The sequence below is a fragment of the Delphinapterus leucas genome, chromosome 8, assembly GCF_059928025.1.
Source record: "Delphinapterus leucas isolate spDelLeu-1000000601 "Yukka" chromosome 8, BTC_Dleu_Yukka2, whole genome shotgun sequence".
Lineage (NCBI taxonomy): Eukaryota > Metazoa > Chordata > Mammalia > Artiodactyla > Monodontidae > Delphinapterus > Delphinapterus leucas.
The window spans coordinates 113,266,205-113,509,997 of NC_143136.1; the positions used below are offsets into that span (position 1 = coordinate 113,266,205).

Genomic DNA, 243,793 nt, shown 5'->3' on the forward strand with positions numbered 1-243,793 from the left:
GAAAGAATGAACAATGAAACAGACCTCTTTAGTCTGATAGACACCAAGTTCCAAAAGGAGATAATGAAAATACTGAAGGAGTAAAGAAAGGCTATTGACAGAAATGCAAATTAATGTAAAAAGGAACTAGAAACTATAAGGAGGAGCCAAGAAAAATTAGAAAATTCATTTCCTGAGACAAAAGCTGAGCTCAAGGCAGTGAAGAGCAGAATGAATAATGCAGAAGAACAAATAAGTGATCTGGAAGATAGAAAAAATGGAAATCACCCAGCCAGAACAGCAGACAGAAAGCCAAAGGAGAAAAAAATTAAAGCACAATAAGTGACCTATGGGATAATATAAAGCGTGCCAATCTACACATAATAGGGATTCCAGAGGAGCAGAAAGAGAAAAAGGGATCAAAATGTATTTGAACAGATTATGGCTGAAAACTTCCCACACCTAAAGAAGGAAACAGATATCCAGGTATAGGAAGCACAGAGGGTCCGAAACAAGATGAATACAAACAGACTACACCAAGACATATTATAATTAAAATGACAAAAGTTAAAGACGATTCTAAAGGCAGCAAGAGAAAAACAAAGAGTTAATTACCAGGGAACCCCCATAATGCTATCAACTGATTTCTGTACAGAAATTCTGCAGGCCAGAAGAGAGTGGCAAGACATATTCAAAGTCATGAAAGGAAAGAATCTGCAACCTAGGATTCTCTACCCAGCAAGATAATCAATTAGAATAGAAGGAGAGAGAAAGAATTTCTCAGACAAGTAAAAACTAGAAGAATACAGCAATACTAAAACTATCCTAAAGGAAATATTGAAAGGTCTTCTCTAAATAGAAAAGAAGGGACTTCCCTGGTGGCGCAGTGGTTAAGAATTCGCCTGCCGGGCTTCCCTGGTGGCACAGTGGTTGAGAGCCCACCTACCGATGCAGGGGTTGCGGGTTCGTGCCCTGGTCCGGGAGGATCCCACATGCTGCGGAGCGGCTAGGCCCGTGAGCCATGGCCGCTGAGCCTGTGTGTCTGGAGCCTTGCTCCGCAACGGGAGAGGACACAACAGTGAGAGGCCCGTGTACTGCAAAAAAAAAAAGAATTTGCCTGCCAAGGCAGGGGACACGGGTTTGAGCCCTGGTCTGGGAAGATCCCACATGCCATAGAGCAACTAAGCCACAACTACTGTGCTTGTGCTCTAGAGCCCACGAGCCACAACTACTGAAGCCCATGTGCCTAGAGCCCATGCTCTGCAAAAAGAGAAGACACTGCAATGAGAAGCCTGCGCACCACAACTAAGAGTAGCCCCCGCTCACCACAACTAGAGAAAGCCCACGTGCAGCAACAAAGACCCAACACAGCCAAAAACAAATAACAAATTAATTAATTAATTAATTTAAAACAAAAGAAAAGAAGCAAGAATCTATAGGAAAAAGAATATCAGAATCAGAAAGTAAATCATTTAAATAAGCTAGTATACAGATTAAAACTTTTTTTAAATTAAAATAAAAATTTTGTGAAAGCAATGATAACCACAATGAACAGCAAAATAATAAACATGAAGATGTAGTAGAGGACATCAAAATCGTGAAATGGGGAGGAGGATAGTACGATTTTTTTTTTAGACTGTGTTTGAGACTAAATGACTATCAGTCTAAAGCAAGTAGATACAGGAAGGGGTAAACATACTTGAAAAACAAGGTAACCACAAGTAAAAAACATACAATAGATTCACAAAAAATGAAAAAGAGAACACAAGCATGAAATAAGAGGAAATCATCAAACCACAAAAGGAAAAACAAAAAGAAAGGAACAAAGAAGAAATACAGAATCAACTAGAAAGCAAGGTTTAAAATGTCAATAAATTATCAATAATTATTGTAAATGTCAGTGGACTAAATGCTCCAATTAAAAGACATATACAGCAGAAACTAATACAACATTGTAAATCAACTATACTCCAATAAAAATTAATTTAAAAATAAATAAAAGCGAGAGTGGCAGATTGGATAATGAAACAAGTGCCCACTATATGCTGCCTACAAGAGACCCATTTTAGGGCAACAGACACACAATAGATTGAAAGCAAGGGCATGGAAAAGATATTTCATGCAAATGGAAAGGACAAAAAATCAGGGGTCATAATATTCATATTAGACAAAATAGACTTTAAAACATGGGCCATAAGGAAAGATAAAGAAGGACACTCTATAACGATAAAAGGATCAATACAAGAAGAGGATGTTATACTCAACAACATATATGCACCCCATATAGGGGTACCCAAATACATAAAACAAATACTAAAAGAGAAATTGACAGGAATACAATAACATAGGAGGTTTTAACACCCCCAGACATTAATGGACAGATCATCTACACAGAAAATCAATAAGGCAACAGAGATCCTAAATGATACAATATAAGAGTTAGATTTAATTTATCTTTTCAGGACATTACCTCCAAAAAAAAAAAAACCAAAAACAAAACAAAGCAAAAAAAAACCCCAAATGAAAACAAAGCAGCATACACATTCTTTTCAAGTGCACATGGAACATTCTCGAGGACTGACCACATACTGGGGCAGAAAAAAAGCCTCAACAAATTTAAGAGTCTAGAAATTATTTCAAGCATCTTTTCTGACAACAGCAGCATGAAACTGGAAGTCAAACACAGAAAGAAAAAATGAGAAAAAACTGATTACATGGAGACTAAACAACATGCTAATAAAAAACGAATGCGTCAACAGTGAAATCCAAGAGGAAATTTAAAAAAATACCTTGAGACAAATGACAATGAAAACACAACCTTACAAAATCTATGGGATGCAGCAAAGGGAATTCTTAGAGGGAAGTTCATAGCCATACAGGCCTTCCTCAAAAAAAAGGAAAAATCTCAAATACCCTAACCTGCTACCTAAAAGAATTAGAAAAAGAAGAACAAACAAAAGCTAAAGTCAGCAGAAGGAAGGAAATAATCAAAATCAGAGAGGAAATAAATAAAATAGACATTTAAAAAAATAGAAAAAAATCAAGGGCTGGTTCTTTGAAAGGGTAAACAAAATTGACACACCTTTGGCCTGGCTCACAAAGAAGAAAAGAGAGAGAACCCAATTAAACAAAATAAGAAATGAAAAAGGAGTAACATCAACTGATACCGTAGAAATACAAAAAGCCTTAAAAGAATACTATGAATATTCATATGCCAACAAATTTGACAACCTAGAAGAAATGGACAAGTTTCTAGAAACATACAGCCTATCCAAAACTCAATCAAGAAAAAATAGATAATTTGAACAGACCAATCACTGGAAGTGAAATAGAATCTGTAAAACAAAGAACAAAAAACCCCCCCCACAAAACAACAACAACAACAAAACCTTCCTACAAACAAAAGTCCAGGACCAGATGGCTTCACAGGTAAATTCTACCAAATGGAGAATGAGTTTGAAAATGTTCCTTCCTCTGCAATTTTTTGGAATAGTTTCAGAAGGGTAGGTGTTAACTCTTCTCTAAGTGTTTGATAGAATTTCCAGGTGAGGCCATCTGGTCCTGGCCTTTTGTTTGTTCACAGTTTTGTAATGAGAGACAATTTCAGTACTTGTAACTGGTTTGTTCATATTTTCTATTTCTTCCTGGTTCAGTCTTGGGAGATAATGCCTTACTAAGAATTTGTTCATTTCTTCTAGGTTGTCCACTTTATTGGCATATAGTTGCTTATAGTAGTCCCTTATGGTCCTTTGTATTTCTGTGGTGTCCGTTGTAACTTCTCCTTTTTCATTTGTTATTTTGTCTTGTTTTATTTTTATTTATTTTTTTGGCCACACCATGCAATATGTGGGATCTTAGTTCCCTGAACAGGGATCGAATCTGTGCCCCCTGCAGTGCAAGCATGGAGTCTTAATCACTGGACCACCAGGGAAGACGCCTTATTTTATTGATTTTGGGCCCTCTCCCTTTTTTTCTTGATGAGTCTGGCTAAAAGTTTATCAATTTTGTATCTTTTCAGAGAACCAACTTTTAGTTTCATTGATCTTTTCTATTGTTTTCTTAGTCTCTGTTTCGCTTATCTGTTCTGATTTTTATGACTTCTTTCCTTCTACCAACTTTGAGTTTTGCTTGTCCTTCTTTATCTAGCTGCTTTAGGTGTAACTTAACATTGTTTGAGGTTTTTCTTATTTCCTGAGGTAGGCTTGTATTGCTATAAACTTCCCTCTTAGAACTGCTTTTGCTGCATCCCACAGGTTTGGGATCCCTGTGTTTTCGTTCTCATTTTTCTCTAGGTATTTTTAAAATGTTCTCTTTGATTTATTCAGTGATCCTTTGGTTGTCTAGTAGCATATTGTTTAGCCTCCATGTGTCTGTGTTTTTTGCATTTTTTTGCTTGTATTTGATCTCTAATTTCATAGCGTTGTGGTCAGAAAAGATGCTTGATATGATTTCAGTTTTCCTAAATTTATCAAGGCTTGCTTTGTGGCCCAGCATGTGATCTATCCTGAAGAATGTTCCATGTGCACTTGAAAAGAATGTGTATTCTGCTGCTTTTGGGTGGCACACTCTATAAATATCAATTAAGTTCATCTGGTCTAATGCGTCATTTAAGGCCTGTGTTTCCTTACTGCTTTTCTGTCTAGATGATCTGTCCATTGATGTAAGTTCGGAGTTAAAGTCCCCCACTACTATTGTGTTACTGTCAATTTCTCCTCTTATGGCTATTAACATTTGCCTTATGTATTGAGGTGCTCCTGTGTTGGGTGCATATATATTTTCAATTGTTTTATCTTCTTCTTGGATTGACCCCTTGATCATTATGTAGTGTCCTTCTTCGTCTCTTGTAACAGTCTTTATTTTAAAGACTACTTTGTCTGACTATTGCTACTCCAGCTTTCTTTTGATTTACATTTGCGTGGAATACCTTTTTCCTTCCCCTCACTTTCAGTCTGTATATGTCTCTAAATCTGAAGTGGTTCTCTTGTAGACAACATATATACAGGTGTTGTTTTTGTATCCATTCAGCCAGTCTGTGTCTTTTGCTTGGAGCATTAAATCCATTTACATTTAAGGTAATTATTAATATGCATGTACTTATTGACATTTTACAAATTGTTTTGGATCTGTTTTGTTGGTCTTTTTTCTTCCTTTCCTCTTAGTTCTCTTGTGATTTGATGACTATCTTTAGTTTTGTGTTTTGATTCTTTTTTCCTTTTTCTATGTATATGTATTATAGATTTTTTTGTGGTTACCATGAGGTTTTGATGTAACCATCTACATATATCCATGATTGTTTTAAGTTGCTGGTCTCTTAATTTCAAATGCATTCAAATATCCTGCATTTGTACTCTCCTCCTCCCATGATTACTGGTTTTGATATCATATTTGTGTGTGGATGATTTCCTAACTTTACTGTGTGTTTGCCTTTACTGGTGAGCTTTCCCATTTCATAATTTTCTGGTTTCTAGTTGTGGCCCTTTCTTTTCTGCCTAGAGAATTTCCTTCAGCATTTGTTGTTAAGCTGGTTTGGTGGTGCCGAATTCTTTTAGCACTTGTACGCAAAGCTTTTTTTTTTTTTGCGCTATGCGGGCCTCTCACTGTTGTGGCCTCTCCCGTTGTGGAGCACAGGCTCCGGACACACAGGCTCAGCGGCCATGGCTCATGGGCCCAGCCGCTCCGTGGCATGTGGGATCTTCCCAGACAGGGGCACGAACCCATGTAACCTGCATTGGCAGGCGGACTCTCAACCACTAAGCCACCAGGGAAGCCCTATGTAAAGCTTTTGATTGCTCTGTCAAGTCTGAATGAGAGCCTTGCTACATAGAGTATTTTTAGTGGTAGGTTTTTCCCTTTCACTTTAAATATTTCATGCCACTCCCTCTGGCCTGCAGAACTTCTGCTGAAAAGTCAGCTGATAACCTCACGAGGATTCCCTTGTATGTTATTTGTTGCTTTTCTCTTGTTGCTTTTAATATTTTCTCTTTATCTTTAGTTTTTGTCAGTTTGATTACTATGTGTCTTGGCATGTTCCTCCTTGGGATAATCTTGTATGGGGCTCTGCACTTCCTAGACTTCGATGATTGTTTCCTTTCCTATGTTCAAGACGTTTTCAGCTATTACCTCTTCAAATATTTTCTCAGGCCCTTTCTCTCTCTCTTCTCCTTCTGACACCCCTATAATGTGAATGTTGGTGTGTTTGATGTTGTCTCAGTGGCCTCTTAAACTGTCCTCATTTCTTTTCATTCTTTTTTCTTTATTCTGTTCTGTGGCAGTGATTTCCACCACTCTGCCTTCCAGCTCACTGATTCATTCTTCTGCCTCATTTATTCTGCTATTGATTCCTTCTCATGTATTTTTCATTTCAGTTATTGTATCGTTCAATTCTGTTTGGTTGTTCTTTATATTTTCTAACTCTTTGCTAAAAACTTATGTAACTTCTCAGTCTGTGTGTCCATTCTTTTCCCAAGTTCTTGGATCATCTTTATGATCATTACTCTGAACTCTTTCTTAGTAGGTTGCCTATCTCCACTTCACTTAGTTGTTCTTCTGGTGTTTTATCTTGTTCCTTCGTCTGGAACATATTCCTTTGCTGTCTCATTTTGTTTAAATTTCTATTTATATTTTTATGTATGTAGTAGCTTAGTTACATTTCTCAACCTTGAAGTGGCTCTCTGTAGGTGATGTCCTATGTATCCCAGCAGTACACTCTCCGTTTGTCACCCAAGGACCAGCTGGTCCCAGGGTAGGTTCTGACCTGTGTTTGCAGACTCAGTTCAGCAGGCTGCAGGATCATAGTTTCCTTGCTTCTGATGTCTGCCCCCTGGTGGGTGAGGCTGCTCAAGAGGCCTGGCGGGAGAGGCTGGTGCCTGCCCACTGGTAGGTGGGGTTGGGCATGTCTAGAGGTGGCTGTGGGCACTAGAAGTCTTTAGGCAGCCTGTCTGCTGATGGGTGAAGGTGCGTTCCAGCCCCATTGGTTGTTTGGCCTGAGGCATCCCAGCACTGGAGCCTGCAGACTCTTGGGTGGGGCCAGTTTTCGCTGCCAAGGACATGAGACATCTGCCTCCAGCCTGGGTTCACATAGGTCCACCACCAGCTTATAACCCCAGAGAGAGCCACAGCTGCCCCCTGCCTCCCCAGGAGACCCTCCAAGACCAGCAGGTAGGTCTGGTTCAGACAACTGTGGAGTCACTGCTTTTGCCCTGGGACCTGGTGGATGCGGGACCTTGTGTGCGCCCACCAAAGTGGAGTCTCTGTTTCCCCCAGTCCTGTGGAGCTCCTGCACTCAAGCCCCTCTGGCCTTCAGAGCCAAATACTCTGGGGGCTCCTCCTCCCGATGCCAGACCTCTAGGCTGGGGAGCCTGGCATGGGTCTCAGAGCTCTCACTCCTGTGGGAGAACTTCTGCGATATAATTATTCTCCAGTGTGTGGGTCACCCACCTGTGTGGTATGGGGTATCCTTATATTGTGGGTGCTCCGCTCCTACCAAGCAATAATGGCCTACAAATAGTATCTAGAAATACAGGAGTTATCTAACCACTGCTGTGAGAATAGAAATGGTTAAGTGTGACTTTCAAGGACCAGAGCTGGAGTGGGAAAGAGCAAGAGTAAAGCGTTTCCATTACAAGCCCTTCTAGACCATTAGAATTTCCAGCACATGCACTTATAACTTTGATTAAACAATTTTAATGAATTAAAAAAAATACCAAAGTCAAGTTTACTACTACTAACATTAACTGTATATGTTAGTATTTTCCCACTGTTTTTTCTTTTTTAAAATTGACGTGTAGTTGATTTACAGTGTTGTGTTAGTTTCTGGTGTACAGCAGAGTGACTCAGTTATACACGTATATACTCTTTTCCATAGTCTTTTCCATTACAGTTTATCCCAGGATATTGAATATAGTTCCCTGTGCTCTGCAGTAGGACCTTGTTGTTTATCCATCCTATATGTAACAATTTGCATATGCTAATCCCAAACTCCCACTCCATCCCTCCCCCATCCCCCTCCCCCTTGGCAACCACAAGTCTGTTCTCTACGTCTGTGAGTCTGTTTCTGTTTCATAGGTAGGTTCATTTGTGTCGTATTTTAGATTCCACATATAAGTGATACCATATGATATTTGTCTTTCTCTGACTTACTTCACTTAGTACGATAATTTCTAAGTCCATCCAAGTTGCTGCAGGCATTATTTCATTCTTTTTTATGGTCGAGTAGTATTCCATTGTATATATATACCACATCTTCTTTATCCATTCATTTGTTCTTGTACATTTAGGTTGCTTCCATGTCTTGGCTCTTATAAATAATGCTTCTATGAACATAAGGGTGCATGTATCTTTTTGAATTAGAGTTTTGTCCAGATATATGCCCAGGAGTGGGATTGCTGGATCATATGGTAACTCCATTTTGAGTTTTTTGAGGAGACTCCATACTGTTTTCCATAGTGGCTGCACCAACTTACATTCCCACCAACAGTGTAGCAAAGTTCCCTTTTCTCACACCCTCTCCAGCATTTGTTATTCATGTATTTTTTAGTGATGGCCATTCCGACCAGTGTCAAGTGATACCTCATTGTACTTTTGATTTGCATTTCTCTAATAATTCGCAATGTTGAGCATCTTTTCATGTGCCTGTTGGCCATCTGTATGTCTTCTTTGGAGAAATGTCTATTTATGTTGTCTGTCCATTTTTCGATTGGGATGTTTGGTTTTTTGAGTATGAGCTGTTTGTATATTTGGAAATTAAGCCCCTGTTGGTCACATCATTTGCAAATATTTTCTCCTAGTCTGTAGGTTGTCTTTTCATTTTGTTTATGGTTTCCCTTGCTGTATTAAAGCTTGTAAGTTTATGTCCCGTTTATTTTTGCTTTTGTTTCTATTGCCTAGGGAGACTGACCTAAGAAAACAGGTACAATTTATGTCAGAGAATTTTTGCTTCTGCTCTCTTCTAGGAGTTTTATGGTGTCATGTCTTATGTTTAATTCTTTAAGCCATTTTGAGCTTATTTTTGTGTATGGTGTGAGGGTGTGATCTAACTTCATTGATTTACAGGAGGCTGTCCAGCTTTCAGAGCACGACTTGCTGAAGACACTGCCTCTTTTTCATTGTATATTCTTCCTCCTTTGTCAAATAATTGACTATAGGTGTAGGGGGGTATTTTTGGGCTCTCTATTCTGTTCCATTGATCCATATGTCTGTTTTTGTGCCAATACCATGCCATTTTGATTACTGTAGCTTTGCAGTATTGTCTGAAGTCTGGGAGGGTTATGCCTCCTGCTTTGTTCTTTTTCCTCAGGATTACTGTGGCAATTTTGGGTCCTTTATACTTCCATATAAATTTTAGAATTATTTGTTCTAGTTTTGTGAAAAATGTCATGGGTAATTTGATAGGAATTGCATTAAATCTGTCGATTGCTTTGACCATTTTAACAAGATTAATTCTTCCAATCCAAGACCAAGGGATATCTTTCCATTTCTTTGAATCATCTTCAGTTTTCTTTATTAATGTTTTATAGTTCTCAGCATAAAAGTCTTTCACCTCCTTGGTCAGGTTTATTCCTGACCAAGTATCTTTTTTGGGGGGTGTGATTTTAAATGGTTTTTTTTTTTTTTTTACATTCCCTTTTTGATATTTCACTGTCAGTTTAAAGAAATGCAACCAATTTCTCTATGTTAATCTTGTATCCTGCCACCTTGCTGAATTCATTTATCAGTTCCAGTAGCTTTTGTGTGGAGTCTTTAGGGTTTTCTATAAATAGTTTCATGTCATCTGCATATAATGACAATTTTACCTCTTTCCTTCCAACTTGGATACTTTTTCTTTCTTTTTCTTGTCTGATTGCTGTGGCTAGGACTTCCAATACTATGTTCAATTGAAGCGGTGAGAGTGAGCATCCTTGTCCTGTTTCAAATTTTAGTGGAAAGGCTTTCGGCTTTTCAGTATTATACTGACTGTTGGTTCGTTATAAATAGCTTTTATGATGTTGAGATATGTTCCCCCTATACCCACTTTGGTAAGAGTTTCTATCATGAATGGATGTTGAATTTTGTCAAATGCTTTTTCTGCACCTATTGAAATGATCATGTGGTTTTTGTCTTTTGTTGCTGTAGTATATCACACTAATTGATATGCATATGTTGAACCATCCTTGTGAACTTGGGATGAATCCAATTTGGTTGTGGTGTATGACCTTTTTTATGTGTTGTTGGTTTCAATTTGCTACTATTCTGTTGAGAAGTTTTGCATCTATATTCATCAAAGATATTGGCCTGTAATTTTCTTTTTTGGTGGTATCTTTGTCTGGTTTTGGTATTAGGGTGCTGGTGGCTTCACAGAATGTCTTTGGGAATGTTCCTTCCTCTTCAATCTTTTGGAAGAGTTTGAGAAGGATCGGTATAAATTCTTCTTTGTATGTTTGGTAGAATTCACCTGTGAAGCCATCTGGTCCTGGACTTTCATTCGTAGGGAGTTTCTTTGGTTTTTGTTTGTTTGTTTGTTTTTTAACAGATTCTATTTCACTTCTAGTAATTGGTCTGTTCAAATTATCTTTCTTCTTGATTCAATATAGGTGGACTGTATGTTTCTAGAAACTTTTCCATTTCTTCTAAGTTGTCAAATTTGTTGGCTTATAATTGTTCATATTATTCTCTTATGATATTTTGTATTTCTGCAGTATCGACTGATGTTACTCCTTTTTCATTTCTTATTTTATTTGGGTTCTCTGTCTTCTCTTCTTGGTGAGCCTGGCCATAGGTTTGTCAATTTTGTTTACCCTTTCAAAGAACCAGCTCTTGGTTTTATTGATTTTTTCCTATTGTTTCTAAAATCTCTATTTTATTTATTTCCTCTCTGATCTTGATTATTTCCTTCCTTCTGCTGACTTTAGGTTTTGTTTGTTCTTCTTTTTCTAATTCTTTTAGGCAGTAGGTTAGGTCGTTTGAGATTTTTCTTGTTTCTTGAGAACAGGTTGTATTGCTATGAACTTCCCTCTAAGAAATGCTTTTGCTGCATCCCATAGATTTTGTATGGTTGTGTTTTCATTGTCATTTGTCTCAAGGTATTTTAAATTTTCCTTTGATTTCCTCATTGACCCTTTTTTTTTTTTTTAATAGCATGTTGTTTAGTTTCCATGTAATCGTTTTTTTCTCTTTTCTTTTTCTGAGGTTGATCTGTAGTTCCATCCCACTGTGGTCAGAAAAGATGCTTGAAATAATTTCTGTATTCTTAAATTCATCAAGATTTGTTCTGTGCCCTAGTATATGGTCAGTCCTAGAGAATGTTCCATGTGCACTTGAAAAGACTGTATAGTCTGGTTTTGGGAGGGAGGTAATGTCCTGAAAATATCAATTAAGTCTGACTCTTCTATTGTATCATTTAGGATCTCTGTTGCCTTATCGATTCTCTGGAAGATCTGTCCATTGACTTGTGGTGTTAGTCTCCTACTACTATTGTATTCCTGTCAATTTCTCCCTTTATGTCTGTTAGTATTTATGTATTTGGGTGCTCCAACATATATGTTGACGAGTGTAAAATCCTCTTCTTGTATTGCTCCTTTTATCGTTCTATAGTGTCCTTTATCTTTCTTTATGGCCTTTGTTTTAGTCTGTTTTGTCTGATATTATTGTGACACCCCGCTTTCTTGTCATTTCTGTTTGCAGGAGGTATCTTTTTTGCACTCCCTCACTTTCAGTCTGTGTCTGTCCTTTACCCTAAAGTGGGTCTCTTGTAGACAGCATATTGTAGGCTCTTGTTTTATTATCCAATGTGCCACTCTCTGTCTCTTGATTGGAACATTTAGTCCACTGACATTTAAGCTAATATTGATAAATATGTATTTATTTATTGGCAGTTCAGCCTTGTTTTCCAGTTGATTCTGTGTTTCTTCTTTGCTCCTTTTTTTTTCTCCTTTTGTGGTTTGATGTGTTCCTTTTATATTATGCTTGTGTTCTCTTCTTTTTGGTGTTTGTGAATCAATTATATGTTTTTGATTTGTGGTTACCCTGTTTTTCAAGTATGTTAACCACTTCCTGTATCTGCTTGCTTTAGATGACAATCATATAGGTTCAATCACATTCTAAAAAAAAGAAAAAAAATCTATATTTTCTTGCTCTCCTCCTCCACATTTTATGATTTTGATGTCCTCCTTTACATCTTCATGTTTATCCTTTTGCTGTTCATTGTGCTTATCATCGCTTTCATAAGAATTTTGTTTTTTTTTCCTTTTAATCTGTATACTGGCTTAAGTGATTTACTTTCCAATTGTGATTTCCTCTTTCCTATGGCTTCTTGCTTCTTTTATATTTAGAGAAGACCTTCCAATATTTCCTTTAGAGTAGGTTTAGTATTGCTGTATTCTCTTAGTTTTTGCTTGTCTGAGAAATTCTTTCTCTCTCCTTCTATTCTAAATAATCTTGCTGGGTAGAGTTTCCTAGGTTGTGGATTTTTCCCTTAGGACTTCTTTGAACATATTTTGCATCTCCCTCCTGGCCTGCAGCATTTCTGTAGAGAAATCAGCTGATAGTCTTATGGGGGGGGGTTCCCTGGTAATTAACTCTTTTTCTCTTGCTGCCTTCAGAATCCTCTTTTAACTTGCCATTTTAATTATATGATGTCTTGGTGTAGGTCTGTAGTGTTCATCTTTTTTGGGACCCTCTGTGCTTCCTGTATCTGGATGTTTCCTTCTTTAGGTTTGGGAAGTTTTCAGCCATAATTTCTTCAAATACATTTTCAATCCCCTTTTCTCTTTCTTCTCCTTCTAGAATCCTTATTATGCGTAGATTGGCACACTTTATATTATCCTGTAAGTCTCTTAGATTGCTTTTTTTTTTTTTTTTTTTCATTTGGCTTCCTGTCTGCTGTCCTGGCTGGGTGATTTCCATTATTCTCTCTTCCAGATCACTTATTTGTTCTTCTGCATTATTCATTCTTCTGTTCACTGCCTTGAGCTCAGCTTTCATCTCAGCAAATGGTTTCTAAGTTTTCTTGGCTCCTCCTTCTAGTTTCTAGTTCCTTTTTACAGTAATCTGCATTTTTGTCAATAGCCTTTCTTAATTCCTTCAGTATTTTCATTATCTCCTTTTTGAATGTGGTGTCTATTAGACTCCATTTCATTGTTTTTTCAGGGGCGCTCTCTTGATCTTTTCACTGGGAGTGGTTCCTGTGATGCTTCATTTTACTTGTATTTCTCTTGCTCTATTAGTTTAGGAGAAACAATTATCTACTGTGGTCTTGGAGGGCTATTTTAATGTGGGAGCATCCCTGTGTAGCCTGCATGGGTTTAATATTTTCGGTGCCAGGGCTGCTTTTAGTGTGGGTGCCTGTTGCCTCCTTCCTCAGCATGTGCTGTTACCAGCTTGACAGGGGTGTGACTGGTGTTGTGACCAGAGCCTGCACCAGATGTTACCCAGCACCTCCTATTTGCTCTGTGACCGTCGCAGCCCTGTCAGGGGTGGGATCTGCTTCCCAGCTGTTGGAGTAGAAGCCCCAGCCCATTTCTGAGATGCAGTGCAAGGTAGGAGGGATTGGGGCACTCCCACTGGGAGAGGATGAGGACTCCTCCACTGGAGCTGTCCACCTGTGAGTGTGCTCTGTGGTGCCACCTGTTACCCGTTGTGCAGGCTCACAAGGTACACTGTTGTTGGCACTGCCCTCACCCCTGCCTACACCGTGGGGTACTTTCCCACTGTTAATACTTATCCACTGTTAAGCTTCTATACTATTTTATTACAATATAGTGTTTAGACCAACATAGGTGAATCTTATACCACAATTTCATTTAGTTTAAATTTATATATCATTCGCCTAATCTACAGCATCTATTTTTTTCCCCACATATTCATGTCATTGGTGTCAGGATGGAGTCACATAATTTGGCAGGTTTTTCCTTAGTGGTACATAAATTATGGGGATGTCTTATAATCAGTGATGTCTGATATTTGATGAACTAGGACACTTGTAGGGAATTATACATCTAGGTATTGTTCCCCTGCATCACTTTTTGAATCTATCGCCTGTTTGTTAGGTCTTTTTCTACTGCTCTGCCACTCATCACACTGCAGCCATGTGCTGGCCTCTAGGGTCTTTTCCTGAACACCTGAGTGAGGGCCTCCGGACCAGCTGCTCCCAAGCCTGGGAGCTCACGTGGCTCCTTCAGGTCTCAGCTTAAATGTCACTCCCTTTCAGACACTTGTTGACCATCCAATTGAAATCAGCTCTATGGCCCAGAAACATTTCCTATCCTATTACCCAGTTCTATGATCATCAAAGCACTTGCTGTGATATTTTCAATTATTTGTCTCTTTCCTCACTAAAGCATAAGCTCCAAGAGAATAGAGCTCTGGCCTATCTTGTTCAACACAATATTGCAGCACTTGGAATAGAGCCTGACACCAAGCAGGTGCTCAAATATTTCTAGAAGGAAGACTTCAGAAAAATAGTTAGCCTATGGACACAATATCTAGTCATTTAGCAAGGTAGTATGTTTCAAATTTATAAAGAACATTGCTTCCTTATTTTCCTATGGAAAAGAATCTCATCTCTATAAATCATTTTGTTGGGAAGATCCATTTCTGATCACTATCCAGTTAAATACAGTTTCAGAAATACACTAATGGCATAAACTAAGAATAATTTCCATAGCATGGAACAGTTCATACCATCCTTAATTTATGTGTACATATTCCAAACCTACCTGCTCTCGACCAGAACTGATATCAAACAGGTGGCAAACTAGGAGGAAAAGAAAAAGGTTGTTTCAAAAAATGCAAGAGTGTGATTACCTTCAACTTTTTAAATTTTAAGAAAAGTAGTCATCTCTTCCAAAGGAAAGGTGAAGTTAAAGTTACTGTTTATACTTATAAATTTATTTCCCCCAGCCCAATTCAAAAAATTAATTGAAATATAGTTTGCAGAACATCTAACAAGAACAATAATGAATACCTGTCCCTTTCTTTAATACTTACATTTCACATATATGACAAAAGGATAAAATAAGAAGGCTGAAATTCTGAAAAACTGTAAATTTCTGCTTTTTTTAATTGAAAATAAGCCCACGATTCTTTGGGAGGTGATACAAGATTGTTTGTTTTCCGGTCAGATCATAATTTCTACAATTTCTGTAATAACCATAAATTCCAAGGGTTCCCATTCTCCCCACCCCAATTCACTTTTGGCACCTATATGTGAAATATCACTTCTGAAAAATGGGGAAAAGTATGCTGAGCACTGGGTTTTTATGGCTGTCCTCCTTTGCTCATGAAAAATTTTCTGACTGCTGAATTCAGAATATTGACACAAGAAAGACAATATCTCATCCATAAAAATCTTTTTCTAACTAACGAGATGGCTGTCTCAGAAACAAATTTATATTAGAAACAGCAGCCAGTTCTCAGAGGTAAAGGGGCAGTGGCTTCTCCACTTCTTCTGAATTTACTGAGCAATTCTATGAGAGGTAGCAGGTGTCTGGCACAGGCTCTGGCTTCATGAGTTTAGAACACAATCTTAAGTCATCACGTTCTTCAGAGGAACTTGGGCTACATTGAAAGAAACAAAAGAAAAGGTCCTCTCAGCCTCTGCCAGGAGGAGTGGGTCAGGACAGAGCGTGGGTTGCGGATGGAGAAGGAGGGCCCTGACCCTATGACTGGCAATTACGAGAGGATTTAGCCAAAGGACTTCTTTTAAAAATTCTGATTAGAAAAGTATATCATTTATACAGTATATTGCTCTTGAGTCTTCATGTCACTTATTAAAAAAGAAGCTCCTACACAAAAATCAGAATGCCGCAGGAGAAAAGCGGCCAACACAGACTATAACTGGCTGATACTTAACTACGAAGGGTACAACTCTTCCTTCTTTCCTATTGAGAAGGATTTCTGGGCTTGGCGTTGATCTGTTTGGCCCCATGCAACTTTACTTTTTTAGCTCTGCTTCAGATCCACAGGGTATGGCCAAGAGACCCCCAAAAATCTCCGAATTTTCCAGCGTCATTAGAACCTAATGGATGTTTCTGAGAACTGCTGTTGAGCTGACAAGGGTGGGGGTAGCCTCACCCCACCCTCACCTCCCAAGACCTAATAAAAAATAAGACACTTTTATTTCAAAACGAAAGACGCTATGTTACAAAACTGGGGAAAAAGTAAGAAGTTAGGACAGTCCTTCTTAATTAACACTTGGCTAACGCCTGCCTGTAGCACTACATACGTGGCTTATTTTAGGAAGGAAAAGAGGGAGGAAACTCTGAAACCTCCTGACAGAGGAGCCATCCCATTGCACAGTCAAGGGCTTATTTCTTCTGTCAGCCACTGGTTCACAAATATTTTCCCCATTTACAGAAGCGTGTGTGAATGAGGTTGGGGAGAGCGGGGAACAGGCCGAGAGGTCGACTGGAGTCTTGGCTTGAGGAACCTGCCCTCTGTCCTTAGTGGCAAGCGACATGGTCCAGCACCCTAGCCTTCACAGTAAACAACATCTTTCTTTAAAACTTTTCTTGTTCTTGCTGCTTTTCTTGCCGTTCTTGTCTTTGTTTTCTGACATCTTCTTTGCTCTGATCTCTCTCATGAGGTCAAAGAACACCTGGGGTGGGGAGGAAGGGGTGAAAAGAACAAGGAAGAAAAAGCCATTTAATGATTTAATGAAGCAATTCGACCAAGCAGGATATGTAATTACAGTTTAAAGTACATATAAAGCCAAGTGTATTCTTAAAAACCATGGGCCATCAAAAACAAAAGGTCTAGGGCTTCCCTGGTGGCGTGGTGGTTAAAAGTCCACCTGCCAATGCAGGGGACACAGGTTTGAGCCCTGGTCCGGGAAGATCCCACATGCTGCAGAGCAACTAAGCCCATGCGCCACAACTACTGAGCCTGTGCTCTAGAGCCCGCGTGCCACAGCAACCGAAATCTGTGAGCCTAGAGCCCACACTCCATAACGAGAGAAGCCACCGCAATGAGAAGCCCGCGCACCGCAACCAAAAATAAAAATTAATTTTTTAAAAACCCCAAAAAACAAAAGGTCTAGAGCAGAAGAGAACAACTAACGTTAGAAACGTATTCTAATTCCACAAAGGAAACCTCTCTGCTTACATCATACAACGGGTCAAGCTAAGGGCAGCAGCGTCATACCATTAGTACCACTCAGCAGCCTATTTCAAACTGATGAAACCTGCTCTGGGGATAAGTATGATGAAGGATGAGACATCACAGGACAGACCGACAACAGTTAGAGACACCAAGAGTGACAACAGTCAGCAGGCGTCCTGGCTTCCAACCACGGGGACGGGGAAGGGAAGAGAGCGCCTCAGGGCCCCGCCACGTTCCACCACCGAGCTGAGGAGTCCTGCCCTGAGCCTAAAGGCACGAGCGCCATCACGTAGGACGGCTTCGCAGCCTAACCCCGACGGCAGACTCAGATCGGGGAACGTGGCAGATGGGGCGGAGGAGGGGATGCAGCTTGAACAAACAGTGGGGTCCCCGACGCAGGGCAGGGGGGCGGAGGGGCAGAGGGGGTGTCACCCTCCCCACGTCTGCCCCTCCCTGCCCCGCTCCGCGTGATGCCAGCTGCAAGGGGCTTCATCAACAGCTGATGAGACGTGTCACTGAATGCCAGCATGCTATCAGTTGTCACAGTGGCCTGGGTTTTGCCCCCTGCTACCAGCAACCACGCCCGGGTACCGATTACGTGCCAGCAGCCAAAGTACGCCTCCTACAAAGAAAGATTTGAGATTTCTCACAGAGAAGACGGAAAGTGTGAGATTGAGTGTAGCCTTTGACCTATGGACGTTTGCACAGAACAGGCTCCTGTTACTTTCTAGAGGAAAGCGAGACTGGGCTTTCTGAGTGGGGGACTCCACGAGCCCTCACCACTAGCTCAGGGTGCAGGAAAGGACCCCCCCAAACTGCATCAGGCTGACCTAACCACCCCTTTCCTTCAGCCTCTCAGGAAAGCGCCCTCTCCCCCATAACAGGGACCGTGAACAGCTTCGAATGTCGCCGGTTTTTCCTTGTCCTAGCAGCGCAAGGCAGGCGGAGGGAGGGGAAGGAAGGGCGTGATGCCCAAGCTGTTCATCGCCAGTCTCATCGACAACCTCCTTTCCTGTGACCTGTTCACAGCGAACACAACGCTGCCCGGCGTCAGCTTCTGCTGGTTCCCGTTTGGCAGGTCCGGCCGGTCCCGGCCAGGAAGGGGAGGTGACAAGCCGGTGTGACAGCTCCCACCCCCCAGGTCGGCAGTTCCAAGCCCGGAAAGTCTTCCTGATTTTTTAAAAATAAACTGCATGACTGGACTTTCTGTGTGTTTTCTAATTCTACAGCTAGAAAACAATTTGATAGAAACAGAAAGATTTGGAAATGCACAAGAATCAACGTAAGAGCTGAGATAGCAATCAAAGAAAAAGGAGCTGCCGAGTGAACCTGCTTCGCACAGCAGATGCAGCTTAACAGACTGACACTGTTGGAGAGGCTTCCAAAGCAGACGCCTTCCAACACCAGCGTCCTTCCAGCATCCCTGCAAGCTGAAGTGACACCTGGTTTCAAATCCCTTCCTCCTCAGGTGAGAAGCAAAGGAGAAAGGAGAAGGGATGTGAAGGACTCAGGTGCTGCACAGACGGCGCAGACGAGTCCACAGCCTGGCTGCAAAGCGACGCGCGTCGGTCTAACGGGAACTCAGGCCGTGACGGCAGAGAGACGACCTCAGCTTTTAGATCTGGGGCAACCGATTTGAACTTCAGCTTTTTAAAAGAAGCCCTCACAATCGCAATCACTGGAAGGTGGGTTTTCAAACCATCGGTGTTCATCACTGTCAAGGTCATCCTTTCCTTCACTTCATAGATTTGAACGAAAAACTACGCTGGGGGTGGAGAAGAGGGGAGAGGTCCCTGGACGCAGAGACGAAGTTATAAAGACTGGACCCCTTGGCTCTGCCGGTGGGCAGGGAGGTGAAGAGAACGAATCTACCCAACCCGCCAGCAAGGGCAAAATCAAGGGCCCCCGAGGCGCCGGCCCTGCGCCTGGAGCACGCAGGCCGCTGAGGCCGCAAGGGCAGGGTCTGTGGAGGCCGCGCCCTCCCCGTGCCGCTTCTGTGACGCCAGGACCCCCGCAAGGTGCGCCCCCCGGCTCCCCAGGACCAGCAGGGGGGAGTGGGGCCCACCTTGTCCACGTTGGCCCGCGTCTTGGCCGAGGTCTCCACGTACTGCACGCCCCACTCCTCGGCCTTGGCCCTGGCCTCCTCCAGCGGCACCTGCCTCCGCTCCTGCAGGTCAGACTTGTTCCCCGCCACCAGCAGCGGGACTTTATCTTCTTCCGCCTTAACGCGGAGGATCTGTTCCCTGGGTGACAGGTCAAGAAGAAGGCGGCTGAGCAGGCCAGGCCGGGCGCCGGTCTCCCCACGGGCGGGCCGCTGGCCCAGGCCCGTCCCCAGGGGGCACCGCTCCAGCCCGTGGCCAGCCAGCGCCTGCAGGCTCTGCTCCCAGCTTGCTGCGCCCCAGGGACGCGGGTGCTCACTACGGACGCGGGTCTGGGGGCTTCCCTGGAGGTCCAGTGGTTAGGCCTCCGTGCTCCCAATGCAGGGCGTCCGGGTTCCATCCCGGTGGGGGAACTACGATCTCGCATGCGGCACGGTGTGGCCAAGAAATAAATGAATAAAATGAACAGCAAAACGGGAGAAAAGTTCTTAAAAAAACACAACAACAACGCAGGTTTCTGGGCCCAGGAGCAGATATGTGGGCAGGAGCCCAGGATTCTGCATTTAGGCTTCGGCCAAAAAACAAAACAAAGGAGAAACCTGGGACCCTCTGTGGTAGAAACCAGATGAAAGAAGTATCTTCATATACAAAACGCTTAATAATGCCCCTGGGGGAAAAAAAAGTCTGATTTCTTTGTGAGAATAAAAGCCATGAAACCCAGGGATTTTCGTATGGTCTGTTGTTAGCAGACCGTGAAATCAATGCAGTGGGACAAAAACCGGTGATTCTTTTTCCTCAGTCAAGTAGAATATTACAGAGAAGCAAAGCAACATTCAAGGGACGCTCACAGTAAAGGTAAGTACGGTTTTGTGCCACTCCTGCTTCAACTCTGTCTGCACCTGTGCACCCCACCCCCGCCCAGGTCTGTGAGGCAGGAGCCCTACTTCAACATGCCTTATTTTTCTACTAGAAAGTGGGGGGAAAAAAATGAAATACTATAAGGCCTATGGAAAAGTACTTCAAAAACATCTTCTCTAAAATGACTGCTACCTGTAGCACATTAAAGTTTACCTCTACTAAAAATAATCCGCTACCTAAAATCATTTTGGAAAAACAGAGTATTCAAGAAATTAAATATTCCGCTTCCATTATTTTGAACCAGGGGGAACCTGCCTACTTCTGTATTCCCACACATTCCCAAAAGAGACCCCTTCAAAAACGTATTTGGTGGGGATTTGCACTGACTTTTATATAATACGGGGTGACATTTCATAATAATAAAAACGTTTAAATTTTTTCCCATACAGTCGGTTTCACTACCAGATATCAATTTTTTACAATTGGGGTGTAGTGGACTTACAGTGTCATGTTAGTTTCAGGTGTGCAGCACAGTGACTCAGTTACACATATACATGTATCCCTTCTTTTTCAGATTCTTCACCCTTACAGGTTATTACAAGATAGCGAATAGAGTTGGCTGTGCTGTACAGCAGGTCCTTGTTGGTTCTCTACTTTGTATGCAGACTGTGTGTCTGTTAATCCCAAGCTCCTGATTTATCCCCCCCTTTAAGCAAAATGAAAAAAGCAGATGCTTGAAACCTGTCTCTGAGGAGCTCTGCCACACCCTGCATTTCACAGGGGTCAAAGAGCGTGCGCTATGCTTACAAGTTAGTGATCAGTGTACATGGTGAACAGTAAAAACTGATCACATTCTGGCTCGTTAGTCTTGCAGAGCCGTGACTAATCACCTCATTGATAAACATACTGAACGAGAAACAGGAGTACCAAGCTCTGGTCTCTTGTAATAAGCCTAAAAGTTTCAAGGAAGAGAGGGTGTACTGACATTTTGTTTTATGTTGGAGGCTTTCCATTTGGAAGATAAATGCAGAAATGCTGTTTTAAAACTGCTAACAGGCATGAAGCGACTGAGTTTAAGCATAAGGGCTCCAAGGATCTACCCACATCCCTCTGCTTCTAGCACTGTGGGAAACCGGGGCAGCCTGGGGCTTTTATCGAACTTCCCAGAGTTCAAGCCACAGGCACTAACTTCCCCTTCCTTTTTCTTTTAGGTCATCACCTGTCCTTTCTCTTCTTTCATAATAACCAAAACCCTCCTCCCAGGAGGAGGCAAGGAGGCACGAGTGTATCTGCGTGTGTGCAGTGAGTGGGGGCGCAGCCAGCACTTCCTTAATGGGTGACTCACGGAGCCGATGGGAAACCCAAGGCTCCGGACGGGGAAGAAAACAGGGCGGTGAGTGCATCCATCCTGTTCGGTCCTCAAGAAGGCATAACAGCAGGATCGTGTAGATGCAAAGCCAACTGTGCACACATGGACTACAGCCACTTACAGAAGCTTCTCGGTACATCAGGAAGAGCTACAAATAACAGGATTTCTCATAGGGAGTCCTAGCCGGTTAACAGCTCACGACACACACACCACAGCTGCCAAGAATTGCGTTATCCGCCCTCGGGAGGCTTGGGGCCACGAAGACAACAACTGAGGCTCCGCCTGACTCCTCTCTCTGCCCGTCTCCCCCGAGGCCGCTCCTGAGCGCTGCCCCCCCACCCCCGCCCACCGAAGCTCCTTCCACATCCTGGGGGGACGTTTAGCTTCCTCGTTCTCACCTTGGGCTGATGACCTTCATTTCTGACCAGAACTTGCTAAAGAATGAAAAAAGAGTACTGGTTGTTCTTCTCCTTTTTAGTTCCCTATTAGACTCTAGTTCTGGTTCTTAGAATGAAAAGTCACCTGGGGACTTCCCTGGCGGTCCAGCGCTTAGGACTCAGTACTTTCACTGCACGGGTTTGATCCCTGGTCGGGGAACTAAGATCCCACACGCCACACAGTGCGACCAAAAAATAAATAAAAAGTCACCTGGATGGATCTGTTTCTAAGAAGGGGGATGAAAACGCACAAGTGTATAAGCGAGATGGGAAAAGGATGGGGAAAGAGAGAGACCCTTCCCACTAGAATCCCTGGGAGTACTAGGCCCACACAGCTCACTACTTCTTTGTAACAAAATGAACTTCAGGGATCTCGACATACCGCGATGTTAAATAAATTACAGCGGTGGATACTCACCTTGTGCCCACACAGTGAGAAAAGCCTGGGGCCGCCACACCATGAAGGGTTCTCCTTAGGAAATCTAAGTCTAAAGCGTCATTTTATTTCATCTCATCAACAAGAGCATTTTCAGGTAAAGAGACAGAACGCTAAGGACACTTGCCCTGGGTCACAGTACCGTGACAGGGCGGGGACTCAGGCCCCCCGGGTCTATGTGACCCTGAAGCCGGTGCTTTCTGCCCCACTTGAGCTAATGTCCCCAAGGGAGCAGCACACGGTCACTCTGACCCAAGGCGTCCACTCTCCCGACATCTGAGGTTTCAGAAGCCTCAGAGTAGAGCAGAACTGTTGCTTTTCTAGCAAAATTGGGAAAAAGATAAAGATAGTTAACGCTTACCAACCCCTGTCTCTCGGGATTTACATGAAAACAAAACTACCGGCTCTTGGCTGTATGGAAAGGCTTCGTCCTCTCTAGGAACAGCAGATCCTTAAGATCATTTACATGTGGAAGTTACAAACCTGGGAAGCCCAAAGAGAGCGTAACAAATGACGAGCTATAAAGTGCCAAGATCCAAAAAGCCCCAGCAAGCTCTTCAGAGAGACTTCGTCCTGAGACGTACTCCACTCTGCCCCAAACTCCTTCCCAGGCTGCCATGAACGGAAGGCAGAGGGCCCCCCGGGACGCACCTGAACTCGGCAGTGGCTGTGAATGACTCATGCTCGGTGATGGAAAACACGAGGAGGAAGCCCTCCCCACTCCGGAAGTAGTTGTCGCGAATGGCCGCGTAGTCCTCCTGTCCGGCTGTGTCCAGGATGTCTATCTGGACCTCCTCCCCGTCCAGGACCACCTTCTTCCTGTAACTGTCAGCCTTGGTAGGTTCATAGTCCTCCACGAACTGGGCAAACGGACGACACGATTAGCAGGTAGCAAAGTTCTAAGACAAAGAACAGCTGCCAAAAGAATTTCAATATATGGGTGCTTTGCTTATCGCCAACTGCGGCTTTACTGAGCGCTGATGTTTACCACGCCACGTGTAAGGCACTAAGGGTACGGAGACTCCTTGGGTAGTACTTCTTTGCTGCTTCCAGCTCCACCATTTGTTATTTTGTTTTTAAACAATAAGAACAGATATCCCCATTTTACAGATGAGAAGAGACCAAGCAGAGAGCAGAACGCTTGGCAATATTCTTGTCAGTATACAATTACAGTTAAACACTGGCAAGGGTAAGAAACGGGAGCTCTTATTCATAATCAACAGAATTATAAAACTCATCTGAAAAGTAACTGGTCAAGAGGTACTCAGAGGCTTAAATAACAATACAACATGAAGATCTCCAAATGGGTCAAAGATTAAATGTTAAAAATAAAACCCTCAAGTACTAGAAGAAAACATGGGTGAAATCCCTTTATTACCTTGAAGTAGGGAAGGCCTTTTTAACTATGACCCAAAATCCAGAAGCCATGTAAGGAAAAATTGATAAATTAGACTACACAAAAAGTTTTAAAACTTCTGTGTGACACAACACACTATAAACAAAGACAAATGACAAGCAGGGAAGAAGTATTTAAACCCATATCATAGAGGACTATATATTAACTAGAAACAGGGAGTAAAAAAAGATCAACAAGCCGATGGGAAAAAGTGGCAACAGACATAAACAATTCACAGAAAAATACACACATATGATGTTAAACATATGAAAAGATGTTCATCCTCACTAATAAAGAAAATGGTAACTACATGGAGATACCATTTTTCACCTAACAGACTGGCAAAAATCCCAAAGTGTGACAACACACCTCTTGCACATTGCTAATGGCAGGAGACAGCAGTACAGTCTGTACGGAGACCAACATGGCGACACCTAATCGAGCGAGAGAAGCAGTCCTCCTCCTAGGAATCTAATCTACAGACACACCTGCACAGCAACATACAAGGTTATCCACTGTGGCACCACGTGTAGCAGCAAAAGATGAAAAAGCACCCAAATGCCCAGGACAGGGATCCACAGAATGCAATACTATGCAGCTATAAAAAATGAGGGAAAACACACCCTGGGAAGACAAAACAAAACAAATTTAAAAGCTGTTAAACAGGAAAACTGAAGCAAATGAACGTAAATGAATATTATATTGGTAATGTAACCCGACAGAGAAAGAATTAATCCAAGAGACTTTAAAAAAGAATATTTGGATAGAATACATCCCACTAAAAGAGACTAAGGACAAAAAAAATTCAAAGAAATGTTGAACTTCCCTCAGTGGTTATATTATTCAGTAGCAATGATATGAATATTTCAAAGCTATTTTCCTTATATTGCATTATACATAAAATAAGTAACTATTTTAATGATAGTATAAGTCAAGATATTCAGGGGAAAAAGTTAATGATAGCAATGTACTATTAAACTTGAATTCATGCTGGTATAACTGGATATCTCCACATGTAAAAGAATGAAGATGGATTCCTACTTCACATCACATACAAAAATTAACACAAAATGGATCAAAGACTTAAATGCAAGAGCTGAAACTATAAACTCCTAGAAGGAAACATAAGGTGGAAATCTTCATGACCTTGGATTTAGCAATGCATTCTTAGATATGACACCAAAAGCACAAGCAACAAAAGGAAAAAATAGATAAATTGGACTTTATCAAAATTTTAAAATTTCATGCCTCAAAGGACACCACCAAGAAAGTCAAAAGACAACCCACAGAATAGCAGAAAATATCTGAAAAGCATTTATCTAATAAGGAACTTGTACCCAGAATATATAAATTAACTCTTAAAACTCAACAATAAAAAGACAGTTTTAAAATTAAATGAAATTAAATGCCAATTTAAAAATAGGCAAAGAAAAAAAAAATGAAGAAAAAATAGACAAAGGATCTGAACAGACATTTCTCCAAAGAAGATATACAAAATGGCCAATAAGCACATGAAAAGATGCTCAGCATCATTAGTCATTAGGCAAATGCCAATCAAAACCATGAGATGCCATTTTACACCCATTAGGATGCTATAATCAAAAAGATGGACAAGGGCTTCCCTGGTGGCACAGTGGTTGAGAGTCTGCCTGCCGATGCAGGGGACACGGGTTCGTGCCCCGGTCCGGGAGGATCCCACATGCCACGGACTGGCTGGGCCCGTGAGCCATGGCCGCTGAGCCTGCGCTCCGCGGCGGTGAGAGGCCCGCGTACCGCAAAAAAAAAAAAAAAAAAAAAAAAAAAAGATGGACAAGCATTGGCGAGATGGCAGAGAAATCAGAACCATCATACGTTGTGAAACGGTGCAGCTGCCATGGAAAGCACGGCCTCTCCGTAGGTCCCACAAAGTTAAACACAGAGTTACCATATAATCCAGGAAATTTCCCACTTAGGTGCACACCCAAGAGAATCTGACACGTCTACACAAAAATTTGTAGATGAATGTTCACAGCAACATTGCTCACAATGGCCAAAGGTAGAAACAATCCAAATATCTATCAACTGACAAATGGATACAGAAAACGTGACATATCCAGACACTGGAGTATTGTTCAGTCGTAAAAAGTAAGGAAGTACTGATTCATGCTACAACGTGGATGAACCTTGACAAATTATGGTTGGTAAAAGAAGCCAGACACAAAATATCACATAATATATGAGTCTATTTATATGTAACATCCAGAACAGACGAACCTATGGAAACTGAAAGCAGATTTGTGGTGGCTGGGGGAAGGGGGTGGAGAGGGACTGCCCATGGGTAAGGGGTGTCTTTCTGGGGTATGAGAATGTTCTGGAAGCAGTGGTGATGGTTGCACAATTCTGTGACTATACTACAAACCACTGAATTGTACACTTAAAAGGGTCTATTTTATGGTATGTGAGTTACATCTCAATTTTTTTTAAAGCATGAAGCACTGATACAGCTATAACATGGATGAACTTTCAAAATGTGATGCTCAGTGAGAGAAGCCAGACATAAAGGTCACACACTGTCTGATTCCACGTATGTAAAGTGTCCAGAACAGCACATCCATAGAAACAGAAAGCGGTTGCCAGGCCCGGGGCCGGCGGGGGGAAGTGGTAATGAGGAACGGCTGCTACCGTGCAGGGCTCTTCTTTTTGGGGTGATACAAATGTTCTACGATTTCATTGTGGTGATGGCCGCACATCTGCGTGAATACACTAAATATCACTGAATGGTTCACTTTAAAAGGGTGAATTTCATGGTGCGTGAATTCTTCATAAAGCTAGCATTTAAATTTTTTAAAAATTTAAAAATCGAGTTGAAAATATCGATATGAACTTAGGGACCCTCTGAAGGACCTTGTGTTGTCAATCAATAGCTACTAATTCAAATGATTTTAAATCTAAAGATAACCTAATACTAAAACTAAAGAGGGTACTTCCCTGTTGGTGCAGTGGCTAAGAATCTGCCCGCCAATGCAGGGGACATGGGTTCGAGCCCTGGTCCGGGAAGATCCCACATGCCGTGGAGCAACTAAGCCCGTGCGCCACAACTACTGAGCCTGCGTGCCACAACTACTGAGCCTGCGCTCTAGAGCCCACGAGCCACAACTACTGAGCCCATGTGCCACAACTACTGAAGCCCGCGCGCCTAGAGCTCGTGCTCCACAACAAGAGGAGCCACCGCAATGAGAAGCCCGTGCACCGCAACGAAGGGCAGCCCCCGCTCGCCGCAACTAGAGAAAGCCCGCACACAGCAACGGAGACCCAATGCAGCCAAAAATACATGAATTAATTAATTTGAAAAATAAATAGAACTCAAGAGTCTCTTACACTCATATAACAATCTTAAAATAGAGAAAATATGAAAATTTGCCTATGCTTCACAGTGGTGTCCTCCTGTTAACGTCCTTCCAGAGAGACAAATACATGACCCGCCCCCCCCCAAAAAAAACCACTGCAACACCCAGTGTGAAGGTCTCCATACACCCTAAAGCACCTTGGTTGCCTGTTCCTGCACTTCCAAGGATGAAGCAGCAAGAGTCCCACCCGCTCCTTTAACGCTGGAAGTCAGAACGTCCCCCATACGGCAGCGGGGAGGTGCGCCTGCGCCGGGGAAGGGCGCTCACTGTGGGAGCTTAGATCACAGCCTTGACGTCTCCATTCCTTGTTAGCAGGAGCCACCGCGCCGGCTTGCAGGTCTGCCGTGATCCGCCGCAGACGCCCAGACACGCGGTCTAAGTTCAGCCTCTCACACCTTCCTCGCGAGCGTGGCTGCTGCCCGAACCGCCCGTGGCCAGCCTCACCTCACCGGCACAGGCAGGCAGCTAAGCAGTCTGCGAGTGCGTCAGGCCAGGGGTTCCAAGGGCAAGCGCTCCCTCTGCCTCACTGGCAGTCCCTTCCCATCTTTCTAAGTCAGAACTTAGACAAAAATAAAGACTTCCGAGGCTGTGGCTGCTTCCGTGATCCAACTTTCCTGGAGATTCCACCACAGAAGCTGAAAGGTTTTTTTAAACAAAGGGCAAAGCACTGGACCAAGAACAAAGGGTCCGAGTGGCTCGGGAGGCGTCAGCCAACCCACATCCCGAGCACGGGACTCAGTTTCCTTTTCTCTGGCCTCCCGGACAGGGGGAGCCACACCTGGCCGCTCCTCAGAACTGCTGGCAGAGCTTCAGGAAAAGAACGACTCGGCTGCAGCTCCAGAGGGATTTGGTAAAGGAGCCCCGGGGGAGTCTGCAATCAGCTGGGCTTGGCCGTCACCCCTAAGGTCTCTTCAAGCTTCAAAACTGTGATTCTAGAGCCAGACCCTTCAACCTCGCAGCCACTAGCCGGGCACCAGGGGCTCAGCGGCCACAGGTGTTGGACAGCACAGATACAGAACACCCCCTGCATCACAGAAGGTTCTAGCGGGCAGCACCGTTAGGGGAATCGACACAAGCACTACATCTCTCTTCTTCTGCTGCTTTTATTTTACCATTCCTTCAATCCTTCAACAACTGCTGCTTTCTGGTCCCCACATATGTTAGCCAGTGGGAAACAGAGACTAAGGCCAAGCACAGCTTCCCCTTGGTTCTCTGAAGAAACTAGGAAGAAGAGAAAAAGCTCTTGATTCCTCTGCATCTCTTCCCCTCCCTCTTGCTGTACACACAGAAACATACACAGGGAAAGTGACACATCCCATCTAGACTGCCCTGGTCTCCTGCGGTGTCAGCCACCAGGCCAGACAGGATGGCTCCAACCTCACTGCCGGAGTCGGGCTCGGGGTCCGAACGTGCTCTCAGATTTGGCACCCGGGGCCCCTCGGTCACCGCGTGGTGGAGCAGCCTCCCCTTCCTTCCCTGACCTGACTCCGGCCAGGCCGCCCCCCAGACAGCAGCGCGACAGACCTTCCGATCTGGACGACTCTCCCGTGTGGGACCCTCCGGCGCACTGCAGCACGTTCGGCAGCATCCCCGGCCTCCACCCACTGGCGGCCAGTCACATCCCCCCATTGTGACGGCCCCAAATGTCCCCAGACACTGCCCGTCATTCAGCGGTGGGGGCAGGACACACAGAATCCCCCCCATCTCCATTAACACCTGTTCTTCTAACCACGTCTCCCACGCTTTGATTCCTCTCCTCCCTGTCCCTTCCTCCCCAGCCTCTGTTACAGAAGGAAAATAAGGAATCTTTAGGAAGCAAGTCACATTTTTAAGGAAAAACAAATAAAGACTTCCAAGGCAGATTTTGTAACTTGCCTCTCTTCTTTTATGCAAAAACGTTTGGCGTGGGCTTCTCTGGTGGCGCGGTGGTTATGAATCCGCTTGCCAATGCAGGGGACACGGGTTCGAGCCCTGGTCAGGGAAGATCCCACAAACCCTGGAGCAACTCAGCCCCTGAGCCACAACTACTGAAGCCCGCAGGCCCTAGAGCCCGTGCTCTGCAACAAGAGAAGCCACCGTAATGAGAAGCCTGCGCACCACAACGAAGAGTAGCTCCTGCTCGCTGCAACTAGAGAAAGCCCAGGCAGCAATGAAGACCCAACGCAGCCAATATATAAATAAATAAGCTAAAAAAAAAAAAAAAAGTTTGACGTAAATTAAACAGATTCTGCTAGACTTCCCCACTTTGGACCCTAGTGTAAAATAAAGAAAAACAACCCTCCAAAACAAAAGTATACAAATGCTGGAGAGGGTGTGGAGAAACGGGAACCCTCCTGCACTGTTGGTGGGAACGTGGACTGGTGCAGCCACTATGGAGAACAGTACGGAGGTTCCTTAAAAAACTACAAACAGAGCCGCCATATGACCCAGCAATCCCACTCCCGGGCATATATCCAGAGAAAACTCTAATTCAAAAAGATACATGCACCCCTGTGTGTATAGCAGCACTATTTACAATAACTATAAAAAAAGAATGAAATAATGCCATTCGCAGCAACATGGGTGGACCTAGATTCTCATACTAAGTGAAGTCAGTCAGAAAGAGAAAGACAAATACCATATGATATCGCTCTTATGTGGAATCTAAAATATGGCTCAAATGAACGTGTCTATGAAACAGAAACACCCTCACGGACATAGAGAACAGACTTGCCAAGGGGGAGGGAGGGTAGGAGAGGGATGGATTGCGAGTTTGGGATTAGTAGATGTAAACTATTGTATAGAGGATGGATAAACAACAAGGTCCTACTGTAGAGCACAGGGAACTCTATTCAATATCCTGTAATGAACTGTAATGGAAAAGAATATAAAAAAAGAATGTATATATATATATGTATGACTGAATCACTTTGCTGTACAGCAGAAATTAGCACAACATTGTAAATCAACTAGACTTCAATTAAAAAAGAAAAAAAAAGAAATTGGTCATGTAGAAACATACAAACGAAAAGTTTCTCATGATAAGATACAGTGGGGTGTGACCCAGGGGGAGATGGTCTGGAGGTTTTGGTTTTGGTCTGAAGCTTATGCATTGCAGGGCCCTCTTTTAAGAAAAGAATACAAGATTACACATATAATGGTAAATACAAAAGTGATTATCGAGAAGGAGAAAAGAAATTATAATTCATTACACAGTTTGTAAAATACACAAATACGCTGGTGAACCCAACCCTCGGGGCCCCTCGATGGGTCACGCCCTTGTATGGCATTCTCTGCTTGAGCGCACAAGGCCCTGAGGCTGGCTTGCAACCAACAGTGTACAGGCAGCGTGATGACACGACCCCATGACCACGTTTTTGTGTGGAAGGATCCGTCTTAGCTACCAGACACTCCCCTGCTGGCCGGGGAGAAGCAAGCGGCCATGGAAAGAGCTGTCTACAGAAAGGGCCATGCGGCAGAGAACTGGGGGCGACCTCCAGCAGCCGGGGCCCCATCCTGTACCCGCCAGCAGCCCGCGGGCTCGCAGGAGGCCGGACACCCTCCCCACAGCCTGAGGCCCTGGGCAGCACCACGCTCGGCCGGGCCAGACTCCTGGAAACCGGAGGTGACGGATGTCCGTGTGGGGATCTGTTTCATGGCAATACTACAGATACCACTCGCACCCCAAATCCAGCAGAATAACAGTCTTGCTCGTTAACTGCTGACACACCTCTGCAATACCGTCCTACTCTGTTAGCTGTATGCGTCTGAACTATCTCGTCAGATGCCAGGGATCCTGAAGCACTGGGTTGGCCAAAAAGTTCGTTCCGGGCCACACTGCAAGATGGTCTGAAAAACCCGAACGCACTTTTTGGCCAAGCCGACGTTGCCTATAGAGAATTGAAAAATAATTCAGTCCTTCCTCTAGCACAGCTGGTCCGAGTTTTTCTTTCATGACGGTTTAGCAAGGTTTCTTCGGCTTTACGACTAGGTGATGTTCCTAGTAAGGGCGGTTTGGGAGCTACTGGCAAACTTAGGCCGTGCATCCGTCTTCCCTGTAAGGAGCCATGAGACCTGGAAAAACCTTCCAGACCGGCCTCTGACACCGCGTTTGGAGCCGCTGCCCACTCACTTGCCGTGCCGGGCGCCTTGGACACAGCCCTCCCCGCGCCCCCATCACAAGGCCAGGGCCCCTGCTAACTGCATCCTTAAGTCGGCTTCCCTTGGCCACATCCCAAAATGTCACGGTCACTGCAGCACACCCTGTGTGGCAGGAAGCTGGACGGGGCGGAGCCTGGTGGAAAGAGGGTCATCTCAGCTGATCGTGGTGACAGCGTCCTCTGCCGCAAATTCTGGAAGGCACGAGCCGCGCAAAGAAGGTGCCAGTGAGAGGCCCCAAGGCTCCGGCTCTGGTCTGGACACGCTGCTGCACTACCAGCCACCGGCCGTCAAGCGCTGGACTCGGCAGCAGCGCCATCACCCCCAGGAAGTGATGCAAGCTTGGGGCTTTAGCTTGAACCGGGGGAACCAGAGCAAGGAGAAGAGATGGAGCTCTACAGGGCAGCTCAGCTGTCCCCTTCAGTGCCTGTACGGGCTGGCTGTGACAGCTAAGCATCTGGCCCGCCCTTTCGACACCTCCCCCCAGCTCCTGTCATAATACAATGACGGAAACGATGCGAGCGGGGACCCCGCATGTCCCTGCCTGAGCCGAAATGACTCGCCTAACATCAGCAGTGCAGCTCTTCCCCTGGTGAGAACCCTCTGGAAAGCTACTCAGAAGCCACCGCAGCACAGCTTGCCCCATGACCCTGATAAGCCCCAGGGAACGGGCCCAGGGACGCAGCTGGAGGAGGGACGTGGCGACAGCAGGCCCGACGGGGAGGCGTGTCTTACCTCATCATACATGAACTGCAAGGTCAGGGCCGACTTGCCCACCCCTCCGCTGCCAACCATGATCACCTTGTGAAGGGCCAGGGAGCTCTGGCTCTTGCTCTTGTTTGCGGCCATCCTGCTGGGTTTCTGCGAAACGCGGCCAGAGGACCCAGACGGAGAGCTGCCAAGGAAGAAGACAGACTCAGAGGCGGTTTGGTTCCACCCAAAGGAAATGACATGACAACCCTCCAGAAAAGCCTAACCCAGACGTTCCACCAGAGAGGTCATTCTCCTAGGCTCGAGGCAGAGATAAAGCCCCCCAAGCACTGCCGAGTCACAAACCAGAGCTGAGCCGACCCGAGGGAAGGTGAGACGGAGAGAAGAATCGGGCGTGCGCACCCGACGCCCCATCACTGGGGGTGGGGGAGGATGGCCCACCAAACCCGCACGCCCTCAACAGAGCCGCAGGGGGCGGCGAGCCACGCAGCGACCCCACGCCGGCTGTGCCACGGGGGCCGCTCAGGGCCCCAGCATCTCTGTACCCTCGCTCCCTCCCCGCCCCTCCAACACACCCACACGGCCCTCCCAGCGGACAAAGGTGGGCTCTGAAAAGGGGTGAGCAGACCTGCTTTTAATAATCAGCATCCCTTCACGACACAGGACAGTTAAAGGGAAGACAACTAAATTATTTATTCCACGTTGATTTACATTAAGAACTAAATGAGTCAGACTTTTCCCAAACGACAATCCACTAGTCAAAATCAGTTGAGCCTCATCAGAAGTGAGATAAAGTGAGTAGAACAGAGCAACCTTGGTGGTGGGGGAAGAGAAAGTATTCTCAATGAGCACATTTAACAGGTACCTGAAACTTGGCATCCAATTAACCTGACAAGATTTTGCGCAGCAAAGGAAACCATAAACAAAACAGAAAGACAGAATTTTCTCCCTTACAGAATGGGAGAAAATATTTGAAAATTGATGCAACCGACGAGGGATTAATTTCCAAAATTTACAAACAACTCATACAACTCAAGATCAAAAAAAAAACAACCCACCCAATCAAAAAATGGGCAGAAGACCTAACTAGACCTTTCTCCAAAGAAGACATACAGATGGCCAACAAACACATGAAAAAATGCTCAACATCACTAATTATTAGAGAAATGCAAATCAAAACTACAACGAGGCATCACCTCACACGATTCAGAAACGGCCATCAAAAATTCTACAAACAATAAATGCTGCAGAGGGTGTGGAGAAAAGGGAACCCTCCTACACTGTTGGTGGGAATGCTAAGTTGTGGCAGCCACTATGGAGAACAGTATGGAGGTTCCTTAAAAAACTGAAAATAGAGCTACCATATGCTCCTGTATAACCCAAGTGCCAATTTTTATTTTAAACGATTTTTATGGAAAATCTCTCTCACAGATGCCACAGCGTAAGGAAAAAGGGCATGGGCTCGGGCATGTCACGGGCCCAAGTCTGGCTCTGCCATTCGTGAGATGTGGGACCTGGACACTATTCAGTTTCTCTAAGCCAGTTTTCTTATTTGCAGACACAAGTAAACCACCACCCACCCTGCAGGATTTTTCTGAGTATTAAATGAGATAACACATGCGAAAGATTGAAGCCCTGTGCCTAGCATATAACAGGAACTTAAAAAGGCTGGTTTCCTTCCTATCTCATTTTAAGAGAATTTTTTTTCTCATTAGACATGATGGGCACCTATTTCTGACAAAGTAACTTGAAAATACCACCAGTAGAAAAAAAATAAATACACACACACCATTGCATAACAGAAACAACAACATTTTAAATCAGTGATCCCAGCCTCGGTGGCACAAGGAGATCCCTGGGCAGTTTTAAAAACATCCCCAGAGATTCTGATGGAGTTTGGTCTGGGATGCCTGGGATCGGAGCCTGGGCATGAGAACATCTAAAAGCTTCCCAGGTGATGACAGTAGACCTCCAAGGTTGAGAACTTCTATGAAATGCACAGCTGGGCTCAAAAAAAAATCCCAATGCTGGGGAGAAAAAAAATCAGAGCTGATATTTCTGTGGTCCTAGGTGGTTGCTGCTCTGGGTAACTTAGGATTTAACACACACACAAGTCAGTCCCTCAGAGACACCAAGAGCCTCGAAGGAATGCACCTTCAGGTAAAGAATGGACGAGTAGGACTTCCCTGGTGGCACAGTGGTTAAGAACCCGCCTGCCAATGCAGGGGACACGGGTTCGAGCCCTGGTCCGGGAGGATCCCACATGCTGCAGAGCAATGAAGCCTGTGCGCCACAACTACTGAGCCTGCGCTCTAGAGCCCGTGAGCCACAACTACTGAAGCCCACAAGCCACAGCTACTGAGCCTGTGCTCCCCAACAAGAGAAGCCACCGCAATGAGAAGCCCGCACCCAGCAACGAAGAAGACACAACGCAGCCAAAAATTAAATAAATATAAAAAAAAAAAAAAAAAAAAAGAATGGACGAGCAAAACATCGGTCCACTGTTGGGGAGGAAGAGATTCCCTCTGCCTTCCTAGGCTCTTCTTTCTGGTCTGGGAATTAAACTGACATGAAACAGATTAACAGGAGAAAATCCAGCAAAGTCTAGTAACATGTGGACCCGGGAGAGACCCAGACAACCTGAGTACCTTGTTCAAACGGCCGAAGCCCTCACCTTGGATACCGTCCTCGCCCAAAGCAGAAGAGGATGTTGAGGATGGGCAGAGTCGGTTATGAGCGGTGACCAGGGAAGGCCGGGTAAACAAGCGCAAGGTTCTTCAAGTCCTTACCTTCTCCGCCCCTAGGAGCTGCTAGAGATTCGGTCGTCCTCGTGTCCTGGTACAGCGAGGGGGATGCCCTTGCATAGCGAGATTCCCCTGGTAAATGTCCCTGTCTCTTACAAAACGGTGACTCCTACTTGGTTTTCAGAATTTCTTCTACGCCTGCTGTTTCCCGGAGAATAACCAGCTTAAAACTATTAATATGCCAAAGAGACCTATTCTGGGATGGTACCTGCTCCCCTACGGCACCAACAGCGGAGGACAGCAAGGAAGCATGTCTGCCCGAACCCTGGCCGTAGGAAAGTGTGCCCTGAAGCTGTGACCGCAGCACTCCCCCAAAGCCAGGAAGCAACATAACAAGTAACCCCAGGCTGCTCAGGGGGCTAGACTACAACCTCTGCGGGGGGACGCAGTGAAGACGGCTCAGGATTCCTACAACCAAAGCCCACGGATAGGGGCCCACAGCTGCGGCCTCCGAGACACCTAAGGAAATAGCCACCAGGAGGGTCAGCGTCCGTAACAAGTAGGACTTCTCAGGCAGCCGCCATAAAGAGCATCATTTGATCATTTTTAACAAAGGCAGAGGCAAAATGTGGGGAAACTGCATTATCAGGAGGCCAAGAGTTGAACAAGAATCACTCTGAATGTCTACAATCCTTTTTTAAGTATTTAAAATGAAAAGTAATAACAATGTAGGGGAGGAAAAACAAACCCACCTTGGTTCATTGGCTGGGGCCCTGAAAATCAGGCTGACGAGAGACTGATTAAGGAGAGAAAAACAGAGGCTTCTGAACAGGTGCATCTCACAACCACGCAGGAGAGCGCAGTGGTGGCGGCCCCACGGGGTGGTGGGACTCGGGTTCACAGAGCATCTTAACCAATGAACAACGAATGCTGCAGGGAAGTGACAAGACAAAGGAGGGGGTCTTGCACTTCTGGGAGGGGGAAACTGACACAGGGTGCGGGCTGTGAGCAAGGGGCGTTACCTCGATTCCTCGGGGGCCTCCTCTGGGTGATTAAGGATCGCCCCGCCCTTCCTGGTGGAGAGGGGAAAGTAGAACTTTTCTTTGTGTCTGTTACTTTTCAGTTGCTTTCAGCTCAAAATAATCCTTATGTCGAAGTGGCATCTTTTGGGGTGACATATTCTGACCCCCCCTTCGGTGCTCAGTAGAAAATTTAGAAAATACACAAAACTATCTTAAAAAAGAGAGAAAAATCCTGTCACCCAGAGATATTCGGTATTACAGCGTTACTTCCTGCCCGTAATTTAATCTGTATATTCTTATATTTTAATCCATATACTCCTATATGTAACATCTTTCTGAGATCACACTTATGTAGTTTTGCATGTTATTTTTCACGTAGTATAGCTACCTGTCTTCTTAAGCAGTGAAGACTGACCATACTCGTAGCTTTCCCGGGTGATTCAAGGATCATCATCACTATGGAAACCAGTCGTATGACCCGCTGCTCTGGGTGGGATCACTTGTGTGCTGGCTCCCCTCAAGCTGGACCCTCCGTCCACTCTCCCTTTTCTAATGACGTGCTTTTTAATAAGCCTCCTCAGCAATTAACTAGATAATTAAGCACATTTGAATTGTGACTAAAATAGGGTAAGTGGGATGAGAAGCCGGCCTCCCCCGAAGGCTCAGGAAGGTGAAGCTGCTTTGGGCCTAATTTCTGGTCCACAGCTGCCACCAAAGGGCCGAGGTCAGTGCCTGAGGCTGGAAACTCCAGACCACCAACCCATCACAGGATTTCTCCGAAGCAGCCTTGCTTCCATGAATTATTAGAGTTGTATGAAAATGGAGAAATCCTTTTCCAGATTAGGGGCAGGGGTGCTTTCAAACACATGTAGACATCTAACTCTGAGCTGTTATTTTCAAAACACAAAGTCAGCTTCCCTAGAAGAAACCACAATAAATGGATTGAAGACTGTTCAACAAATCCACAGATATTTGCCAAAATATCTGTGCTCAAAGCTCAAAAACTGAAACAACCATGGTGGTTCTTTCCAGTCTGTATAACCCGTGAGCACTTGACACGCGGAGGGCAAGGCAGGAGAGTCAGCCTGGACCGATCCTGGAAACTGCAAACCTCCAGGCTCCTGAACCGGAGATGATAAATCCCTATTTGTTTAGACCATTCTGAGTCTATTGTTACTTGTGCCGAAAGCATTCCAGAAACAGTCTTTGCACTCCAGAAACTCAAAGTCCAGTGATTAGTTACAGAAGATTAGTCGGCGATTACAGTACGGCTGACAAATCCTACGGCAGAAGTATCCAAGGGCTCTGGGGTCACAGAGGAGGGACATCTAGATCAGAGAAGGTCAGGGGATGCTCTTACAGGGAGAACTGAGATGTGAAGGAGGCAGCTGCAGAGGAGGAGAAATACCAGGAAGAAAACAAGTCAGTGAGGCTCAGGAATGTCACGTCGACAACTTAATGTTTATAACAGATGTGCCTCGCCCATAAACATGTTCTTAAAGAATAACACAGCTATCCCTACCCCGAACATTTTATTAGCAAAAGTTCCAAGTTTTCAGAAAAGTAGAAAGAGCTGCACAGTGAACCCATATTCGCAGCCCCGGATTCTACAATCAACATGTTACTCCATTTGCTTTATCACAAACCCAGTCATCGGGCCTCCCCTGACCCACCCATCAGTCCATCTTACTTTTTGATGTGTTTCCACGGAAACTGTAGACATCAGTACATGCCATCCCTAACTTCAGCAGACATCCATTGTTTACAAAGCAATTATACTTCTCCCAGAACCATCTCCGAGGGGCTTGCAAACCTCTGAATCTCTTCCAAGAACTCTTTGGGTTCATCGCCAGTACACAAAAGCCACAACACAGACCTTCCAACAAGGGGAATCGGGGCCCATAACGCCAAGTTCTGGCAGGCTCACACCTTACAGTCAGAAGTTTTTCATCGGGGACTTGGGAGACACACCAACAGACACCCTTTAATACATCTCTACTACCTACCGACTGGAAAGCTCTATAGTGGGCTTCGTTTTTGTCCCAAAAAAACCATTTAAACACTACCCTGTGCTAAGCTGTGCATCTCTGCCCTTAGAAAACGCGATCTCCTAAGGAAAGATGTATAAACAAAGCATGGAAATAGAGCTGCCCATATGCAGTGATAAAGATGCTACAAGGTCTGATGGAAAGCATGATGAACTCTGGGAAAAGAAGATCCAGAAAGGCTTCGACATGGAGTCCAAGTTCACTCAGCAGAGGGGCTGAGAGAGCGAAGCTTCCCACGCATGACGGAAGGCGTGCAAAGCAACGGAGGCATGAAGCGTCCTGGCGGGTCCGGTATCACGTGACATGGAAGGGCAGGTATGGGGTGGGGAAGTGACAGGGCGTTGCATCTCAAAAGATAGATTGTTCATCTACAAATGAGCCTAAAATGCTGTCTGAAGAAACCTATCCTAGAGAAAGCAGGGAGCCACTGCGGGTGGGTCCCCCAGCCCAACCTAACTGTAAGGCATGGGGTAAGAATGAACACGTACCCTCCCGTACAGAAAACCAAGACAGCTTCATTTAGGTGGCTTGGCAAGGAGACAAAAGAGCTGGGAAATGGTTTTCCTACGTAATGTTCTATAGGGACACACTAATATTAGAGGGGGCTCTCTACCACTTAGCACTGATTCAAATACAAGAACACGTATTCCCCTGAGAAGTAACATTCTGAAAGCAAATCATGGTATAGATACATAAACCATGCAAATGTGTGTGGTTTCTACTGCCCCCCCAATCCCATGGGCTAATACAGTCATTAGTCTTTCGTTCAACTTAAGCTGGGAGAGAACAAATCAGTAGGTAGAGTCAACCTTGTCTGTATCAGAGGGTTGTCATGAAAATCAAATGAGAATTTGAAAATGTAGAAAAAAAGTACTCTTCAGTCCTCATAAAATTCATCTGTCCTGGGTAACATGGTACACAAAAGCACATGGGAAATGATCAAACACTGTACATGTGCAAAGAATTGCTCTTAGCACTTTTTCTCCAGATAATATGACTCGAAGGTGGTAACCTGGATATTACTAATAGGCCATAATCATAATATTTAAGTCTCTTAGAATATTATTCAAGTTTTTAGTCCTTTAAATCATCAAAATGGAAGACAATCCTAAATCTGGGACAATCTAAGCACCAAAATAATTAAGGACAGTAATGAAGACAAACCACTGAAAAACAAGGGATTCATGAATCCATACCTATAGTAAATATTAAACAAACAAAGGGAGACAGGAGGGCTCCTGCTTAGAGTAGAACACCAAAGGCTGACTGATAAACGTACAGGGTGGGAAAGTGAAAAAAAAACCCAACATTTTGCAGCTATCAGAGTAAAGACCGGTTCAGGCAAGAATCATGAGTAAGATGCTAAAGCTAAAGGGGAGATTTACATGAGGAACAGGATACTTTTCATGGCCTTAAAGCATCTCCGTAGATTATTTATGAATCAGACTCTGCATTTTAACAAGCAGCACTATTCTAAGTGTCAAGACAAATCCCAACTGTTTACCACTTCCTGTTACGATCCAAATCAGGAACAACCCCATCTAAATTAGGTCATGAAGGACCCTCCCTCCCCAAAAAACAGCACTCTCAAATATGAAGGAACACAGGAAACGGATTGCAGGGGGTGTAAATGCTGAATAATGACAAAGAAAAGCGCAGTGACACTGTCTACTCAGGGGACATCATTTCCCTTAACACTGAAAGTCGACATCAGCCTTCCTATTTCCTAGCACCTAACACCAAATTATACATCGTTGTGACAAAATGACTATATATATGAGTGCGCACGTGTGTGAGAATACGAATTGACAGCACTGAACCCCTACATCCCTATCCTTTTAATGACACAACACAAACTTGTGGTTATTTGTAAACAGTCTCCCACACACTCCCTGGACAGATAGGTAGGTAGTGTCTTATTCCTATGTGTGCCTCCAGGGCCTGCAGTGAATCAGAGACCTAGAAATGCCCAGAGAATGTGTAAAGAATGAATGAATGATGAGGGAAGAGTTTTAAGAAATAAAAATGAGGACATATTTTAAATAATTTTCCATAACACGTACTATGGCACATTTCTCATCCACGTTCCATTAAGGAAATGTCTCCTGATTGTTCTATTGTCAACATTGATTCTAGAAGGTAAGCAATTAAAGTGGCAGCCCTCCTCAGAGGTTCTTTTTGTAGTTTAGCAATAAATGCTGTTAGCTACAAAAATAATAATTTTTAAATGCACACCTGTGCAAGCACAGGCACACACACATGCTCAGAAGCCAAGTTGAAGAGATGGGTCAAAGATGGACAATTAAAGATCAATAAAGGTAATAACTGCAATGGATCAAAACACATCTAATGTGTTCACAATGAAACTAAAAAAGCACCTATTCACCACCTTTAGAGGACTAGTGAAACAACTCATTATTTTAATAATTGGTAAATTAAATCTTTGAGAGGCCATTTTCCAACCTCATGTACAATGCCCCCAGTATTCTCCAAAAAAAAAAAAAAAAAAAATTGGGGCTTCCCTGGTGGCGAAGTGGTTGAGAATCCGCCTGCCGATGCAGGGGACACGGGTTCGTGCCCCAGTCCGGGAAGATCCCACATGCCGCGGAGCGGCAGGGCCCGTGAGCCATGGCCGCTGAGCCTGCACGTCCGGAGCCTGTGCTCCGCCACGGGAGAGGCCACAACAGTGAGAGGCCCGCGTACCGCAAAAAAAAAAAGAAAAAAAAAGGTAAATTAAGGGAAAGAATTAAAAAGGTATCTTGCTTCTCCTATGTAAACTGTACTAACTGGTGACCAAATAATAGATGAAGCAAAGTTTCCCTTTACAAAATATTCTAACTAATCAAGGAATGATGGAATCGGGGCTATCACCATTTTGCAACTCCTCACGAGTTAAGAAATCTAATATCAATGGCTGCTAACATTACAAAAAGAGACAACCTGACATCTTGAAAAAGACACATAATTATCAATGATGTAGTCCTGACAAAAAAGCTTCTAAATCTAACTACTGATTTAGCAGAGGTGCAGGAGACAGAGGAAAATGCTGAACATACCACACGGACACACCATCAGCAACACAGAGACTGTAGAAAGCTCTATGGAATAAGCCACCCAGTTTCTTCAACAAATAAAGTGCAAGAAAAAAGAAAGATGGAGAGGGAACCTGTAAATTATGAGACCTAAGAGCCATATCAACTGACTGATATACATGCCTTATATGGATCCCAGTTGGAACAAACACACACAACAAGAAAACTGGGGAATTCTAAACACTGGCTGAATTTGATAATATTAAGGAACTATTCTTTAAAAAAGTTTCAAGTGACTACATTTAACCTCATTACAAAAGAAGCTAAATGATATATGGGATTTGTTTCAAAGTTATCAAGGAGGAAGAGAGGAAGCAGGGATGTAGATGAAATAAGATTAGCCATAAACTGTTGAAGCTGACTGATAGATACAAGGTAGTTGATTATATTAGTCTCTGTACTTTTATATATATTTGAAAATTTCCACACTAAAAAGTTTTTTAAAACAATGAGGACAAAGATATAGGTGCCTGGGTCCCACTCCCTTGGAGATTCCAATTCAGGCACATGATAACCTAGGTGCTCAGGCTGTGCAGGTGATTCCAATTCACACCTAGACTGAAAACCATCCCATTAAACTTTGAGTTCTTTGAGAACAGAGTCTGTATTTTGTTTACCACGATTTCACCCATTACCTATCACAGAAAACATATTTAAATATTAATTGAATGAATTAACTAAGATGGGAGCCATTTTCTCACCTTAATTCTTTTTTTTTTCTTTTAACATCTTTATTGGAGTATAATTGCTTTACAATGGTGTGTTAGTTTCTGCTGTATAACAAAGTGAATCAGTTATCACCTTAATTCCACAGCAATCCGAATACTCATCTGGCTGGAACCATGAATCTAACTTCAACTGGAATTCTTATTTTCTAATGACTATTGGCTGACAGTCTCACAGATAACACTGTGCTACCACCTTTGTTTTTGCAAGGGCCATGGTTCATTGCTATCTTAAGAAAATTGATTCACTTTTCACAAACTGATTCAAAATTATTTTCCTGAGTTTCTAGTAACTCGATGGAGATGAGAAATATCACTGCTTACCTCTCTGATGTCATCCCTAGAGATGATCTCTTTATTTTTCATTCAGCCCATCAAGTGAATGCTTTCCTCTTCATATTCACCTCCTAACTAGAGAATCTTATTCATCATAGACTCTTCTATTTAACTTCTGTTCTGCAAATTCAACCATCTCCATATATTCACACTGAAGTTTTAAAGTCTTCAGAAATAGGGGAGCCCCGAGTAAACGAGAAAGTAAATTTTTTAAAGATTGTTTCTCTTGGGAAAGCATAGAATTTTACCATGTGTGTGTACAGCACAGGGAGCTATATTCAACATCTTATAATAACCTATAATGGAAAAGAAATCTGAAAAAGAATATATAGATATACATCTCAATCACTTTGCTGTACACCTGAAACTAACATGACATTGTAAATCAACTCTACTTCAATTAGAAAAAAAAACCCTTTGGGTGTGAGGCTGCTTACCTGACACCTAGGGCACCAGGTGACAGCACACCTGGCTTTGAAAGTACACAAACAACTCAAGTCCAGGGACTGAGACCCAGGCAGGGCCGGGGAGAAGGGGGGGAAATACGTGACACAGAAGCACTTCCTCCTGAATGAATAAAGCATGAACTCTACATACAGCTGAAGGAGCTTCCAGGGAATCCCACTGCTCTGCCCCTTGTATGTCTAGGACTCTTGTCCACAGTGACAGAAGCCCCAGGTGAAAGTAGCTTAAGCAGAAAAGTCACCGATTGGCTCACACAGCCGATGTCCAGGGACCCGGATGATGCCGCCAGGACCAGAACTTGCTCTCCCATCGTGGGTCTCCCCTCTCCAACCTCGTGGCCCGCTACTCTTCCCCAACCATCGCCCCCCTCCCAACCCCAGGCCTCTCGCAGTCAACGCTCAGACTCGATTCCCTGTCCTGTGGGCTTCCACATTCACATCACGTCCTCAGGGGGGCCTCCCAGACCACCCGGCCTCAGGTGCCCCTCGCATCCCGCACCTCTGCCCTTTGCGTCTCTCACTGCCCTGACCCCAGCCTACAGTTCCTTTCTTTTTTCCTACTTACTTGCTTTTTGCTATTCATTCCACAATAATTGAAGCTCCCTGATGGCAGGCCCCAGAGCTGCCTTTCCCTCTTGTATCCTGCCATTGTACGGATTATTTCCCTTTTATCGTCACATAAATCATGCTGCAACCTAAGTAACATTTTTACCCAAACCGTGATCATCATGAAATCTAGCGCATGGCGTAAACTCGACACTCAGGGATTCATTCATATCTTATTTCTGGTACTTATGGTCAAAAGCCTAAAAACTGTAAGCCACTACTTCCTTATTTCAAAAGCAAAGTTTGACAAGTGGATAACATTAGTTTATATTTTTTAAGGTTTGAGAATTTGTCACTAAAGAATTTTAATCTCTTAAGGTTGTTATTTCAATATTCTTTAAGAATCTCATCATTTCACCCACTGCTTTAAATGAGCACTTACGGTCATCTGATTGCTATCTGGTTGGCAGCGACCTTTCTGACTGGCCGTCTCGTACCCGATCTGCCTCTCGGAGGGAGCCCAGGCTCCTGCAGGGGACAGCGGAACCTGGACGGCCAGGTGACGGGAAGGGCAGGACAGCTGCTCTGAGCACCTGAGCTCCAGGGGCTGCTGGCCAACCAGCCAGTGGTCTCCACAGCCACAGACTCACGAGGGCCACGGCTGAGCCCTCCCACAAATCTATCTAGCAAACAAAGATACTCGGTATGGAATTCTCTAGTTGGTAAATTTACATGTTCTTACTGCTTTTCACGAAACGGGGACTCCAGGAGTGACGGTCCTGGCAGGAAACAACTGCAGTCATCAGAGCGCTCAGTTTCTCTCTGTAGTCTCAGCCTTTCCCACGTGTACTGACTCAGAGAAGGAAACTCCAGGGCGCCCTCCCTGTGTGTAGCTGCTACTGCCCCCAGCACCGGGAATAGAATATTTGTATCTTCCTATGCAGGTATGACTCAGTTTCCACGTCTATGAAAATAAGGAAGTTGAATTAAATGATCTAAGTTCCTTTCCAAGTTTTTGCTGTTTTTTTTTTTCTTCTGAAATTAGATCTGCAAAACAACTTAGTGCTCCCGTGTGCCTAAGGAAATTTGTTTTAGGTATTTCTGTTCCCTAAAGCATATCTCTTTATCTGTTCTCCCGCCAAAGGGGGAAAAAAAAACCCAACCTTAAACGCAAACAAACTCAATTAACTAACACAAAGCCAGAAAGCTCTGAGGTGCTTCTCATAAGCACCTGCCTCTGGTCTGTACCTCTGGGCACATGCTGTTCCTTCCTCCTGATGGAGTGGCCGCCTGAATATCTCCCGCCCCACCTTCCTGGACAGCCCGCCACCCAGCTTAGCTGACCCTCCCAGTCTACGCGGGCTCCCAGGCCTGTCAACACCACCCACGGCTGCACTGGATGAGGTCTGTCCCACAGAGACACCGAGAGCTGCCCATTCATCCTGTATGCCGTGTGCCTGGCACTTAGGAGATGCTCAATCCGCGGTGGATAAGAAAAGTAAGTTCTCTGTCTGGGTTGGGAGGCCTCAAAAGGACAAGTGGTAACTGGTAAACTCTGAGAAGTTTATTCCCTTGAAGGATGACTCTGCTGAGCTACAAGCTAAGCAATAAGAAACGGTGGAGGGTAATTGGCAAGCTCTGGTTGTTTAAGAATGTGTGATTATTTCTGAAATAAAGACCTCTCCCACCAGGCCCTCACCCCCCCGGGAATCTGAGGATCTCACTGGCCTTGGAGCGGGCCACCAATTTAGACCTGAGCTCCTTTCACCTGCACAGGCCGCGGTGGAGACATGGGAGCTGCTTCACTTCCCGCCGGCTGAAGGTCAAGTCTGGAACTAGCGTACACGGCTCCGTCCCCAATGACTAATCCAAATAAGATCCTGTTTAGAGACGTGCTACCACCACTTCTGCATTATCTGCTAGCACATCACATGCACACAGACAGAGCTATGTGACCGGGAAGGTCACTTAACTGGTCGGTGGCAGGGCTGGGAGTGGCCACCCAGCCGTCCTGCCTCAGAATCCCCACTCTGAGCTGGACACTGTGCTGCTCCATTAGTGGCCTGGGGTGGGGTGGGGTGGGAGAGACCTTAAACGTGGTGTGAAATCCTGGAATTTGTGGATCAGAAAAGCTCATCAAGAGACAGAAATGCAGAGGCAACTAGAGCACAGGTTCTATCAATAAAACACAGACCTGAGAGGAAATGTACAACAAAAAGCAGTTATTATACACCCCAAAGAACGGAAAGCAGGGAGCTGAACAGACATCTGTACACCCGTGTTCAGAGCAGCATTATTCACAATAGCTACAACGTGGAAGCAACCCAAGTGTCCATCGATGGATGCATGGAAAACAAAATGTGGCCCATCCATACAGTGGAATATTATTGAGCCTTAAAAAGGAATGAAATTCTGACATATGCTACAACATGGATGAAGCTTGAAGACATTAGACTGAGTGAAATAAGCTCCCACAAAAGACAAACCCCTTGTGATTCCACTTATCCGACGGCCCTGGAACAGTCAGAGCCACAGAGATGAAAAGTAGACCAGCAGGGGCCAGGAAGATGGGTGTCGTGTCCACCGGGCACCGAGTTTCAGAATGGGATGATGCAAGTGCCTAGGAGTCGGGACAGTGGTGATGACCGCACAACGTGCATGGACCTAACGCCACTGAACTGTACGCGCAAAAAAGGTCAAAATGGTACATTTTATGTCATGTATATTTCACCACAACTTTTTAAAAAGTAGCTATATACCAACTGCAGTGTGGATCAGGAGAAAAAGCCGCTCAACTTTAAGTCTGGAGCCTGCCATGAGGGAGCTAACGACCTTGGTTAAGTTGCCTTTCTCAGCCTCCGTGGGATGCATAAAATACACAGGAGATCTGTATCCTCCGGGTCATTATTAAGAAACGAGAAAAGCCCTATCGCGATACCTGGCTCTGAGTAAGCACTTCACCTTTGGAGTATCACTCTGATACTCTAGAAAGTCTCGAGAAAGAAACTGGCCGAGTTGCCGAAGCTAAGCCACGGCAGGGCACCACCATCCGTGCCATGTCCTCCGGCGGGCCAGCCCCGGCCACCACCTGCTAGCTCGGCGGCTCACGTGCCGGCCCGCCAGCACTCTCCGCCTCTGCACACGGCAGCCCTGGCCTCCAGCAGCTTCCCCCGCGGGCCCACGCCCCTCCTTCCCCAGCAGAGACCCCGCAGCCCCTCCCTCCCGCTCACCATCCTTCCCAGCACCCGCGCCTGGTGGAAAAACGCTGCCGGGGCGGGAAAGCACGCCACGCAACCAGCCTCAGGAAACGTCACAGGCCGGGCGTTTAGGGTCACAAAGCGGAACGGGCATGCACTCCCCGCTTCCTAGAAACCTACCTGGGAGGCTCCCCAGGCCCTCCCCGTGCTCGCTCTGCCCCCCGTGCCCTTACCTCAGCTTCCCCAAACAGAGGCCACGAGCACGCCGCCCCTCTGCTCCGCCCCCCGATGCCCAGCATCCACACCCACCTCCTCCTGGGCTCCTGCGGGCCAGCCCTCCACGCAGGCTCTGGACCGCGTGCTGCCCCCTTGCCCAAGAGCGGCACTCTGCCGTCACTCTCCCTGCATCGCGAATCGGCCTTTCGCCTCCCTCCGGGATCCTCCCCCACAGCATACAGACGCGGTCTGCTTAACCTTCGTCCTAAACATGTACGCCCCTCTGGCCGGTGACACAATTTCTCTGTGGGCCTGGCTCTCCGTGCCAGTGCCTCTCGGGCAGATTCCCTGGGAATCTTGTTCAGACGCGCATTCTGACTCGGCGGGTCTGGGGTGGCGCCCAGGATTGGGTTCCGCCAGCGCCACCCAGACGCCGCCCCCCCCCCCCCCCCCCCGCAGAGCCCCTCTGAGCAGCAGGGCCTTGGGCTTCCTCCCTCCGTAAGAATCCGCTCTGACCCGGCACCTCCCCCAGCACAAGCTCAGCGAGACCGTCCCGTCGAGGTCGCCGATAAACTCCATGCCGCAGACTCCAACTAAACTTCTCTTTCTCCTCTCCGGTCCTCTCAAACACGACGGTGCAGCAGCTGGGAAAGAAGTGTGCCCAGCAAGGGGAAGGCGCCTAGCGGGCCAAAGCAAAGAGCCCTCTGCATCTCCCTGCAGACACGGCCCCCCGGGCCCTGCAGCCCCCCTGGCAGGGGTCCCGTCAGGTCCTTCTCCTCTACCTGGCTTCCCGTGTCAGTCCTCCGAGCTCAGCCTTCCCCCTCACGTCCCCACTCTCCCCTGTGGGGATCTCATCCGTCTCAGCAGCTTTATCTGTAGCCCCCGAACTCTCAGGACGCAGCCCAGGGTGCTCTCCTGACCTCCAGGCTCCTTCACCTCCTCTGCCTTGGGCCACCTCTCCCCGCTTGGGTGTCTCACGAGAATCTCCAGCTTAACGTTCCCAGAAGAGAACTCTTGATTCTTCCCGCCTTGAAACCCGCTCTTCTCCGTGATTCCCCATAGCCAGCCATACTCATCACTAAAACCAGAAACCCAGGAGTCACCTGTGACCCCTCTGGCCCCGCCGCCACCTCAACTCACGACCAGTTCTGCTGATTCCACCTCCAAGTCACACTCCAAAGCCATCTGCTTCTACAGCCCAGGCCCAGCCACCAACCACTGACTGGCCACGACCTGCTAACTGACCTCTCATCGCCACTTCAGCCTCCCCACAAGCTCTTCTCCACACAGCCCCGCTGTAAACAAAAGCCCCTACAAGTGGACGCGTGTTTACAGCCCGCTAACGGCCCACCATGGATGAAATCCAAACCCTCCACACACCGTCGCCCCCAAGACCCTGCACCGGCCTTCCCCCAGCCAGTGTGCCTTCCTTCAGCTCCCAGCACAGGCCAAGTACCGTCCCGCGCAGGACCCCTTCCACGCACTCTACCCTTTCCTCAGCTGGCTTTTAGGAAGACCGGAAGCGAGAGGAAGTACAGTACACTCAGGCAACTGAAGAGAGGTGCATGTCGCTGCCTGGAGCAGAAAGAAAGAGGCAGAGCCTGGCATGATATGAAGGCAGAGGGGAAAGTAAGGGCCAGTAGTTCAGGGATTTTAGACTTTCTGCTGAGTGCACGGAACAGCCTTCCAAGAGTTACAAGCAAATGGGTGACAAAATTAGACTTGCAAGTTGAAAAGATCATTGTAGCTACAGTGTGGAAAAGCAGAGGCACCCAGGGCAGACGGGGCCAATGCAGCAGGCCTGGCCTAAGGGAATGACAGTGGACAAGGGACGGTGGACAGGCTTTCCACTAGTTAGGAGGTTATGATACTGTGAGGTATACGTGGTCGTTCAGATGTGACCTAATTATAGTTCTCACATGTCTTTGGCCTTTGCCCACAGCTCCCAGAACCCTGGGAATTTCCTGAATGACAAGAGCAAGGGGAGCACCTTATGTTATGTTTGGTCACTTGTGCTCAGTTCCTGAAAACGATTCAGAGCCATAAAGGTGATGTGAGTGTCGTCTTGTTCATAACAAGCCCCTTCCCACCACAACTGGGTTAGGTCGATGAGGGGACTCTGGGGAAGCACCTGAGGACGCTGGGGCAACCAGCCTTGAAAAGAGGGCTGGAACTTTCAGCCCCACCCCCTGATTTCTGGGGAGGAGGGAGGGGCTAGAGGTTGAATCAATCACCAATGGCCAGTGATTGAATCAGCCATGTTTGTGTGACGGCGCCTCCATAAGAACCGAAAAGAAGGCGCTGAGGAGAGTTTCCAGGTGGGAGAACCAGAGCGCACAGTGGCACGTGCCACCGTGGGGGCCCCAACTCCACAAGGACACGTGCTCCTGCGACTGGGACCTCACCCTGTGCACCTCTTCACCTGGCTGTTGACTCACATTCTTTGTAACAGGCTGGTCATCTAATGAGTAAATGGGCTTCCTGAGTTCTGTGAGCCACTCCCACAAATTAACTGAACCCAAGCAGGGGGTGGTGAGAACCTCTGGTTTATAGCCAGTTGGTCAGGAGTGCAGGTGACGACCTGGCACCTGAAACCCAATCACGGTGTCATGGGGACCTCCGATCTGTAGCCACTTGGTTGGAAGCACAGGTGACGACCTGGACCCGCGACTGGTGTCTGAAGCGGCGCCAGTCCTGTGGGACTGAGCCCTTAAGCTCTGGAGTCTGGCGCTACCCCTGGGTAGAGAGTGTCACGGTCGGGTAGAAATGAAGGACGCCCCGCTGGTGGCAGAGGGTTTCTCAGTGGTGTGCCCTCACCCACCCCACCTTGGAATCAGGTGCAGAAACCCTTTAGAAGTTAAAAAACCGGCAGACTTTACTGAACAAACATATGCAATTTGAGATTTAAAAAGGCCTAATATGCAAGGGTGAGGAGAGGTACCACGCTGGCCGAAATCCAGTCCTAACAATGGGATCAGCTACTCCGCAATGGCTGACTGGCCCCCATCTTTTCCTGTTTTGACTGGCGGGAGGAAGGAGGGGACAATGGGAGAGGATAAACGGTAGGATAAAGGAAAGTAAGACACTAGCTCATAAACTGGGGCAGCGGATGGGAAAAGAGCCAAAAACAGGAAGAAAGGAGGAACGGCAAATTGTGCTGACTTTTCCACCTGGCCTCCTGATGAGTCCAACAGCCTTGAACCGGGCTGGAATGAACAGAAGCGATTTTCAGCAGACTTCATTTGCTGAAGTTACAATTTAACATGATTTATGAAGCTTCTTGTTATAAATATGCTTGAGTCAAAGGATATCTGTTACATGAAAGTACCAAAATCATAGAATTTTTAGAAATGGAAAGAAACCTGGAGGTCACTGACTCAGGCTTCTGGCTCAGGATCCCTAAATTCTTCTCTCCACGTATGGACACTCCAGAAAGATTTCATCTAGAAGCTAAAAGAATAAGGCCCTTCTGTCCAGGTGGATGGTTAAAATGTATTAGGGTTTCAAAAGAGAAATGAAGAATTGCTAAGCAGAGAAATATTGTCCAAAGCTTTATAGTAATTGGAAGAGGTTTTTTTTTTTTTTTTTCTCCCGGAATGCCATAGTTTATTCATTGGTCTTAGCATCAGGGCTCTAGAAAACTTTATCCTGTGATTATGCCTCTTTTCTCCCTCCCCCCTTTTCAAAAAAACTTTTTATTGTGGAAAGTTTCACACATACATAAAGTCGGGAAGAAGCATTTAATAAACAGCCTTGTGTCCATCACCCACATTCTCCAAGAGTTTTTCAGCTACTTTGCCAGTGAGTTTTATTTTTTAAAAAATACACAGATCAGGGCTTCCCTGGTGGCGCAGTGATTGAGAGTCCGCCTGCTGATGCAGGGGACACGGGTTCGTGCCCCGGTCCGGGAAGGTCCCACATGCCGCGGAGCGGCTGGGCCCGTGAGCCATGGCCGCTGAGCCTGCGCGTCCGGAGCCTGTGCTCCACAACAGGAGAGGCCACAAGAGTGAGAGGCCCGTGTACTGCAAAAAAAAAAAAAAAAATACACAGATCACTAATGACTGACTTTAAGCTGTTCATCAAGGAGATCATTTTGGCAATAATTTTTTACCAATTTGTCCCAGGGTTAAAAAAAAAAGCTCAGCTGTTCCATTTGGTTTAGGGACTAGCGAGATTTTAATTTCTAATTTCCAAAGCTACTGCATATTTGGCTAATTAATCCTAGCATCTGACAATGAAGGAGCAGAGAAAGAACACAACGTTTCAAGTATAGAATAGTAAAAACTCCAGCTGCATTTTAATCTCCCGTGGTGCAAACTTCAGGAAGCGTATGAAACAAAACCTTCAAAAGGAAACTGTGGTAGTTAGCCTCCAAGAATGCCAATGGTCATCAGGCTTCCCCAGGGCAGCCCACTCCCACACTGCACCAGGTTGGTCCATGTGCTGGCAGAAGGGATGGTACATGGCTTCCAAGAGGAGGTACCAGGGCACGGCAGTCTCCATCGTGATCATCCTCGCTCTCTCTCTCTCTCTCTCTCTCTCTCTCTCCTCTCTCTCTCTCTCTCTCTCTCTCACACACACACACACACACACACACACGTCACTTGCCCCGGGGGAGAAGGTGAGCGCCCAGGTTGTGCAGGGCCCTGCGGAGCAGCCACGTGGTGAGCACTGAGGCCCCCAGGCCACAGGCGTGTGCGTGCCCCGTCTCGGGAGAAACTCTGAACCAGAGCGCCCAGCCGAGCTGCTCCCAGATCCTGAACTTCAGAAACTATGTGATCATAAATGTCTGTTGTCTTAAGCTGCTAAATTTGGGCCAATTTATTACACAGCAGTAGAAAATTCACTCAAAAGACAGACAAACTTTTTAGGCAGGCAGCCACACAGCACCAAACTACTCTATTTCCTTCAACTCATGACGTATACTAAGCAAAATTACATAGCTTGGAATGTTTTAATTTGGATGAGACCTAACTCAATATTTTGTATGTCGATTCCCAATTTGGTGGGCCTAAATCATACTGTATACATATTGCCCACTAAGCTCTGACAAAAGCAACAAAGACAACAATGTATTAGCCATTATCTATTGATAGCACCCGTTTCTGCGTTTAGACTTCGATTTTTTAAAAGGCAAAAACTCCCCAAAGATTGGTCTACAACCATGACAGAGAACACTCAGGAAAATGATAAGCACTTACTTTTTTTTTAGAGTGACATAAACTTGAAATTGAGACCCGGCTGATATTTTGCAGTTGCTATAGGAACCACACGTACCTTCCCTCTTTGACAGTCCGCATCCACATTCTCTTCGCCTTTCTTTCCACTCTCACCCACCCAAAAGCTCACACGCCCTGCCCTCATGTCGGCTTGGCCCCTCTACTTTTTGGAACATCCAATATGTACACGTGCACACCCGTATTTGTATTCCTAGGAACCAAAAGAACTGAGGACACAGCTCATGGTCAAATCTCCAAGGCCAGATACTTACCTGGTATTGGTTAGATCAGGGGGTCTGTGCCAGCAGATAGCTGATGCTCAGTAAGGATCAGGTTCCCTCCTCCTCCTTGCCCACCCCGGCCCCCTCCGCACGATGAGGGAAGGGCTCCATTTCTCTGGTACTCAGTCAGCTCTCTTCCATTCAGACTCCTCAGCAACACTCCTTCACTTTAGAAAAACATCCAGCGGGCTCTATGTTCTGTACAGGCAGCCCCCAAATTAGGATGTGACCCACGATTTTTCAACTTTATGATGGTGTAAAAGAGATAAGCATTCGGTAGAAACCTACTTCAAATTTTGGACTTTGATCTTTTCCCGGGCTAGCAATATGCGGCAAGATACCCTCTTGTGTGGGCAGAGACCTAAATAGACAACGTCTCCAAAGAAGACGTACAGGTGGCCAATAGGCGCGTGACAAGATGCTTGACATCGCTAATTATTAGAGAAACGCAAATCAAAGCTACAATGAGGTACCAACTCACACTGGTCAGAATGGCCATCATCAAAAAGTCTACAAATAATAAATGCTGGAGAGGGTGCGGAGAAAAGGCAACCCTCCTACACCGTTGGTGGGAATGTAAGTTGGTGCAGCCACTATGGAGAACCGAATGGAGGTTCCTTAAAAAACTGAAAATAGAGTTGCCATATGATCCTGCAATCCCACTCCTGGGCATATATCCAGACAAAACTGTAATTCAAAAAGATACATGCACCCCTATGTTCATAGCATCACTATTTACTCCAGTAGCCAAGAAGCAACCTAAGTGTCCATCAACAGATGAATGGATAAAGAAGATGTGGTCCATATATACAATGGCATATTACTCAGCCTTAAAAAAGAATGAAATAATGCCATTTGCAGCAACATGGATAGCCCTAGAGATTCTCATCCTAAGTGAAGTTAGTCAGAGAGAGAAAGACAAGTATCATATGATATCACTTATATGTGGCGTCTTTTAAAAAAATGATACAAATGTGAACTTATTTACAAAACAGAAACTGACCCAGAGACATAGAGAACAAATTTATGGTTACCAAAGGGGATAGCATGTGGGGATGAGAGGCAGGGGGAGGTAAATTAGGGAGTTTGGGATTAACGTATATGCACTACTCTATATAAAACAGGTGAACAACAAGGACCTACTGTATAGCACAGGGAACTCTACTCAATATTCTGTAATAACCTATAAGGGAAAAGGTTCTGAAAAATATATGCACACACATATATATGTTTCACTTTGCTGTACACCTGAAACGAACACGACATTGTAAACCAACTATACTTCAATAACTAAAGAAAAAAAAAAAAAACTCCTCTCTGTGATGCTGGACCACAGCCCCAGTCAGCCACAGGACCACAAGGGGGAACAGCTGATACAAGGCCAGTCCGTACCCTCCATACCCACAGAGCCGGTCTGTTCTCCACTCTGAGTACAGAATGCAATAAGCTACATGAGATATTCAACACTTTATTATAGGACAGGCTTTGTTTTGGGTGATTCTGCCCAACTGGAGGCAATGGGGGTGCTCTGAGCAGGTCTAAGTTGGGCCAGGCTAAGCAATGGGTTCAGCAGGTTAAGCGTATTAAATGCGTCTTTGACCTACGATATTTTCAACCTATGGTGGGTCTATCGGGACGTAACTTCAGTAAGTCAAGGACAAGCTGGATTTGGAGCCAGTGAAAAGTGGGACTCTTGCTATCACCCTGAGACAAGTTGCACTGGAAGCCTCAGAAGAGCTGCCAGGATCTCTCAGAGCTATTGCTCTAGGTTGTTACACTGTCTCCACATTTAGCTTTCAGAAAGAGGCTCCAATTATGTTTCTAGGTGGATAAGAATTTAGTAACTGAATGCAAAGACTTATTGTGGGATTGGGTGATGCAGCCCAAAGAATTATCTCAACCCTGTGGTCTAAACATTTCCAGAATCTCAAGCCATCTTCCACCAAGGCAAGAACCCTGAAGAATTAAGGCAAGAAATCAGAACTTTTCCACCTCTTCCACCTTCTACCAAGACCCACTGAGATCCCATTTGCGGCCCTATTCTTGTTTTCCTATCTTTATGTGTCCAGTCCCGTATTCCCAAAAGATATCTAATAAGTTATCCCGCCCACTTTTTTTTCACACGAAACCCTGGGCATAGGGAAATCTTGCTGACATCTCAGGTCAGAATAGTCACTGTTTCCAATGGGAAATAACATGAATAGAAAAGGAAGGGAAGACCCAGATGGGGCAGGAGAAAGACTAGCTGTAGCAACTGAAGCCACACACGAGGGATGTGTGTCCCTGGCCTTATTCCCACCCCTAACCCTAACCCCCACTGCCACAAAGGACGCCGCCAGCGTTCCTTACTTCGTTTAACCCTAACAAGGAGGATGACTATCACCTTTTTACAGCTGTGGACTCTGCGGGACAGAGAAGTGCAGAGCTGTGCTCGAGATCACACCACGAAGAAAGTTTCAGAACGTGGGTCTTTGCACCTTGCCCTCCTGTCCTTCCCAATATTCAAGCCTACCTTTCCCGCTCACTCCGTATCTGAGAACTTCGACATTCCAATCATATTGTTCCAGGTGGACGGAACACTGCCTTAAACTGTTTCCAACTGTGACATCCGAGAATCTTGCTGCTTTCTTAAAATATGGGTCATTTACCCGTCTGAAAGATACACTAGTCCTTCTGACAATCAGTGCCCACTATCCATCCTCAAAACCTAACCAAAAAAAATTTTTAAATGAGGTTAGGAAACCGGGACAAAGCAGAAAGTTCACTGTTCTACAAGGGACGAAACCAAGTCACAGACAACTCCAACGAGCCATCAGCCAAGTCTCTCCCAATGGCAATTCTAAACGAGTCCGGGGGACACAAGAGCTTCTCTCCGGAAGACTCACCTGAAAGCAACATCAAAGTTCCAACGTTTCCAGAATTCACCCGAAAACGAGCACAGAACGGACGCTGCTCCCACGAGCAGCCTGGGCGCAGCTGTCTCGGCACCAGCGTCTGAACCCACCACGGGCACGACCTCCTAGACCTACGGGGGCGAGACGAGGCGCACGGGCAGGTCCAGGCGCGCCCCGGGAGAAGCCGCCCCAGCGCCAGCCCCTCGCGTAAGGGAGCTGGGCGGGGGGGGGGGGGGGGGGGGCGGGGAGCAACTTTGCGCTCAGCACCAGGACGGCAGCAAACCCAACACGCAGCAGACCGCGCAACTTTCGAAGCGCGGCCCCCGGGAGTCCACGGCCAAGCTCTTGAGGCGCTAAGAAGTTTGTGCAACATTCACAGCCTCACCCTGACCACAGCGGCGACTAAGGGCCTGAGGAAGTGAACCCTCCTCGGCTGGAGGCCCGAAAGGCAGGAAGTAGCGGCAGAGGCCACTTGCCGGACAAGGGAAGGAGCGCCGGACTCGGGAGGCGCCTGGGGCGCCGCCCCCATCTCCTCCGCCCCAAGCGGGTCTGGGAGGACCCCCGTCCCCGGCCCGAGCGGGGCCGCCGCCCCCAGGTCGCCCTCCTGCCACAGCCCTGCGCGGAGCCGGGGCCAGGTGCCACCCGGCCCGGGGCGCGCCCCACCTCGCCCGCAGGGCCCCGCTGGGGCGCGGACACCCTTACCTGCGACCCGTCCCGTGCCGCCTGGCCGTCCGCACCGGCCCCCGCCCTTAAACCTGCCCCGCCCGCTCCTTCGCCTCCTCCGGCGGCCGGACCCCAGCCCTGCTCCGCCGATTTGTCATTGAGCCGCCGGCTCGCTTCCCCACCCCCCCGAGCGCGCGCCCGGCGTCGCCTAGGCAACCCCGCCCCTCGAGAGCGCGCCCTGCCTTCCGCTCCCACCCATCCCCCGGAGACCTCGCCCATCGGGAGCCTACTAGCCAATCCGAAGCGGAGTTTCCCAGCCTTGGGCGGGGTGAGGAGGAAGCTTCTCCAATGAGAAGCCGCCTAGGGCGGGAGGGGCGGGTTCCGCACGCAGGCCCCGCCCGCCTCCACTTCCTCCTGTCGGCGGCTGACGCGCTGCACGTGACCACTGCTCCAGTGAAGGAATCCGAGCAGGTCTGGGGACTCTGGGCGTGGCGGGCAGGGGTGCTCCCGCCGTGGGCTTAGGTCAGGGCGAGGCCAGAGCCCTGGAAAGCAAAAGGGAAAGGCAGGCCTGATGTGGAGAAACCGAGGCAAATCACGATGCCTCCAGGCGGCTGTCGGGACGCCGGACCGGGGCTCCCGAGGCGGGACCTCCGCCTGCCGCCACCACTCCCCACGCTGATGACACCCCATTAGCAGTAATGGGGTTGCCAGGGCCTCGCAATGACTTGGCCCAGGTCACGTACAAGGGCCGGAATCCTCACCCCAGCTGTAGCCTTGATGTCGGAAGTTCAGTGGGTAAGCTCGTGGCCGACGGGTTTTTCACCCACAAGGCTCAGGAACTTGTAATTTCGATCCAAATAGGGTTTGGGTTGATTTTCCTAACTGCCCCTTCTTAGAGCTGAGTCCTACCCTCATTCCACTTCGCCTTCGCAGGATTTATGGCCCCACTGATCCCTACACAAACCTCATGGCACGTCCGTCACACGCTGTATGGCAATCAATTGTTTAAATGCCCGCCTCTATATCTCTAGGGATGAAAACTATCTCTTGTTCAATTTGATATCCACAGCAGCTAGCACCGTGTAATTAATCCTTTCCTTGTTGATAATTATACACCAGGGTGCTGCGTGTGGTATATGAGAGGCTTTGTGCCTTGATTACATTGCTATGTATAAGCAGCTAACAGATTCAGGCCCTTTACCAAGAGCTGTATCAAAAAGCACAGAAGCTTTAACTTAGTCTTAAGTAACGGTCTTAACCAAAAACATGTCACCAGAATATCCTAGTGTTACCCTACTATCCTAAGTATTCTGTTTTACCCTTCTTGTACGCATTAAAGGCGTACTAATTGCCTGCTAATTATATGACAGAAACTGCCAGGTGCTATAAGAGAGAAGGTAGGAGGCTTCTCAAAAAAGGAGGCTCTCTATGGACCTAGCGATGATCACACTAAGTGAAGTAACTCAGAGAGAAAGACAAACACCGTGTGATACCGCTTATGTGTGGAACCTAAAATACGATACAAATGAACTTACCTACGAAACAGACTCACAGACAGGTGGAGAACAGACTGGTGGTTGCCAAGGGGGGGCGTGGGGGAGGGATGGGCTGGGAGTTGGGGATGAGCAGATGCCAACTATTGTGTAGAGAATAGATACACAACAGGGTCCTACTGCAGAGCACAGGGAACTATATTCAATATCCTGTTAAACCACAATGGAAAAGAATATGAAAAAGAATGTATATATATGTATATGTATAACTTGAATCACTGTTTGGCTGTACAGCAGAAATTAACACATTGTAAATCAACTATACTTCAATAAAATAAACTTTAAGGTAAAAACTTTTTTTAAAAAAGGAAGCTCTCTAGTATTTATAACCTAGAAGGGGAATCAGGTGCAAACTTTTTCCTATGGAGTAACAATGAAGTGCACAGGTTTAGAATCAGGAAGCACAGATTCACAGAACTAGCAATGATTAGGAAGTTGGTTAGGAAGTTGCTTAGCCTCTGTGGGCCTCAGTTTCCCCAGCCATCCCATAGGAGCAGCGCCTGTGCCCTGCAGGGGTGAAGATTTAAATGCAATTACCTATAGAGCTCTCGGTAGATACAGTGCTAGGAACTTGATGAGCGCTTAACAAATGTTAGCTTCAACTGTGATTGCCAGCAGAGGCCAAGATGTGCACTCAAGCCCATCGTAACCACCTAGGGGACAGCATTTCGTCCCGAGGCCCGTGGTGACTGGGGTGTGCGCACCGCTGTCGCGCAGCCAGCGCTGTGTGCAGCCCAGCGGGAAGGACCTGCTGTGATGATGTCATTTGACCAAATGCACGTTGAGACAGTGGAGCGGCTCCCCGCAGCCCAGCCAGCTGAAATGGGCAGTTTAGGGGACAGGATCAGGGTTGTGGAGACGACCAGCGTTTCCTGTCCCCACACCCCTAGGGTCCACAGTGGCCACAGGCGGTTTCCTTACCTTTCCTGGGTGCATAAGTGCCATTGCTGTGACTAGCAACAGAATGTCATGCAGGATGGATGCAGTGGGCTTTCTGAGAAATGCTGTCCTTACTCTCTTCCCCCCATTGCCCGCGCCACCCCCTCACCTCCGTACCTCCTTTAGCCCCCAGGACTCGGAGGGATTCCCGTGGGAGGAACATCTGTTCGGCTCCTAGACACGCCAGGCCCCGGCTGAGCGTGGTGGGTGCAGAGAGGATCAGAACACTTTTGGAAGGGCTGTCTCACAGAGGTCACAGCCCAGGAGCATGTCCCATGGGGGGATGAGCCCTGAGAGGTGACTGGCCACAGAGCCTCTGGGACTGCTCCTGTCTGGTCTCGGGCCACCCCTGTCTGCTGAGCTTCTCCTAAGGGAACCCTGACTGCCCGCAGAGCCCAGGGCCTGAACAGCAGGGATACGAGATCCCCAGCAGGCCCCTGTAAGGTGACTCGCACCCACTGCAGCTGTAGAAGAAGCATTCTAGATGTTCCCTCTTTCAAAACTATCAACTGAGTCCAGAGCGCTGTCTGACAAGTATTTCCACTTCTCTTTCCAGGGCACTGGCGGGACCTGAACTTCCCAGCTCCCTGTGCTTGAGTGAGGCGATGTGACTAGTTCTACCCAGTGACCTGGAAGCGGAAGGGACACGTAGTCATTTGGGGGCAGGAGACTGTCAGCGTGAGACCCTTCTCGGTGGCGCGGCCGCTGGGAGTGTTTGGGAGGGTGGCCGCGCCGTCAGCCCTGGCACCTGCAGCGAGCACAGTGACTCTCACCCCCGCCCCCGACGGCCTGAGATGTCCGCTGACCACGGCGAGACATAAACGTTTGTGGTCTGAAGGCACTAAGATTCAGGAGTTGTTTGTTCGGCTGCAAAGCTTCGCGTCCTCTGACTGACGCCGGGCCCTAACGTGTACCAAGCTGGGGATGCAATGGTGGACAACTCAGACGAGAGAACCAGTAGATGGACAAGCAACCTGAGAACTCCCGATGACGTGAGACTGGGTGGTCAGAAGAAGGTCTCTCTTCATATACATACTACCATGTGCAAAACAGAGAGCTAGCGGGAACCTGCAGTACAGCACAGGGCGCTCAGCTCGGTGCTCCGTGACCTCCTAGATGGGTGGGCTGGGCGGGCGATGGGAGGGAGGGGATACGTGTATACACATAGCTGATTCACTTCGTTGTACAGCAGAAACTAACACAACGTTGTAAAGCAACTATGCCCCCATTTAAAATTTTTTTTAAAAAGTCTTTCTCAGGAGGCGACATTTAAGCTAGGACCTGAAGGACGCAAAGGAATCAGTGTCAGGAAAGGTTGGGAGTGAGGGGAAGGAGAGGACCTTCCGAGCAGAGGAACAAGCCGCAGAGACAGCGGCCAGGAGGCGTGGACGGAGAGCCGTGGGCGGGGCGGGCGGGTGAGACCCCAGAGGGTGCAGAGGGAGGTGGGATCTGGATCATGCGGGGGCTCCTAGGTTAGGGTGAGGAGATTGGAATGTGTTCCAAGTGTGACAGGAAGCCACTTAGGAGGTTCAAGTCTGCAGGCGGACAGGCTTTGATTTAGGTTTTAGAAAGACCACTCTCGTATCGTGTAGAGGTCGAGCTGTAAGGGGCAGGTGTGGGCATGGGGCTTAGAAGGCTGTTCCGGGGGTCCAAGCAAAGTGGGGTCCGCAGGGCCAGAGGCTGGAAGGGAAACCTGCCCTCAGGAGGTTCGGGGAGATTTGCAGAAGGAGGGGAGCAAAAGCACTGAACAGAAGGTCCTCCTGCCAAATCCCAGAGGAAGCAGAGGCAAGGCTGGACGTCGGGACCCCCAGAGGTGCACTGACTCCAGGGAGACGGGTGCTCAAAAGCCAGGCGGAACGGGGCTTGTGGAGCCACGGGGTGTGGAGCAGAGAGCTGGCCAATTTCCTAGAACATCAGCCAGAACAGCCCTGGATGGTATTATTGGAAAGAGTCTGACAAGCTCTGACATCCCTGTGGACATTTGATACTTGGTGACCGCCTCGATTAGAGGGGGGCCACCGATCTATAGACGGAAAAAAGCCATTCTTACCTACTGACGGGGGGAAGAATCTACTGTAAACAGCAAGACTAGATGGGGTGCATCTCCAGTGATCCAGTCACCTTGCTACTCTGTGTTTCCCCAGCCCTCAGTGCCCTGCACTTCCTGTTCTCAGGAACGGGTCTCACAGGCTCATTCATACACAGGAATAAATGACTAAAGACAGCTCAGTGCAGGACTTCCCTGGTGGTCCAGTGGTTAAGACTGTGCTGCCAATGCAGGAGACACGGGTTCGATCCCCGGTAGGGGAGCTAAGGTCCCGCATGGCGCGGCCAAAAAGAAAAAAAAAAAAGACAGCTCTGTGGGTTCCCGTTCCTTCCTGGGCATTTGCATCGTCCAAAACTAAAGCCTGAAGTCTTAGGTCAGGGCAAGTATTTAGGGGAGGACCAGAGAACTTTAGTTCACACAAGTAGCATGGAGTGACTTATCCGTCCCCGGGAAAAGGTCCCGACTCCTGAGTTCTCACTTGGAATCCTCCTCCAAAGCCTGGGGGACAGCCCCAAGCCTCCCCTTCCTTGCAGCCTTTCGCTGGCAGCTACCAACAAAAGCCCCTGGTGCTCACTTATTCCTAAACGTGTTCAAAATCTTGCCTTTGGTGTTCAGTTTAGTTACTGTCACTGAAAAACACTGTTTTATCAAGAGCTTCTCTCTCACCGTTACCACCTTCCTATGTGGTCTCTACGGACCTAGCCAGGCAGCAGGAACTAACCAGATGACATCCCAGCAGTTGCCCTGCAGAAGCCCCGTAATTAGGTGGAGGAGATTTCCCCTTCCAAAAGAGGCGAATCCACTTGGGACGCACATTAGAAAACAATGATTCCTTGCTAGTTTGAGTTCTTGAATCAGCTGCACTTATCCTTCTGCCATCATAGCTTACCAAGAGTTGTCCCCCAGAAATGAGGGCAAGTCTGTCTTGCCATTAAGTAGTAAGTCTTCATCGTTGTGGCTCAACCCACCACGTGCCAGCTCATCCTCTCCCCTTCCCACTCTGGGGACACACATGCTCTGTGGTTCCACAGTAACCACCACCAAGATCCAGTGCTGACCTCCAGGTAACCAGAGCAAAAGTCCTGCAGGGTGACAGCGGCAAAGCCCTCGAGGGTGAGCGAAAATGAGCTCCGAGTGTCTGGATTCTGTGCTGAGCTCTCTCCAACATGAAACACAAGCCATGGTCTCCCAGGAAGCCAGCCCCATCTAACAGCATGAAAACAATCCTCTCTCCCAGCCCAGCCGTGCTCCTGAGCTGCAGATGCATGAGCCCCACGGAGCCTAGCTCTGGGCGGCTAGGTGGACACACGGACAGACACAGAGGACGCGGGGACACACAAACTTGAGCTAGGAGGAGGGATGAGGAAAGAAGTGATGCTGGCTGTGTAGGGGAGCGAACCTTGCCACCCCAAAATGTGTCTCTTCGGCTTGCACATTATTTTGAGCTAAATACAATTAAGGCCCAAAAGACTTCGACCCTCCCCCTAACTAACCGCCTAAAGAATTTAGATGGAGGGCCTGTTCCGGGAAGAACTATCGCTGCAGAAAACCGTAATATAATAACATGAGTGAGGGGTGGTCGACGGGGGAAACTAGCAAGGCCCGTGCGATCACAGAGCACCTCCGTGTCCCAATGCCCCTGCACAGCCCAGCAAACATCTGTTTATCAAACATTTGCTCATTTGCTTCTTTCATCTGCCTGTAAATTGCCTTCGTCCCCTTTGAAGGCCAACCCTACCCGTTCTCCTCCTGGATGGCGCATAAGCCTCACCTGCGTGACTTGTGCTGGGTCCGTGTTCTTAGGGAGCCCCTGTATGTACCTAATTACAGTCGACTTCCCCTGTGAATCTGCCCTGCCTCTAGTTAATTCTTAGGCCAGCCGGGAGAACCCAGAAGGGGCCGGGAAAGTTCCTCCCCAGGAGCTGGGTGCGCTGCGGGCACTGGCCTCTGCTCTCTCCCGCCCGCGCGCAGCCCATGCTGCTGCGCTTCTTCCCTTTCTAGACGAGGCCCCTGGGCACAGAGGACCAAGGCGGAGAGCCCGAGGTCAAGCCCGGCCGGAGCTTGGCCTTGAACTGCCTCTGCTCTTGGCCTAGGGCAGCCAGAGCATTCCTGGCGGCCTCCCAGCACGGACCAGGCGCCCCAGGCCTCATTCGCCGCCAGCCGGCTGCCGGGGGAGGAGTTGGGCTGCACCTCCGCCCCTGCCCCACCCCCTCCAGCGGCTGGGTTGCCCCGCCCCCTTCCGGCGACTGGGTTGCCCCGCCCCTCAGCCACTGTCACTCTGCCCCTCCCCCGCTCCGTGATTCTTTTCGTGAGCCGCACTTTTTTTATACTGTGCTTTTCTTTTTTTATGGACAGCCCATCTCATCCCTGCGTCCGCTCCAGAGAGCAGGGCAAGGCTAAGGGGTCAGAGGGCTGAGGAATGTGGGGTGGCCAGTGGGGGATAAGGGACCCCTAAGCCAGGGGCCCCTGCTTTGGAAGGAAAGGAAAACTACCACCGGTAAAGTCAGCCCCGCCCCCCAGCCCCTACTCCCTCCTCCAGCAGCAAGACCACTAAAACATGAGTTTTAATTCTTTACAACAGCCAAGAAGAAGCTGGGTAGACAGGAACAAGGTTAAAGTGGCAATGAGGTGAGCATGGCCCCCAGGGCTGGGAAAGCTGCAGGTTCCCATGGAGGCCGGGTCCCTGCTAGGAAAGCCCCAGAAGGATGGGGTGGCGACCTCCTTCCACAGCCCTCGCAGGTGGCACATCCCGCAGGACACTCAGGCCCGGAAACCGCAGGAAGCAAGGCGGGCCCCAGGGGGCTGCACAGCCCCACAGCATGATGGCAAGGGCCAGCCGGCCTGCCCACACCTCACACAGGTAGGAGACGAGGCCCAGACTCAGGAGGCCGCAGGGGTGGGTTTGAGGCCACAAGAAGCCTCTCGGCTGAGACTGGGGTCCAGCCCGTCCCCCCGCCGCACTTCGCCACGTCCCAGGCCGAGCAGTTTACAGTGGGTTCTCAGCATGTCTCATGTCGCACAGTCCAAGAGGGAGGTGTGATTTCCAATTCACAGGTAGGTCAGTGAGGTTGAGAGGCAGACCAGGCCTCAAACCAGGTGTGCCTGACAAGTCCACACTCTTTATCCCAGTCCCATGGCTGCAAGGCTGTGTGACCTTGGACAAGTCACCTCCCCTCTCTGGACCTCGGTCTTCTCCGTCTTGTGAGAGTCTCAAGTCTCTGCCAGGCACCAGCTGTCAGGGAAGAGTGCTTCTCGGGCCCTGTGCTCTGCGCCTCCCGACGGGCACCCGACAAGGCGGAGGCCACGCCTCTGGCAGTGCCAGCACAGCTCCCTGCTCTCGAGGCCCCTCAGACTCCTGCCCCACCCCATGTTCCTGCTCCCACCTCATCACAGCCTAAGCCCTCTCCAGGAGTTTCCCTGGAGGAGTGGCTGCCGTCTAAAGGATGAGGCCAGGGACTTCCCCGGTGGTCCAGCGGTTAAGACTCCGCGCTCCCAACGCAGGGGGCCTGGGTTCGATCCCTGGTCAGGGAACTAGATCCCGCATGCCGCGGCTAAGACCCGGCGCAGCTAAATAAATAAATAAAATAAAATAAAATAAAGGGCGGGCTAGAGAATCTCTCCCCAGATGACCTATTGCTGAAACACGGGAGACTGGGTCCTTTTGTTCATATCTGATGGCTGTCATCAGCCACTCACATTTAAATATTAATTCCTTTAATCCTTCCTACAGCTGAGATGTTATGCAAAGTGCCTACTACAGTGTTTGACCCATAGTAAGCCTCAATACTTGTTAATTAACGGACGGATGGACTGATGGATGGGTGGGCGGGCGGATGGATGGATGGATGGATGAATGGATGGCTGGATGGATGAGGGAGTGGTTGGAAGGATAGGATTAGGAGGCTCTAGGACAAGGCAGTGGCATTCACTGAACTGGAGACGCGTGGTGAGGTCGATGTGAGGTGGTCGACACACAGCAGAAGGTACGTGGCGGCCAGAGGGCTGCGTCTGGAGGCACTGGTACAGCAGGAGGCGGGGAAGGCACATGCAGGGACCAGCGTGCCAGGTCGGGAGCACAGGCCCCCAACGTGCTGACAGCACCAGTCTCCCACTGCAGGCTCCGTGTGGCACGCAGAGCAGGTCAAGCACACGGCCCATCTTACTCACGCCTGGCGATTAGAGACCCTGCTGTCAGCCTGGTCAACTCACACTGGGTAGCGGCTTGACCCAAGGCCACCGCGTATGTCTCAGCAGAGCCGTGACAGGCTGGGCCCTGGCCTTGATGACCAATGCCGGCAGGCCCCTGACCTGGAACACCCAGACCACCTCCCTCAGTGGACAACGGCCGAGACTACTAAGGTGGCCACATCGACTACAGCTGCAACACTGCGGGCATATTTATACTACAGGTTATTCACTGATGACCACAATTCAGATTCAGTTGGGCCTCTTGTATTTTTATCTGCAAAATCTGACAAGCCTGCCCAAGCCCAGGGATCTCTGGTTGGGCAAATATCAGTGGCCCACATCCACCAACGTTTTCAAAGCCCCAGCTGCTGGGCTTGCCCAGAAGGGAGGCGAGGGTGGCCGGCCCAGACACAGGGACCCCCCCGCCCAAGGCATGCGAGTGTCCCCCCAGCAACGACAGCGGGGCTCACATGAGATGGTGTGTGGCAGCCCTACCCCTGGGGGGGCATGGGGGAGGAAGTGCCCCTCCAGGCCTTATCCAGTCCCACCCCCTCCTCTAAGAAGCCTCCCCATGACTCAGGCCTCTCTGATCTGTGCACACATTTTCACCACCAAGTACACGTTCTCTTCTGCTGTCCTGGGGGCGTGAGGAGCCCCAGCAGGCCAAGTGCCGGACGCTGCAACCCAGCATGAACAGTGGAGCAGCTCCCACCCGTAACACAAAGATGACTTAAATCCCGGCCTGCCATAGCCTGGCCGAGGGCCCTTGGGCAAGCTGTGTCATGGCTCTGAGCCTCAGTTTTCTAAGTATTTTTATTCATTTACTTATTTGGCCGCGCCGTGCGGCATGTGGGGTCTTAGCCTCCCAACCAGGGATGGAACCCGCGCCCCCTGCAGTGGAAGCACGGAGTCTCAACCGCTGGACCGCCGGGGAGGTCGTGAGCCTCAGCGTTCTTGCCTGCAGGAGAAAGTCAGCTCACACAGGATGCTGGGGATTAAATAATGAGACGCCAACCTGGCCTGCACGGGCCCTTTGGTTCACATCCGTTTCCTTGACTTTGTTTTGCTTTGAATTCATTTATTATTATTTTTTAAACTGTGGTAAAATACACAACATAAAATTCACCATCTCAACCATTTGCAAGTGCCTGGTTCAGTGGCATTAAGCACGTTCACATCGTTGTGCAACCATCTCTGAACTCTTTTCATCTTGCAAAACTGAAACTCTGTCCCCATTAAACAGTAACTCCCCAGGCCCCCTCCCCGCCCACCCCTGGCAACCACCTTTCTGCTTTCTGCCCCTAAGGATCTGACTACTCTAGGGGCCTTGTATAAATGGAATCATACAGTATCTGTCTTTTTGTGACTGGCTTGTTTCACATCACTTAATGTCCTGAAGGTTCATCCATATAGCATGTGTCATATATATATATATATATATATATATATATATATATATATATACATATAAGATTTTGGTCATCCATTCACCCATCAGTGGACACTTGGGGGTGCTTTCACCTTTTGGCTATTGTGGATAATGCTGCTATGGATACGGGCATGCAAATATCTTTGAGATCCTGCTTTCAAATCTTTAGGGTGTATACCCAGAAGTGGAATTGCAATCATATAGTAATTCTATTCTTAACTTCTTGAGGGCCCTCCACAATGTTTTCCACAGTGGCTGCACCATTTTACATTCCCACCAATAGTGGGCAAGTGTTCCAATCTCTTCACATCCACATCCACACTTATTTTCTGCTTTTTCATAGCAGCCATCCTAAGGGGTGTGAGGTGGCAGTTCCCCCTGTTTCTGGACCCCGCTCCCAGCAGGCAAATCGTGGGTATTAGAGCCGTGATTCTGTCCTGAGCTTCCTTCCGTGGTCCTCTGGGTCCCTGGGAGGCAAACGGGCTGTTTCTCTCCCTGCGGGGGACCTTGAGCCTGTGGCCCCCGGGGATCATTTACAGCTGAGGCCACCTCAGTCCACCCTCTTGGGCAGGCTGAGGATAGGCCCTCTGGGGGTGGGGGCAGAGGGCAGGCAAGGGGCGCGGCTTCTCCCCGCCGGGTGAGCGCGCCCCCGTGGCCTTCCCTGCTGGCGCCAGAGCCGAGCCCCGCCAGGACGCACCGCCCTGCGACTGCCGCGATCAGGGCCCCATGGCGGCGGCTGCCCTGCCAGCTCCCAGCACTGACTCTGCTTCTGTTCCAGGTCCCCAGGAGACGCCGTCCCTCTCCCCCTGGAGCTGGGCTCCCACTGCCCCACCCAAAGGCAGCATCGGTGGCGGCCGGAAACCCCACCGTGAGGACACCGTCTCCCGAAGTCCCCAGCACTCGTGCTTGATGCCTGGAAGCCTCCCCTCACTGACTCAGCGGCACGCACAGCAGAAGGCACCACCGCGAGGTTGGCATGTGGACGTGGGAAGCGCTGACGGAGGGAAGGCCCGGGATGACCCAGGCCTGTGTGTATCCTGCTGTTTCTCCCACCAAAGGGGACGCCCCATCACCACCTGCTGTGTGACCCTGGGCAAGCCCCCTCACCTCTCTGAGCTTCTCCTCCCACGTGAGAAGGCTAACACCTGAATCCCAGGGGCACCGTGCAGCCCGGCAGGACAACCTGGGTCCCACTCGCTGCACCCACCTGCAGACCATGATTTCATGCAGAATTCCCCCTCCTCCCAGCCCTGTCCCCAGCTGCCAAAATCCCAGCTACATGCAGACCCTCTGGAGAGGAAACGTAGCACTGGACTAAAAGGACAACAGCCTTCCTTTTCTGCCTGGGGCTGGCTGGATCAGAAGGGAAAAAACAAGCCCCTCCGCAGCTCCACCTCTACTCCACCCTTTCTTTGTGTTTGGGCTTCTAAGGAAACAGTGGGGCCAAGGGCGGTTTCCTTCCAGGACCCCCTCCTCCCTCCAGAAATTCCCCAGTGGCTGCCAAGCTCAGTGATAAGACAAGTGAACCATTTCAGAAGGGGGCCAACACATTTCAGAATGTGGAACAGAGGCACGGCGTCTCCTGTGGTCCCTCCCGCCCCGAACCTTTAGAGCCACAGGTCACCTGGGCCACACACCCATCAGCATGTGACCTCCTGGAATGCGCTGAGATGGGGGACAGATAACCTGACGGGGGTAGAGTCGGTCACCTCCTCCTGCCGCCGCCCTCAAATCCTGACATCTAAACTGTGGGGGGGGCGGTGACATCATCGGGCGCCCACTGAACACCCGGAGATGCCAGCACTCGATAAGCATTCATTGCACAACGACATGCCGACCACACGCTAGTGGCCGGGCATCGTGCTGGTATTCAGGTGCCCTCGTGGGGCACAGGGAGGGGGGCCCGGGGAAGGCGAGGCCGGCTGTGCCCCCTCCCCTCGGCCCCACGTGGCTGGTGCTCAAAGCTCTGCTCACTTGAAGCTAAGGGAGCCGCGAGAGCAGAGGGAAACGGAGCGGAAGAGCGAAGTCCAGAAAGGAGCCGGCGCCCAGCAGACAGACAGACAGACAGACAGGGTGTCGGCGCAGAACTGGAGTCCAACCCGAAGAAGTGGGAGGGCACAGGGGAAGGAAGGCTGGGGTCCTGAGGAAGGAGACGGATGGGCCCCTAGGCCGGACACCTGGGCTTTGTCACGGGGAGCAACGCTGAGGCTCGGGTCTCACCCACACGCTCCAAGGACAAAGCTGGTGGCAGAAGCCGAGCTCTGCTTAAGTACAGAGATGAGGCGCCCTCTCCTGCGGTCAAGGAAAACGTGCTGCCTGCACTCGCGTACGAAGGCCCCTTGGGGGTCAAGAGGGAGGGGCCCCACCCCATAATAAGTGTGGACACGCACCCACAGGCCTCTGCACCGGGATCCCTTGCAGCAAAAAGTCACACACGCGTGTGGGGAGGGTCCTGGGACCAGTCAGGTGTGAGAAAAGAAAGGAGATAACTGGCCAAAGGTAAACAAAGGCCAGAAGGCCTGTCCTATAGAAGGGACTTAAATCGCCTCCTTGCTGAGCCCCTCAGCAGAGAGGACGCCCACACCTTTCTCTCTGGGTGTGTATTTCCGCCCTGCTTCTGTCTTAAATTAATAAACTGCTTCTCTGCGTGGTGCTCTCCCATAGGCTGTGCTGTGTCTCTAACAAGAAACTTTGTACCTGTTTCTGCAGTTTTTGCCTCCTTGAAACACTCTTGCTTTCAAACGGGGGAAAAAGCCAAGGCCATGGTGCTCGAGCCTCCAGCCCCGGGTGGGCTCGGCTAGGATCCCTGGTTTTCATCCCAGCCGCCCAGCTCCAACTCCTGCACCGGGAACTCAGAACTCGCTTCGGGACCGCTCACCACTGTCCGCCCCCGAGGTCACACCCACGAGCTGCCCCCAGCTCCGGCCCTCGCAAGCTCGCCACACACCCCACGCCTGACGATGCTCGGAAGCCCCGCAGCCCTGCCCCTCAGCCGCGGAGCACGCGGAGGGTGACGGGGAAGCAGGGACCGTCTGCCCAGCAAGCGAGGAAGGGTGCCAACCCACCCACAGGAAACAAGCTCCTGACACAGAGGCCCCCGTTACGATCTGGGACCCCACAAGTCAGGCTCCCTGTGCTTGTCCCAGAGCCTTCAGAGGGCAGCCCCAGGCCGTGAGGCCTCAAGGAGGCCGGGCAGCAAGGGCACCCCGCCTCCGCCCCGCAGGGCCCTCCCAGGCTCCTGGCTCTGTGTCTGGCGGGTGGCACCTAGGCCCTCACCTTGACCACGTGATGCGGCAGCCAAGGAACTGCCTGGGGGTGCAGGGCGCTGTCGCTCGGGGAGCGAGAAAAGCGGGACTGGGGGAACTTACGGGGGAGGCACAGCTGCCGGGAGAGCCCCGGCCCGGCTTCACCCACCGCACTCGGCAGGCGGGCACGGCGGCGGGGGAACGGGTCCCGGTCCCCCTTGGTGGCGGCAGCCTCAGCGCACAGCCTGCACCTTCTGTCTCACAAGAGATCGGAGGTTTGCCCAAACCACCGGCGACGGATTTCCCCACCAGCCCACACTAACTGCTTGTTGGATTCTGCAACCCAAAGTGCCGAGTCAGAGCTCCTGGGTGTCCCATGAGGGCTCCGATGGCGAGGCTGTGACCCTGAAGCCGGAACCGTCAGGCACCTGGGCTGTGCCCACCTGTGTGATGAGCCTGGGCGAGCAGCCCTGGGGGCCGGGCTGACAGCTTCCACGCTCAAGGAGGCCCTGTGGGACGGGCGGACACTCAGCCAGCCCCACAGCTGTGTTCCGGGTTGTCTGCCTGCAGGGAGAGCCGAGGCTGCCCGCGGCTCTGCTCTCCTCCTGCGATGGCCCCGCCGGCCCCGACAGTGCCTCGTGCCATCAGCTCCAGGCTGGCAGAGTCAGGCCCAGGGGGCAGAGCCGCCTGCTGCCCATCCTTCCCTCCTCCTGGGAGGAAGGAATGCATCAGGGATTTTAGTAACGTTTTCCTACATCACGCTTGGAACACAGTAGGCGCTCAGCAAACGGTACTTTCTCCTCACTGGGTGGAAGGAGGCTGTGCACCGAGACCCTGGAGCTGGCCCACCTGTGCCCACCGGCCCTGCTGCCCCAGCGTCTGAGCTGAGCAAGTCCTGTCCGCTCTGAGCCTCGGGACCCTCGAGGGTCTGGATGCAGACAACGATCCTACCTACTCCCCAGCCTGCAGCTCTCCCGGCTCAGCATACAGGCCACGCAAGTGTTCACTATGATTTACTTAAGAGAGGAATCCAGCTGCGTCCAAAGGAGGGGTTCAGACAAAACAAAAGCTTGAGAATACTACCAGCCATGAAAAAGAATGAAATAATGCCATTTGCAGCAACATGGATGGACCTAGAGATTCTCATACTAAGTGAAGTAAGTCAGACAAAGACAAATACCATATGATATCACTTATATGTGGAACCTAAAATATGACACAAATGAATATATCTATGAAACAGACTCACAGACACAGAGCACAGACTTGTGGTTGCTGAGGGTCAGGGGGCGGGCGAGGGAGGGAGTGGGAGTTTGGGGTCAGCAGATGCAAATTGTCATCTATAGGATGGATGAACAACAAGGAGCTCCTGTAGAGCACAGGGAACTTTATTCGATATCCTGTGATAAACCATCATGGAAAAGAACATGAAAAAAAATGTATATATATGTGTAACTGAATCACTTTGCTGTGTAGCAAAAATTAACACGACACTGTAAATCAACTACACTTCAATAAAATAAATTAAAAAAAACAAAAGCTTGAATCCAGCCTTAGGGGTGGGGACATGGGCCCCCCGGCCCCCCACCCTCTCCAATGCCACCTAGAGACGGGGTCCTGGCTCTGAGGACAAAAGATAACCCCGCGCGTGAGCACACACACACACACACACACACACACACACACCCCGCCGCCCGGCTCCCTCGTGGATCCACCGCTGCAGAATTGTCCCCGTTGCACAAGGGCGTCAGGGTTTAGCACGGACCCAAACAATACGTAATTTTTCCCACCAAAGACGCAATAAAATCCCACTCCCTTCTCCAAAGCTGCACACAAAATGCTGACCTTGACAGAGGTCAGCACACGGCTTCTACAAGACCTCTTTCCACAAGAGAGAAAGGGATCGTACTGGAGTGGAAGCATTGCAGCTGGCAGCCAGCACGCCCCGGACTCTGTCCAAGGGAATCCGTGGATGGAGGTTGAAGGCGGCACGACTGCTTTCTAAACAGAAGGGTGGCCGACAATCCTTGGCATGGCTTCCCACACGCCAGGACTGGCCCAGCGCTTCCGAAGCCTGCCCTCTGCCAGTCCCACAGCTGCCCTCCTGGGTCCTAGCATCGTCCCATCTAACAGTAAAGAGAACAGAGGTGCGATGACCGAGCTGTGTGCCTGAGGTCTTGCAGCCAGTGAGCAGCAAAGCGGGGATCCGGACCAGGGCCGCCCCACAGAAAACCCAGCCTTAGGCTCACAGCGGTACCCCACAAAGAGAAGCTGCCCCAAGGGCACTAGGCCGGGAAGCAGCCCGGCCAGCAGACAGGAGCGGTGGCAGGATAAGCACAGGGACCCACAACAGCGGACGAAGGAGCTGGAAGAAGCAGGGCCCCAAACCATGCCCTTCGCCAGCTCTGCTGAGGGTGTTTGCTTTTCGGGAGGAGGAGACGCAGCTTGATGCCAAGGCCTGCTCCGTGTGCTGAGAAGCCAGACCCAGCCCGGGTTTGAGGCCCTGTTCTCCCCGCCCCTCCTCCTCTGGTCCCCGTGCTCAGGTGGAAACGGAGGGGTGATTCCACCCAGACTTCTCCACTGGAAGATGGGGACAGTGCAGCAGGCGCTGCAGAACCTCGCTCACGGGAAGCCGGCAAAGTCTGCTGCTTGGGTCTGCGCTACCCAGGACAGACACGGGAATTTCACGTTCCAGCCAAGCTCACAAGAAAAGGAGAAAAACCAGCTCTCCCCGCCAGCCCGGCCGCTAACCTCACCCAGCTCGCTGCTCCGGGCAGCCGTGACTGCGATGGGTGAGCAGGTCTCCCAGTACCCGGGGCCCTGGGCGAGGGACAAGGACCCCTCCCAGCACTGCCTGTATTATGATGTCAGAAAAGAGGTTCTCATCCACCGCCCTCTGTATTCGCCCGAGGTCAAAACATACTTCTTTTAATGGTGAGAAACTGATTATTTAGGAAATGATTCCTTAAAGCCAACTTCTCGATCCACCAAGGTCATGTGACTTTTCTCTGCTGTTAAACTTCACTGTAATAAAATGACAGGAAAAAACAAACAAGCAAACAAACAACTTCTCACCAGCTGTTTGGCAGAAACCCTCTGGGTTTTTCCTGGCTGTGTGTCCGACTTAGCGCTAGTGTGGACGGTGCTCTGTCTTCTCTCTGCGCTATTGTGCAGACAGGGCAGTGAAGGGCAGGGACCCCGGGTCCACAGCCCGGCCGTGGCCCTGGTCAGACACTCGGTCAGTGTCCACCCGGAATGTGAGCGCCCCCCTCCCCATGCAAATAAACCGCGGTTCTTCTTACTCTGTCACTGCCATGGTCATCGGTATCATGTTTAACAGTGAAAACTGTTTTCCTGCCTCTCGCTCCCGAAGACCCTCTCAGCCCAAAAGGGGAAAACTGGGCCTTCTATTTACTTCCAAATGCGTTCATGTTTGTTGTTAATTAAGAAAAAACATCCTAGGTGTTCTTCGTACCTCCACTCCCCACACACCCCACCATCCCAACGGGTAATTGATGGCGTTTCCTTTGTGGATACATCTGTTGTGGTGGTCCTGATGGCCAGTAAAACCATTTTACTGAGCTTTTTTAAATCATCCACTTAGAGACTGTAAAGTAAAACCTCTTTCCCTCAACCCACTGCTCCATAAAATCACTTGGAGTTCAAGAAATTATCTGTCTTCATGGGGGAAATCTGCTAATGCTGGATTTGCAATAGGAATTCATTCTGTGAACAGTAATTCACCGCCCTGAGGGCTCCCTAGATAAAGCCGGGAAGTTTACAGCGGTTAGGGGCAACATGGAACGAACCTCAGCGACAGGTAAGTAATTTTATGTTCTTAAAAGGGAAAAATCTAAGACCAGCAGGAACCCTGCAGAATTTCATTTTCTTTGCTACACAAGAAGGAAGGGATTGCTTGGGCTAGGTTTTGATCCTGTAATGCATCTCCAAGCCTAAATATGCATTTTCCATTTAGATTCAGATATTTCGTGGTGAGAAAGCAGCACCGGGCTCAGAGGTTGGCTGTTTCCTCTCCTTGAACCACCTCCAGGGCTGGGCACTGGGCGGGGGCTAGAGATTTATTCCTAGACTTAGTGGTCCCGCCTCATGGTCTCATCACCTGAGTCAGCAGCAGGTGAACCGTCCCATCTCTGATGAAAGCAGGAGGTGAGCTCTGGACCAGATGCACGGACGCCAGACCCCCACAGAGGCGGCATGGGGCATTTGGTGGGAAAAGAAACACAGACCCTCAGGGCTAAGACGACATTTCAGGGGCCATTTGGCCGAGGGTTCTGAGAGCCTCCTGCACGCTGGAGTCCTCTGGGGAGCTTTAAAAAAGTTCGGATTCCAGCTGCTGCCCCCCCAGAACTCTGATTTGGGGAGTCTGGGTTGAGGTTGAGCCAGCAGGGCTGCGTTGGGACCTGAACTTGGAGACTTCCGTCCTGCCCTGGCCCCTTAACTGGTAAAGCAGACCTCGGCCCAGGGTGGAGAAGTGAATTAGTTGCCAGTCATCTGGGTTAGTTATTTAACTAACAGAACTGAAGTTCTCCTTTAGGTGATAGAGGAAGTAGGGGTGTGTGTACAGATACTGGTCATGGACCGGATGTGCCAGCCCTACACCTCTGTCTTCCCACCTCCATCCCATGAGGCTAACATTACCATCCCCGTCCCACCGAGGAGAAACCCAAGCCTCACAGGCGCTGGGTCGTCTGCTTGAATGACAGAGCTGGGATCTGAATCCAGGCGGTCCCTTCCGTGACTCACCTGAAATACCCCAGGGCAGGCGTCCCCGACCTCCGGGCCGCGGACCGGTACCGGTGGGCAGCCTGTTAGCAGCCGGGCGGCACAGCAGGAGGTGAGCGGCAGGCGGGCGAGCGAACATTCACCTGCCGCTCCCCATTGTTCCCCGTGGCTCGCATCACCGCCTGAACCATCCGTGCCCCCCTCACCGTGGAAAAACTGTCTTCCACGAAACCGGTCCCTGGTGCCGGGAAGGTCGGGGACCGCCGCCCCAGGGGCCTCCCAGCATCGGTCTAGTTCCAGGCTCTGTTCCAGCTTCCTGCCGCCATCACCCAACCTTCACCCTACGGCGTACTCCCAGTGCTTCTTTATTTCTCGTTTTCAGCTGACTTTTAGTCCCTTTCAGCCCAGGGACTTCTGGACGGCTCTCTGGGTGTGCCGTGCACACACTGTGCACACACAGTGTGCCGTGTCTGTGCCCTCTGCCTGTATGACGGAGTAAACAGTCCTTGGGGCCAAGGCCACGGGCCTGGCACTTACCAGTCCTAGAGGCGGCCACAGAGGGGGTACACGTGGACGGCCTGAAGCCCGTGTGCGGGGCCAGGCTCAGTGCCACATCCCCCGGGGAGGCATCTGCGCAGGCACGCAAGCCCACGACGCCCCTGAGGCAGCCGTGGGCCAAGCGGTCAGATGAGGCCAGAGAGATTGGTGGAGGCTGATCCACCAGGCCTTGAAGGGCAGGGGGGCGCTTGGCTTTGGTCCTGAGAAACGAGAAGCCACTGAAGCTGTGCAGCAGGGACACCGCACCCTGTGACCCCGTGTCCCCCTGTGCCCCACATGCCAGACTGACAGCCTTCTAAAGGCAGGAGCCCCCTATGGTTCCTGGGGTGACTGCAGGGCCTGGCTCTGAAGGACAGGCAGAGGCATTTGTTGTGTTTACTGGCTTGTTTATTATTGTTTGCTACTTCACACCGGTCAGTGAAAGAATGAGAGGCACCCAGGGTGAAATTGTGGCCCAAATTTGACAGTCTTGTTTCTGCACCGGTAAAGACAGCATCCATCCACGACACACCAGCCCGCAATTTACAACAAATCCAGGTGAGAGCAGGAGTGAGGGCTATCTCAGCGTCACAGAGGACTCTTTGGCCGAGTAAATTAATAGCGTACATGAGACTGGAGAAGGCTCGGATGACACGTGCAAACTGTTGAAGATATCGAGGTGTGCCAATTTATTTATTTAAATATTTATTTATTTTTATTCTGGTTGCACCGGGTCTTAGTTGTAGCAAGCAGGCTCCTTAGTTGCGGCATGTGGGGTCTAGTTCCTGGGCCAGGGATCAACCCTGGGCTCCCTGCACTGGGAGGACAGTCTTAACCACTGGGCACCAGGGAAGTTCTGGTGGTGCCAATTTAAGTACAAACGGTGGATGCTTGAGCGGCCTACCATTTGTTGAACAACATTCCATCATTCAGGAAGCTTCTAACCACAACCACAAAAAAGAGTTTGAACTAATAAAGTTTAACTCCTGGGACTTCCCTGGTGGCGCAGGGGACACAGGTTCAAGCCCTGGTCCAGGAAGATCCCACATGCCGCGGAGTAACTAAGCCCGTGTGCCACAGCTACTGAGCCCATGTGCCACAACTACTGGAGCCCGCACACCTACAGCCCGTGCTCCGCAACAAGAGAAGCCACCGCAATGAGAAGCCCGCGCACCGCACCGAAGAGTAGCCCCTGCTCGCTGCAACTAGAGAAAGCCCACAAGCAGCGACGAAGACCCAACGCAGCCAAAAATAAATAAATAAGGTTTAACTCTATTCGGATTAAATTAAATTAAATTATCCCAGGTCTCAGTTTATGGGTTCCTAACATTTGGAGGTCACTGTGATCGACCCCAGTAAACCACTGACCGCACACACACATGTCAAAGCCAGTCCTAGTTTTCAGTTGACGTTCAATCTTATGCAGCCCGACACCTGAGTCTACCTTTGATTTCGGCCTTTTTACCTCGTTAACGTTAATTCTTCACCTCTGTGGAGTTTCCCAGCCCGAAAGCACTCGGCCAGCTGCTGCCAGTACAGGCAGATTCGCACCAACTCTGTTTCTGCAAAGATGACACAGAAGAAAGAAAAAAAAAAAATCAACCTCCAAAAACACTAGGCTTTATGTGTCAAGGGTCTTTGGAATATTCATTTCTTCAGTCTGGCAATTCGATTTCCGGGAATTACCTGAAAGAAATCATCTGAGTGCAAAGGAAGCTGTGTCAAGTAAGAAAGACCACAGAAAAGAACACAAATTACCCCAAGACACAGCAAGGGACTAGGAGAGGACGGCAGGCAACCCCGGGAGGCAATGTGCAGCCGTTACATAGGTGCTCATAAAGATGTGTTTACGGGCATCTGAGACGTGCTGCTCTTTGTGGTATATTTCATCACACTGAAGACACCTCGAGCAAATGCTGTAACCGAATTTATTTGAAATTTAATGCAAAGTCTTCTGGAGTTGGCAGTGCCCCCAGGTGACAGTCAGAAGCAAACAGGACCCCTTTGGAAGAGCTGAGTTTCAACACAGGCTGACGGCGCCTGTAAGACACCATCGGTGCATGATCCAGAGACGTGTAAATAAGTGAGTCACAGAATTCGTGTTAAACCAAAAAGCAGAATAAAATGGCATGTGGATAATGACATGTCTTTGCAGACGTGACCAGCTGGAAGGAACTACACTAAAATGTTAATATGGATTTTCTGTAGGTAGTAAGACCAGAGTTTTCTCTCTCTCTAAACAACTCTTCACTTTCTGGATTTTCCTAAAGTGAGCATGTATTTAGTGACCATATAGGAAACAGGAGAAACAAAACAGGGTGATGTACGTAAGGAGGGGCTGGTCAGGGAGGGCTTCTTCGAGGAGGTGACTCCTGAACTGGGAAGGGGCCTGCATGGGAGAAGCGGTCAGAGCTGAGCAATGCTGCATCCCATGTCAGGATGGGGCCCAGGGCCCAGGGCAGATGCTCGATACATATCTGTTAAATGAATACACTAGTTGAGGAGAAGCTGCTAAAACGTGAGGCTAAGTCTCCAGGGGTCCCAACCAGAGTCTGGGTCTTTAGCGGGGCCATTCTCACCAGACTGAGCTACCGCACAGGCCGGGCTACCAGCGGAGCCAACAGCAGGACTCAGAAGAAAGTCTGCAGCTGCAAGTTCAGCAGAAGACTGTGGTCGCGTCTAGTTTCCCCACCTGTGAAATGAGAGTCGCACCTCTGCCACCACACGAGCTTCAGATGACACAGAGCTTTGAAATACTGAGCCCAGCGCAGGTACGAGGGGCTGAGCTGCTCCAAGGTGTCCTCGTGGGAGCCCAGACTCCTCCCTGCAAACCCAGCACCTCTGGGCTCACAAGCTGTTCTGGCCCGCTGCTCAGCACGTGGAAAAGATGCCGCATCAGCTGCGTCCTTCCTGCCCGCCTGTACTTTCCTGGACACGTTTACTGTGTACAGGCCTGTGCTAGAAACTGCGGATACGGACACGAAAGATGGGGCCCTGCCCTTGGGAGATTCAGAGGGTGCCAGGCACAGCCGGGCGAGCAAGGAGAGTGCTGTGAGCCCCGGGACTGATCGCACGGCAGGGAGGACAGGCTTCCCGAAGGAGGAAGCCAAGACAGAAACGACAGCCGCCCACGGGGCAGGATCAGTGAGCACATTGTTTCGTTTTACCCTCACAATTTTGTGAGGTTATCTCCATCTCACAGATGGGGGCCGGAGGCTGGGCTGCTTGCCAAGGTCACGGAGCTTAGGGACAGCAGCGCCAGGATTTGCACGCTAGCCTGGGGGATGGGGGACAAGGGGCACTGGGGCGCCGAGGGTGACACAAAGGGCCAGGTGGGCTGCGGCCTCCTTGTGAAGAAGCCGATGTAAGCAAATCCAAATGGGCCTGAAAGGGAAGATGTCCCTGGGCTTTCTGTCCAGGTCACCCCCCTGCCCCAGCCACCTACTTGGAGGACTCCTGCCCTAGTCCCAGCTGCTCAGGGTCGGGGCGGGGGGAGTGACCATCTAGCTGGGCCCAACGCAGTCACACGAGTCCTTAAAAACAGAAAAGGCAGGCAGCAGAGAGGCCGCAGGAGGCTGAGCCGGAGAGATTCAACAGTGGGAGAAGGACTAAGCCCAACATCGGTGGCTGTGAAGGGGTCACCGACCAGGGATGCGGGTGGCTGAGAGCCATCCTCAGCTGACGGCTGGCAATGAAATGGGAACCTCAGTCCCACATACAATTCCAGGGAACTGAACTCAGAGAAGCTAAATGAACCTGGAAGCCGATTCCCACCAGAGCCTCCAGAAGGGACCGCAGTCCTCGATTCCGGCCCGTGAGACTCAAGCAGAGAACCTGCTGAGCACCCAACGCCCAGACTCCCGACTCACAGGCACTGTTGTCAGCTGCTACGTTTGCAGCAAGCTGTTACGGCCACAACTGGAAACTGAGAGTCCACCATGAGGTGGACTCACGGTGAGGTGGTGGGATGGGGACACATCTGACGTCCCCACTCTGACTCAGCATGGTAGGCCTGCGCTGGGGGACCCGGGCACTGACACACACACACACACACACACACACACACACACGCTCTGTAAATGAAAGCCTTTACGCTCTGAGGTGTGTGCCAGCCTCACGGGTGGCTGGGTCGCCAGCCCCTGGCACAGACCAAACAATCTGTTAGCTTTAACGGTCAACATGAAGACAAGGGCAGACACTTCCCTGGCGGTCCAGTAGTTAGGACTCTGCGCTTCCACTGCAGGGGGCCTGGGTTCGATCCCTGGTCAGGGAACTAGGGTCCAGCACGCCTCGTGGCCCGGCCAAAAAAAAAAAGAACAAGAGCAGGTCCCTGAGAGACTGGCCACATTAGGGAAAACAGCCAAGGAGAAGCGTCCATGTACAGAAGAGAGGGCCCAGGCCTGGGGGCCCAGGAGAGCTGGCTAAGGGGCCGGCAGACAGCAGCCCTTTCCTTGTGTCCCCACCTCAAACCCGGAAGCGGGCTCTGACCTCTCTCAGGAGGGGGGCGGCAAGGACACATCAGTTGGTAAGGGGCCATGGCAAGATGCCCCTCCTGGACGAGGAGAACCAGGCGCCTGAGGAGCCGCAGAGAGGAGCAAACACCCTCCAAACTCCCATCTTTGCCACAAAGCCGGCAGCAAAGGCCCTGAGGTCATCTGGCCACAGGATTCCTGCCTGTCTCAACAGGGTCCAGAGGACCTGGCTGGGCCACCATCTCCCTGTGGAGTTGTCAGCCGGCCCCTCCCCTCTGGAGGCTTTACTTCCCCCACTGTGGTAACATTGATATCTCACATGTCTTTAAATGCAAAGTGTTTTCCATGTATTCATTCATCTCATCCTCAAAACGGTCCCAAGTGCTTCTATTAGCCCACTTCATAGTTGGGTTGGTAGAGGGGTTTGGCATTAAAAATTTTGTTTTAGCTGACAAATCCCTTTCTGAAAGGGAACATTAAAAGAAAATCCAAGGTGCAAGACAGACATGTTAGAGCGACTCAGGATGGGAGGAAGGGGTTGGGGGTGAGAGGCTGGCATCCCACTCAGCTAACGGTCTCCCCACAATGACTCCCAAGGGGCTCCTCACAAATTAGGGGCCCTGAAGACACGTGTCTGAGATCGGGGCTGAACCCTGAGGCCTGGCAGGGCTCACTCGGCCAGGAATCCCTTCCCGAGAATGCCCGACTGCCCCGGCTGAGGGGAGGGTGGTGAAGCTTTGGGACAGCTTTGGGAGAGGTCCGCACCCGGCCTCACCAACACCATGTGGATGCCAACTGGGGGAAGCCAGCTCCCGAGACTGGACCGTGGCAGCCCGACGACTGCCGGTGCCCCGCCAGGTGGGGCGCGGCCCCGGAAGCCGAAGCCGTCCGTTCCAGGCACAGCCCCGCACCCCGCTCCGGGCGCAGACCGCACCCACGGGGCCCCCCCGACCCCGGCACAGACCCGCCACCTAACGTGCGCGCGCACGCCCGCCAAGCTCTTTCACAGTCACGGCACCCACTCCCCCGCTCGCTACCCCCCACACGCGACCGGCCTCGCGCCCACACCGTTCCCCACCTCAGCGCGCTCGGCGCCAAGCCTCCCCGGCGGGGGCAGGAGCCCCTGGGTCGGCAGCGGGCGAGGGTGGGGCACCCGCGGCAGGCCGCGCCCACCGCTCCTCGGCCCCGCCCCTGGCCCGGCCCCGCCCCTGGCCCGGCCCGGAGGATGTGAGCTCACTCCCACCTCCCTGCTCCCGGCGCCGCCAGGAAGCGTCCGCCCGAGGTCGCGGCCCGCTCGCTGCCAACGGGCCGGCCGCGGCGTCAGCAGCGCGCCAGGCACCCGGCCCGAGTCGCCCGCCCCGACCCTCCCGGCGCCACACGCAGTAGCTGCTTTGCAAATGGGTACGGGGTGAAGGCGGGCACCGGGGCGGAGAGAGGACCCCGCTCGCCGACTCCGCGCCGGCCGCCCCCGCCGGTCGCCGGGGGAGGGCGGGCGCGCACGCCCTGCCCAACGCGCTTCCGGCCGAGCCACGTGACCGCGCGCGCACGTGTTCCGGCTCCTCGGCGCCGCGGGCCGGAAGCTGCTCCCGGCCGGTTCCCGGCTGCTGCCCGCCGAGAGCCGTCGCGGGCCGGCGGGGGAAGCGGCGGGCCGGGAACGGCGCAGACGCGGCGCCCGCCGGGGAGCGGGCAGCGGCCTCGCCATGAACCCCAGGGGCCTGTTTCAGGACTTCAACCCGAGTAAGTTCCTCATCTACGCCTGCCTGCTGCTCTTCTCCGTGCTGCTGCCACTCCGCCTGGACGGCGTCATCCAGTGGAGCTACTGGGCCGTGTTCGCCCCCATCTGGCTGTGGAAGCTCCTGGTCCTCGCGGGCGCCTCGGTGGGCGCGGGCGTCTGGGCGCGGAACCCGCGCTACCGCGCGGAGGGGGAGGCCTGCGTGGAGTTCAAGGCCATGCTGATCGCCGTGGGCATCCATCTGCTGCTGCTCATGTTCGAGGTCCTGGTTTGCGACAGGGTGGAGCGGGGGACCCACTTCTGGCTGCTGGTCTTCATGCCGCTCTTCTTCGTGTCCCCCGTGTCCGTGGCCGCCTGCGTGTGGGGCTTCCGACACGACCGGTCCCTGGAGCTGGAGATCCTGTGCTCCGTCAACATCCTGCAGTTCATCTTCATCGCCCTGAGGCTGGACCGGATCATCCACTGGCCGTGGCTGGTGGTGTTTGTGCCCCTCTGGATCCTCATGTCGTTCCTCTGCCTGGTGGTCCTGTATTACATCGTCTGGTCCCTCCTGTTTCTGCGCTCCCTGGATGTGGTTGCCGAGCAGCGAAGAACACATGTGACTATGGCCATCAGCTGGATAACGATCGTGGTGCCCCTGCTCACCTTCGAGGTTCTGCTGGTGCACAGGCTGGACGGCCACAACGCGTTCTCCTTCATCTCCATATTCGTCCCCCTCTGGCTTTCGTTAATCACGTTGACGGCCACCACGTTTAGGCGGAAAGGGGGCAACCACTGGTGGTTTGGTATTCGCAGAGATTTCTGTCAGTTTCTGCTCGAAGTTTTCCCATTTTTAAGAGAATATGGGAACATTTCCTATGATCTACATCATGAAGATAGTGAAGATGCTGAAGAAACAGTGGCTCCAGAAGCGCCTAAAATCGCTCCGATGTTTGGAAAGAAGGCCAGGGTGGTGATAACCCAGAGCCCTGGAAAATATGTTCCCCCACCCCCCAAGTTAAGTATTGATATGCCAGATTAAACCTGTCTTCTGGGGCGTGTCCGCTAGTGGAAGAGAAACCGTATACACATAAAATCCACCTTCCCTTGCCCTCTTTTGCTCATCCATGCCAAACCTGGAACTGAAAACAGGCTCCAAACATCATTTCATGCCTTGTTTGAGATTGATGCCTGTCAGTGACTCATCAGTATTCACCAGAGATGTAGGAGGTTATTTGACTGCACAGCTGTGTGTGCGTGCAGTGTGCCTCCATATGTGAGGAGCTTGTTCTCTAGGCTGGTGTTTGCGAGCTAGCTGAGAGCAGTAAATAGAATTGTTTAGGTAGGTCCTCAAATGGAGTGACTACACAGCTGGGTTTTTTTTAAAGTGGTACTGTACCTATCAAAAGTATTGTTTTGAAAAGTATTTTTATACACTGCTAACGTAAAACTGTATTTCAGGTTGTGCCTGTTGTGACAGTAGCAAATGTAAAGAATTCTCTTTCCCACCACTTGCATATAAGCCTCATAGTTGTTATTTTTAGTGTTCCTACTGTTAGAATGGTTTTTCTTTGGGTTTTGCCGATACTGGTTTTTAGTAGCCTAATAAGTGAATTTTTCTAATGCAGTGAATCCATCCATATATGATATTTATATGACTATTTTAGCACTGTAACATATTATGTTGAATTCTCGTTTGTGCAGTACGGTGTATTATGTTAAAGTATTTTTTAAAGTTTATATGTGAAGATATATGTCTACTGCAGATGTTGTTAAAGATTGCTTAAAACATGAATATGTACCTGGCATGGGGTCTTATTAAAATTCTAGGCGTGAATATGGGGGTTGAAAGTCCCAAGGATCTTCATATTCAGGTGTTAGATGATTCCGTCTGCACAGCTTGGAGGTCTCTCTTGGAAGGAGCCACTATCCTTTGGGAACACGTGACATGCTCCAGTGTGGTACCAGAGCCTAAAGTGACACATATTTAGCACCTTGAATTCTTCTCTTCAGAAACAGCCAAAAGAAGCAGGTGGTCTGTCCATTTCTAAGAATCTTAGAATATTAGTTGGCCATGATATAAAGTGGTGTTGGTACTTGTTATTGGAAAGCTGGAGAGAGCGGCCTTAACCGGAAATGGTCAGCAGGATCAAGTATTGTTTTAAGGTCCAAACGTTTTGATCTGGCAGCGACAGGGAAGTAATAGTTCAGGTTATTTTTTAAATTTTGCTTTAGGTACTGGTGGTACCAGGGAATCAGAAGGGCAAAAACCAGATCCTGGGAGAGTAATGTTCTTCTGACCGAGAACAAATAAATACTTCCAAAAGAAGGTTAAAATTAAAAGGAGTATTGATGTTATTACTGGGGAGAAGGCTGGAGGGAACCCGTTTCTCTTACTAGCAACCTAGTAAAAATCTCAGCTGCGGTCCGTATGAATTAAGTAAACAATTTACCTGGTGAGAGGACACGCTAGCAGCAAAGCCACCCATGGGAACCTGGGTCTCTGGAAGCCTGAGGGTGCCACAGCTCAGTTTAGTCACGTAGAACTGCCCCGAGGTCACCACGTGCACACAGTCACCTTCTGCCAGCCGGCAGCCCTGAGCAGCAGTGGGTGTGACATTTCATGAGCAAGGATTCATTCGTTTGCTTTCTCAGCAAATATTTGTTGAGGACCTACTCTGAGCTAGACATGGATGTGCAGATCCATCGGAAAGTAACTCAAATGTGGCCCCGGCCCGCACGCACAAAGCACGCAATTAAAATTGACGGGAAGGTGGTGCTCCTCATAGCAGCCGGCCTGGGGGAGGGGCCGGGCCCAGAGCAGGCTATGCTGAATGCCTGGGAGGGTGCTACCGGCCTCGGGGTGACCTCTGCCCGGAACTTCAGGCCCGCCTTTGTTTCCGCCCCCAGTGATACCTCAAAGGCCTTGGCTTACACTTGGGTAGGATATGGGAGCAAAGGAGAAGGTTGCTGAAGGAATTGAAGGGCAGGTTTGGGGGCAGCCGTGGGATCACCAGCCCGTCCTAGTTACAGTTTGAGGCCAGGGGCTTGCTGACATCTAAAACAATCCCTCCTAACCTGGGGGGGGGGGTCCCTCCCCACACTCCACCAGCCCACCTCCTCTCCTCCTACCCCTGGGTGGCCCGGTGTTGGAGAGCCACTGCTTGGATGCAGTGACAAGCTTGCTCATCCCATCAGGCCTCTTTCCTGCCTCAAGTCCACTAAGTAGAAACAGTGGGAGTCACAGCTTGTAGAAAGTTGTTTCATCTGTAAAAGTTAATAATACAGTCTCAGCTGTGCCTGGGGATTTACTTAATTGCTGCTGCAACTCGACTATCCACAGTATTTAGCATGGGTCAAATTCTGTAACTCTTTAGTTTCTCCTGTTAAGATGCTTAGCTTTTACTGCCAAACAACTTCAAAAATCTCAGCGGCCTACCAATTACAAATTCTCGCTCTGGGGCGTCTGGCACTTACGCTCCGGGCCATGGCTGTGGTCCAGGTCTGTCCCACGAAGCATCCCGCATCCCTCCTGATTCTTTTCCGGGTCCCAGGGGCATGTCCTTTCTCAAGGCAGAAGCACAAGAGGCCAAGCCAATCCTGCAAGCACCCCTGTAGCCCCTGCTCTTGTATGACAAGTGCACTGTTCTGTTGGCCCAAGCACAAGGCCAAGCCCAACCTCAGGGGGTTGCCAATTCAAGCCCAAAGAACAATGACACAGTCTGCACAGATGTTGCAAGATAGTTTTGAAGGCTCGAAAGAAATCACAAAATTTGTGGTAAAACATTTTCCCCATTTTAAAAACATTCTGTAATTTTTAAAGTTCACTGTTTAATATTGTAATAACAATTAGAAGGGACTCTGGGGTGGGTGGGGAGGGGATTTGAGGTGAGAAGAGGAAGAGCCTGCATTCACAGCCCTCTGTAAAGTGTGGAGGGTCACGGGGGCGCTGCCCGGGATGGGTTTATGACAGTGCTGGACTCCGAGGGTTTCCCTAGGGGCCCTGCGGGATGCTCTGGAAAGGTCCAGCCTGGGCTCAGGGGGACCAGCCGGGTAGGAGGTGCTGGGTAACAAGGAAGAAGCGGAGTCTAGACGGGCCTGGCAGCACAGCTGGTGAGGGACGAAGCAGAGCCTCCCGCCAGGCCTGAGCTGGACAGGACGCTGCCAGGAGCATCCGGGGAGCTCGCACGCTGGCAGGAAGGCCGGCACCAAGCTCAGCAGGCACGTGGGGGCCGAGGGAAGTCGTGTTGCCAGAAACCCCAGCAAGTTCGCAACTCAGGGGCCACGTGGTGACGATGCTCCAGTTGGTCCCCACCACCGGCCACGAGCCACTGCCACCAGTGTGGCCCCTGCTGCCATGAGGAATTCCTCAGGCGTCTCTGCCATGAGGTCAAGATTCAGGCACCAGGAGGCAGGTGTGATGGGCAAACCTCAGGTGTGCATTTGCCCCGCAGACCCCAGAGCTGAGGGGAAGTGAGCTGGTCCCCTTGGCGCTTGGAGAAGACCTGCCCAGGAGGGAGGGTGTGCAGCTGCTGGGTGACCAAGGCCAATGACAAGAGCCGACGCGCGTCATCCTCATGAGCTCACGCTTCAAAATCACGGCTCCCGTCTGGCCGGACGCAGCTGGCCTCGCGGCCAAGCAGGGGCTCCGCCCTCCCCCAGGGAGGAGGCGACGACTCAGAGCTGCCCCGTGGACTCCCTCGTCCTCCTCTTAGTCCAGGCCGCCTACTCCCCTCCTCTGCATGTTCTCCGTATATCCTAGAATGTGTGGATTCAAGTTACCACCACAGCAGGCCTCCAAGTGCAGTCCGAGGACCCCAGGGTCCACACGCACCTCCCTCCCCACGACACCTCTGGGGGAAGCAGACCCTCCTCATTCTTCAGCCGAGACGACGCTCTGCAGCAGGTGAGACGCGGGCGCGGGTCCCAGACGCGGCCGCCTTCCACCAGGCCAGGCGCTAAAGGTTTGCAAATGTGCAAGAACAATGCCACTCCTCTACTCACCACATTTCTTGTTATTTTTCATTTAAAAAAAAGTTATCGTGTAATGGACTTATTGTTTTTAAAAGAAGTGATATTTTTTAAAGTCATTGGCTTTCCCGTGTACCATGGAAAATGCTGCTACGACTCACAAAAAAGCGCCTTGGGGTCCTCACCAATGTTTAAGAGTGTTGGCAAGTGGTCCCGTGACCAGAAACTTTGAGAACCGCTGCCCTGTACTATAGTGGGGGGAAGAGAGAGGAAGGAAAATGAACATCGGGTGAAACGCGTTCAACTCTGCACGCTGTGGCGGACGGGCACGGCTCATAGGGTGCGCCCTCCCCTGCGACCCTCCACCACCCTGCTGTCCTCCGCGGGCACCTCGGGTGCTCCGGTTACATAACCGGTGGGGTAACTCCCACCATCATTCTGGAGCAGCCCGAGCCCTTTGCTGGTCCTGCTGCTTTTTCATTTAATTTCACCTAAAACAATGAGGGGCCTGGCAGAGCGCCGGGGTTCTGGCCAGAAGCCCCGCTCCTTCTGTGGCAGCAACACTACTGTCCCAAGGGCCCCCCCAGGGCAGCTGCGTTGGCTGGGGGGGCAGTGACCCCGACCGCCGAGGGGAAGCAGGGTTGGACAGCGGGCCCCCCCGGCGCTCACGGGCCACCTTCTCTGTCTTCTCAGGATGTCCTGTGGTTAAATCGCTGCCTGAAGGGCCGGGGAGGGGAAGTGGGGTGCGACACCTCCCTCCACCCAGTGGCTCAGGGCTCCCCTGCCGCCCCCAGCCTCCACCCTGTGTCCAGACACCTTGTGCAGAATCTGGGGCCACGTGGTCCATCGCACCTCTTGTCCCCCCCAGCCCCTGCTGGGCCCCTCACAGCCGGGTCGCAGGGGCTGCCCCTCCCACGGACGGGTCCTGCCAGCCCTCCATCCTCGGCTCTGCACCCCTCCCCACCCATCCTCTTCTTGGCCTGAGCAACTCTCTGGAAAGACAATGGTACGTGGCTGAAGTCCCACCCCTTGTGGCCTGCCCCAACTCCCACCCCCGACCCTGGGCTGCCCTGCCATGCCCCCACCCCCAGTGAGCTTGTTTGATGACAGGACTCTCGCTTGGGGGGTGCGGGGCCTGCTGGCCTGGTGGTTAAGTGTTCTGAGCATCACTTCCTGACTTGCCCCTCTCCTTGGTCCCTGACCAGCTCCTGTCCCCGGGACAGGACACTTGTGCCTAGTCTGCCGGCTGACCCTGAGGACCAGGCCGGACTCTGCCCCAGGCCAGGGGTGCATGCTGTAACCACAGGGCTCTGAAGCATCAGGCACACCCCTAAGAGCTGGGAGACCAGGGCCACGGCCACCTCGACCCAAGTCCCAGGCTCAGGAGGCCAACGGGGCCAGACATGCAGGCAGAGGAGCCTCTGAACGGCCACCATCCTCCCCAGAGGCTTCGGGCAGAAGTCATGAGTGGGGTGGCAGGGCCTTGCCTGGGACGTCCCCGAGACCCTGCCGCCCTACGGACGCTGCTTGAGGACTCCTGGCAGGTGAGAGCAGGCCAGCAGGCCACCCAGCGCTCCACTGATGGCCTGGGGCCAGCCCCAGGTTCTGTGGGAGGGAAAGACCCAGAAAGGAAGAAGGCGCAGGCCCCTCCCTCGGGAGGGCAGCAGTCCCCACACGCAAGGTCAAGTGACAACCATGTGCCCAAAATACAGTCTCAGCTCAGGCTGCCACGAAAGACTACTATAAACTGGGCGACTTAACAACAACTGGGTGATGTAAACAACACATTTATTTCTCACAGTTCTGGGGGCTGGACATCTGAGACCAGGTCCTGCTCCTTCAGATTCCGGTGAGGGCTCTCTTCCTGGCTGGCAGATGGTCCCGTTCTAGCTGTGACCTCACAGGGCCGAGAGAGAGGAAGCAAGCTCTCCGGTGCCCCTTCTTAAAAGGGCATTAACGCCATCATGGGGCCCCACCCTCATGACCTCATCTAACCCTAATTACCTCCCAAAGGCCCTGTTACCATCACATTGGTAGGTGGGGTTTCGATTTACGAATTTGGGGGAGGGGGACACAATTCAGTCCCACCCACTAAGCACGAAAGGCCCAAAGGCAGGGGACCAAGCCTAGCACTCACTCAGCTCACACATCCCGAGCAGCTTCCGAGTACCAAGTGCAGTGATGTGAGATCACAGAAAACATATACACTGGTCTCTGTCCCTGGTCCCTGACACAGAGCTCCTGAACCCCTTGTAAATTCCTAAGTGATAAAAGTACTGGGAGCATCTTTTGTTCTCATGAGGTGATGCTGGGTGGCTCCTGGGTGGGGCTGGTCACCAGAAAGACCAAATTGTGATTAGACGCTTGGAATTTTCACCCCGTCCCCCAGAGAGAGGAGAGGGGCTGGAAATGGAGTCAGCGTTGGATGACGCCCACGTGAGGAAGCCTGCATCAACTCCCACTGGTATGTGGTCAGAGAGCACCCAGGTGGAGGAACCAGGAGGGCAATGCTCCCAGGCTCCATGGGGACAGAAGCTCCTGTGCTTGGGACCTTCCAAGACTTGGACCCCGCTTCCAAACAAGGTCACAATGGCGGGTATTGGGGGTTAGGACTTGACCAGATCTTTCTGGAGGGGGCGATCCCACCCCAACACGAAGGTCGTGGAGAGGGGCCCCAACCTCCAGGAGCTAGTGAGTGTAAGTTGTAAGTGGCAGGATTTCTGCCAGTTTGGGGAGACTTTCTCAACTGGAAGAGCCACCTCCCCCCAGGCCTGCTGGGGAGTCTCCCCGCCCCCGTTCGGGACGCCTCTCCCTGGCTTGGCCGTTGGCGCCAGGTGAGAGGCACGGCTGCCCCACAGCGACGGGGCCCTGCCCTCCCTGGGATCTATGGCAGCAGCTGCTCCCAGCTCCCCAGGAGGGGAGGAGCTCCCAGCCGGCCCCAAACAACACGGGCCCCTTCACAGAGAGGTCACCCTTCACCTGAGGGCCCCTGCAGGCGAGACTCGAGGATCACTGCCGGGACGGGAACAGCGGAACTGTCCTGGGTCGGGAGGTGTTGCTTCAAATCCCACCCAGGTAAGTTCAGCCGGATACCCAGGCTGGTGCAGGGCTCGGAGCACTGAGAGGCAGGGCTCACTGTGTGACCAGGGGCTGTGGGCAGGTGACCGAGGTTGGCTTGTCTGCAGAAGCTCAGAGAGGCACCAGAGGGGGTGCTGCGGCCCCCACCCCATCGCTCCTCTCAGAGCCGCGCGCACAGAGCGGAGGGCCGCATCCTTTGCTAAGGCCGGCAGCTGCCAGCCCATCGGCCACACCTGCAGGCGTCACCCCAGCACTCTCGGCTTGGGGTCCTGCTGAAAGCCAGCACCGTCTTCCCCGGAAAGCTCTCCTTCCCACTGGGGACGCTGAGGGTCCCCGGCTTCCCCATCCATCTCACAGCGTTCACCCCGCCGCGGCCGGAACCTGACCCCTCCAGGGCGGGCCTGGCCCGCTGCGGCTGAAGGACAGACAGGGCATGGCTCTAGCTCCTGAGCCGGCATCCCCTGGACGGGCCGTGGGGGACGAGAAGGGAGAAGAAGAATCAGAGAGAAGGGAGCTTGGGGCACAGGAAGCAAGGGTGGTGAGAAGCACCCAAAGCCCCTCACAGACACGTGAGGCTCGGCTGCCCGGGGGTGGGGGGGAGGCAAAGCTCCCGAGGCCACAGTTAGGGACGGGCAAAGGCCGGCCAGAGCCGTGACGCGGCCGTGCCAGGCACGGCCAGGGGCCTCGCGGGGCGCTAAGCCCGGGCTCCCAGGGCAGCGCTGACCAGGTGCAGACGTGCCTCTACACCCGCAGGACGCCGCCTCGAGCCCCAGGAGGCCAACCAGGGTCCAAAAGTCTGTTCCGTGCCCCAGCGGCGGGGCCAAGCCCAGGGCCCTCTTGATGCGGCCTGGACCTTCCATCTCCGTGGACACAGCAGCTTCTGCCGGAGGGACACAGGCTGCTCAGCCAGAGGGCGCTACGGCCTGGTCTGGGGTCTGACGGCAGCCCCTCCCCGGGGCCGCGCACCTGCCGGCCATGGCCAAGCCCTGCCACCCCTAACCGCAGCTGCCCCAGCAGCGCCCCGTGGGCTTCGGTGCAGGGGCGTGGGGACCCGGAGCGGCCCCGCGTGCCGCCCCCCACAGGGGCCCCGTCACCTCTTCCGGCTCGGGGACCATCCTGCTGAGTTTGGATGCGCCGGAGGGGCTCAGCTCAAAGGCGCACAGAGCGTGGGAAAGCGACGGCCGGGGACCCGGAGGGGGACAGAAGGGCCACACCTGCCAGACAGAGCAGCCCAGGCAGCAAGTCCCCCAGGTCAGTGAGCCCGTCCCTGCTGCCCCCACGGCTCAGGGGCTGGACGGCCACCCATCACCCGGCACCGGCACCGGCCGGGCCCGCCCGCCCTCCAGCCTCCCCCGCAGCCCGTGCCCCCGCGCGCCCCCCGGGGCCTCCGACAGACTTGAGCAACGAGCCCTCTCACAGGCCTCCAGCCACATCGGGGCTGCCGCAACGCCCCGCGATGGGCCAGACGGAGGCACAGGACCGTGCGAAGCCCCACCTCACCCCTCAGCCTGCGGGCCTCCTCCCCTCCAGCCCCACGGGACAGCTCCCTTTCCGAAAGAGCCCCACGCGCACCGTCAGGACGGCTGCGACTCCCAGCTCCCCGAAGGCGCCCTGGGAGGGCAGAGACCCAGCTGCTTCGGAAAGACGGCTACTCGGTGAAAATTCACCCTTTCCCCGCGAGCTCAGGAAGGAGTTGAAGTTTCTACCTTCCCCTTCCCAACTGCGATTCTTCTGGCTACGGCGTGGAGGTTTTTACTCTCAGCTTGGAGGTTTTTACTATGATCTTCAAGTGGTCCGTTATTCTATCTTCTTCAGGTAACTTGGTGTGCCTTCCCTCTCCTATTCCTTTTTGCAACAGTTTTCAAATAAGGGTTGAACTGGAACAAGGGTTCACCTTCCAGGAGGTCTCGGTCGTAACATCGCGCCCCGAGTTGCCACCCTTCGCCTTTCTCTCTGGGCCCCGAGTGTGCTCTCTTCCACTCCGTCCTCTGGCTTCTTCTGCTTCCCTGAGGACGGGATTGTCCTCCAGAGCACCTTCTAGTGGTGTCTGCAGTTCTTCTTTCTCTTGATGGATTTTTGATGGCTGTTTTGGTCACAGTTACTCGAAATGGGAGGTGTTTCCACCCATATTCTCAATCTTTCTGGTGAGGCTGGCCACAGCCCAATCCCAATGTGCCTGAATACCTAGATTTCTCACCTTTCAGGTCTTTTTGAAAATTCTCTATGTTAACTTCAAGTAAAGATTGGGATTTTCGAGCTCTTTATTACTTGTCTCCAGTGTTTGTGTTGCCTTCAAAAAAGAACAATGCGAAACGTATTATCTCACATGACTGTAAACCCCAGGACAGGACTGGCTTCTCAGCCCACTGATTCACCAGCTTGATGACATTAGCAAGGATCCTTCTGTCTGCTGCTGCCTTCGCGGTGGCTTCATTCTCAGCCTAGACTCAAGATGCCGCGGCCGCTCCAGATGCCGGGGTTGGAGAAATAAGGGAGCATCTCATCGCCAGCTCTCGGCTGGGAACTAGGAAACCCTTCCCAGAAGGTTTCTCCTCCCATCTCACTGGCCTGACCTGGGTGAAGAGTGAACTACATTGATGGGTTTTCATTCCAGGATAAATCCTACTTAGTCATTATGTTGTATCCTTTTAAATGTATTACTGGATTCAACTTGCTCAAATTTTGTTAAGATTTTTTATACCTGTGATTGTAAAAGATGTTGGTCTGTAGTTTTCTTTCTGTTGTTATGTCTCTGTCTAGTTTGAGTAACAGGGAAATGCTGGCCTTGCAGAATAAGTTGGGGGTGGGTATTCCCTCTTTCATTTGTTGCAAAACTGTGTATGAGTGTTATGTCCTCCTTAAATGTTAGTTAAAATTCTCTAGTGAGACCATCTGGGCCTGAAGTTTCCTTTGTGGGAAGATATTTAACTACAAATACACTTTCTTTTGTTTGCTCATTTACATGTCGTCTGAAGCTCCTTTGTCCGATACTGATAGTAGCTGCAACAGAGACAATATGGGCAGCAAAGCTTAAAATATTTATATCTGGTCCTTTTGAGAAAAAGTCTGCAGACTCCTGGTTTAGTGGATGAAGCCTGAGTTTAAGAGTTGACTGATGGAGTTACATATGAATCTCAGATATTTTCCTCCTAAGTGAAATTTCAGAGAAAGTTACTTAGCACTAATGAGCCTTAGTTTCCTTATCTGTAAATTAGAAATACCAACAGTCAACGCCTTCTATAAGGCTTATTTCATCTACAGCCTAAGACTATTACCGTAGACTCTCATTTTCTCAGTTTGTTTTTTTTCCATAATTTCTTCTATACTGATATGACTACTTAGGTTATCTATTTCTTCTTGAATGAGCTTTGGTAGCTTGTGTCTTTCAAGGAATTTCTCCATTTCTTCTAAATTGTCAGCTTTATTGGCATAAAGTTGCTCATAACATTCCCTTATTGTTCTTTTAAAAATTTTTAAAATTTATTTTGTTTCTCTTGAATGAAAGATCCTTTAAATTCTACAGGGCTTTACAATTTTCAAAAGTTTCACACACATAATTTCATATAATCCCCCTTATTATTCTTCAGGGTATATTGATTCTGTTGTGATGTCACCTTGCTACCTGAAAACTGGGTTTGCCTCTTGGTGGGTGTCGAGCCAACGAACACAACCAAGCCAAGATCAGGAGAAGGAAGGATTTACTATTACTTGCAGCCAAGTAAGGAGAGCACCGGGGATCCTTCCCAAAGCAGTGTCTACCCAAACAGCAAAATTGGGGACGTCCTAAGCTAAGAGTACATGCATATTCATGAGGCAGCTTGAGCAGAGGAGAATTCAGCATAGAATTGGGGCAAAGGTCAACAGAGTCCAAGCTTTAGTTGACTGCAATCAGGAGGGTCATCATCATCATTCCATCCTCCGCCTGGGAGGCGGCCGGAGTTCCTGAAGAACTCAAGAGACATATTGTTCTGTGTATCACGTGAGGAGAACCAGGGCCCTGCCCCAAGCCTGCACTATTGCTCCTTGAAGCTCCTCCCCTGTCTCTGCATCCCCTCCCTTCCCTGATTAGCAGCTGTTTGAACCTGCCCTTTGGAACTCAGGGAAGGTTGTGGAGGCTGAATGAAGCCTATTTCCTACAAACAAGAATCAGGGGGACACAGAAAGGACTTGTACCCAGCAACCCCACAGGGTCCCGCTCGGTTTCAACCTCTCTATTAGTAATTTGTGACTTCTTTTTTCCCTGATTTTACAAAGAACCACCTTGTGGTTATTTTTATTTCCTCTATTATTTTTTTGGTTTTCTTTTTCATTGATTACTTCTCTTTATTATATTCTTCCTTCTGCTTATTTTGGAATCAATTACCTTCTCCTTTTACTACTTTTGTAAGGTGTAATCTGGGGTCACTGACTTGAGTCCTTCTTTTCTAATGTAAGCGTTAAGTGCTATCAATTTTCCTTTGTTTACTACTTTAGCTGCAGCCAGCAAATTTTGAGATTTTGTGATTTTATTTTCATACAATTCAAAATACTTTTAAATTTCCCTTTTGATTTCTTCTTTCACCAGTAAGTCATTTAGAAGTGGGTTATTTACAATGTTCATTGCAGCACTATTTACAATAGCCAAGACATGGAAGCAACCTAAATGTCCATCGACAGATGAACGGATAAAGAAGATGTGGTACATATATATGATGGAATACTACTCAGCCATAAAAAAGAATGAAATAATGCAATTTGCAGCTACATGGATGGACCTAGATATGATCATACCAAGTGAAGTCAGTCAGACAGAGAAAGACAAATCCATGTGATATCACTCATATGTGGAATCTAATTTTTTTAAAAGATGAAACAAATGAACTTGTTTGCAAAACAGAAACAGACTTACAGATATTGAAAACAAACTTATGGTTACCAAAGGGGAAACATGGTGGGGTAGGGATAAATCAGCAGCCTGGGATGAACACAAACACACTACTATATATAAGATATATAACCAACAAGGACCTACTGTATAGCACAGGGAACTATACTCAATATCTTATAACCTATAATGGAAAAGAATCTAAAAAAGGGTATATATGTATAACTGAATCACGTTGCTGTACACCTGAAACTAACATAGTAAATCAAGTATACTCTAAATAAAATTAAAATTTTAAAAAATGAGCAATCAAAAATTTTTATTTAAAAAAAGCATATGATGGCAACAACAACAAAAGAAGTGGGTTATTTAGTCCCTAAATACTTGAGAAGGTTCCAGATCTCTTTCTGTCACTGGTTTCTAGTTTAATTCCATTATAGTCAGACAATATACTTTGTATGATTTGAATGTTTTAAAACTCATTAAGACTTGCTTAGTGGCCAGGATATGGTCTCTCCTGGCAAGTCTTCAGTGTGTACTGTAAAGTAATACATACTCTAGTGTTACCAGGAGAAAGTGTTTTATGGATGTCAGCTAGGTCAAGTTGATTGCTGGTGTCCTCCAAGTTATCTATATCCCTGATTTTCTGTACATTGTTAGTTACTGGTCTCAGCCAACTGACAGTGATGCTATTGGCCAGGAATGCCTGAGGGCACTCACCTGGGCCCCACTGCCCCCCACCCTCCACCAGGGCCGATTTGTGGCCGGACAGGCCCTTGTGGTTCTTACTATGATTGCAAGGTGCATCTCAGCAACAAGCAGCAGGGAACTTGGAAGAAACAAGGTCTACTACTCATAGGTCCTGGAGGGCACCGGCACATCCAGGGCACACAGAGATGCAGGCAGAGAGAGAGAGGACAGGGCCTTGGGTTCCACCTTTATTGAGATTGAGAATGGGCGCCCTAGGGTTTCATGGGTTCAGCCTTTATTAGTGAATGTAAAACCAAGAGCAGGAATTAAAGTGTGAGAAGGGAAAAGCAATGTCACTCAAGGGCCAGTTGTCTGAATGACCCAGGGCGTTCTAAAAGGGAGCTTCACGGGTGGGGTGGCCTCCTTCTTTATCTGTGTGGCTGGCAATGTGTCTTTGAAATGGATGCCTTAGCAGTGAAAAGCTTAAGGTCAGGCACTTACAATTAAAAAAGTGAACTCTCAGGCACTTATACTACAGGGGTATTGAAATCTCTGTATATAACTGAGGATTTGTATATTTCTCTTCACACTTCTGTTAGTTTTTTGTTTTTTTTTTTTGCGGTACGCGGGCCTCTCACTGTTGTGGCCTCTCCCGCGGAGCACAGGCTCCGGATGCGCAGGCTCAGCGGCCATGGCTCACAGGCCCAGCCGCTCCGCGGCATTTGGGATCCTCCCGGACCGGGGCACGAACCTGTGTCCCCTGCATTGGCAGGCGGACTCTCAACCACTGCGTCACCAGGGAAGCCCTTCTGTTAGTTTTTGCTTCACATATTCTGAAGCTTTGTCATTTAGTGCATAGTCATTTAAGATTCTTATGTCTTTTTGGTGAAGTTACTCTTTTATTATTACCTATTGTCTGTCTTTATTCCTGGTAGCTTTCCTTGTTCTGACTTCATTATTTTTTGTTTTATTGAGGTGAAATTCACAAAGTATAAAATAAACCATTTTAAAGTGTACAATTAATTGGAATTTAGTATATTCGCAATGCTGTGCAGGCACCATTTGACAACATCAAATGTTGTCTAGTGTCAACATTTTCAGAATCCCCAAAGTGAAACCGAGCAGGACCCTGTGGGGCTCCTGGGCACGGAAGCCCTTCCGTGTCCCACTGTTTCTTGTTTGTCGGGAATAGGCTTCATTCAGCCTCCATGACCTTCCCTGAGTTCCAAAAGGGCAGCTGCTAATCAGGGAAGGGAGGGGATGCAGAGACAAGGGAGAAGCGGTCAAGAAAACACTAGTGCAGCCTTGGGGCAGGTCCTGGCCCCGCCTCAAGGGATACACAGAACAGTATCTTTGAGCTCTTCTGCAGAAGTAAAACCCCCAACAAAAGCTCATCAGGAGACCCTGAGGCCAGATTAAAGGATCGCAGGCCCTGCACACACCCTGGTCCTTATCAGCAACCCCGCCCTTGAACCACTGCTGTAAAACTCCTCACCAAATCTACCCACCACCCCGCCCCGGTTTGGGACACACAGTTTTGAGGGCACGAGCCTGCTGTGTCCCCGCTCTGCCTGGCAAAACAATAAAGTTGCTCTTTTCTGCTTCACCCCAAAACTGTCTCTGAGATCCGATTCGGCACCGGTGTGCTGAGGCCGAGCTTTCGGCATCAGGGGAGACCCCACACCCATTAAGCTTGTTCCCCACCTGCAGCTCCTGACCTGCTGTCTGTGTCTGTGGATTTACCTGCCCTGCATCTCTCACAGTAATGGAATCACACGACATGTGACTGGGATCTGGCTTCCGCTACACAGCGCAATGTTTGCAAGGTGCACCCATGTTGTAGCATGTACTTTATTCCTTTCCATGGGTGAGTACTATCCTGCTGTACGGACAAAGCACATTGTGTTTATCCATTCATCCACTGACGGACACCTGGCTCTTTCCACCTTCTGGCAGCAACCTTCCAGTGCCATGAAGCCAAGCATATCTTTGGTGCCTCCCCACCAGGACTGTTTTACGTTCTGGCCCCAGGATCCTCAGCTGCTTCAAAGACTGCCCTCTGTCACTCTGATCACACCTGTCCTCCCTTGATAGGGCACCAGGCTTCCAAGGGGTCTGACCCCCTACCCCCCCCATCTCATATGCATACACACACGCACAAGCGAGCACACATGCGTGCAGGCCAGGGAAAGGCTCTGTCCTCCAGGGGAGTGGATGGCATGTGTCACACCAAGCCCACACACCCCAGAAATAACTGATGAACAAGGATGCTTGTGAAGCCAAGGAAATCTCTAACTTTTGTTTGCATTTTAAGCAACATGACAACAGGCTGAAAATAACACACATTTCTGTAAGCAGCCATTTTGACCCCTTTGGACTCAAATTCCATAAACTCTGTTTTTCAGAGCCGTTTCTACTCCCAAACCCTCTCTTTAGGCTCCCCCAAGTCCCCACCAAGTGGCAACAGAATCCTCGTACCATCTGGTGTCACTGACCTTGATCTTCCTAAGGAGTCCGGTTTTCCCACCCTTGTTTATCCACCATCAGCGCAAATGTCAACAAAGCAAAAGGAAAATTTCAATATTATTATATAAATAGCTTTGACCTCCCATGCCCCCAGGTTCCCCGAACTAAACTTTGAAAACGTCTGGACTGAAACATCTCAAAGTCAGGGATTGAATCATTCTCTCAACATCTTCCTAACATGCCTCGTAAGCCCCTATGGGCTGGGTCCCCCAAAAAGTGCAATAAGTGAGCGATGGCTAAAGGCTCGGCATCTTTGTGATGCAAGTTTTAGGGACGGCACATGAATGAAGGCTCTGGGACTTGGAAGTTAATGTCAAGAGCTCAGGACCTGAGGCCAGACAAAGACACTACAAGTAAAGAAAATTATAGACAAATATCTCTTATGAATATTGATACAAAAATTCCCGACGAAATACCAGCAAACTCAATTCAGCAGCATGTTGAAAGAATTATACACCATGACCAAGTGGGATTTAGGCCTGGATGCAAGGTTCAACATACAAAAATCAATGAATATAAGACACCACATTAACAAAATGAAAGAAAGTAAAAACACATGGTCATCTCAATCGATGCAGAAAAAGCATTTGACAAAACTCAATCCCCTTTCATAGAAAAAACACTCAACAAAGTTGGAATGGAAGGAAACTACCGCAACATGATAAAGGCCATAAAACCCACAGCTGACACCACGTTCAATGGTGAAAGACTGAAGGCTTTTTGTCTTGGTTCAGGCTGCTTTGACAAATGATCATAACCCGGGCAGCTTAGACAGCAAACATTTCCTTCCCACAGCTCTGGAGGCTGGGAGGCCGGGAGCAGTACGCCAGCCTGGTGGTGTGCTAGGCCAGGGCCCTCTTCCTGGCTCTGTCCTCATGTGGCTTTCCTCGGCACATGCGTGCAGAGAGAGGTATCTGTGTCTCTTCTTCTCTGTGTAGGGCATCTATCCCATCATGGGGGCTCCGCTCTCATGATTTCATATAAACCTAATCACACTCCAACGGCCTCACCTTCAAACACCATCACACTGAGGATTACAGCTTCAACGAGTGAATTCTGGGGGGACACAAACACTCAGTCCATGGTACTTTTCCTCTAAGATCAGGAAAAAACAAGATGCCTTTTTTTGCCACTTGTACTGAATACTGGAAGTCCTAGGCAAAGAAATTAACCAAGAAAAAGAAATAAAAGGCACCCAAAATCAAAGGGAAGCAGTAAAATTATCTCTGGATATTCACATGCAATGTGAATATTATGCATAACAATTAACTCAAAATGGATCAAAGACATAAATGTAAGAACTAAAAAATATGAAACTCTTAGGAGAAAATATAGGTTATAGGGAAATCTTCATGACATTGGATTTGACAGTGATTTCTTGGATGTGACACCAAAAGCACAGGCAACGTAAGAGAAAATCAGATAAATTAGACTTCATCAAAATTTAAAAATTTGTACATCATAGGACATCATCAACAGAGTGAAAAGGCATTCCACAGAATGAGAGAAAATATTCGTGAATCATTTATCTGATAAGAGATTAACATCCAAAATGTATAAGGGACTCCTAAAATTCAACAACAAAAAATAAACAATTCAGTTTAATAATGGACAAAGGATTTGAAGAGCCATTTCTCCAAAGAAGATACACAAATGCCCAACAAGCCACATGAAGATACTCAACGCCACTGATCAACAGGGAAACAAAAATTAAAACTACAAACAGATACCACTACGCCCATCTGGATGGCTATTATAAAAACAAACTAACAAACAAAAAAAGAAAACAATAACCATGGGTGAGGGTGTGGAGAAACTGGAACACGGGGGCACTGCCGACGAGAACGTGAAACGATGCAGCTGCTGTGGAAAATGGTTTGGCAGTTCCCCAGAAAGAATGACATTATCGTTCTGCAATTCCACTCCTGGGTTTATAGCCCAGAGATTTGAAAGCAGGGACGTGCACAGATGCTCATACACCCATGTTCACAGCAACAGCTAAAAGGTGTAGGGGAGCAGGTACCATCCCAGAATAGGTCTCTTTGGCATATTAATAGTTTTAAGCTGGTTATTTTCCGGGAAACAGCAGGCGTAGAAGAAATTCTGAAAACCAAGTAGGAGTCACCGTTTTGTAAGAGACAGGGACATTTACCAGGGGAATCTCGCTATGCAAGGGCATCCCCCTCACTGTACCAGGACACGAGGACGACCGAATCTCTAGCAGCTCCTAGGGGCGGAGAAGGTAAGGACTTGAAGAACCTTGCGCTTGTTTACCCGGCCTTCCCTGGTCACCGCTCATAACCGACTCTGCCCATCCTCAACATCCTCTTCTGCTTTGGGCGAGGACGGTATCCAAGGTGAGGGCTTCGGCCGTTTGAACAAGGTACTCAGGTTGTCTGGGTCTCTCCCGGGTCCACATGTTACTAGACTTTGCTGGATTTTCTCCTGTTAATCGGTTTCATGTCAGTTTAATTCCCAGACCAGAAAGAAGAGCCTAGGAGGGCGGAGGGAATCTCTTCCTCCCCGACAGGCAAATGCCTCCTAACAGATGAAAGGGAGAGCAAAATGTGGTCTGTACATACAATATAATTCCGTCTCGAAAAGGAAGGGAATTCTGACACCTGCTACAGCATGGATGGACTTTGAGGACATTAGGCTCAGTGAAGTAAGCCAGTCCGGAAAAGAAGCACTGCAGGATTCCACGTACATGAGGCACCTAGAAGAGGCGCATTCATAGACACAGAGAGTAGAAGGGTGGGTGCCAGGGCTGGGGGAGGGGAGTCGGTGTTTAATGGGGACAGAGTTTCAGTTTGGGAACCATGGGAAAGTTCTGGAGCTTATGCCTGTGATGGCTGTACAGCAACGTGAATGTACTTAGTGCCCCTGAGCTGGACACCGAAAAAGGGTGCAATGGAAAATCTTATGCATATTGTATCAGTTTAAAAATTTTCAATTTAAATTGTTAAAATGGGTAAACTGGTAAATCACATATTTTATCCCAGTTTTTGAATTTTCTAATTAAAAAAATTTAAACTGTAAAACGGTAATAAATTTTACATCATACAGCTTCCACCACAATAAAAAAATTTTTTTTTAATAAAAAACTTTTCAAAAGCTCCTTGGAGGGGAGACAAAAGTGCAAACGCAGGAACGGCAAGTTGCCCCAGACCCCTGCCCCCGGCCTCCCCGAAGCCACAGAGCCGCCCTGTAGAGAGGCCTGCAGGGGGCAGTGGGGCCTGTGCCTGGGCAGCGGTGCAGACCGGGGGACCACTGACCCACCCTGTGTCCTTGCCCGTCTCAGGGCAGCAGTGGCGGCGCCCTGTCAGCCCTCCGGGCGAAGCGGGGCCCGAGGGCAGGGGTGCGGGGAGGGCGGACGTCCACCCGAGACTAGGAAGGGCGCCGGCCCCTACCCTACCCAGCGGCTGAGACTGCAACAGAGTCGGGGTCCTGCCCTGAGGCCTCGAGCCCTGCGCACCGCCCACCCCGGGGCTCCTGGGCGTGTCCTCCCGCGGCCCCGGGAGTGGCGGCGAGGGTCTGGGTGCTGGAGGCTGAGCAGCCGCCCTCCGCCGCGGCCTCCCTCGGGAAGGGTCCCCTCGTGGGGAGCATCTCGCCACCAGCTCCGCCATCTCCGGGCCGGGTGCGCTTGGCGGCAGGAGAGGGCAAAGAGGCTCGCGGTGCCTTCTGAGGGTCTGTCAGGGTGGCTCCTGCAGGACTGATGGAACACAAGCCCTGGACCTCCTGGGGCTCTGACGGCACAAGTCCACACGGCCACTGCCTCTTGCCCCACCTGCCCCAGTTCACGGCCACTGGGCGTTCGCGGGCCACGCCCGGCCCGGGCTGTCCTGAAGCTCTCTCTGGCGTAAGAACACCCGTGGGCGTGTCCAGTCCTCGCAGAAGAGCCATCGGTCCACAACCACACTCCGTGGGTGTCCCCTGGGCCGGGCGGCCTCCTGTAGCTTCTCTCTCAACTCGGTGCAGCTGGGGCTCCGGCGGGGCTGCCCATGGGCGCTGCCGACCCACCGGCCGGGCCGGGCCTGGCTGTCCGTCGGAAGGGCGACCACAGAGCCACTTCCCTCTGCGCCACCACCAAGCCGGCCGTTCCCTGCCCCGGCGCCCCGGGCTAGACGGCGCCTGCCTGCGGGTGCTCCCAGGCCCCTCCACCCCGCACCCTCAAACGCAGCCAAGCCTGGGGCAGCAGCCGGCCTGTAAGTCCTCTCTGGGTCTGTGGCCGGACGGGAGGAGAGAAACTTGTGTGTCTCGTAAGCCCGCCCTGGTCCCCACCCTCAGTGAGGCAGGACGGAGGGGTGGCTCGGCATCCCACCCTGCACCCTGGGGTCCGAGGTGGAGAGGGCAACGGCCATCCAAGACCCTGCTCCTGGGTCGTGGTGAAGGAGAGGGGCAGGCCACCAGAACAGCACAGCAGCACACGGAGGACGACCCCCCTGCGGTTTCCGCGCGGGGATCACCAAACCTGACTTTTCCACACAGCTCGAGAAGCGCCCTGAGGCTTCCTGGCCCCCGGGGCACAGGAGGTGCCAGGCCTGGGGCTCGGGGTCTGATGCCCGGGGCCCACTGTTTGCTGTGCGTCCTGCAGCGTGGTGTCCGCTGGTCACCTAACGAAGTTTGAAGGAGCTCCCCCATGTTGATGGGTGGCGGGAGGTTTGGGGTTACTGGTGGGACATGACGCCCCTGTGCAGAACAGCCTGGCGCCCAGGAGGTGCTAAGTCACAGGGTGCTGTCCGCCCACCCAAGCACGCTGGGCTCGGAAAAGCAAAGCCCTGCCCGCGCGCCTCTCGGCTTCACTCTGTGGGGTGTGGGAACCCGGGACCCCAGCAGGAAAACCAGGGCTGCTGAGACAGCAGGCCAACCGGGTCTTGGGGACCGGCTTCACCGGCACCCTGGAAGCCTGGGGGCGGATATGCCCTCCCAGATGCAGAGACCTGGAGGGCCCAGGCTCCCTCGGCTGCCCCACTTCGTTCTGCTTTTGGTTTCAGGGGGAGCCCTGCAGCTCGGGGGACACAGGGCAAGGTCTGACGTGGCTTTCCTTGCTGCAGGACAAGCCCTCTTCTCAGTTCAAAGGTGTCCTCCCTGGGCCTGAGATGACCGCAGGGCAAGGGAGGGAGAACAGCGTGCAAGGGGCAGCGGCACGGGGGCGGCCGGCCACCAGGTCTCGCAGGAAGTGGGCAGTGGGGCGGGGCTTCTCCTGCCCCACGCTGCTCCTCCCAGGATGCGCTGGGGGCAGCCGAGGTGTTCCCAAACTTTCAGGATGCCTCTAGCCCAGTTACACCATCGCTCTGAAACGAGCGCCACGCAGCACGGTGCTGCTTCCGCTCACCCCTCGCATTCGTGCGGCAGCGACTCTTGCTGACAGTTCTGCCGAGGAGAGGAACGCCCAGCAGGTGGGTGGGTGCTGCACGTCCAAGAAACCGGGACAGCTCATCAAGCGTGAGTGTTTCACAAGAGCTTTATTTGTGGTCACATCTACGGCTGTCATCTCAGTGTACAAACAGCTCACAGCTGAGTGCAGCGCTTCTAGTACAAGTCGTATAAAACCGCGGACACGTGGCATGACGAGTGCACTTGATAAAAAAATAAATTACACTTTAAAAGCTACTGCAAAGCTTTACACAGATAAAAAGTAAACACAAAATAGTTAGTGAGGTCCTTGTAACTGTCTATCGTATCCAGCTATGAAGATCGAAAGAGCAGGGCTCTGTGCCCGAACGCCTCTCCGACAAAGAAACCTGGAGCGTGCCTGAGCTGGTGTCCGCACCACGGCAACACAGGGGTCCCCGGACACCACATCTCAGAGCTGGAGACAAGCACAGCTCCGCACCTGCGACCTCGGCCCAGCCGGCTCGGGGCAAATCTCTGTGAACCAAGCAACATCCCTCATCCTGGAGGCTAACAGGTAGCAGGAGCTTCCCGCTTTCTTCTGACCACTCAGGAGCCACAGCGTCCACATGGTGAGCGCAAAAGAGAACAAGTGATATGGCAGTGTGTATTATGCACTAGAGGCCTCCAGGTTTAAAGCAACCAAAAGGCTGAGGGCGAGATGCGTCAGAAGTGCGGAGACCTGGCGGCCTTCGGGGACGGAGGCCAGGCCTGCCCCGGCCCACACGTGAGTGAGGGTGCCGGGGCCTCCAGGGCCAGCCCACCCTCGGAGTCCATCTGAACACGGGCCACGCGCAGCCGGGCCCTCACCAGCCCTGCTCCAGACAAAACTGCCTGCTGGCCCGCCCTCGGGGAGAAGCTGAGGCCCTGGCTTCTCTGGGGCCTGACTCAGAACAAGAGAGCCTTTCCCGTGTCAGTGGCTGCCACACAGCTCTGCTCTCGGAGGTGTTTGCAGTGACCCTGGCGCTGGTCTGAGAGGAGACAGGCAGGGCGGCCAGAGCCGAGACACAGGAGGGCAAGCAGCCAAGATACAGGGCTGCCCCGGGCTCCACCCTCACGTGCCACAGAACACGTGTGGCCGCGCGCACACACACACACACACACACACACACACACACGTAAAGACAAAAGCCTAGTAGACTAGGAGACACATTCTTAACGAGATTTTTTCTTAAAACAACATCAACATTTTAGACAAGCAGCTAAGGCTACGTCTAAATTTATCAAGAGCAAAGGAATCTAATCACTCTGTTGTTCACCAGGGTTTCCTCAAGGGCAGGAATAAAAGGGCAATGAATCCTTCCTGTGTACACAAAGGGGACACTACGACCTCTGTGAGGTCCCCGAGAAACAGGATATTCCACAAGTTCTGAAGAGGAGTCTAGGGGAGAAAACCGACACCTACCCAGCTCATTGTAAGCCCCCAGGGCCAGCTCTCCCTTCCCTGACCTTCCCCGGCCAGGACCTAAAGCCAGCTGATCTGAGCTTCTGCCCTTTCCACTCCCCACCCACCAAGACAGAGGCGGCAGCAGGGTGCCCCCTGCAAACCATCAGAAAGCGCAGACCCTTGCAGACCAACGAGGCAACAGCAAGAGGACACACGCAGCCCCCCCAACCTGAGCCCCTAAACATGCTCACAGCCACAACTCCATCATCCCGGCTCCTAGTGAGTTAGCAGAGCGAAAGCTGGTTCTGGAAAGCCTGGAAAGAAAGTGACACAGAGCTGAGTCTGTGGCTCAAGCAGCCTCCTGTCATTTCTGCTGAACGGCTCTGTCAGCTCAGCTATAAACCTGTCGTCCTGCTCTTTCCAAATACGTGCTCGTCCCTCCTGACTGGATCCAACACGGCCAGGGCTCTCCTGATAGCTACACTGTCCTACTGCATGGGAGCCTCTCTAGACACAGAGAAACTTCCCACCCAGCCAGCCACCGTTTAGAACAGCTACTGGGCTGTTTCAGCTCATCCGGGGACCAGAGCTGCACTCAGCCGGTCGGGTAGTTCCGGTGAGCAGGAAAACGCTAAGATCTTCTGTCACCAGAAACTGTGCCGAGGGCCAGCGGCCTGCAGGGCTACCACAGCGAGGTGCCCTCCCCCAGTGTAACCGCCTGTGTCCTGGTCCAGAGCCATCGCACACCTGGCTCCCTGCCAGCATCCTTCCCTGACTCACACCTGCTGCTCCCCCCACACCACCTGCCCTATTCTCAGGTCAGCGGAACAGGGTGAACGTTACAGGCGCCCGGGGACGGCACCTGCAGCAGACAGGAAAGGAAAGGTCTACCTGACAGGTATCTATTCTGTCAGGGCTAATTCATTAAAGTATTAATTTCCATACGTACCATTCTTGCCAGGACATGAGACAGAATTTCCTTTTACCTTGAGATTCAAATGCACTGTAAGAAAGTCCCTATCAATATTCTGACTGGCAAGAATACAGGTACCTGAAGACACAAAGCTTACGCAATGTTTTCAACAACTTAATTCCAAAATCTAGAAAGCTGCTCTGTGACCAGAAGCACAACCTTAACCTTCTACCTTCAGGGTCGTCGGTGTGCTGAAAACTCGATGTCCAGTCCAGCATGTCCCAGGTCAAGTCCCTGGTTCTAGGTGTCATTAGAGCTGCGAGAAAATCTGTTTGACAATTACGAAGTGGCATGAGCTCCCCCAACGAAATCCACGAGCTTAGGATAACAGCTAAGGGGAGACAGCCAACAAGAAGTGCCAACTGTCTTTCCTTCGGCAGAACTGTTTTGTGAAAAAGTCGTTTCCAACCTCTACGGCCCCCTGGGAACAGCACAAGATTAAGATCCCAGGGCTTTCCAGTCAGACAAGAGTGTGCGTTTGCCTGAGTGTGATTATGTTACAGGGAACCCAGGACCATCCAGAACATGGAGTTTTAAAGATCTGAAAACTGGATGTTCTTTTCTGGTGGACAGCAGACACTAACACTCAATTACGTGCACACCGCAGGGCAGGAGACCAAAACCAAATTCCAGGAGGTAGTTTAACATCAGCCCTCGGTGACAGGGATTCACAACAACTTTACCAACGCGATATCCAGATCACCCTCATTCCCCACAGGAACTGAGGTTTCCTTTACGCAGTCCAAAGTTTTGAAGCTAAAATAGTGCTTCTCTGGGTGTTGAAATTCTTTTCTCTATTTTCTATAATGAGCATATACTACTTTAACATCCAGAATTTTTTGTACAGATGGAAAGTAATGAGGAAATTCTAGAGAACACTTTTTAACTAACACAAAATCCCTAACGTTCTTGCAGTACCTTGCATTTAGTTTCAGACATGAATCCCCTCAACCCGATTCCCTATTTCTATCCTGGCATTTTTTTTCCTTCAGTTTACACCATCTGAATTTATTCAGCTTACATTAAAAGGAAACGGAGCCTACGTCCAAATGGGGACCTGGAAACTACTGTGCTCTCCTTCGCCGCCTGAGCCGACCTCAGCCTTCAACCCCACGCAGCCCAGGGAGCCGTGTGGACGCCTGGAGGTCTCTGCGGCCACCCCACCCCTTCCAGGCCAAAAGCTACAGGACGTGCGTGCGCTCCATGCAGGTGTGCTTCCCAAGGGACGGTTGGGCTGAAAAAAACTGTGCTGGGCAACTGATTCCTCTGTAATTCTTCTCAAGGTCTGTCTTACCTTGATGTAAACTTGGAGTATTAAGATAGCCAGTCCAGCAAAAAGTCAAAAGTATGGGAGACATCCGAAAACCCTCTGTATTCTAAAAACCTCTCTTTAGTAATAATTAATCTACCTCAATTCCTGATTTCCAGGCAATGCACAGAAGGGTACAATTTCTATAGCAGGCATTCACATCAAGGACACTCACCCTGACACCAGAGAGAGAAGTAACCTTCCCAAGGCTGCTGACCACCAGGGACGGCCCACCCAGGGGGGCGTCATGAACAGTCACAACCACTGGGCGGAGCAAAGAGCTCGGAGAAAACCACAGGGAAAGGGATCCCCCGCAGCAGGAATTCACAACTTCAAACGAAATGAGAGAAAGTAAAAGATCACAGACGCTCACTTGGGCTAACGTGTAGTGTAATTACGCCCTTCCAGCTGGACGGAAATGTAACTGCTTTTTCACAGAGGTGAAGTCACACCCGGGTGAGCTCTTTTACCCACAAGTGCAGAACCAGCTCCAGCAGAAGCGGACTCCAGGACGGACGGCTGGAGGGCCCGGCCTCGGGTCACGGTGAGGAGTGGCCGCCCCTCAGAGCTCTGTTGTCAGCAAACACTTCTGCTTCAAGGTGGCTTCTCCAGCAGAGGTTGGAGCCGAGCTGACAGGAAGAAAGAACACGTTACTCACTTTTTGGAAAATGCAAAGACCATCCAAGGCGGAAGCGACCTGCATTTCTCCCAGGCGCCTCGCGGAGCATGCGGAGAGTAAAGAGGGGTGTGTAGTAGCACTTAACGTAGGCGATTCCGCAGAGGGTCATTTTCTAGATAACTGATGCTTATTCCATCTTGAAATGGAACCTAAAGACATCAATTTCCCCTGCTTCCTTGGATAAAATACACCGAACAGACACCTCATTTCTTGCTGAGCCAGGGCTGTCACAGAACGCGGAGGACAGGGCTGTGCCGAGCACCATGGCAACACGTTCGGCAAGCACCAGGGCCGGGGGTCCTGTGTGTCCTCACGCGGCCCCCGCGGCGGCTCTGAGCCCCGCGCCACCTCCCCTGCTGCGTCAGAAGTGAAACAAGAGTAAGAGTGCGCCGCTTCGCCACAGGGCAAGGGCGTGCGCGGAGGTGCAGGCTTCAGGGAGACTGAAAACGATACCGAAGTCCCAAGGCCAGAGGTTAACATCGTCCATGTGCTATCAAGACGTGTGAACGAAACAGCTGTCACTGGAACCCCCCCCCTTCCGCGTTTCCACTCCACAGAGACGACACTGCCGACTGGATTTTCCTGGTACTTCCCTTCTTGTTCTGGATCCCTGGTTCTCAAAGCGTGGTCCTGGAACTTGTCATAAGTGCAAGTTCTTAGGCCCCGCCCCTGGCCCACTGGCCCAAAGCCTCAGGACAGTCCAGCGCCTGTGCTCTAACAAGCCCTCCAGGCAGGCCCGCCAGCTGCCGTCCGTCCTCACTGTTCTCAACGGGGTGTTTCCACAATGACACACAGGCCTCCCTAATAGTCATCGTCTGCTATAATTACATAAATATTTCCACAGCTCACTATGGGTGTGTTGTATTTTTTTTCTTGTACAATTTGTTTTCTCATTGTAACTGCTTGCTCGGCGTCCAGTACTTCATTTCTAATTTATCCCTAACCAAATGCAACCAGGCTTCTGGTCTCAGGTCCTTTTGTAAAGTTGGGCGCGGGCCACGTGTTGCTCGTTCTCCCTTGGTAATACCCTTCCTGGGGCTCCAAAGCCTCCCCTTCCAATCTGTACAGGAGCCTTCCTAGGCCTGCTTGGAACTTCCCTTCACTCTCCTCCTGGTAAATTCTGACACCTGTTTCCTGGGTTCCCCGTTTTCTTTCCTGGACAATCACCTTGTTTTGATGGAACACATCCTCCACTTAAGTAGGTTCCTGAGGAAGGCCGCCTTAGAAGCATGTATTTTAGAGAAACTCGTTTTAAAATGTCTTCATTTCTTTTTTGTTTTTCGCCGCGCTGCACGGCTGGCAGGATCTTACCAGGGACTGAACCCGGGCCCTGACAGTGAAAGCACCGAGTCCCAACCACTGGATGGCCAGGCAACTCCCTACAATGTCTTCATTCTAATCTCACACTTCATTGATAGCTTGGGTACAAAACATGAGGTGAGAAATGATTTTCTTCCAGAATTCTGAAGGCATTGCTCTGTTATCTTCTAGCTTTCAGTAAAGTCTGCTGCCATTGAGATCACCAGTCCTTTGTATGAACTCTTTCCCCCCTCTCTGAAGACTAACATTCTCTCTTATGTTCTGAAACTTCACGATGTTCCTTGCTGTTGTCTCTTTTCATTCTGTTACTGGATACTCACTGGGCTCCTTTAATCTAAAAGCTCAAGTGCTTCTGTCCTGGGAAGTCTTGATTTCTTTCTTGGACACTTTATTTACTGTGTTCTTTCTTCTGGACCGCCAATGATTCACATAGTGGACTTCCTAGACCAATCTCCAATTTTCTTTTCTCTCCCAATTCTCAACGTTTGTTCTACATTTTGGGGGATTTCCCCAATCTTACCTTCCGTGCATCCTTTGAATTTTATTTTTAACATGGTTAATAACTTCCAAGAATACTTCATTTTCTGTTCCTTCTTTAATTCCCTGTTATTGCTGCATGGATGCAGTATCTTCTTTCTCACACTGTCACTTCGCAAAGTTTTTGATGCTCACATTCCTTTATTCCCTCCCTGTTTCTTTTTCAAGTTGACCTGCTCTGGTGTTCCCTCAAACATCTGACAATCGTTGGCTCTGTTCACATTTAAGAGGGAAGCAGCATGCTCACACTTGAGCATGAAGCGCTGGAACGCTGTCTGAAAGCTCTGCACGTGTAGGCAAAATCCACTAACTATGGGCTTCCAAGTCGAGGTATCAGATTTCCTGCGATCCACAAATGTCAGTCTCTCTGGGCCTTTTTCTTCGCTCGGTCAGGTTCTCTAGAGAGCAATCCCCTGAATTTCTCACCTGAGACGTTTATACGTGGCCCACAGCATTCTGGAGGCTGGAAACAGAAGGAAGGCTGGGGGTCTCACCCCTTGGCGTGTGGACGCTGAGTTAACTCCCCCACCCAGGTCAGGGCCTTCCTCCCAACAGGGCCCCCAGACCCAGGGCCCTGCCCGCCCAGCTCCTCCAGAGGGAAGCCTCCAGAATGAGGCCGGCATCGGCAGGGCAGGAAGGGGGAGTGTATGAAGGGGCACATTCGCAGCCCCACCTCGGACCCACCTTCCCAACACTTGGTGCCTCAGCTCCTGAGCCAGCCCGGGTGCTAGCGCATGGACTGGCTTCGTATTTTCCCAGTTTCCACCCCCTCCCCTTTTCAGGCTTAGATCTCAGCTTTCTCCTCTCTGCCAAGCTGGTTACCACTTATCTGTCATTTAGCTGCTCCTAAAACTTGCTCGGTAATCTCAATTGCTGCTGTTTCCTCTCCTGTTCTTTTGTTTTTATTTTTTTGGGTTACGCAGGCCTCTCACTGCTGTGGCCTCTCCCGTTGTGGAGCGCAGGCTCCGGACGTGCAGGCTCAGCGGCCATGGCTCATGGGCCCAGCCGCTTCGCGGCACGTGGGATTTTCCCAGACCGGGGCACGAACCCGTGTCCCCTGCATCGGCAGGCAGACCCTCAACCACTGCGCCACCAGGGAAGCCCTCCTCTCCTGTTCTTTAACTTTAAAATAAAATTTACACAGCGCACACCCCAAGTAAATCTGAATCTGTACAGATGCAACCCCATCACCATTCTTTTAAAAACACGCTATTGATTATAACATACATACGCTGAAGTGCACACATCAGGAGTTGTAAGTTGAGGACCCTGTGCACACTGACCACACCTGTGCAATCAGCACACAGAATGAGAAACAGAAAGTCACTAGCACTCTGAAACTAGCCACCTCCAGGGTAACCATTACTTCGGTCTCTGAGAGCTGTGCCTCTTTCCCATCATCATGGGGAGGAGACTCTAAGATGACCCCAATGACCCCCTCCTCCCCCTGAGCACGGCAGGCCCTGTGGTCTGTTCTAACCAATGCAAATGAGCAAAGGTAACAGCAGGCTGCCACTCCGCGATTACAGTATACAGATGGCGACCTCTGGCCGGCTGGCAGGCATCCCACCGCCTTCCTAGTTTGCTGGCTCTGCTGAAGTAAAGGCCCCAGGCAAGTAGCGAGGGCAGCGTGGCCTGGAGCCAGCCCTCAGGAGCTGAATTTTGCCAACGGCCATGACTGCAGACCCTCCGCCAGCTGACCCTTCACATGAAAGCCCAGCTCCAGCCGACTCCCTGAGTAGAGCCTGGGGGAGACCCGCAGCAGAGGGCACAGCTAGGCTGTACCAGACCCCTGACCTGCAGGGAATGGGGTGTAAGCCGCTAAACGTGTGGTGATCTGTTACAGATCAATAAATACCTCATGTAACTGTGTGTGCGCGACTCCTCTGTATCTCTCTACCGCAGTTACAGTTCGTTAGTTTTCACTGCTCTAGTCCAGTATTTATCTAGTTAACTGCCAGTGGGCTTTTAAAAAGTCTTCAGCTTGGGCTACGATGAACACAGCTGCTGTGAACATTCCTGTACATGCCTTCTGATGGACACATATGTGTATTTCTATTGGGTACGCATGTAAACGTATTTTCAGCTTTCGTAGATACAGCCAAATCTATGTCCAACACGGTTATTTCAATTTACAGTTTCAGTTGCCCCATAACTTCACCAATACTTGGTACTATGTGTATTTTCACTTGAGCCATTCTAGGTGTATGCAGTGGTATCACATAGTGGTCTGAATTTGTATTTCTCAATAACTTGTCAAGATGGGCCACCTGGATACCCTCTTGTGAACTGCCTATTCAACTCTTTTGCCAATTCTTCTATTGAGCTCTCTTTTTCTTATTGATTCACAAGAGCTCTTTATATATTCTGGATATGAGTTCTTTGTGAGAGAGACACAGACAGAGTCAGAGGGAGGGGGAAGTGGGGTTGTCTTCTCCACTGTGTGGCTTCCTTTTTGAGTGCTTGAAATAATATATTTCGATGAATAGCAGTTTTTTTTTTTAATTTTAAAAATTTATTTATTTATTTATTTATGGCTGTGTTGGGTCTTCGTTGCTGCATGCAGGCCTTCTCTAGCTGCAGCGAGCAGGGGCCCCTTTTCCTTGCGGTATGCGGGCTTCTCATTGCAGTGGCTTCTCTTGTTGCAGAGCATGGGCTCTAGGAGCGCAGGCTTCAGTAGTTGTGGCATGTGGGCCCAGTAGTTGAGGCTCATGGGCTCTAGAGCACAGGCTCAGGAGTTGTGGCACACGGGCTTAGTTGCCCTGTGGCATGTGGGATCTTTCCGGACCAGGGCTTGAACCCATGCCTCCTGCATCGGCAGGCGGACTCTCAACCACTGCGCCACCAGGGAAGTCCCTGAATAGGAGTTTTGGACAAAATCCAAGTTATCAATTTTTCCTGTATGATTGAAGCTTTTTGTGACCTGTTTAAAAAATCTTTGCCTATTTCAAGGCCACAGGATGTTCACTTATATTTTCTTCTGAAAGCTTTATTATTGGACATTTCATATTTAGATTTGCAATCCACCTACAGTAGATTTTGGTGTGTAGTATGAGGTTGGGTCAAGATTTTTTCCCACCAAGGATATTTAACTTGTCGGGCTGATTTACTGAAAGATCGCTCTTTCCCTTCAGCATTGTACTATCATTTTTCATAAATCAGGTAACTATACTTGTGTGATTTGTTTCTGGACTCAACTGTTTCACTGATTTACTGGCCATGTTTTCCTTACTGAGATACTGACCTATTATATTAGTTTCAGGTGTACTACCTGTCATCTTTGATCTAATTCCTTTATGACTACTTTGCTTTGGGAAGGAATGGATACAAGCTCTGATGTCATCTGTAACTTCTCATTTGGAAGTCCTTACGAACTCGCATTTTCCTGTGTGAACTCAATTAGGAAGAATTATCACCTGGCCCTCTGCACACAATCCCTATGTTTGCAGTGGGAACTACCAGTCATACAGATGTTTAGGAAAATAGGCCCCATGTCTGTCCTGTTCACGCCTACCTTCAGTGCCGGACACAAGCAACGCCTGGTACCTAGCAGACAGTAGGTGTTTGCTGAGTGAACAATTATATTAAAGACTATGGAGATAAGACAACAATTTTAAAATGAAACTATGAATTTCTCTCAAGTTAATTATCTCTAATAACTTTTCTGTTATAATCAGGGATTTTGTTCTCTAAAGCATCTACTTCAACCAACCCGCATTCTCAACACCAGGAGGGTGTGAGAAACAGTAGACATACCAGGAAGACGTCTGAGGTGAGAAATGAGGCAATTATAGATCTTCTGTAAAACAGGCACAGTCTTGATCCTAACAATTAAAAGTTGAAGAACTACATGCTGAACAAAAGCTCTGTCTGTGGCAAGTGATATGCTAAAATAAGCTTGCGGTAAAAGCTACATCAGAGCCCTCACTTTGGGAATCCCCTACCCCACCCTTATCTGAGCCTCTTCTGCTGTATTCATGGACAACCTAACAGTAAAGCATGACAGGAAAAGACGTAAATCAATTTTAAAACAAATACAAAGTTTTAAAGATAAACCTGCTCATATCTTTAACTAATAAAGACTTCATAAAAAAAGAAAGTAAGGTCTACTTCATAATTTTGTAGAAGATTGCTACTGACAAGAAAAAAGAAAAAAACACTACTCTAAATAATAATCACAGAAAAGATTTATTCAGTTTCAATTAAGTTCAACTAGAGAAGAACTGACATTATCGCTTTAAGTACAATTAATTTCGTTATATTTTCCTCTTAACAGAGGCCTGAGAACTGCAACTGAGAAAAGACTCCTCACCTGGTCACAGCATCCACGAAGAACGGCGCTGGGGGAGAGATGAGGGAGACCACACCTCTGTTGCCAGGCCCCTCCTTCCCGGCCGGCGAGAGCCCGCTGTCTCCTGCAAGCCCGTTAGGAAGGGCAGCACTCTGCTGAGGGAAACACGCGGGCCGTCTGAGCGGAGGTGACCACACCTGCCCCGCAGCCAGCACTCAGCCCCGCGTCATCTTCTCCAGTGATGACGGTGATGAGAAGGGTGATGTTCACCGTTACAGCTGCTTTGTTTTTCTACCATCCTTCACATCAGACTTATATTTTTGTTTTTGTCAGCACCCTTAAGTATTTACAAACAGAAAAATTAAACCTCTAGTTTGAAGCCAGTAGGTTCAATCAGTAGAGATTTGATGATGACCCCGTGTTTTCAAGGAAAAATAAGAACCTGGTATTCCTTCAGGCCTCATTCTGAAAGGGTAATGGAAAGAAAAATTGCAAATATCATTAACTTACTGGCACAATCCAACGGGGTGTGATCGTGGATATGGAAGATACCTGAAAAAAATTGTACATGTATATTTATTTTTAGGGAAGACTGACTTATTTTCATAATTATACTCATAATGCTTTCTTCTACTATGAAATGCACTGGGGTGGGGGGCAGGGAGCAGGTCTTAATGGTGCCCTTGAGCTGACATGGACTTCTGAACCCAAGGTCCTTTTCTACAGCACACATGCCATGTGTCACCACTTAAGAAACTGTCATAATCTCGAGAACCTCTTTAATCTAAAAACTTACTACTCCCAGAATGCTACTAATGCTACTACTACTTTCAGGTCATTCACTAGGACTGTCCCCAACCCCTAGCATCCAATTTAAGATTTATTTTCTGAAACTTCATTTCAGTCCGTTACAAACAATCATAGCCTTCTTGGTAGCATGCTGCACAGCAGACTGTGGCTAACTCAAATGAAGACAGAAGAAAGCTCTGTCCAGCTACAGGCCATTTTCTAACTCTGCCTGGAGGAGAGAGCAATGAAAACACCCACGCTGCTCCTGACTCACAGGGCCTCTGCTATATTCTTTTTAAGGTTTAATTTTCTGTATCTTACTTCTGCATGTAGAATTGTAATCTAATGAACTCCCGACTCCCTCCTATTTTGTGGAAGCTTAGACTAGTCCTTGCACTGGTGACACATTCTGGTAAGAAAAAATTAATATAAGTCCAGGTTTTAGTAATCTAGGTAACCAACAAAAGAATAAAAATACAAAATATGACTTTCCCACCAATATTAAGAAAGTGCACTTCTAACCACAGAAAATAAAAGAGAGAGAAAAAAGAAATATGGTAAAAGTAAACAAAAATGGTTTGGCAGAAACAAGTCCTATAATAACCATAATTACAGTAAATATAAATGGATTTAAACTCAATCAGAAGATACAGACTCTCAAATAAGATTTTAAAAACAAGACCCAGCAAAATGCTGAAAGGTCCACTTAAAACCAACAGATACAAAAAGGCTGAAAATAAAATGACAGAAAATTTATACATAAGGTGATTCAAACTTAAAGCTAGGGTGTCAATTTTTTATCAGTCAAAAGGGAAATAAAGAGAGGGAAAAAAAGGGCGAAGAAGGACACTTTAAAGTGCTAAAAGGAGCTCAGAAAGTATAATTACCATCAACATATATGGATCTCACAGCCTACCTTCAAAATATACAAAAAATTGGAAGATCCAACAATAGGTAAGAAATGGATTAATCAATAACTGCAGACAGAGATACTAAAGACATGCCAGAAACTGACAGAATATTTGAATCAGCAGATTGGCTACTGAAAGAATTCATCAAGTTTGCCAGACACAAAATTAACTTATGAATTCAATAGTAAAAAAATTAAATACCATTCACAATATCAACAAAACTATGAAGTATTTAGGAGTTAACCTAATGAAGAATAGAGAAGACTTACAGAGAACATTTAGAGACTCTGTATTTTCTGTTAGGTTAAATCCTAAATTCTTTAAATATAATGGGGAAAAAAATCTCAATAGCAAAAAAACATGAAGGACCTGGAAATAACGAAAATAGGAAAACATAAAACTTATATTGGGGAGACTGTAACTACAAAACTTCTAGGAGAAATAGGAAATCATGGATGAGAAAAACATATCGTACTCTTGGCTAAGACGAATTATCACAAATATATCAGTTCTTTCCACAAGTTAATTTATGAATTTAACGTAATTACAAATAAAAATTCAAAGGCTTTCAGAGGGAGTGAGACTTGACACAGTTATTCTAAAAATCATCTGAAAGAATTAACAAGCACAAACAGCAAAACACCTGCATAATGATGCTGGACTGGCCTCAACATGTATCAAAATCACTTAAAAAGTTATTAGAGGGCTTCCCTGGTGGCTCAGTGGTTAAGAATACGCCTGCCAATGCAGGGGACACGGGTTCGAGTCCTGGTCCAGGAAGATCCCACCTGCTGCAAAGCAACAAGGCCCATGCACCACAACTATTGAGCCTGCGCTCTAGAGGCCGCGAGCCACAACTACTGAGCCTGCGCTCTAGAGCCCACGAGCCACAACTACTGAGCCTGTGCTCTAGGGCCCGTGCGCCACAACTACTGAGCCTGCATGCCACAACTACTGAAGCCCATGCGCCTAGAGCCCGTGCTCCACAAGAGAAGCCTCCGCAATGAGAAGCCCGCGCACCGCAACTGAGAGTAGCCCCCGCTCGCCGCAACTAGAGAAAGCCTGTGCGCAGCAAAGAAGACCCAACGCAGCCAAAAAAAAATTACTAGAAGAGTATTACAGTTCTAACAACAGAAAAATCAGTAAGTGTAATAGAATAGATAGCTCATATGTAGAATCTAAAATGCATCATAGTCTACATTTTTATTTAAAACATTCTAAATTTGTAGGGAAGGAAAAATATATTAGTGATAAAAAAATGTCTTTAATCAAATTGATTTTCATCACTGTATTACCCCCACCTGTGAGACAGCATAAACAAGCAGTAAGTGTTCTGAGTTGGGCCCGAAAGACTCCTTCTCCGGGCTTCAGGCCATCTTGCATTGGCCTTAGAAGTTACCTCTTTCATCTGGTTAAAGGATTACTGCAGCCTGATATTGCCAACATCCCTTTCATTTTCTGCTTGCTCACCTGGTAAAGTCTCTTGTGATTATGGCCCTAAGCTGGTGGTTCCAAGCCCACACCCACATCACTGGGAACGTGTCAGAAATGCAGCTTCTTGGGCCCACATGCACCATATCCAAAAGCCCGAGAGTGGAGGTCAGCAATCTGTGCTTTCCTACTCTTTCCAGTGATGCAGACACACACCTGAGTGAGGGCTGGTGACCTACGCAAACATCAGGGGAAGGACTGCCCTCACTTGCAAGCCTTCAAGTGACCCCTACGGCAACTCCTGCCACGCCACTCACAAGGCACTAAATGCACTATCTGTGTACCTTTCACCCCAGTATGTCTCTGGAGGGAAGTGACTGCTTCTTCTTTGTATTATGGTCACAGTACTTAACACGGTATCTCCCAAACTCAAATAATGATCAATATGTTTAATGCCAACCACTCTTATGCTCCCACCATTCTGTAAATGTTTTTAACAACTGGAGGTCTTACTGTCTGAACTCTTCAGAAGCTGGTTTTCCCCCACATGTCCCTCTCACACTACTTAACAGGGTGCTGAATTACAAAGAGGCTCGGCAACATGTGGTTGCTGTCCAGTGACACACAGATTCAAGAGGGCAGAACTTCCCTATAGAAAAGGCAATGCTAGGTGGTTACCGAAATATAAACACTTACTAAATGAAAAGTTTTACTAAACTGCAGAAAAGGCAAGAACTGGAATCTACTGGGAACATTTTCAAACAGAAATACCTTTCCATCCTGCTGTTTTAAAGCCTATATTTACCTGAGGTGTGGTTGTGTGGTCAATGAGATTCTCAGTTAGAGATAAAAGCAAGGCATCCAATTCATCTGTAGCATCCTACAGAAGACAAGATACACGGATGTTAAATGACCCATTAGTCACCAGACTAGATTTTTTCCATATCCTCTCAATGTATAATTTGGACCCAGGCCTGGATGGTGTTAACCTTTAAACGAAGGGGACCCTCAGGAATCATGATTATTAGTGATTCCACTTTTGTTTGGAGGGGAACCTAGACTACAGTCAGAACTTTAAAAAGCTAAAGTGTCATGTGAATTTCCATACAACTATTCCTTCTGGTGAGACAAAACTTGCGTAGGGTTAGGACCGTCCCGGCTCTCAGTTCTTAAACCAGATGGCAGAGGCTAAAGGTTCAGCCCAGGAGACGATGACTAAGGACACGCCTGCACTTGGAATGCTTCTTTATCCACATGGATGCTTCACTGTTCACAAAGAGTATAATATAACCCCCCCATAAATGTTAATACTTTTGTCTAATTAGTATTTGAAGCACCTTACAGAAACAGAGTTCTGTACTGCAGTGTGTGTGTGTGTTTCTGGGCACAGGAAGAATTTTAAAAGGATAACAGATAAAATTCCAGTCTGGAAATAAGAGAAGTAAGTATCCAGGGTGTAGTCCATAACAAAAAAGGCCCTTCATTTATATATTTCTGCCTGTCTTCAGGCCACCGTGTGTTTCCTGTTCGATGTCAACTGAATTTTATTCGCACATATGAAAACCTGCCTGTCTCCTCCCACACCCCCTCCCCCTCCACCCCCTCATACCCTGTGACCTGAGTGGGCCCCCCAGGTGGCCTGTGCATATCTCTACCACAACGTATCAAAATTCTCTAACTGTGCTGGAAGCAGTTTGAAAGAAGAGGCCATGTTTCACTCATTTTTGAATTTTCAAAGCCTATCACGCTGTCTGGTACAATATGCAATAAATCTTTGGGCTAACTGTCCTTCTCTGTTCCAAAAACATCTCGGGTTCCACCTAACGATTTTCATTGATCGGAGATGTCAGTGTATCTTTTTAGAATTTTAATTAGCAGAAAGGAATCTCCTGATTAAAGGTACTTTAGGTTGAGTTTTTTTTTTTTAAACCCCTAAGCCTGAAAAACTATACACCTGAATATTAACTACACACTGTTTTTAGGTAGTGGGAATCAGGTGATTTCTAATGTGTTGTTTTCATGGAATATTTGGTAAACTTCTACAATAAACGTGGTTGCACTATAGAAGAACAAAATGGTAAATGTTCATCTACAAAAATAATTTTTTGTTTAACTTGCAAATTAAAGCGTTCAGTGGGCATGAGCTGGGTCTCTGTGACTTGTGACCTGCTAAGACTGTACGGCCGATGGATAGAGGAGAGGCAGAATTTGAGACAAGCTGGTTATGTTACAAACACAATCAGTGTCAGAAAGTCAATTTCGATCCATCAATATTTATTTAGTGCCTGTTATGTGTCATGTAAAGTCTGAAACACTAGGGTAGCATAGCCCGAATCCAAAACCCAAAAACACCGAGACCGCCAAAAACAAAACTACCAACAAATACCTCAAAAATGAAGAAACCCTGAGCTGCTCTTGGGAGGGATGTGACAAATGGATTCTCCCTAGAGAAGTGACGCTCAACGTTCTTCTCACGGCTGACGTTCTGGTGGCCGTCAGAGATCACCAGGTGTCCTGTACAACCAGGATTCAAGGCAAGGGAGTCTCTGCGGAGCAACCTTGAAAGTGGAAGGAATCGTTACCTTTAGAGCAGGCCCATTTTCTGCAGGTGTGGTTCGCGTCGGAATGAGAGACCCTCCAGGGCCGGGCATGGCGTTCTCATTTAACTCAGCACTAGGAAGACAAAGGCAGGTTCGTGTCACGGACGACCGATGCAGGAGCAACAGGCAGTGTGCTGAAGGAGGCGGCTTGGGGAAGCAGGGTAACCGCCCCACACGGAAGGAAGAGACAGCGGGGGGTGGGGGGGGCAGACAGTGGTCCGCGCTGCCCCACACGCCGCCGTGAACCCCTCCCCACCCATTGCATAACAGGTTCGCAACCAGGTCAGACCCGTTCACTAGTGCTTTGCTTCGCTCCTGAAGCTCAATGAAATGACAGAAAAGATTTCTTTTTAACAAAAGAATAAACTCATAAAACTTCAGAACCAATAAAGGATGTCAGTGGTAGCTCACGAGCTTTGAGGAAATGCCGAAAACCGTGAAACACACAGTACAAGAGGTGATTTCAGGGTTATGGGCAGACTAGATGCTACAGTCTGCTCCAAAGAGCAACCGATCTAGAGAAATCATGTAAAAGACTAGGCAGATACACAAAACAAGACAGACAGATACATGAAGAAGACAGATCAGGAACGGGACAGCTCAGTGACACGGAACACCTGAGGCGCGGAGAACGAGGCAGGAAGCCCCTGCAGGAGGGCGGGTGGGAGCACACTCTGCGGCACGGGGCAGCGGCCCACCTCCAGGGCTCCAGACGCGGCGGTGGGATCGGCCCGGGAGAGGATACCAGCAGGAAGGACAAGGATGTCAACCCCAGGTGAGGATCGCAAGAACAGGCAGCCTCGACGCCAGGGAGGAGACGGGGAAGCCAAGAGACCGCCACCCACCAGGATGACACACCTGGCAGGGACCCCAGTCCTCTCCAGCATCACTGGAAAGCATGCAAGTGACAGGAGCAGTGCCCGTCCAATCCCACAGGGAGACTGAGAAAAAACAAGAGGCAAATCCTAGATGGAAAAGTCAGCCTCCGGGGCTAGACGGAAGCTAGGACTACTGCAGCCACAGCACCGAGGCACACAGAGGCAGAGAGATGAAAAGTAAGAAGGAATAGTTACGAGAGACAGAGAAGGGATCGGGGCATTTCAGCTAATGTCTAATGGATGCTGGATATTCACAAAAATAAGGGCTTATGACTTTCCAGAACTAAAAAAAAGACATAGGTCTTCAGATTGAAACACCACCTTGAATACTAACAAGAATAAAAAATAAAACTATACTTAGATGCACAGTAATGAAAATGCAGAAATCTCAAGAATAAGCAGTGAAAAACCTAAAAGCTACCAGAGAGAAAAGATAACTTTGTACTCCAAAGAAAAGAAACAGCTGAGACTAAAGAAGTGAGCCCCAAAGGGAGTGAAATACATTTCACAATGAGGTCTCCCAACCCCTCAACAAGAGATTAGTCCTGCTTTTCTACACGCTAATAACAAACTATCAGAAAGAGAAATCAAAAAAACAACCCTGTCTAAAACTGCATCAAAAAGAATAAAATACCTAGGAATAAACTTAACCAAGGAGGCAAAAGACCTATACTCTGAAAACTAAACTCTGAAAACACTGACAAAGAAATCTCAAGATGATACAAAGAAATGGAAAGATATCCCATGTTCATGTATTAGAAGAATTAATCTTGTTAAAATGTCCATACTACCCAAAACAATCTACAGATTTAATGCAATCCCTATCAAACTTCCTATCAGACATTTTTCACAGAACTGGAACAAATAATCGTAAAATTTATATGGAAACACCAAGGACCCCGATGGCCAAAGCAATCTTGAGAAAAAAGAATAAAGCTGGAGGTATCACACTCCCTGACTTCAAACTATACTACAAAGCTACAGTAATCAAAACAGGCTGGTACTGGCACAAAAACAGACACATAGATCAATGGAACAGAATAGAGAGCCCAGAGATAAACCCATGCACTTAGGGTCAATTAATCCACAACAAAGGAAGCAAGAATATACACTGGGGAAAAGACAGCCTCTTCAGTAAATGGTTCTCAGAAAACTGGGCACCTACATGTAAAAGAATGAAATTAGAACACTTTCTCATACCATATACAAAAATAAACTCAAAATGGATAAAAGACCTAAATGTAAGACCAGAAACCATAAAACCAATAGAAAACAAAGGTAGAACACTCTTTGATATAAATCATAGCAATACTGTTTTGGGATCTGTCTCCTAAGGCAAAGGAAACAAAAGCAAAACTAAACAAATGGGGCCTAATTAAACTTAAAGGCTTTTGTAGAGCAAAGGAAACCACTGAAAAAATGAAAAGATGGCCTACAGAATGGGAGAAAATGTTTGCAAATGATATGACCAGTAAGAGGTTAATATCTAAAATACATAAATAGCTCATACAACTCAATATTAAAAAAATAAATAAACAAACCAATTAAAAGTGGGCAGAAGACCTGGATAGGCATTTTTCCAAAGAACACATACAGATGGCCAATAGGCACATGAAAAGATGCTCAACATCGCTCATCATCAGGGAGATGCAAATGAAAACAATGAGGTATCACCTCACACCTGTCAGAATGGGTATGGTCAAAAAGAGCAAAAATAACAAATGTTGGTGAGGATGTGGAGAAAAGGGAACCCTTGTGCTCTGCTGGTGGGAATATAAATTGGTGCAGCCACTATGGAAAACAGTATGGAGGTTCCTCAAAAAACTAAAAATAGAATTACTATACAGTCCAGCAATTCTACTGTATTTCTGATATACATCCGGAGAAAGCAAAAATACTAATTCAAAAAGATACACGCTCCCCAATGTTTACAGCAGCATTATTTACAATAGCCAAGATACAAAAGCAACCTAAGCGTCCATCAAGATGAATGGATAAAGAAGATGTGGTGTATACATGCAGTGGAATATTACTCAGCCATAAAAAAGAAATTCTGCCATTTGCAACAACATGGATGGACCTAGAGGGTATTATGTTTACTGAAATAAGTCAGACAGAGAAAGACAAATACTGTATGTTATCACTTATATGTGGGATCTAAAAAATAAACAAATGAATATAACAAAACAGAAACAGATTCACAGATTAAGAGAACTAGGGGTTACCAGTGGGATGAGGGAAGTGGGGAGAGGCTAGATAGGGATAGGAAATCAATAAGTATAAACTAAATACTATGTATAAAATAAATAGGCTACAAGGATATAAATATAACCAACTTATAATAAATTTAAGAATGGAGTATAATCTATAAAACTATTGAATCATTATATTATACACCTTAAACAAACATAATATCGTAAATCAATTATACTTCAATTTTAAAAAAAGAATCCTGAGGCCAAACCGAAAAAAAAAAAAGGAGAAAAAAAGATTAGTCTTAATGTAGTTTACACTGCTGCAAAACACAGAAAGCAGATGAAAAATCCTCACAACGTGTGTATAATGAAGAACATGCGCAATGTTAATTGGGAACAAACATTTGTCCATAAATTAAAAAATGAATATATTGTGGCAACTGAAATGAAGAAACCATGGATAAATTTTTAAAGATTCAGATATATCAAAACAAAAGCGACTGAATCGTACACTGTAAATGTACAAATCCTCGTGTGGGAATGTTCAACAACAGCTATATTCACAGTAGCCAAAAAGCAGAAACAACACAAATGTCCATCCATTGACACGTGGACATACGATGGAATATTATGCAGCCATGGAGTACCAATACAGGCTACAATATGGATGAACCTTGAAAACATTATGTCAAATGAAAAACACCAGACACATATTTGTATGAGTCCAGTTATATGAACTGTCTGAAGCAGGCAAATCTAGTGCAGGCAGAAAGTAGGTGGGTGGCTCCCAGGTGCCGGAGGAGCGACGTGGAGAGGCAGCGTATGTGGAGGGCGCTTCCGTTAGGGGTGAGGGGACAATATTATGGAATTAGAGAGTGGTTAGGGTTGCACAACTTTGTCAATTCACTAAAATGCATTAAATTGCCTACTTTTAAAGGGTTATATATAGGAATTACAGCTCAAAAAAAAAAAGATAAAAGCAAAATGATCTAAATCTATTATAGCAAAATATGAGGACATGACAAAGCTTGACATTTGGTACACAGACATGTATTATATAGTCTCCATACCTTTCTGTATGCCTGAAATATTTCCTTTTAAAAAGGGGGTACAGCAACTTTTTAAAAGTGTGGTATGGCACGAGGAAAAAAACAGTACCAGAAAAGGAAAAGATCCAGAAACAGACCCAGGTTTGTATAAGAACATAAGCATATTTTAAAGGATCCATTTCAAATCCTGGAAGGAAAATAGATTATTCAAAATACCAACAGCCATTTGGAAAAACAAATCCGGAAGTTGGAGTCTATTCCAGGACCTGTCCACCTTCCAGAGTTCAATGAAATTTCTGATAAACAACTGGGTCGTCACATCCCCATCATCCTCCTCTTGGCAAAAAGTCTGTGATGAGGTTACTCTAAAAAGCTCCAATAAAAACAACAATAGCATTAAAAATGTTGTGGGCAAACTGATTTCTTAGAAAAGGTTAAGTTGTAATTCCAGTTGTACCCCGATCACCAAGTAGTAGGTTTGCTGAGTACTAACTGTAAAGTCCTTTACACGAAGCATGTGCTTAAGTGCTATGTTAATTACAGCACCTGGAACTGAATATCACTAATCAGAAAACTCTTCACTGCGTAAGTTCTGGATAACGGGAAAAGAAACACATTCACTCAACAATGTTTAGCACCAACTAAGCACAGAACACTGGATTCGCAGGGACGAACGAAACAAACTGCAACAGAGCAGGGGATGGAAGTCTAGTAAGACAGAGACATGGCATAACACTCAACAAGAAAAGACAGGCAGCAGGAACTCAGAGAGAACAGCAAAGAAATCTGCTTGCGTCATGTGAGAGCCCATAGTAAGACAGTTTATAAGAGCAATCCCACCCTGCCAACAGCACGGCACTAAGGCAACTACCACACCTAAGAGAAATAGTACGCATTCTTCACCAGGTATCTTATGAGATTAAAAGTATCTTCAAAGGCTGTTTTTGCTCTCCAGTTTGAATCAGCTGAAGAAGAATCAGGATGAAAAGATTAATTAGGAGTATCTTCAAATGATCTAAAGTTAGGTCCTAAGAATCTATGTAGTGGATAGAACAGTGATTTCAGGCTATCTTTCAAATAGATATCCTGAAACCATGTGATCACAGAGTGGGAAAGAGGAAAAAAAACACCCCCCAAAGAAAGTTAAGAGGAAAAGAACATCAATTTAATTCAGTCTACCCACAACTGTACCTGTCGGTGGCAGCATCCTGAACACTGGCATTTTTGTGACTTAATAAGCTATCTTCTCTTGTAACCTAAGAAAAAGAAATCATAAAAATTAAATCTCCTCAATACATTGTAATAACCTATATGGGAACAGAATCTAGAAAAGAGTGGATATATTAACTGATTCACTCTGCTGTACAGCAGAAGCTAACACAACATTGTAAATCAACTATACTCCAATAAAAATTAATTAAAAAAAATTAAATCTCTCTCGTGGGTAATAAAGTAATAAATTTACATTCCTTTCCAGTAAAAATAGAAATAATCTGTTTGCTTCAGCTCCAGAAAGAGGTAACCATAACTTATCTACGGAAGTATCAGTACTGTACCCAGCAAAACCCTATCCCACGCCCAAATTCATACTCCAAGTTTCCACTTCAATATGTTGGTCTATGAATCCATACGCTTTACTGGACAGCTCTAAATTATTTAAGACACAATGATATGTTAGTCAATGTACACAGAATCCAAAAAGATTCAATGCCAGAATTTTTCAAATTTACATGATAAAAAGCAGAAACATATTAAGCTGCATATCTGGCTTTTTGTTTTTCCCTGAGTACAAGGAATATTTCAGAGGAGAATTCTAAAGAGGTCAGTTATTGAGGTATCATTTACATACAGTAAAATGCACACATTTTAAATGTACGGTTTGGTACATAATCAACACTACAATCAACATGTGTAACACTTCCACTACCCCAAATGTTCCCTTGAGGCTTCCGATACAATCCCACCAAAAACCCATACACGTGGCCAGCAGTGATCTGTGCTTTCCATAGTTTCATATAAATGGAATCATAACATCCTTTTGTGGCTCCCTCTTTAGACTAACAGGATGTTTTTGAGGTTCACCCACGGTGTTGCATGTGTCACTAATGCATTCCTTTTTTGCGTGCTGAGTAGCTTTCCACTGTATGGATACACCCCAATTTGTTTATCTGTTTACTTGTTGATGGACATTTGGATCGTTTCTAGTTTTTACCTATTACAAACAAAGGTGCCAGGAACATTCATGTACTAATACCTGTGTGAACCTACGCTCTTATTTCTCTTGAGTAAATACCTAAGAGTGGAGCTGCTGGGTCATATGCTAAGTGTACGTTTAATATTTTACCAACTCTTTTTTTCAAAATTAATTAATTAATTTTTGGCTGCGTTGGGTCTTTGTTGCTGCGCACAGGCTTTCTCTAGTTGCGCAGAGCCGGGGCTGATCTTTGTTGCGGATCACGGGCTCTAGGTGCACAGGCTCAGTAGTTGTGGCACACGGGCTTCAGCAGTTGTGGCTCATGGGCTCTAGAGTGCAGGCTCAGTAGTTGTGGCACACAGGCTTAGTAGCTCAACCACATGTGGGAACTTCCGAGACCAGGGATCGAATCTGTGTCCCCTGCATTGGCAAGGTGGACTCTCAACCACTGCACCACCAGGGAAGCCCTTACCAACTCTTTTATAAAGTACTTGGAACATTTTATGTTCTTACCAGCTGCGTGCATTGCAGGCAGTCACGGGCATGTCAGTTGTTAACTTTAGCTATGAATTACAATGTTAGCTGTAGACTTTTTTCATAGATACCATTTATCAGGCTGAAGTTCCATTCTACTACTAGTTTGCTGTGAGCTTTTATCATAGTGTTAAATAATGTGAAATGCCTTTTCCAAATAAATTGAGACAATTTTCCTTACTTTTTAATATGTTGTACTATACTCGTTTTTGAACGATAAACCAACTTTTTTCCTGAGATAAACCCTACTTGGCCATGGTGTACTATCCTGTTTATAAGCTGTTCAGTATGATTTGCTTCCACTTTGTTAAGGGCTTTCGAGTCCATGTTCAAGAACAGTCCTGGTCTGTAGCTGCTTTTCTTGTACTCTCCTTCTCTGGCTTTGGTGTTAGGCTAAGACTAGCCTCATAAAACGAGTTGGGAAGTGCTCCCTGCTCTTCTAATTCCTGAAAGCTTGTGTAGGACTGTCTTCTGCCTTAGATGTTCAGTAGGCCTTAACAATGAAGGCGTCTGGTCCTGAATTTTTCTTTGTGGGATGATTTTAACTATAAAACAAAATCTTTCATTTAGGGCTATTCAAGTTATTTCTCTCTTGTTCAAGTCAAAACAGATCCAAAGTACAACTGAAACATAAGGTGACGAAAAACTGTCACCACCACTGCTGCTACAATAGGCAGTGTCAACATCAGGATCAACACTTACTAAACACTAATTCTGTGCCAGAAGCCATTCTGTGGCCTTTACCTGTATCATTTTATTTCATCCTTATAACCCACCTTCGGGAAGGTATTACCATTACCACTTTTTAAACATAATTAAACTGAGGCTCAGGGAAATTAACTAACTTGCCAAGTCACAAAGCTAATCGGTGATTAGCTACTAGTAGATTAGAAACAGGATTCAAACTCCAGTTGTCTGATTCCAGAGCATGTACTGCCGTATTTTATATATAAATATTATGTTTTATGTTTACACTGGGGTGAGAAGCTACATAAAGTGCATGAACGACATTCCTCAAGTCCTCTCAGCTCTCTTCAAGGTCTGTGCCTGGGAACACAATGGGTAAAGAGCCCCTTCTCAACAACAGGATTATTTTGAAATCCTAGTTGACAACCGGACTTGGTAAGACAGGCTTCTGTCCTGTTTCAGTGCAGAGGATAATCTGAAAGTTGGGGAGGGCCAAGGAAAAGCTGATTTTGAGAGCATGGACGCCATCAACTTCATGGGGGCTGGTCCCTACCCACTGCACCCTTCATGAGACGACACAGCCTTATAACCATCACTCTGTTGCCAATAACATCACAATTTTGCTGAACTGGGGGTAGATGGGTGGTGGGGAACAATGAATTGATAAAGAAAGACCTAAAGTCATAGACTTAATATTGACAGGAACTAAAAATCACTATAGAGTTTCCAGCTATAAAAGTGACAAAGATTAGGGACTCACTTCTACAGGAATTTGACTTTTTTTAAAAATTTCTTATACTGTAGAGCAGCATCTTTACTCTTTTTATCCTGTGACTCCCCCCTCTTAATCTTGCCTGAGTAGAATTTGGAGTTGGGAAGGCATGTGCCATCTTTTTTTTTTTTTTTTTTCCTTTTTTCGGCCGCACCGCGCTGCATGCGGGATCTCAGTTCCCTGTCCAGGGATGGAACCCGCACCCTCTGCGGTGGAGGCGCAGAGTCCTAACCACTGGACCGCCAGGCAAGTTCCGGCATTGCCATCTTGAGTGTGCTTCCTGGTACTACTCTCTCTCTAATCACCGGCCAAGTCACTCATGTCTACCGTTCGTATACTTTCTTTGTTCTACAGGGTCTCCTTCCACTTCACCAGGACCCTAGTAAAGGCAGCTTACCTTCTGCACTGCTTCTACATGAGCCTTCAAAATGTTACTCTTCAAGTCAGGAGGAACTCTCCTGGCATTCAGTGCTGGGCTGTCAATGGCATTATTCAGACATTTCTCAGTTAACTTCACCACTTCCTCCTAGATATTAAAAATATACTGTAAGCAACTCTGAGAGCATATAACTCAATGGAAACAGAAAAGGACTGATGAAATTTCATATTCAGACAATCAGGGAATCATGTGTCTCAGGCAGTCATATCCTACTCCAGGAAGAGTCGACTCTTATACGGGGTTTCAAACTAAGGCACAGTAATCACAAACAAGAACTATGACTTGGCAGGGACCCCTGGAAATCATCTAGCCCAATTTCCTGTCTTTAAGCAACTGAATAACTAACGATACCACCCTGGACAAATGCCTGAAATAAACCACAAAATGTGTGCCTTTTGCTGTAATTAATTTCAATTGGATTTTAGGTCAGGCCCTACGCAGGCTAAACCCTGTGGTTCTGGAACTGTCACCAGGTAGATGACTGTGTTTGAGATTATGTTACATGGCCAGAAGGAGGTCACTATCAGGTGAAGACTTAACGAAAATGATAAAATAAAGCCCAAGTCCACTGAATGAAGATCATAATTGAAACAATATAAATTAACTATTATGAAAAGAAATGGGAGAAAGCAAATTAATAAGTTTAAATTATCTGCACTACAACTGATATTTTACCTGACTTGAATGCCAATCAATAACAACAACAACTACCATTATCATTACTATGGTTACCATTTAACACTGGGCTAAATAACAAACTCACTCTAAGTACTTTCTTCAACTCAGATACAGCTTTTGTTCTATAAAACAGGCTAGCTGCCACGTATGGGATTACATACTGCACCGCTCTTTCAGGTTTGAAAATATTTAACTAATGTGCTTATTCTAATCTGTTTTTTCTAAGTGTGGTCTCCACACATCTGCCTCCGGGGGGGATCCTAAAATGTGAATGTTTTAACAAGCTTCCTTGTGTGATTCTGATACCTATAAACGTTTGAGAATCACTACTTTGCACTAGACTGTAACTTCCTAGTCTTTTTTATATTTATTTTTTGTGGTACGCGGGCCTCTCACCGTTGTGGCCTCTCCCGTTGCGGAGCACAGGCTCTGGACGTGCAGGCTCAGCGGCCATGGCTCATGGGCCCAGCTGCTCCGCAGCATGTGGGATCCTCCCAGACCGGGGCATGAACTCGCGTCCCCTGCACCGGCAGGTGGGCTCCCAACCACCGCGCCACCAGGGAAGCCCTAACTTCCTAGTCTTCAGAGTGGTTCCCAGCAAGTGAAAGAAGACCTGATGCCCTTTCTCAACCATACCTACTTCACCACCAGATGACCCAGCAAGCCCACCTCTGGGCTTAACATCCAAAGGAAACAAAATCACTATCCCAAATAGATCTGCACCCCGATGTGCACTGCAGCCATGACATGGAAACAACCGGAGGGCCCGTCAACAGGTGATGAAGAGGATGTAAAATACACACACACACACACACACACACACATACACATAAATACACACACACAAGGAAACACTGTTCAGCCTTTAAAAAGAAGGAAATCCCGCCATTTTCAACAACACAGATGAAGCTGGAGGCCTCGTGCCAAGTGAACGAAGCCAGATAGAGAACAACAAATATTGCACAGCACTACTCAGATGTGGGACCTAAAAAAAAATTCCAAATCAGAAACAGAGAGCAGAATGGTTGCCAGGGACTAGGGGGTGGGATAGCAGAGGGAGGTTGGTACAAGTTATCAGATGAATAAATCCCGAGGACCCAATGTACAGCATGGTGACTACACTTAATTATACTGTTTTTTACACTTGAAATTTGCTGAGAGAGTAGATCTCAAGTGCTCTCACCAAAAAAACAAAACAAACCAAAAGGTAACTTATGTGAGCTGACAGATATGTCAACTAATTGTACAGCAGGAATCACTTCACAATGTATACTTACACCAAATCATCAAGGTGTACACTTTAAAGGTATTTAAATTTTATTTGTCAATTATACCTCAGTAAAGCTGGAAAAGTATCAGGGCTAGTTCAAATGCTTTGACATTCTCTTTTCAGAGACAATTACATTGCAGACTTGAGATTATTTGCTAATCATTTATATTTGCACATCACAGGATTCTCAGAGCAACCTGCCTCTGATATAGGCAAGTATTTATTTTCCTGCCTATATTAAAAACAAAAACAAGAATTCAACACACGTATCACAGGTAAAAGTACCCGTGACTGTTACCATCTTTCTGGAAGGCAATTTTGCAAAAGTACCAAAGGCTTTAAAATTATTCCTGAAATTTGACCTAACACTGTGCCGCACCATGCGGCTTGCAGGATCTTAGTTCCCAGACCAGGGACTGAACCTGGCCCAGACAGTGAAAGTGCAGAGTCCTAACCACTGGACCACCAGGGAAGTCCCAAACCCAACACTTCTACTCCCCAGTAAAATAATCAAAGATGATGGCAGATACTTACATAAGACTATCAGAGCACTGATTATGATGGTGAAAATTAGCAACAATCTAAATGACTAATAGGAGACTGAGTAAATGCAGTGATGATATATGCATGCCATTCAACTATTATCAGTAATATGTTATTGAAATAAAGAGAGTTATAATGGATTGGTTATAAAAAAGTGTTAGTGCATTTTTATTTAAAAAAAATATATATCACATTTCAAGGTTTGGTTTAAAATGTTAACCATAGTTACCTCTTAGTACTGGGATAACGGAGGTTAGATAATGTCCTGCTTTTTAAAATCTGTATATTGTGTTACTATGCTGCTGATATGTCTGCCTTGGATGGCCAAAATGTGCAAACAGAAGACCGAAAGAACTAAAAAGACACACTGATTCCTAAACACCCCAAATTAGACCTGTTCTAACATGACTGGATGCTCAAACTCTCCTGTAGAGCTGTCCTTGCTGCCATCAGTCAGCTTAGTTAGAAGCTTAAGTCGGGTTAAAGTCATCCAAAGTCTGCTTCAGTTTGTTACCAAGCAAGGGGTCGTGTGCTCGCAGCACAGAAAGCCAAACTCTGACAGTGGGTGTTTGCAGCAAAGTAGGGTGCCAAGCAAGGAGAACGGGCAGGTCATGTGCAAAGATCTGAACTCCCCGACGGCTTTCAAGCAAGGGTCTTTAAAGACATTGTTAGGGGAGAGGGTCCAGGATACGTGATCAACCCGTGGACTTCCTTCTGATTGGCTGGTGGTAAAAAGGGTGATGACTCGGGAACCTCAATCTTCTGGTTCCAACCAGTCTCGGGTTGACATGCTTGTGGTCAGCATGTCGTCACCAACCCGCAGAGGGTGGGGGTCTCAGCTTCTGCAGAACAGCTCAGAGATACGCAGCAGACGGTTATCCACATCCCTTCAGGAGGAGCTAGGAGCCCTGTGACTCTACTGTCCTAATCATTAACTGCTAGAGTCAGCTCTCTGGAACTCAGGAAAGGCCCAGGAGGCTACAGCCTGTTTCCTACAAACAAGAAACGGGGGACATGGAGAGGCTTTTTGTTCCTGGGAGGGCCCCACGGGGTCCTGCTTGGCTTCAGTCCCCCCTTTGCTTTGATCCTCCTCAATCCTGAGGGGAACAGGGGCAGGACAAGAAAGGGAAGTTTTTGGATAAAGAGATTAATCATAAACTCAGCAGGGCCACTCAGCGTTTGAAGTTCTCAACCGGAATGCCATCAGATCTAAACTCAAAACCACTCTTGAGGGCTTCCCTGGTGGCGCAGTGGTTGAGAGTCCGCCTGCCGATGCAGGGGACACGGGTTCGTGCCCCCGTCTGGGAAGAACCCACATGCCGCGGAGCAGCTGGGCCCGTGAGCCATGGCCGCTGAGCCTGCGCGTCCGGAGCCTGTGCTCCACAATGGGAGAGGCTGCGACAGTAAGAGGCCAGCGTACTGCAAAAAACAAAACAAAACAAAAAACCACTCTTGAAACAATCCTGGCTAGAAGAGAAGTCTTATTTCTGAGAGCTCCTTCTTTAAATGGCCCAGAAAAACTGAAACTGTTTAATTAAAAAAAAATTATATAAGCCTTTTAACTAAAGTGAAGTTCTTTTTAGTTCTAACCTTGGAGAGATGCAAAGAGTTATTTTAAGGTTGGTATGGTTCACTCTTTTTGAGAATTTAATAAAATTTGGACCCGCTTTCCAGAAAAACGTATAAGTGAATCAAAGATGAGAATATGTATTCAATTTCATAGGGTTTAAGGCACTCCTTATAATGATTCATGGGCAGATCCATGATTTGCAAGAATCTTGCTTTAGAAGAATACATACAATTTGCCTTGTATTTTACCTAAATATACACAAAAGTTTTAACCACTTTATAAACTTTCTTCCCCTTCAACTGCTGAATGTATCTAAATGAAGCCAGAAGAGTCCCTGAGATCATGATAAAAGAGATGTGAACTTTTAGAGCTAGCTTACCATATAAACTAAAAAAATGCTAAGATACCAACAGCTTAACAGCCTGATTTCCAGACTTAAAAATTATTCTTTAAAAAACTGGCACCTGGGACTTCCCTGGTGGTCCAGTGGTTAAGACTGTGCTTCCACTGCAGGGGGCGTGGGTTCGATCCCTTGGTTGAGGAACTAAGATCCCACATGCTGCACAGTGCGGCCATAAAATAAAAATAAAAAAATTTTTAAATAAAAAACCTGCACCAACAATATTAGTATAATATTAGTAACTATTCTTTAAGCTGAAAATGTCAAGAGGTAGCAGAATACGCCATCCCCAAATATGCCACTTTGGGGCATATTATTTTGAGCTGAAGGCAATTGAGAAGAAGCAGATAGACGAAACGTTCTGTCCTTACCCTATATGCCTAAAAGCAGAACGGAAATTTACAAAGGAGTCCCTCCTTCCCTCTCTACCAGGAAGGACAAATGTTTCAACAAAACAAAATTCATTCAACAGGGATGGCTGGGCTGAATAAAAATATGGTTTAATAACCATATCACTTTTGACTGTGTTTAAAAAAAACTTGCGATGACCTTATAGGTCTTAACGTTGATGCCCATGTTTCCTCCTGCACATCCACGAATTTCACCTTTGTAAATGGTAAAACAGGTTTATAAGCGTTCTGCACAGACAGATTTCCCAGTGAAAGAAAAGAAAAAGTAATGGCTTTTGATGGAAATGATTTCTCAGAGGTCTGGAGCTGTGTGACAGGCAAACAAAGGAGGACTCTGAATACCTGGTTGCTGATGTTAACATCCCTGTTGGGATGACTGGCTGGCAAAGGACCACTTTCCATTTCAAGGTGTTTGAGCTTCTCTGAGACATCTTTTAATGCTGAAAAAAAAATGGGAAAACAGCCGCTTAGTCTGACAGGCTGTCACAGCCGTGTAAGGGTGAAGACTTAGGCTTTCTCCACACCCCTCAACATCAGTTACCATCAATTACAGGTAATAACCCAGATCACTACGGAACAGATATTCCGTCACCAAGAAACTCTCCATTAATTTGATTAAGAGCTAACCTAAATAGGAACATCACCCTGTGTCTGCTCTGCTGGATGTGGAATCCCCATGGCATGTGTGGCTAAGAAAGCTCACAGTCATGAGAGTAGAGGAAAAGGCACAGAGCACCTGTGACACGGCCTTCCTTCCTAGGTACAACCCAAGCTCCCCCCTGCAAAGCTCAGCACTCGGCTGTTTCCTTTCCTTGGTCCTGACTACACACAGCCTACAACTAAACTTACGTGGAGCAAACTGATGGAGGACACACATTTATGCACTCGCTGACTCAACCTATTACATACTGGTGACGTCAGGTGTGATGAAGAACAAGCGTTTTAGCTTCACTACATGCAAAACACATTGCACATAAAATCCTCCAACCACTGAAAGATGATACATTAAAGACAATTTAGCTTTAAATGAGTTCTATTTAACAACTGTTAGTTGTATTAATCTTATTTTGCAGGGACCAATTTGGTGGGAGTTTGAAATTTTACATTGTCCACTTGACAAAGAAGCTGTTGAATGCCTAATAATTTCTATATAATCAGGTAGAAGAAGGGAGGGGAAAACTATGAAATCATTTGCTCTTGGTCAAAGGGATCTTCCAAAAGTGTCCATCAGTTAATTCTGTACATCTTTCCCTTGGCTATACATTAGAATAAGATGTGGAATTTTTAAGAAATACTGATTCCCAGAGCTGACCCTAGAACAATGATATCAGATTTCTGAATGTAGTTTTCTGGTACTGGTAGTTTTTAAAATTCTCCAGGTGATTCTTCTTTAAAATAAATTTACTTATTTATTTTTGGCTGCATTGGGTCTTCGTTTCTGCGTGCGGGGGCTACTCTTCGTTGCGGTGCGCGGGCTTCTCACTGCGGTGGCTTCTCTTGTTCCAGAGCACTGGCTCCAGGCGTGTGGGCTTCAGTAGTTGTGGTGCGTGGGCTCAGTAGTTGTGCCTCGCGGGCTCTAGAGCGCAGGCTCAGTAGTTGTGGCACACGGGCTTAGTTACTCCGCGGCACGTGGGATCTTCCTGGAACCCGTGTCTCCTGCACTGGCAGGCGGATTCTTAACCACTGCATCACCAGGGAAACCCCAGAACAAATTTTTAATTCCAGTTACCAGCAGTACTTCAGCATGTTCTATGAAGCAGAAGCACTGTGCAACTTTTCATTAATGCTTCTTTCTAAATTACTAAATACTATTGCTGTATTCTACACTCCTCAGAGACAACAGCATACTCACTGGCAATTTCCAATAAGTTGTTTAAAGAGAGTGTCTTAATTTTAGCAACAGAAATCAAAATTGGCAAGAGCCACATAAACATAAGCTGCTTTTAAATGAACACACACTGAGATTCAACAGAAAGCTCCTGTTTAAAGACAGTTTATGCTTTAATATCAAATCAGACTCACAAGTATATAGAAATTTTCAATGTGCAATTTACTGTTTCCTTTTAACCTTCTAAAAAGTTAAGGAAGGCAGCATTCTTTCTGGATTATTTATTTTTGTGGGTCTGGGCAACAACAGCCCTCATTAATAACAAAATACTATCTGTGAACTAATGGACTGTCCAAACATTCATTCAATCCTGTGCCCTAGATCTCTAAGGAAACTTTTTACTCTTAATTTTCACTCAAGAAACAAAGTAAAAAGCAAATTTGAAAATTCAAAAATGTTTAAGAACTTATAAATGATACAAATGTTTAATGGTCTCAATTATGTGATCTTAAATATTTCAATGGACCCTTAAGCCAAAAAGGCAAGAAGGCATAACTATTCCACAGTAACATTTCAAATCCAACCACTGCATAAAATATTCTTAGAGGAACTGCCTTAAACAGCTCATTTCAAAGGCGGGCAGACTAGGGCGATGCCAGTGATGTTACACAGAACGTTTAGTTACTCCCCACTCACCTTCCAGCCCCTCTAATCCAGCCTGCCTGGTGGCTGTGCTCACTTCACCTGGGGCTTGGGACATGGCCATGGTGTCAGGTGCCCCAACTACATCATCAATGGTTGTTTCCCGTAAGTCTGGACTATCTAGCAAATCAATCTTCAGAGGCAAGCTATAAAGGTAACGGAAAACTTAATTAAACCAAGAAGTTTATCAGGAAAAGAATTTTAAATACTAACAAAAATCTCTGCTGGAAAAATAATTCATTTGATAGTTTGGATCCCAAGTAGTTTATTCATCTGTCAAAACCCTCTGGGCAGATTCTCTTCCATCCAAGATGGAGTAAAAGGAACTGAATTTAGCTTCCCAACTGAAATAACCTAAGGGGAAAACAAACAATTTTCAAGAGTAAGACCTCAAAGAACAGAAGGCAGTGACCCTGAGCTTTGGAAAACAAATGAGGAGCCCTGTGCTTGACCTGAGGGGAGTCCCTGGGCCGGGGTGCAGAGAGAGTGCAGTGTGGCAGAGCACAGAGGCCTCCCTTGGCTGACAGCGCAAGGAGACCAAGGCAAGCCAGAGTTCACAGCACAGGCTACCAGACAGAAGAGAGCAGCCCTGCAAGGAGAGAATCCTACAGGTCTGCAGGTCCCCTCAAGTATGCAGGAGAGCACTGACCAGGGAACATGTGTAAGGAAACTCCCTGAGGCTGGGAAAGAACTAGTGGCACTCACACTCTGCCACAGTGCCCCCTCCACAGGCAGCACGTAAAAACATGTAATTCAAGGGCATTTAGTATTAGGAAGGTCCTGCCTCTGTAGTAGAGAATAATTAACCCAGGCTGACCATGGCAGCAAACCCGCTTAACACATCATAAAAGACCTGAAAGGATCAAACTGCTTCCAAGTAACTTAACTGCATCCCAAGACAAAGCTCAAGAAGACTGAGAGGAAGACAAAATGATCTGGCATCCAACAAAGTAAATTTCACATGTCAGGCACCCAGTCAAAGACTGTCAGGAATGCAAGAAGGCAGAAAAAGACATCTCATACTAAAGAGAATAATCAGTCAAGAGAAACTGACACAGATACTAGAATTAGCAGACAAAGACACATAGTTATTGTAACTGTATTCCATATCCTCAAAACTTAAGCAGAAACCAGAAGATACAAAAAAGACCCAAACCAAACTTCTAGAGATGGAAACCACAATATCTGAGATGAAAAATATACTGGATGAGATGGACAGCAGATTAGATTTTAGAAAAGATACTGAACTTAATGGCATAGCAATAGAAACTATCCAAAATAAAAGACACAGGGAAAAAGGAAATCTGCCAAATTAAAAGAATGTCAGTTATTCTTTGTGGGACAACTTCAAGCAACCTACTGTATGAATAACTGGAGTCCCACAGTGCGGGTGGGACAGAACAAATATCTGAAGAAAACAATGGCTGATGTGTTTACAAATCCGATGAAAACTATAAACCCACAGATCCAAGAATTTCAGGAAACCCTAAACACAAGAAACATGAAGAAAACTACACCAAAACATATCGTAACCACACTGTTTAAAGCCAATGATGAAAAGAAAAACTTAAAAGCAGCCAAAACATTGTATGTTCAAAGGAGTAAGATAAGGATGACAGCAAGCCAAAGCAATCTTTTATTTTATTTTTTTATTATTAACCTATTTTATATATATTAGTGTATACATGTCAATCCCAATCTCTCAATTCATCCCACCCCCACCCCCACCCCCACCCCACTTCCCCCCTTGGTGTCCATAAGGTTAAAGCAATCTTGAGAAAGAAAAACGAAGCTGGAAGAATCAGGCTCCCTGACTTCAGACTATACTACAAAGCTATAGTCATCAAAACAGTATGGTACTGGTATAAAAACAGAAATGTAGATCAAGGGAACAGGATAGAAAGCCCAGAAATAAACCCTATGGTCAATTAACCTAAAACAAAGGAGGCAAGAGTACACAATGGTGGAAAGACAGTTTCTTCAACAAATATTGCTGGGAAAACTGGACAGCTACATGTACAAAACTGAAATTAGATAATTCTTTAACACCATACACAAAAATAAGCTCAAAATGGATTAAAGACCTAAATGTGAGACCGGACACTATAAAACTCCTAGAGGAAAACATAGGAAGAACACTCTCTGACATAAATCACAGCAATATCTTTTTTGATCTGTCTCCCAGAGTGATGGAAATAAAAACAAAAATAAACAAATGGAACCTAATTAAACTCAAAAGCTTTTGCACAGCAAAGGAAACCATAAACAAAATGAAAAGACAACCCACAGGTTGGGAGAAAATATCTGCAAATGATGTGACCAAAAAGGGATTAGTCTCCAAAATTTACAAACATCTCAAGAGGCTTAATATCATCAAAAAAAAAACAACCCAATCAAAAAATGGGCAGAAGACCTAAACAGACACTTCTCCAAAGAAGACACACAGATGGCCAAGAGGCACATGAAAAGATGTTCAACATCGCTAATTATTAGAGAAATGCAAATCAAAACTACAATGAGGTATCACACCAGTCAAAATGGCTATCATCAAAAAATCCACAAACAATATAAATGCTGGAGAGGGTGTGGAGAAAAGGGAACCCTCTTGCGCTGCTGGTGGGAATGTAAATTGATACAGCCACTATGGAGAACTACCATACGACCCAGCAATCCCACTCCTGGGAATATATCCAGAAAAAAATGTGGTCTGAAAGGATACATGCACCCCAATGTTCACTGCAGCACTGTTTACAACAGCTAATACATGGAAGAAACCTAAATATCCATCAGCAGAGGAGTGGATAAAGAAGATGTACATATATACAATGGAATATTACTCAGCCATTAAAAAGAATGAAATAATGCCATTTGCAGCAACATGGATGGACCTAGAGATTGTCATACTGAGTGAAGTAAGTCAGACAGAGAAAGAGAAATATCGTATGATACCCCTTATATTTAGAATCTAAAAAGAAATGATACAAATGAACTTATTTACAAAAACAGAAAGAGACTCACAGATTTGGAGAATAAAGGGAGGTTACCAGGGGGAAGGATAGGGGGAAGAGACAGTTAGGGAGTATGGGACTGACGTGTACACACTGCTATATTTAAAATGGATAACCAACAAGGACCCACTGTATAGCACAGAGAACTCTGATCAATGTTATGTGGTAGCCTGGATGGAAGGGGACTTTGGGGGGAGAATGGATACATGTATATGTATGGCTGAGTTGCTTGCTGTGCACCTGAAACTATCACAACATTGTTAATCAGCTATATTCCAATATAAAATAAAAAGTTTAAAAAAGAAAAAAGGATGACAGCAGATTTCTTATCAGAAATAATGCAAACTAGAGGACAGTGGAGGAGTATCTTAAAAGCGCTGAAAGAAAGAAGCGTATCAACCCAAATTTTATATCCAGCCAAAAAGCTTTCAAAAATAAAGGAAAATCTATGTATATACCAAATAAAAGTGAAAACAAACATCCACACAAAAATGTATATACAAATGTTCATGGCACCATTATTCATAACAGCCAAAAACATGGAACAACCCAAATGCCCATCAACTGAGGAATAGATAAATAAAATGTGGTATATCCACAGAGTGGCATAATAACCAGCAATAAAAGGAGTGAAGTACTGATACATGCTAGGACCCTTGAAAACATAATGCTAAGGGGAAAAAGCCAGACACAAAATACCACATATCGTATGAGTCCATCTGTATGAAATGTCCAGAAGAGGCAAATCCACAGACGCAGAAAGTAGATCTGTGGTTGCCAGGGGCTGGAGAAGAAAGGGGACTGACTGCTGTGGTGTAAGGTCTGAAGTTAAGATTCAACAGTACGCCCTGAGCCTCATGGGGCCCCAAAGGCCCAACCACCATGAGTTTCCCGGCTTTCACCAGATATGCCCTCCCAGTGAAAAAGGTTCCCCTCAACTGTACCAGCCCCATCCTACCATGTTCCTAATCCCACAAGCTTCACTTCTCTGCCAGCCCGTGAAACTGTTCAGACGAGCCAATCACGTCCCCTCATGGGAACCAGGGTGGCTCATTCTCATGTCCCTATAAAGCCCGCCTCCCAAAGTCCATGTTTGTCCACTCTGCTCCCAAGCGCAACACGTACGAGGCCCCGCTCTTGTGGGGTTTCCTCCTCCCCTGAGCCACGAGTATGTGTCTAATAAACTGCTGTTTGTCTCACCTGTCCAGGGCTGGGCGTTGTGTGTTGGCCATCTTGTAGTATTTAGGGTGGGGGATCCCTCCCTCACCAAAAGTGTGAATAGGGGAGGAGCAGAACAACTAATAATGGGGATGGGGTTTCTTTGGGGGAGGGGTAAAACTATTCTAAAGTAAAACTGTAATAAAGGTGGCACAATTCTATCAATGTGCTAAAAACACTGAATTGTCCACTTTGAATATGTAAATGGTATGGTATGTGACTTATATCTTAATAAAGAAAAAAAGAAAGACAAATAAAAGGAATTCATGACAAAAAGACCAGCACTAAAAATTGCTAAAGGAAGACCTACAGGCAGAAGTAAAACAAACAACATATTGTGGGGTATAAAACACAGATGGAAATAAAATGCTTGACAAATGACAGTACAAAGCCTGGGAGGGGAGAAATGGAAGTACACTACTGTAAAGTTCTTATACGACACATGAAATGGTATAATATCCCGTGAAAGCATACTGTGATAAGTGAAAGTTGTATAGGCTAAAGTAACAATTAAAGTGAAAAAAAAAATCCAAAGAGTTATAGCTAAGGAGTAAGAAGAGGATATAAATGGAATTTTTTAAAAAACACCTGATTAATGAAAAAAAGAAAGAGAGGAAGATGGGAACAAGAAACATATGGGACAAATAGGAAACAAATAGCAGGATGATAGACACAATCATATCAATAATCATATTAAAAGGAAGTAGTATAAACATACCATTTAAAAAAAAATTCAGTCTCTGTAGAGACTGTCAAAAATTGCCAATGCTAAAAAAAAAAAAAATTGCCAATGCTGACTGTATTTCAAGTCATCATGGCAGGGTATTCGGAAGAGTTTTCAATTGGCAATAATCATGCCTCAGATAAACCTCATTGGCTATAATACTGCCACTGTGCAAAGCTGAAATATACCAATTTTCAGATGCAGAGACTGTCAGTTAAGATTTAAAAAGTAAAACCGAATTATGTGCTGCATACATGAAACACAATTTAAATATGAAGAAACAAATTAACAAAGATTAAAAATAAAAATAGAAAAAGATATAGCATGCTAACACTTGTCAAAAGAAAGCTACAGTGAATATACTGATATCAAAGTAGAGTTCAGAGCAAAGAATAGTACTTAAAATGAAGATGATCATTTCATAAGGATAAGGGGGTCATTTAATCAAGAGAATATAACATTCCTAAATATTTATGAACTTAATGACGGAGCTTCAAAATACATGAAGCCAAAACTGAAAGAACTGCAAAGAGTAATAGATCAATTATGGTTGGAGATTTCAATACCCTTCTTTCAATAAGTGCCAGAACAGAAAATCAGCAAGGGTACAGTAGATTTGAACAGCACTAACCACCAACTTTACCTAATTGACATTCAGAGAATACTCCATCAAAATATCAAAACACATGTTCTTCTCAAGTGCATACAGAACAATCACTCAGACAATATTCTGGGCCATAAAACAAGAGTCAAAAATTCAAAAGGACTCAAATCATACAAAATATGTGTGTTCGTTGACCAGAATATAATTAAATTAGAAATCCAAAACAGAAAGCTCCTTGGAAAATCCCCAAATATTTGGAAACTATGTAATGCACTTCTAAATAACCCATGGATCAAAAAACATATGAGGGACTTCCCCAGTGGTGCAGTGGTTAAGAATCCACCTGCCAATGCAGGGGACACGGGTTCGATCCCTGGTCTAGGAAGATCCACATGCCGTGGAGCAACTAAGCCCACACGCCACAACTACTGAGCCTGCGTGCCACAACTACTGAGCCCAAGTGCCACAACTACTGAAGCCCATGCGCCTGCAGCCCATGCTCCACAACAAGAGAAGTCACTGCAATGAGAAGACTGCACACCACAATGAAGAGTAGCCCCCTGCTCACCGCAACTAGAGAAAGCCCGCGCACAGCCAACGAAGACCCAACGCAGCCCCCCAAAAATAAAAATAAATAAAATAAATTTATTTTAAAAAAAAGATATGAAAAGGAAATTTAGAAAAGAATTTTGAACTATGAAAACGAAAGCACAACATATCCAAATTTGTAGGATGTCACTAAAGCAATAGTTAGAGGAATACTTATAACATTAAACATCTATATTATGGGGCTTCCCTGGTGGCACAGTGGCTGAGAGTCCGCCTGCTGATGCAGGGGACACGGGTTCGTGCCCTGGTCTGGGAGGATCCCACATGCTGCAGAGCGGCTGGGCCCGTGGACCATGGCCGCTGGGCCTGTGCGTCCGGAGCCTGTGCTCCGCAACGGGAGAGGCCACAGCAGTGAGAGGCCCGCGTACCACAAAAAAAAAGAAACACATCCATATTAGGAAAGAAGAAAGTTTTCAAATCAATGACCTCAGCTTATACCTTGATAAACTAGAAAAAGAGCAAATTAAATGCAAAGGAAGTGGAAGGCAGGAAATAATAAAGATAAAAGGGAAAAATAATAGAAAAAATGAATTAAACTGAGAGCTAGTTCTTTGAGAAGCTCAATATAATTAATAACTTCTAGCTAGACTGATAAAAAGAGAGAATACATATTTACAATATCAGGAGTCGGAAGAGTGACATCACTACAGACATTACAGATGCTAATATGGTATAAGAGAATATTATTAACTTTATGCCAATAAATTCAATGATTTAGATGATATGCAAAAATTTCTTGAAAGACACAAACTACCAAAGCTCACTAGGAAAACAGAAAATCTGAATAGACACAGAAAAGTAAAGAAATTGAATCAGTAATTAAAAATCTTCTCACAAAGAGAAGCTCAGGCCCAGAGGACCTCCCTGGTAAATTCTATCAAATATTTAAAAGGAGAAATAATTCCAATCTTCAACAAACTATTTCACAAATAGAGGAAAGGCAACATTCTCCAACTCATTCTATGAGCCCAGTATTACCCTGATACTGGAGCCATTCCAAATACATAACAAAAAATCAAGCAAGAAATAAAAAGGAATGTCCACCATGAGCAGGTGGGATTTATCATAGGAATGCAAAGTTGGTTTAATGTTTTAAAATCAATTAATGTAATACTACATTTTAATAAAAGAAAACATGATCATCTCAATAGATACAGGAAAAGCATTTGACAAAATCCAACAACACTCATGGCAAAAACTCTCAACAAAGAATAGATGGAACATCTTCAATCTGATAAAGGGAATCTACAAAAAAATCAACAGTGAACATCATATTTAATGATGGATGACTGAATTCTTTCTCCTCTAAGTCACAAACATAACAAGGATGTCCACCCTGACCACTTCTATTCAACAATATACTGGAGGTTCTAAAAAGTGCAATAAGAAAAAAAAGGCAAAGAACAGAAAAGTAAAGTAAATTAAGGGCCCAAATTAGAAAGGAAGAGGTTTTTATGTGCAGATGATAGAATCCTATACAAAGAAAAGCAAATGGAATCCACAAAATCCTACTAGAAAGTAATAAACGAGTTCAGCAAGGTTGCAGGTGCAAAAATCAATTATATCTATACACTAGCAACAAGTAACAGAAAACTGACATTAAAACAATTCCATTCACAATAGCATCAAAAAAGAATAACAACAGGGGAATTTCCTGGTGGTTCAGTGGGGTAAAGAATCCTCCTTCCAACGCAGGGGACACAGGTTCAATCCCTGGTCGGTGAACTAAGATCCCACATGCTGTGGGGTAACTAAGCCCACATGCCACAACTACTGAGAGAAAACCTGTATGCCAGAACAAAGAGCCTGTGCTGCAACAAAAGATCCCACGTGCCTCAATGAAGACCTCACATGCCGCAACTAAGACCCGATGCAGTCAAAGAAAAAAATAAACAAAATAAATATTTAAGAAAAAAGAATAGCAACAGGAATAAATTTAATAAAGGATATGCAGGACTTGTACAGTTAAAACTATAATAAATGAAGGAGATCTAAATAAGTGGCAAGACGTTTCATGTTCATGGGCTGAACACTTAATATTGTATTGTCAAGATGACAATCCTACACAAATTGATCTATAAATTCAATGCATTCACTATCAAAATCCCAGCAGGCTTTTTTGTAGAAATGGACAAACCAATCCTAAAATTTATATAAAATTCAAAGGAGCTAGAATACCCAAATGCATTCTGAAAAAGAACAAAGTTGGAGGATACATGCTACCTGATTTCAAAACTTGCTATAAAGCCAGAGTAATCAGGACAGTGTGGTATTGGCACAAAAATAGTTATGTAAATCAAAAGAACAAAATTGAGAGTCCAGAATTCCTTACGTTTATGGTTGATTTTTGCCAAAACAAACCAACGGAAAAAAGGATAGACTTTCAACAAATGGTGGCAAGACAACTAGAAATACATGCAAAAATATGAATTTAGACGCTAACCTTACACCATACATAAAAGTGAAATCAAAATGAATTAACAGGGACTTCCCTGGTGGTCCAGTGGTAAACAATGTGCCTTCCAATGCAGGGACATGGGTTTGATCCCTGGTTAGGGAACTAAGATCCCACATGCTGCGGGGCAACTAAGCTGGCGCGCCACTACTACTGAGCTCGCGTGCCTCAACTAGAGCCCGTGTGCAGCAAACTACAGAGCCCACGCGCTCTGGAACCTGCACGCCACAACTAGAGAGAGAAAACCAGCATGCTACAACTAAAGAGAAGCCCACACACTACAATGTAGAGCCTGTGCACCACAACAAAAGATCCCACATGTCTCAATGAAGATCTCGCATGCCACAACTAGGACGTGATGCAGCCAAAAATGAAATAAATAAATAAATCTTTTAAAAAATGAATAATAGACTGAAAAGTTAACAGCTAAAACTGTAAATATTTGAAGAAAACATGGGGGAAAGAAATGTCTGTGATTTGGGGTTGGTAAAATGTTCTGAGATATGATACCAAAGGTACCATCCATAAAATAAAAAGTTGGTAAGTTGGACTACATCACAATGAAATGCTTGAGTTTCTAAAAAACACTAATATGAAAACGAAAAGAGGGCTTGCCTGGTGGCGCAGTGGTTGAGAGTCCGCCTGCCGATGCAGGGGACGCGGGTTCGTGCCCTGGTCCGGGAGGATCCCGCATGCTGCGGAGTGGCTGGGCCCGTGAGCCATGGCCGCTGAACCTGTGCGTCCGAAGCCTGTGCTCCGCAACACGAGAGGCCACAGCAGTGAGAGGCCCGAGTACGGCAAAAAAAAAAAACAAAAAACGAAACAAAAAAAAAACCGAAAAGAGAAGTTACAGATTAAGAGAACATTTTTGCAAATCATGTGTTGATAAGGGACTGGTTTCCAAACTACACAAAGAACTCTCAATGTTAAAAAGACAACCCAGGGCTTCCCTGGTGGCGCAGTGGTTGAGCGTCCGCCTGCCGATGCAGGGGACACGGGTTCGTGCCCCGGTCCGGGAAGATCCCACATGCCGCGGAGCGGCTGGGCCCGTGAGCCATGGCCGCTGAGCCTGCGCGTCCGGAGCCTGTGCTCCGCAACGGGAGAGGCCACAGCAGTGAGAGGCCCGCGTACCGCAAAAAAAAAAAAAAAAAAAAAAAAAGAAAAAAGACAACCCACATAAAAATGGGCAAAAGGTCCAAATAGACACATCTCCAGAAACGATCTATAAATAGCTGACAAGCATATGAAAAGATGCTCAATATCACTAGCTCTCAGGAAAATGCAAATCAAACCCGCAATGAAATCCCGTTATTCACCCTCTACAACAGCTATAATCAAAAAGGCAGAAAATAACAAGCATTGGAGAGGGTGTGGGGACCTGGAACACTCGTTATTTCCGCTCTGGAAACCAGTCTGCCAATTTCGTGGAAAGTTAAAATGTTAAGTTCATCATGCAACCCAGCAGTTTTCCCCCTAGGAGTCTATCCAAGAGAACCCGTACCTTACGTCCACACTGAGACATGAACAGGAATATCCATAACATTATTCAGAGCCAGAACATGGAAACACTGCAAATGTCCAACAACTGGTGAATGGATAAACAAAATGTGCTATATCCATAAACTGTCTTGCTATTCAGCAACTGAAAGGAGCACACTAGGATACGTGGACGAACCTCAAAAACATTCTGCTAGGTGAAAGAAGCCAGACATGAAACCTTGTATACTGTGTGACTCCATTCATATAAAATGTATAGAAAAGTCCAATTTATAAAGACTGAACATTTGGGGATGATGAAAATGTTCTAAAACTAGATTGTGGTGACTACTGTATGATTTTATACATTTCTAAAAATCATGGAATTATAGTAAGTGAATTTCATAATATGTAAAAATATTTTAAAATATGTAAAAATAAAACATAAACTTGCTTTAAAAATCTTATTCAAATTTAGGGTATCAAAACTAGAAAGTAACAATCTAGTTCAACAAAGTTACAAGATCAATATACAAGAATCAACTGTTCACCCGTATCCATTCAATGAACAACAGGAAAATGAAATTAAGAAAACAATTCCATCTAGAAACCCAATGTATTCTATTTTAACTTTCAACACAATTCATCTGCTGTGGCAAAGCTCAAAGGTCGTAGACACACTGAGTTAGGGAGAAGGAAAGAAAATCCCTCTGTGCCATGCTTTCCTACAGGAATGAAGGCCATATTTTAATTATATACCCTGTGTCTGGGACCCAAATAAGAAATAAATTATTTTGAAAACTGTTAAAAGGAATAGTAAGAACCAAAAAAGAACACTTCCTTGTTAGTCAAGAGATCTGTGTCCCATAGAGAATAGACTGGTGGTTGCCAAGGTCAGGGCAGGGGAGAGGGCTGGACAGGGAGTTCAGGGTTGACAGATGCAAACTACTATTATACAGAGAATAGATAAACAACAAGGTTCTACAGTAGAGCACAGGGAACTATATTCAATATCCTGTGATAAACCACAATGGAAAAGAATATGAAAGAATGTGTGTGTGTGTGTACACACATACATGTGTATATATATATGAGTTACACTGCTGTACAGCAAAAATTAACACAACACTGTAATTCAACTATACTTCAATAAAATATAAATTAAAAAAAATAAAGAGAGGGCAGACAGCAGAAGGAAAAAGAATTACAATCCTGCAGCCTGTGGAACAAAAACCACATCCACAGAAAGATAGACAAGATGAAAAGGCAGAGGGCTATATACCAGATGAAGGAACAAGATAAAACCCCAGAAAAACAACTAAATGAAGTGGAGATAGGCAACCTTCCAGAAAAAGAATAAAGAATAATGATAGTGAAGAGGATCCAGGACCTTGGAAAAAGAATGGAGGCAAAGATTGAGAAGATGCAAGAAATGTGAAACAAAGACCTAGAAGAATTAAAGATCAAACAAACAGAGATGAACAATACAATAACTGAAATGAAAACTACATTAGAAGGAATCAATAGCAGAATAACTGAGGCAGAAGAACAGATAAGTGACCTGGAAGACAGAATGGTGGAATTCACTGCTGTGGAACAGACCAAAGAAAAATGGATGAAAAGAAATGAAGACAGCATAAGAGGCCTCTGGGACAATATTAAACGCAACGACATTTGCATTATAGGGGTCCCAGAAGGAGAAGAGAGAGAGAAAGGACCAGAGAAAATATTTGAAGAGATTATAGTCGAAAACTTCCCTAACATGGGAAAGGAAACAGCCACACAAGTCCAGGAAGCACAGAGAGTCCCAGGCAGGATAAACCCAAGGAGAAACACGCCGAGACACACAGTAATCAAACTGGCAAAAACTAAAGACAAAGAAAAATTATTGAAAGCAGCAAGGGAAAAACGACAAATAACATACAAGGGAACTCCCATAAGGTTAACAGCTATTTCTCAGCAGAAAGTCTACAAGCCAGAAGGGAGTGGCATGACATATTTAAACTGATGAAAGGGAAGAACCTACAACGAAGATTACTCTACCAGGCAAGGATCTCATTCAGATTCGATGAAGAAATCTAAAGCTTTACAGACAAGCAAAAGCTACAAGAATTCAGCTCTACAACAAATGCTAAAGGAACTTCTCTAAGTGGGAAACACAAGAGAAGAAAAGGACCTACAAAAAAAAAAAAACCATAACAATTAAGAGAAGAGTAACAGGGACATACATATCGATAATTACCTTAAACGTGAATGGATTAAACGCTCCAACCAAAAGACACAGGCTCACTGAATGGATACAAAAACAAGACCCATATATATACCGTCTACAAGGGACCCACTTCAGACCCCTAGGGACACATACAGGCTGAAAGTGAGGGGATGGAAAAAGATACTCCATGCAAATGGAAATCAAAAGAAAGCTGGAGTAGCAATACTCATATCAGATAAAATAGATTTTAAAATAAAGAATGTTACCAGAGACAAGGAAGGACACTATATAATGATCAAAGGATCAATCCAAGAAGAAGATATAACAATTATAAATATATATGCACCCAACATAGGAGCACCTCAATACATAACACAACTGCTAACAGCTATAAAAGGGAAAATCAACAGTAACATAATAATAGTGGGGAACTTTAACACCTCACTTACACCATTGGACAGATCATCCAAACAGAAAATTAATAAGGAGACACAAGCTTTAAATGACACAACAGACCAGACAGATTTAATTGATATTTATAGGACATTCCAACCAAAAAAAGCAGATTACACTTTTTTCTCAAGTGCACATGGAACATTCTCCAGGATTGATCACATCTTGGATCACAAATCAAGCCTCAGTAAATTTAAGAAAACTGAAATCATATCAAGCATCTTTTCTGACCACAATGCTATGAGATTAGAAATCTATTACAGGGGAAAAAAACGTAAAAAACACAAATACATGGAGGCTAAACAATACATTACTAAATAACCAAGAGACCACTGAAGAAATCAAAGAGGAAATTAAAAAATACCTAGAGACAAATGACAACAAAAACATGACGACCCAAAACCTATGGGATGCAGCAAAAGCAGTTCTAAGAGGGAAGTTGATAGCTATACAAGTCTACCTCAAGAAACAAGAAAAATCTCAAATATACAATCTAACGTTAAACCTAAAGGAACTAGAGAAAGAAGAACAAACAAAACCCAAAGTTAGTAGAAGGAAAGAAGTCATAAAGATAGGAGCAGAAATAAATGAAATAGAAACAGAAAACAATAGCAAAGATCAATAAAACTAAAAGCTGGTTCTTTGAGAAGATAAACAAAATTGATAAACCATTAGCCAAACTCATCAAGAAAAAGAGGGAGAGGACTCAAATCAATAAAATTAGAAATGAAAAAGAAGAATTTACAACAGACACCGCAGAAATACAAAGCACGCTAAGAGACTACTACAAGCAACAATATGCCAATAAAATGGACAACCTGGAAGAAATGGACAAATTCTTAGAAAGGTATTAACTTTCCGAGACTGAACCTGGAAGAAATAGAAAATATGAACAGACCAATCACAAGTAATGAAATTGAAACTGTGATTAAAAATCTTCCAACAAACAAAAAGTCCAGGACCAGATGGCTTCACAGGCGAATTCTATCAAACATTTAGAGAAGAGCTAACACCCACCCTTCTCAAACTCTTCCAAAAAACTGCAGAGGAACGAACACTCCCAAACTCACTCTATGAGGCTACCATCACCCTGATACCAAAATCAGACAAAGATACTACCAAAAAAGAAAATAACAGACCAATATCACTGATGAATATAGACGCAAAAATCCTCAACAAAATACTAGCAAACAGAATCCAACAACACATTAAAAGGATCATACACCATGATCAAGTGGGGTTTATCTCAGGGATGCAAGGATTCTTCAGTATACGCAAATCAATCAATGTGATACACCATATTAACAAATTGAAGAAGAAAAACCATATGATCATCTCAATAGATGAAGAAAAAGCTTATGACAAAATTCAACACCCATTTATGATAAAAACTCTCCAGAAGGTGGGCACAGAGGAAACCTACCTCAACATAATAAAGCCCATGTATGACAAACTGACAGCAAACATCATTCTCAATGGTGAAAAACTGAAAGCATTTCCTCTAAGATCAGGAACAAGACAAGGATGTCCACTCTCCCCACTATTATTTAACATAGTTTTGGAAGTCCTACCCACGGCAATTAGAAGAAAAAGAAATAAAAAGAATATAAATTGGAAAAGAAGAGGTAAAACCGTCACGGTTTGCAGATGACATACCATAGATAGAGAATCCTAAAGAGGCCACCAGAAAACTACTAGAGCTAATCAATGAATTTGGTAAAGTTGCAGGATACAAAATTAATGCACAGAAATCTCTTGCATTCCTACATGCTAATGATGAAAAATCTGAAAGAGAAATTAAGGAAACATTCCCATTTACCACTGCAACAAAAAGAGTAAAGTACATAGGAATAAACCTACCTAGGGAGACAAAAGACCTGTGTGCAGAAAATTATAAGACACTGATGAAAGAAATTAAAGATGATACCAACAGATGGAGAGATATACCATGTTCTTGGATTAGAAGAATCAATATTGTGAAAATGACTATACTACCCAAAGCAATCTACAGATTCAACGCAATCCCGATCAAATTACCAATGGCATTTTTTACAGAACTAGAACAAAAAATCTTAAAATTTGTGTGGAGACACAAGAGACCCCAAATAGCCAAAGTAGTTTTGAGGGAAAAAAACGGAGCGGGAGGAATTATACTCCCTGACTTCAGACTGTACTACAAAGGTACAGTAATCAAGACAATATGGTATTGGCACAAAAACAGAAATATAGATCAATGGAATAGGATAGAAAGCCCAGAGATAAACCCACACACATATGGTCAACTAATCTACGACAACGGGGGCAAGGATATACAATGGAGAAAAGACAGTCTCTTCAATAAGTGGTGCTGGGAAAACTGGATAGCTACATGTAAAAGAATGAAATTAGAACACTCCCTAACACCATACACAAAAATAAACTCAAAATGGATTAGAGACCTAAATGTAAGACTGGACACTATAAAACTGTTAGTGGAAAACATAGGAAGAACACTCTCTGACATAAATCACAGCAAGATCTTTTTTGATCCACCTCCTAGAGTAATGGAAATAAAAACAAAAATAAACAAATGGGACCTAAAGAAACTTCAAAGCTTTTTGCAAAGCAAACTACAAACAAGATGAAAATACAACCCTCAGAATGGGAGAAAATATTTGCAAACGAATCAATGGACAAAGGATTAATTTCCAAAATATATGAACAGCTCAAGCAGCTCGATATTAAAAAAACAAACAACCCAATCCAAAAATGGGCAAAAGACCTAAATAGACATTTCTCCAAAGACGACATCCAGATGGCCAAGAAGCACATGAAAAGCTGCTCAACATCACTAATTATTAGAGAAATGTAAATCAAAACTAACAATGAGGTATCTATCACCTCACACCAGTTAGAATGGGCACCATCAGAAAATCCACAAACAACAAATGCTGGAGAGGGTGTGGAGAAAAGGGAACCCTCATGCACTGTTGGTGGGAATGTAAAGTGATACAGCTTCTATGGAGAACAGTATGGAGGTTCCTTAGAAAACTAAAAGTAGAATTACCATATGACCCAGCAATCCCACTACTGGGCATATACCCAGAGAAAACCATAATTCAAAAAGACACATGCACCCCAATGTTCACTGCAGCACTATTTACAATAGCCAGGTCATGGAAGCAACCTAAATGCCCATCAACAGATGACTGGATAAAGAAGATGTGGTACATATATACAATGGAATATTACTCAGCCATAAAAAGGAACGAAATTGGGTCATTTGTAGAGAAGTGGATGGATCTAGAGACTGTCATACAGAGTGAAGTTAAGTCAGAAAGAGAAAAACAAATATCGTATGTTAACACATGTATGTGGAACCTAGAGAAATGGCACAGATGAACTGGTTTGCAGCGCAGAAATAGAGACACAGATGTAGACAACAAACGTACGGACACCAAGGGGGAAAAGTGGTGGGGGAGGGGTGGTGGTGTGATGAAGTGGGAGATTGGGATTGACATATATATACTAATATGTATAAAGTGGATAACTAATAAGATCCTGCTGTATACGAAAATAAAATAAAATTCAAAAATTCAAAAAAAAGGACACAGGCAGGCTGCCTTCCCCAAGCTGTTCTTGCCAGCACTTCTAATTGAGCAGTTTAACTATTGTTTCTCCCCTTGTTCACTCTTTCTTGTCACACAGGTACATTGGCCCCCAGCTGCCTACCCACTATGGCTCTATGTGACATCAGTTTCTGTCCCTTTTTCTTTTATCCCCTATATCCATATCCATTATATAATTGCCGGCCTGTCTGTCTGCCTATCTATCTATCTTTCAGGGGGACAAAAGGAATGCAGCTCCAAACCTTCTATTTGAGAGTTCCTATCAGGACTGATAATATTTTTCACTTAGAAATTATAATGACGGCATCATGGACAAAATCAGTTTGATTCTCCAAGCATTAAATGCTAGCTACTATTGTAAGAGTATTAACTCTGCAAAGGGCAGTTATATTTAAGATTATTTAAGAACAAAGAGTTTGGCAAGCCTGCAGTGGCAGGGAGCTGTGTGCTTGTTTTGGGCATTTGCCATTTTAACAGACTGAGAAATAAACCCACTTTTTAAAGGGAAAAACTATTTACCATCTGCAGTTCATTAATGTCAGGCAGGGAAAATCTGTCGTTCACACACATTTGAGATGCAGTTGGCAGATTCTCCTCTACAGAGGGTTTCATCCGCAGTGACTGAGACTGAAACACCCTGCCTGGTGTGATACGTGGTATGGTGAACCAACCACTCAGCTTCTACTTGGTGTAAAATGTTAGTATCTTGGGAGCAGTATCTGCTCATTTTTTTCTTGTGACAAAAGTCTGAGTATCAGTGATGTAAGAACTGGTATGGTTATAGATAAAATGAAAGAAATAAATCAATCAAAATGTACCAAAAAAAAAAAAAAAAGAGATCTATGTCCTAGTCCTATCTCTATACAACTTTAAACAAGTTACTTTACCTTGGTTTTCAAAATATGTTCTACAGAGCCCAAAGGATTCCACAGACTTCTACAACTTACATAAAAAGTGGAAAAGGTGGTAGAGTTTTGGTTTCCCCATGGTAACTTTTTTTATGGGCTTTTATTTGGAATTCCCAGATAAGTTTAATTAGATGGGTTTCTTAGCCAAAACTCATTTGGAAACCACTGGAGTAAAGGCACTTCGGCAATTTTTCCATCTTTAACACTATAAAAATCTACTGATGTAAAACCATCTCATCAGCTCATTTTCAATCCTTTTTGCACTGGTCTAATTGTCATCCTTCCTAAGTGTGAATCGGTACAACTTGTGAGCCTTTAAGAAAAAAAAAGGATAAGAACATCAAAAGAAGAGATGGTACTGGGGATGAGAGGAGATGAAACAAAAGTGGCAGAACACTGGAGCTTGTTGAAGGTGGTTGATGAGAATGCTGTGGTTCACCATATGTTGTACCTTTATATAATTCTGAAATTTTCATCAAAAATTAAAAAAAATATGGATACCAATATTTTTGGACAAAACATGAGAACTGGTGGAAGTTCATATCCTGCGGTCCTAATATGGACACATGACAGAACATTTCCTTTAAACTATGCCTCATGTGTCTTAGTCCATTCAGTCTACTTTAACAGAAATACCATAGACTGGGTGGCTTATTAACAACGCAACTTTATTCCTCCCAGTTCCAGAGGCTGCCAAGTCTTGCTGGCAGTTATGGTGTCTGGTGAGGGCCTTCTTTTTAGTTCACAGACGGCTGTCTTTCTGCTGTGTCCTCACATGGCAGAAGGAATGATGGAGTTGTCTGGGGTCCCTTTTATAAGGGCACTAATCCTATTCATAAGGGCTTAATCCACCTTCATAAAATCACCTCCCAAAGGTCTCACACCTCCAAACACTGTCACATTGGGGATTAGCTCTCACACGTATGAATTTGGGGGGGGACAAACTCAGTCCACAGTGTTCAAAACTAAGATTAAAAACTTCACGTATCAGAAATGAAATAGAAGTCCATACATAAAAGAATGCTGAATTGTCTCAGAATTTCTGAAGAACAATGGTTAAAAAGTGACCAAATTCATATGCTGAAGTCCTCATACCCCCTACCTCAGACTGGGATCTCACTTGGAAACAGGATAGCTGCAAATGTAATCAGTTAAGTCAGAATGAGACCATACTGGAGTAGGGTAGGCACTTAATCCAATACGACTGATGTCCTTATAAAGGGGGAAATATGGACACAGATACACGCCCACGAAGGCCATGGGAAGATGAAGGCAGAGACCAGGCAATGCTTCTGCAACCCAGCCCACCAGCAAAGCACCAGAGGCCAAGGGAGAGGCATGGAACAGAACCTCTCAGAGCCCTCAGAAGAAAGCATCCTGCCTACCAGCCTGCCAGCAAAGCACCAGAGGCCAGGGGAGAGGCATGGAACAGAACCCTCTCAGGGCCCTCAGAAGGAAGCATCCTGCCTACACCCTGATCTCTTGGACTTCTGGCCTCTAGAACCGTGAGACAAAATTTCTGTTGTTTCCCAGCTGTAACGGCAGTTCTAGGAAACTAACATATCTCCCATTCTAAAGATCTGAGCGGGACTTACTAAAAAGAACCTTAGCGCACCGCATTATCCAGGCCATAAAGGAAAAGACAAGAGGTTCAAAGGGACGTTCTGCAAGAGTATTCAGAGGACAAGAGAGCACCGACTTTTCTCTTTCTTTCCCCAGGACAGCAGTGGAGTGCAAAATCACATCGAGTAATGGAGGCTCTCACAGAACCTGTGAAAGAGGGGGATGGCATCTTACTTTGGGGGTGGGGTGGGGTGGCGACTGCTGAGCATTAGAAACTACAGGGCCCACGTTAGGTGCAGCACTGGGAGAGCACTTAGGAAAATGTGACGCATGAACCCTAAGTTTGGGAGTATATGTAAACACATCTCCCATGGAGGGAAGGGCGCTCCTTGGCACGGAGAGGTCCAAACTGCACAAGCTGACTGGGGCTTGCCTTAATAACCTGGGGGCAAAGCCAGCAGATGGACAAGCTACATTTACAGTGTTTGGCAGGGCCAAGAATGCACAGATTCCCAGAGGCCAAATTTGGAATAAGTCACACATCAAAATCAATAACAGGAGTGGATGAGAATACATTTTTAAAAATCCATGAGCCTACTAGTAACAAATTATTTCCTTTAAAGATGAGAGGAAAGAGGAAAGCTCTCTTTTACAGAAGAATGCCACCTAGTATTTGTAGAAAGGGCAGAACTGCAAAGTCACCATATTGTAAGTACCAAAGTAATAATAATTGAATCAGGTAAAAATTATCAATGGATGCTAAAACCACAAGATAAAAGACTTTAGGGAATAGGATGTCCACTCAGTATTAAAATGACACTCCACAGATTAAAAGGGAAAAAGGTACTTTTACAGAGAAATCTGGTGGACATCGCCTTAACCAAAGCATTAGTAAAAGTGTTTAATTTGAATCTAATCATAAGACAACAATCACACAAATCTAAGTGGAGAGGTATTCCGCAAGGAAACCGGCATAGACTCTAAAATATGTCACTGTCACGAAAGGCAAAAAAGGCTGGGGATGTCTTCATGAGTAAAGAAACATGAAAAACTAATTGCAATGTTGATTGGATCCTCAATCAGGCAGGAAAAACAGCTATAGAAGGCATCTATTGAAACATCTGGAAAAATCTGAGTATGGACTAGAAGATAATAGTGTTATAACAATGTTCAAATTTCTGAGTGTAATAAATGCATTACCCACAAGACTGTCCCTGATTTTTGGAGATACATGCAAAGAGAAGTATTAAGGGATACAGTAACATAATGTCTGCACTGTGATCCTCAATTAGTTCAGTGAAGAAAGAAATCAATGTCAGCCAATAGGCAAAATATTAACAGGCAGAGAATCTAGGGGGAAGGGCATATGGCTATTCATCCACTATACTTTCAACTTTTCTGTGGGCTTGAAGTTTTCCAAAATTAAAAGTTAGGAGAAAAGACAAAACTTATGCACTTCCTTTGAGCCAAGTTTAAGTCCAGCTTGAAGCCCATTCAATGGAACTCCACCCATGAGACAAGTGTCCGAGGGTAAGATGACTCAAGCAATAAAAGCGTATTCACTGGCAAGAGATGAGCCCAGGATACGGGGGAGGCAAAGAGCTGCAAAAAATGAAATATGAAGTATATTACCTATTCTGGGGCAGTGATGGGTTTTATGAGAGCCTCTGAAAAAACATACTATGTGTAGCACAAAAGACCTGGCACTTATATTTATGCCATGACACCTAGCTGGATTAAAACAGCATCATTCACATCAGACTTTGCCCCTTTCCTCTTCTTCCTCAACCCTGAAAGTAAGCACAAGAATAAGTGGGAAAAGTGAAGGTTAAAAGAAGAAACCACCCCCACCCCACGTATGGGGGGGGAAGGGGAAATCTTTAAATTGGGTGTAAGATTAGAACTGAAGACTTTCTGTAACTTAAAGTATGCTTCAGTTACTAAAAATAGGACGGTCTTTATACATACAAATGATGGGCTAGAAAAGGAGGAGCTGACCTTGAATAGCTGACCTTGAATAGCTGACCTTGAATAGATGAATACAGCTGACCTTGAATAGATGAATACTGCATTCAAAGCAGAGGTTTCAGCCATTTCCAAAAACAACAGTGATAAACTCCCAGTAGTGAACTGGGGCTCGAGCCAGGAGGAACTCAGGGAGCTGAGAGGGGGAACAGGCACTGGGGTCAAAGATGCAACTCCCTGGAGGAAATGAAACCTGAGACTGCTCCTGTGAGGCAGTGAACAGACTCATGCTGTGAGACCCGGGACTGTATCTTCTAGACAGGCACAGAGGTGACAAAGCTCAAGTCACTACTCCAATTTCAAATGAAAAGGAAGTGCTTGCCTGCAATGAAGGAAGAATTAGAAGTATCTGTGCAACAGACAATCAAAGCACCACATGCTGGTCAGTACTGGAGGCAGTTTCTCTGAAAGACCCTATTGCAAGACCTTCTTCGGAGCTGAGGATTTCAAAAAGTCAGGCTGGGGCAACTTCAGAACTGCCTTACAGGAAAGGGTGAGCATGGGAAGAAGAAAAGAAGAAAAAACCCCTGAAAGAAAACAAGGCAAGCTGAACTCACAAACCAAAAATTACAAAGCATGTAATGAAATTTGATGCTAAGACAGACAACCAAAGGAACCCAAGAAACAGGAGCATTTACAGCTGAGGAAGTAGAAAGAACAGTATAATCTAAAAAGGAGTTTAAAGTAAGTATATTAAATGTGCTGAAAGACATAAAGGAAGGACAGAATCAATAAAACAGGGAAGGAGCTTATGAAACTGTAACAGTAGATTCTAAGAAATGAGAAATTAAATGAGTTGTTAATTAAACATTCAGCAGAGGTCGGGACACAGCAGACTAGACAGAGTTAAAGAACTATTGAATTAGAAGATAAAAATTAAGAAAACCACCAAGAAGGCTCTAGATATAAAGACATGGCAAATATGAAAGACAGGAAATACAGAGACCAACATAGATTGAAAGCTGCAACATACATTTAATAGACACTGAAGATTGGAAAGAGATAACGGAAGAGGAGCAGTATTAGAGGAGATGTGACTAGAAATTCTCCAAAAGACATCTACGTGGGATTAAACACTGCAAACGGAACATGCAAGATTTACTCCTGCTTTCTCATAAAACCAGTCTAAAGTGACAGTGTAAGGAAACAAATCATGCATAAGGAACACAAAAAGGCAAGAGAAAAAAATATGAAGGTAGTGGAACAGATGAGCAAGTGGTCATTGATTAGAAAGACTGTAGAAAGCTAAACCCTCTCTAGGAGTAGGAAAAGCCTAGAAAAAACCTAAGTCATTCCACAGAACTCAGGAGAAGTTGCAAATATTTTCTCCCATTCCATGGGTTGTTCTTCATTTTCTTGATGACATCCTTTGAAACATCAAGGATGTTTTAATGTTTGATGAATTTCAATGTATTTTTTCTTTTGTCACATGTGCTTTTGATATCATATCTAAAAAAACCTCTGCTAGATCCATGGTCACAAAGATTTGCTCCTATGTTTTCCTCTAAGACTTTTATAGTTCTAGGTATTAATATTCGGTTTATGATCCATCTGGAGTTCATTGTTTATATGACGTGAGGTAGGGGTCCAATTTCATTCTTTTGTATGTGGAGATCCAGTTGTCCCAGCACCATGATAAAATTTTTAAAAACCAGTGTTGACACAACTGGAAAGCCATCTAGAAATGAATACAACAGATTCATTATTCACACCTTAAAATGAGGTAATTCTAAGTGGATCGGAGATTCAAATATAAGAAAAATGAAACCATACAAGCGCAACCCTAACCCTAATCCAGCAAAAATGGCTGAATTCCTCTAAAATGTGACAGTGGGAGAAACCTTCCTAACTATTAAAATCCAGAAACTATTAAAGAAAAAAGATGGATAGATTCACTTACATAAAAATTTAAAACTTACTAAAAGCAAAGTAAAAGGACAAATGACAAACTGAAAACATATTTGCAATTAGTATTTTCTGAGTGACTGATACTATAGAGTTAATATCCCTAATAGACATTGAAAACCTCTTAAAAATAGAGAAGAAAAAGGCCAACAGCCCTGTTTTAAAAGGTGGGGAGGGGACACTACAGATAAGAACAGTCAGTCAATTCACAGAAACGAATATGCAAATGACTAAAACATACAAAAGTATACTCATAAAAAGAGAAATGTAAGCGACATCACACTGAACATATCCATCATTAATCTTGCTCACGGTGCAGCTGTCACAGGCCTGTGTGAGCCACAACTTATCAAACACGTTAAACAAAGGTATTTTATTGTGCACCAGTGTATGTCAATAAAGCTGCAAGAAAAATACACTTCATCTCCAGTGAAGGGGAGTATCGCAATACCTAGAAAAACTAAGATGTGTTTACCAAGCAGGAATGCCATAATCACAGGGAGAAAAAAGGAATTCATCCAAGTGAATTTTAAGCACTGTACTTTACCTATTTACTCTCAGCATAAGGAGGAAGAACTGAAGAAATGCTGAACATTACTTAGTAGGTTTGTTGTTGATGATGGTACGGATAGAGCAATTCTGAAACTACTGAGCATACGTTACACAAGTGGTCAGACATGGAGATATGAATGCTGTTGGGAGTTAGGTTTCCCACCAGGAGAGAAGGGAAATGGAAATCAAGAACAGGGGTGGGGGGGAAGAACCCTAGGTATTGGACTGGAATTAGAGTATCTGTATGAAATTGTGATTTAAACATAAGTATCAATTTTTAAACTCTATCCACTGGATAATGATGTTTACAGCAGCAATGAACATAAGTAGTGCCCAGATCTTGGTTCCCAAACACCATTTTAACTTAAAGGAACTGGGGCTCTTAAAGAAATGGCTGACTTCAGGGCTAAGGGAAGGAAAGTACAAGAAGAGTAGGGAAACCCTTATGCCGAAAAGCAAGTGGTTTAAAAATGGGAGCACACGTTAAGACGTATAGGATTCAGTCTGACAGGGTTCTCATTGGCCAAATCTGGGCCAGTTCTGACCATCAAAAGAAATAACAATGGTCATGGACTATATAATACATTGAATTGAAACTGAATAAGAACATTCATGAATCCATGTGTAAGTAGATAGATAAGCAGAAGTTCTCCCTGTAGAATAACAACTAATCAGTTTAGAATGATGGTTAGCATATTTTGGAACAATCGTTAAGTAATAACTAATTTTCTCCATTAGGTGAAAATTTGTTGGGAGGCAGAATTTTAGACAAAGTATCTGATATTTTTTCAGACAGAATTTTAGACGAAGTATCTGATATTTTTTCAATTACAAAAGAAGATAACTTTACACAAAGTACCTGATATTTTTTTCAACTGTCAAAATAAGATAACTTATATAGTGGGAAAACATGATGGACATCACTTCAACCAAGTAAAGTTAACCCGACCAGTAACGGACAAAGTGACGCCAGGTACCCTCTGACGTGATTCACTATAGACACATGGCATCTGGACAGACGCATACAGATACATATTTTTCTTGCCAAAAATGCGTAACTTGAATAGTGAGGAAACAATCACTTAAATCCAAATTAGGGACATTCTATGAAACAATAAACCTGCACTATTTAGGAATGCAAATGTTATGAAAGGTAAAGAGAAGGCAAGGAACTGCTGCAGACCGACACTCAAGAAACAGCAAAAGGCTAACGTAGAATCCTGAGTTGGACCAAAGAAGCTGCGCTAAAAGACAGGATTAGGACAACCAGGAAAACTGAATGTGGACAGCATATATTAGGTAATAGTACTATATTATATCTGATTCCCTGGATGCACGTGGTAAGTGCCTCGTACACAGTACAAGAATGTTACTGTTCTTAAAAAAAATACCTGCTGAAGAATTTGGATGTGTGGGCTCACAATCTCTGAAACTTACTCTCAGCTGGTCAGGAACAAAAGTCCACACTTGCCCTGTATCTTCCATACAAAAAGTCATCTTCAGAAAGAGTGTACAGGACACGCTGCTCCCTTACTTGAGGTCCGCCACAGGCTCCCCAATGCACTTAGAATAAAACCCTAATCACTGCCCCTGGAATGCAAGGCCCACCTGACTGGGCCCCTGCCTAGTGCCCTCAGAACCCTTATCGTACCCACATCTTCCTTTTACTAATGCTCCGTCCACATGGCTTTCTTTCTACCCTCAGAAGTCAACTCAAAGGCCCCTGTACCAGCTGTTGGCTCTCCCGACACATTCCTCCTCCTCTGTACGGCTGACCCTCATGCCACACGGACCTCAATGGAAGCGTCTCCTAGAGGCCCGCCTGCCCCTCACCCTGCAGTCGCTTGCACGGGCACTTCCTTATTTTCTTTGCAGCATCTACTACTATGGAAACCACAGCACCCGGTTTGTATATTTACTTTCAGTCTCCTTCACTAGAATGTAGGTGCCATAAGAGGAGGAACTTACGTCTTGGTCATCACTGTTTTCCAGAACACAGGACCACGCCTGTATACAGCAGGCACTCAACAACTAGTCACTGAATAATGGAGCTACTAACTTTTATACGTACCCAGTATGGAGACTACCATTTAACAAGAGTAGAAACCCTAATGAAATCTCAAATGGTCATTCGAGCTATTCGAAGCAGCACACAACAATCCAAAACCACCCAACTTGAAGCGGCTACTGCTGGGGAGGAAAAAGGGCAGAAAACAGGGGGCCTGCGACCTTTTTGCTGTGTGAGCACGCCCTGCCAGGCCAGGAGACACAGAGACCACGCATTCCACGCATGCCCTTGAGCCACCATCTGCTTCAAACTAAATGGGGCGGGAGCAGAATGTGTAAGCAAGGGGAGGGGTATTAAAAGAAGGACACCTGGAGGCGGAGGGGAAGATAGAGAAAGAGTAAGACGCGGAGATCACCTTCCTCCCCACAGATACACCAGAAATACATCTACACGTGGAACAACCCCTACAGAACACCTACTGAATGCTGGCAGAAGACCTCAGACCTCCCAAAAGGCAAGAAACTCCCCACGTACCTGGGTAGGGCAAAAGAAAAAAAGAATAAACAGACAAAAGAATAGGGACGGGCCCTGCACCAGTGGGAGGGAGCTGTGAAGGAGGAAAGGTTCCCACACACTAGGAAGCCCCTTCGTGGGTGGATACTGCGGGTGGTGGAGGGGGAAAGCTTCGGGGCTGCGGAGGAGAGGGCAGCCACAGGGGTGCGGAATGCAAAGCGGGGAGATTCCCGCACAGAGGATCGGTGCCGACCGGCACTCACCAGCCCGAGAGGCTTGTCTGCTCACCCGCCGGGGCGGGCGGGGCTGCGAGCTGAGGCTCGGGCTTCGGTCGGAGCGCAGGGAGAGCACTGAGGTTGGCAGCATGAACACAGCCTGCAGAGGACTAGTGCACCACGGCTAGCCTGGAGGGAGTCCGGGAAAAGGTCTGGAGCTGCCAAAGAGGCAAGAGACTTTTTCTTCCCTCTTTGTTTCCTGGTGCGCGCGGAGAGGGGATTAAGAGCGCTGCTTAAAGGAACTACAGAGACGGGCGCGAGCCGCAGCTAAAGGCGCGGACCGCAGAGACTGGCACGAGCCGTGGCTAAAAGCGCGGACCCCAGAGACGGGCGCGAGCCGCGGCTAAAACCACGGACCCCAGAGACGGGCGGGAGACGCTAAGGCTGTTGCTGCCACCACCAAGGGCCCTGTGTGCGAGCACAGGTCACTATCCACACCCCTCTTCCGGGGAGCCTGTGCAGCCCGCCACTTCCAGGTTCCCGGGATCCAGGGACAACTTCCCCGGGAGAACGCACGGCGCTCATCAGGCTGGTGCAATGTCATGCCGGCCTCTGCCGCCGCAGGCTCGCCCCGCACTCCGCGCCCCTCCCTCCCCCCGGCCTGAGTGAGCCAGAGCCCCTGAATCAGCGGCTCCTTTAACCCCGTCCTGTCTGAGCAAAAAACAGACGCCCTCCAGCGACCTACACGCAGAGGCGGGGCCAAATCCAAAGCTGAGCCCCTGGGAGCTGTGAGAACAAAGAAGAGAAAGGGAAATCTCTCCCAGCAGCCTCAGAAGCAGCGGATTAAAGCTCCACAATCAACTTGATGTACCCTGCATCTGTGGAATACCTGAATAGACAACGAATCATCCCAAATTGAGGAGGTGGACTTTGAGAGCAAGATTTATGATTTTTTCCCCTTTTCCTCTTTTTGTGAGTGTGTATGTGTATGCTTCTGTGTGAGATTTTGTCTGTATAGCTTTGCTTCCACCATTTGTCCTAGGGTTCTATCCGTCCGTTTTTTTTTTTTTCTTAATAATTAATTTTAATAACTTTATTTTACTTTATCTTCCTTCCTTCCTCCCTTCCTCCCTCCCTCCCTCCCTTCCTTCCCTCCTTTAGACAACGAATCATCCCAAATTGAGGAGGTGGACTTTGAGAGCAAGATTTACGATTTTTCCCCCTTTCCTCTTTTTGTGCGTGTGTATGTGTATGCCTCTGTGTGAGATTTTGTCTGTATGGCTTTGCTTCCACCAATTGTCCTAAGGTTCTATCCGTCCGTTTTTTTTTTTCTTAATAATTATTTTTTAATTTAATAACCTTATTATATTTTATTTTATTTTACTGTATCTTCTTTCTTTTTTTTTCCTTCCTTCCCTCCTTCCTTCTTTCCTTTCCTCCCTGCCTCCCTCCCTTCTTTCTTTCCTTCTTTCCTTTTCTTCTTTCTTTCTTTCTTCCTTCCTTCCTCCCTTCTTCTTTCTTTCTTCCTACTTCTACTAATTCTTTCTCTCTACTTTTTCTCCCTTTTATTCTGAGCCGTGTGGATGAAAGGCTCTTGGTGCTGCAGCCAGGAGTCAGTGCTGGGGCTCTGAGGTGGGAGAGCCAACTTCAGGACACAGGTCCACAAGAGACCTCCCAGCTCCACATAATATCAAATGGCGAAAATCTCCCAGAGATCTCCATCTCAACACCAGCACCCAGCTTCACTCAACGACCAGCAAGCTACAGTGCTGGACAACCTATGCCAAACAACTAGCAAAACAGGAACACAACCCCACCCATTAGCAGAGAGGCTGCCTAAAATCATAATAAGGCCACAGACACCCCAAAACACACCACCACATGTGGACCTGCCCACCAGAGAGACAAGATCCAGCCTCATCCACCAGAACACAGGCACTAGTCCCCTCCACCAGGAAGCCTACAGAACCCACTGAACCAACCTTAGCCACTGGGGACAGACATCAAAAACAATGGGAACTACAATCCTGCAGCCTGCAAAAAGGAGACCCCAAACACAGTACGATAAGCAAAATGAGAAGACAAAAAAACACACAGCAGATGAAGGAGCAAGATAAAAATGCACCAGACCTAACAAATGAAGAGGATATAGGCAGTCTACCTGAAAAAGAATTCAGAATAATGATAGTAAAGATGATCCAAAATTTTGGAAATAGAATAGACAAAATGCAAGGAACATTTAACAAGGACTTAGAAGAACTAAAGAGGAAACAAACAATGATGAACAACACAATAAATGAAATTAAAAATACTCTAGATGGGATCAATAGCAGAATAACTGAGGCAGAAGAACGGATAAGTGACCTGGAAGATAAAATAGTGGAAATAACTACTGCAGAGCAGAATAAAGAAAAAAGAATGAAAAGAACTGAGGACAGTCTCAGAGACCTCTGGGACAACATTCAATGCACCAACATTTGAATTATAGGGGTTCCAGAAGAAGAAGAGAAAAAGAAAGGGACTGAGAAAATATTTGAAGAGATTATAGTTGAAAACTTCCCTAATATGGGAAAGGAAATAGTTAATCAAGTCCAGGAAGCACAGAGAGTCCCATACAGGATAAATCCAAGGAGAAATACACCAAGACACATATTAATCAAACTGTCAAAAATTAAATACAAAGAAAGCATATTAAAAGCAGCAAGGGAAAAACAACAAATAACACACAAGGGAATCCCCATAAGGTTAACAGCTGATCTCTCAGCAGAAACTCTGCAAGCCAGAAGGGAGTGGCAGTACATACTGAAAGTGATGAAGGAGAAAAACCTGCAACCAAGATTACTCTACACAGCAAGGATCTCATTCAGATTTGATGGAGAAATTAAAACCTTTACAGACAAGCAAAAGCTGAGAGAGTTCAGCACCACCAAACCAGCTTTACAACAAATGCTAAAGGAACTTCTCTAGGCAACAAACACAAGAGAAGGAAAAGACCTATAATAACGAACCCAAAACAATTTAGAAAATGGGAATAGGAACATACATATCGATAATTACCTTAAATGTAAATGGACTAAGTGCTCCCACCAAAAGACACAGATTGGCTGAATGGATACAAAAACAAGACCCATATATATGCTGTCTAAAAGAGACCCACTTCAGACCTAGAGACACACACAGACTGAAAGTAAGGGGATGGAAAAAGATATTCCATGCAAATGGAAACCAAAAGAAAGCTGGAGTAGCAATTCTCATATCAGACAAAATAAACTTTAAAATAAAGACTATTAGAAGAGACAAAGAAGGACACTACATAATGATCAAGGGATCGATCCAAGAAGAAGATATAACAATTGTAAATATTTATGCACCCAACATAGGAGCACCTCAATACATAAGGCAAATAATAACAGCCATAAAAGGGGAAATCGACAGTAACACATTCATAGTAGGGGACTTTAACACCCCACTTTCACCAATGGACAGATCATCCAAAATGAAAATAAATAAGGAAACACAAGCTTTAAATGATACATTAAACAAGATGGACTTAATTGATATTTATAGGACATTCCATCCAAAAACAAGAGAATACACATTTTTCTCAAGTGCTCATGGAACATTCTCCAGGATAGATCATATCTTGGGTCACAAATCAAGCCTCAGTAAATTTAAGAAAACTGAAATTGTATCAAGTATCTTTTCCGACCACAACGCCATGAGACTAGATATCAATTACAGGAAAAGATCTGTAAAAAATACAAACACATGGAGGCTAAACAATACACTACTTAATAACGAAGCGATCACTGAAGAAATCAAAGAGGAAATCAAAAAATAACTAGAAACAAATGACAATGGAGACACGACGACCCAAAACCTATGGGATGTAGCAAAAGCAGTTCTAAGAGGGAAGTTTATAGCAATACAAGCCCACCTTAAGAAACAGGAAACATCTCGAATAAACAACCTAACCTTGCACCTAAAGCAATTAGAGAAAGAAGAACAAAAAAACCCCAAAGTTAGCAGAAGGAAAGAAATCATAAAAATCAGATCAGAAATAAATGAAAAAGAAATGAAGGAAACAATAGCAAAGATCAATAAAACTAAAAGCTGGTTCTTTGAGAAGATAAACAAAATAGATAAACCATTAGCCAGACTCATCAAGAAAAAAAGGGAGAAGACTCAAATCAATCAATAGAATTAGAAATGAAAAAGAAGTAACAACTGACACTGCAGAAATACAAAAGATCATGAGAGATTACTACAAGCAACTCTATGCCAATAAAATGGACAACCTGGAAGAAATGGACAAATTCTTAGAAATTCACAACCTGCCAAGACTAAATCAGGAAGAAACAGAAAATATGAACAGACCAATCACAAGCACTGAAATTGAAACTGTGACTAAAAATCTTCCAACAAACAAAAGCCCAGGACCAGGCGAATTCTACCAAACATTTAGAAAAGAGCTAACACCTATCCTTCTCAAACTCTTCCAAAATATAGCAGAGGGAGGAACACTCCCAAATTCATTCTACGAGGCCACCGCCACCTTGATACCAAAACCAGACAAGGATGTCACAAAGAAAGAAAACTACAGGCCAATATCACTGATGAACATAGATGCAAAAATCCTCAACAAAATACTAGCAAACAGAATCCAACAGCACATTAAAAGGATCATACACCATGATCAAGTGGGGTTTATTCCAGGAATGCAAGGATTCTTCAATATACGCAAATCTATTAATGTGATAAACCATATTAACAAACTGAAGGAGAAAAACCATATGATCATCTCAATAGATGCAGAGAAAGCTTTTGACAAAATTCAACACCCATTTATGATAAAAACCCTGCAGAAAGTAGGCACAGAGGGAACTTTCCTCAACATAATAAAGGCCATATATGACAAACCCACAGCCAACATCATCCTCAATGGTGAAAAACTGAAAGCATTTCCACTAAGATCAGGAACAAGACAAGGTTGCCCACTCTCACCACTCTTATTCAATATAGTTTTGGAAGTTTTAGCCACAGCAATCAGAGAAGAAAAGGAAATAAAAGGAATCCAAATCGGAAAAGAAGAAGTAAAGCTGTCACTGTTGGCAGGTGACATGATACTATAGATAGAGAATCCTAAAGATGCTACCAGAAAACTACTAGAGCTAATCAATGAATTTGGTAAAGTAGCAGGATACAAAATTAATGCACAGAAATCTCTTGCATTCCTATACACTAATGATGAAAAATCTGAAAGTGAAATCAAGAAAACACTCCCATTTACCACTGCAACAAAAAGAATAAAATATCTAGGAATAAACCTACCTAAGGAGACAAAAGACCTGTATGCAGAAAATTATAAGACACTGATGAAAGAAATTAAGGATGATACAAATAGATGGAGAGATATACCATGTTCTTGGATTGGAAGAATCAACATTGTGAAAATGACTCTACTACCCAAAGCAATCTACAGATTCAATGCAATCCCTATCAAACTACCACTGGCATTGTTCACAGAACTAGAACAAAATATTTCACAATTTGTATGGAAACACAAAAGACCCCGAATAGGCAAAGCAATGTTGAGAACGAAAAACGGAGCTGGAGGAATCAGGCTCCCTGACTTCAGACTATACTACAAAGCTACAGTAATCAAGACAGTATGGTACTGGCACAAAAACAGAAAGATAGATCAATAGAACAGGATAGAAAGCCCAGAGATAAACCCACGCACATATGGTCAACTTATCTTTGATAAAGGAGGCAGGAATGTACAGTGGAGAAAGGACAGCCTCTTCAATAAGTGGTGCTGGGAAAACTGGACAGGTACATGTAAAAGTATGAGATTAGATCACTCCCTAACACCATACACAAAAATAAGCTCAAAATGGATTAAAGACCTAAATGTAAGGCCAGAAACTATCAAACTGTTAGAGGGAAACATAGGCAGAACACTCTATGTCATAAATCTCAGCAAGATCCTTTTTGACCCACCTCCTAGAGAAATGGAAATAAAAACAAAAATAAATGGGACCTAATGAAACTTCAAAGCTTTTGCACAGCAAAGGAAACCATAAACAAGACCAAAAGACAACCCTCAGAATGGGAGAAAATATTTGGAAATGAAGCAACTGACAAAGAATTAATCTCCAAAATTTACAAGCAGCTCATGCAGCTCAATAACAAAAAAACAAACAACCCAATCCAAAAATGGGCAGAAGACCTAAATAGACATTTCTCCAAAGAAGATATACAGACTGCCAACAAACACATGGAAGAATGCTCAACAACATTAATCATTAGGGAAATGCAAATCAAAACTTGAATGAGATATCATCTCACACCAGTCAGAATGGCCATCATCAAAAAATCTAGAAACAATAAATGCTGGAGAGGGTGTGGAGAAAAGGGAACACTCTTGCACTGCTGGTGGGAATGTGAATTGGTTCAGCCACTATGGAGAACAGTATGGAGGTTCCTTAAAAAACTACAAATAGAACTACCATATGACCCAGCAATCCCACTACTGGGCATATACCCTGAGAAAACCAAAATTCAAAAAGAGTCATGTACCAAAATGTTCATTGCAGCTCTATTTACAATAGCCCGGAGATGGAAATAACCTAAGTGTCCATCATCGGATGAATGGATAAAGAAAATGTGGCACATATATACAATGGAATATTACTCAGCCATAAAAAGAAACGAAATTGAGCTATTTGTAATGAGGTGGATAGACCTAGAGTCTGTCATACAGAGTGAAGTAAGTCAGAAAGAAAAAGACAAATACCGTATGCTAATACATATATATGGAATTTAAGAAAAAAAAATGTCATGAAGAACCTAGGGGTAAGACAGGAATAAAGACAAGACCTACTGGAGAACAGACTTGAGGATATGGGGAGGGGGAAGGGTGAGCTGTGACAGGGTGAGAGAGAGGCATGGACATATATACACTAACAAACGTAAGGTAGATAGCTAGTGGGAAGCAGCCGCATGGCACAGGGATATCGGCTCGGTGCTTTGTGACCGCCTGGAGGGGTGGGATGGGGAGGGTGGGAGGGAGGGAGACGCAAGAGGGAAGAGATATGGGAACACGTGTATATGTATGCCTGATTCACTTTGTTGTAAAGTAGAAACTAACACACCATTGTAAAGCAATTATACCCCAATAAAGATGTTAAAAAAAAAAAAAAAAAAAAGAAGGACATCTGTTGTGAGTGGTGTCAGCAAGGGTTTCTCTTTCAATTACTCTGTCTCAAAACAAAGCCAAGAAAACAACAGGATTCCTTTGTTTCTCATCTTCTATGAAAACCATGGTTGACACATTTGAGTCACAAAGATCCTAAGAGTGAACCATCTTTCCTCACTCACCCATCACACCCCGCCTTTTAGGACAGGCTGTGGTTCATCTCCAGGTTGCTTGTGTGCTGTTGTTACTGAAATTTTCATAGGTAACTTCAGATAAAATACCTCTCCTGACTGACGCCTGTCTGCAAAAACCACCTGAGGATTTTTGTCTCTGTATTTCCAGGTAAGTCATTACACAGCGACAGGAAGGAGACATCCGTGAGTCTGGCACCCAGCGCTCAGTAACCACCTGAACAGACTCACTGTACGTTATCTTGTCTTCCCGAGGGAAATACATACATCATTCAAATGGAACATTCTTACTGCCCTTCATCCAGAAAGTTTTATTTAACTGTCCCACTGCAACTTGCAAATAGACATGGGATTATAATCTACAAATAAGTAATATTCAACAGACAGAATTTTAAAAAATACAATTTGATAAAATGAGTAATTCACCCCTGAGCATCCCACCTTCTGTAGATGTAAACTACAAAATTTACTTTTTCTCTCTAAAACAGACAAATACTAGCTGTCCTGGTACAAGAGCTGTTCACAACTTGAAGACTTGTTTAATGTAAGTGTCACAGTGCCTTACTTTCACTCCACACATTCCACCTCACAAAGACAATGCACCAGAAAATTTAAGTAAAACATTAGTTATTTGAAAAGACTTGATAAACAGATTCGCCTCCAGAAAAGAACCCACAAACAACAAAGGAGACAGAAGACTTCCCTGGTGGCGCAGTGGTTAAGAATCAGCCTGCCAGTGTAGGGGACACAGGTTCCAGCCCTGGTCTGGGAAGATCCCACATGCTGCAGAGCAACTAAGCCCGTGCGCCACAACTACTGAGCCTGCGCTCTAGAGCCTGCGAGCCACCACTACTGAGCCCACGTGCCACAACTACTGAAGCCCGTGTGCCTAGAGCCTGTGCTCCGCAACAAGAGAAGCCACCGCAATGAGACGCCCACACACCACAATGAAGAGTAGGCCCCGCTTGCCACAACTAGAGAAAGCCTGCGTGCAACGACGGAGACCCAATGTAGCCAAAAATAATTAATTTTTAAAAAGGAGACAGAATTTTAGATGCTACAGATAAAGAAATGAGATTATTATACCCAATGTAAAAATGGGCAAGGATATGTATAGACATGCCTTCAAAGAAGATACACAAATGGCCAATATGTTTATAAAAAATCCAACATCATTAGCTTCCTGAAAATGCAAATCAAAGCCACAATGGATACACCACCCTCACAACAACTAGGATGGCTATAATGAAAATGACAAGATAAAACTGTTGGTGGACATGTAAACTGGTACAGCTGCTTCGGAAAACAATCTGGCAGTTAAACATAGTTAAACATAGTTACCATATGACCCAGCAATTCCACTCCTGTGTATATATATGCCCAAAATGAATGAACACACATGTTCATAAAAAAAGAAAAACCTGTACATGAATATTCGCAGCAGCCAAAAAGTAGAAACCCAAATGTCCACCAACTGATGGACAAACAAAATGCTGTATATCATACAAGGGAATTTACTGAGCCACTAAAAGGAATCAAATACTGATACAGGCTACAACATGGACGAATCCTGAAAACACTGTGCTAAGTGAAAGAAGCCAGACACAAGAGGTCACATATTGTACAATTCTACCTACAGGAAATGTGCAGAATGAACAAGTCCGCAGAGATAGAAAGCAGATTGGTGTTTGCAGGCCTGCGGGGCGAGGACAGTGGGCAGACTGCTAACAGGTGAGGCGTTTCCTTGGGGGATGATGACATGTCCCGAAATTTGAAGAGTGATGACAGCTGTAACACCTCTGTGAATATGCTGAAGCCTTCAAACACACAGTTACACGTTAGTTTCACTCTGTGGCTCCTGGCAACAACCGAGGACACATGCATTCCTCACAAATGCACAAAGGGACGTGTAAGGACATTATCACGTCTGTCCACCTCCTTCCTTTCCAGGGACACTTACCTGCATGAACTGAAGCCATCTGCCTTGTTCTCCATTTTAGGGCATTTTAATCCGTATTTACTTATTTAAAGTAGTACAAGCTAGCTAAGAAAAGCAATGTCTCCCTTATCCCCACTCTCTGAAAATTCACTGTTTATCCAGGTCCATTTTCTGTTCACTTATAAATAGATACATGGCTTGGTGGCTTTTACAAAAATGGGGACATACCTCGCACAGACACTTCACTTGAGTTTGTAACTCAACAATGTAGCACTGACAAGACTCCAATAAGCAGCTCGTGTAGATTTTCCTCATTCCTCAAAAATTACAGTATGGATGCAGCACATTTTAATTACCTGTCTTCCACCAACTGACATTTGTTCTTCCTTGCCGCCAGAGTCCTCTTTCTAAAGCAGTGTTAGGCCTCACCCAGCTCTTCACTGTTATGGAGTCAGTATAGCAGACATCAGTCTGGGCTCTAGGACCAAGCTGTCTGAGTTTGAAGCCCAGCCTTACCATGTACTAGCAATGTGGCTTTGGAGAAATTACATACTCTATCTCTCTTCACTGACCTAAACACTTTATAGATTCCTATGAGGATCAGATGACCTGCTCCAGTAAATGGTAACTGCGACATCTCCAGAACAAGGCCAGGCACAGAAGTGCTCAAATGTCTGCTTGCCATTATTACTAAACATCCTCATGAATTCTATACTCATTACTCAACCCCATTCATCATTCCTCAACTATACCTTGCCCTTGGCTACTTTAAAATTTTCTTTTGCTACAGCCCTCTGGTCCATAATGATTTATCCACCAGGAAGCCTCCTCTAGCTTCAACCTCATCTGCCTTCTACGACCCTGCTTACTACCTAACGACTTAGCACTTGTACCTGTAATTTGTAAAACTGCCCTTCTCCACACCTGGAGTAAATTTCTTGAAGCCGGGGACAGCATTTTGACGATCTCTGTACCATCAAGTTTGCCAAGATGAGCTCAGCATTCATTCACTCAATCCATCAACTACCGTTTATGGAGCAGTGAGCCCAGGACTGCTCCGGGCAGGGAGAAGAAGTAAACGAAGTGCCCTCCCCTGATGGAGCTGATGTTCTACTGAAGGATATAAAGACGACCAACAAGTAACCATGCATGTAAAATGAAGTGAGGTGAGAAGAACGTGAAGCAAGGTAAGGGGGACAAGGAGACTGGGGCAGAGAGGTCAGGAAAGTGCTCTGACAGGAGGCCTGAAGGTGTCAGAATGAGCCACAGGTGATCGAGGACGGCCACCCAGGCAGAGGAGTGCAAAGGCCCAGGCATGGAACGCGCTGGCTACGGCGGAGCGAGTCTTTGGAGCAAAGTGAGCGCAGTCAAGGAGTGGGAAAGCCACGTTTCTGTCAGTGTGTGATTTGGGGTTTGGAGTGTGCAGAGGCGGGACATGACTGGTCTCAGCCACCAGCGCCGTGGCTGCCGGTGGTGGTGGGGGGGACACGAGACAGGAAGGAGGCAAGGGTGGCGGGGGGGTGCAGGTAAGAGGAAAGGGAGACAGGGCGGGCGCAGCAGAGACGGGGACAAGCGGCTTATGGATGTGCTGTGAAGCCAGAACTGACAGGACCTGCTGGCTGATGGGGAGAGACACAGGGGTCAAGACAAGCACAAGGCTCTGGGACCGAGGCCAGTGGGTCTCCCGCTGCCCTGTGAGCAGAATCTCCAGGAGGGCACGTGAGACAGACTGCGGGGCTTTGCCGGGGCCGGTTCACCCCAGGCACAGGTGGGAGGGCCGAGTACAGACGCCCGATAGAGAGCAGTTAACTGATCAGGCGGCGGGAGGGTACAGCAGATCTCGTCTCATCACTTATCTTCTCGGTGAACCAGGAAGCCAGAGCGTGACCTGAGGCTGAGGAGTGAGGAGTGAGAGGTGAGGGGATGGCTGGGGTTTGAAAGAGGAGAAACTACTGCCGGCAGAGCGGGAAAGTCAACAGATTAAGGAAATGTGACAGGATTTCAGGCGCCACTGAAGGCCCAACTTGAGCTCAATGGCCAACATTTAAAGTAAGACCGTTTAGGGACTTCTCTGGTGGTTCAGTGGTAAAGAATCCACCTTACAATGCAGGGCACAAGGGTTTGACCCCTGGTCAGGGAACTAAGAACTCACATGCCATGGAGCAACTAAGCCCATGCGCCACAACTACTGAGCCCGTGCGTCACAACTACTGAGCCCGCATGCTGCAGCTACTGAGCCCACGCACGCTGGAGCCTGCGAGCCACAACTAGAGGGAAAACCTGCACTCCACAACTAGAGAAGAGCCCACACACCACAACAAAAGATCCCACGTGCCGCAACTAAGACTCGACGCAGCCAAAAATAAAGAAAAATAATAAATCTTAAAAAAAAATAAGGACTGTTTAACAATACTGCATTTCACATTTACCATCTATACGCACAGCAGACAGAGTTGGATTTAACCAGGATTAAATCCAGAATTTAACTAGATGTGTACCATAGCAGAAGGGCCAAGAAATTTGAGATTTGAGGATCCATGCAAAGGAGTAATTGTAAGTGACTGTGTAAGGAAGCGAGAAAGAAGGAGGTGCTCTGGTATATATTCAGCAAACAATGAGGTGAATCAAAAAAGGAGATATGGATACAAGATTCTCAAGCTCTTTCACTTAAAACCTTGCAATAATTGCCACAGGCCTCTTCACCAAATCCAAACTCCTCAGACGGCCAGTCGATGCCTTTCCAACCTACGCAAATACTGGTCACTGCTATTCCAGCCACTGGGATAACCTGCACACCCCACGGTACCAAATCTTCCCAGGTCTTTCTAAAGGCTTCCAAGGGCTCTGGTGGAAGAAAGAAGTTGCTCCCCAGCCAGAAAGAATTAATAATACAAGTTGTTAAAAGTGGGTCTTATCTTCAAACTCTTAGCAAGTCTGCAATTAAATCATCACTGAAGCTAGTGGCTGGGCTACAAACATAACTTTGTTATAAGAAACTTCTGTGTAATAATATACATTCTATTGGTACTTTACATGTTGGGATGTTTCCATGGTTTCTCTGGATACCCCTCTAACTAGTTCCACAAGAAAAATCAAGCCAGCAATTCTCTTCCTAGTATCATCTCTTATCTTTCATTCTTTTCTTTTACTCCACCCCTAGTAATTAAAAATATTTTTCATTTAATATTAACAATAATCAGTCGTGTCTGTAGACCAAACCTTTATTAAGAAATCTGCAACTTCTTACAAATCCTAACCATACCCTGGTATGTATCTCATTTCTTTTTGCTTTATTAAAATTAGTTAAAAACAAACAAACAAGAATTCCTTCAACAACGAGAAATGAGGTCTGCAGCTGCTGAACCTGTTTTCAAGAGGAGGAGGTACAGGTTTATTACCCCACCGAGGGAGGTTCAGTCACACTCCCTGGAGAATGCTGTGCTCCAGGTCAGGTATCTCTCCTCCACGCCAGCGTAAACAGAGTGCTGGCCAGCTGTCAGGGACAAAATGGAAAAAGTTCACTCAAGCACCTTCACCTAGAATTAAGGCCACAGCTTGTTCTTAGGAGCACAGGGGCTTAGGTAATCATCTAAAAACAAAGTCTGTGAGAACAATTCCTTCAGGAAAAGCAGGAACACTTGTTTTTCCATTTCAGCATAAATATTAAAAGGCTGTCATTTAAAAAGCCACAGAAATATTCTTTCCCAAATTTCTTTTGAAATTTTCTCTTTACTAATTCACTAATTCTCCGAGGCTAATATTATGATCCTTCCCATGAACGCAAATAGCTCAAAGCAGCTAGTATATTACAAATTAGCAAGGGTCAAAAGGGAATTCCTTGGCAGTCCAGGGGTTAGGACTCTGCACTTTCACTGCCAAGGGAGCAGGTTCAAACCCTGGTCGGGGAACTAAGATCCTGTAAGCCGTGCGATGAGGCCCCCCCGCCCCCCCAAAAGAGACATAAAGAGTAGATGAACAAGAGAAAAGTTTAAAAAAAAAAAAAGAACTGAAGAATGAAATGAAGTTACGTAACACATCTTCCACATGCCTGTGTCCTAGTATCTTTACCACCACAGCAAATGTCAACTGAGCAAGACAAAATTCTCACCATGATTTCATGTGACTCAAGTAAAAGGTAATTTATGTGAAGAGAGGAGGAGAAATTTTTATGTTCTTGAAAAGGGGGAGCTGAGGAAGAATACCATACCTAAATTCACACGGTTCAACATCTAGAAAAGATCTGACAAGTCACATTTTATGCATGAGACAGACGCACATGGAGAGAGGGGTTTCCCCACCACAGAAGTATCTTCAAATTCTATCCCTTACATAGAAGCATCTCACAGGCAAGCATTTGCAACAATCCTGGAAGCAAGGTATAACTGACAGTGTGGTATAATGTGTATTAAAATATAAGAGGCATGTGGGGCTAAAGGGATTAAATGTCATTAGTGCAAGATGATTTTATTCTTGCAAATCATATAAGTCCTATATACCAAAGATATAAAATAAATTAACGCAATGTGATATTATTTTCAAACCCAATACTCAAAGCCTAACATACAAAAAATCATGGTGTTTCCAAGCAATTAACAATGATTTACAAGTGAAGGGTCTGTTCTGACCAAGGCAGTTAAAGCATCATGGTTCAAACAATGACTACCCCACCATCAGAGCATGCTGCATTCACGTGGGACAACCATCTTCCCACTTTGCTCAGTTTGCAGCTGTGAGTACACATGGAAGTAAATGGGGTCAAAGCTGAGGATGAGTCTGCTCGTGTCTGTAAAGCCAGAGTCATTCCCACAAAACCCTTCTTCATCCTGAAACCCCAAAGCACCACAGCCCCCAACTCCCCACCCCTGTCATCTATCTTCCTGTCTGGCAAGATGGAAAGATGAAACACATGACATCAGGACACATGAAAGTTATTAAGCAAGGTTACTAATCAAAATATTTTTTAGCATATCAACCAAGTAAATATGTAAAAATCTAGTAATTAAGAGAAACTTCCATAATTAAGATTTAGCTGATTATTTTATCCTACAAAATAAGCTGTGTCCCTGCCCTCCATTCAGGAGATACTTCAGTTTTATAACCCTGACATGTTCACATGGCACCTTTACATCCTGGACAATCTTAACAATAAAGAATGACCCAAGTGTTATAACTAATTACATTTTCTGGGTCAACACTTTAATTAAAAAGCTCTCCCCTTGGGCTTCCCTGGTGGCGCAGTGGTTGAGAGTCCGCCTGCCGAAGCAGGGGACACGGGTTCGTGCCCCAGTCCGGGAAGACCCCACATGCTGCGGAGCGGCTGGGCCCGTGAACCATGGCTGCTGAGCCTGCGCGTCCAGAGCCTGTGCTCCGCAACGGGAGAGGCCACAACAATGAGAGCCCCGAGTACTGAAAAAAAAAAAAAAAAAAAAAAAAAAGCTCTTCCCTTAAAAAATTATTTGAATTATACTGATATTACAATATTTGTATATTGGTTGCTTTTTAACATATTGAGATATACATAACAGGACAAATAAAGTTTGTTTTTCTCTGTAAATTCATTTAAAAGTATATCTATGATTACCCTATCAAGATCAGAAAGGTTAGATTATACTTAGGGATAGGTAAATGCCTTAGAAGTGTTTTTACCATCAAAAGAAATAATGATCTTAACAGCGCATGTATTTTCGTGTGTGAAAGTGACTAACTTTGCTGTTTCTATAAGTTTCTCTGTCTATAAAAATGCAGTTGAAACATAACCAACTTAATTCAAGATGTTAAAATTAATTATGTTAAGTTAGCCAAAGCACTGAAGTTGAATCACATGATCCTAGCATTCTAGGCTGATGGCTCCCTCGGATCAAAAGGATAGTAAATAACCAAGTAAGGTGCTTCTGGGGTATATTAGGTCCCTAATCAAGAATGTGCGATCACTAACCCTTTAGGCAGAATAAAATGCAGAGTATAAACAGATTGGTGATAGTTTATTTAATTTAGGTTGAGCCACCTGTAAATTCTTCATACCTCTGGAAATAACATGTATATCCATCTTGAAAATACCAGTAGCAACAAGTATTCCTAATATTTGCTATGAAATCCTGAAGCATAGGAACTTGTATAAAGTAGACAAGTTTGATTCTACACTATCCAGGCTTAGCCCTTTGCTCCCCCCACCCTTTGCTGCCTTCTTGCCCCATCACCCTTCCAACCCAGTTTCTACCATCAGGAATTTACAAATAAACTATTTTATAACAAGGTTTTCAAACAAAGAAAAACCGTGATGTGATTCTCCCATCACTTAAATGTAACAGTATCGATTAACTTAAATTCTAAGTATAGAAATGACCACTTTCCATATAAACAGAAGAGCTTTACTCTGACAATCCTTCCATATTTCCCAAAGTTGAGATTCTGGTAAGACACATGTGTGGCACTGTATCAGCAGTTTGACCTTCAGGCTTCAAGATTAATGTTAAAGTGAGACAAGTCAAACTTTAGGACTTTCTAAGAGACCAGAAAGCTGTGTTGTTATTATGCCTCTTTTACAGAAATAGTAAAATCTTAATCATATTCATACCCACGAAATCTTTTCTTGAATGGCATAAATCGGAGTTTCTGTGCTTAAAATGTTATGGTTCAAATTCCTTTAAGAAAGAAATCACCAGCGACAACACTTGACAATTAGAATCTGAGCTATGTAAAGTCTAAAATAATTATGAGGGGTACCATTAGTGGCCATTTGTAAGCACACTGTGATGATGGACTTGCAGAGGTAGGGAGCTGGACTATTTAAGATGTGTATCTGCTCATATTTAGATGCATTAAAGAATAATTATTACTGTGATAAATTCAGATTGAAACCTGCCTATAAATTTCATCCCCTAAATATTACTTACTTCTGCTTACTTACGTCTTCTACTGACAAGTTGTAATGTATCTGCCAAGAGCCCAGTAATAAGGCCCTCTGAAACCTGACCTTTGTCTGGCAGAGATGTGTAAGACTGACCTCTGAGGTGGGAAGGACGGTAAACAGCTTACGTTGTCTATAAGGAAGCTTCATTATCTTGAAGTATTATGAATTCTCAGACTATAAAACACCTTCAAAGGACTATATATATAGTTTAAAAGCCTGAAAATTTTGTTAAAATTTTTCAAACTCTAAAAAGACAAAAGAAATGGTTCCCTTACATCATTTCCCATTACATCAGAAATATACTTCCTCCAGTTAATCTGCCCTATGAATTAAACCAAAGAGCTTGGACAATTACATTCTGAAGTTCATAAAGGACCAAAAACAGTAACCTATGCAAAAGGTGAGAGTGATTACGTATTACAAGTGATATGGTTTTGGCTTCAGAATTTTATTTTAGAGGTTGTACAAGGCCAGATTACGAGGCTGTTTGCAAACCTGGGAAATCTATCAGATGCATGAGATAAATGAGAAAAGTGAAAGACAAAAGTAAATACATGTTCCATCTGGTACAACCATTCAGTAGCAATATAACCATTCAGTTCACCACTGGTTATTCAGTTCATCATGCAGAAGTAACCATTCAGACTCCTCTCTCCACATTCCTGTGATTTCTAGATCTTCTGCTATTTTTAAAATACTAGTGTTTATTAAAAAGTAAGTTCTTAATTTAAAATTACATTAATTAAAATTATAGAATCTTAGGCACTTAACTGAAATTAAGGCCTGAGTCACTTCAGAAATATTAAAAATAGTGTATCAGAGCAGTTTTATAAAAATATCACCAGAGGCCGATGCATCAGGCCTCGACATGCTTCCTTCTGTGTGTGATTTCAGTGTCTGATTCTGCTAACCTAGATCTATTGGCACAGTATGGGGTGGGGGTGATAACGGGCAGCTTGTTCATAAACACAAACCTTCTCCTGAGACTTCTTCCGAGTGATGTGTTAACATGTTAAAATCACGAAAAACCTTTCCAAAATTATGATATACATACCCTTTGCAACACAGAAATATTTGTCATCATCACTGATGGCATATAGCGTCTTCAGATCCCTTTCCCTTTCAGAGAAGAATTCAATTACAAACAACACTACCCAGCGAGTGATTCAGTATAAAATAACTTCTCCCAAATTTGCCTAATGTGATCGATCCTCTATAAGGTCTAGAAAATGTACACCATCAACTTGCACAACAGAGTCCCAAGGCCTGAGAGGCTCAACACTCATATGTCAGTCATGGCTGCAGGGCCAGGAAAATGAGCATCCTGCTGGACTCCTACATTCTTCACACTGTGCTCATGGACAAGGTCAGGGTAGTTTCTGTGTGCAGGCTGGGGTGCGGACAAGGCCCTTGTGTCCCACTGGCTTTCACCACGTTGACAGCGTCACCGGCAGCCGGGAGCCTGGATGGTTGGGTGGGAGGGGAGCACAGTTAGTGAGATGCAGGAAGAGGTGTGAGAGGTAAAAAAGAAGCAGGCTGTGTGACCAGCATGCACTGCTGCTACAAGGACGCCCCGGCGCAGTGAGACGCTCAAGAACGACAAAGGGGAAAATCCACAAAGTCACGCGTCAATACGGAGACACGAATGAGCCATCAGAGTCAGTTAGGTGAGTGAAATAAAGAGGGACTCTCACAGAGAGCAAGACGCTCTGCATCTGTCCCTGATGTTGCTATCAAAATCAAAGGCAGAAATGCTGTCTGAGGTTCTAAAGACAAGAAAAAATACTTATTATCTACTTAATTCAAGTATTTGAAAGGACAATTCTACATTAGGACAAAGCCAGATATAGAAAATGGCAATTGTGAAAAGTTATTTCCCTGATCAACTGACTTCACAGAACTGAAATCCAGGAAACAAAATTCAGAAAGAGCATTAAAAAAAATCTCCCCTCACAGCAGAGGCCATGTAATTTGACATCAATGTTTCCAATTAACAATGGAGAAACATTGTTCCTTCCCTAATGCATGAAATTCAACAGGTACAGATAATGTGATGAGATTAAGCTCCTCCAGGAGTTTAGTGAGCATCTTAGATACCTTTTCTCACAGCTGTAAACAGGCCTATTGAAGTAAGAGAGGGACACATGCACACAAGCAGTTTCTGGTTAGAAATCATCAGAGTCCTCCAGTAGAAAGAAAACATTTGCCTAGGTTTTGTGACGTGACAAAAAGGGCAGCACATATTTAAGATAACTACAAAGGAAAAAACATCACCCCAATTATAAAAATGTCTAAGAATAGACATTCTCTTCAACCAAAACATGAATCTTCACCTTTTTTCCTTAAGGAAACTGAAAATAAATTAGCTAAAAGGGTTTTCAGAACAAACTTGGAAGCTTCTTTTTTTTTTACAATAAAATTATCATCTTTCCTTCAACTGAAATACAAGCTATTCATCAGATCTAACCCATAAAACTCACAACCTTCAATATAGGGTCTCTGAAAATTTAGAAGGTTAAATTAGGTTTATGTTCTCCCCTACACATGCAAGCTTTTCCAAATAGTATTCAGTTTTTGTTTATAAATAGTTTATAGATTTAAAATACATTAATTATCAAAAGACAGCTTAAATATTGGATAATTCTAGGTTACTGACATACCAAATCATTCACTGAAATAATGGTGTCATTTAGAAGATGGCAAGAAAAAGCTAAAGAACCGAACAGGGAGTAGGTTTAGACTAAACTGGTTAAAAGTTATCTGCCAGAAACAGAATTGTCCACTATTCTGCCCAACTGTCCAAACCTAAGGAGCATTTCCAAATTTTATTAATGTACCACTTTCTAAAGGAGGACTGTTATAATTCATGTGAAAGTATTAATAAGAATCAAAGCATGCAGAAACAAAGGCTGAAACGCAGAATGCATGTTAGGTTAAGGCTGGGGAACCCGTCAGCTCCGAGACAGGCCAGCTCCGTACTCAGTCCCATGCCTACTGCCACACACTGAGGCTCTCTGGGCCTGAGGGTCACCATTTTGCTCCATTTCCACAAAGGAGGCCTCAGTACAATGACATAAAGAAGGACATACAGCTCCAAATTTTTCATTTTTCTTGAAATTCAATACTCTTAGATTCAGCATTCTCTCTTTATATAGGCTGCATCAAAGGAACTGAGTAATGCCTAAATATGTACCAATTAAAACTGGAAAACTATAAAGATTTAGTGTCATAATACAGATGCAAACAAAACCAGACTCTCATTCCATATTAATCTAAGAGGTAAGCACATATTAAATGAGCTCTTTTTTAGTTGAAGTTTCAGCTCTATGTCTCCTTGCCAATAAGACTTGGTGGTAACATTACTGGAGCTGCGTCTTCAGCAGAAACTGAAAACACTGTTCTTAATGGCTTAAAAAAATAAAGACTACAATGTGACATTCAGAAGCCTCACTGTTTATACTTTAAGCGTGTGCCCACATGCACACACACACACACGCTACCCCCACCACACTCTCAAGGAGAAAGGGCAAAAAGAGGATAATGGAAAACAGGAGGGGAGGGAAGAAAGAGGATAACGGAAAATGGGGGGTGGTGGGAAAAAGAGGATAACAGAAAACAGGGGGGGAGGGAAAAAAGCAGATAACGGAAAACGGGGGTGCGAGGAAAAAAAGAGGATAACGGAAAACCCGGGGGGGCGGCGGTGGGAGGGGAAAAAGCAGATAACGGAAAACGGGGGTGCGAGGAAAAAAAGAGGATAACGGAAAACGGGAGGGGAGGGAAGAAAGAGGATAACGGAAAATGGGGGGGGTGGAAAAAAGAGGATAACGGAAAACACAGTGAGGGGAGGGAAAAAAGAGGATAACGGAAAACACGGTGGGGGGAGGGAAAAAAGAGGATAACGGAAAACAAGGTGGGGAATCCCCTCCATCTTAGAAACTAATCAAGTTATTTGGAACTGAAGTAAAAATATGCCCAATCATCAAAAGCAAAGCACCTTGCAGTTAGTTAAGCCAAAATAATAGTGAAAAACAATTACATAGCAAAGACTGGAAATAATCACCAACCACTGTTGACCCACCACCATGAAGGAAGAGCTGGTTGCATAGAAAGCTGACCCAAACCTTGAGATCACCACAGAAACTCATTAGATTTCAGGTACTACACAAACTAAGAGCAAGAGAAAAAGAAAAAAATCCTATGAATTATCAAAGTTCATTTCATAAACAGACACAAAACTTGAACAGATGATGCAACCGACATGACCATTCAATCAAATAATTCCCCAGCAGCCCCCAAGCCACATACATTCATTTGGGAAACGATGAACCCCACTGATTAACCCCAATAAGCCACAAAGTATCCATATTTGTGCACTTACTATTAGTCTAAAAAAAGACCCTGGGAATCTAAACAAATGAAGTATCTTCTCTGTCATTAGATTATTTCTCCCCGCCCCCCCCCCCAATGGAGTATTTCCTGCTTTGTTTCATTGGACTATAATCACGTTTCTGTTTTGGCTTTATCTTCAGTCTTTAATGAAGAAGACACACCCAAAGCAGTAGCATCGTGTAACGAATACATTGCCCTGAGGGGTCTGGGAAAAGGCCCTACCGACTAGCACTGAAGTCCTTTCCAACAGAGAAGCGCCACCACTCCCAGCTCATGCTAACCAGAGTCAGGGGGCTGTCTGATGTGCCTCATTTAGACGACCGTCTCCTTGCTTCATCCACAGCCTTACTTATCCCAACGTGACAGCTCCATAACGTGCTTCTTTTCAGCTTACAAATATGAATAATTTGCTTTCAATCATATTTAAAGTACTCTACAGCCGGGGATTCAAAACGCCCTTAGGCAAGCAGTGTTTTATTTTGGCTCAATGAGTGAACAAACCATTTCTTGTCATGCTGGTCTGCTCCAGGACTCCTTGGAAGGTTCTCAACTTGCACGAGCAAAGGACCAGAGGGAACGGAAGGAATCACAGGCACAGTGGATCTCACACCCCAAGCCTTTGGACACAAATTATAAAAATCATCTATTCTGCCTAGATAAAAGATCTCTTCACCACTAAATGGAACATTAAAATGGAATACTATCTACATAGTGAACAGATATAGTAGTAAAGAGAGCAAAAAACAAATGCTTGAATGTTATATACCATCCTTGGGATAGATAATAATCTAACTGAATATTAGTATTTTATTTTACAGGGACAGAAAATGTTTCATTATAACATTATACCTGTTCTATGGTAACATCTTAGAATAAAATAACAGGTCACACATTACTGAGCTATTTTACAGATAAGAAAACGAAAATGCACAGAACTTTCCCGAGATTATACCACTAAGAAAATTCAACTAATAATACTATTGTTTGTCATAATTAACTACACTGTTCCAGTGCTTTAGAAGCTCAATATTGTCTTACCTGTCGGGAGCCATTACTCTGAGCTGAAACATTACTGTGAACACTGTAATGGGGGAAAAAATAAAGAAAAAATTACCGTGGGTACCTAAAACTAAGGATGTAAGATGTCCAGAAAACATCTGCTTTTACAGGCAAATACTTGCTTTTCTGCTCATTTGCTATTTCCATATACCTATATTCTACTTGTGCTTTAGATATATACTTCACTACTAACCTTGTTTATTCATTGGACAACATCTGTCAAAGACAACAAAATAAAACCAACAGCACAAATGATCCCTTAAATTCAAGGCATTCAGCACGAACACCCACATAACTTTACCCATCACTTCTTTTATATATTCCTACCCTCTCAAGATTTTCTGGTGTCAGCAGTAGCTTAGCATTTTATAACTCAAAAGGCCTTAGTATAAACTTAAAGTTAGAAACTTCTCTGCATACCCTTCTCCTCCAAATGATTTAAAATATGTTTTAAAATTTTTAGTTTAGGCTGCACTCATTCCTCTCCCACTCCCACAAAAAAGCACTTTAAAAACTCAGCATATAATGCAACAAAATAAATAGAAACAAACCTCAGAACAACTAAAAAGAACAAATATTCAATGAAATAAGACCTGAAAGATGAGATACTAAAACACAGAATAAGGCAAATAAAAGAGTTTACTGACTTCAGACCTTCTAACATAAGCATAACTAGTATCCTGAGGTAAAAAATTCAACTAAGGTAACTGAAAATATATTCAATGTTATAAAAAAATTCCTTGACAGTGAGAAAATAATCTACAGATTTAGCAAGAACACTGTGTTCCAGGGAGATGAGATACAGAATTAAATACATTCAACTCCTTATTGTTATATTACTGACTTTCAACGATAAGGAGAGAATACTTCAGGTACCCTAAGGAGATTTAAAAGCACATCACTGCCAGCATCAGGTTGGCACAGAATTCTCCATGGCAACACTCAAAGAACACTATACCCAGACAAGACGTCATTCTAGTAAAAGGAAATGGGCAAAGCTTCACAAACACAAAACAGACTGTGAATACAGGATCCAGGAGCCTTTCTTAGGGGAGTGAGAACAAAACAAAAGTATCTGATGATGAAAGACAACCAATTAAGAAAGAACTCAAGAATTAAGAGGCCTTGCTAAAAGGCTGGGTGAGAAGGAGTAACCCATTCTACACACCCCCATTTTTTATTAACCACATCTCTGTTACAAGTTAAGTCACCAGAATTTGCACCTCCACTACCTGGGTTCTAATTCAAACCGCGCCACTAGCTCTGCTCTCTGAACTGCAGTTTCCTCACTCGCATGGGACTCGCATTAGGGGATCGAATAAATGTTAGTAAAGCACAAAAAACAATGACAAATAAAACTAACCAACGACGAAATCTTTAAAAAAAACATCTTGTTTAGTGTAGATCTGTTGCCAAGGCTGGTGTAAAGAATATACCTATCTGGCACAATTTCTTTTACTAACCTTGTTGTTCTTCCCAGGATACACTGCTCTGTATTAAGTAACTCATAACCCCACATTAATGAAACCTCCTCCAACCTGCTTTGTACAGAAATTAGACTCATTACGCTATGGCCCCAGGGGTTACGCTCTGAAGCTTCTCCTTGAACTGGGAATAAGTCCAGTAGGTGATAAGTAGAAGATGAAGAATAACATGAGAAAAAAGCGCTGACGATAAGTGATGATCACCGGATTCTAGCTCCCTGTTCTAAAACAATTTGAAACGCAGGAAGCACTATTTTCTCATAATTACACTTATTCTTTCACTTCCACTAATATGAAGGGAACAAATACTTCCGTTACTGACCAATCCAAGCTTCCCTTTCGAAGGACTGTCTGCAATAATGGACCCATTTTGCTCTTGCCCCCTCTATGCATCATCTCCTCCACCATTTCTTTTCCTCTCTCTTCTGTCTTCAAGACTGCCCACTAAGCCTGTACAAGAAGTACTAGTAAGTGAAAAGTGAACTGTCCTTTAAAATGTCACCTCTTTCTAAGATACTTTATGTTAGTCAAGACTCACAGGGAGTGGTTAGAAAGAAATGAAAGAGTACAAGGAAAACTAACATCAGCCAATTTAAAAACCTGTTATTCAAGTAAGCACAGTACAAAGTCAAGAAGCTTTTTAGGTCAAATAGTTGTGCTTTTTCTAACAGTACCGTTTGCCATGGTTCACTGGAGCAAAACTGTTCATGTGAACAGAACTCTGAGGGCAGGAGTGAAAGGGCATTCCTGCCAGTGCAAGCTCAGGTTCTCTCAAGCAATGTTAGGAGCAGGGCTCAATAACCTTCAGGAGAGTGGGTCCCCCTCTGAACGTCATTCCTAAAAATTATTCTAACTAAAAAATAATAAAGGATCATTGCTATTAAATACTCCATTTTTGCTGTGTTTTAAAGAGCCAAAAAGCATCAATCAAGAAGACACAATAAAATTTACTTATTAAAGTTAAAGTAATCTCAATGCTAGGAGATTATATAGTCAGTCATACTCACTCTTTGGTCAGAAATCTGTATTTCAAAAAAATTTAAAGGAGGACAAACTTTTGCAAATAAAAGCCTTAATTTTTCAAGTACGTATCATCGCTTGAATGCTTTGTTTACATTTCTGCTAACTTCATCAGGGAATCTTCTTCACTTTAAGCTCTAACATTCTGTCCCAGCCTCCTTTTCAGGAAAACAAGACATGATTCATTAAACAAACAAATAAAATACTTTAAAATATACAGAACCCCTCTAACATTTCTCCACCATTCTTCTTAAAAGCACAGTTTAAAAATTAACTCCAAGAAAAATTATAGTGTATAGCCCAGAAAAGGCAGAAAATTTTGTTTTTTACCTAATTAAAAATTCACGGAACTTCCCCGGTGACACCGAAGAATCCGCCTGCCAATGCAGGGGATGTGGGTTCGAGCCCTGGTCCAGGAAGATCCCACATGCCGCGGTGCAAAGAAGCCCGTGCGCAACTACTGAGCCTGCGTTCTAGAGCCCGCGAGCCATGACTACTGAGCCTGCGCATCACAAATGCTGAAGCCCGCGCGCACAGAGCCCATGCTCTGCAACAAGAGAAGCCACCGCGGTGAGAAGCCCATGCACTGCAATGAACAGTAGCCCCAACTCGCCGCAACTAGAGAAAGCCCGCACGCAGCAACGAAGACCCAATGCAGCCAAAAATAAATAAATAAATAAGTAAATTTAAAAATAAAATAAAAATAAAAATTCACGATGGACAGAATCCCTCACACTTCCTCTCTCCTCTACCCACTTATTTATTTTTAACAGCTTCCTGACCGCTAAAGGGACTTCAGGGGAATCCTTACTCAAAAAGCAGAGTGATTTTGTGATTAAGTCACTAATCACAGCCTGGCTTTAATGGCTCTCTAAGTAGAAAAAAACCCAAAACCGAATAGGACACCTCCAGCTGAGGCTCACCCTACTCAGTACCCAAAACAAACGACTTCTCCTTTTGAAGAAGCTCTAGTTATACTGACACATCTCCATACAGGAGTGTAGACACTGTTTTAACAAAAACTAGATTTGTGAGTATGTCTTGAATCTCACAGTTTACCAGGCATTCCAGGAGGCTTTGGTACAACAGTGGTTGAGAAGCATTACATGAAACTCCACACTGTAATATACACTATTAATACTGATTCATCAGAAGGAGGACTTGGACAACAGTGACTGCAGGACAACAGCAGACCCTCTCCCCAGCAAAACAAACATGTAGCTGCTGAAAATTATTCTTTAAAAAAATCATTAAAAGGCATACATCAAGTGGAGAAACATTTATTTAAGAAAATCTAGTAACTTTTTAAAAATCTGATCTAAAAAAACAAAACAAAAAAGTTCCTAGAGAATGAGAGGAACATTTTTTTGTGATAAAATAAAACAATTATAAATAATACATGCACCTAACAAAAAGCCCCAAATACATGAAGCACAAAGAATTGAAGGAAGAAACAGACAACCGAACAACAATAATTGGAGACTTCAATAGTCCACACTAAATAATGGAGAGAACTAAGCCAAGATCCGTGATGAAACAGAAGTGAACCACAGTAAAAACCAAGCAGACCTAACAGACATTCATAGGACATGACACTCAACAGCAGAACAGACATTCTTCTCAATTGCACATGGAACATTTTCCAAGATGAACTACATGCTGGGACATAAAAGAGGCCTCAATAACTGTAAAGGGATCAAAGTCATGTGAAGTACATTCTCTAACCACAATGGAATTACAACAAACAAAAAAAGGGGAGAGGGGAAAATTTAAGCTACAAACGTCGAAATGAAGCAACACACTCCCAAGTAGCCAACGGGTCAAAGAAGAAATCACAAGAGAAATTAGAAAATAATTTGGGATGAATAAAAATGAAAATACAATATACCAAAACTTATGAAATATGATTAAAGTGCTGCTTGGAGAGAAATTAACAGCTATAAATGTTATATTAAAAAAGAATACAGGGCTTCCCTGGTGGCGCAGTGGTTGAGAGTCTGCCTGCCGATGCAGGGGACGCGGGTTCGTGCCCTGGTCCGGGAAGATCCCACATGCCGCGGAGCGGCTGGGCCCATAAGCCATGGCCGCTGAGCCTGCACCTCCGGAGCCTGTGCTCCGCAAAGGGAGGGGCCGCAGCAGTGAGAGGCCTGCGTACCGCAAAAAAAAAAAAAAAAAAAAAAAAGGAATACAGATCTCATATACTAATAAACCAATCTTCCACCTAACGACACTAGAAAAAGAAAACTAAACCTAAAGCAAGCAGAAGGAGTGAAATAATATACCAGAGAGAAAATTAATAAAATAGAAAATAGAGGAACAGATAAAATTGATGAAACCAAAAGCTGGTTCTTTGAAGAGGCCAACAAAACTGAAAAACCTTTACCTAGACTGACCAAGTGAAAAAGAAACTCAAATTACTAAAATCAGAAATGAATGAGGGGACATCACCACAAAGCTTATAGAAATAAGGAGGAAAAGAGAATAATATGAACAACTGTATGCCACAAATTAGATAACTTAGATAAAATGGACAAACTCTGGAAAGACACAAACTCCCAAACTGACTCAAGATAGAAAATGAAATATGAATAGATCTACAACAAGACACTGAACTGGAAATTTTAAAACTTGACACAAATGAAGTCCAGGCAAGATGGCTTTAATGGTGAATTCTACCATACATTTAAAGAATTCTTTACAAAACCTTCCCCCAAAATAGAGAGAAACATTTCCCAACTTATTCTGTGAAGCCAGAATTACCCTGACACCAAAACCAGATGAAGACAGTACAAGAAAACTATAGACCAGTGTCTTTGATGAATACAGACACACAAATCCACAACAAACCTAGTGAACCAAATCCAGCAACATGTACACCATGACCAAGTGGGATTTCTCCCAGGAATAAAATGAACTGCTTGTGTACAAATCAACCTTTGTTCTCTGAGCTTCCTGTGTGCAAGGGCTACAGTTTATTCATCTTTATATCCTCAGTCACAGGACAATAACAAACGTACAATATGTCATTCTCATTACGAATAGCACAGCCACCCAAGCCCACACGTTTTCTTTAAGCTGCTTTATTTTTCTTTCTGTCCGTTTTACCCAGCATTATGATGTGTTTATCTGCTCCCTGCTAGATCCACCGTGCTCAGGGGCAAGTGAACACTGTGACAGACCTTCAACAGACATTGGTTCAATTAACGATGCAACTACAGAAACGCTAAAACATTCAGTTTTCAATTCCTAAGTTGCAAGACATTACCCACCTGAGTTCTTCAGGTTTTCCTGTACTTGCCGACAGAAAAAAACAGAAAACATCCCATTAGATTCCTCCAACATGGTAAACTGCTTTACTATTCACAAAAGTAAATCTTGACTCATTGCTTTGTAAGCTGTTTCCCAACTACAGATTTAAAAATCTTCACTTCACAAAAGTGTTCTATGGCTCACGCCATTCAAGTAAATAATGACAATGATCTCCAATTTTTAAGTAAGGCAACAAAATGAGCATACGTTTAAAAAAACAGAACCATCTGCAAGCCTTTAGAGTGAGCTGACAGTGAAAAATCATCAGTGGAGTCTAGGAGGTAACTAAGGGTTTTAAACAAATTGAAATGGTTTCATTTATAGCTACATATTATTTAATTTATAGATACATCAAAAATTATAGCTATAAATCAGTTTTTTAAAAAACTGATACTGCCAACATCAGGTCACGGAAGTTGTTTTTGGATAACTGGTGATGACTCTGACATTGGACATACTTAAAATTCAATCTGTATTTTAATACAAACTCAGATTTGAAACCAAACACAAGTTTCAGCTTACTGGTCAAAGTAAACCATTCTCTGTATTACATAATTAAAGTAACAAACAGCAAGTAACATTTATGAATTTGGAAATGTCTATGTACCATGTACACTGATGATTAATATAAAAACTGTACTTAACAGAACCTTTAATATTATTATAATACATATAAAATAAAAAATTTATTCATCATATACAAATGTTTTAAAAAATATCTGCGGGGATTTAACAGATTATTATGAATGAGATCTGGAAGTCAAAAACGGAGGGAAAATGTTGCTCTAGAGAAGAACTAAAATAGTAAGAACAAAAACTGAACACAAACTCAGCACAGTGTCAGAACTGGGGTTAGCATAAAGTTTGATCTCAGCAACAGTATAGGCAGTTTTCCCCCGTGTATTCTTAAAAACTGATTATGCTAGAACCAAATTCAGTAAAGAAGAGTACTTTAGTTGTCTGGAAAAGACTAAGAGGACCGAGGCAGCCTCCTCTCCAGCCAACAATACCAGCACAGGATGCACTGCCAGGAAGAATAGTCCTTTGAAACAGGGCTGCACTTCACCTTGCACTTGCAGAGCTCGTCGAGAATACCGTTTGCTGGGCCTCCTTTCAAAGGATGTTGATCTTCTTGCTTTATTGGTTTTTGTGGTCTGATACTCAGTTTTCCCACTAAAATAAATGAGGCATATTAACAGGAATAAGAGAATTTGAGGCCTACAGTAGTCAGATACACAAAAATGAGAGAAAGTCTACACTGAGGTTATCCTCAAGAGAACCATCCTGAACTTCCTTCCTGAATGACCTATGAAAAACAGTGTTGACGTCTCTCTTTACCACACCATTCTTTCACTCTTTAGGCTTGTGTGAAAGATGCAACACAAATTATATTGTTTTTTCTTAATCATGCACATCACCTAAGAACATAATAAACAAATTTGAAATATCTGTCCTTTTATGGAACTCCCTTCTCTTTCCCATCCACACTCCTCAATGCAAGATGTACAATTAACTCAAGATTTTCAGTTACTTTTTCTGTGATATACTTTTCAGATCACTTTTCCAGAAATATTAAAACTATTGTCCCACTCACCTTCATTTCCATTTAAATTCTGCTAAGAAAACGCCTCCCCACTTTTAATGTAAGTAGGATAGAAGCTCTCTTGCATGAACCCCACACACAGTGAACATGCCACATTACTGATATTATCCATTCCTTCTTTAAATTACACTGACGGATTCTTGTGACATGCCGAAAACTCACCATCAATAAGCTACTCTGAGGTAAACCAAAACATTTCTAACTTATGACCAACAAACAAGGAGTCTGTAAGAACAATGGAACGTCAGGTTTATAAGGACCAGAAATGTCATCCAGATTAATTTCCCAGTAGTGCATAATACTCTTTTTCTACATGGTATCCAGCTGTTGGATGGAGACCCCTTAAAACTCTTGTTATGTGGATTTAAACTGGGGATTAATACATAAAGCAAACATCAATGTCCATCAACAGGTGAATGGATAAAGAAGATGTGGTATATATATATATATATATATATATATATATATATATATATACACACACACAATGGCATATTACTCAGCCATAAAAAAGAATGAAATAATGCCATTTGCAGCAACATGGATGGACCTGGTGGGTATTATGTAAGTGAAGTCAGTCAGACAGAGAATGACAAGTACTGTATGATATCACTTATATGTGGAATCTAAACAATAAAATAAACTAGTGAATATAACAAAAAAGAAACAGAGTCACACATACAGAGAACAAAATAGTGGTTACTAGTGGGGAGGGGCACAATGCGGTAGAGGATTAAGGGGTACAAACTATTATGTATAAAATAAGTAAGCTTAACCAACGTTTTATATAACTATAAATGGAATATAACATTCAAAAATTATAAATCACTATGCTGTACACCTAAAACTTACATAATATTGTAAATCAACTATACCTCAATAAAAAAAACTTTTTTAACTGGAAAAATGGTTAATTACTCCTTAAAAAAAAAGAAAAAAGGAAGAAACAAAAACATCAGGAGGGATATGAAATCCATTACACCATTACAATATTCTCCTGTCTATTCAGGAAATTACAAACAATAACAATATGTACCACTTTTTCTTTTATTTTGGCCAATGGAAAACACTGGCAAACCACTTCACCTCTCTGTGCCCTAGTTTCCACATCTGTAAAATGAGAAGCTGGGCTAAATTTTCTGGCCCCTCTGAAATAATGAAAGGCAGAGCAAGCAGCTATAAACATTCACCTGTATCTAAACCGCGACCCTAATCGAATAAATCCCGATCGGTGAGAACGCTTCTGGACAGGGCCTCGGAGGCGGAAGAAGGCGTGATGCTCCACAGCACACTTCCATAAATGTTTGCACGCTTTGGGGTGATCCAGTCTGAAGACAAACGTATGCTCCTGTTCTTTGCCCTGAGAAAGAAACGCATGTTAACAGAGGTAATTATTAGCTCCAATGGTCCTGTCCCCTCGCATTCAGCTATGAATACAAGCACAGCAAGAGCAAGAATCAAATAATAAAGCATCTAGCTTGCTCCCTGAGACTCTGACACTCTTTAGAGCTACTACATAAAACGGCAGAGTTAAAATCAAGTTGTCCATTTCCTCAGCCAATATAAAATTATTCCTATTTTCTCTCTACTTACATGATCTCATTTCTCAAAGAGACATAAAATGAGCCTTTATCTGCCATACTTCAGGATAAATGTATAATATAATTTAAAGGTTCATATAAGATCTGGCAACATACGTAACAGCCTTAAAAGTGGCCACATTCTTTATTATAGTAACCATACTCCCAGGAATCTAATTACACTAGTTAACATTCATAGACACTCTTCTAAGAATTTCACATGAATTGCTTCAATGAGTAGATACTATCACTATCTCCATTTCACAGATAAGAAAACTGAGGCTCAAGAAATTAAGCCCAATGTCACAAAGCTACTAAGAGAGGAAACCAGAATTTGAACCTAACCATTCAGGGTCCAGAGCCTACCTTTGTAACCACTAAGCTATCCTGTATCTCTAGGGGAAAAGACTTTCTCAACACCAAAATTTACACCCAAAGATTTTCTTCACAGTCTCATTTATAATAGTAAAAACTGGCACAAAACCCTAAATGTCCAAATCATGAGAAATGTAATAAAGTAAACAATGATATTATTTACAAACTATACAGAGAGATAAATGAATAAAAGATGAATGAACCAATGCAGTACTGTTTATTCATACTGCAGAATGCTATACATGGGTTAAAGTGAATGAACTAGGTCTACCTGTTTAGGCAAAATAAGCAAGCTGCAAAAAAAAACCCACCCTAATAATACATATGTATATTATATATAATATATATGTAGATTTATAAAACATTCTACCACATTTCATGATGTGCTTATATTTACAACAGGTTAGAAAACATGAGAATGATACCCTGCGAGAATGAGGAAGTAAGAGAGAAGCTATGGCTCAGATCTTAGCTGTATCAAACAGAACTTCTTGAATGAGACAAACAGCACACGACCCAACAGAAAAATCAACAACAGGCTAAAACACGCACTTCATTAGAAAGACTATCCAAACATCCAATAAATATATAAATAAGTGTTAAACTGAAGCAGTCATCAGAGGAATGCAAACTAAAGCCACAAAATGATTCTACTACCAGAATGGGTAAAATGAGAATGAGAACTCCAAACACAAGGCAAAGAATAAACGGAACTCTCGGACACTCCGGGTGGGAGTGCAGCTGAGTGTGTAGACAGGCTGGCAAACAGTGTGGCGGCCTCCACAATAGCCAAACACACGCACATGCCAGGGCTCAGGGCAGCACTCTTCTTACTAGCCAAAAATTAACAGCAACTCAAATGTCCATCAACAGCAGGATGGATAATACTAGTGCATTCACAAAACTGAATACTATATAACAGCAGGAATGCACCAACTATAACCACCTGCTGCAGCAGGGGTGAAAGCTCACAGCTACAGCCCTGAAATAATAAAACAGAAGCAAGACACAAAGAGAACAGTCAGCCAGGTTTCATTTACATAAAGTCCAAAATATAAGCAAAAACTAATCTCTGGTCTTAAAGCCAGGCCAGGAGAGTGGTTACCCTTGGGGAACTGGACCTGTGGGGCGGAGCACAGGAGAAATTTAATTCTGCTGCAATTCTGTTTCCTCATCCTGGTGCTGGTCATACAAGTATACATAAGAATTCAACACAAGCTGTACATTTATTTTTACACTTATCTGAATGAATGTTATACTTCAATGAAATTTACCAACAAAAACTACACATAGAAAAAAACATAAGAAAATAGATAACCTCAAAACAGGGAAAAGCTTTCTATGACACAAAACCCAGAAGCCATGAAAGATTAATAAATTCACCTATTTAAAATTTCTTAAAGTGCATGACAAAACCCACAATAAGCACTGTTGAAAGAAAAACAACTATTAGATAAAATATTTATAATGTCTGTGACAAAGGGCAAGACCTATAAGAAAAAAGCCAATAACCCAAAAGAAAAATGGGCAAAGGAATAGACAGTTTAGAAAAAAGGAACTCAAGTAACTCAAATGTATGAAGAGATGTTCAATATCACTCATAATAACAGAAATAAAATGTAAACCTACAATGAAATTCCATTTTTTACCTTTCAGATACAAATGTGTTTAATTCCTTCTCAGGAAATAGGCCTGTACACTAAAAACTATGCAAGCTGGTAGGGCCTCTCTATATCCAGGACAAATGCACATAACCATTCAACCCCACAAATCCCCTTCTAGGAAATTATCCTACAGATACCTGCCAGTGTACAAATTAATTATATATAGTGAATAAAAGAGTGAATGTCAATTAATTGAGAACTGATTAAATAAATTAGAGTACACCATACACTAGAATACTATGCACTTTAGTTTGCTTTTATGAGAATGAAGAACTTTAGGTACGGACGTAGAAAACATTCCAAGTTAGAACATAAAGTTTAAAAGGGATAAGTAGAGAACCCTGTATTATAAGTATGGCAACCTCTGCATAAAACAGAATTGAGGGGGACTTCCCTGGTGATGCAGTTGTTAAGAATCCACCTGCCAATGCAGGGGACATGAGTTTGAGCCCTGGTCCAGGAAGATCCCAAATGCTGTGGAGCAACTAAGCCCGTGCACCACAACTACTGAGCCTGCGTGCCTGGAGCCTGTGCTCTGCAACAAGAGAAGCCACCGCAATGAGAAGCCTGCGTACCACAATGAAGAGTAGCCCCCGCTCACCGCAAATAGAGAAAGCCCACGCGCAGCAACAAAGACCAGATGCAGCCAAAAATAAATTAATTAATTAAATAAATTTTAAAAAAAAGAACTGATATACACATTTGCTTATATGTATCCTCAAAAAGATATCCAAGAAGCTAATACTATATTAGATCAAATCTAAAATGCTATCAATTGTGAGATGCACAAGTATTTTATGACCCAGTAAGAACAGGTATCACCCATTAAATTATGACCATATTTTCTTATCACACAGAACTGTATTTTATTCTTCTTGAACGATTCCTTTAGATTTAGATACAAATATCATTTAATCGCATCTGTGCTTACATAAAAAGGAAAATATTTGTAAAATAGATTGCGTTTAGATGTGAAATCTGCCTCTGCTGAATCATTTTCAACTCATTTGTTGATAACATAATGATCATCTGTGCCATCAAGAGATTTCTTTTTAAAATGCTCTCTTATTGTCTCTGATTTTCTTCCAACCTGTGTGATAGGGCAATCCTTTGCGTGCATCTCAGTAATATAACTTAAAACTTTCAAAAAACTTGTAACTGCTTCATCTAATTTTCAGGATCTTCTTTTTTTAGATTCTGCTAAGTGGCACTACTCACACTTCACTGTGCAAACAAATCTTTTTAACATTTCCCCTATTTCCTTTTATTTGTATCCATCGATACGTATATTTCAAATTTATTACTTTGCATGCAGTAAAATTACTTTTTAAAAATTTACTCACAATTCTGTGGGTTTTGAAAACGCAGAGGATCATGCAACCACCACCAAAATCAGGATACAGAATAGTTCTCTCACCCCCTCCAAATTCCCCGTGCTGGTCCTTTGTAGTGAAGCATCTTCACACCGCCAGTCTCAAAGGATCAGTGAGCTATTCTCTATTCCTACAGGTTTGCCTTTCCTAGATTGTCATATAAATGGAATCATACAGTCATAATATCTTGAGTTGGGCTTCATTTTTTATTATAAATTTATTTCATTTATTTATTTTTGGCTGCGTTGGGTCTTTGTTGCCGTGTGTGGACTTTCTCTAGTTGCAGCGAGCGGCGTCTACTCTTCCTTGTGGTGCACGGGCTTCTCATTGCAGTGGCTTCTCTTGTTGGCAGAGCACCGGCTCTAGGCATGCAGGCTTCAATAGTTGTGGCACACAGGCTCAGTAGCTGTGGCTCGCAGGCTCTAGAGCGCAGGCTCAGTAGTTGTGGCGCATGGGCTTAGTTGCTCCGTGGCATGTGGGGTCTTCCCGGACCAGTGTCCCCTGCATTGGCAGGTGGATTCTGAACCACTGTGCCACCAGGGAAGCCCCAGCGGGAGGATTCTTAACCACCGGGTCACAGGGGAAGTCCTGAGTCGGGCTTCTTACACTTAGCATAATGCATCTGAGATGCATTCGTATTGTTATGAGTTTATCAATTAGGAACTAGATTTAACTGAAAAAAAGATAATCCTTAGTACAGAAGGCTTTATTAAAGAATATTATTAGGTAGATCTTTTTGATTAATCTTTTTGATCAGGGACTAAAGCCATTTAAATATAAATTTTTATATATTTGAGATATATTGTCAACAAAGGAACAAGAGAAGTCTTCTATTTAATCTTTAACCTTAAAGACAGAAAACTATAGTTTTAGGATGGTATGACCTAAAGCAGGAAATTACTTAATTAAGTTATTAATTACACTAAGTTTCTGTTCTATGGCTCTATAAAACAACATGTGTTCCCCCTTTTAGAGCCTTAAGTTACCACATATCACAGTCACTGTTAAATATGTAATACAATATAATTCCTACCTGATCATCATCTTCTACAACCACCAAGGTTAGTTTATTCTTCTTAAAATCCAATCTGGTTATCTTGGGCCTATAACAATATGAGAGTAACAGCCGGATTTCAATAAATGTTCTCTGAATTTAAAAACTTTGTTGTTACTTCAAGCATATTAATCATCTAACTTCTGAATTGAAAGCTGGGTAAGAGGGTAAACATAACCTGCACTGCCCAGCAAAAAAGTCTCCAATCTAAAAAATAGTTAAGGTAACAGAAAAAAAATTTTCAAAAGCAATACCTTTGGCAAAATTTCTGCTGCACATATGTAAGACATTAAAAATGTTAAGGAAAAAAGAAAATGAAGACATATCTATATATCACATATATTCATAGGCCCCTAACTACGGTGGAAGAGATTCTCCAAGCCTAATGTCACAGTAGCAGCACAGGAACTGGATATTGGAAAAACTATAAAGCTTTTTAAAAGGCATAAAAAAAAATTTACTGATCTTCAACTCTATTTTCTATAGCAATTTTGATTAAAGACATCTTTAATTAAGAAATAAAAAATTTTTTAAACTTCACTTTATGGCCCACTTGCCATCTCCCACCTGTACAAAAATCCTAAGCAACCTACCAAACTTATCTCTGTACTTCTATGAACTGTGAATGTGAAAACAACATGACTCTCACTCTAATTTTTAAATAACTTATCTAAAATAGAATTGTAAAACAGAACTTGTTTACAGGAGCTGTACTAAAACAGTAAGTAAATAAAGAAGTATAACAGGAGGGGAGAATCTAGCATTTAAGTGTAACAAATACTTACACAGTGCCTAGTAAGTGTCGGGTACTCTACTAAGTGTTTTACATGTATTAATTCAATTGATTCTTATGAGGTAGTACAAATGATGCTTTCCTTATCTCTCTACCTGGAGCGTTCTCTGGCCATGAAAGATGCTCCACCTGCCCAGTGGGCAAGCTGGAAGGCTCAGAGAGTTCACATTTAAGGACTAGAGAAATACATAACACAGCTTTCTCACCCAAGGGACAAGTATAAAGGTGTTACACTCAAGTGTCCCAGGGAATCTCTAGGAGGTACAAAAAAAAATGAAATACTATCTTCACCTTTCTGAGGGAAAATAATTTTCACCCTAAAATTCCATTCTCAGCCCAGTTATCAAGAAAGCATAAGAGAAGAATAAACCATTTTAAGGCATCAAAGGATTCAAATAATTTACCTCGTACACCCTTTTCTTAGGCATTACTTGAGGATGTATCAGAAAAACAGAAGGAAAGACAAGAAAATATGGAAGACGACACAGATTCATAAGTGAGAAAATGGGAAAACAAAGTCCCAAGATAAAACCTGGAGAGCAGCCTGGAAGAGTCAACAGTTCCAACTGGAAAAGAGTCAGCTCAGGCAACCCCGGAGGATTTGAAAAAACTCAAGGAGACAAAGGGAGGTCATTTAAAGAGATGTGTGGGGTGCATGAGAGCCAAGAGCTCCAGGAAAACAAAGGAAACATAATCCCAGTTGTGAGTTCAAGGATTTCAGGGCTGATGAAGAAAAAGACAGGAGCAGGAGACAGCAGCACTGAACAGCGGGGCTCTGCTGAGGGGTCCCTTCAGGCCGCAGACCTTCCAGAGGAAGCGGCCCAGGGCTCCCACCTGGGAGGGGAGGAGGGTAAGGGAACTCCCAGGAGGGAGGAAGATCAGAGAGGCAAGGGAATTCCACGTCTAGGGCTTGGCATCCAGTGGCAGGGGGACAGGTCTCTGAGCCACAGAGCTCCGAAGAGCAGGAGAAGTCTGGGGTCTCTTACAGCTACAGGATTTGCTTATCCACGGCTAGCAGATGTGAAGTGCAGTTTGCAGTGAGATATGCAAAACCAGGCATGCTCTGAATGGCTAAAACTACACTTGTTGGGCTGTATTTAAAGCAACTGAATGTGTAAGAATTTGAGTTTGGCACTGGCGGGCTCTGAGCTAAGGGTCCTGGCGTGCTATGAAGAAGTAAACAACTGATATCCAACAGCCAACTTCAGCCCATGTATATAACCCAGGCTACTACTTAGCTCCACACTGGTTCTGACAAACACATAATAATATAAACACTATTTCCTGATTTTCAGCTTTTAGAAACAACCAGACAAAACCTGAAGAACTTAATTATGGTTATGAAATCCAAGTAATATCTACCCTTGATGTAAAAGTAACATGAAATATAAGTTAGAAGTATGGATGACAGAAGCTGGGGCCCAGGAAGAGAAGCACAGCTCTAAAGGAGGGTAAAAGTATTACTATCTCTTTCACACAAAAGGGGCGGGTGGGTGGGGAGTAAAAGACCGTGAAACAAAGCACACTCAAGACAGCAACATAACTGTGGGACGGAGGGAGTGGCCATGTGAACACTTAATACACAGAACTAGATGCTATCTATGTTAAGGCATGTATTTTGACATACCTTGAAATTAATGGAAAATGCAACTAGAAGACTTTAAAAAATTGCCTCGGGGGAGAAGACTAAAGACGAACAGGAGGATGACAGGAGGTAGCTGCAGTTCACTTCCAAGCTTGCCAGAACTATTTCCAAATTCTGCTTTCTGTACTAACTTCATATAAGTGTTTCTATTCATTAAAAAAATAAAACAACAAAAATTATCTTTGACATTAACTCTGCTTACCAAAAAAATAAGCCAATTTTGGTCTCTCCTTCAAAAACAAGGACTCCTGTTGGGGTCAGTCCCAAACTGTAGTCATTCCCGTCTCTGGCCTAATTTTAGGGGAGCAACATGTGTTAGCTTTATCTGAATAAAACAGGTTTCACATTTTCACACAACTGCTTAATTTTCTTTTCATATTGAATTATATTAATTACATACAGACTAGTATTAATATGAAGGTATTTTCAACAATTAAAGAACCCAAAATCACATTCTCAGGAAACTTCATGCATATTAATAGACACTATAGTTTTAAGGTATGTCTTCATTGGAAATACATAGTGATTAACTGCCACGACAAAGAAAGCTTTCCAGAGTCTTCCCAAATTCTAGTCACTATTTAAATCACAGATTTTGAAAAAGACTGCCTTTCTGGGAAAATTTAGCTTCTTAAACTAAAAATAACAAATCACTACATAAGCTGTACTAGACTACAGCTTATCAAAGTCCTCTCAAGCTACAAATTTTTAACTTTACTTTCTAAATTATTTTCATTTTTACAGAGCCTACTCAGCTTACATGATAAAAGATGAAATGAATATGAAGTGAAAGAATAAAAAGTGGGTTAAAAAACAAAAAAAACCGCAACAGCAACAGCTTAAAACCAAAGACATACCTTTTTGGAGATTTTGGCTGTTTTTCCTCTCTCTTATAAGCAATTTCTGTGTGAGACTCCCATCATTCAGTATTTACCCTCAATCTTCATAACCGCTCATCCAAAGCACCCGGTGTTAGCCCCTGCAAACTCCACACTCCCCCTCACACTGAAAGAATCCATAATCACCTTGAGTCTTGAAGGAATAACGCTTTTAAGAAGTATCACCACACAGTGCTTACCTTGACCACATGCATATCAACCCCATACATTTCTAGCCACTTGGCTTTATTCAGATAATTGGTTTCAGCTTGTGCTGGTGTCTGACCTCTGAAATTTAAAAAACAAAAAATTTTAAGATGATTATGAATATACAATGAATTCTATACCAAGCAGACAAACAGAAGAAAACAAATAGGAAATCACTGTTGCGGTGATGTGACGGTACCTGCATTCCTTCCATTTCTCAAAAACAGCCAGCTCCATCTCTTCCGTCTGAACGGGCACAAACCTGAACTCAGACACAAGTTCAGGACTGTGCTCGGCAAGGTCGTAGTCACCAAGTTCAGCTACAAACAAGTTTCACAGTTATGTTTTGTTAATAAGTTTACTTCCTGCTGAATCCTTCTTCAAGACCCATTTTATTAATAAAAACTGCTAAGAAGATTAGATTCTTTCTTAAACTACAAGGCATTCATAACACCCAGACCACTCCCAAAAATAAATCTAGCTTTGACTTAAGACTTATCTGTCTGTACACACAAATCAAGCACTTGAGGTTGGTAGTGTATTTTCAATTAAATGTCTTTCTCTTAATTTATTCATATGTTATAATGCTTAGCTTTTGAAAACCTCTTTTAGACTTCCATAGAGAAATACCTTTTGATCGTATATTGAATAAACAAAAATATTAGCAATCCTTAAAAAACAATTAGCTGGCATCTGTTAAGAAGCTAATATGCACAGAACATGACATCAAATATCACTGTAAGAAATAATCACCGTCCCTCCTCGAATTTTAAATTATTAATCCCAAAGAAATAACAAAAAAAAGTTACTAAAAAATATCTTATGAAGGCAGCAGGAAAAGAACTGGGCAATGAACAGACATTTATGTGCCCATCTGTGGTTATCTCTGAACTGGGCTTGGGGAAGGAGCGGAAACAATGATTCTAATATTCTATTCTTTAGAAATATTTCCTTTAAAAAATATTTTACTCTAATTAAAATATTTCCATTTTGATAAAAAATTTGGCTGTGGAAAGAAAAAGTACATGAGAACTACTTTGATCATAAAAATGGTAATAACTTGTTGCTTCCTGAGCATCTAATTTACACACTAGACATATTACAGATGTACTGTCATTGAACTTCACAACAACCTTGGAAAATATTCTCACTCCTACTTCACTGCTGAAGAAAATGCTCTTCTGTCTGGATCACAAGTTCTTTAAGAAGCCCCAAACCAAATCTGCTACATAATGTTGTTCAGGATATATACTAAAATGGTAAAGAAAAACTGAACTTGAGAGTGTGAGAAAAGTGATAAAGATTATTCTGATAAAACAGAAAATCATAAATGCGAAGCAAGGAGCTCATTTAATGAAGATGGGAGTAACACTCCAGCTGAATCACTCTTCAGGACCTTAATAGTTAGTAGGACTTGGTAAGCTACTAGACACGGGACAATGAGATGCCTAAGATGTAGTCTGAAGTTTGGAGGAATCACAACAGTAGCAGTGTCGCACCCACTGTGCGGCCACATGGCGTCGGATGAGGATGAGCAGCTCTGCTCCGAAGCCCTGGAGGCTGCCCGTGTCTGTGCCAACGAGGACCAGGTGAAACGCCGGGGCAAAGATGCTGTTCACATTCGCGTGCAGCCCCACCCTTCCCACGTCATCCGCACCAACAGGATGCTGTCCTGTGCTGGAGCTGATGGGCTCCAGACAGGTATGCAAGGGGCCTCTGGAAAGCCCAGGGCACAGTGGCCAGGGTCCACACTGGCCAAGTCACAATGTCACCCGCACCAAGCTGCAGAACAAGTAGCATGTGATCGAGGCCCTCCACAGGGCCAAGTTCAAGTTCCCTGGCCGCCACAGATCCTCCTCATCTCCAAGATGTGGGGACTGATGAAGTTTAACGCGGATGAATTTGAAAGCACGGTGGCAGAGACCCAGCTCACGCCGGATGGCTGTGGGGTCGAGTACACCCCTAACCGTGGCCCCTGGACACGCAGCGGGCCCTGCCCTCGCGACAGCCTTGGCGCCGTCCCTCCTTATGTGTGCCCACCAATACATCCTACTTTCTTGTCAAACAAAAAAAGGTGCCATGGATGCAAGAGAAAAGTAGGAAAGATTTTATTCAGGGAAAAAATATGATAGGTAGGGTTAAGAGATAATATTACACAGCCACATGCATGAATCAGACAATGAGTACTTAGTGAGCATTACTTTGAATGAGTGTTTTGTTAAATAGACAAAAAATGTATAAAAATCATATTTTCAAGAAGTGTATACTTTGGCAGTCACAAAACTTATGAGACACAGAATATAAGAAGCAGTAAGTGGTGGAACACAGATGCTGAAAGTGACAGCTTTTCTGTAGATCTGAGAGTTTCAGAATTAACAACCTCACACAGCAATTAATAAAACAAAAAATGTGCTTTCAAGAAAAGATGCATGCAATTATACAGCGTGATCATTACAGTGCTAGAGGCACAACACTTCCAAACTACTATCTGTTTGACTTTCCAGCAGATGAGAAAACGAGTTTTAGTTTGTAGACAGACTACAATTTACACTAGCGGCAAATTTTTGAAGTACAGAAATTTCCTTCAGTCACCAATCCCTCTATCGACAGAAAAATATGCTTTCTAAAATAGCAGAAGCACAAAATAAGCAAAATAATAGGTTTACCATAAAACATGAAAATTTAGTCTCATTATTATCCACACAATGGAAAATAAATACTGCTGATCTTAGAGAGATTGGGGATAATAAGGAATCACCCCAAAAAAGCATAAAATTATTAATGTCTTAATAATCATTAAATATTGCTTTTATTCTAGTATATACGGATACTCCAGCCAGGATATTTCTTTCCCTTTCGTGAACAAGGACTGAAGATTATTATTTTCCCAAAACATCAATTTTTCAGAAGAGAATACCTAAGTTCAACAAATATTTGATCAGTGTAACAAGGTACAAAAGGGTAAGTTTTTCATTAATCTCACTGACTGGAAAATGCTTTTGAAAAAATTCTTAAAATAACCATCAGGAACTTTTAAATACATGCTAAGTATTTCTTTCATGGATTTATTTTTAAGGATAAGACTAAAGAAAGCAAACCAGGTGGTACAGCAACAATTTGCTCATACATCCCTGCATTCTTTTTGAAGGAAAAAAATTAGCTGAGGATCCAACTAAAACAGATATTGAGTTATCAAGTAGACTGCAATTTCTGTTTGAAAACACTATTAGATGGAAAGGGAGCAAGTAAAGACAAAGGGAAGAAAAAGAAGGCAATATCTAAAAGGGAAAGGCAGAGCTGGGTCCTGATACACGTTTACAGAAACCGTGGTTGTTCTTTTCTCACACATCACTTTGAATTTCTTGAAATTCCTCAAATGCACACAAAGAAGAATTATGCTTCACTCTTAACAGGCAACATAAAAAACTGCTTACCCTGCAAGTTATAAGCTGCCAACTGAACCGCTGTATCAAAAGGACACTCCAATCTGAGAGCAGAACACAAATGTGTTAAACACGCCAATGTCATGACCTTTGTTTTACGATAAATGGAAATAAGACATACTTTGACCGTTTCTTTTTCATAATTAACTAAGAACTTATTTTTCAACTACTCAAGAAAATGTGGTTTACCTTAAACTAATACTCACTTTCCACTGAGAATATCTTGTTTTAATTGAAGAACAAATAAGTACCTAAGAAAAATAAAAGGCACAAATTTAACTAAACAGATCAACCTACCATGAAAAATAATCCTGCTCTTCTAATCTGAGAAGAAACACTCTTAATTACAAAACTTTACCCACAATAAAGTCTGTAAAGGAAAAAAGAATATGGAACAAGGGGCACTCAGTGTCAGGAGGATGGGCCAGAGTACAGGGTAGCCCCTCAAAAGAAAAGGTTTAGCAAATTACTGGGAATGAGCTCTGTGGTCTGCTTCACCTTCACTGTGACGACACAGCCACCTCATACGTAAAACGATACGGCAATGTACGCATGGGTAAGAGCTCTAATCTTGTCCACTAGCAGAGTGTTCAAGAGGAACGCCTTCTAAAGGGACTCAGCAATTCAATTTTTTACTTAATAAAAATAGTATGTGTGCATGGTCATAGATGTGCAATACAGAGTCCATGAATAAATACTGAGGCAAGACAAAATAAAAATAAATGTTTGTAACTTACTTAAAGTTACTGAAAACTATTCAAGCAAAATCAGGATTCAACATTTTTCAATAATCAATGGCATTTCAATAAAGAAAGTCAGGAGCCAACTTGAAACAACTCTCAGTGGCCGAAAATAGATCATTTTGAACATCAATAGACACAATATGATAATGTACTGAAGCACATCAGTCCTATTTAAAATTCATGAGTTGATAACGATACTTAAAAACAGAACTCACTGGTTACGTTTGCTTGATGCTAGAGAACCAACTGTTTGTTTTGAAAACTGGTAAATGAAGGAAAACATTCTACACTTAAAATAATACTGCCCCAAATGAAATTATCTTGTCTGGTATCTTGTTACCAGGGGCAAAGTATCCATTTCACTAGCTGTCTGTACACTGGAAGGAACTGTAAAGGCAACCTCCCGACATCTTTAGCCAGCCTGACCAAAACTTTACGCTTGCACACAGCTCCAGACATTGGGCTTACCGGGTTCGTTCTTCACGAAGATTATTTGGTTCTGAGGAATAAAACTTAACTCGAAGATGCAGACAATAGGGTGAACCAACTGCCATTAAAAGAAAAAAAAGGGAGTGTAACTTTTTCAATATGGTTATTTAAATAAGTAAGAATTTTCAGTCAGTAAATCTGTCAAAAATCTACTGAAGTGGACAGAAGGTAACAGATTATTGTGGCAATAATTCAGGTTCCACTGTGGGCTCAATGAAGCCCAACACAATCAACAGACGTTGCAAGTATACCAACCATCATGTAGCAGTGTCACATCATATCTGTCCTCCCAGGAACAGACAGCTCCAGATTAAGTCTAATAGTTCAGGGCCAAATACGCTGAATGAAAAAGTCTTGACTATGCACTCTGACAGCCCTAAAAACCTGCCGAGCTCTGTTTCTCAAGAGCAAGGAGGGACGCCTGTTATTAACTGTGCGTGGCAAGTCAGCCCACATCCTTTCCAATCCACTTCACCAACCTCTACATTCTCAGAAGTCCCATTACTTTGTAAAAAGAGTTGAGGTGCCCTAAAAATCTGTTACTACAGAAAACATGATGGATTATGGACTGGACACTAGTATTGTCCCCTGACTATCGCTAGGAACAATACTGACATTTTATGTGAATGACTTCTTTTCATTATTCTTAATTAAAAAAAAAAAAGTTACAGCCTTAAATTCTCAAAATATTTTCTAGAGCAGGGCAGACACCAAACAGAAAAATTCCAGTATAAGTAATTACTAAAGAAAAGTTAAGCATCTCATGGGAACTCACATCTCATTTCCAAACTGCAAGCCTTTCTCCTGGAAACAAACTGTAAGGCACTTGAATCTAGATTACCATCAACCCTATATAATTTATGGGGTGGGTCAGTATATTGGATTGAAATTATTTTTAGAAAGTGGAGATGCTAAGAAACTCATTGGAAACATGATTTCTTATGTCCCTACTACGAGAAATCAGTTTCTAATATACAATTATATATAATTCGATTTCCAATTTTTGTCACAATTTTTTCAACACTTACTTTTTACTTGCTTTTTGATGCTTTTTGTACCATCCAACCAATGCTAAAAACAAAAACAAAAAGTTAGCTCTTAAGCAGATGAGAGAACTTAACATTTTAATTACGAAAAGTTAATTTGCATCATGCTTTTGCTGATAACGATACGGAAATATTTCACAAGAGAAAAACAAATGTGAGACTGAAAACTGGAGAGCAGGGGAGTGTTAATCTGGCCAGAATCCACAGCAAGCTTATGACACATATAAACAACAACAAAAAACCCTAAAACCAGATATATGACTTCTTAAACCATTTCCTCTGCTCTCTCAGTAACAAGGATGATATTCTAAATTTTGCCCTCAGTTTTTCTCACTGTTCCCCAAAAGATGACTCTTTCAAAACTGATAAAATTAGAAGTATCCTCATATTCTAGTACTTGGTTCATTCTTGTAATAAAAATGTGAGATTTATGAACAGATCATAACCACAAATTAGGTGAAATAACAATGTCACTTATGTTTTACAAAACAGGTACTACTCAGAGTAGTAGTCTCTGAAAGAGCTTACACAATAAAATTAGATCTCTCTCATAACTAAGGCCCTATCTATTAAATAAGCAGTCTTTGCTCCTTTGCTTTACAAATAAAAAAAGGTAACATTGTGATTAGCAGACTTCTGGTTTCAACAGTAACAGCCTTTTCTGACTTCTGTAACCTCTTCACTCTGAAATGCCCAAAACACAAACAGACCTAAGAACCGATTCCAGAGACTTGCACTGATAAACCACTCCCAGCTCACTTCTCACTATTAATCCCTTTACACCAAGTCCTAACAGGGACAGGACGCCCTCATCGCACTAAGATACACATGACTGTGCTCTCTTCAGCATGCTTACAATTCCAAGCACCCTAAACCAAAGGAGTGCTCTTGTGCTACAGCTCACAGAGCTAAGGAATCCAGTCTCAGAAACCCAGACAGGCAAAGTGTGGGTAAACAAGGCTGCATTGTTAACAGACTTGTAACCATTTGCTTTTCTTGCCAATTATTTGCCTAGCCGCTTCTCTCCATTCTCTGCCAAGATCCAAAAGTGAAATTCACAGAACTACCAGTGTGCCAGCAAAGTACCTCTGCGTGTGGACACAGGATGGTCAGTAAACATTTCCAAAGGCAATTAAATACAGTGCAGTATCTCCTCTGGATTCCAAGTGTGCAGGCTACTTAGTCAGCCATCTCTCATCTTTCAATAAATGCAGTCGGACATCTACTTTTAAGCATATTTTAATCTGGCAACTGTTCAGTTTTACACATCTTTCCATTAACACAATGTTTGGCCAGCCACTAGGCAGAACATAATTCAATCTATCAGCTGGAAAGAGTTCAACTAGGACAGTGAAAAGTTCACCCATCATTGCCAAGCCCAGGAATCTACTATACAAAAACCCCAGACTTAGTTGTGCAAAATACCTACTACAGCCTAATGCCAATCACACACTGGGTATGAGATAAATTTTGCTTATATGCCCTAGATTGTTTTCTCCCCACAACCATGGATCCGGGAGTTGCCCTATCTTCAGGCTTCATCTATTATGCTGCAGTGAATTCGGAAGTGAATGCTGGTCACCCAGGCATCTCATGCAGCCACAGTTAGGGAGACTCTCATTCACCATAATGAACACAAATGAGCACACACCTTCTGAGAGGCAATCTGACTATGCCTTCAAAATAACTATGTGTCTTTGACTCAGCAGTTCTGCATCTAGAAACCATTATGGATGATTTAACCCACAAGGAATTATATCAGAGAAAAGAAAGAAATCTGTATATCCAGCAATAGTGAACTGGTTAAATAAAGTATTTCAACATTATAGAACTGTGCAACAATGAAAAATAATGAAAGTAAAAGTAGTTAAGAATCTGGAAAATTATTTATAGTATACTGTTAAAATTGTTTTTTTGTTTTTTGGGGATTTTCTTTCTTATTTTTTAAATTTTTTGGCTGCATTGGGTCTTCGTTGTTGCACACAGGCTTTCTGTAGTTGTGGCGAGCGGGGGCTACTCTTCATTGCGGTGCGAGGGCTTCTCATTGCAGTGGCTTCTCTTGTTGCGGAGCATGGGCTCTAGGTGCACGGGCTTCAGTAGTTGTGGTGCGCGTGCTCAGTAGTTGTGGCTCGTCAGCTTAGTTGCTCCGTGGCATGTGGGATCTTCCCAGACCAAGCCTCAAAACTGTGTCCCCTTCACGGGCAGGTGGATTCTTAACCACTGCGCCACCAGGGAAGTCCCATTAAAATTGTTAAAGGCAAATTACAACATATTATAAATTGTTTTTTCAAAATGTACAAATTTGTACATTTTGATCCTTGAACAAAGGGGCTGAACTTTGCAGGTCCACTGATACGTGGATTTTTTTCACTAAAACATGCACTACAGCACCACACAATCCTCAGTTGGCTGAATTCACAGATGCAGAACCTCAGATATAGAAGGCCAACTATAGAAGTTATACGCTGATTTTCAACTGCACCCCTAACCCCACACTGGTCATGGGTCCACTGTATATATAAACATGCCTTTTGGGCTTCCCTGGTGGCACAATGGTTAAGAATCCACCTGCCAATGCAGGGGACACGGGTTCAAGCCCTGGTCTGGGAAGATCCCACATGCCACGGAGCAACTAAGCCCATGTGCCACAACTACTGAGCCCACGTGCTACAACTACTGAGCCCAGGCGCCTAGAGCCCGTGCTCCGCAACAAGAGAAGCCATCACAATGAGAAGCCCGCGCACCACACCGAAGAGTAGCCCCCGCTCACAACTAGAGAAAGCCCGCGCACAGCAATGAAGACCCAACACAGCCAAAAATTAATTAATTAATTTTTAAAAATGCCTTTTCTTTTGGACTGAGGCAATCTATTACAAAGCAGTAAGAGATAGTACAGCTAGGTGGCTGAGACTGCTGGTGATCATTTTTCTTTGTGTTTTCCTGTATTTTCAACTTAGTCTACAACAAGCACACTCTTACTTAAAATAATAATCATGGACCCCCTTACTTTAATATTTCGTATGAGTAATATATTCATGTGGCTTAATTTTTTGGTAATATTAAAAGGTATATGGTCAACAGTCCCTCCAACCCCTGCAATACCAACTTCTATCATCATATGCACCACTCCCCACCCACCAAGATATTTTACTGGTTTCTGATTCCTTCCAGAGTTTCTTCAAACAAAGAAAAGAAAAAAATTGTGTGTGTTGGTAAAGAGTAAAGAAATTAATAATGGGCTGAAAATCAACAGGCTAAATATAAATTTTGACAGAATAAATTTAAGGGATATTGAGAAGGAAACATTAATATAAGACAGACCAATGCTACTTCAATAACAACTTAGTCTTTCTTAGACAGTTGTAACAAATTTCTTCCAGTTTAAGAACATTTAAGGCCAGTCTCATAAATGGACCTTTAATCTCTAATTTGTGCCCTAATACTCTAAGAAGCACATTAAACATACAATCATCCTGGTGAGACAAAGGATCAGAGTTTTCTTCCAAGCAGGCATTTTAGTCTCTTTGCTACCTGCATGTAATAGCTTCTACACTCCGCACTCCCTTAAGACAACCCAAAACTCAGATAAAGCATCAAGCACATTTTAAAGTAAAATTTAGGAGCTGGGGGAATTCCTGGTGACGTTCTGGGAAAGGTCTGAGTTCATGTTTGCATATCCTCTAGTCTGTTTTCTTTCATCTCCTCCACATTCCAAGCCCAGGGACTGGAAAATTCAGAGCTCAGAGACAGGCACTGATAGTATTTTCCTTGAATCTTTAGGAGTTGAGTTTAAATTACAGCAGAAGATAAAAGTGAGAGCATGCAGACATAGGCTCCTGGATGCACAGTGTGGAACTAATATGGCTCTCTTTCCTCATGGACATTAAAAAGGAAACAAACTCCCTTCTAATTTCCTAAAGTTTGGTTGATAAAATTAGAATTCAAAGGATATGGGAAGCTACATTTCTTTCCATCCTATTGAGCTAGGCATGAAAGAACAATTACTTACTTGTGTGTCTTAAAATATACATAATAATCACAAACATAACAACAGGTATTACTAAACTAAACAAAGAATCACCTAGGGAGCTTCCAAAACACGAATAAACACACACCCTTATCCAGGCCCTATAGCCAGTCTGTAAACAGCTCTTCAAATGAATGATTTCTGACTTCTAATGCCCACATGACTCCACTGCTTCTGCTCAAAGACCAAAGAGCTTATGGCAGACAAATGTTAACCATCTTTCCAAACAACTGCCTCTGCAAAAAATATTTCTCCTGTGAGGAGTAGAGGCTCATGCTCTGCATTAAAGGATTATTTTAAAGCAAATTTTAACACTTTAAACAATTAACAAATGTCAAAAATCAATGAATGCCATGAAAACAGAAGATCAATCTAACAGAAAACACTTCAATTTACTCTAGATTCCATTATAAATTCTACCTGGCTGATTACTTTTTTGGCGTTAAAAGTCTGTGTTATAAGACATTCCAAATGAAGCCTTAGATGAGCCATTAAAATATATTTTCCACTGTATCTTTCTGTGTATTATTAGTATGCCTTCTTAGGACTCTTAAAGTCAAATTTAAAATGGAAATGTAGATGAGTTAGGTAGCTTATACATTCACTCTCTGGAAATACAGCACATAATCTATTTTGGAAATACACTTTTTTGAAAAAAAATACATGTGCAAATATATGTGCCTGTGTGCGTGTCACAATATAGAATACATACATATGTATATTTAACATATAGGTTATTTCTATATATTTTTCACTCCCCACTACTTTATCGACCCTATTGTTTGTGTTAAGTTCTCAGTAACAATCCAAAAATCCAAATCAGCTGCCAACAGTGATCATTTCACCTCCTTCTTTCCAACGTTTATAACTCCTATAACTGCATTTGCTGTTACTTCTGTTATGAAATTTAATAGCAGTGGTAATAAGGGGCATCTCTGTCTCCTGCCTGTCTGTAGTAGGAATGCTTCTGTTGTTTGTTTCTCTATTAATGTAAAGTTGTTTGTCTGTTGTACTTTAATCACCAAAAATCCGTACAGAAGTTGAGCAAAGCCCTTGAGCAACTACCAGGTCTGTTCTCACAGGTGCCGCCTGCTGGGCCACCTGTCTGCCGAACACCTACCATCACCCTGGAGACGGCGCAGCTTCCAAAACTAGGCTAGATCTACGCAGGGAGAAGGGAGGTCAATTCTGTACAGGCCAAAGTCCATGAGGTTTATTCAAGGGGTTCTGGGGCCAGGAAGAAGGGGCTCCAAAGGTCACCGAACCCACACGAAAGGAAGTCAAGAGTGGAGTATTATCTGCCCGACCTCAGATGAGGCACACACAGCTCACCACATCACGCCCGCAGTGCCAGGAACAAGGCCTGCCCCTTCCCCTGGCTCAGGGATCTAGGACCCGCCACGGAGGGTCCACTGTTGCTGTCTCCAGCTGTGCACTTGCACAGTATTTCCCCAGTGTTCCACCAGACGACTAAAATGTCTGCCTCTCAGCTTTGGATTCAACATCTCCATTTCCATCTGCACTCAGTGTTGTCTAAACTAAATGCCATAAACTTCAAGTAATCAAGTTACTTCTCTTACTTTCTTCTGTGGTAGAGATTTGAGTGTCAATCTTTTCTGAATGTAGTTTCACTTAAGTGTATGATGAAGCAGTTAACAGCATAAATGAAGGGTTAGGTAGCCTGCTCAGAAGTGGCACACATCACAGACTTATATTCTACTGCCAAGAGCAAGTCACGTGGTCAAAACCTAGCACCAACTAAGCAAGAAAGTATCATCCTCTTACAGCAAAGGCAGGAGACAATCCCATGATATACAATACAACATCTGATGAATTATAATGACTGATATTGAATCATCCATGCATTTCTGAGAATAAACTCCACCTGATCATAATGTATTATTTATACTTTTAATAGGCTGCTGAACATAGTGTGCTGGTATTTTATTTAGGATTTTTTACATAAAGAACAAGGGAAGTTTAATATATCAATATATATACATATATATGCATATATATAACGAACCAAGCTATCAAATTGATTTAAGGAAAAGGCAAAAAATAATTACTATTGTGTTTTTTCCTTCTTTTCCGAGTATTATGAGAAATGCTACCTATGTTTCCCTTTACTGAACATAAGTGTCTACAATCTAGGTGACTCATTCTTTTTTAAAAACTTGATTGGGCCAGTTAAAATTCTAAGCTCTAAATATGAAGTTTGAGAAACTTCATTAACCAGAGGTCACAAACGTATAGATAGATCAGAGGATTAAATCTTGGCCAAAACATGTTTTGTTTGGTCCATACTATATTTTTCAAATTCTTTAAAAAATTTTTTATTATGAAATGTTCACAGGAAGCTGCAAGAGGTCCTATCTTCCCCATCGTCCCCCAGTGCTTACATCTTACATAATTATAGTACAATATTAAAATCAGGAGACTCACATTGGTACAATGTGCATACACAGTTCTATGTCACTTTATCACACAGCTAGAGTCCTGAACTGATGCCACAACCAAGATAAAGAAACATTCCACTAGCACCAAGAGCTCTCAGGTAATACTCCTCTATAGACACACCTCTCCCACCTTCAACATCCCTAAACCTCAGCAACCGTTCATTTGATCTCTCTCTCTCTAATTTTGTTGAGAGTGTTACATAAATGGAAGTATACAGCATATGACCTTTTGAGATTGGCTGTTTTTATTCAACATAATGCCCTTGAAACCCATCCAAGTTGTGTGTGTCAATAGATTTTTGTTTTCTATTGCTGAGTAGTATTCCAAGGTATGAATGTGTCACAGTTGGTTTAATCATTAACCTACTGTAGGACACTGGTTTTTTTCAATTTTGCTATTACTAATAAAGTCGCGAACAATCATGCACAGGTTTTTGTGAAGACATAAGTCTTCATTTCTCTAGGATAAATGACCATATATACAATTGCTGAGTCACATGCAAATGTAAGTTTGGCTTTTTTAAGAAGCTGCCAGACTATTTTCCATGGCAGCTGAACCGTTCTGACGCTCCCCAAAGCAGTGTATGAGAGATCCAGTTGCCCCGCATCCTCCCCAGCATTTGGAGTTGTCACAATGTTTTATTTCAGCTGTTCTCACAGGTGTACAGTGATGACAGCTCACCAAGGTCTTATTTTGCATTTCCCTGATGTCTAGGGAAACACTGTTTTCTAAATGTTGAGTTTAGGAGTTCTTTATATACACTAGATATGAGTTCTTTGTCAGATATGTGGTTTGCGAATATTTTCTCCCCATCTATAGCTTGGCTTTTCATCCTTTTAAGAGGGCCTTTCCCAGAGCAAAACGTTGTAATTTTTATAAAATTCATCTTATTGGTTTTTAAAAAATGGATCATGTTTTTGGTGTCACATCTCATAAATCTTCTCCAATCCTAGGTCTCAAAGATTTTCTGCTATGTATTTCTAAGTTTATAGCTTTACATCTTATGTTTGCATACACCATCTATTTTTGAGTTAATTTTTGTATAGGTATGAGGTTTAGGCCAGGGTTCATTTTTTCACCTGATATCCAGTTGATCCAGCACCATTATTAACACTATTCTTCTTTCACTGAACTTCTCTGGAATCTTTGTCAAAAATCAGCTGGCCACAGCCATGCACAGCTTCTTCTGAGCTCCCCATTTTGTGCCACTGATCTGCATGTCTGAGGTTCTGCCAACGCCATGCGGTCCTGTTTACGGCAGTTGTAACTCTTCAAGTTGAGCAGAGCAAGTACTCTCACTATTTTTCTTTTTCGAAATGGTTTTTTAGCTATTCTAGAGCCTCTGCCTTTCCATATAAGTTTTAAAATAATTTTGTCTATATCTACAAAGGATTTTCTGGAATTCTGATACAAACTGTATTAAACTTGTATATTAATTAGGGAAAAACAGATTACTTTGCTGAGTCTTCTAATCCATGCACACAGCATGTCTCTCAATTTATTTAGCTCTCTTTTGATTTCTTCCATCAGCCACTCTATTTTTTAAAATTTAACCACTGTTTTTAAAAAATGAAAGATTTATTCTAAAGATCTGGATTTCCAGCTTCTCTTGAAATACCTGAAGATCCAGCAATGCTATCTGGCAACAAATGGCTAGAGCTAGGTGGTACCTGCCCCTCTGCCTCCTTTTTGCAGGCAAAAGTGATATGCTCCCTACTTCACCACAATTCCTCTACCAATCAATGTGTCAGCTACAATTTATCACGGTGCTGTCTTTTTCTGTCTCTGTATCTATCAAAAATGAGAAAAGAAGCCATACCAAGCATGTAGTATGATTCAAAAAAAGAGAAAAACCATACTTCTTCTTGGAAATAAATAACACTCCCACGTCTTTAATATGCATGCCATCTCGCTTCCCTTTTGTTCTCCTGATTCCTGTAGCTTTTTGATTTTAAGACTGAATATTATTCCCTCAAAATAAATCATACAAGGCTTCCCTGGTGGCGCAGTGGTTGAGAGTCCACCTGCCGATGCAGGGGACACGGGTTCGTGCCCCGTTCCGGGAGGATCCCGCATGCTGCAGAGCGGCTGGGCTTGTGGGCCGTGGCCGCTGGGCCTGCGCGTCCGGAGCCTGTGCTCCGCAGCGGGAGAGGCCGCAGCGGGAGAGGCCACAGCAGGGAGAGGCCCGCATACCGCAAAAAAAAACAAAAACAAAATAAATCATACATGTTCTCTAGCAAATCGTTATAGTTAATTCCAATTAACAATTCTGCAAATTCTTATTGTACTAACCTAAAACCACACAGTATCAAAAGAAGAATTCCTTCCTGCCTGGCTTAAGATATATTACTTCCATGCTGGAAAGTTCTACTGTACAAGAAAATTACCCCAAATCATCCTTTTTTAAAAAACCATTGATGTATACAGTTCTGCTGCCATAAGGCAACTCTTTACACATCCTGTTATTTTTATGACAGAGAGTTTCCCAAAATCCTTCATCAAGAAGGAAGGATTCATTAAATTACCATGAAGTTTTTTGCAGAGTCATACAATGAGATTTAATAACAAGGTTTCACCAACAGTATAAAAGATAATAAATTTTCAAAAACATTATTATCATAAAGACTTGAAGAAAAAGCATGCAAATGAATACCATCATCTGTTTTTCCTTAAGCCACAGGTTGTTTATTTGCTAAAACAGAGTTATTACTAAATAAGAGTCCATAGGTGAGCTTCTGGAATACCTGAATTACCTATACATGTGCACAGAATGTTATATGTACGTGCCTTTTTCTAGGGAAAGCATCCATAGATTTTGTCATCATAACTCAAGGTTTAAGATCATCACTGGACTATATAAAATGATACTAAATTAAGTTTAGATTTGAAAATAGAAACGAGGCAGTATTGTGCAGTCAACTAAAAACAAGGGTAACCATATATCCTAGTATGCCAGAATAATCCTGGTTTAGGCCTACTATCCCAACCTCTCCATCCAGTAAGTCCACCTCTGGCACTCTACAGCAGCCTGGTTTAAAAAGTGAAGAAACAAACAGAAAATTTGAATATAACTGTAACAAGTAAAGAGATTGAGTCACTAATCAAAAAACTTCCCAGAAAAGCCCAGGCCCCAGATGGCTTCACTGGTGAATTCTACCAAGTGTTGAAATAAGAATGAACACCAATCCTTCGTGAGAGCTTCCAAAAAATAGACGAGAGAAGACTTTCCAATTCATTCTGAATGAAACCAGACAAAGATATCGCAAGGGGGAAAAAACAAAAAAAACTATAGACCAATATTCCTTACGAATATGGACTTCAAAACCCTCAACAAAATCAAATCAAGCAACATATATAAAGGATTATATGCCATGACCAAGTGAAATTTATCCCAGAAATGCAAGAAAGGTTCAACACACCAACAAAAATGTCAATGTAATACATCATATTAATAGAATACAGAAAATATACCATATGATCTCAACAGATGCAGAAAAAGCATTTAACAAAACCCAACACCCTTTCTCGATAAAAACGTACAAATAGGAATAGAAGAGACCTTCTTCAAAGTGATAAAGGGCACCTATAAAACTCCCACAGGTAACATCATACTTGATTGGTGAAAGACTTAACGCTTTTCCCCTAAGATCAAGAATAAGACAAGAATGTCCACCTTTACCACTTCTATTCAACATTTTGGTAAAGGTTCTAGACAGGGCACTTAGGCAAGAAAAAGAGATAAAAGAAAAAGAAATAAAAGGCATTCAGATTCAAAAGGAAGAAGTAAAACTATCTCTTTTTGCCGATGACATGATCTTATACATAAAACACATAAAAACTAATACATAAGTTCAGCAAGGTTGCAAGATACAAGATACATATGTGAAAATGAATTCTATATACTAGAATCCAAACAAAATACAAAAATGATATCAAGAAAATCACATTTTACAATAGCATCAAAGGAATAAAATGCTAAGAGTAAGTTTAACCAAGAAGGTGAAAGACATGTAAACTGAAACTTTAAAACACTGTTTTAAGAAATATAAAGATCTAATACACGGAAAGACATTCCGTGGTCATGTATAATACTTAACATTGTTAAGACGATGATACTTCCCAAATGGATATACAGATTCAATGCAACTCTGGTCAAAACTCCAATTGCCTGATTCACAGAAAGATAGACAAGATGAAAAGGCGGAGGGCTATGTACCAGATGAAGGAACAAGATAAAACCCCAGAAAAACAACTAACTGAACTGGAGATAGGCAACCTTCCAGAAAAAGAATAAAGAATAATGATAGCGAAGAGGATCCAGGACCTCGGAAAAAGAATGGAGGCCAAGATTGAGAAGATGCAAGAAATATTTAACAATGACCTAGAAGAATTAAGGAACAAACAAACAGAGATGAACAATACAATAACTGAAATGAAAACTACATTAGAAGAAATCAATAGCAGAATAACCGAGGCAAAAGAACAGATAAGTGACCTGGAAGACAGAATGGTGGAACTCACTGCTGCAGAACAGAATAAAGAAAAAAGAATGAAAAGAAATGAAGACAGCCTAAGAGACCTCTGGGACAACATTAAACGCAACAACATTCGCATTATAGGGGTCCCAGAAGAGGAAGAGAGAGAGAAAGGACCCCAGAAAATATGTGAAGAGATTTTAGTCGAAAACTTCCCTAACATGGGAAAGGAAACAGCCACCCAAGTCCAGGAAGCGCAGAGAGTCCCATACGGGATAAACCCAAGGAGAAACACGCCAAGACACACAGTAATCAAACTGGCAAAAATTAAAGATGAAGAAAAATTACTGAAAGCAGCAAGGGAAAAACCACAAGTAATATACAAGGGAACTCCCATAAGATTAACAGCTGATTTCGCAGCAGAAACTCTACAAGCCAGAAGGAAGTGGCATGATATACTTAAAGTGATGAAGGAGAAGCACCTACAACCAAGATTACTCTACCCAGCAAGGATCTCATTCAGATTCCATGGAGAAATCTAAAGCTTTACAGAAAAGCAAAAGCTAAGAGAATTCAGCACCACCAAACCAGCTGTACAACAAATGCTAAAGGAACTTCTCTAAGTGGGAAACACAAGAGACGAAAAGGACCTATAAAAACAAACCCAAAACAATTAAGAAAATGGTAATAGGAACATACATACTGATAATTACCTTAAACGTGAATTGATTAAATGCTCCAACAAAAAGACACTGGCTTGCTGACTGGATACAAAAACAAGAGCCACATAAATGCTGCTTACAAGAGACCCACTTCAGACCTAGGGACACATAAAGACTGAAAGTGAGGGGATGGAAAAAGACATTCCATGCAAATGGAAATCAAAAGAAAGCTGGAGTAGCAATACTCATATCAGATAATATAGACTTTAAAATAAAGAATGTTACAAAACACAAGGAGGACACTACATAATGATCAAGGGATCAATCCAAGAAAAAGATATAACAATTATAAATATATATGCACCCAACATAGGAGCACCTCAATACATAAGGCAACTGCTAACAGCTATAAAAAAGGAAATCGACAGTAACACAATAATAGTGGAGGACTTTAATACCTCACTTACACCAATAAACAGATCATCCAAACAGAAAATTAATAAGGAAACACAAGCTATAAATGACACAACAGACCAGATAGATTTAATTGATATTTATAGGACATTCCATCCAAAAATGGCAGATTACACTTTCTTCCCAAGTGCACATGGAACATTCTCCAGGATAGATCACATCTTGGGTCACAAATCAAGCCTCAGTAAATTTAAGAAAATTGAAATCATATCAAGCATCTTTTCTGACCACAATGCTATGAGATTAAAAATGAATTACAGGAAAAAAAAAGTAAAAGCCACACACACATGGAGGCTAAACAATACGTTACTAAAAAACCAAGAGATCACTGAAGAAATCAAAGAGGAAATCAAAAAATACCTAGAGACAAATGACAATGAAAACACGACGACCAAAACCTATGAGATGCAGCAAAAGCAGTTCTAAGAGGGAAGTTTATAGCAATATTATCCTACCTCAAGAAATGAGAAAAATCTCAAATAAACAATCTAACTTTACACCTAAAGGAACTAGAGAAAGAACAAACAAAACCCAAGGTGCACAGAATGAAAGAAATCATAAAGATCAGATCAGAAATAAATGAAATAGAAACAAAGAAAACAATAGCAAAGATCAATAAAACTAAAAGCTGGTTCTTGGAGAAGATAAACAAAATTGATAAACCATTAGCCAAACTCATCAAGAAAAAGAGGGAGAGGACTCAAATCAATAAAATTAGAAATGAAAAAGGAGAAGTTAAAACAGACACCTCAGAAATACAAAGCATCCTAAGAGACTACTACAATCAACTCTATGCCAAAAAAATGGACAACCTGGAAGAAATGGACAAATTCTTAGAAAGGTATAACTTTCCGAGACTGAACCAGGAAGAAACAGAAAATATAAACAGACCAATCACAAGTAATGAAATTGAAACTGTGATTAAAAATCTTCCAAGAAACCAAAGTCCAGGACCAGATGGCTTCTTCACAGGCGAATTCTATCGAACATTTAGAGAAGAGCTAACACCCATCCTTCTCAAACTCTTCCAAAAAACTGCAGAGGAACGAACACTCCCAAACTCATTCTATGAGGCCACCATCACCCTGATACCAAAACCAAACAAAGATACTACAAAAAAAGAAAATTAGAGACTAATATCACTGATGAATATAGATGCAAAAATCCTCAACAAAGTATTAGCAAACAGAATCCAACAACACATTAAAAAGATCATACACCATGATCAGGTGGGGTTTATCCCAGGGATGCAAGGATTCTTCAGTATATGCAAATCAATCAATGTAATACACCATATTAACAAACTGAAGAAGAAAAACCATATGATCATCTCAATAGATGCAGAAAAAGCTTTTGACAACATTCAACACCCACTTATGATAAAAACTCTCCAGAATGTGGGCACAGAGGGTAACTACCTCAACATAATAAAGGCCATATACGACAAACCCACAGCAAACATCACTCTCAATGGTGAAAAACTGAAAGCATTTTCTCTAAGATCAGGAATAAGACAAGGATGTCCACTCTCGCCACTTGTACTCAACATAGTTTTGGAAGTCCTAGCCATGGCAATCAGAGAAGAAAAAGAAATAAAAGGAATACAAATTAGAAAAGAAGAAGTAAAACTGTCACTGTCTGCAGATGACATGATACTATACATAGAGAAACCTAAAGATGCTACCAGAAAACTACGAGGGCTAATCAATGAATTTGGTAAAGTTGCAGGATACAAAATTAATGCACAGAAATCTCTTGCATTCCTATACACTGATGATGAAAAAATCTGAAAGAGAAATTAAGGAAACACTCCCATTTACCATCGCAACAAAAAGAATAAAATACCTAGGAATAAACCTGCCGAGGGAGACAAGAGACCTGTATGCAGAATACTATAAGACAATGATGAAAGAAATTAAAGATGATACCAACAGATGGAGAGATATACCATGTTCTTGGATTGGAAGAATCAATATTGTGAAAAAGACTATACTACCCAAAGCAATCTACAGATTCAATGCAATCCCTACCAATGGCATTTCCTACAGAACTAGAACAAAAAAATCTTAAAATTCGTGTGGAGACACAAAAGACCCCGAATAGCCAAAGCAGTCTTCAGGGAAAAAAGCAGAGCTGGAGGAATCAGACTCCCTGACTTCAGACTACAGTACAAAGCTACAGTAATGAAGACAGTATGGCACTGGCACAAAAACAGAAATATAGATCAATGGAACAAGATAGAAAGCCCAGAGATAAACCCACGCACTTATGGTCAACTAATCTATGACAAAGGAGGCAAGGATATAAAATGGAGAAAAGACAGTCTCTTCAATAAGTGGTGCTGGGAAAACTGGACAGATACATGCAAAAGAATGAAATTAGAACACTCCCTAACACCATACAGAAAAATAAACTCAAAATGGATTAGAGCCCTAAATGTACGACCGGACACTATAAAATTCTTAGAGGAAAACATAGGAAGAACACTCTTTGACATAAATCACAGCAAGATCTTTTTTGATCCCTGTCCTAGAGTTATGGAAATAAAAACAAAAATAAACAAATGGGACCTAAAGAAACTTCGAAGCTTTTGCACAGCAAAGGAAACCATAAACAAGACGAAAAGACAACCCTCAGAATGGGAGAAAATATTTGCAAACGAATCAACAAAGGATTTATCTCCAAAATACATAAACAGCTCATGCAGCTCAATATTAAAAAAGCAAATAACCCAATCCAAAAATGGGCAGAAGACCTAGATAGATATTTCTCCAAAGAAGATATACAGATGGCCAAGAAGCACATGAAAAGCTGCTCAACATCACTAATTATTAGAGAAATGCAAATCAAAACTACAATGAGGTATCACCTCACACCAGCTAGAATGGGCATCATCAGAAAATCTACAAAGAAGAAATGCTGGAGAGGGTGTGGAGAAAAGGGAACCCTCTTGCACTGCTGGTGGGAATGTAAAGTGATACAGCCACTATGGAGAACAGTACGGAGGGTCCTTAAAAAACTAAAAATAGAACTACCATATGATCCAGCAATCCCACTACTGGGCATATACCCAGAGAAAACTGTAATTCAAAAAGACACATGAACCCCAATGTTCACTGCAGCACTATTTCCAATAGCCAGGTCATGGAAGCAACCTAAATGCCTATCGACAGATGAATGGATAAAGAAGATGTGGTACATATATATGATGGAATATTACTCAGCCATAAAAAGGAATGAAACTGGGTCATTTGTTGAGACACGGATGGATCTAGAGACTGTCATACAGAGTGAAGCATTTTCTCTTCTCAGAAAGAGAAAAACAAACATCATATATTAATGCATGTATGTGGAACCTAGAAAAATGGCACAGATGAACAGGTTTGCAGGGCAGAAATTGAGACACAGATGTAGAGAACAAACGTATGGACACCAAGGAGGGAAAGCAGCAGGGGGTGGGGGTGTGGGTGTGATGAACTGGGCGATTGGGATTGAGATGTATATGCTGACCTGTATAAAATTGATGACTAATAAGAACCTGCTGTATAAACAAACAAGCAAACAAAGAACTCCAATTGTCTTTTTTGCAGAAACAGGCAAGCTGATCCTGAAATGTATATGGAAATATGAGTGACTCAGAACAGCCAAAACAATCTTAAATTAAAACAGAAGAATGAAATTGAAGGACTCACACTTTCCAATTTCAAACTTACAACAAAGTTAAAATAATCAAGACAATGTGGTGCTGGCATAAGGATCGACATATAGATGAATGGAACAGAACAAAGAACCCAGAAATAAACCTGTGTATCTACGCTCAACTGACTTTCAGTAAGTGTGCCAAGACCATTCAATGGGGAAAGAATAATCTTTACAACAAGTGGTGGTGCTAGGACCACTGGATATCTGCATGTAAAAGAACGAAGTTTGACCCCTACCTTACAGCATATACCAAAATTAACTCCAAATGGATAAAGAAGAAAACATGCCTAAATCTTTGTGACTATTGAATAGGCAATAGTTAACTCTTACAACTCAACAATAAAAAGGAAATAACCCAATTTTAAAGTGGGTAAAGAATCTGAATAGACATTTCTCCAAAGAAGATATACAAATGGTCAATACACACATGAAAAGATGCTCACATCTTTTCCATTAGGGAAGTGCAAATCAATACCACAATGAGACCACTTCACACCAACTAGTTAGAATCAAAAAGAAGGGGAAATGTTGTGTTAGTGAGGATATGCAGAAATTGAAACCCTTATACACTGCAGATAGGAATGTGGAATGGTGCAGTCACTATGGAAAACAGTTTGGCAGTTCCTCAAAAAGTTATACAAGAAAGTTACCTTATGACCCAGTAATTCTACTCCTGGATACAGATCCGGAAGAACTGAGAATTATGTTCAACGCAAAAACTTGTACACAAATGTTCACAGCAGCATTATTCACAATAGCCAAAAATGAATAAACTTAAATGTCTATCAGTGAATGAATAAAAATGTGGTATATCCCTACCGTGAAATATTACTCACCTATAAGGATCAAGCACTGACACGTACTACAACATGGAAGAACCTTAAAAACATTATGCCAAGTGCATTTCCAGACTCAAAGGCCACATATTACATAACTCCATTTGTATGAAATTCTCAAAACAGGCAAATCCATACAAACAAAAGATTAGCCTTTGCCAGGGGCTGTGGGGAGTAGGAATGGGGAGTGACTGGTAAATAGTGAGCCTCTGGCTATAAATGACACTCTAGGGACAAGTGGCACAACTTGAATGGGGTCTGAGGATTAGATGGTGGTAATGTCACAATGATAACTTCCTGGTTTTGATGACTGTATTGAGTTATGCAGGAGAACATGCTTGTTTGTAGGAAATTCAGGGGTAATGGGACATCCTATCTGCAACTGTCTCTCAAATGGTTCCAGAAAAAGAGCTATGGAAACCACTTAGTTTACATAGATGATCTTGGCCAAAAATCCACATGATCTATCGCGTTCATTATCTTCACCAACAAACTGAACTGTCGTAAAGCATCAATTTTGTTTAATTCTGGGGTTAAATCTGGCCACACTCTGAATAACTGACACTCATCTCTATGTTCACTTATGTCACAAGACTGTTATGGAAGCAAGTGAGTCAGCACTTTAAGAATACCTAAAGTGCTATCTAGAGTTCATCTTCCATAGCTTTCATCCACCAATTATTGTTCTTCTAGCTCAATTCACAAAGAGTATTTTAGTGACGGCACAAGTAGAAACTGAAAAAAACGTAAGACTATGTAAATTTAATCTTAAATGCCTAGATTTCTGAGCATTGGGAGGGAGAAACTAAAACTAAAAAAAGTAGGGATTACAAATTCTAATGCTGGCTTTACCAGACACTTGTTATGACCAGAAGAAGAGCACTATATGTGTATCGAATGAGAGAAAAAATATGGGATCTAGTAATTCAGTAATTGCTGATTATTAGCAAAGAATAAGTATTGCAACTTAGGAATGGCTGCATGTCTGTTTCTTTCCACAATTACTTAAATACTTTAAGAAATGGAAAGAAAGTACCTGAAACGTAACATTGGCACACTTCTACCTCTTTTCCCACACAACCCCTCAAAAAACAGGAGGCTGTGTGATTTCCCCCAAAATGATTTATTCTTTTCAGCTGGTTGTAAGACTTTAACTCCATTATTCTAGAGATGAGAGCTTAATGATATTCAACTCACCAGTTAACCAAGCCTTTATCAAACTAAGTAGCAGAGGAGAATTCAACTCAGTAAATGGTCTTGTGGGCTGTTACCACATGCTGGGTAACAGAGGTTAACTAAGATTCATTCCCTGCCCTTAGGGGGTTTCCTCTAATAGACAAGAAATAAGGCTCAAAAGAAGAATGAAAGACATGCCTCCTATACTAAATCTATTAAGCGATCAGAACTCTGAAACTATGGAAAACAGCTTTTCAAAGTTTTTCAGGTTTATGGGTGCACACATATCCAGATTTTTTAAAAACAGAAAAATTCAATCACCCTGTTTTGTAACCCTTTTTATTTTTTCATCATTCATGTCAATTAGTATACTTAAAAATAACTGTTTTTAATGAGTTGCAGGTATTCCACTGTAAGGATGTATCAAAATTTACCTAACCAATACCCTGTAGCTAAATGCTCATGCTTATTTTTTTTTTTTAATTGGGGATCAGGGGCAATCAAGAAAACAGCTGCAACTAACATTATTAACAGCTGTACACTTAGCTAAGATGCTCTATAAAACCATCCTAGGAGTTCATCTCCAAGACATGTGGGTTTATAAAGTATCTTACAGAGGTATTCCAGTTAATTTATCAATCATACCAAACGCCTCCCCCACCACTGAAAACTCACTCCAAAACGAACTTGAGAATTCTTATTACGCAATATATTTGTCCCTATGGGTCGGGTCCTAAACACTGCAATTACTATGTCACTAAACACACACACACACACACCATCACAAACTTCCAGAAAACAAGCCTTAAGGTCTTGATAGCCTTCTCCCTGCTCCCTCCCTCTCCCGGCTACTGTGAATGCCCTACTCTAGGCCCTAATATTACTTTGATCCCCGAAGTGTGTGCACTGACTCTCCCTGACTTCGTTCTCTGCCCACTTGCAATCCTACACAATATTCAGGTGTAAAACTTCCTGAAGAAAAATATAACCTCCCTGCCTGAAAAATCCCTAATCCCAATTATTAGAGAATAGTGCCAATTTATTAACATTTTTGCTATTCAGTTTGGCCACAAATCCACCTTCCAATCTTAACTACTACTCTCTTGCAAATACCCTCCAGTCAAATCCTAGTAAAGTACTCAATTCTTTGAGAAGCCTCCAACTTCCTGCCCTATTACATATGCTGTTCTCTCATCTGAAATGCACATGTCAAAGAATATCTAGATAATCAGAGATCTGGAAGGGATACCCTAGTCCACTCACCTTAATTTGCAAACTAGGAACTTCTGTCACTCATTCACCCAAGAGCCCAGAAACCTCCCATCCCAGCATCCTCAAGACACAGTGGTAACTCTAGTATGCCCAAGACCAATCCACCAGTTGAGATTTCCAAGTCTCATCTGCAAAGATCATGCTCTAGCAATTTGGCTTAGGGCCAGAACTCACTTTTTTTTAAAAAAAACAAGCACTTCAGGTTATTCTTAAGCAAGGGGTCAAAGCTTCAGGCCATAATAAGAAAAGCACAGGAAAAAAGAAGACACTGAGTACATGTATAGCCTTGTAGCACTTAGCACATCATCTGACAATTTTCATTTCTGTCCCCATTTTAGAGCCTCCAAAAAACAGATACTCACTGCTACTTGTGCTGAATCCATAAATCTCAGTCCAAAATAGTCGCTTTCAATAAGGTCCAAGTGGTACATAATCTGATCAAACAGCTCTTGTCCTTTGGCTTTTTTCTGAAATGGCAAGAAAATAAATCAGTAAGTGACTTATAAGATCAACAAGTCTGAACTGAAGACGGTTTTAATTACACAAGATCTCTTAAAAAAAATAGTTGCAACACCAAGTATTACCATGTAGCCAGTTATGGGCAAGATACCATGGTTTTCCAATAAACCATTTAAGGCCAAAAGAGAATTTGTGATCTATTATGTGCTTTGCTGGATAGTGTCACTTCCTATCAACCAACAAATATTACTGTGTACCTAACACTGTGTGTAAGAAGAAACTCTTGCTTGTCAATTTTTAGGGTCCCTACTTTAAAGGAGCTTTATAATAACTGGAAAGAGAAAACAAGAAATCTTAGAACACTTAAGCACAAACCATGTGGAACTAACTATATCTGCCAGAGAAGAGAGAGTCACTGACACTAGAATCATCAGCGAAGGCTTGAAGATCGGTCTTAAACCGGAAAGAATGCAGGGTAGGAAATAGCAAAAGCAGAAATGGAAGGTGGGAGGGAAAATGGACAGCAAGAAAACTACTGATAAACTCAGGAGACACCAAACTGGAGGGAGCCAGGGTGATAACAAAGAAGCTTGCACAGAAAAAGCAGGTCGCAGAGTGTGCTCTCAGGGCCCCTGAGGAATCCCCAGATGAAAGATCCACAGGTCCCAGGATTCTCCTCACGTACCCTCAATCAAAACAACATACTGCAACAAACTGAATGCAGGAGCAGATGAGAGAATCTAAGTACTGGTCTATTAAATCAAGCATTAAAGAGACTGGCAAAAGTGCATAAAATAATGCTACTCTTCCCACTAAATTCTTTTGTTGTTTAGTAAGAGAGTTATTTTTCATAAAAATGTTACTTCTGTTAACCTATAAGGGGTATATTATTGCTATTTTTAAATTAACCAGTAAAGTTTTTCTTTAATTTTTCAGGTTTTTTTGGGGGGGGGCCACACCCTGCGGCATGTGGGATCTCACTCCCCTGACCAGGGATCAAACCCGCGCCCCCTGCAATGGAAGCGCAAAGTCTTAACCACTGGACCACCAGGGAAGTCCCTAATTTTTCTGTTTTAATTTCTAATATGGTAACTATCCATAAATATAACCTTTTAAGTAAAAGCACTGTTGAGATCCTCAATTTTCATGTATGTTGTATCCATGCCCCTCCCCGTAGTTTTAAATTATTTAGAATATTTCCCATAAAAAAATGCAGATTTTTTATTGAATCATCAATTTCTGCCTTTTAACTGACAACTTGATTATTTCGACTTGTCCACCGCTTTTTCTGCACTTTCTACATCCTTTCTATTTGGTAAACTCTCACCCCTTTATGAAGACAGAACTTTACCAGGGCCCCATGCTCCCGGCCTCCCCTCCACCCAATCCTCATCAGGTTTTATGGATATACTTCCTCTATTTTTCTTTTCTTTGGTCATGGCTAATTTTTTTTAAGACAACAACTTTACTTTGGTATTCAATCATTCTTTACATGTCTTGCACATGTACATTACACATACCTAGCAGCATCTGCTAGATTTCTCTACTCATTCGAGTTTTTCCTCAAGAAATGTTTCCCATGTGGGACTTTCTATGTTTGAGAATATTTTAATCATGCTCTTGTACTTGAATGACAGTTGGCTGGATACAAAATTCAAGGTTCAAAGTTACTTTCTGTCAATACTCTATTACTCAAAATACATTACTCTATCACTCAAAATATATTACTCTATCGTCCTCCTACAGTCTATGTTGTCACTGAAAAGTGTGATGTCAATTTCAGCTTCCCTCCCCCGCCCCGCCCCCCCCGCCCCCCCCCCCCCCCCGCAGCACTGTGCAGCATGTGTGAGATCTTAGGGATCAAACCTGTGCCCCCTGCAGTGGAAGCTCAGAGTCTTAACCACTGGACCACCAGGGAAGTCCCTCATTCCTTTTTAAAGCTGAATAATATTCCACGGTACGTATACAGTCGGCCCTCCATACGGCAGGTTCCGTATCCTTGGATTCTGGTATCTGCAGCAGGTTCTGGAACCAATCCCCCACAGACCCCGAGGGACAACTGTGGGCCATTTTGTTTACTGACTCATCTATTGATGAGCACTGGGTTGTTTCCCCCTGTTGGCTACTGTGAATAATACTGCTGTGAACAGTGGTTTACAAGTATCTGAGTCCCTGCTCTCCATTCTTTTGGGTACATACTTAGGAGTAGAATACTGTAATTCCATGTTTAACTTTTTGAGAAACCGCCAAACAGTTTTCTGTAGTACCTGCACCATTTTACATTCCCACCAGCAATGTACAGGGTTCCACTTTTTCCACATCCTCACCAACACTTGTTATTTTCTGGATTTTCTTTTTTTGTGTTGGTAATAGCCAATCTAATGGGTGTAAAAGGGTATCTCATGTGGTTTTGATTTGCATTTCCCTAATGCCTACTGATGTTAAGCATACTTTCATGTACTTACTGGCCATATGCGTATCTTCTTTGGAGAAATATTTATTCAAGTCCTTTTCCTATTTTTGATATGACTTGCTTTTTTGTTGTTGAGTTGTAGAAGTTCTTTATATATTCTCTATATTAATCCATTATCAGATACACAATTTGCAAATATTTTCTCCCATTCTGTGGGTTGTCTTTTTACTCTCTTGATAGTGAGTGTCCTTTAATGCACAAAAATTTTTAATTTTGATGAAGTCCAACTTATTTATTTTTTCTTGTGCTGCCTACATTTTATTGTCATATCCAAAAAAACATTGCCAGATCTAATGTCATGAAGATCTTCCCCTATGTTTTCTTCTAAGAGTTTCATAGTTTTAGCTCTCACACTTAAAATTTTGTCATTCTGACTCTACACCCACTCTGATGTGTCCATGTCTTCCTCACAACCAAGCAATTAACTCAGTTCTCCAACGAGACTGACTGCGTGTCAGACAAACTCAATTCTCACCCTATCTCCCTGGAGAGAGCATCAGACCCCACCAGTTAAGAGCTCAGTCCCACAAGACTGCTCCCACTTCCGATGCCAATTGCAGGTCCAGATTGCTACTGGCTACCGGCTTCTCATGACCCCCTCCCTGGCTTCAATTAACTTGCTAGAACAGTTCACAGAACTCAGGAAATCAGTTTACTCACTAGATTAACAGTTGATTACAAAGGATTATCAGCAGATACAAATTATCAGCCAGATGAGGAGATACACAGGGTGAGGTCCCAAACACAAGAGCTTCTGTCCCAGTGGAGTTTGGGACCCAGCACGTGGAAGTGTTCTGGTTCACCAACCCAGAAGTTCTCCAAACGTGTCCTTCTGGATCTTTATGGAGGCCTCATTAAATAGGCATGACTGATTAAATCACTGGCCACTGGGGACTGAACTCAATCTCTGGTCCCTCTTCCCTCCCAGCTGGGGTGGGGCCAGGGGTGCCAGCTTCCAACCTCCTAATCACATGGTGAGTGCCCCCAATCAACCAACCCCTATCAGTGGGCTTCGTTAACATAACAAAAACACTTTTAGGGCTCTCCTGACTTAGAAAATTCTAAGGGCTTTAGGAGCTCTGTGCCAGAAACAGGACAAGGATCAAATATATGTTTATTATAAATCACAATACCACAGTCGTCTTTGATCCATTTTGAGTTAATGTTTGTATATGGTGTAACATAACAATCCAACTTCATTCTTTTGCATGTGGATATTCAATTTTCCCAGCATCATTTGTTGAAAAGACTCTTCCCTCATTGAATGGTGTTAGCACCTCTGCAGAAGATCATTTGACCATGTATTTGAAGGTTTATTTCTAGACTTGCCATTCTGTTCCATTGGTCTGCATGTTTGTTTGTATGCTAGAACCACACTGTTTTGATTACTATAGCTTGGTAATAAGTTTTCAAATCAGGACATGCAAACTCAACCTTTTCCTGCTTTTTCAAGACTGTTCTGACTATTTGGAGTCCCATGAGATTCCATATGAATTTTAGGATGGTCTGTCCTATGCTATGTGTGCAAAAAATGTTCTTGGAATTTTGATATGGAGTGCACTGAATCTACAGATCACTTTGGGTAGTACTGTCCTCTTAACAATATTAATCTTTCAATCCATGAACATGGGCTATCTTTTCTTTAGATATTCTTTCATTTCAGTAACGTTTTGTAGTTTTCAGTGTACATGTTTTTTGCCTCCTTGGTTAAACTTATTCCTAAGTATTTTATTCTCCTTGATGCTACAGTAAAGGAATTATTGTCTTAATTTCATTTTTGGATTGCTCACTACTAGTGTATAGATATGCACTTGATTCTTGTTGGTTGATCTTGTATCCTGCAATGTTTCTGAATTCTTTTATTAGCTCTAATAGTTTTACTGTGGAATCTTTAGGGTTTCCTACTTATAAGATCAAGTCATCTTGAACAGAAGTAATTTTACTTCTTCCCTTAGAATTTGAATGCCTATCAGTTCTTTTTTCTGCCTAACTGCTCTGGCTAGAACTTCCAATACTATGTTGAATAAAAGTGCTGAAAGCAGGCATCCTTGTCTTGCTCCTAATCTTAGGGGAATAGAGACTTAACTTCCATTTCTTAACTTTTCTCTTATGCTTCCTATTTTGTACTTTCTTTCCTCCTATGAAAAGAGTTCCTAAATATGATCTTCCCACTCACTAATTTGTCCTTTACTTTAAATTTGTCTCCTTATTTTGCTATATTCATTAGGATGAATAAGCTTCTCTGGATTATGTGTAACAACAGAAAGAGCTCAACCCTAGTCTGTATCAGCTCCATTTACCTCTGAGAAATTACTGGGGGTGTAGATGAGTCCTAGAGGAGAGGCCCAAGAATCAGAAAACCATAGTCAATCACTTCCCATTCAACAAACAACTTTTCAGGTCTGTGATTCACTCCCATTCCAAAGGGAAAGGGAAAGGAATACTAGATACATTCCTTTCATTATAATGTATCACTCCCTGAGAGTTTGATGGAAGAGGGGTAGGGAATTTAGGTAAAGAAATTTTAAGGGACTTCCCTGGCGATCCAGTGGATAAGACTTTGCCTTCCAATGCAGGGGGTGCAGGTTTGATCCCTGGTCAGGGGGCTAAGATCCTACATGCCTCAGGGCCGAGGCAAATTCGTAACAAATTCAATAAAGACCTAAAAAAAAAAAAAAAAAAAAAAAAAGGTCCACATCAAAAAAAAGCGCTTCCCTGGTGGTACAGTGCTTGAGAATCTGCCTGCCAATGCAGGGGACTCGGGTTTGATAACTGGCCTGGGAAGATCCCACATGCTCTCATCCTCCTCTTTATTCTGCCAAAGCATCATCTGCCAGCTTCTTGAAACATGGGAGCTGTGTTTTGAGAAAAGAGAGAATGGGCTTCTGCCAGCTGGGTAGCTGCCTCCTCAGAATAAAAGTCTTTTCAAGGATATGTATTGACTCCTTAATAGAGGCTAATCATAGGCCAACCGATAGTGAACACAAGGTATTTGCAGGTTCCTGATGTTAATAATGCTCAATCTAACAGAAATCTGACATCTCAAGATGAGAATCTCCCAAAACATCTTTATTTGAAATGCAGGGATAGCATGAATATTTTAAAAACTTTCATCTGGAGTCCAGTCAGCATGAAAAAGAACTATACTGTTTCATGAAAATAAGTCTCAGACAAGAAGTAAATAAGTTAACTGCAGTATGTTGATCTCATAAAAATTTCAGATTCTAACCCAGAAATAAAATGCATCACTGACGAACTGCAAAATGTGGTCTTGATAATATTATTCTGGGTGGGTGAACACCTGACTCAATCATAATTTTTAAAAATACCAATCTGTTACTATTAACCCTGGAAATGGTTCCTAAATCAGTTGGCTCTATCCCATTACGTTTCTTTTTTCTTGTTTTTAATATTGTCTCTATGGACTTCCCTGGTGATGCAGTGGTTAAGAATCCACCTGCCAATGCAGGGGACATGGGTTCAACCCCTGATCCCGGAAAAGCCCACATGCCGTAGAGCAACTAAGCCCGTGTGCCACAACTACTGAGCCTGCACCCTAGAGCCTGTGAGCCACAACTACTGAGCCCGCACGCCACAACTACTGAAGCCCGCGTGCCTAGAACCCATGCTTCGCTACAAGAGAAGCCACCGCAATGAGAAGCCCACACGCAGCATTGAAGACCTGATGCAGCCAAAAATAAATTAATTTAAAAAACATATTGTCTCTAAAAAAATTTTTTATTGAAGTATAGCTGATGTACAATATTATACGTTACAGGTATACAATATAGTGATTCACAATTTTTAAAGGTTATACTCTATACTTATTATAAAATGTTGGCTGTATTCCCTGTGCTGTACAATATATCCTTGTAGCTTATTCATTTTATACAGTCACTTGTACCTCTTAATCCCCTCCCCCTAACTTGCCCCTCTCTTTTTCCCTCTCCCCACTGGTAACCACTAGTTTGTTCTTTATATCTGTGAGTCTGCTTCTTTTTTGTTGTATTCACTAATTTGTTTTATTTTTTAGATTCCACATATAAGTGATTATCATGCGGTATTTGTCTGTTTCTGACTTATTTCCCTTAGCATAACACCCTTCAAGTCCATCTGTGTTGTTGCAAAAGGCAAAATTTCATCCTCTTTAGGGCTGAGTGGTATTCCATTGTATATATGTACCACAACCTCTTTATCCATTCATCTGTTGATGGACACTTGGGTTGCTTTCATGTCTTGGCTATTGTAAATTGTGCTGCTATGAACACTGGGGTGCATGTGTCTTTTTGAATTAGTGTTTTTGTTTTTTTCCCATTCCATACTCTCTTAAGGGTTTTTCATTTCATTACGTACTTAATAATTCACAGGAAATAACATTTTTGACATAATATACCATTCAATTCTATTCAACAATTACTGGACAGACACCTGTTACGCATTAGCTGCTAGAGGTACACAGATGAATATGTGCATACTTCTTGTCCTCAAGCAATCACAAGGTTCTTACTAAGAATAAAATCATACATAACTAGTTTAAACACAATAAATATGAGCGCTATCCTTGCAGTATCGACAAAATGCTAAGGAAATGAGGGTGAGTTAAGTCTGCTTAAAACTAGTAAAGGCTTCAGAGGAATTTATATCTGAAATTGGGCCTGGAAGGGCTGATACAACTCTGTCACCTTAGGTAAAAACAAAATGAAGAAAGATATGAAGTCTTGACAGTCTATGGTGGGGTTGAGGACAGAGACAGACTCGAGGCAGGAAAGAGTTAGAAGACAAAGTGGCAGAAGCTGCCAATGTGATTATTCCTAAAACTGCAAAACAGAATGTCACTCTCATCCTTAAAAAATTATTCCTCTTCCTCTACAGATTAAAGTGCGAATTCCAGGGCATAAACAGTCTTTCCTACTGTTCCTTGCTCACTCTTACAGCCTTATCTCCTGTCACTCCAGCATTTTCACCTGCTTACAATTTCCCTAGTAAGTCATACCTCTGAGCCTTAGCAGAATGCAGTTCTTTCTGCTCAGAACGTCTTTAGATCTCCAATGAACTCTGACTTCAAGAATGAGTACCTCTATGTTACCTTCCAAAAAGCCAGACCCTGAATCCTCCTTCCTGTGCTACTTTGTACCTATAATTCCAGTTAGTATAAACCCTAAGCATAGGCACAGAGTTGTAAAATAGTCTACCATGTCTGGGCAAAGAGTAACAAGGTCCAGTGTGGTCACAGTGTGTAGAATAGGGATGTGAAATCCCTGATCCAAGGGTCAACATCCTATTCATTTTCATACACCCTCTCATCTTGCAGCTACTGAATACGAACCAAGCAGAAAACAAAAAATGAAACAAAGATCCACACAGCTCTGGCAAACTACAGTTTCATTTTTCAGTTAAATCTAGACTAGTACTTGCTATTTATATTCTTTTCTTTCCTAACAAATTCCTCTAGGTCACCACCTCATTCAGACACAGTCCTCACTTCATAACCTCTTTTGCGGAAAATTAAGACCATCAAGAGAGCATCTTCCCATTAGTCTTCTATCTTTCTCAGCATAAGATGGTATTCCTCCTAGAACGTTCCTATCATTTCTGCCTGTGTATGTAAAACCATTTCGACAAACTCAGATCTCCCCTATCCAGCCATGCTCTAGCTGCCGTGCTATTTTATTTCTTCCTTGCCAAATCTCGCGTTGTCAATCCCCCGTTTTCCCTTCATGCACTCCCTCAGACAACTAAACAATATTTATTAAGCACCCACTGGGTACAAGGGACTATAAGAGACCCAAAAAATATAAGACTGTCCCTAATAATTCCTTTAAACCTTCTGAAATATGGCTCCCAAACACATCCCACTGAAGCTCTTTTCCCCACCTCATCCCTTTACCCCTTCTCCGCATGACAGCCGACTACCCTCTCCTGACCTTCCACACAATCAACATTACCCTCTACACCAGAGCGAGAATTATATTTTACTCATTTCTAATCTACATTCTCCACCCCTATATCCATGTGCAAAGCATTTCTTCCACTGCAAACTCACAGCCACAATTATTGTGCAGCCCCATCATCTTGTGCCTTTATTACTGTAGTCTCTTACTTTTTTTCCCTGTAATGAATCAAGCATATCACCTTTAAATCAAAGCTATATGTCATTTTTATGTTTCTTAACGACTAAAAAAACTTTAAGTGGAATAAAACACAAGTATACAAAAATCCATGCATTCTTAAACAGCTCTGAGATATAAATCACACACCACACCACTCACCCATTAAAAGTATATAATTCAAAGGTGTATTCACAGATATATACAACCATCCCCACAATAAATTTTAGAAAATCTTCATCGCCTAAAGAAGAAACCTCACATCCTTCAGCTACTGGCCCCAACCACCCTTCACACCATCCCCTCGGTCCCCACCCATCTGCCCTAAGCAACCCCCAAGGTCCTTTTTTTTTCCCCTTCGGATTTCTGTATTCTGGACTTTCATGCAAACGGAATCACATAATATATGGTCTTTTGTGACTGGCTTCTTTCACCTAGCATAATGTTTTCAAAGTTCATCCATGTAGCATGTATCAGTACATTTCCTTTACGGTCAAGTACTGATAGTATTCCATTATACAGATATAACACATTTTGTTTATCCATTCATCTGCTGACACTTACCTGTCTGGGCTGCTTCTACCTTCTGGCTATTCAGAATGATGCTGCTATGGACACCTGTGTACAAGTTTTTGTGTAAACGTGTTTCCAATTCTCTTCAGCATACACCTAGAAGTGGAACTGCCAGATCACATGGTAACTATGTTCAATCATTTGAGGAACTGCCAGACTGTTCTCCAGAGCAGCAGCTGGACCACCTTAACACTCCTGCTAAAACGTGTAAGAGTTCAGATTTCTCCACATGCTCACCGACACTTGGTATTACCTGGCATTTTTATTTTAGCCTTCCTAGTTGGTGTGAAGTAGTATCTCATGTTTTTTATTTGCATTTCTCTGACAACTAATGATGTCAAGCATTTCATCTGCTTCTTGGTCATTTGCATATCCTACTTGGAGGAATGTCTATTTAGATCCTTTGCCCGTTTTTTTTTTTTTTTGCACTACGCGGGCCTCTCACTGTTGTGGCCTCTCCCGTTGCGGAGCACCGACTCTGGACGCGCAGGCTCAGCGGCCATGGCTCACGGGCCCAGCCGCTCCGCTGCATCTTCCTGGACCGGGGCACGAACCCGTGTCCCCTGCATCGGCAGGCGGACTCTCAACCACTGCGCCACCAGGGAAGCCCCTTTGCCCATTTTTAAATTGGGTTATTTGTCTTTTTATTATTGGGTTCTAACAATTTTTCACATGTTCTAGTTACTTATCAGATATATAATTTTCAAATACTTCCTCTCATTCTGTGAGAGTCTTTTCACTCTCTTGATGGTGTCCTTTGAGGCACAAAGGTTATAATTTTGATTAAGTCCAATTTATTTATTCTTTTGTTGTTCATGTTTTTGGTGTCATATCCAAGAAACTGGTATCAAATCCAAGGTCATGAAGATTTACCCCTGCATTTTCTTCTAAGAGTATTATAGTCTTATGTTTAGGACTCTGATCCATTTTGAGTTAATTTTTGTATATTTAGGAGTTAAAGGTCCAACTTCATTCTTTTGCATGTGGCTACTCAGTTCTAGCACCACTTGTTGAAAAGACCATTCTTTCCCTCATCGAATGGCTCTGGCACCCTGTCAAAAATCAACTGACCGTAGATGTGTGGGTTTATTTCTGGGTTCTCTATTCCGTTCCATTGGTCCTTGCGCCAGCAAAGCACACCATCTAGATTACTACTGCTTTACAGTTAAGTCTTAAAACTGGGAAATGTGAGTCCTACGACTTTGTTCTTTTTCAAATATTGTTTTGGCTATTCTGGGTCCCTTGCAATTCCATATGAATTTGAAAATCAGCTTGTCAATTTCCACAAATAAATCAGCTGACATTCTGGTGGGGATTATGTTGAATCTGTAAATCAGTTTTGGGTATACTGCCATCTCAACAATGTTAAGTCTTACAATTCGTGAACACAGGATGTTTTTTCTGTTATTTTAAGATACAATGGTCTATATAATTTAAAGATTTCAGCATCTGTATCAGCAAAGTAGATATATAAAAATTATTATCTAATGGTTAATCAAATATTTCCCATTAATTTAAAACTTAGGAGACACAGAGTTTTACAAGACAGGCTATTTACTAAACAATACTAAGCTCATAAATCGAAGGAGTTACTATGGCATTTCCAAAGAGAAAGTTTAAAAACCAGATAATTAGAAATTTCTACCTGATGCCTTGCTTTTATCCTTTACTGAAAGGCACTCTCACTACGTTAATTCCTTAAAAAAAAGGAAGTAGAAGGTATTTAAATTCCCCCTCCCAATCTTGAGAGGAAAGGAGAACGGAAGAAAGAAAATGACCATTACTACTAAGTGTATATTAATTTGAAGTATATAGATCTAGATTTCTCTACTTAACTACAGATAATCCCTTGCATATTGCCTGGACCATCATCTGAGTTCCAGGCTGCTTGCCACGATCAATACTGATGCTAAGCCCAATGGGAAATAAGTATGTGCTTCATTCAATTTCTAACGTCAACTCTAAATCTTCTTTCAGAGTCATACTAGACTGGCTGAGAAGCTAAATCAAAAAAAGGGAAAACCTGGGGCTTCCCTGGTGGCGCAGTGGCTGAGAGCCTGCCTGCCGATGCAGGGGACACGGGTTCGTGCCCTGGTCCGGGAAGATCCCACATGCCGCGGAGCGGCTGGGCCCGTGAGCCATGGCCGCTGAGCCTGTGCGTCCGGAGCCTGTGCTCTGCAACAGGAGAGGCCACAACAGTGAGAGGCCCTCGTACCGCAAAAAAAAAAAAAAAAGGGAAAACCTGTACTTCCCTGGTGGCGCGGTGGTTAAGAATCTGCCTGCCAGTGCAGCGGACACAGGTTCGAGCCCTGGTCCGGGAAGATCCCACATGCCGCGGAGCAACTAAGGCCGTGCACCACAACTACTGAGCCTGTGCTTTAGAGCCCGTGAGCCACAACTACTGAGCCCACGTGCCTAGAGCCCGTGCTCTGCAACAAGAGAAGCCACCACAATGAGAAGCCCGTGCACTGCAACAAAGAGTAGCCCTCACTTGCTGCAACTAGAGAAAGCCCATGTGCGGCAACAAAGACCCAATGCAGCCAAAAATAAATAAATAAATAAATAAGTTTGTATTAAAAAATTAAAGAAAGAGAGAAAAACTTTTCTTCCCAGAAATTACTATTCTTCTGGCCATTTTCTTTAGTAAGGCAGTTTAGCTGGGAGGGCAATGCCCATTTTATATCCACGCAAGCATCCAGAGTTAGCTTATTAACTCGAGGATTTCCCCTGCGGAGCTGAAAAGGCGACTGCTCTGGCTGCACAGAGACAAATGTAAAACTCCTGGCTTTTCCACTGCAGCCGTGTGCGTGCAAGGCGGGCTAACGTTTCTGGCCTGATGGAGTATCACACATGCCCTCACTGAGCACACCAAGCAAGGGGAAGCATTCTAAACCAGTCACTAGCCATTTATTCTACTTTCCTGGTGTCAGCTTCTCCATCAACACCCTCGAGACTTCATACTTCCAACATTAGGTAATAAGAAACTTCCTTCTACTCTCCTACACAGCAATCTCAAGCTTTTCACCACATACCTAAGCGTATTTCAGTGGAACGGTACACAGAACTCTTGAGATACTTATCAAATAAATGAATATGAAAACTACCCTCACAAAGGAGCACATATTGGAACATCAAACCCTCAAGAAGCCCTTACAGGAAGAAAATTTAAATGCATTAAAGTCTTTCAAAATCAAAAACCCTGAATATGCCCAGTCTAATGTACAAATATAATAAATACTCAAAAAGATGACCTCAAAACACTTCAAGATATCCTGTGTCTTCATTTTATCATATTCCATTATTTTAAAAACGTAAAATGTACATACCTAGTACATTTTAAACTATTCAGTTTATCAGAATATTCATTTAAACAAACTACCCAGTCCCTTCATCTCTCTGCGAGTCTAAGGCCGTCCACGGCTCGTCCGACCATGCACCACTGCAGCACCCAGGCTACCGCTTCGCGCTATGGGTTCTTTAATTGCATTTTGGGTGACTGAGTGTGCACTAAAAAGAGTCTGTAGGGAGGGAAGACACTGTGGAACATTCAATGACACCTCAAATTGCACATTTTACAGCTTAGTCACGTAAACCTTTTAATACAGGGCAAAGACATGAGAAAGAGATTTGGTATTAGCAAATAGCTCAGAAAGAAGCTCCACAGCCCCCATAGAGCTACCTCCCCTCCCCTCAAAAAAAGAGACCTGCAAGGAATAAGTTAACTCCTTTCAGATATATTGGATTGTCTCACACTGTGAGTTGTGATTATTCATAACTGCAAAAAAAATCTCCCCAAAATGTGAATATAATTACAACATCCAATCTTGAAATAAAGATTACAGCGTATGGAAAACCTACCCTGCAAACTACTTTGGGAACAAAGAGATGGGCAGCCAGAGCTGAGGGGTATGAACAAAGTCCTTTTCCTCACTTCATTCCATTAAAACGTCTATAAGCACACCGAAGTGGGCAAGAAGTATTTGTTTTGAGGAAAATGAGGAGTGTTTTGAAAACTACAAAAAAATACAGAGAACTAAGCATCTTACAGTATCCACGTAAGTATCATTATCGTCCCCAAAGATTCTCACTGCTTTAATAACTGCTCAACAAGGATTGTGAGAAAGCCCCGGGAAGTACACGGCATACTGCCACCATGGAGAACACACAAATACACACACAGACGACTCACACCAGCAACTGCCCTAACATCTGAAAGTTCCAGTTAAATGCCACTAATTCCAGAAGTCCCAGCGCTCCAGCTATCGAAGGCCACCTGATCCATGCACCTGTGCGGCAGGCGTGGATCCCACCTGCCCAAGTGACCTGATCCCCCGCCCCTCCCCACAGCTCCAGAGAAGCACATGACCTCAGCACGAACGTGCAAGTCAGCAAACTGTACCGGCAAGTCCACGCTGACGTCGGTCCCGTCCAGGAGGGACACTCGGCAGGTGATGACGGCCCTCGCGTCCCCGGCCGCAGGGATGTGCGTGGCTGCACGCTGGGCCTCGCGGAGCCGGTCCCTCTCGGCCTGTCTGCGCATCGACCGGCGGCCGAGCGTTCTGCGGAAGAAGCTCAGCATTTTGTCACTGCAAAAGACAGGAAAAGATGTCAGAGGTCTCCCGCAATTGGCTGTCAGACAAACGGTGTAATTTAGTAAAGTTCTGTGGATACTAGGAGATGCGTTATTAAAAGAGCATCTGGTCAAGTAAATTTGAAAAAAATATTATTAATACTGGCTACTTCAGTTGAGTTTTTAAAGACCTTAACCTAAAATAGGGCTACGGCTCACAGCACTTCTAAACTTTCTGGACTTTTTTGTAAGGAGCTAATCTGGTAAGAGAAGGGCAAACATTTATGAAGTTCAACAGGTCTTCTGGGCCAGTAATTTATATGTACAACAGCCAAATACCCCTACAAACATTAGGAGACGATGCCATACACTAAGGTGCCCTTTGATAATAACAACCATCTTTAAGAAGTTCCATTTCTTCTCTGACCAGATTAGCTATTATTAAGTAGCAATTTAAAATCTGTAATAAAATATTTGATAAAAACTTATATTTGAATTATATTTGAAATAGATGATTATTTTTGTATTTTTACTATGAAATTTCTATAAATTTAATAGTAATTTATAAATTACTATAAAATTTCAGATAGCTTTTCAGTTTACAAAGCCCTCATACGTAATGTGTGGCCCCAGTCTCCTTCTCCCCAGGTTTCTTTTCGGGCATTGCTCCCTTTGCACCTTGCTGGCCAGTCTCATTTCAGTGGCCTGTCAAAGGTCGCACTTGTCACCACAGACTTCTAACGCCCTATGTCAGAGAACCCCTCCTAACTCCTGTTAACTTAACTCCCCCAACCCTCCCCTGAGGAATATTCTGACATCTAAAGAGTCAGTCACTCCCATCATCACAGTTTCACTGAACCTTGAAAATGTTTTTCTGCCTCAATAATCAGATTTTAATTATTCATTTACATGTCCATCTTCTTTACTGTAAGCTCCTTTTTTTAAAATTTTTTAAAAATTTACTTACTTATTCATTTATTTATTTTTATTATTTATTTATTTACTTAGCTGTGCTGGGTCTTAGCTGCAGCATGCACACAGGGATCCAGTTCCCCAACCAGGGATCAAACCCAAGCCCCCTGCGTTGGGAGCGTGGGGCCTTATTCACTGGACCACCAGGGAGGTCCCTACTGTAAGCTCCTTGAGGACACAATTCCTACTTTGAACAGGTAGCCACCCAGCACATTTCATCTTCAGGTACAACAAACGTTCAGTAAATAATCTTACTGGGTACTCAGAAAAACTCCCCAAATAATATTGTCTTATTTTGATAAGCAAACTAAGGGTCACAGAAATTAAACCACGGACCAAGTCCATTATTTAGTAAATACTGAAGACAGGGGCTCAAACTCTGATTTTCTGACTCCAAATCTCGGTCTTTCTACTACATCATAGGACTATTCATGCAAAACTCACATTATACAGATAAGAAAGAAATGATCAAAGATCACAGCTAAAAAGATGCTGAATGAAGATACAAACATAAATCACACATGATGAATTTGTTTCTTAAAACTTAATTCAGCATATTCAAGAAATAAATTGCAAAGGGGTAAAAAAAAAAAGAGTGGCAAAGGAAACTGCAGATTCAAAGAGACTTGAAACATATCAAAAAATCACCATGTGTGGGCCTACTTTTAGATCCTAATTCAACTAAAAATTCTTTTAGGTTGTCAGATGTTATCATTGAGGGAAGCTAGGTGAAAAGTATATGGGAACTCTGTACTACTGTAACTTCAGCATAAATCTAAAATTATTTCAAACTAAAATATTTTCTCCAGTCACGCATTTGTTATTATACATGTAATTTATAAGCAGTCTAGCATAACCAGCTGATGCTGTAAACTAGATAGATGCATTTGTAAACATGATAAAAATAAAAGCTGAAGTGTTAAAATAAATAACATATTTTTAAAAAATTCAGTAGCTATCAATTGAGAATTACAGCCTCATTTTACAAGTACACATACTCCTATGTAATCAGATAAACTGGCAAAACCATGACAGCTGTCATCGGAACTTCCTAAGGACACAACTATACACACACATATCTGAACACTAACTGGATTGTTTATGATAATCAAGGAAGTACTGCCAACTTTCTTTTGGATAAAACAGTGGTTTTAAAGATACGTTTTAAAAAGAAAGTCTTTATCTTTTAAAAATACATCCTGAAAAATTTATAGAAGAATGATGTGATGTCTAGTATTCGCCTCAAAATAATACAAGGAAGGCAGTTAAGCGGGAAGAGAGAGGACACAAATTGGCCAGATAACTAACTGGCTAACAACTGTTGAGGCTGATGGGTACATGAAGGCTAATTATATTCTTCTGACTACTTCTGTATATGCTGAATTTTTCCATAACAAAAAAGTTTTCTCTAAGGAAAAGAAAGTTCAAAGGAAATACAACTTTATGGTTCCTAGGAAGTACATGAATTATAAAACAAGTTTTCTTTCACCACACCCTACACCTTAAAAATAGACTCACTGGACTTCCCTGGTGGCGCAGTGGTTAAGAATCCGCCTGCCAACGCAGGGGACACAGGTTCGAGTCCTGGGGGGCAACTAAGCCCGTGCGCCACAACTACTGAGCCTGCTCTCTAGAGCCCACGAGCCACAACTACTGAGCCCATGTACCACAACTACTGAAGCCCGCGCGCCTCGAGCCCGTGCTCCACAACAAAAGAAGCCACCACAATGAGAAGCCCGCGCACCGCAAGGAGGAGTAGCCCCGCTCACCGCAACCAGAGAAAGCCTGCGCGCAGCAACAAAGACCCAACGTAGCCAAAAATTAATTAATTAAAAAAAATAGACTCACCATACAAGCAGAATTAACCTGCTAAGGAAAAACACAACTTCCTTCTTATTTATAATTTTAATAACTATGTACTTTGAACTATGAAACTCCATGCCACAAATAACAGGTTCTTTTATAAAAGAATATGAAAGCACTTACATGAAAACAAATTTCAGATGGACTAAAGAAGTAAAAGAAATGAGTACTAGAAAACAACAAATATTAGGGTGAAATTCCGCAAAAAAATTCTTGAAGGATTAATAGGCAGTTTAATAAAGAACTATCACAAATTGTGAAGATAAACAACCCAGAAGAGAAAGAAGAGACAAGATATGAAGAAACAAGGTCTCAAAGATGACATGCAATAAAAATATTCATTACAGGGCTTCCCCGGTGGCGCAGTGGTTGAGAGTCCGCCTGCCAATGCAGGGGACACGGGTTCGTGCCCCAGTCCGGGAAGATCCCACATGCTGCGGAGCGGCTGGGCCCATGAGCCATGGCCGCTGAGCCTGCGCGTTCGGAGCCTGTGCTCCGCAACGGGAGAGGCCACAACAGTGAGAGGCCCACGTACCGCAAGAAAAAAAAAAAATTATTCATCACAAAGATGTTCAACCTCACCAGTAACCAAGCAAATCCAAATTAAAAAACTAGGATACTGTCTATCATTTAAAAGGCCCTAGATACCCAGTGCTGCAAAGGGTATGTGAACAACAACCAGTCTCACACCACGTCCCCTGGAGGAAGAAGTCAGCACATGAGAAGTGTTAATGTGCGCACCCTTTCACCCAGCAGTCCTATGTCTAGTAGCACAGCCTAAAGGAATGTCCCATATGTGCTCCAAGTTACAGAAACAAGAATTTTCAGGGCATGATTAAGACAGCTTTAAATACCCCTATCAACATGCAAGTAGTTAAATGATGGTTCATACAATGGCATATGACAGTTGTTTTTAAAGTACAGTTGACAAAGACACTGACAAAATCTACAAGTGAAAATTGAAATCAGAAAAAGGAGCATAGTTTACTCCACACTGGGGTGGGGTGCACACATATACATATTCTTACACCTTGTCCACACACAAAAGCACGAGAAGGACATGTACACTTAAGCAAGGTTATCTCTGGAGAGGGTCCTGTGGAGGTTCTCAGTTCTCGCATAATACCAACATACGAACACGTCCGAAGTTTAATAAATGTATTGCCGACCCGTTCTCCCACGTCCACCCTCCCCAGCCCCCTCCTTCGAGCCGCAACAGCGGATTCTGAGCGGCCACCCCGCCAACCCCTGTGAAGGACCCAGCGTTACCGGCCTCGCTCCCCGCCGCCGGGACCCTCGGGCGCCCACCCCCGCGCTCACCCCGCTCGGGTCAGGCTTCCACTCAGCCCGAGAGCCAGCAAGTGCAGCCTTTCCCCCAGCTGTTCCGGCTTTCTGGGTGCTCTCTCCACGCCAGCTCCCCGACCCTCTCCTACTTCGCACAGCCACCTTCAGACGGCTGCTTGGAAGTGTCTCTTCCTCAGAAAAGCATCCCGTGCCGCCTGAGTTGGGTCTCCTTGCAGCAGCCCTAGTCCGCTCTTTATAACACTCGAGGGACCTGCAATTAAATGCCACGCCGTCTGTCCATTTTACTAGGTGTTTCCCCCACTAAGCCACACACAAGGACAGGGACCGAGTCCGACTCGCTCCCCACGGCGGCCCAGCCAGCACGGCAATACGCGCATCAGGCGCTGTGTAAAGAGCTTGTCCGAAATAATACAACGGGATTTCGGGGTGGTAGGGTTTTGCCTATTTCTTACACAGTAGTTCTGAATCCATCACGTCTAACTTCTCAGCTGTGAACTAACGCGGGCTTCCTTTACAACCGGAAACATGCAAACTCAAGTTGTCCGTTTACCACCTAACTGAAGTTTTGGTTTTTTTAAATACACACCGAAAACTCAAAAGTCTGCCGTGATTCGTGTACATTCTGCTACGTGAGCGATGGCCACAGTCCAAGGTCGGCAACTGCTCCCCACCAAGGAAAGAGCGCCCGCTTGCAGCCGGTAAGGAGCGCTCCCGGGACGCTTCCCTACGCGCCGGCTCCCGCACCGGCTTTCTGGCTCAGCACAAACCCTAGTTGACCAGGGTCAGGCTTACTCACCACCACCAGGGGACTGACACCCTCCCTCCCAGTGATCCCAGCACAGAGAGCGTCTGCAAGGAAGGCCTTCAGCAGACGGAGCAAACTGGTCGTTTTCTAAAGAACGAGAAAACCCTGCCAACCAGCGCCTGTGAAACCATCCACTGTGTCAGTAGGACAGCAACGGAGCGACGGGAAGCCTTCCCCCAATTCTGGAAAAAACACGTAATATCCACTTAAAATGCTACCAAACGGTCTAAAAGACTCGGGTATGGTTGCCCTGACGGCAGAACCGTAAGGGCAGGTACCACCGAAGCCGACCCCCCCGGAGCCCGGCGTCCGGGCCGGCCGCGAGGTGGGGGGCGGGGGTCCCCGGAGCCCCCTTCCCCACCCCCACCCCGGGACACCTGCCGGTCCGCCCCCGGAGCGCCTCAGCCCAGCGCGGTCGCGACCGGCCCGCGGTGCGTCCCCGTCCACCCGCAGGTGGTCACCCGGCCCGGCCCGGCCCGGCCTCCCTCCCTCCGCGCCCGGCCCCTCGGCCGCCGCCCGCCCGCCCCTCGCCCCGGGCGGCCCGAGGGTCCCGGGCGAGGCCGCAGCCCCGGCGCCGGCGAGGAGGGCGTGAGGAGCCGGGCGGGCGGCGCGCTTACCTGGCGGCGACCACCCACAGCCACGAGAGGGGAGAGAGACCCACGCGAAGCGCCAGGGGGCGGCTCCGGGGAGACGCCGAGAAATGGCGGCCAGAGGCGCGCCCACCGCACTAATCCCCGCAGACCCCGGCCGCCGGCCCGCCCCTTAGAGCCCCTAAGCTCCGCCCCGAGGGCGGGGAACTCCGCTCTTAAATGGGCAACGACACCGCCCCGGAAGTTGCGGGGCGGGGAGCTGCTCGGGTTAAAGCGGCGATGCCGACCCGGCCGGAGCTCTGGCGGCTGGTCTAAAGCGGCTCTGCCGGAGCCCGGTACCCGGGAGTCCTTCAACAAGTTAATTCACGTGGCAAATATTTACTGCCCGGCTGTATTCTAGTGGGGACAGAGACGGTGAACAGATGCATGAAGAACGGTAAGGCAGCGGAC

General features: G+C 44.4%; 3 protein-coding genes and 1 pseudogene across 9 annotated transcripts; 1 reads left to right on the plus strand and 3 right to left on the minus strand.

The window, feature by feature from the left end:
* Positions 1–14,819: 14,819 nt before the first annotated feature.
* Positions 14,820–55,476, minus strand: RALB (RAS like proto-oncogene B). Of its 4 annotated transcripts, XM_022565501.3 has the most exons (6): positions 55,368–55,476; positions 54,657–54,796; positions 31,906–32,065; positions 22,903–23,111; positions 19,118–19,295; positions 14,820–16,549 (listed from the first exon to the last, which is right to left on the minus strand). In XM_022565501.3, exons 3-6 carry the CDS (start codon positions 32,017–32,019, stop codon positions 16,430–16,432), a joined length of 621 nt encoding a protein of 206 aa, XP_022421209.1. In that variant the 5' UTR covers positions 32,020–32,065; positions 54,657–54,796; positions 55,368–55,476; the 3' UTR covers positions 14,820–16,429. The 4 variants fall into 4 exon arrangements, with proteins under 4 accessions (XP_022421209.1, XP_022421210.1, XP_089773105.1 ...); XM_022565502.2 differs by lacking the exon at positions 54,657–54,796 and having other exon boundaries at positions 55,368–55,466; XM_089916979.1 differs by lacking the exon at positions 55,368–55,476 and having other exon boundaries at positions 54,657–54,851.
* Positions 55,477–79,724: 24,248 nt separating this feature from the next.
* On the plus strand, positions 79,725–82,535 carry TMEM185B (transmembrane protein 185B). Its single transcript, XM_022565500.3, has one exon. It carries the CDS (start codon positions 80,182–80,184, stop codon positions 81,232–81,234), a length of 1,053 nt encoding a protein of 350 aa, XP_022421208.1. The 5' UTR covers positions 79,725–80,181; the 3' UTR covers positions 81,235–82,535.
* A 17,935-nt stretch (positions 82,536–100,470) lies between these two features.
* EPB41L5 (erythrocyte membrane protein band 4.1 like 5) lies at positions 100,471–243,515 on the minus strand. Of its 4 annotated transcripts, none has more exons than XM_022565504.3 (25): positions 243,371–243,514; positions 237,638–237,824; positions 223,989–224,093; positions 204,525–204,567; positions 203,476–203,554; positions 202,471–202,515; positions 202,256–202,308; positions 199,021–199,141; positions 198,815–198,902; positions 197,939–198,027; positions 195,278–195,347; positions 190,443–190,612; positions 188,716–188,822; positions 187,610–187,628; positions 181,816–181,858; positions 181,279–181,394; positions 134,086–134,237; positions 131,904–132,001; positions 126,649–126,777; positions 123,256–123,320; positions 117,925–118,015; positions 116,148–116,222; positions 112,722–112,763; positions 112,233–112,363; positions 100,471–106,013 (listed from the first exon to the last, which is right to left on the minus strand). In XM_022565504.3, the coding sequence occupies exons 2-25, from the start codon at positions 237,815–237,817 to the stop codon at positions 105,947–105,949; spliced, it is 2,178 nt and encodes a 725-aa protein (XP_022421212.3). In that variant the 5' UTR covers positions 237,818–237,824; positions 243,371–243,514; the 3' UTR covers positions 100,471–105,946. The 4 variants fall into 4 exon arrangements, with proteins under 4 accessions (XP_022421212.3, XP_022421211.3, XP_089773108.1 ...); XM_022565503.3 differs by having other exon boundaries at positions 112,233–112,366; XM_089916982.1 differs by lacking the exon at positions 126,649–126,777 and having other exon boundaries at positions 112,233–112,366; positions 243,371–243,515.
* On the minus strand, positions 139,055–139,220 carry LOC115802300 (U4 spliceosomal RNA; annotated as a pseudogene).
* Positions 243,516–243,793: the final 278 nt, after the last annotated feature.

Coding starts and splice junctions, on each gene's coding strand:
- RALB (XM_022565501.3), bottom strand. CDS start 32,019: ATGGCCGCAAACAAGAGCAAGAGCCAGAGCTCCCTGGCCCTTCACAAG. Junction 23,112..31,905: donor TGCAGTTCATGTATGATGAG/GTAAGACACGCC, acceptor CCGTTTGCCCAG/TTCGTGGAGGACTATGAACC. Junction 19,296..22,902: donor ACAGCCACTGCCGAGTTCAG/GTGCGTCCCGGG, acceptor CCTGTCACCCAG/GGAACAGATCCTCCGCGTTA.
- TMEM185B (XM_022565500.3), top strand. CDS start 80,182: ATGAACCCCAGGGGCCTGTTTCAGGACTTCAACCCGAGTAAGTTCCTC.
- EPB41L5 (XM_022565503.3), bottom strand. CDS start 237,817: ATGCTGAGCTTCTTCCGCAGAACGCTCGGCCGCCGGTCGATGCGCAGA. Junction 134,238..181,278: donor GACCAGCATGACAAGAAATG/GTTTGTTCACTC, acceptor TTACCTTTATAG/CTTGCCTCTGAAGATTGATT. Junction 126,778..131,903: donor ATGTTAACATCAGCAACCAG/GTATTCAGAGTC, acceptor TTTAATATCTAG/GAGGAAGTGGTGAAGTTAAC.